General features: G+C 48.3%; 1 protein-coding gene and 1 long non-coding RNA gene across 5 annotated transcripts; both read right to left on the bottom strand.

Annotated features, from left to right (window-relative positions):
- Positions 1–43068: 43068 nt before the first annotated feature.
- Positions 43069–49538, bottom strand: LOC117201072 (uncharacterized). Its single transcript, XR_004483005.2, has 2 exons — positions 45498–49538; positions 43069–44463 (listed from the first exon to the last, which is right to left on the bottom strand). It is a non-coding gene; the product is annotated as an uncharacterized LOC117201072 (long non-coding RNA).
- Positions 49539–66665: 17127 nt separating this feature from the next.
- MVB12B (multivesicular body subunit 12B) lies at positions 66666–244109 on the bottom strand. Of its 4 annotated transcripts, XM_004269214.4 has the most exons (10): positions 243531–244109; positions 230277–230399; positions 188349–188456; positions 183496–183592; positions 175419–175548; positions 172571–172693; positions 145032–145126; positions 92981–93036; positions 90388–90447; positions 66666–67166 (listed from the first exon to the last, which is right to left on the bottom strand). In XM_004269214.4, exons 1-10 carry the CDS (start codon positions 244092–244094, stop codon positions 67080–67082), a joined length of 1443 nt encoding a protein of 480 aa, XP_004269262.2. In that variant the 5' UTR covers positions 244095–244109; the 3' UTR covers positions 66666–67079. The 4 variants fall into 4 exon arrangements, with proteins under 4 accessions (XP_004269262.2, XP_049566697.1, XP_033283082.2 ...); XM_049710740.1 differs by lacking the exon at positions 145032–145126; XM_033427191.2 differs by lacking the exon at positions 230277–230399.
- Positions 244110–250841: the final 6732 nt, after the last annotated feature.

Below are 250841 nucleotides of genomic sequence, written 5' to 3'. Positions count from 1 at the left end.
TATCAACATTGGTCTTGACATTTCGCCTGTTATTATGTGTGGTTCTTTAGAGGGTGAAATAATATTTTCTTTTGCTTGAGAAAAGGACAAAGTTCAGACAGAGCTCTTGGCCCCAAATGGATTTTCCTCCTTCTCTGCTTTCCATGTGCCATAGCTACTCCGAGTTCCTTGGAGCCATCGCTGCGGGCAGACATCCTCTCTGGCCGCAGGTATCGTCAGCAAGCTGTGCGTGCGCCCGGGTGCCGCAGACTCGCTGTGTGCTGTAAATACCGTCCGTTTGCCGGGGATGCAGTGTGTGGGCTGCACCTGGTGTTGCCCCCATGTGCACACGTGTGTGCCACGGGCTCTGTCTGCATCCTCCAAATTTGTTCTCCTTTCCTTAGACACACGTGGCTGGTACACACACCATGCTGTGTGCCGTCACCACCTTGGACATACCCCAGGGTTGGTGCACACAGGTGGCACTGATGGTGTACACTGCGGACTGTTGGTGACTCCCAGACATGACTGGGTGTCTGGAGATACAGACGTTCTCCTCGATGTGAGGAGAAAACCCCCGAGCTCCAGACTCAGCCTGGGCGCTGAGTTGTATGTGGGTCCCCTCAGCGGGTGGAGGCCGCTGTGTGCTCTGGGTCTGTTCCCTTCAGGTAATGACGAGCCCAGCCACCGGATGGCCATAGCCCCAGATTAGCTTGTAGCTGTATCACTCTGATCTCAGCCTCTGTCTCCACGTGGCCTTCTCCCCGTGGGGGTCTCCTCGGTGTGTGTCTGAATGTCCCCCTCTTTTCTCTTATAAAGACACTAGTCATTGGATTTTGGTCCCACCCTAATTCAGTGTGACCTCATCCTAGCTTAACTAATTACATCTGCAAAGACCTTATTTCCAGATAAATTCACAGGCTGAGATTCCAGTTGGACATGAATTGGTGGGGGGGAGCTATTCAACCTAGCACAGCCCCCATTCCTTGAGCTCTTTTTGAGAAGAACTGAGTTAAACCCTATTATACATTATCTCATTTAATCCTCCTGCAACCTACAGAGATGGGTGTGGTCTTCCTCATTTTATAGTCGAGGCGGCTGAGGCTCAGAAGGGGAACTTCACTTGCGCAAGGACACACAGCCAGAGGGGGTCCAGGCTTCGGCCCCAGGTCTGCTGGGGTCACGCTGCCCTGTGCAGCAGGGACAGTTCCATACACACCCTGCATCCTCAACTCAGGGTTTCTCAACCAAGCTCTACGGACATTTGGGCCTGATTAATTCTTCATGTGAAGGGCTGTCCTTGCTCTGGAGGATTAAACATACTGACTTCTACCCACTAGATGCCAGTAGCACCCTCCTTCCAGCTGTGACCACCCAAAATGCCCCTGACATTGCCAAACGTGCCCCGGGAGGGTGGCTAACTTTGCCCTTGGTAGAGAACCCCTGCTCTAGACCCTGCATCCTCTGGTGAGGATGTGGTCTGTGTGAGTGGACCGGGGCTTGCCTCTTAGGTCTGACAATGAGGTTCAGGGTCCTAGGTGGGAAGAATAATGAAGACAGTGCCTATGTCCGGGGCTCCTGCATGCGGTATCTTGCTTCGTCTCCACCCCAACCCCTGAGGAAGCCCCCCCCTGGGAGGCTGGTGAAATCAGGGACGCTCAGTACTTTTAGTACCTTTGCCATTTTGCAAAAGGAAGTCCATGTCGTCAGCTCTCCCAGGCTGCTCTCTGGGGCATTGGTGATACTTCCTAATATCCCAGTTGATTTAGAAGCTCAAGGCCATCAAGGCTCCAGGAGAGGATTATCTGTCCCCGAAACTGTTCCAAGTGCTCTCTGACTGGTGGATTTCAATACTTGCTTCTTTGTTGACTTTTAGCACCTTCAAGGGCAAGGTCCTCTCTGGGTGGATCCAGAAGGTAACATCCTATTTTTCAGAAAAGCAGCATCTTCTCTCCCCAGGATGAAGCCCTATCAGCTTACTAGGTATTCTGTTCTAACTATGCCTGACCCAGCTGATGCATGCGGAGTCCTGGCTTTTCAGTCTAATGTGCTCAGAGAGGAGCAGTCAGACTTGGTCGGGGTCATTCCTTTCAACCAAGCACCAAGTGTGCACCAGGCCCAGTTTCAGGTGTTGGAGGTGGAACCCCATGGAGCCTGCAGTCTAGCTGGGCAGAGAGGAAAACACAAGTCAAACAAGCAAACACAGTCGTCAGGAGCATAAAAGATGCTGAGATGGGGGAACCAGGGACTGGGAACGGGCCGCCAGGGAGGGACTCTGTCTTAGTCTGGGCCCCCCAGAAAGCAGGGCCTGAGACAAGGCATCAATGCAAGTACTTTGTGAGGAGCGTGATCCCAGGGAGGATTGAGGGACGCAGAACGAACCGGGGAGGAGGGAGAGTCAGTGTGAGGGCCTGTCATCAAGCTGGCCTCTGCTATCTAGGGACAGTGTCTGCTCAAATCCATGGGACAAGTGGCGAGATGGGGGAAGGGTTTGTCCACCACACCAGTCCCCCGTTGCTCAAAGGTTTACCCCATTTTCTGGTCACTGGTTCGCCCCATTGGGCATTATCTCTTCCTGAACGGTTGGGTTGCAAATGTGTGGGCTCCAAGTGGGTTTCCACCATGCAATGTGCAGGGAGAAACCCCAAGGCAGGAGGTGAGCTGAGGGTCGCCCAGCCTGAGTGAGGCATTGCCCTACTGCCCCTACACATCCACAGTGTTCAACGGTGTCCAGACAGCATCTCCGAGGAGGTGACATTTGGACTGGGGCCTGAGATGAGAATGAACCAGCCTTGTGCCTGACCCTCTGAGCCACCTGTGAGGAAACCTTCCAGAAAGAACATGTGGTTGTGGCTTTTATGGGTTGTGTCTTGACCTTTGGGGAGACCTTGGGCCAAGCCTCGTAAGCCTAGCTGGTTTTCTAATGCCTACGCAGAACCAACTCTGGGTCCGGCAGAGTTGGCGCCTGTAGGGAGTGCCCCCTGGGAAGTTAGAAGAGATGTCCGGTGACATAAACCAGGGGTTGGAACCTTCGTGTTTGATGATAATTGTTGATACTTTGGTGGCTCTGGAGCTGTTTTGCAGGGCTGTCCGGTCGAATGCATAAAATATATGCAATTAAAGATTTCTAGGAGTCGTATTAAAATAGAAACAGGTGAAATTAATTTCAATAAAAGATTATTTAATCCAATATATCCAAAATGTTATTATTTCAACATAGAGTCGATATAAAAATAAATGAGATAGTTTATATTATTTCATTCGTATATGTGTTCACAATCTGGTGTGTATTTTATACCAGCTGCAGGTGTCATTGGTACTGGCTGGACCTCAAGTGCTCAGTGGCTACACGGGGCTACGGGCTAGAGTTGCACAGCTCTAGAGGTTAGAAGTAGAGTTTTTTGTGTGTATTCAGATGATGTGTTTCCATTATCACAAACCGGAAGACTTTTAGTGGACAACTGGCCCCTCGGCAATCACTGGCCCAGGAGTCAACAGCCGAGGTTAAGGTTGGGATAAAGATTAAACAAGATAATTCATGTAAAGTGCTTAGCAGAAGGACTGGCGAGGAATATGTACCTGATAAACTGTAACCGAGATAAAGTTATTTACAGAAGTGGATTTGGGTTTGCTCTAATGCACAGAAAGAGGAGGAGTAAAACCTCCCAGTTCAATGTCACTGAGCAGAGATTTTTATCCCAGAGATATTTCAGACTGGGCTGCCCAGGGTCGTCCACTGGGAAATAGAGGGTGGATTCAAACTTGGGCCTGTCTGACTCCAGGTTGCGGACTTTGCGCCGTGTGCCCTGATGTCAGAGGCTGCAGGCAGACCACCGTCACTGGCCTGACGGGTCCCAGGACTCTCAAAGGAGCACTGAGAACCCACCTCCTTGGTTCTTCCCTATCCCCATGCCTACCTGCTGGCTCTGCCCACCTGGCCCAGCCTCTGCTTTGCACCACTCACTCCTGCCCCTCTGGGTGGTCAGATCCCAAGCCCTGCAGTGCCAGGAGCTGCTCTCCCTGTGCCTGTGCTGGGGCGGGGGGAGGGGGTGACAGCCCCTCTGCCCTGATGCACCGCCCGAGCTGCCCAAGCTGCCCGCACTCAGTGGCATTTCTGCAACCACTGTAAAGTGTCACTCACCGCACAGCCCCATCCTCCGCTGCACCCACATGCTGCCCTCAGTGCATGAAGTTAAAGGTCAACCTCCTCCCCACCCAGCCGGGTCCTTCCACGACCTTCCCCATCTCTACACGGGGAACTCCTTCCTGCCTCTGACTCCGGCCAGAAACCTGACTCTTCTCTCTCACCGCCTCCCAATCCACTCCATCGGGACACCTCCTCAGCTCTCCCTTCCACCCTGGGTTCCAACACTGCCTCATGCCCCTGGGCGGGTGCCCCGGGGATGCCCCTAAGTCTTACCCTCTAGTTGGGTCCTTCATATGCCATCATTCCCAGTACAGCCATGGAGATGGCAGGGGATCATATGCCAATTCAGCGAGGTCCTACTGTGTGCCAGGCCCTCACTGGCCCCTAACATTGACCCTGGGATGCAGGTCCCACCATCGACCCATCCACACCTGGGCCCCTGAGAGCTGAACAGCTTGCCGATGGCTCCCAGCAAGTGCCAAGTGGAGCTGGGTGTCGACCCGGCTGCCTGGTGCCAACACCTGTAGTGCAGAAAGGTTGCAGGAGTGGGGGGGGGGCGCGCTTTGGGCTGATGTCTGCAGTTCGGGGGCTACCGCAGGATCGGCATGCCTCTGTGTCCCTGGAGCCACCTGCGGGCCACCTAGGATGCCGTGTAAACAGGAGGCTGGGTCGGGTGGCAGTACGTTCAGTTCGTCCAGGTTGTAGATGCTTCCAGGGACTCAGCTTTGCAGAGGCTTCTCCCGTGCCCTACCAGCCCCTCCCTTGGGGTCCCATCTGCTTCTGAAACCTGGGGCTGCAGGAGCTCAGGGGAGTCCCACACTGTGGGCAGCCCTGTGTGCTTGGGGTCTGGATTTCCCCTCCCACCACAGAGGGACATTGACCCCTTGGAGTGTGGGTGCTGTCACCAGGCAAGGGCATGGCCAGAGCTGTGGGGACACAGACAGGGACAGCAGGGATCACACAGTGGCCAGGGATGCAGGGGACAGTTGGCACTAGGCTCACCCCTGAATGGTGGGAGTGAGTCTCACCTAGACAGAGTCAGGGACACAGTGGACTGTGGTGGAGACACGGCGGTGTGGACAGGGCTCTGGGGGAGGCTGGCCCAGAGCTGTCCCTAGCCCTCCCCTCCCCTCCCCGCCTCAGGTCCCTCAGCCCTCCCCACGCACCCCACCCCTGCCCTTCCCGGTCCAGCCGCTGCCACTGTCTGACGCGTCTTTGAAATCTTATCTCCATCTTGTTCTCCGTTTCCTCCCTGTCCAGGCCTCATCTGTCTCCTGCCTCCCATCCACCCCTCACCTGCTTCCCATCTGTGGCCCCTCCCCCTCCCAGCCCGAGGGCCTCAGCCTCTGTCCTGTCCTGTCCTGTCAGCCCATCCCTGCCTCTCCAGGGGCAGATTTCAGCGCTGTGGGTTAGCACCCTGCCCACTGCTTCCTGTGTGCCCTGAGCTCCATACCCCAAGCTCATTCGCTGGTCCTCCTTCCTTCTGCTGGGGATGCAGCTACAGTCCCCAGGCCGGCCGTGATCCAGCCCTCGGGCCCCTGAGGCTCCCCAGTCAACCCCTCCAGCTCCTGGAGCCCCTTGCTCCTCTGAGCTTTGCCTGGGTCGCATGAGTCAGAGCGGCCTGGGCTTCTGCTTCACTTCAGTCTCTGACCTCCTCAAGGGTGGGGACAACTCCACCCTGCATCCTTTACAGATGAGGCTTGGTGAGCAGGTGTGCTGTCTCCGGTTCTCCACAAGTCTAGCTCTGTTCCATCCTTCAGGACTCAGCCCTAATGTCACCTCTTCAGCCAGCTGCCCTGACAACTCAATCTAACGTGGCTCCCTCCCCCACCCCAGCCCACCCAACCTCCGTCCCTGCACCCTGATTTCATTTCCTTTGGGAGTTCAGCTTCTACTTTACAGAGGAAACAGATAGGAACCAAGGGCATCTAACAGTGGGCCCATCTGAGTGCCCAGAGTGCCCCGGGGGCCCCAGCAGAGCCCTCCAGCTTCCTTCTCCCAACCAAAGCCAGGCTTCCCTGGCTCTGTCCCTGTCGCAGGGGTCCCAGCTACCTCTGGGAGTCTCCATCCTGTGGAATCAAACTTAGAGTGTAGACCCAGCCTGCCTGGTTTCAAATCCCAGCCCCACGACCTAGCAGCTGAAGATCCTTAGCTCTGGGCTGCATTTCTGCACCTGTAAGCGGCTGAGGAGGGTGAGGTGCCCATGTCAGAACTGTTGGACATAAGGATTAGGCCCCTTGCAGGTGTCATGGGCCCACAGGCAGCAAAAATACAGGAGTGAATTGTGTACTTGAACGTGAAGAGCCCCTTCACTGGTGATCAATGATAATCACAATTATCAATCATTTCGCTGTCACGATCCCGGTCTTTCCCGAGTGCTCTGCAAACCCAATCTCTCTGAGTCCTCTCAACACACTTGGAGGTGTGGACTCTTACTCCCAGCTTCCAGACGAACCAACCAGGAGGCAAAGGGCAGAGACCCCCAGGTCACCCCTGAGTATGCAGGAGGTGGGAAATGCAGGCCAACAGTGGGAACTTGGGGGCTGTCAGATACTGGGTCTGACCTGGCTCTGCCCCTGGTGACCTGGGGCAAGACATGCTCCCTCTCAGCCTTTGCTTGTCCGTCTGTAAAATGGGGACAATAACACATTGAGAATTCAGTGACTTCTATGGTCTTACTCAGTGATCACTTAGTGAATGGCGTCTGACAATAGAACTCAGCTGGGGTTTGCCCCAGACCTGTTGACCCTGACCCTGAGCCTTTCCAGTCCAAGGCCTGGCCTTCCGGGAACGAATGCGGCCCCTTCCTGCTCTGCCAGGGACCCCCCAGGCATCTGAAACTACCTGTGCACGACCCCACGTTCTGGGAGGCGAGTCTACAGTCCCATTTGGAAGCAATTGGGGCCCGAGTCTCTTGGGCCTGGAGTCCATGTTTAACTTATTTGAGGCATTTGTGGCTTCAAAGGCGGAACCTAAACGTGGAAGGGAGGGTAACGGGTGTTTTGCTGTTCATTCAGATTGTGCTTCTCTGAAGTGTATCGCTGGCTGACATCTCAACTGCTGCATGGCACAGGCCTGTCTGGGTGGGCTGTGAGCTCCCAGGCATGAGCCTGCCACTGCCCTGGACATTCCATGGCTCCCACTGTCCACAGGGACCAGCCAGGTGCCTCAGCCAGATGACAGCTGTGGAGCCCAGAGACCCAGGCCCCTTCCTGGTTGTGGGACCCGGGGCTACTGCATAGCCACTCTGAGCCTCAGTTTCCTCCCCTGGAAAATGGAGAAAATGTTACCTACCTTGCAGGTTTGCTCAGAACTGAGTGATTTCCTGGGATGTGGGACTTTAAGTGATCAAGCCTGGAAAGTTCCAGGCAAACCAGAACCAGTTGGTCACTTACAGGGTTGTATGTGGATGAAAAGGGAAAACGCATGAAAAGTGCTAAGCATGGTGCTTGGAGAAAAGCAGCGACGGCAGTGGCCCTGTGTGCATTGCACTTCACAGTTTACACAGCCCTTTCTTTCTATTTCACAAGTCTCCCAGTGACCCTGCTTATTCTCCTGACTTTAAAGGTGAGAAAACTGAGGCTGAGAAAACTGGCAGCGTATCTAGGGTCAGATGGGGTAGAGACGGGACCTGCTTAGGGTGAATGACCCCAGGGTCTGCCAGCCATAGCCACAGCCACGAGGGAAGCCCTTTCCTCTACTCTTACTATCTTTCCTCAGGGAGGTGAGGATTGGAAGGATGGATAGAGTTGACTCAGAGTGGGAGGGAGCTGTGATTCTGGAAAAGAGTTAGACTCTCAGCTCTCCTGCTGACAGGCGCTGGTCCACAAACTCTCACTCATTCAAGCCCCCTCTGCTGCCACCGAACTCTGTGCCTTTGGGCAAGCTACTTTATCTCCTGAGCCTCAATTTCCTCAGCTGTAAATAGGGAGTAATCACAGTACCTACTGAGCAGGATTTTTCTAAGGACTCAATGCAGTGATTTATAAAAGAGCTCTGGAAAGTGCCTAGCAAACATTAGCTAACAATAAGATTATAATGATTCAAAATAATACAATTCACAAAATGTTTTCCCCTCCAGGAGCCCATTGAGTCCTCACAACAGCACAGTTTTGAGGAGTAGCTGTGATTTTCCCCATTTTCCAGATGGGGAAACTGAGGCCTGGGTCAGGGGCAGAAGTTGCCCAAAGCTACACAGGAAGTGGGGGAGCAGGGCTGGGAAGCCAGGCTGACTGGACCAGACAAGCAGCAGAGCCCATCCCGTCTCTATGCCTGACAGCTTTTCAGCCCGTGGCCCTTCTGACCCTGCCTCCGAATGGACTTTTGTTCTCCTGTCTCCAGGAGAGTCCACCAGCTCCATTACCTGCCCTCTGCATTTTTCCCCCCTTTTTGTTGTACTTCTCACTCGTGGAAGTCAACTTATTGTTTTTCTTGTTGTTATCCATTTCTCCCACAAGAATGTCAGTTCCAAGAGGGCAGGGTCTTTGTCTTTTATGTTCACTGCAAAATCCCAGTGCTTGGCACAAAGCAGGCCTTCAGTAAACAGCTATCGAATGATTCGGTAATCTTCTAATTATTAGAAAAACAAACGAAGCTTGGAGTTCCGCACCGCCACCTGTGATGCAGTGCCCTATTCAAGCCAGCAGATGGCAGCAGAGAACAAGTTACCTGATGGGTGGAGCCCAGGTGAAGCGCACAGGTTTGACCTTAGAGCAGAGCCTCTGTGTGTGTGTGTGTGTGTGTGTGTGTGTGTGTGTGTGTGTGTGTGTGTGTGTGTGTGTGTGTGTGTGTGTGTGTGTGTGTGTGTTGTATGTGCCTTCTAGATCCCAGCTGGACAGAAGGAAGCTTTTTCCAATAACATAATAACAGCTATCACTGATTAACTACAAAAGCAGTTCGTGCCCAGTGCCACCTGTGCAAGATCTCGTTGAATTCTCATTATAGCCCTATTTTTAACCTCATTCTCAGACAAAGAAACTGAGGTGCAATAATATGCCCCAGGTCACAGCCAGGGGTGTCCAGGACCAGGAGACTAGGAGCCTTTCCTCAACCACTGTCATATAAGACCTCTGAGCTTCAGCTGCCCCTCAGCAGACTCAGTGGGCCACCCCACCAGGAGGAAATGGGTTCCCCATCACTGGAGGTGTGCAAGTTGTGCTGGATAAGCACCCAACAGAGAGGGTTTGGGGCACCAGATGCCCAAAGCCACTCCTGGCCAGGAAGGACCTGCTGTATAATTTTCAGGGCCTGGTGCAAAATGAAAATGTAGAGCCTTCTGCTCAAAAAGTAAGAATTTCACGATAGTGAGAGCAGAGCATCAAGCCAAGCGTGGGGCCCTTCTAAGTATGAGGTTCTGTGTCACTGCGCAAGTTGCATGCCCAGGGAGCCAGGGGTCTGGGTAAGGCCTATGAGGGACATGTCTCAGGAGCCCCTGGGATGTCACCAGCCCAGCTCTGCAGGAGTCCAGGGAAAAGTCCTCCTTAGCATGTTTCTTCTCATAAGGCGGGACCCCACATCCCTGCACCTTTTATCTTCCTTCCCTGGCAGTGATTTATCTCCATGTGAAGGGTTGGGGCCTCAGAGGCACAAGTCCTGTTTGATGGTCCATGAATCTTTCCTGTCTGGATCCTCTGGCCACTCTCTGCGCTGCTGGGTGGACCCACTACTTCCTTTCTGCCAAGTGTGGATTAGGAAGCCATAAAACAAGGAACCCAAACTCCTGGCCAGGAGAGCACACACATGGGTTTCAGATGCGCTGGCCAGCTGGAAGGAGATGGATGGGGGCTGTGGGACTTGAGTCCCAGAGGGGGACCGCTTCCCTTGGAGGCCGCCATCTCCAGTCCCCTTTCCCACGGGGAGGGGACTTCCTGGCCAAGCCTGGGGCCAGAGCTGGTCAGGGCCACTCCCAGAAAAGACCCTGGCTGAAGCCACAGCTAGAGGTGGTCCTGGTGGGGCAGGGAGTAAGGGAGCCCAGGCTGAGCTGAGCATGAGGGCCCCGGTAGGACTCAGGTAGGAAGAGCTGAGCACCACTATGTGCTGGGCACTTAATACATGTTGTTCTCACGTCTCGCGAGGTTGCTCCCCTCAGAATAGCGTGGATGAGGAGCCCGAGGCTCGAGGTAGGCCACTTGCTAAGGTCACACAGCCAGGAAGTGATGGGGTTAGGATTTGAACCCTGGTAAATAGATAACAAAGTTCTATCCCAAAGAGAAATTCTAAAACCATAATATTTGCAAAGCATATTATTTATGACTTATTTCTTGAATGTTATCTGTTTAAAAAAATTAGGTTGGAAAGGCATGTGGAACAAAATTGAAAAGTTGTATAAGATAACTTTGAGGGTTAAGGCTTCATCTCCCCTCCCCATTGTCCATAACATCCCCCCTTCCCCCCAACCCCCGCTTTCAATTCTTTTGAGTATTTACCCAGAAGTGGAATTGCTGGATCATACAGCAATTCTATTTTTAATTTTTTGAGGAACTGCCATAGTATTTTCCACAGTGGCTCTACCATTTTACATTCCCACCACAGTATATAAGGGTCCCAATTTCTCCACATCCTCGCCAACACTTGTTATTTATTTATTTTCATAATAGCCATCTTAATGGTATGAAGAGGTATCTCGTAGTTTTGATTTGCACTTCCCTAATGATCAATGACGTTGAGCATCTTTTCATGTGCTTATTGGCCATTTGTATATTTTCTCTGGAGAAATTTCTATTTAAGTCTTTTGCCCATTTTGAATTGGCTTCTTTGTTTGTTGTTGTTGTTGACTTTTAGGAGTTCTCTATATTATCCTGGATATTAATCCTTTATCAGATATTTGATTTACAAATATTTCCTCCCATGCTGTGGGTTGCCTTTTTACTCTCTTGATGGTGTCTTTTTTTTTTTTTTTTTTTTTGTGGTACGTGGGCCTCTCACTGTTGTGGCCTCTCCCATTGTGGAGCACAGGCTCCAGATGCACAGGCTCAGTGGCCATGGCTCACGGGCCCAGCCGCTCCGCGGCATGTGGGATCCTCCTGGACTGGGGCACGAACCCGCATCCCCTGCATCGGCAGGCGGACTCTCAACCACTGCGCCACCAGGGAAGCCCGATGGTGTCTTTTGATGCACAAAAAAAATTAATTTTGATGGAGTTCAATTTGTCTATTCTTTTTCTTTTGTTGTCTGTGCGTTTGATGTCATAGCCAAAAAATCATTGCCAAATCCAATGTTGTGAAGCTTTTGTCCTACGTTTTCTTCTAAGAGTTTTATAGTTTTTGATTTTATGTTTAGGTCATGGATCTATTATGAGTTAATTTTTATATATGGTGTTAGGTAAGTGTCTAACTTCATTCTTTTGTATGTAGGTATCCAGTTTTTCCAGAACCATTTGTTGAAAGGGCTGTCTCTTCTCCACTGACTATTCTTGACATTCTTGTCAAAAATCATTTGACCATACATGTGAGGATTTATTTCTGGACTTTATATTCTATTGAACTTGTCTGCATTTATGCCAGTACCACACTGTTCTCATGCACGTAACTTTGTAGTAAGTTTTGAAATCAGGAAGTGTGACTCCAACTTTGTTCTTCTTTGTCAGAATTGTTTTGGTTATTTGGGGTCCCTTGAGGTTCCATGTGAATTTTAGGATGAGGTTTTTTTTAACTTTTGAAAAAAAAATCATTGAGGTTTTGGTAGAGATTGCGTTAAGCATATAGATTGTCTTAGGTAGTATTGATATCTTAGAAATATTAATTCTTCCAATCCATGAACATGGGATGTCTTTCCATTTATTTGTCTTCTTTAATTTCTTTTCAGAAATGCATTGCAGTTTTTATTGTGCAAGTCTTTCACCTCCTTGGTTAGGTTAATGCCTAAGTATTTTATTCTTTTTATTTTTTGGCTGCACCACGCAGCTTGTGGGATTTTAGTTTCCCTACCAGGGACTGAACCTGGGTCACCAAAGTGAAAGCACCGAGTCCTAACCCCTGGACCGCCAGGGAATTCCCAGTATTTTATTCTTTTTGATGCTGTTGTACATGAAACTGTTTTCTTAATTTTCTTTTCAGGTTGTTCATTGTTAGTGTACAAAAATGCAACTGATTTTTGTGTGTTTACTTTGTATCCTGCTACTTTGCTGAATTTATTAGTTCTATGAATGATTTTTGTGGAATTTTAGGGTTTTCTACATATAAGATTATATTGTCTGTGAGCAGATACAATTTTTCTTCTTTATTTTCAGTGGGATGCCTTCTATTTCTTTTTCTTCCCTAATTGCTCTGGTTAGCACTTCCAGTAATATGTTGAACAGAAGTGGCAAAAGCAAGCTTCCTTGCCTTCTTCCTGATCTTAGAGGGAAAGCTTTCAATCTTTCACCACTGAGTATGATGTTTGCTGTGGGTTTTTCATATATGGCTTTTATTATGTTGAAGTAGTTACCATCTATTCCTAGTTTCTTGGGTGTTTTTTTTTAAAATCATAAAGGAATATTGAATTTTGTCAAATGCTTTTCCTGCATCAACTGAGAGGACTGTGTTTTTTGTTTTGTTTTGTTTCATTTTTGATCATGTGTTTTTTTTCCTTCATTCTGTTAATGTGATATATTACATTGATCAGTTCTCATATGTTGAACTATCCTTGCATTCCAGGAATAAATCCCACTTGTTCATGGAGTATAATCCTTCAAATATGTGGTGCAGCACATTTTGCACCCGAGGTTCAATATCACAGATGTGTTGCCTGTTTAATATCGATCTCCTCCCATTATCTTGAGCTCACCAAAGGCAGGGACCAGGTTGGTCTCTTTCCCCAGCACCATGCACAAGGCTTGGCACAGAGTAAGAGCTCACTAAATACTCAGTGAATGAATGAGCAAACAGGAAAATGACAGAAAGAAATTACCCTAAAGAGATAACAGTATTGGATTACAGGTGATTTCAGTTTTCTTTTTATACTCTTCTTTTGTACATGTTTATCCTGATTTTATCAAAAATCAAATATACATTATTTTAATGATAGAATGAGAGACTACTCTGGGTACCCAGAGGGGACAGGATTGAAAGGCATGAAATCAGAGCAGGAACCCTGATAAGGAGGCCGCTGGAATGTCCACGTGTGGGGTGATGTTGGGGGGGTATACAATGGGTGATGGGGGCCAAAGCCTCAGTTTCCTCATCTGGATAATCAGGCTAATAGTCACCCCTGTACTTAAAATACAAAGTTCAGGTAAAAACAAACATCAGGGGCTTCCCGGGTGGCGCAGTTGTTGAGAGTCCACCTGCCGATGCAGGGGACACGGGTTCGTGCCCCGGTCCGGGAAGATCCCACGTGCTGCGGAGCAGCTGGGCCCGTGAGCCATGGCCGCTGAGCCTGAGCGTCCGGAGCCTGTGCTCCGCAACGGGAGAGGCCACAACAGTGAGAGGCCCGCGTACCACACACAAAAAAACAAACAAACACAAAAAACCACATCATTTACTGAGACTCATTCCATGCCCTTCACTGTCCTATCTAAAGCCCCCATTCCCACTTGAAGAGCATTATCTTCACTTTCTAGGTGGGAAAACTGGGGCAGGGATCCATCCAAATCCTAGCTCAGTCATAATGACCCAGTTTTCTGAGCCTCAGTTTTCCTGTCTGTGTAAGGGGAACAACAATAGCCTCTACTTGTTGCGGTGCTGTGTGTGGTCAGTAGGATTGTGGTCTTAAAGCCCATAGCTTACCTTCCAGGATGGGCCAGCTTATGTGAGCTGCCCATCACCACCATGACCAATGAGGTGAAGTTACCCTCCTAGGGTCACACAGCAAACCAGTGGCCCAGCCGGGATTCAGCCCAGGTTTCTCTGACCCCAGAGCCCAACTCCTTCCAGTTTCTGGTGTGAGGGGCTCCTGTGCTTGGTAAGAGCTCTGGATGGCAGGTGCCCGTCTGGAATGTAGTAGAGCTGAGTGTGAGGGGGCCTGTCCTGGTGGTACAGCGTGGACAGGAGAGGGGTCAGGGAATCTGGCCCCATGAGGGATTTCTCAGGGCCACACATCCAGTGCAGCAAGAGGTTTCCCAGCAGCCGATGCACCATTAATGGGCCTCCTTTCATCACAATACCCCGTGATAACAGACAGATTTAATTAAAAAGAACACACATCCTCCTCTGCAGGGCGGCTGCAGCCAGGGTGTAGGGCCTGAAATTAAAATTTAGCTCTATAAACTCAGCACACAGGCGAGGGTGCCCAGAGCTCCCGGGTTTTCTAAAAGCAACACCCCCGTCCCCGCATGTCCATGTTATTTATCGTGTTAATTTTGTCCTCTGGCCACAGTGTGAACCAACTCTGAGCCCCGAGCCCCGACCCTGACTTGCCTCTAGCTCCCAGGCTGTGCCAGGCACGCGCGTGCCTCCTTTGTGGAGGAGCAAGACCGAGAATGCCAGCTTGAAATGCGGAAGACCGGGCAGGACTCTCCCTGGCTTTGTGCTATCGGGCAAGTGACCCACTCCACCCAGATCGTCTGTTTCTGCATCAAGAAGCTGAAGCTGTCCCCTGAGGCTGGGCGAGGCCTGGATGAGACAATGAGGAAGGCCGCTGGGCACACAGTGACCGCTCAGCAAAGGTTGGCTGTCAACACTGTCGATGTTGTGACCACTAGTGGTGGGAGCTTCTGCACGGAGCCCAGGAGGCCTTGGCGACAGGGAGGCTGAGATGGCTGGGGAGGCCCAAGCTGGACATTCAGGGTCCCAGATGCAGCAATTAAGAGTGGAGACTTGGGAGTCAGACGGGTCCAGGTTCAAATTCTTGTTCTGCCACTTCCTAGTTGTGTGGACCTGGGTGAGTGACTCTCCCCTGGGGCTCTGTTTTCTCATCTGTAAAATGGGAATGATAATAGAGCCTTCCTTTTAGGGCTGCAGACTGAGGAATCCACAGTCAGGTACTACACCTGGCACCGGGGAAAAGGCGTGGGCTTGGGTGCTCTGGCCCACGAGGACGGCTTTTAAAGCTGAGGGGAGGGGTTGCCCAGGCCCGGTTTTCTGGTCCGGCTCAGGGTGGTCTCCCCGGAGGCCCTCAGGCCAGCGGCACCCAGCAGGTTTACACCCCAGGTGCCCGCAGCTGTCAGGCTGGGGACAAGGGCGCCCGCTTTGTGACCAGATAGGTAGCCTGATAGCAGGGCCTGTGAGACAAAGCTATCGGAGTCGTCGACAGGATACCAAATGGGCTTCTCCGAGCAGGCGGGCGCAGAATTGCATTCAGCTCGGATTTAATTAAAAAGACTCGAATCTTTCTGATAATCCTCCCAGCAACGGCTGGAGCAGGGCCTGAAGCAGGTTTCCAGGCAACGGTGCATCCTGCAGATAAGGAACTTTGCAGGGAAGACGCCGTGAGCCCCTCGGCTGGCCCGACACCGCTGCTATCACCCTGCCCATCACCCAGCCAGAGAGGCTGGGGCAGCCAAGTATCAGTGCTTGTGGAATGGGCAGGTCTCCAGCTCTGCTTGGAGGCTGAATCTGGAGGGGAAGGATGAGGCCGGGTGCTGCATCCTCAGCAGCACCTCCCCTCCCACCTCCCAGCCTTTGCCTGTGCTGGTCCCTCTGCCCTGCCTCCTGTTCGTGGATTCTGACTTGTCCTTCGAGTCCCAGCCCACAGTGTCCCTCCCTGTCCTCCTCTGATTACATATGAATCCCCGGCACCCAGTCCAGAGCCTGCCAGAGGACAGGGGCTCAGAGAATATCTGATATATGAATGGATGAATGAATGCATGTGTGAAGCAGACAAGCAGCCCTGAGTTTGGAACAGGGGCTCCTATACCAGTGTTACTTCTTACCAGTCTAGAAACCAGGCAGGCAAACGGTTCATCTTCTCTGCTTCCTCACCCGCACAGAAGGGGTACCCATCACTCTGCCTGGGAAAGGGGTGTGATCCCTGCCACCCCCCAGTAGGGGCCCGAGGGGCACCCACCATGTATCCAGCACTGCACAGCCCCGGCTTCGGCTCCCCCAGGCTAGACTCAGGGCTTAGCTGAATCTTCTTCTCCCAGACCCTGCCTCACCCTGGAACCCATTACAAAATATTTTAAATTTAATTATTTAAAATAGGTAACAATTCACATGGTTCAAAGTTATATACAGACAGAACAGTGAAGTTCCCGCAGGGAACCACCGCTGTTAGCTTCTCAGGTATTCTTCCCGAGTTTCTTTATGCATATATATGTTTAGATATGAGTATAAGGTGCAAACAAAACAAAGCAAAAACACTGCGCACCAAGATCTCCACGTTGCTCTTTTCACTTACTACCTCCTGAAGGTCTTTCCATGCTGCTATGAAGGGTCCTCTCGTTTTTCCAGCTGCCTAGTATCCCGCTGCGCAGATGCCTGGGTTTATTGAACCAGCCCTATGACGGCCGTTTTGATTACAGCCTGTGTTTTGTTATTATTGACAAAGCTGCATGGAAGAACCTTGTACATATATCGTTGGGTTGTTTGTCTGCAGAACAGTTCCCAGAATAGAACTTGCTGGGTTGAACGGTGGAATCTATCTTAACACCGCAACCTCATTCATCCATCCGTCCATCCATCAATGGTTTCCTACTATTCAACATCATAGCGAGCCTACTATGTGCCAGACACTAAGCAGGGCACAGGGGGCCTAGTGGTGAAGGAACCAGGCCTGATCCTTGTGCTCTTAGAGTGTAAACTTCTGCTCCACGGACACGGCGCCTTCCCCCCACCCTGCCCAGTGCTGCTGGAGGGCTCCCCTCACTCAAGAACCTGCTCTGGCTCCCTGTGGCTCTGGCTCCCCGGCTCACATTCCAACTCCCAGCCTGAAGTGTGAGGTTCCCTGTCCCTTCTCATCTAGCCTGATGCGTCCTTACTTTTAGCCCAAAGTCTTCACTGTCATGGGCTTCTTTACTGCCTCTTGGGACCTCCATCTCCGGGCAACCCCAGAGGGTAAGCTACATGCTGGGTGGGCACCCTCACTGCTGGAGCACCTTCAGCGTGCTTGCCTGCTGTGCTGTGCTTGGAATACTGGCTCTGGGGTCACACTGCTTGGCTTCAAATCCCATCCCCATAGCCCTTGAGACCGATGGACCTGGACAAGCCAGCAAACCTCTCTGGCCTTGGTGTCCTCATCTGAAAAATGGGGACAATAGTCTGACTACTTCCAGGCTTGTGGTGAGATGGAGATAAGCCCAGGCCCCTACAGCAGGCAGGACCGAAGCAAGCTGGTGTCACGTGCTTGCTTAATCCCCACCAATAGCTTCCCAGGGAGGGTATTAGCCCCACTTTACAGATGAGAAAACAGAGGCCTAGAGAGCAGAGTTGGGATTGGAATCAGCACTGTTTGGCCCTGTGATCCTTATCCTCAACCACCAACTTCTGCGGCCTCATGGGGGTCCCTGCAGCACAGTGACACCCACTCTGCCGACCACGGTGGACTTTCCTGCCTGGCCCTGCCTTCTAGACCCTTGGAGCCCCTTCCCCCGAGCTGGGCTCTGGCTTCTCTCACTTGTTCACTCAACTCCCTCATTCAGCTGTGCCAGGCACCGTTCTAGGTGCCCAGGATTCAGCAAGGAACAAAAGGGATGCTCACCGCGAAGGTCAGGAAGTTGGGGGGTGGGGGGACAAGCGTGCAGAGCGGGAGGGAAGCCCAGAGGAGGCAGGGTCTCCAAGGAAGGCTGGATGGGGAAGCTGACATGGGTGGAGACGTGCCTGGAATCAGGAGGCTGGGAGGGCAGGGCTTTGTTATGGGGGGAGTGCAGCTGGGGTGCCCAGGACCCTACTGGAAAGCTTGCCTGTGCAGCGGGGGGAGCAGTGAGAGGGTGTGACTGATGGGGAAGGGAGTCAAAGGACTTTTGTCTTAAAAAGTGGAGAGACCTGGGCCTCCCTGGTGGCGCAGTGGTTGAGAGTCCGCCTGCCGATGCAGGGGACGCGGGTTCGTGCCCCAGTCCGGGAGGATCCCACATGCCGCGGAGCAGCTGGGCCTGTGAGCCATGGCCGCTGAGCCTGCGCGTCCGGAGCCTGTGCTCCGCAACGGGAGAGGCCACAACAGTGAGAGGCCCGCGTACCGAAAAGAAAAAGATGGACAAAAAGTGGAGAGACCTGAGAGGTTATAGGCCAAGGGTGCATGCAGAGAGAGAAGGGGCCTCTGATGAAGGGTTCACTGCAGGCCAGGTGGGCCCCAGAGTGGGGCCACTTCCATGTGGGCCCTGAGATGCAAGGGGACTTCCCACTGCAAGGCCCCCATTGCCTTGGGAAGGGGAGCTTGTTGGGCTGGGGTGATGAGAGGGGCTGGGGCGGAGGGGCCTGAGGGAGGACCAGAGGGCCTGGTGAGGTCTCCTCATCGATGCGTGGTGGACACGGGCAAAGCACAGAGGACAGGCAGCAGGATCCCCTTCTCAGGGACAGAGACGGGGAGCTGAAGCTCCTGGGGGGTCAGAGCAGGCCCCAGCCTGACTCTGGACGGCCCCCTCGTCTGTTCGTGTCTCTGACTCCCCACCACGTTCCGAGCCTCATTCCTTCCTCATCCCCAGGGCCCAGGGCCCAGGGCCCAGGGCTGCTCCACTACAGACCATCGCTTCCCTTCCATCCCATGGCCTCCCTGGGCAAGGCCTTCTCCAGGGCAGGAGCCAGCAAAGAGGATCCCCAGTGGGCTTCAGAGACTTCAAACCTTTCCTTCTTCTCAATTATTAGTTATTATTCTTTCAAAGTGATGGAGGAGGAAAGGAAGGGCGGCGCGGGGCGGGGGAGGGGAGCGCTCACTCAGGGCCAGCACCGGGCTGAGCTATGTGTGCGTACTCTGCTTTAATCCGCACAACAGCCAGTGACACAGACACGGGCTTCGTGCCCATTTAACAGAGGGAGAGACTGAGGCTAGAGAGGGTGGGGGTTTGCCTGAGGCTGCACAGCTAAGTAGCCAGGCAGCTGATGGCAGAGGTGGGATACGACATCCAGAGGCCAGGCCTTGGACAGGGCTCACTTCAACTGGGACAGAATCAATATCGCCCGCCTCCTGTGAGATCCCAAATCCTCTTGGGGCCTGGGGGGATGCAATTCAAGGCAAGCAGAGCGCCATATGACTTTGGAGCTGTAAACTGAGGCCAGATCATGAGAGCCCTTGAACGCAGGGGTGCCAGCAGGGCAGCGTCGTCGAGCCGTGATCTGTGGGCTGCCCCACGCCCTGGTGCCAACTGGGCTCTGGAGGCTCCGGACCCGAGTGACCTCGGGCACCTCTGGTGAGCGGGCTGGTCTGGGCTGGGACTGTGGGATGACTGTTTTTAATAAGCTTCCAGGTGAAACTGATGCTTATTTGGGATGGAAATCAGGATGGTGGGGAAGGGATGCTGGGGAGGGGTCTTCAGTAGGTGTGCGCCCGAGGCAGACTGTGCCAGGATGTCTAGCCCCTCCCATCTGTCTTCCATGATGTCACCAGACCTCAACCACTTGGCCCATTGACCAGCCGTCAGTCACCCGTTTTGTAGAGAAATGATTGGCTTTTATTTATTTTTAATCAAAAAGGTAATGAAAGTAATAAACACAATATTTATTAAAGAAACTTTAAGGAAAAATGACAAATAGAAGAAAATAAAAATCTTTCATAATCTCATCACCGAGGGACTAGCACCATGTAAGGTATTAACATATATCTTCCAGGAACGTGTATTTTGATTTATCCAACAAATGTTTATTAAGCCCCAATTTTGTGCCAAGCAATGAGATGAAACAATGACCAAGCCAGATACGAACAAAACACACACATACACACGCACGTGCACGCACACACGTATTTCTTTTTTTTTAAAAAGATGGTACCATGTTATTTGTGCTAGTTTTTGACAGCTCTGCTGTCAAAACTTGCTAATTTTTGACAGCTCTCCCACGTGAAAATGCACACACATATTTAGTATAACTTTGTTTTATTTTTTTTAAATAAAAAAATCACAAGATAAAAAATTTAAAAGTACAAATAGCTATATCCCCCTTACCATCCACTGTTAACAGTTTTGGGGGGGCATTTTTTCAGAATTTTTATGCACATAGAAATAAATATATGTTTTTTTCCCATAACTGTAAACATGCTAAAAATACTGTTTGACATTTGCTTACTTACTTATTTACCCATAGTCTTGGAGATGGTTCCACATCTACACACAAAGATCTCCCTCATTCTTTTTAATGCTGCTTACGATCGATGTGCAACAATTTATCTGCCTCCTAGACTCTTAGCTGCATCTAGTTTTCACATAACTTACGGTGCCTCCTTGAATGCTCGTGTATGGAAGTTATCTCACTATCTTCCTGACAAAGTCCTAGAAGCAGAAATGCTGGATAAAACGTTATGTATATTTTAAAGGCTGTCAATATATGCTGCCCCTTTCAGAAGGCTGACCAATCGACTCTCTCTGCAGCCTCCCCAGCACTGGGTATTATCATTCTTTTGAATCTTGACCAATCTGATAAGCCAAACATGCTATCTTGATGCTGTATTAATTTGCCTGTTTTTGAGTATTGGTGGCATTGAGTACCTTTCCTTACACATATGGACCATTTTCATTTCTTCTTTTGTCAATTGTCTCTAACATATTTTTAGATTTGTGAGAGATACTTGTATGTATATGTACGTTATATGTAAATATGTTCACTTCTTTCTGTCATATCTAGCAAATATCCCTCTTCCCTCCAATTTACAGTGTGTCGTTTATATTTTGCTCATTTGGAATACTTTGCTATACCAAATATTTTGCAATTTTATGTACTTAAATAGAGCAATGAAAATTTTTTTTGTCTTTGGAGTCAGATTAGAAAGATCTTTACCACACTCAACATTATAAAAATACTCACCGATATTTTCTTCTGGTAATTAAAAAATGAATTCCTTTCTAAATCTATCTGGAATTTATTTTCACTTAAGGTAAAGCTCTAACTTTATTTTTTTCTCAATGGTTCATTAGACATTAGGTCTCCATGTCATTTCTTAAAAATCCCATTATTTCCTTATTGATTTGAATTGTCTTTTGCTGTAATTAATTCTTATTGTCTTTGGATCTATCTCACTGACATGCTTGTCTCTTCCTCTGCCAGTCTCTCCCTGATTTAATTACTGTAGTTTTATAATATGCTTTGTAATCTTACAAGCAAACCCTCCTCATTAATCTTTCTTTTCAGAACTTTCTTGGTGATTCTAATATGTTTGTATATCCAGATGAACTTTAGAATCATTTAATTTGAAAAATAAAATTCCATTGACCTTTGTTTGTATTTGTGTTAAATTTGTAGATTACTTCGGAGAAGATAGGCATTTTATAGATTTTTATAGCACTCTATCTTCCTATCCCATAAAATGTCTTGTCTCCCTGTTATTTAAAAGTTCTTCTGTGTCTCTCAATGAAGTTCAAAATTTTTATTTGTATAGGTCCTATACATTTTTGGTTATGCTTATTTCTAGGCGTTTGGTACTTTTTCATGGTTTTTATAAATGGGATTTTTTTCCATTATATATTCTAACTGCTTGCTAATGAAATATAGAAAAGTCTTTTCTTTCTAATTATCTAACTACTAGCTATTTTACCAAGCTCTCTTTTTAGTTCTAATAATTTTTTATTTGAGTGTCTTGGATTTTATAGGCAAACAGCATCTTCATTTGAAAATGGTGGGAAAACAAATGGCGATGCTTTCTTTTCCAATACTTACACTTCCTCTTAGCTCCCTGGCATGTCATGAGTTTTTGGAGTGGATGGGCTACAGTCTGTGGTCTGGGAATCACCAGTAACCTCAGATGTGGCTTAGTCCGCCGAGCACCACTTTCAATACCTGGAGGGGACCATGAAGAGAAGGGTGTGTAAGTGTGTATCTGTGTCACTAAGACAAAAGGAGGAGGACCCCTGGACAACGTTGTAGCTTAGCCGCCATCACAGGCACCCTTGTCAGCAACCTGGGCTGGCTCATCTGTCTGCTGCTGGCGTTTCACTCCTCTGTACAAAGTCTGCATAATATTTAAATGTGCATATGGACTGGGCTACTTAAGTAGTCTTTCCTGATGTTGGCCATGTATTCTTGGACCTTCATTCCTGGAATAGATGCTATTTAATTACAGTGTGTTAGACTTTTAATGTTCTACCAGATTCCCTTTGATAGTGTTTGATTTCCCACTTTCCCATCAATAGTTCAGATGAGATTGGTCTATGGGGCTTATGGCACTGTCTTAGCTGGGTTATGGCATTCGATTTTTGACTGCTTCAGAGCATTATAAGTGAAACTTTACATCTTTTCCTATTATAAGAAAAGCTTTTCATCTTTTCCTATTCTTGGGAAAGCATGAATTGCATGTGAATTATATATTTTTTGTGAGAGCTCATAAAACCATCTGGGCCTGGTGCCACTTTAGTGTCATCTTTCTAAAACTGAAATCTGCCTATGCCATGTGCTTTCAATAATTTTTCATTGATCACAGGATAAAGCGCAAATCCTTTAACCTGACATTCAAGGTAGAGTATGATTGAACTCTGCACCAACTCTCACCACTCTCCCTCCCTCTCTTATATTCTGGCCACATCTAACTTCTGGAAGTTCCCCAGACCCTAGAGTAGGAGATTCAAGAGGATAGGAACAGGCTTGTTTTGTTCAGTGCAGAATCTCTGGCACCTTGTAGAAGCTTCCCTTTGATAGGTATTCCTTGAACTCCTGTTGAATGGCATTCACTGTGTTAATATTGTTGTATCTTTTAGTTCACATCAATACATGTTCACTGAGCATCTCCTTTGTGCCTGGTCACATGCTGGCCCTGGGGGGAAAGAATCCCAGCCCCTGTATTCAAGGTGCTATTTGGCTATGGGGGAAACAGGTGAGTAAACACACATTATACACAGTGAGGTAATTGCAGCTGGGGGGATATGAGTGGCATTATGGGAGCATGGGGAAGGGCCATCCGACCCAACCCAGGAAGAGAGATCCAAGAGGCTTCCTGGAGGAGGTGGCCCTGGAATTAGTCTTACATGATGAGAAGTGGGGACAGGTCATTCCATGCTAAGGGGATATAGCGAGCCAAGATCCAGAAGGAAGAACAAGCACAACTCTGTTATCTCTTCTCAGGATGACTGTAGTAGCCTCCTAGCATGTCATGTCACTCTTCTGCTGAAAATCCACGAATGGCTTTTTAAGACTTTTTCCAAAGTCCTTTGTGTGAGCAAGGCCTGATGTGATCTGGCCCCTGTGTTTCTCTGAATTTACCTGATCACTCTGTTCCAACCACTGCTGCTCCTTGGAGAGCCCAAACAGTACAAGCTCAGGACCTCTGCACTGCCTGTTCCCTCTGTCTAGAGACTCACACCTTCACCCTTCCTGGGTCTCTGCCCAAATGTCACCAACTGGTGACGCTGTCCTCGACCCCTGTATAAAACAACAGCCCTCTCAGTTATTCTCTGTCCTGACACTGCTTTATTTTCTTCCAAGCTAGTAAAGCCACCTGATATTATACACACACACACATACATATATATGTATACATACACACATTTTATGCTATATTTATGTGTATATCATAATATATGATATGCTATATACTTAGGATTTTTAACTTTTTTTTCGCTTGTTAGAATGGGAGTTTCGGGAGAACAGGGAGCTTGTCTTGTTCGCTCTTGTGGCCCCAGTACTCAGAACACCATCTAGAAGAATGTGCCAATCAATACAAGCAGTTTGGCATTGCTGGTAGCAGAACATACCTGAGGGGTGAAGTGGGAGGTGCGGCTGGGACCCAGTAGAGAGCAGCGGCAGGCTGGGGAGGGGGGCAAGCCTCGGGTGATGACAAGGAGCTTGGACCTTCTTCTGAGTGAATCAGGAGCCAGGCAAGGGTAATGAATGGTTGGATTTATGCTTGGGGATGGTCACGCTGCCCGTTGGGAGGGGCGTGGTGTGGAAGGAATGAGACTGGCAAGTTACCCCAGTGCAGGTAAGGAGTAGGGGTGAAGGGTTTGTTCAGGGGGAGGGAGGCAGGGAGAAGGCGAGATTGATGATGCCTTGCCCCTCACCGAGCTGGGGAGTCCCAGAGGGGAGATTCTGTTCTGGGGGTGTCAAGTCCAAGGCGCTCTTGGGCAACCTAGTGGAGGTGCCTGGGAAGCTGGGGCCAGGTGGGTCTAGAGCTCAGGAGAGAGGCCTGCGCTGAATAGAGGTTTTGGGCTTGGAACACGGGGAGCATGACATCATTGTTGCCATCATCCCCACTCAATCTTCGTCTAAGCGAACTTTAATTGAGCACTTAGTATGTACCAGGCACTGTGCTCAGAGTGATTTCTTTATTGACTCTTCTCTATAATCCAGTGGTGTGCTGGTACAGGTCTCCCAACCAGCTCTCTGGAGAAAAACTGTACAAACCCTGATTTGTACAGTTTGCCAATTTCTATGATGTAAATACTTCAACCATGGTTGATTTCAAGCGACTGACGCGATGTTATGGGAGGTGGAATTTGAAGAGATGGGCAGCGGCGCAGCATCACGTGGAATTTCCACCACAGATACAATAGACTCAGACAACCTCCAGGGCATCGATGAGAGTAAAATGAAGTAATTTTATAGGAATTGACAGGTTTGGAGTATTTATTACCTTTAATTTTAATATTGCTTATTTAATTGTAAGTTTACCTAATTTAATTTTTAACAATGGCTGTTTCTAATGACCACCTTACAAAATTAATTCCTGAAAATTTAACAAGCAGCTCCTGTGAGCCGGTCTGAATCAGTTCCAGCACACGGCTGCTACAATCCCATGACGTCGTTGCTGTGGTCGGGGAGGTGAAGTGAGGTCACCCAGCTGGTGAATGAGAGATTTGGGTATTCTTGAGCAAGTCACTTCCTGTCCTCGAGCCTCAGTTTCCTCATCTGTAAAATGGGGACAATAAAACGTATCTCCTGGGGTGCTGTGGAGAGTTTATGAGTTAATGTTTGTAAAGTACCTGACATACAGCAAATGGTCCACAAGTGGGAACCACTAGTGTGTTATAGTTATTTTAGTAATAATAATGAATATATATCCTCTCCTCGAGGTATTCATGTTCTAGTAGGGGGAGTTGGTCAGTGACAAGACATATACACATTCATAGGATTCTGATCCAGGCAGAAAAGGAAGACTTCCTGGAAGAGGTTGCATTTGAACTAGGTCTGGCAGAATTGAGAGAATGGGGGTCCATGAGGAATAGGGGCAGGCATTCCTGGCTGCTGGTCCATACAAGCAGAGGAGGGATGAGAGATGAGACTGAAGGCGACTAGAAGGATGTCGAATGCCAAGACAGAGTCTGAACTTTTCTCTGAGGGCCCTGGGGAGCCGCAACAAGCTGCTCAGCAGGGCCTGGTGGCATCAGGTCGGCCTCTTGGAACATCAGTGTGACTGCGGTGGGGAGAAGGGCCAGGAGGGGGCAGGAGTGGAGGCAACATCGGCCCCGATGAAGAGACGTGGAGATGGAAGCCCACCCATCTGGGCGGGGCTGGGGTGGCCTCCAGAAACACAGGCTCCCTTGACCCCCTTCTCCCCTGCAGCTACAGTGAGGGGGTGAGCAGTAGGGTTCCCTTTCTCAACCGCTATCATCCCCACCCCTGCTCAGGCCCAGGTCCAGCTCCAGCCCCAGCAGCTAATCCTGGTGACACTGGGTCCCGAGGCCGGGGCGGGGCAGCCACGCAGCTGGCCTCAATTAGCTGGGGAGCCGGGTCTGGACAGTGTCATTAGGAGAAAACCAGAGCCCCGCCATAAACTCTAATGAATGCATTAATGGAAGGCTTGTGCGCCTCAAAGGGGAAAAAAAAAAGTGGGTCTAAATAAAGTTATTAACACAGCCCACCTGTGTTCGGCTCTCGGCCTATATTGTTCAAATAGCCTATTAACTCCTGAAGCATCCAGTCTTGAAAGTGAGCCCTGCCTCTCTGAAGCAGATGTTTAACTGCGTTCATATAATTCAATTAGGTTCCTCAGTCGTGGTCCAAAGGCATTCTCTGGGCTTTCATCTCAGTAATGGCCTGCAGGCTGGAGTGGGGAACAGGGGGTTAAAAAGAGGGGCTTGGAACCTGCTTTCTGGCCTGACTCACCGCATCACCTGGAGGGGCCTCCAAATGAGTTTCCTGGGGCAGAAAGCATTCCCCATGTGCCCGGGCTCTCCGATGGCCTTCTGTGCCTGGAATTCCCACCTACATCCTTCTTGTGCATCTCTGTCCAACATCCAGGCCCTGCAGCCCCCATTCTGCCCCACCCCCCTTGCCCAGCAGTCCAAGGACCCTGACTCCACCCAGCTGACCCTATTAATAAAGAGTTAAGAAAATTCATTAGGAAGTGGGTCTTTTATAGATTCTGTTAAAGCCTTCTTCCTACTTCTGTCACTGAAAAAGGATAAAAATCCTTTTATCACTCTACAACTTGTTAATGTTCCGCCCCGGGAGCACTTCATCTGTAATAAACATCTTCACAAAATATGCATCCCCAGGGAGGAGCCGCTAATTTCCTCAAGGCCTCACACATGTGAGGGGTTTTTATTGGCTGCAGGTGCTTCACGAGGTTGCGTGGGCTTCTAATAAATGTCCACTAAACCGCAGGTAGCCTGGGAGTGAGATGCGCCTGTGCACCTGTCCACAGAGGGCCTCCACACGCAGCTCCTCCACCTTCCCCTGGTCCGCCCTGGCAGCGGCAGCTCCCGAGACCGACCTGCCCCTCGGACGCCTGCAGGTAAGTTCTCAGGGCCCCTAGATTCCATCCGAGCCACTCACAGAGCCCTGGTGGGGGGGCCCGGGGCCTCGCTGCTGCCGCTTGATATCAGGAGGATTCCTCCCTGGAACCCACACACCTTGGCAGGCATGGCAAACACACAAAGACGTTGAAGGCGTGTTCGCTGGTTGATTTCTGGGTTTCCTTTCCTTGTTTGCTGTGAGGGAGTCACCCACATTGGGATCTACTGTGGAAATGTGATTATCAATAAATTTGACTTCCCATTTTCTTAGTAACTGAGGCAGAGAGAAAAGAGAGCTTGCCTCTCTTAAGTGCGATTCATAGGAAATGTGTTTTGCATATCTTCAGGGCGGTTTTTGGGATGTTAAAAATAATTGCTAGAAAAATAGGGGGTAGCTCAGTCACTAGAAAAGAAAAAGCTTACTTAAGGAGTAGTTTTCATCTGCATTCCATGAATTAATTAGAAGTTTGCATTTAATAAATGTCTCTCTAGTCTCCGGGGCTCTTTCCATGTCATGATCGCCAAATTAATCGCGAGCTATGTGCTGGGTTATGGACAGATATGATGCCTTGTGGCTGAGGGAGCGGGGATGCGGCCAGTGGCTGTTTCTTAACCTCGACGTGAGCTGGAGAGTCAGCCCTAGGCTCCTGGGGGTTCACGGAGGCCCAGGGGAGAGAGATGGGGGCCCGACATGGATCTGCAGCCTCTTCCAGGATGAGGTGCCTCTGAGGACCAGAGGTCGGGATGCTGAGCTCATCCCTAAATCAAAGGGTGTATGTTGCTTCTGGACACTTAATAACTGGCATTTCTGGGGCACTTCCATGGTGGCGGTAGGGACATGACCTGAGGTCTGTCCATATGGCTTGGTACACTCATGCCCCCACCCAGGGAAGCCACCCACGCTAGGGAGAGCGGCTGCCGGATTCAGCAGAGACAACACACTGGGGCCACAGAGGCTTCTGGAAAGAGGAGATAATCCAGATCTTTCTGAAAGCCCTGAGGAGGAACACTTAATTCAGCTGCGTTCACAGGCCCCTCCTTCCCAGCCAGGGGGCTGTGCAGAATCTCACAGTCTCCGGATCCAGGGCCATGAGGGAGGTAGAGCAGGGCCCGGACAGCTGAGCCTTGGGATGTGCACATTCCTTGTCTGGGAAGATAACGATAACATCCCGTCACTGGGCGCAGCACCCGTGATAATACAGGTCCTGAGGTCTTGCTGTGGGTCAGGGCCGAGCACCCGGAGGACAGGGGCTTACCTCTGGAATCTTAACTACCCCTTTGTGTGCCAGGAAACTCAGGTTTAAGAAGTGAGGTTACTGACCCAAAGTCACCCAGTGGAGAAAGAGAGTTTGGGAACAGAAGCAGAGGACCCTACCCGTATCACCTGCAGGCATCCTCCCATCAGACCTTCAGGGGAGGGCACAGGCTGCCCAGCTTGCAGACCACAAGCTGAGGCTCACCTAACAGTGGGGAAACCAACCTGGCAGGGCCCTGACCTCTGCCTCCATCCCCCGGACACGGCTGACCCCCCCCCCCACTTCTCTGTGCTGGGAGGAGAGAGGGTCATTCACCCCCTGCCCCGACTCCCACTAGTCTGCCTGGCCCGGGCCAGCAGAAGCCATAGGAGGTCCAGGGAGCCTGGAGCAGCTTCAGAGGCGGCGATGGACATGATGAAAGGCCCGGAGCACGGGACCCAGCCAAAAGTTTAGAGGAAGCAGGGTCACTGCGCCTGGGGAGCGGAAGGCCCAGGGGGCCGGGGCCCCGGCTAATGGAGAGCACCAGATGCTGACCAGCTGTTCTCTGTCTCCCTGGAGGCCCGGCAGAACCAGAAGAGCTTCTACAGCAGGAGAGAATTAGGGGGGATAGCAGAAAGAACTGGCTGAGGGAGTGGTCGGGCTTTGAGGAGCTGTAAGAAACAGGATGGCAGCTCCGAACTAGGGCCTGGGGGCCAGAGAGAGAGAGAACTCAGAAAGTTAGCCCTGATACACTGACCCCCCTCCTCTACAACATGATTTGAATGAATCCACCACCCTCTCCCACCCAGCCCTGCCTCGTGGGCCAGAAGCCCTACTCCTCCAGTGGCAGGGCCAGCGGTCTGGGGCCTCAAGCCTTGGACAGGAGCCTCTGAGGCTAAACAGTCAGGGTTCCGGGGAGACCCACGTCTCGGAGGCCTGGGCCCCCACAGGCTGGGGACAGCTGGTCCTAGGAGGCGACACCTTTAGCGGCCAAAGCCCTTCAACATGAAGCCCCCAATCCCTTGGCTCATCAAAATAAACTGTAAAGTACTAAACTGTAAAGTAAGGGTGAGGAAGGCCTGCAAAGTCCCAGTTCTACCCACAGTGAATACTTTGGTGCTTTAAAAATCCAACTAAAATATCTAGGTGTCTGTGTTCAGCCGGTGCTCTAAGCACAGGCTCTGTCTGCTCACAGGGTGACCCAGCCTGGTACTTCCTCCCTCGCATCAGGGCCGGGGCCAGGGCCACTGACTTGGGGGCTTGGGAAGGGAGGAGCGGGAGAGACTCCGGAAAGCCACGCTCAGGGCTGGTGCAGAGCTGCAGACCTCACCCCAATCGCCAACTCATGATAGGAAAACCGGGGTACAGAGAGAATGGAACAGGTCTGTGGAGTCACGGCCAGATGATGGTGGCCAAGCATTGTTCCAGCCCCAGCGGAAGCACTGTTTTCTTGATGATTTGATTCTGTTTCTGGGTGGAAAACTAGGATGTCCCTGCTCAGCTTCCTTGACCCCTTGTGGAACCCAGGGCTAGGGTTGTTCAATCAAATATAGGGCACTCCATCCAACTGGAATTTCAGATAACGAGGAATAATGTTCTAGTATGAGTGTGTCCAATGCAATATTTGGGACAGACTTACACTAAAAAAAAATTATTTCTCGTTTACCTGAAATTCCTATTGAATGGTGCATCCTGTATTTTTATTTGCTAAATCTGACAACTCTACCCAGGGCCCCTTCCCCAGTTGGGACTGCTGTGCCCTCCCGGGAAGAACCTTCCAGGCGTTTCTCTGGCAGCAGGAACCCGGGCTGGATGCACTGCTCTCACAATTCGGAGATGCCAGGGGCCGTAATCGCTCCTTTACTGTTGCAAAGAACAGAAAATGCAATTTCTTGCTATATTTTTCTTTCGGTATATATTTTTGGAGGCGGCTTGGAGGGCTCCCTCACTATGGGAGTTATTTATCAGGGAAATGAGGCGTTTTTGAGTTTGTCGTTTGTGGAGGATACGGCAGTGCCAGGCAAGCTGCTTCTGTGATCTCCTGTTTCTCTGGAAGATTATGGAAAACAGCCGACGGTGTAAGGCAAACTTTTCCCTCTGATGCTTCTGGAAGCTCATCTCCTTGATTTAAAACTTGCTAGGACACAGGTGGATTTTTTTAAGACATAAAATGGAAGGAAGGAAAAAGACAAAATACCAGCAAATGTTCTCCGGCCAGCTCTTGGAATATGATTCTTGGGATCAATGGTATTTCATTTTTCAAATTGTTGAGGTCTTTTTCAAAAAATTATTTCCAAAAGGGCCATTGCCTTTGCATATAAAGAGACTTAGAAAGGTCTTTCTTTTTCTTTCCCACTCCCTCTCTTTCTTAAGCTAACAGAAAGATGTTAAAGACATTATCTGAACTAAGCAATCAGGAAAAAATATTTGCAGTCAAGAAAGATGAACAGAACACGGAAAAAAAAGGAAACAGATAAAAAGCAAGTAAAACACACAGAAAAAAGTCTTTATGTTAGATTTTCGTTAAAAGTTTTTGACATCTGACTTTATACCTTGGCTTGCGAACCTGATCGCATTTAGTTTCAAGATGCCATAACTAAAACATCAAATCCTGATGGCTTTTTCTCACTTTTTCCAAATATTTGATGCATTTTTCTTTTTTTTTTTCTTAACATCTTCCCGGACCAGGAGAAATATTCCAATATGGGAAAATAATGTATTCAGTGTATTTCTTTTCTAGAATGGTATCCGAAGGCAGTCAGGGTCTGCTCTAAAGATGGCAAAGTTTTGCAAAGACAATATCCTAGTCCTAATTCACACCAGAATGAGAGCAGGGGGGTTTACCTACACTCCCTTTGCCAAGTCTGAACCATGGGAGAGTTCTGCTTCACTGAGCAAAGAGCCTGGCTGAAACCCAAGGGACCCAAACCTCAGCCTGCACCCCCTTTCCAGCTCCCATCTATCCTCTTCCCTTTGGGATCATAGATCTCAGATCGGAATCTTGGCCCGGAGCCTGGAGCCGGAAAGTACGGCTTGATGTCAATTACGGCCCAATTCCAGAGGTGCCGTGGAAGAGTTAACTAGGATGTCCCAGCGCGCGAATGTGGGATAATTGGGAAACAAATTCTACAAACATCTTGAAAGGGGCAAAAGACCTTTGATCTTTCTATAGAGAGGCAGACATTACCAACGTTACTGCCTTTTGGGGCCTGCACACATCTCATACCAGGTTAGAGGATGCCATCTTTCTGAGAAATCAGCCGACACCTAATTCCATCATACCTTAATTATCCTAACTGGTTTCGTATGTCCAAAGGCATTTTCCCCAAAGATTAGAGGAGAGAGTAGGACTGACAAAATAATTAAATATGCAATTTGCCAAGCGTGGGCAATATGGCTTTGAAATCACCTTTTCAGGAAGTTTTACTGCTCGTTCATGGACATGTATATTGCAGCCTTCAGACTTTTATTTAAGCTCTTTTGATTGCCTTAATGGATTAATACCTGGGTGCTATCAGCGAGGGCCTGAGACCCAAGGCTGTTTCTAATTTCGCAAATATTGCGTCCGCTTCCTCTGGTGTTATGACAAAAGCAAGCCTCTAGAATTTGCCTTCTCGCTTAAAGCAACATGCTGATCCCCTCAAATAATTGCCTGATGTCAGAATCGGCATCTCCCAAGTGGCGTTGTGGGTTACAGGAAAGTCCCGCGGTGCCAGGGGCCTGGGCAGCCGGCGGCGGGCTTGGCAGGACTGGGGAGGCCCGTGTTGTGCTCGGGGCCTGGGTCTATTCGGGGTGGCATTCCAAAAACGAGTCCGTGTCTCCTGACGGCAGGATGCCCCTCGGGTACAGAGGAATGTGTTACTGTCCCTGCTTAGGACTCCTGCCAGTGCGTAAGGAACATTCCATGGGAAGGGGCGGGGGAGGTGCTCGTGGGGATCTGCAGAAGAATCTCCGCTCAGGCTCAGACTGCTGCGTGGAGGGAGGCATCCGGAAACCGGAGCTGGGGGTTTGCTCTGGGGGAATAGTTTGCATTCTGTCCTGGAGGCCGGGAGAGCTGGAGTCCAGGAGGAGGAATCCACGGAAGTGGTCGCACTGTTCCCATCTTTTGGCTGAGCTGGGTGTCTGGGGGCAGCGTCTCGGGGCCAGTTCCAAGGACATGAAAGCAGGGTCTCTGGGGGTGGGGGGAGTTCTTTTCTGGTATGGAACATGGGTGGGTACCCAGTGGGCAGAGGATGGATCGGTAACAGCATGCAGAATCGCTTGGTGCTGGGAGTAGTGAGAGGGTAGGTGGAAAGGAGGGAGAGAGAGAGAGAAACAGAATCAAAAAGACAGCACACACATGCACGTGTGCACACACACACACAGATTGCCTTTGAAGGCGGGGGTGGGGGGGCGGGGAGGAGACAAGGCCTAATTGTCCTAGGGATGTGCGCTGCAGCCGGGCTTTTTCATCGTCCCCAGAGCTCCCTAATGAGGCTGTGGCCTCTCCTGGTGGGAACACTGCTCCCTGGACTCAGCTTTGATAAAGCGGATGGACCGTCTGGGTCGAGTTACCAGGTTTTCCTCTTTTCCTTTTGAACCCTGCGGTGGTTTTGCTCTTTCATGACAGAGGGGGCCAAAGTCCCTGGCCTCTGTCCTCAGGGGACACAGGCCATCCCACCTCTTGGGAAGGGCAGGGAGGTGGCAGGCCCTGGAGTGGGGATGCTGGCCCAGGCCACGGGCTGGGGGAGCGGAGGGGGCTTTGCTGGGCTTGATATTCAGAACTGCTTGCCAGCCACACCGGGTCTACTGGCTGCCAGCAAAAAAAATCACCTAAAATGCTTCTTAGCAGCCACGGGGGATGCTGGCATGGTGAGCGAACACGGGTTAAAAACAGCAGCGGCAGCAGAGATAATGCTGTCTGCTTACCGAGAGCTCACTCTGCTGGGCACCAAGCCAAATGTTTGACAAGGATGATACTGTGCCCCTTTTACAGAGGGGCAAATGGAGGCTCCGAGCTCAGTGGCCTACTGGTCAGAGGCAGGATGGGACTCGATCTGTCACCCCACGGCCCAGCTCTTAACCACTGGCCTTCCTGAAGGGGCGGGAGCCTCAGCTGGCCCTTGAGCCCCTTCAACACACCAGTTTTCTAGGTGCACAGACCCTCCCTCATTTCTTCTTACCCGTGACTGGGCTTTCAGTAAGACCACAGTCATAACGTTAGCAAGACCCCAGCTTTGAGGTCCTGCCTCCCCCAGGTGTCCAGAGGTTGCCCTGGGCAGTGGTTCTGGAAGGGGTGAGCCTTGAACCAGGCACCCTGAAGCGGGAGGAGAGAAGAGGACCCCCAGCCAGTGGGACTTTGCTTTGATCTCTGATTAGAAGAAAACGCCCTCTCAGGTGGTTCCTCCTTATCAGGGAGGAAAGCCCCCTTTCTGGACGGCAGATGGTGAGTGGCTGGAGAGAGACTGTCCCCTCCCAGGGCCTTCACACAAGAGAGGTCCTGCTTTCAAAGGCTCACCTGCACTTCCGGGTCAGACTTGTCCCTGGCCTGGTGGCCTGCCGTCCCACCCCCACCTTCCGGCCCCCCTGCCCTTATCCCAGCCGCCTGCCCTTGAGGCTTTCCCATCAGGGCTCCTCGGGCCCGCTGCCTGCGCGTCCTCAGCCGCTGCTGCCCGGAAGACGGGGGGCAGCTGTGCCCGATGCCCCTATCGCCGCGGCCAGTCGCTCTTGATCTCTGTGGTCCGCTGGGCTGTGAGCAAGGACCTTAACTTTTGTCTAACTTGTGAAAAGAGAACCTCGTAAGCCTTGACTCATTCCGTCAGGCACCCGCTATGTGCCAGGCCCTGGACTGGCACCGGGGGCACAGTGGCCAGTGAGGTGGATGCGGTTTCTGTGTTCAAGGAGGCGGGGTGGTTTCTGATTCTGATCAGCAGTGGGTTCTGGGCCACACGCTCCACGGTGGATCGGGACGCCCCAGAGTGCAGCCACGCCCCGAGCGAAAGCTGGGGACAGAGCCTTACAAGGTGGGGTGGCAGCCCTCCCGTGGTCCCTGTGGGTCCCTAGGGATGGTGTGTGTCGGGGCAGCGGTGCTCCTGCTGCTTCGCGCTCCCACCTGGACCCGCAGCTTGTGGGCGGAGCCACGTGACGCCTCCATTAGGAGCTGGAGAGTTGAGAATTCCTGCTGGAGCCCCTGGCAGAGTGTTCTTTCCACGTCTCATCATTGACACGCCCTCTTGGACCTCTGGGTCACATTTGTGGTAAGAGGGTGCAGAGGGAAACAGCGATAAAGGGAGGGGCATGATGAGAGCAGAGGACTTTCCCCCAACATTTTAAAAAACTTACTGAAGTATATTTATTATACAATGTGTTAATTTCTGGTATATAGCAAAGTGATTCATATATAGAGTTATACATATATATACATTTTTTTGATATTCTTTTCCATTATGGTTTATCACAGTATATTGAATGTAGTTCCCTGTGCTATACAGTAGGACCTTGTTTTTTATCCATTCTATATATAAGTTTGCATCTGCTAATCCCAAACTCCCAATCCATCCCTCCCCATTGGTAACCACAGTCCATTCTCTATGTCTGAGTCTGTTTCTTAGCTAAGTTCATTTGTGTCATATTTTAGATTCCACATATAAGTGATATCATATGGTATTTGTCTTTCTCTTTCTGACATACTTAGTATTAGAATCTCTAGGTCCATCCATGTTGCTGCAAATGGTATTATTTCATTCTTTTTTATGGCTGAGTAGTATTCCATTGTGTATATATATACCACATCTTTATCCATTTGTCCATCAATGGACATTTAGGTTGTTTCCATGTCTTGGCTATTGTACATAGTGCTACAATGAACGCTGAGGTGCATGTATCTTTTTGAATTATAGTTTTGTCTAGATATACGCCCAGGAGTGGGATCGCTGGATCATATGGCAACCCTAATTTTAATTTTTTGAGGAACCCCGATGCTATTTTCAATAGTGACTGCACTAATTTACATTCCTGTCAACAGTGTAGGAGGATTCCCTTTTCTCCATACCCTCTCCAGCATTTGTTATCTGCAGATTTTCAAATGATGGCTATTCTGACGGGTGTGCGGTGGTACCTCATTGTCATTTTGATTTGCATTTTTCTAATCATTAGTGATGTTGAGCATCTTTTCATGTGCCTGTTGGCCATCTGTATGTCTTCTTTAGAGAAATATCTGTTTAGGTCTTCTGCCATTTTTCAATTGGGTTGTTTGGCTTTTTGGTACAAATATATTCAAATACCTAGAACTTTTTATTACAAATACATAGAAAAATCGTGAGACCAGTCCAAGGAATGCCCACGTACCCACCTCCTAGATTCAATACAAGCGAACTTTTTACTGTACTTGCTTTATCTATGTATACACATATCTGTATCTGTATTTTTTGTTATAAGTTTGAAAGTAAATTCCGTATGCTATCCCTAAATACTTCAGTGTGCATTTTCTAAGAATAAGGACATTCTCCTCGGTAACTGTAACACCATTACCACGTGAAGTAAATTAACAGTAATTTGAGAGGGAGGGATTTTGATAATTAGTTAAAAATCAAGTGCTGGTACCTCAGAAAAACAAAAGGCCTGGCAGAGTGTTATTTTAAAAGCTTCCTTTGGTTTCAGTCTCTATCCAGGGCAGCTGGAGGAGGAGGGGATGGCACTCTGGTGACAAAGCCCATGAGTTCCATGAGAGCAGAGCGTGGGCACGCAGTGGGTGCTTTCGAGGTGTTTGTTGATTGAATGCATCCCCGGCAACAGCGCATCCCTGAATCCCCCCTTGTGCTCCAGAGTACAGAGGGGTCTGTCCTTCCGGCTCCTTCCTTGCCCAGAGGAGGGAGGCATGTGGGGAGAGTGGGGGCTTGCCTGGGAGACAGACTGGAGCTGTTTGAATCTCTGAGACCTGGGCTGACTGGGGTACCCCCAAATCTCCAGTTCCCTCGGGACCATCGAAACATCTGGGGTGAGGGTGTGATGTGGCGCCTCCCCATGCGCTGTGAGGCCCTTTCCCCTCCCTGAGGGGAAGCATCTTGTACCTGTGTGTGTGACGTTGGGAGAGTTTGGGTGGAATATGATGGAATAGTATTCGGCCTTAAAGAGGAAGGAAATCCCGACACAGGCTATAGCGTGGAGGAACCTGGAGGTTGTTAGCTCAGTGCAGTAAGCCAGTCGCCAAAGGACAATAACTATGTGATGTCACTTATGTGAGGTACTTAGAGCAGCCAGATTCACAGAGACGAAGAGTAGAGTGGTGGCCGCAGGGGCTGGTGGGAGGGGGAGATGGGGCACTGTGGTTTAATGGGGACAGAACTTCAGTTTTGCGAGATGCAAAGGGTTCTGGAGACGGATGCGGGTGACGGTTGTACAACCACGTGAGTGTACTTAATGCTATTGAGCGGCACACTTAAAATGGTTAGGGTTACGGTTGGAGAAATATTATGTATTTTACCACAATAAAATGGTGGCGTTTCGGTGTCTGTGATTGGCTGGTTTGTTAAGGTTCTGTTTCGGAACGATGGTGCCCCCCTCTCCTCCCATGCTAGCGGAGCCCACAGCGTGGTCAGTCAGGCAGAGTCCCCGAGAGCTGAAGATGCTTGGGAGCGTCAGACCCGAGACCCGTTTCTGGAAACATTTCTGTTTGAAGTGAGTCTCGCCAGCCAGGAATGAAACAGAGGCATTTTGTCAAAGGAAAGAACTTGATGAAAAATTGTTTTATGAAACCCGAATTTTGGCATGTTTTCACATTTTAGTTTGTCAGAAGGCAGCGTAATAAATGTTAAGCGTGTTGTTTATTAGTATGTGCGGTTGGCTTCTTTTATGATGACAATTTTATTTTCAAGTTTGTCACCGAGTCCCTGCCGGACGGGGTGGGGAGTCTAGAAAAGAAGGGCAGGAGGCACGGTTTCCAGTTTATCCAAGTAGAGAGCAGTTTTTATTAAAACAACAGAAAAGGAAGAGGCAGCCCAGGCCCAAAGCCCCCTCCCACGCACGGGTCAGGGGGCCAGCGCGGCCTGCGGGCGCCTTGTCCTGGGGCCCGGCCTTGACCTTCCGATGTCTGTCTGGCTGCGGTGGGAGCCCTGCACTGCCCGGGCCGCCTTGTGGGCCTCTTGGCTGGGCCGCGCCCGCAGCCTTTGTTCCCCAGGCTGGCACTGGGTAGCCAGTTTGTGGTTGTAAATGGAGGCCGTGCAGGGTGTGGACAGCCCCTGGCAAACCCTCCGTGAGAGCCGGCCGAGGGAGAGAGGGACGGAGCGTGTGTTTCCTTTCCTGTCACCTCCTCTCCACCCACAGTGGATGGAGGGGTAGAGGTTCCAACCCCTCGTGAGCTGAGGGCAGTGGGACCCAGGAGGAGGACACTGGGAGCTGTCACACAGCTGGCCCTGCCACTGAGACTGGGGGCGGGGGGTGCTTCCCTCCAAAAGCCTCAGTTTCCTCAACTGTAAAGTGGGGTCTCCACGCTTACCCTGGGGCTGCTGTGAGCTCCTGTTTCCTGGGTGCTCTCCCTGGGGCTGCTGTGAGCTCCTGTTTCCTGGGTGCTCTCCCTGGGGCTGCTGTGAGCTCCTGTTTCCTGGGTGCTCTCCCTGGGGCTGCTGTGAGCTCCTGTTTCCTGGGTGCTCTCCCTGGGCTGGTGCTTTGGAGGCCGTATTCCACCCAACCCCAGGGCGGCCCTGTGTCCAGTCTGATCCCCCCTTTCAGAGGAGGAATTGGGGATCAGAGCGAGGGAGCCCTGTTACCCAAGCCGCCCAGCAGTGAGAGTGTGGCTGGCTAGGGTCCTGAGTCTGCTTGGAGCCCAGGCCGGAAGTAGGGGCACAGCCCTGCCCCGCCGGCTCCGGGTGGGCCTCCTCGAGGTGACTCGGCAGCTGCCCTCAGGCTGGGGAGGAAGTACAGCTTCCGAGGACACAGGGAGCCCTGCTCTGAGAAGAACCGGGGGTCCTGGCCAAACGTGGCGACTTTCAGCCCCTAGGGTCTCTCCCTCCTGGAGTTAGGGGCCTGGGGCCCCTGCATCTATGCTCTTGGCCCAGGTCTGGTCAGCTGGTGAAGGGGCTCCTGAGCCCCACCCGGTGGACGTACCAAGTGATGAATCTCCACCTCTATTCGGGCAGTGGGCTCCTCTTTGGGGCTTTCTGGGCTGGGGGCAGGAAGAGAGGCACGGGGCCTGCCGGCATCCAGAGGGTTTTCTGCGTAGTTCCTGACGGGGCACAGAGAGGCTGTGGCCCTTTCTGGTGTCACAGAGCATTCCGGCAGAGGGCCACCTGCCAGTCCCTTCCTGAGGGCTGCTGCCTCCTCTGCTTCCTTTGGCATGTGGGGTGGGGACTTGAAGGAAGGTAATGGGTCCCCAACACCCCTTGTTCGTCACATTGTGTTTTAGCCCCAGGTCTGGCCAGTGGCTTTGAAATAGATGTTGGTCAAGATCAAGCCAAGGGGAGGCTCGTTTGGGATCCTTTCCCTAGATTTGGACCCTCCAGGGCCCGCGGTCATCACCCCTGCTGTAGGAAAGGCTTTTAAGAAAGTCGAGGTGGGGGACTGGAGAGCACTGTCCGGGCCTCTGGCTGTTGGCAGCTCCTGCCCCATCTGACCTGAAGCTTCCCTGGCAGGGCCTCCAGCGTGGCAGTCGGATCCTTCATAAAAGAATAAGGATCACATTCTTCACGTTTTAAGTTGTACAAAAGCTGTATGCATAATTAATGTGCAATAAACGTGAGCAGCTGGAAATTAACTAAATAAAAAAAAAGGAATATACTTAATTGTAAAACTTTAATTTTGCTTTTATTCTTTTCCTTTCTCTCTCTCTCCCCGTTCCCCCGCCCTTTTACAACTTGTTATATTCTCAGAGCCCTTCAGATCTTGCCGGAGATCATATTCTGAAAGACTCACCTCCTGACCTCTTGCCGGGGAGCCGAGGACAAGATTAGTTTTAAGCCTCGGCCCAGTCAGCTACTTTCAGCAGAGGGTCCGAGAGTGTCCACGAGCGGGGTGTTATTGTGTCGCAGAAAGGAATGTTGTAATCACCCCCCAAGACCTTCCTTGGGGGACCGCTATACCCTGGTTTCAAGGGCTTTGGTAGATGCAGCTTTGAGAGTCGCTGTTTGAAACTCAGAGAGCCCATCATGGTATTTAAAATTCAAAAACGTGAATTCAGTGGTTAAGAAGCCAAAGGACTAAATACATTTACATAAATTCAAACAAAGTATTTTAAGTAATACCATCCAAGGCCCCCTTTCTTCTTCTCCTTCTAATTTTTTAAAGGACAAGACCTTTTCTAGGTGATAAAATTGGGTGGCAAAATTTCCCAGTGGAAAAATGTATTGACCCATTCTTACTTATTGTCACATCTTTTCATAAAACCTGGGAATTCAGCTAAAAACAACAATCCATCCACTTGAAAGAAAAAAAAATATTTTTAAAGAATAAAACATTCTATTAACAGATACTTTAAAACATGATTTATTGCACACACATAGCAACAACAATAACTTAAAATATCAAATCCTTGGAATAAATCACTGCCGATCCCATCTCTCTTAAACGCCAGCTGTCTTCCTGTTTCTGCTGTCTTTCTCAGCCCTGGTCTGTATCAGCAGATAATTTTAAAAGAGGCAGAAGAATCAGACGAAACTCAGAGGCATCTAGCTTATTTGGGCAAGAATTGTGTTTTTAGAACATCCTTGTTTGTCCTGGACAGTTCACAGCTGGCCCTTCTCAAGTCTTTTCAAATAGCAACCAACTCAGAGTGTCTCTTTGACTTGCTCTGTTACCAGATGAATTTATAATAAGAAAAAGACTGTCAATAGTCAATCACGCTCGTTGCCACCTCTGCCAGGTACCTGGTCCTTTTTAAGGCAAACCGCCGTCATCCTAGAGATGCCCAGGCATTGGGGACCACAGGCGAGCTGTAAATAAGCAGGTCCGTGGCTGTAGATCACCTCTGGCCAGCCAGCCATGCAGCCTCCACGGCAGCCCAGCTGGCAAATGCAGCCGCCTTTGTGAACAGGTGGTCCGCAAGGGCGGCGGCTGGTTTCTGCAGCAGCCTTGAAGGACCAGCCTGGTTCCAGCCCAAGACAACCCACCCAGCGCTCCGCCAGGCCCCAGCCGCAGGCCTTCGCATTAAACAGGTTCTGACACTAAAAATCAAGGTCTGTCGGCTGTTGTCATAGGAATATGCAGTATCCTCTGGAGGTCTCCTTATTGAAAAACCACATCTTGCTGCTGCCTGGGCTAGGCTTCTATTCCATTTGTATTGATCATGGGGAAATGTCTCATTCCCTGGCTGACAAATACAGGCAGCAGGAAGGGAGTTTGTGTTTGGTGGAAAACATTTGTTTCCACAGTGATCTGGGGGGCCCCAGAGCTGCGGTTATGTTCATGAGATGGGGGGGCATCTCTAGTTAGGCTGTGGGATTACAAACGTGGGGATGACATGGGCTTCGGAAATTAGCCAATGTGGCCACTTTGCAGATAGTGGCACTTCTAGGAGTGTGTCCTATAGATGGTACCTGTCAGTGTGTGAAAGGTCATCCAGCACAGCGCTGTTTATAGGTACCAAGGGTACCTATAAACAGTGCTGAATACTGACACTCTCATGTGGTTCAGTCTACTAGATCTACTGAATAGAATGGCATGCAGTCTTTTTTATAAAATTTATTTTTTACTAAAGTATAGTTGATTTACAATGTTGTGTTTCAGGTGTACAGGAAAGTGATTCTGTTATACATACATGTGCATACGTATGTGTGTGTGTATCTATATACACATATATTCTTTTTCAGATTCTTTTCCATTATAGGCTATTACAAGGTATTTTATAACTTTTTTAAAATTTTTATTTATTTATTTTTATTTTGGCTGTGTTGGGTCTTCGTTTCTGTGCGTGGGCTTTCTCTAGTTGCAGCAAGCGGGGGCCACTCTTCATCGCGGTGCGCGGGCCTCTCACTGTTGCGGCCTCTCTTGTTGCGGAGCACAAGCTCCAGACGCGCAGGCTCAGTAGTTGTGGCTCACGGGTCTAGTTGCTCCGCGGCATGTGGGATCCTCCCAGACCAGGGCTCGAACCCGTGTCCCCTGCATTGGCAGGCAGACTCTCAACCACCGTGCCACCAGGGAAGCCCTATTACAAGATATTGAATATAGTTTCCTGTGCTATGGCATTGCCGTCTTAAAAGGCATGAGATGGAGAACTCTCCAAGGTGTATTAGGAAATGAAAAAAGCAAGCTGCAGAATTATGTACCTGCTATGCTCTGTATGTGGTTTTTAATTTTTATTTATTAAAAAATTTTTTTTTTGGGCTTCCCTGGTGGCACAGTGGTTGAGAGTCCACCTGCCGATGCAGGGGACACGGGTTCGTGCCCTGGTCCAGGAAGATCCCACATGCCGCAGAGCGGCTAGGCCCATAAGCCATGGCCGCTGAGCCAGCATGTCCGGAGCCTGTGCTCCGCAACGAGAGAGGCCACGACAGTGAGAGGCCCACATAACGCAAAAAAAAAAAAAAAAAAAAAAAAAAAAAAATTTTTTTTTTTTTGGCCGTGCGGCATGTGGGATCTTAGTTCCCTGACCAGGGATCGAACCCACACCCCCTGCAGTGGAAGCGTGGATTCTTAACCACTGGACCGCAGGGGAAGTCCCCATATGTGTTTTTTAAGAAGGAAATATACACGTATTTGTTGGAATAAGCCTCAACTCTGGAAGGAGACATTAGAAACTGTCCAAAGGAGACTGCTTTGGGGAAGGGACTGAGGAAGGGTGAGAGCAAGGCTGACTTTCCCCTTTACAGCCTCTCTACCTTCTGAATTTTATACTGTGTGTATGTAGGGCAGATATAAAATAATTAAAATTTAAAACAAAGATCAAGATGTCAGGAAAGCCGTCATTATATTAGGGGTTAGGAGCTCAGACTCTGTGGTCTGAGAATTCTGGGCTTCAAGCCACTTCGTCTCATGGAGCCTCAGTTTCCTCATCTGTCAAGTGGGGATAGTAATGGTGTTTACTTCACAGAGTGGAAGTGAAGATTTCCTTGAGACATGAATGGGAAAGGCTCAGCCCAGCGGCACAGAGAATTCAGTAAATGTTACATGTTATTATAGATGACATATAAATCATAACACACACTCATAAATCCTTACAGTAACTTGCTTGGCATTTTTGTTTTCTTGAAAGAGAATTTTAAAATATCTGCGTGTGTTTAGAGCCAGGAGCTGAGACTCCTGAGTGTTATGTGGAACTCTGTTTAGGGGACCGTTTCGCTGATGCAGTGACTGCCCACGCTGAATCTGCAGGATGGGTCTGGTGCTTTTTTTCTGAACCCGTAAATGGTCTTCCGCATCTCTGTGTACACAGGCAGGTGAACTAATAGAATTAGGCTTATTGGTTTAATTCCTCTGGGCCCCCTTGGCGAGGGGAGAGCAGCTGGATGAATATTTTAATTAAGCTCTGACACCCAGAAGTCAAAGTCCCCGAGCGGTCCCAGTGGACAAGGTCTCAGCAGTTTGGGGTTTAATCAAGTTCGGTTTCAGAGTTCAAATTTCTTCCTGGACAGAAATGTGTCATTAGGTGTCCAAGATTTCGACTGGAAAAAAAAAAATACAACTTGACTGTATTTTCTCTAGAGAATGACACTGTGATTCGATTAGCTCCTTTTCCTTGACATTTTGCCCACTTTATTAACTTCTGCTTTGCTTCTAAGCAGGCAACTACTGTTTTACTTCCCTGAAGAAGCTCATAATATTATAATTCAAGTGTCAGGACAGATTAGGTTAAACGAACTGTGTAATTCCCCAAGGAAAACAAACTTCAAAACGGTCGCGGTTCGAGTTGTAACATGTCATGGCTTGCATTAGCGTTGAACGGGGTGATTCTATCACCTGATGTGCTAAAGTTGGCTCAAATGTTCCCCACTCTGCAAGGTGAGAAATTACTTAGCTAACAAAACATTTCGTTTTCCTCTCTTTGCATTCTTTCTTTATGAGATCCTGAATGTGACATTTTCACCAAAAAATCTCTGTGCTTATTTGTGAAAAAATGTATATTAAAACCAAAACCCATCAAATGGAAAGAAATCACAGATGGTTTTATTCACAAGCAGTAGAATTAATGGCCTCTCTTCTCTTTATAAATATTAGAAGCAGATGAGTTCATTACGATTTCACCCTAATAAAGAAAACCTGCTTGATTTTGACAAGACATTGACTTATCTAAAACATCTCCTAAATAACAAAGCTACTTCCCGCCCGTAAAACACCAGCTCGCAAACACCAGCTTTACCTGGACTGCTTCTAAATTAATGAAAAACACTCGAATCCGAAGAGCGCCGAAGAAGGGGCGGAGGGGGTGGAGATGGAATTCAAGGGATTTTTGAAAATGTGACTGATTTTGCAAAGAGCGAGTTTTGAAATGTTTACTCTGTGGTGGTTTGAAATTTTTACATCTTTCAACAAAGCGCTCGCGGAGAAGTGAAACCATCTGAAAGGGCTTTTGAAAAGAGCGACTCAGCACAAGTTGGCGGAGGCTGTGGTTCCTTTATCTCGGGCGATCTGTGCCCATCGTGCAGGAGGGAGCCCCAGCCCTTTCCCCCCTCCGCTCCGCGCCTCCGAGCTCCCAGCTCCGCGGCGGCCTCGGCCCGGCTTCAAAGCGCTGCTGGCGGAGCGTCCCGGGAGGGAATCGGAATCGGACACCTCGCTCCGGGGACGCCGGGCCGGCCGGCGCGGTCCTCTCCCCCAGCTCGGCTGCCTGATGTGGTCATCTTGTTAGTCATGGCAAGCCCGGGGTCTCTCTGTTTGTGCCGCTTTCAGCACTTATTAAGCGAGAAGTGGGAGGCTTTACACGAAACTGCAAAAGATGTTTTTTCTCCCCAGGGCCACGGCAGTCGGGGCCACGGCTTATCCATCATCGCAAAGATCTCTCCGAGGCACGGAACGAGTCAGCTCTGCCCAGAGGGGGAGAAAAATGAGCGGCACATGGGGCCCTCTGTCCCAGGACCTTCTTGGCTCGGCTCCCGGGGAAGAGGGTGGGCTCCTTGGTCTGGAAACTGCCGGGGGAAGGCCTTTGGAGAGGCAAAGGCACACAGCTTCAGGAAAGTGGCACATCTCTGTGGCTCTGGTGCCCAATTCTACAGTTTGGGGCTTTCCACTCGGATGCCCCCACTCTCCCCAGCCCCGAGACCAACAGGGGGCTCTCACCATGGAGATCCAGACACCTGTACACAAGTGGCAGTGCTGGGGGAGGGGTGCTGTTGAAGGTGGAAATAGTTTCTAAGCAGCTCCTGGAAAGTGAACAAATTCTGGTACCTGCACACCGTCTCAGGAACCTGCGTCTTTCTTGTCGCTCTGTGCTCCCTTCCTCCAAGGGAGGGGCTGTGAACTCCCCGACAGGCCCAGGTGGAATTCTGAGTTCTGAGATCATCAGAGTCCCTCCTTTGAGCCTCAGTTCCATGAGTATCAAACTGCTGGGGAGATTTTGGGGGAAGCAACAAGTTTGAGCCAAGAACCCATGATTGAAATTCTCCGCCAATAAAGCCCTCCCAGCTGAGCCCCAAGGGTCTGTAGTTGGTTCAGCAAGCAGGGGCAGCAGGAGGCAGTGGGGGATTTGCAAACTTCAAACAGGACCTGGGGTGGGGTGGGGAGACTGTGCTGAGGAAGGAGGCCACCGACAGAGGGCTCAGGGTTAATTAAAGAGACTGCACCGTGGCACCTATCAACTCAACCTTCTCCGTATTTTCTCGGCATTAAAGCACCAGCGACTCAAGTTCTACGCAGGGTTGCCTCCCTCACCTAGGGTGAGCCTGGAAGGGCGGGAGAGTCGAGCCACACTTAGGATGGACATTTGCAGCCCCCTGGAGGACCCCAGCCAAGGCTACTTTGCCTTCCCACCGAACGCTACTTTGGACATCGAGGGTCTACTGTCTTCTAGGCACTGGACTGGCCATATCACCTGGGAGATAGGGCCCATCAGCTCTCCCATTTTACAGATGAGGAAAGTAAGGCTCAGAGAGGCAAAGGCTAAAGGGCTCACCAGCTCAAGGGTATTTGGCTGCTTTGTGGGAGAGACAGGGTTGGAGCCTGGAGCCTCAGGCTTATGCCACTGGCTTGGGCTGGGGCCAGAGACCAGCAAAGGACAGGTTATCACTGCTTACAGCCCGCCCTCACCTCGGCCCTGCCCCCTCGCACTGTCCTTGACATTCAATCAGGTGCCTGTGATGTCTGGCCCAGCAGTTGGGGCTGGGCCTCCCCAGCTTCCCCACGACAAATGGTTCTCATTTGAAAGGGAGGTTATAAAAACACATGCCCAAAGACACTGTCAGGGAACTGAGGATTAATCTCATTTCAGTCAAAGACCATTCCAAATATTTTGGGGGTGGGGGAATGGGGGTGGGTAACAGCCCTTGACTGGGAAGGAAGTCAGGGTTCGAGGGTGCCCCTCAGGTCGGGGCCGGTTTGGAGGCACGGATGTGGACTGGTGAGGTCAGGGGTCATTGCATACCTGGTGAGGCTAAGTCTGACCGGAGGCATTGCTTTGCTGCACAAAGTCCACGAGGCCGGCTTTACCGGGGGGCCGGGGCCGGGGCTCCATCGTGAACACTCACACTGGGTTTGCTATCTTGGTTATGTTTCAGGGTGGTTTAAGTTGCCAAAAGGAAGGGAAGGATTAGACGCCCAGGACATTTGCATTTTCTGGATGGTGTCAAAGCTGCATGTTTTTGCCTGGTGACTCAACCAGAGGGGGCCCTGAAGACCAGTCAGGAGGAGGGGGGCACTGCCTCCCAGCCCCCTGCCCAGACGCTTGTGGGCTGCACAGCGAACCCCCCACCAATCCGAGCCAGGGAAGTGAGGGAGCATCAGCTTGGCTCTAAGCCGGCAGCTCCCAAACTGGGTGGCTTGATCCCTAAAAGACGACCTGTGGTTCTGGGGCACAGGCGTGAGCTGTGGACTCGGGGCCTCTGCAGAGCTTTCCGAACCCCAATGGCTCCACTGACTGAGCGGTCAGGGGGTGCCAGGTGGCTGCTGCTGCAATCTCGTCTGTTCAATGACCCTGGGAGGTAAGGACATTTATTATCCCCATTTTGTGGCTGGGGAAACTGAGGCTCAGAAAGATGCAAGTGGCTTGCCTAAGGCCTGGAAGCTGGACCACAGTGATACATCTCCTTTAACTTTCTCAGCAACTTTTCAAAGTAGGGACTGTTGACTTCCCCAATTTATGGATGTGGAAGTTGAGGCTGGGAGTCGAGGCGCCGTGATGTGGCTCGTTCAAGCCACTGGGGAGGGAGGGCGGAGCTGGGGACTTTGGGTCCCTCCAGCTGATCCGGATCCGGAGCTCTGGCCCCGGCCGGTACCCCCTCGGGGCGGTCCAGAGCCCACATGGGCCGCTCCCCGCAAGCCGGCGGGCGCAGCAGGGGTGGGACCCCCAAGCGGCGCGGAGGGGGCTCGCGCTGCGGGCTGGCCTCATTCCAAACAAATGTCCGCAGGGTGGAGTCGATGGATTCATTTTCCAACTGTCAGAGGTATTCGCCGAGCTCCCGCACGCGGAGGAGTCCCCGCAGAGCCCAGCGAGGGCCGGCGCCGGGCCGGGCTGGGCGCAGCAGAGCGCCCCCGCGTGGCCGGATTCGGGCGCGCGAACTCGCGGCCCGGGCTGTGGGCTGAGAGGGGCCTCGCGCTTTACAGGGACCCAGGAACCTTGAAAGGGAGCTGCTAGGATGGTCCCCATTTTACAGAGGGGAAAACAAGCAGGAGAAAAGTGCAAGAGACCTCCCAGGTTCCTCCAACTGGGAAATGGGATTCAAAGTGGGGGGCTGTCTGCCTCCAAAGTGCCTCCTCCCTGGAAGCAGCAAGAGGCTGTCCCGGCCCCTGCAGAGGCCTGCCCTAGGGAGCCCCTCCAGTCAGTGTGTGTGTGGGGGTGCCGGGGGCCCACAGCGGTTTGCTACCCCAGCAGGAAGCGCCGATGGGTGCGGTAGCGCTGGAAGCAAATTCCAAACACGAAGCTCTTGGATTTTCTGGCAAAATCCAGCCAGGGAACACTGATGTGCTAGTGTGCACCAGGCCAGGGCCTCCCACACTGGGTGGACAGGTCTGAGGGGGGGTGGGCGTGGGGGCTCCTTAGACCCTCTGTCCCCCTTCCTGCCCACGGTGAAGGGGTCTTCTGGGGCCTCCCTGTGGCCCAGTGCTCTCTGCTGGGTGCCGGCCAGCACTGTGCCACACCCTGCGCCAAGCATGCTGCGGGTCTGATCTCAATTCCTCCTCTGGAAAGCTCTGGGTGGCTGCTGGCTGTTATCCCAGAGCCCCAGGGTTGCATTCAGGGGAGTTGGCAGAGCTGGGCCTGTCGGGCCTCATGAGTCATCCCGATACCAGACAGGACGCCTCTTCTCTGGTGCACGGAATCCCGGCTGCCTTCAGGCACAGCTCGGGAGCTGGGCATGCTCGGGTTGGACGTCCTGAGCTCCCTGTGGTTGACCCATGCTTCTGAGCACTCTCTGCAGCCTGGTTTCTACATGCGCTGAAGTGGAGAGTCCCCGCCTGCAGGAGTGTGGTGATAACACACGCAAAGCAGCACCTCTGTTGCCCTACGTAAATGGGTGCCGGGGCTGTGTGACCAAATGCAACCCGCCCCCCCATCATTTGTTTGCCCCTCACTTGGAACATCCTTCATCCCAGTCCATCCACCTTAGAGGTCAGTGCTCACCTTGTCTCCTCTAGGAACCCTTTCTCTCCCATCTTCCAGGGCTCCTCTCCAAGGGACGGTACTGGTGGGATATGAAAGCCATTTTTAAAGGGTTTGAGAGGATGGGCAAAGATTCTTAAACAAGGCCCAGAAAGGAAAAGATTGATAATTGGACTCTATTAATAACTAAATATTTTAAATTTTTTCATCGAGGTAATTGACATATAACATTAGTTTCAGGTGTACAATATAACAATTCAATATTTGTATATACTGCAAAATGGCTACAACAAGTCTAGTTAACATCAGTCATCATAAAGAGTTAAAATTTTTTCTTTCTCATAATGAGAACTTTTACGATCTACTCTCTTAGCAACTTTCAGGTATGCAATACAGTATTAATAACTGTAGTCACCATGTTGTACATGACATCCCCAGGACTTGATAACTGGAAGTTTGTATCTTTTGACCCCCTTCACCCGTTTTGCCCACCCCCACCCCCACCCCCGCCTCTGGCAACTACCAGTCTGTCCTCTATACTATGAGCTAGGTTTGTGGTGGTGTTTTTTAATTTATAAATAATACATTGCAAAGTGCTTACGAATCAGAAATCGTATCTGAAAGGTTAGCTTTGTGTCCCCATTTTAAATCCACCATTTATCAGCTTATGTCCTCAGGCAATCATTTAACCTGTTGAGGATTCGGTTTCTTCATCTGTAAAATGATGGTGCTAACGGCTGCCCTATCTATCTTTTTTAAAAAAATGGAGGTATAGTTGATTTACAATATTATATTATTTTTAGGTGTATGACATAGTGATTCAATGTGTTTATAGATTTTACTCAATTTAAAATTGTTACAAAATAATGGCTGTATTTCCCTGTACTATATATCCCTGTTGCTTATTTTATAAAGTAGTTTGTGTCTCTTAATCCTATAACCCTATCTCGCCCCTCCCCACTTCCTTCTCCCCATGGGGAATCACTGGTTTGTTCTCTGTATCTGTGAATCTGTTTCTGTTATATACATTTCTTTGCTTTATTTTTTAGATTCCACATATAAGTGATAACAGAGTATTTGTCTTTCTGGTCTGACTTACTTCACTAAGCATGATACTCTTTAGGTCCATCCACATTGTAGCAAATGGCAGAATTTCATTATTTTTTATGGCCAAGTGATATTCCATTATATATGTGTATATATACACATATATGTATGTATACACACACATATATGTATACACACACACACACACACACACATCTTCTTTATCCATCCGTTGATGGGCACTTAGGTTGCTTCCATAGCTTGGCTATTGTAAATAATGCTGCTGTGAACATTGGGATGCAAGTATCTTTTTGAATTATTTTTTTCATTTTCTTCAGATATATACCCAGCAGTGGAATAGCTGGATCATATGGTAGTTCCATTTTTAGTTTTCTGAGGAAACTTCATACTGTTTTCCATAGTGGCTGCACCAATTTGCAATCCCACCAACAGTGGGATTTCTCCACATCCTTGCTGACATTTGTTATTTGTAGACTTTTTGATGATAGTCATTTTGACAGGTGTGAGATGACATCTTATTGTGGTTTTGATTTGCATTCCTCTGATGATTAGTGATGATGAGCATCTTTTCATGTGTCTGTTGGCCACATGTATGTCTTCTTTGGAAAAAATGTCTTTTCAGGTCTTCTGCCCATGTTTTGATTGTTTATTTTTTTGATATTAAGTTGTATGAGCTGTTCATATATGTTGTATATTAATCCTTTATCAGTCATATCATTTGCAAATATTTTCTCCTGTTCTGTAGGTTGCCTTTTCATTTTGTTGATGGTTTTCTTTGCTGTGCAAAAGCTTTTAAGTTTAATTATGTCCCATCTGTTTATTTTTTCTTTTCTTTTTTTTTTTTGCCTTAAGAGACAGATCCAAAAAAATATTGCTATGATTTATGTCAGAGAGTGTTCTGCCTATGTTCTCCTCTAGGAGTTTAATGGTTTCAGGGCTTACATTTAGGTCTTTTTTGAGTTTAGTTTTGTATATGGTATGAGGAAGTATTCTAATTTCATTCTTTTTACATGTAGCTGCCCAGTTTTCTCAGCACCACTTATTGAAGAGACTGTCTTTTTTTCATTGCATATTCTTGTCTCCTTTGTTGTAGATTAATTGACTGTAAGTGTTTGGGTTTATTTCTGGGCTCTCTATTCTGTTCCATGGATCTATGTGTCTGTTTTTGTGCCAGTACCATGCTGTTTTGATTACTATAAATTTTTAGGATAGTCTGAAGTCAGGGAGTGTGATACCTCTAGCTATGTTCTTTTTTCTCAAGATTGCCTTGGCAATTTGAGGTCTTTTGTGGTTCCATATAAATTTTAGGATTATTTTTTCTAGTTCTGTGAAAAATGCCATGGGTGTTTTGATAGAGATTGCATTAAATTTATAGATTGCTTTGGGTAGTATGGGCATTTTAACCATATTAATTCTTCCAATCCAAGAACATGGGATATCTTTCCATTTCTTTGCATTATTTTCAAATTCCTTCATCAGTATTTTAGTTTTCAGAGTATAGGTCTTTCACCTACTTGGTTAAGTTTATTCCTAGGTATTTTATTCTTTTTGATACGATTGTAAATGAGATTGCTTCTTTAATTTCTCTTTCTGATAGTTCATTAATAGTGTATAGAAAAGCAACAGATTTCTGTGTTTTTTATCCTGCAACTTTACTGAATTCATTTATTCTAATAGTTTTTTTTTTTGGTGGAAACTTTAGGGTTTTGTATATATAGTATCATGTCATCTGTAAATAGTGACATTTTTACTTCTTCCTTTTCAATTTGGATGCCTTTTATTTCTTTTTCTTGTCTGATTGCTGTGGCTAGGATTTCCAATTCTATGTTAAATAGAAGTGGCAAGAGTGGGCATACTTTTCTTGTTCCTGATTTTAGATTTTCATTGTTGAGTATGATGTTACCTGTGGGTTTGTCATAAATGGCCTTTATTATGTTGAGATATGTTCCCTCTATACCAACTTTGATGAGAGTTTTATCATGAATGGATGTTGAATTTTGTCAAATGCTTTCTCTGCATCTATTGAGAATCATGTGATTTTTATCATTCCTTTTGTTAATATGGTGTATCACATTGATTTGCAAATATTAAACCATCCTTGCATCCCTTGAATAAACCCCACTTGATCATGGTGTATGGTTTATATATTGTTGAATTAAATTTGCTATTTTTTTGAGGATTTTTGCATCTATATTCATCAGAGATATTGGCCTGTAAATTTTTTTTTTTTGGTAGTGTCTTTGTCTGTCTTTGGTATTAGGGTAATGGTGGCCTTATAGAATGAATTTGGGAGTGTTCCATCCTCTTCAATTTTTGGGAATAGTTTGAGAAGGATAGGTATTAGCTTTTCATTATGTGTTTGGTAGAATTCCCCTGAGAAGCCATCTGGTCTTGGACTTTTGTTTGCTGGGAGTTTTTTGTTTTTAAATTTATTTATTTAAATTTTTTTTTTTTTTTTTGCCTGCATTGTGTATTCACTTGCACATGGGTTTTCTCTAGTTGCTGAGAGCAGGGGGGGCTACTCTTTTTTGTGATGCACGGGCTTCTCATTGCGGTGGCTTCTCTTGTTGCAGAGCAGAGGCTCTAGGCATGCAGGCTTCAGTAGTTGTGGCACATGGGCTTCAGTAGTTGGGGCTCGTGGTCTCTAGAGCACAGGCTCAGTAGTTGTGGTGCACAGGCTTAGTTACTCTGCGGCATTTGGGATCTTCCTGGACCAGGGATCGAACCCATGTTCCCTGCATTGGCAGGTGGATTCTTTTTTAATTTATTTGTTTTTATTTTATTTTATTTTTTTTGCGGTACGCGGGCCTCTCACTGTTGTGGCCTCTCCCTTTGCGGAGCACAGGCTCCAGACGCGCAGGCTCAGCGGCCATGGCTCACAGGCCCAGTTGCTCCGCGGCATGTGGGATCTTCCCAGACCGGGGCATGAACCCGTGTTGCCTGCATTGGCAGGCGGACTCTCAGCCACTGCGCCACCAGGGAAGCCCTGCTGGGAGTTTTGTTTGTTTGTTTGTTTGTTTTTTACAAATTCAGTTTCACTACTAGTGACTGGATTGTTCAGATTGTTTATTTCTTCCTGATACAGTCTTGGAAAGTTGTGTCTTTCTAGAAATTTGTCCATTTCTTCTAGGTTGTCCAATTTGTTGACATATAATTTTCATAGTATTCTCATTATATTTTGTATCTCTGTGGTATTGGTTGTTATTTCTCCTCTTTCACTTCTTATTTTGTTTATTTGGGTCCTCTCTCTTTCCTTCTTGATGAACCTGGCTAAAGGTTTATCAATTTTGTTTATCTTTTCAAAGAACTAGCTCTTGGTTTCATTGATCTTTTCCTTTTGTCTTTTTTGGGTCTCTATTATTTATTTTTCTCTCTCATCTTTATAATTTCCTTCCTTCTGCTGACTTTGGGCTTTGTTTGTTCTTTTCCTAATTCCTTTAGATGGAAGATTAGATTGTTTATTTGAGATCTTTCTTATTTCTTGAGTTAGGCCTGTATGACTATAAACTTCCCTCTTAGAACTGCTTTTGTTGCATCCCATAGATTTTGGAAAGTTGTGTTTCCATTTTCATTTGTCTTGAGGTATTTTTTGAGTTCCTCTTTGATTTCTTCATTGACCCATTGTTTTTTTTAATAGCATGTTGTTCAGTCTCCACATATTTGTGCTTTTCCCATTTTTCTTCCTGTAATTGATTTCAAGTTTCATGTCATTGTGGTCAGAAAAAAAATGCTTGATATAATTTCTGTCTTCAAATTTGTTGAGACTTGTTTTGTGGCCTTGCATGGGATTTATCTTGGAGAATGTTCCATGTGCACTTGAAAAGAATGTGTATGCTGCTGTTTTGGGGTGGAATGTCCTGTAGATATCTATTAAATCCAACTGGTCTATGTGTCATTTAAGACCACTGTTGCCTTATTGATTTTCTGTTGGGATGATCTGTCCGTTGATGCAAGTGGGGTGTCAAAGCACCTGCTATTATTACATTGTAATGTTCTCCCTTTATGTCTATTAATGTTTGCTTTATATATTTATGTGCTCCTGTATTGGATGCATATATGTTAACAAGTATACTATCCTCTTGTATTGATCCTTTTATCATTATATAATGCCTTTCTTTGTCTTTTGATTTGGACTTTATTTTTTCTGGTATGAGTATTGGTACCCCAGCTTTCTTGTTGTTTCTGTTTGCATGAAATATCTTTTACCACCCCCGCACTCTCAGTCTCTGTGTGTCTTTAGTTCTAAGGTGAGTCTCTTGTACGAAGCATATAGATGGGTCTTGCTTTTTTCTATTCAATCAGCCACCTTATGTCTTTTGATTGGAGCATTTAGTCCACTGACATTTAAAGTAATTATTTTTAGGTGTGTACTTACTTACATTTTATTACTTGTTTTCTGATTGTTTTTGTAGGTCTTCCCTGTTCTCTTCTTCTTCTTTTATTTCTTCCCATGTAGTTTAATGATTTTCTTTAGTGGTATGCTTGTGTTAATTTCTCTCTTGTTTTTGTGTATTTAATATAGGTTTTTGATTTTTGGTTACCATGGGGTTCATACATGTTGACCTAAAACTATATCTGTTTTATTTTTTATTTTTATTGGAGTATAGTTGATTTACAATGTGTTAGTTTCAGGTGTCCAGAAAAGTGAATCAGAGATATATATATATATATATATATATATATATATATATATATATATATATATATATATATATATATAATCTCCATTCTTTTCAAGATTCTTTTCCCATATAGTTCATTACAAAATATTGAATAGAGTTCCCTGTGCTATACAGTAGGTCCTTGTTAGTTATCTATTTTTTTTAAAGATATATATATATATATATATATATTTTTTTTTTAATGAATTTATTTATTTTTGGCTGTGTTGGGTCTTTGTTTCTGTGCGAGGGCTTTCTCTAGTTACGGTGAGCGGGGGCCACTCTTCATCGCGGTGCGCAGGCCTCTCACTGTCACGGCATTCACTGCGGAGCACAGGCTCCAGACGCGCAGGCTCAGTAGCTGTGGTGGGCGGGCTTAGTTGCTCCGCGGTATGTGGGATCTTCCCAGACCGGAGATCGAACCCGTGTCCCCTGCATTGGCAGGCAGATTCTCAACCACTGCGCCACCAGGGAAGCCCTAGTTATCTATTTTATATATAGTAGTGCATATGTGTTAATCCCAATATCCTAATTTAGATATCTATTTGTTTTAACTAGGTAGTCCTTTAAGTGCCAACACATTCTAAAAGACCTACATTTTTTACTCCCTTCCCCCTCACTTTGCATTTTTGATGTCATATTTTACATCTTCATGTTTATCCCTTTACTGATTATTTTAGTTATAGTTGATTTTTACAATTTTGTCTTTTAATCTTCATACTAGCTTATTTAAGTGGTTGATCTTCAGCCTTTATGTTTGCTTTTATTAATGGGATTTTTCCTTTTCTATAGATACTTCTTGTTATATATAGCCTTTTCTTCTTCCCTTAGAAAAGTCCTTTTAGCATTTCTTTTTGGGTCAGTTTAGTATTGATGAACTCTTAGTTTTTGTTTATCTGAGAAGTTCTTTACCTCTCCTTCAATTCTAAGTGATAATCTTGCTTGGTAGAGTATCCTAGGTTGCAGGTTTTGCCCTTTCAGCACTTTAAGTATATCATGCCATTCCCTTCTGGCCTGCAAAGTTTCTGCAGAGAAATCAGCGGATAGCTTTATGGAGGTTCCCTTGTAACGGACTCTTTGTTTTTCTCTTGCTGCCTTTAGAATCCTCTCTTTATCTTTTGTTATTTTAATTATGCCTTGGTGTGGGTCTGTTTGGGTTCATCTTGTTTGGGACCATATGTGCTACCTGTACCTGGATATCTGTTTCCTTCTTCAGGCTTGGGAAGTTTTCAGCCATAATTTCATTAAATACATTTTTGACTCTCGCTCCCGCTTTGCTCTCTTCTCCTTGTGGGACCCCTATAATGTGAATGTTGGTACACTTGATCTTATTCCAAAGATTCCTTAAACTGTTTTAAACATTTTTTAAATTTGTTTTTCTTTTTGCTGTCTGATTGGGTAATTTCCATTATTCTATTTTCTAGATCACTTATGCTTTCTTCTGTATCACCTAGTCTGCTGTTCATTCCTTCCAGAGTGTTTTTCATTTCAGTTATTGTATTCTTCAGTTCTGACTGGTTCCTTTTTATATTTTCTAGTTCCTTGTTAAACTTCTCACTGTGTTCATCTATTCTTTTCCCCAATTCAGTTAGCAATCTTATTCTACCGCTTTGAATTCTTTATCTAGTAAATTGTTTATTTCTATTTCATTTGTTGTTTTTTCAGGGGCTTTCTCTTGCTCTTTCAATTGAGACAAATTCCTCTGTCTTTTCATTTGCCTATCTTTCTCTGTCTCTATGGAATTAGGTCAAACAGTTACTTATGGTGGGTCTTGAAGGGGTGTCCTTATGTGGTAGTTTCCCTATACCGTCTGCATGTGCCCAGTGGCTTTGGTGGGAGAGCTGGATTTGACATGAACGTAAGTCACGTCTTTCCTCAAGGTGTTCTGGCAGCTATCTCCTTGGTAGGAGCTGGGGCTGGAGAAAGAGGGGCTAGGGCTGGAGCCCTCTACTCAGTGGATGTCACCACCCTGTTGGGGGTGGGGTCAGGTCCCAAGTTGCTGGAGCAGAAGCCCTGAGGGTTGGCTCTGACCTGGCTCAGTTCCCTTTAAGTGCGTGTTCTTCCCCCTCCCAGGCCCAGCACCCTCAGTCCCAGAGGGGAGCAGTGCTGGAGTAAGAGGGGCCAGTGTGGGCATTTGGTGAGGGTCAGGGCAGGGGGTGTGGTGGTCTGGCTGCCGTCAGAGATCTGGAGTGCCTCTGATGGCCTCCCTGTGCAATCGTCAGTAATGGCTGCCCCCTCCCCACTAAGTCATCACTTAGCATTCGAGCTGACACGGCGTCTCATGGCCCGAGCTTTTTTCCTTGGTTGTGGCAGCCCTTGCCCCAGTGTGGAGCTGCAACGTGAGGCAAAGGGCGCTGGAGCACCTTTTGCTTGGCTCAGGCGCGGGTGCACACGGGGGTGGTAGCGGGAAACAATCCAGCCAGCTGGCTGTTTCCATCTGCCCTTTCTGCCCTGCTTTGGGGGCAAGCGAGCATTTGTGCACTCCTCATGAGCAGAGTCCAGGCTTCCCACAGCTCTCCTGTTAGTCCCACTGGCCCTCCAACCAGCCAAGGGGCTCATCTTCCCTTTATTGGACCCCAGGGCTGGAATGCCCACTATGTGGCTCACCCCCGGGGAGGGTCTCCACCCATCTAACCTCCCTTTTCCTCTGAGTCCCTTCCTGGGGACACAGGTCCTGACCTTATTGCTTCTTTTCCCCTCCTGCCTGATTCTGCTTATATCTTACAGCTTTGTTAGTACGGGGGCCTTTCTGCTAGTCTCCAGTTAGTTTTCAGTAAGAATTGTTCCACATGTAGATGGATTTTTTTTTTAACATCTTTATTGGAGTATAACTGCTTTACAGTGTTGTGTTCGTTTCTGCTGTGTAACAAAGTGAATCAGCTATATGCCTACGTATATCCCCATATTCCCTCCCTCTTGCGTCTCCCTCCCACCCTCCTTATCCCATCCCTCTAGGTGGTCGCAAAGCACCGAGCTGATCTCCCTGTGCCACATAGCTCCTTCCCACTAGCTATCTGCTTTACATTTGGTAGTGTATATATGTCCATGCCACTCTCTCACTTCGTCCCAGCTTACCCTTCCCCCTCCCCATGTCCTCAAGTCCATTCTCTACGTCTGTATCTTTATTCCTGTCCTGCCCCTAGGTTCATCAGAACTGTTTTGTTTTTTTAGATTCCATATATATATGTTAGCATATGGTATTTTTCTCTTTCTGACTTACTTGACTCTGTATGACAGACTCTAGGTCCTGTAGATGTATTTTTGATGTGTACATGGGAGGAAGTGAGTTCTGGGTCCTTCTACTTCGCCATCTTGATTCAGGTCCTTATTGTTATGTTTTAGATTCCACATGTAAGTGAGATCATACAGTATTTGTTTTTCTTTGTCTGACTTATTTCATTTAGCACATTGCCCTCAAGGTCCATCCATGTTGTTGCAAACAGCAAGATTTCATTCTTTTTCATGGCTAAGTAGTATTCCATTGTATAAATACACCACATTTTCTTTATCCATTCGTCCACTGACGCACACTTACATTGTTTCCATATCTTGGCTATTGTAAATAATGCTGCAATGAACATAGGGGTGCACAGATCTTTTTGAATTAATGCTTTTGTTTTCTTCAGGTAATACCCAGAAGTGGAATTGCTAGATCATATGGTAGTTCTATTTTCAATTTTTTGAGGAACCTTCATGTTGTTTTCTATAGTGGCTTCACCAAGTGACATTTGTACCAAAGGGCGCAAGGGTTTACTTTTCTCCACATCCTTGCCAACACTTACTTGTTATTTCTGTCTTTTTGATAACAGCCATCCTAACAAGTGTGAGGTGATATCTCACTGTGGTTTTGATCTGCATTTCCCTGATGATTAGTGATGTTGAATATCTTTTCAAGTACCTGTTGGCCATCTGTATACCTTCTTTGGAAAAATGTCTGTTCAGATCTTCTATTTTTTAATTGGATAGTTTGGTTTTGTGCTAATGAGTTCTTTATATATTTTGGATATTAATCCCTTGTCAGACATACGATTTGTAAATATTTTCTCCTATTCAGTATGTTGCCTTTCATTTTGTTGATGGTTTCCTTTGCTGTGCAGAAGCTTTTTTGTTTTATGTAGTCACACTTATCTTTGGTTTTGCTACCTTTCTTTTGATCTCAAATCCAAAAAATCAGCACCAAGTCCTACGTCAAGGAGCTTACGGCTTATGTTTTCTTCTAGTAGTCTTATGGTTTAAGGTCTTACATTTAAGCCTTTAATGCATTTTATTTTTGTGTATGGTGTAAGATAGTGGTCTAGTTTCATTCTTTTGCTAGTGGCTGTCCAGTTTTCCCAACACCATTTATGGAAGAGACTGTCTTTATCCATTATAAATTCTTGGCTCTTTTGTTGCAAATTAATCAACCATATATGTGTGGGTTTATTTCTGGGCTCTCTATTTTGTTCCATTGATCTATATGTCTGTTTTTATGCCAATATCATACTGTTTTGGATATGAAAGCTTTGTAATAAAGTTTGATACCAGGGAGCGTGATGCCTACAGTTTTGTTCTTTTTTCTCAAGATTGCTTTGGCTATTTTTTTGTGTGTGTGGTTCCACACAAATTTTAGGTTTGTTCTCTTTCTGTGAAAATGACCTTGGAATTTTGATAGGGGTTGCACTGAATCCTTAGATTGCTTTGGATAGTATGAGCATTTTTTTTTTTTTTTTGCAGTATGTGGGCCTCTCACTGTTGTGGCCTCTCCTGTTGTGGAGCACAGGCTCCGGACGCGCAGGCTCAGCGGCCATGGCTCACGGGCCCAGCCGCTCCGCAGCATGTGGGATCCTCCTGGACTGGGGCACGAACCCGTGTCCCCTGCATCGGCAGGCGGACTCCCAACCACTGCGCCACCAGGGAAGCCCTAGTATGAGCATTTTAACAATATTAATTCTTCCAATCCATGAGCATGGGATATCTTTCCATTTATCTGTGTCTTCTTTGATTTCTTTCATCAGTATCTTATAGTTTTCAACATACAGTCCTTTCACCTCCTTGCTTAAAATTTATTGCTAGGTATTTTATTCTCTTTGATGCAATTATAAACTGTATTGTTTTCTTAATTTCCCTTTTTGATAGTTCATTACTAGTGTATTGAAATGCAACTGATTTTTGTATATTGATTTTTGTATACTACAACTTTAATAAATTCATTTATTCTAACAGTTTTTGGTGGAGTTTTTAGGGTTTTCTATATATAATATGTCATCTGAAAATAGTGACAGTTTTCCTTCTTCCTTTCCAATTTTGGATGCCTTTTTTTTATTCTTGCCTAATTGCTCTGGCTAGGACTTCTAATGCTATGTTGAATAAAAGTGGTGAGAGTGGGCATCCTTGTCCCTGATTTGAGAGGAATAGCTTTCAGCTTTTCATTGTTGAGTATATGATGTTAGCTGTGGGTTTGTCATATGTAGTCTTTATTATGTTGAGGAATATCCCCTCTAAACCCCTTTGCTGCGATTTTTAAAAAATCATAAATGGATGGTGAATTTTGTCAAACGCTTTTTCTGCATGTATTGAGAGGATCATAAGATTTTTTATCCATGTTGTTAATGTGGTGTATCACATTGATTGATTTGTGAATGTTGAACCATTCTTGTCTCCCTGGAATAAATCCCACTCGATCATGGGGTATGATCCATTTAAGGTATTGTTGAATTTGGTTTGCTAATATTTTGTTGAGTATGTTTGCATCTATGTTCATCAGGCTTTTGGCCTGTACTTTTGTTTTCTTGTGGTGTCTTTGTCTGGTTTTGGTATCAGGGTAATGCTGGCCTTGTATATTTTCTTGTATTTTATCAACTTGGCTACAGTTTCTGTATTAAAATCTTCAAGTGCAGCTGTTGATTTATCTGTTTCTTTTCCTCTTTGGTCAGTATTTCAGAACTTTTAGGCTCTTACTTGAAACAACTTGCTCCTGCCTGTTTCAGTGTCCTCCCATATCTCTTAAGGGCTACTTTTTTTTTTTTTGCGGTACGTGGGCCTCTCACTGTTGTGGCCTCTCCTGTTGCGGAGCACAGGCTCCGGACGCGCAGGCTCAGTGCCATGGCTCACGGGCCCAGCCGCTCCGCGCGCGGCATGTGGGATCTTCCCAGACCAGGGCACGAACCTATGTCCCCTGCATCGGCAGGCGGACTCTCAACCACTGCGCCACCAGGGAAGCCCAAGGGCTACTTTTCGTTTATATTAAACTCATGTTCTGTCTGGCCTATTAGTGCTTCTTCTGGTATTGGTGGGTTAGATTCTTGTCTTCCTTTTGGTGGACCAGCTCTTCTGGTGTCTGTTTTTCCCGTGTGAACTCACTGTTCCCTAGACCTCTCAGCTCCATTGGCTGGAAATGGAGCTGAGCAGAGTGGCAAGGAAGCTGGTTCTTAACCTCAACTGCAGACTAACATCACTGGGGAGCTTGACAAACAACTGGCTCCTGGGTCCCTCCTCCAGAGATTCTGCTTTCTGTGATCTGGGCACAGGAAGTTTTAAAAACTCTCCAGGTGATTCTAACGTGCAGTCAATGTTGCAAACCCTTGCGCTCCCTCCAGAGAAGGACAAGGAGGGTTATAGAGGAATTGATGCACCTTGGATGTTCCAATCTGTGCCAACTTCTGCCCGTGTGTCCTCCCCAATCAGGAAATTCAGACCTTCAGGAAAGTGTCCAAGACCTCTGCCCCAGAACCACCTTTCCTGAGACCTGTGTCTCTGGTTGCACTTACTTGGCCCAAGATGTGGGGAGAAGGGAGGGGTCCAGCCCAGCTGTTGTTTTGGTGGTGAAAGGATGAAAATGGTGAAGGGATGGTGAAAGGATGAAAATGACCCATGCAGAGCAATGTGTGTGTGTGTGTGTGTGTGTGTGTGTGTGTGTGTGTGTGTGTGTGTGTGTGTGTGTGGGAGGGGCAGATGAATGAGCAAAGCCAGAAAGCCGCTCGCCCACGCAATCTCTCACCTGTAGCATTGGCTGTCTTTCCCTCTGGCCTGTTGCTGTTCACCGAACCCCTTCTAGCTTTAGTGTTGGGTCCTGTGGTCCACCAATCTTCCTGTCGCTTTCTCCGGCATCTCCCTGAGTTGGGCTCAAGGGAGAGAACCAGCAGCCCGTGGCAGTCCACCTTCCTGCCCCCACCCCACTGCCATCATGGATCGTGTTGGGCGCCGCGGCTTCAAAAAGGAGCCAGATAAGGGCCCAGCTCTCACTCTTGTCTCTGGTGTCTTTGAAGCCAGCGTAGACATGTCCATGGAGGCCCAGTGCTTGTCATCATGATCCCTGGGGTGGTCCCAAGCCTCATAGCAAGTGCCACTGGGGCCCATTCTTCTTAGGCTCCTCAGCAATTGAGTCCAGCCCACCCACTTCAAGAAACGCATTCAAAGAGTGTTTGCTCATGCCTGCTATTTCTCTAGGCTTGTACTGGGGGCTCAGTTTGAGTGTATGTGTGGCTGGGGAGGACTGTGTAATAAATGAGACATATACCCCTTCTTCCAGGAGCAGATAACATAATGAGAGGATCAAATGGCTCCAGTACCGCCAATGGATCGATGGGTTTAAAATGCAAGGTGTACAGTGGCTTGAAGGGGTCAAGAAGGACATCCCAGAGGAGACACATGAGCAAGTCTTGAAGGATGAACAGGAGTTTACCAGGCAGAAAAAACGAGGGAAAAGTATTCTAGGCAGAGGGAATAGCATATGCAAAGGCAAGGAAGCAGAGCTTAGGGTTTGAGGAAGCACTAATAATTCAGCAGGGAGATTTAGTGGCAGGTGAGGCTGGGATGGGAGGTGGGGGTCAGACCTAGGACAGTGGTGGACGGAAACCTGGGGGGCTCAGATTTCATTCTTAGGGTGAGGGATGAAGCACTGTCAGTGGAGCAGTCCTATTGGATCCTGGCCATGAGGAAGACGGATGAGAGGGGACGACATGGGCGGCAGGGGAATGGTTAAGGGGCTGATGCTGTCATCCAGGGAACAGTGTCGAGGCCAGAACTTAAAAAGAAGTAGCAAGAAGAATAGTGGCTGAGTTTGAAAGCAAGTTTAGATGAGAGAACTGTCCAGCTGTAAACAGGGTGATCATAGATGGCTCCAGGTGGGGGTGTGGGTGACTCTCGTGAGAGATGGTAGAGCTGCTCCAGGGATGGGGAAGTTAGGAGAAGGGGAACGATGTGGGGCCTGGGGGAAGATGGTACATTCAGCTCGGGATGTGCTGAGGTCAAGGCGGAACATCCAAGTGGAGACCTCCAGGTGGCTGCTGGGACTACGTGGCTGGACCTCAAGGAGACTGGCCACGACAGAGCTAAGGGTAGTTAAAGACACAGCTGCTCCCAGCTGCCAGGAGGATGCAGAGGGGGAGAAAGGTGAGGGTGGGGCTCAGGGAGCCTCTAGTGTTTTAGAGATGAACCAGTTATGGTGGGAAATAGCAGGCAGAATTAGGGGGAGTAGGCATGGCTGGGGTGTGTGTGGTGGGGGTGGAGTGGGATGGGCTAGACCGTCGGCTTCGCAAGGACAGGGACGTCAGTGGTGTCAGTCATTGCTGAGTCCCCAGTGCCCGGCTCGGGGCCTGAATGTGGAAGGTCCTCATACAACACGGCTTGGACGGTTGGGTGAATGTACGAATGGTGCTCCACCCACCTCACCGTCCTCCCCCCTCGTCACAGAGTGGTGGAGGGCTCCTCCATCTCTCCAGGGAGGTGTCTCACCCCTCTGCCTACAGCCTCGCCCCACTGTGTAGCAGATGCCTCTAGAGGGTCTAAACCTACACCTGCTCCAGATGCCTTGTGATCACACACTCCCCCTCCCACCAGGGCCAGAGCTGCTAGGGGCAGAAGGGGGTCACCTGACCCAGGCAGCCAATCAGAGTCTGTCCTGGGACTCTTGCCTCTGGGTCTCGTGAACTGAGAATGTGTGAACTTGGGTGGCCATGTGAGCATGTATGTGCCATATGCTGGTGCACGGAGCACGGGAGAGGGAGGGCCAGGGTGTGAGAGAACGAGAAGCAAGAAGACGCCCAGAGACAGACGAGGCAGTGTGGGTGAGACAGAGGAGAAACAGGTGTTCCTGCTCTGGCCCCTTTGAGGCTAGGCTGTGTCCTGCTTTGCGGTCCGAGTGTCCTTTGGGTCTGGCCACTAAGCCCACCCTGGCCCAGGCTGTAGAGTGTGGACTTCAATTTCTTGCTGCCCAAAGGCCCATGTGTGAGGTGCTTCCCCCCGGCGACCCTGAGCAGTGCCGATTCTGTGTCTTGGATGTCAAAGGCTACTACGTGTACTTCCTTGGTGACCCGGCACTAGGAGGGACTCTTCAAACTCCATGTTGAGTGTTCTTCGTGGGTTTCTCGTGGAATTCTCTGGGCTGTTCTCCCTCTCCCACTGTGGGAAAAAGACCTGGGGGATGCCAGAGGTGGGGGCCTGGGCTGGAGGTGCCAGTACCCTTTTGGGGACTTTCATGGTCCCAGTGAGATGAGAGCTAAGGGTCACGCGATTCTCGCCTTAGTCTGGCATGAACAGGGTGTCCAGCCCCAAACTGCGAAGCCACTTATGAAAAAGGTAAAGAGCTATGGTGGTGAAACCTCACCAGTCATGTGCTCACAAGGAGCCTGTGTGCGTCCAGGGCTGGCAGCCCCTCCCTGGCATTTGGGGTGGCATATGGCCAGCAGGTGAGCAGTGGAGACAGGACAAAACCACCGGCGCTGGACGTGGTTGCATGTCCCCCCACTCCCGGCAGCCAGACGGCCCCGGCTCGGCACAGACAAGGCTCGGGGCGAGCCAGAGATAGAAGCGCCCCTTTGCGTTCCTTGCTGGCGACCCATTAAAATGCACGCGTTTCACATGCTTTTATGGAAACTGGTGTTTTCTCCCTCCAGAAGCATTCCAGAGGGCTGTCGCCAGAGAGTGGCAGGGCTCTCTTCGCTCCTCTGGGATCCTTCTGGCTTGTCACCAGGTCATCTAAGCTAAACGGGGGCAAAGAAACCCACCAGCTCTTTCTAGAAGGCTGGAAGGCCAGGGTGCTGGCCAACCCAGCCAGCAGCTGGGATGAGCTGGAGAGAGCTGGAGCCCAGAGCATCCCCCGGGGGAAGCCGATCTCGGTGCCTCAGAGACAGCAGCAGGCTGGGGAAAGGTTAAAACAAACGTTTATTTAACAAATTATATTAAGACGACAATCACGCAGTGAAACTTCCCTTTGCCAAGTACTGGAGTCACCTCAAATAAATACACGCGGTACAACGTTGTTCCTAAGCTAGTGACATAGCCACCTGCCTGAGGCCTGTCTCCCGGTGGTGACAGGCCCCACCGGCACGGTCGCAACAGGTGAAGAAAACTGGCCACCCGGGGCGTGGTGAGCGTGGGCACCCGGCCCCTCCAGGCCCTGGGGAGGTGAGCTCGGCTTTCGTGCGCCCGGCAGGCACGGGGCTGCCGTCAAGGCCTCTCTGTGCCTCACCCTTGGGCGCACCAGCTCTCAGGGGAGCTGCGGGCTGGGACCCCTGTAAACCGTGACGGGCAGCCCGCAGCCCCGGGACTGCACCCAGCTCTCGCCCCGTGCTCGGCGAGACACTGTCACACCAGCAGGGCCAGGGAACCCATTACTGGACTGGAGGCAGGTGCTCGTGATGGGACAGCTGGCACCGGGGGCTCTGGGGCCAGATCCCGCCTCTGCCACTCACCAGCTTTGTGCCTGTGGACATGTCTCAGCTTCTTCATCTGGAACCGGGAGCAAACAGCATTCGCTTCGGAGTATTTGTTTTTTTTGGGGGGAGGGGTGGTGACAGGAGAAAATGTGCTTCAAGTGCCAGCCTAGCGCCTGGCAAGGAGTAGGTGCTTTGTACGTGTTGGTCCTCCTCGCCCCCCGCCGCCTTCTGAAGGACACGGGGGCAGGTGGTGGCCATCAGAGCCTCCCAGCAGGGTGGCCCTCTGGGGAGCTAGGGCGGGGGCCTAACCCGCTATTTCTCCCCGCCACCAGGGTGCTCATCCCTCCAAGTGGAGGCTGTGGCTGGTACCAGTTCCCGGACTTGGTGGAAAAAGCCTTGTTATAAATTTGCAAGTGAACTTGGAGACAACTGCTTGCTCCTTATCACCGCTGTGCTGTTTCCAAGTCCTTTGGAGAGAGACTTGGAACGTTCAGGGGGAAGAGAAGGCAGCAGGGGGTGCTGTGCTCTGGTCAGTCCTTCCGGGAAGGACGGAGGCTGCTGCCTTCACGTCTCCGAGAGAACCCCTGCCTTCCCTCCCCACGTGAACAGAGGGTTTGTGAAGAAAAGCACCGTCCCAGAAAGACAGAGAGGTGGCTCGGTCCCGAGGTGAGCGAGCTCCACTTCCACACGGGGCAGGCGGGGCACGTGGGCACCCACCTCAGAAGCAAAGGTGTAGAGTTTGGAGCAGCCTAAAATCCACCACGGACGCGACTTCTTAACACTGTCACTGCTTCATTGTCTTAAGCTGCCGTCATGGCGACGTTCACAGTCGCTGTTTAGACCCAGACCAAGTCTGGAACGTTGTGGAGGCCTCTCCAGCTCGCCTGAGTCCACAGAGGTTTGCCCTCTTCCCGGCGGCCCTGCAGCCCTGCCTTGCCTGCCTGTCCCAGAACCGCAGGGTGGCCCGGGGCTGGCGGGGGGCTGGCGGGGGCTGGCGGCTCCTCTCCCCAGACACACCCTCACTGCTCTCTTGCTCCCTGACAAGGGGTCCCACGGGGCTGTCTCTGGACCTCCTAGGGCCCATCGGAGCCGCCGAAGTGCTTGGTTCTCAGTCAAGGGAGAACGGCCGTGGGGTGTTACCTGTTGGAGATGATCCCACAGCTGGGGTGTGAGGAGAGATGCAAGGACAGAGCCCACGAGCCAACACAGCCGGACAGAGGTGAGCGGAGACGTCACCCCTCTGCCGGTTTTGGACCAGCCCCACCCGTCCAAACGGCAGCAGCAGACACAGGGTCTCCGGGCCCCACGGGGCTCCCCCAATTCCCCAGAAACAGCCCGCTCATTTCAGTGGGTACATTTGAGACCGGTTCATCGGCTCTGTCCTGGGTAAGCACCGATCCCAAAGGGTCCTCATGGGGACTTTCCATCCCGCGCCTCCCGGGCCCTGGCGGGTTCCACCAGCTAACTGCCTTTTCCTGCCACGTGGCCACGCGGGAAGGCCAGCCCCACGGGGGATGTCCTCAGGTCTCGGGGGCAGTGGGGAGAGGTGAGCACATCTCTAGCGCCCAGAAATCAGGAGGTATCGAAATGAAGCCCAAGGGGCAGCCGTGGGGGAAGAGTGGAGGGGGAGGGGGGGTGGTGGGGCTGATGCGGGTCTGTGAGGGATGTTCTGCCCCGGCCTCACTTCTCAGCCAGAGGCGGCAGCTCCTAACTGCCGGCCAGGTCCTGCTGCGCCCCAGCCAGCCCTGTGCCACCCCAGGAACTGCAGGGAGGAGGGGCTGTCCCTGGCTGGGCAGTGGTTCTCCTAGGCTGCCTTCCTATGCCAGCGACCAGACACATATCGAACCTCACGTCCAAAGCGCCAACCATCTGGTGACCCCCAAGATGTGAGATACCAAGTCCTGGGGAGTTAGGACAAATTCCAACGGCCAGACAAGGCAGCCACAGGGTGAGGACCGAGCCTCCAGGGAGGACAGCGGCCCCGTTCCCATGGCACCCATGGGACTGGCACCCAGTCCCAGCCGGCACTGTGGGGAATGCCAGCATGGCCGCTGGCCACTCGTGGCAGAGATGTCAGTTCTGGCCCCAGTTTGGTGACCTGGGTCAGACGGACTTTTCAAAACAACTGTTCCTGTTAGCAGAGGCCACTAAGACACAGCCTGGCTCTGAGAAGCTGGGTGACCGCGTGTCCACGTCCCTGGGCACGGGCTCACAGAGCCTCTTTACCCACGGCCTGGTCACGGTCAGAGCACCGGGCCGGGCAGTTGGAGCTGTCGTTGGCACGTGGGCACTGCAGAGATGAGCCCTTTGTGGGGATGAGGGTGTGAGGTGAGTGAGCCCAGCGTCCTGGCAGCAAAGCTCACGTCCAGGCAAGCACCTGGCCACACGGCCGTCTCGCCGGGAAGGCAAGTCCTCTCTGGGCCGGTGGCTGGGGGATGGCTGTCCCCCGACCTCAGGGCATCCAGTGTGTGAATTGAGGGGCGAGTCTGAGGTTGTCCACTTGGGGACCCGCTGGCCGCCTCCTCCCACGTTTCCTTAGGGTCCCTGGGAAATTCTCGGGCACTTGATGCCGTTGGCATGAGCGATGTGTTCCGTGGGTCTGGGGCGATCCGTCAGCCCTGGAGGGCCCTGTGCGAAGCCGCCAGCCCCTCAGGGTCTTCTGGGAGGAAGCAATGGCTTAGTGGTGGTGACGGTCCGGAGAGCAGGGAGCCGGTGGCGTCACTGGGCGGCCAGAACAACTGTCCAGGGCCCTCGGGGTGACTCCCGTGGTGGGTAGGGTTGTTCGCAGGACAACTGGTCATCACACAGACATGGTAGGAGCCACTGGTCACTACAGCACACACAGATTAGTCGAGATTATGAACAGCATCCCCAGGGAAGCGGGGTGTCACGTCAGGCAAGCTGATGACCGAGGAGGTAACAGCTCAGCTGCCCAGAGTCTCCCAGAAGCGCCAAGCGGGGCAGTGTGGATGGGCGGCGGGAGGGACCGGGCGAGGGGGGGGCGCTCAGTAGTCTGGGCAATGCATCTTCTCCCCGCAGGTGGCCCCTCAGGACTGGGGGATCTGCTGGCACCGGGTGGGGCTGGGCGGGAGCCGGGCGGCGGCGCTCTGCTCCGTGCGGAAGCTGTACTCGTACTGCAGGGGGAGAGGGTAGAGCAGCACAGTCAGGGCTAGAGGACACCAGAGAAGGACCCCCCCCCCCCCACGGCCTCGGACAGGCAGGCGCAGGCCCTGAGGACACGGTAAGGGCGGCCCTCTGCACGTGCACATGTACTGCAGGCGTGAGCTGTGCACGTGCACGGCGGGCCGGGGGTAGACGCCTTTGGTGCTGCAGGTGGCTGGCTAGTTAGTGACAGTTGGTGCCTTCTGGGCCCTGCCCGCCCCCTGAAAGGTGAGCTCTCGGCCCCAGCAGCGCCCAAAGCCGCGGTGCCTGCAGCGGACGCGCGCAGCTGCCCACGTGCGCCCTGCTGCCCCCCGGCGGATGGTCCCCACGCTCCTGCTGCTGGAGGATTCCCACGGACGGGAAGGGACAGAGCTGGGGCTCCATCCCAGACCTGACCTGGGCTAGCCGCAGCCACCAGGCTTGGGGGACCCCTGGACTTGCTGCTCTGCTCGCTGCTTCCTGACCTGAAGACAAACACCGGCTGACATGGGACGCAGGGAAGGGGCACCACCCCACACCCTGAAGCGCACTCCGCACTGAGCTCCCAGCACTTGCTCGCACGTGATGGACCTGGGGCTCCGTGAGCCTGGGCCAGGGCGGGCGCCGGCGGAGTGTACCTGTGCCAGGCCCGCCCTGCTGCCCGCCCGAACCTGAGCTCAACCCTCCCGCCTGAGACCCAAGCCTGCCTACCTGACCCCAGCTCACTGAAATGACAGAAGGTAGCTTCCGAGTCTGGCGGAAATTTACAGACGGGGTGGGGACACCTGTGGTTCACCTTGAAGGCCAGGCAGGATTTCAACATCCAAACGTTGGGCAGGGCATGCCAGGAAGAAGAGGGGGCACAGGTGAGGAGTGCCCGCCGGGCAGAAGGGCCAGGCCCGAGGCTGCGGGGCTGGGGAGCAGGGCCATGGGAATGGCCTGGACACCACGCAGGGCAGCCACGTGGGTCCACGGGTCTTAGAAATGAGTTGCTTAGATTAGGTCAGTGGTTGTTAAACATTTAAAATAGTATTTTAAAACTTTTTAGCAGTAGAATTGCCATAAAACGGGCTTCCCTACGTAAGCAGTTGAGCTGCCTGGTTGAACTCAGCCACTACTTGAAGTTGTCGCCTCGGAGACCCCGGGGGGGGGGCTGCCAGGAAGGTGACGTGCAACCATCCCAGCACGAGGGTGACCGCTGGGTGCCCACCCAGCAGGGTGCAGACCCCAGCCGCAGCTGTGGGCTCCAAATGCCCTCCCGACCCCCAAAGTGAGCTGCCTGCGGCAAGGAGGCATTTCTGAGGGCCATGCAGAGCAAGGAGCACAGCTACGGGCTGAGGGGCTTTAGGGATCGTTCTAGAAATGAGGGGAAGCAGAAGCTTCCGGAGGGTTTTACTCCTCCCAAGGGGAAATGGTGGGGAGGCCGAGGCAGCCAGCAGACTACCACTGCAGCACTGCGTCCTCAGCCACCCTGCCCGTGGTCCCGGAGGCCGACCCAGGACCGACACAGATCCAGGCTGGCGCTGGGTGCGGGGGCGAGGCCTGGGCTGGCCCCGGCTGTCCCGTGTGAGCAGCAGAGGCGAGCAGCCCTGAGCAGCCACACGGACCAGGTGACACTGGTGATAGGACTGTGGTCCCTACAAACAGAAGGGGCGGGGAGGGAAGGACTTGACGTGGCAGGGTGACCTCAGGCAGGTCTTTCCTCCTCTGAACCTCAGTGAACTCATCTCTAAAGAGGGGTCACAGCAAGAAATAAATGTTGGCGATGACGTGGAGCAAAGGGAACCCTCGTACACTGTTGGTGGGAATGTAAATTGGTACAGTCGCTAAGGAGAACAGCATGGAGGTTCCTTAAAAAACTAAAACAGCACTGTCACATGATTCACTTCTGGGAATTCACCTCAAGAAAAGGAAAACACTAATTCAAAAAGTTCTACGTACCCCCGTGTTCACAGCAGCATTATTTACAATAGTCAAGATATGGACCAACATAAGTGTCCATCAATGGATGATGAATGGATAAAGAAAATGTGGTACATATACAGTAGAATATTCCTCAGCGATTAAAAAAAAAAGAATGAAATCTTCAATAAAACTGAAAGCTGGTTCTTTGAAAAAAGAAGCAAAATTGATAAACCTTTAGCCAGACTCATCAAGCAAAAAAGGGAGAGGGCCCAAATCAATAAAATCAGAAATGAAAAAAGAGAAGTTACAACTGACACAGAAATACAAAGGACCATAAGAGACTACTGCAAGCAACTATATGCCAATAAAATGGACAATCTGGAAAAAATGGACAAATTCTTAGAAAGGTACAATTTCTCAAGACTGATCCAGGAAGAAACAGAAAATATGAACAGACCAATTTACAAGTACTGAAATTTAATCTGTGATTAAAAAACTCCCAACAAACAAAAGTTCAGGACCAGATGGCTTCACAGGCGAATTCTATCAAACATTCAGAGAAGAGTTGACACCTGTCCTCCTTCTCAAACTAAACTATTCCAAAAAAATTGCAGAGCAAGGAAGACTTCCGAACTCATTCTATGATGCCACCATCATCCTGATATCAAAACCAGACAAAGAAAGATACCACAAAAAAAGAAAATTACAATATCACTGATGAACACAGACGCAAAAATCCTCAACAAAATACCAGCAAATTGAATCCAACAATACGTTGACTCACGTTGGATCATACACCATGATCAAGTGGGATTTATCCCAGGGATGCAAGGAGTTTTTCAACATCTGTAAGTCAATCAATGTGATACACCACATTAACAAATTGAAGGATAAAAACCATATGATTATCTCAATAGATGCAGGAAAAACTTTTGATAAAATTCAACATCGGTTTATGATAAAAATTCTCCAGGAAGTGGGCATAGAGATAACCTATCTCAACATAATAAAGGCCCTATATGACAAACCCACAGCTAACATCATACTCAATGGTGAAGAGCTGGAAGTGTTTCCTCTAAGATCAGGAACAGGACAAGGATGTCCACCCTCATCACTTTTACTCAAGGATGTCACAAAGAAAGAAAACTACAGGCCAATATTGCTGATGAACACAGATGCAAAAATCCTCAACAAAATACTAGCAAACAGAATTCAACAGCACATTAAAAGGATCATACACCATGATCAACTGGGGTTTATTCCAGGAATGCAAGGATTCTTCAATATAAGCAAATCAATCAATGTGATACACCATATTAACAAACTGAAGGAGAAAAACCATATGATCATCTCGATAGGTGCAGAGAAAGCTTTCGACAAAATTCAACACCCATTTATGATAAAAACCCTGCAGAAAGTAGGCATAGAAGGAACTTCCCTCAACATAATAAAGGCCATATATGACAAACCCACAGCCAACACCGTCCTCAATGGTGAAAAACTGAAACCATTTCCACTAAGATCAGGAACAAGACAAGGTTGCCCACTCTCACCATTCTTATTCAATAGTTTTGGAAGTTCTAGCCACAGCAATCAGAGAAGAAAAAGAAATAAAAGGAATGCAAATCGGAAAAGAAGAAGTAAAGCTGTCACTGTTTGCAGATGACATGATACTATACATAGAGAATCCTAAAGATGCTACCAGAAAACTACTAGAGCTAATCAATGAATTTGGTAAAGTAGCAGGATACAAAATTAATGCACAGAAATCTCTGGCATTCTTATACACTAATGATGAAAAATCTGAAAGTGAAGTTAAGAAAACACTCCCATTTACCATTGCAACAAAAAGAATAAAATATTTAGGAATAAACCTACCTAAGGAGACAAAAGACCTGCATGCAGAAAATTATAAGACACTGATGAAAGAAATTAAAGATGATACAAATAGATGGAGAGATATACCATGTTCTTGGATTGGAAGAATCAACACTGTGAAGATGACTCTACTACCCAATCTACAGATTCAATGCAATCCCTATCAAACTACCACTGGCATTTTTCACAGAACTAGAACAAAAAAATTCACAATTTGTATGGAAACACAAAAGATCCCAAATAGCCAAAGCAATCTTTTTTCTTTTGCGGTACACGGGCCTCTCACTGTTGTGGCCTCTCCCGTTGCGGAGCACAGGCTCCGGACGCGCAGGCTCAGCAGCCATGGCTCACGGGCCTAGCCGCTCCGTGGCATGTGGGATCTTCCCTGACTGGGGCACAAACCTGTGTCCCCTGCATCGGCAGGCAGACTCCCAACCACTGTGCCACCAGGGAAGCCCCAAAGCAATCTTGAGAACGAAAAATGGAGCTGGAGGAATCAGGCTCCCTGACTTCAGACTATACTACAAAGCTACAGTAATCAAGAGAGTATGGTACTGGCACAAAAACAGAAATATAGATCAATGGAACAGGATAGAAAGCCCAGAGATAAACCCACGTACATATGGTCACCTTATCTTTGATAAAGGAGGCAAGAACATACAGTGGAGAAAAGACAGCCTCTTCAGTAAGTGGTGCTGGGAAAACTGGACAGGTACATGTAAAAGTGTGAAACACTCCCTAACACCATACATAAAAATAAACTCAAAATGGATTAAAGACCTAAATTTAAGGCCAAACACTATCAAAATCTTAAGAGGAAAACGTAGGCAGAACACTCTATGACATAAATCACAGCAAGATCCTTTTTGACCCACCTCCTAGAGAAATGGAAATAAAAACAAAAATAAACAAATGGGACCTAATGAAACTTCAAAGCTTTTGCACAGCAAAGGAAACCATAAATAAAACCAAAAGACAACCCTCAGAATGGGAGAAAATATTTGCAAATGAAGCAACTGACAAAGGATTAATCTCCAAAATTTACAAGCTGCTCATGCAGCTCAATATCAAAAAAACAAACAACGCAATTCAAAAATGGGCAGAAGACCTAAATAGACATTTCTCCAAAGAAGATATACACATTGCCAACAAACACATGAAAGGATGCTCAACATCATTAATCATTAGAGAAATGCAAATCAAAATTACAATGAGATATCATCTCACACCGGTCAGAATGGCCATTATCAAAAAAATCTAGAAACAATAAATGCTGGAGAGGGTGTGGAGAAAAGGGAACCCTCTTGCACTGCTGGTGGGAATGTAAATTGATACAGCCACTATGGAAAACATTCTGGAGGTTCCTTAAAAAACTACAAATAGAACTACCATACGACCCAGCAATCCCACTACTGGGCATATACCTTGAGAAAACCATAATTCAAAAAAGAGTCATGTACCAAAATGTTAATTGCAGCTCTATTTACAATAGCCAGGACATGGAAGCAACCTAAGTGTCCATCATCGGATGAATGGATAAAGAAGATGTGGCACATATATACAATGGAATATTACTTAGACAAAAAAAGAAATGAAATTGAGTTATTTGTAGTGAAGTGGATGGACCTAGAGTCTGTCATACAGAGTGAAGTAAGTCAGAAAGACAAAAACAAATACTGTATGCTAACACATATATATGGAATCTAAGGAAAAAAAAAAAAAGGTCATGAAGAACCTAGGGGTAAGACGGCAATAAAGACACAGACCTACTAGAGAATGGACTTGAGGATATGGGGAGGGGGAAGGGTAAGCTGTGACAAAGAGAGTGGCATGGACATATATGCACTACCAAACGTAAAATAGATAGCTAGTGGGAAGCAGCCGCATGGCACAGGGAGATCAGCTCGGTGCTTTGTGACCACCTAGAGGGGTGGGAGGGAGGGAGACTCAAGAGGGAAGAGATATGGGAACATATGTATATGTATAACTGATTCACTTTGTTATAAAGCAGAAACTAACACACCACTGTAAAGCAATTATACTCCAATAAAGATGTTAAAAAAAATTATCTAAGGAGGCAAAAGATCTGTACTCCAAAAACTGTAAGACGCTGATGAAAGAAATTGAAGATGACACAAACAGATGGAAAGATACACTGTGTTCTTGGATTGGAAGAATCAATATTGTCAAAATAACTATACTATCCTAGGCAATCTACAGATTCAATGTAATCCCTATCAAATTACCAACAGCATTTTCACAGAACTAGAACAAGAAAAATCCTTAAAATTTGTATGCAAACACAAAAGACTCTGCATAGCCAAAGCAATCTTGAGAAAGGAAAGTGAAGCTGGAGGAATCAGGCTCCCTGACTTCAGATTATACTACAAAGTTACAGTAATTAAAACAGTATGGTACTGGCACAGAAAAGAATATATAGATCAATGGAACATGATAGAAAGCCCAGAAATAAACCCATGCAATTATGGTCAATCAATCTACAACAAAGGAGGCAAGAACATACAATAGAGAAAAGACAGTCTCTTCAATAAGTGGTGCTGGGAAAACTGGACAGTTACATGTAAAAGAATGAAATTAGAACATTCTCTAACATCATACACAAAAATAAACTCAAAGTGGATTAAAGACCTAACTGTAAAACCGGATACTATAAAACTCTTATAGGAAAACATAGGCAGAACACTCTTTGACATAAATCGTAGCAATATCTTTTTGGATCTATCTCCTAGAGTAATGGAAATAAAAACAAAAATAAATAACTGGGACCTCATTAAACTTAAAAGTTTTTGCACAGCAAAGGAAACCATAAACAACCTATAGAATGGGAGAAAACACTTGCAAATGATGTGACTGACAAGGGATTAATCTCCAAAATATGCAAACAGCTCATACAGCTCAATATCAAAAAAGCCCAAACAACTCAATCAAAAAATGGGCAGAAGATCTAAATAGACATTTCTCCAAAGAAGACATAACAGATGGCCAAAAGGCACATGAAAAGATGCTCAACATTGCTAACATAGAAATGCGGATCTAAACTACAATGAGGTATCACCTCACACTGGTCAGAATGGCCATCATGAAAAAGTCTATGAATAATAAATGCTGGAGAGGGTGTGGAGAAAAAGGAACCCTCCTGCAGTGTTGGTGGGAATGTAAACTGGTATAACCGGAGAACAGTACTGGAGAACAGTACGGAGCTTCCTTAAAAAACTAAGAATAGAGCTACCATATGATCCTGCAATCCCACTCCTGGGCATGTATCTGGAGAAAACCATAATTCGAAAAGATACATGCACCCCAATGTGCACTGTAGCACTGTTTACAATAGCAAAGACATGGAAACAACTTAAACATCTATCAACAGACAAATGAATAAAGAAAATGTGGTACACACACACACACACACACACACACACACACACACACACACACACAGTAGAATACTACTCAGCCATAAAAAGGAGTGAAATAATGCCATTTGCAGCAACATGGATGGAGCTAGAGATTATCATACTAAGTGAAGTAAATCCGACAGAGAAAGACAAATATCATATGATATCGCTTACATGTGGAATCTAAAAAAAAGATACAAATGAACTTATATACAAAACAGAAATAGACCCACAGACATAGAAAACAGATTTATGGTTACTAAAGGAAAAGCAGGGTGGAGGCATAAACTAGGAGTTTGGGATTAACATATACACACTGCTATATATAATATAGATATAATCAACAGGGACCTACTGTATAGCACAGCGAAATATACTCAATATTTTGTAATAACCTATAAAAGAAAAGAATCTGAAAAAGAATATATGTATGTATGTGTATATATACACACATACATAACTGAATCACTTTGCTGTACACCTGAAACACAACACTGTAAATCAACTATACTTCAATAAAAAACTTTTTTAAATAAAAAATAAAATAATGAAATCTTGCCTTTGTGACAACACGGATGGACCTTGAGGGCATTATGCTAAATGAAATAAGTCAGACAGAGAAAGACAAACACCATCTGATCTCACTTATATGCGGACTCTAACACACAGCAACAACAGCAACCACAAAACCAAGCTCACCGTGCAGAGAGCAGATGGGTGGTTGCCACAGGCAGCGGTGGGGTGGGGTGCGCGAAACGGGTGAAGGGAGTCAAAAGGCACAAACTTCTAGTCACGAAATAATTACGCCATGCGGGGGGGATGTACAGCCTGGTGACTACAGTTATTAATACTGTACTGCATCTTTGACAGTTGCTAAATCTTAAAAGTTCTCGTCAGAAGTCAAAAAATTGTTACTGTATTTGATGAGGGATATTAACCACTTATTATGATGATCGCTTTGCAATATACACAAATACTGAAACATGTTGTACACCCGCAACTAATACAATGTTATATGTCAATTACACCTCGATAAAAAAGGTGGCTTGATGATCTCTACTCCCGGGGCCTACTGTGAAGGCAGGACGAGGTGCGGCAGGTTAAGGGCCCGCCTGCCCCAGCAGCAGGCAAGCACTCGCTGCACATCTGCTGGCTACGTGGGGGAGCCCATCAAAGTAGCCCCACTTTCCTGCTAATGACCATGGTCTGGGGACTCCAGCTCCCAGGAGGCTGGAGGAGTAGTGCAGCCCTGGACCAGGCCTTCAGGCAAAGTTTGGGACAATACCGCCACCTGGTGGCTGCTCAGGCGCATCACGGCTCCATCAGCACCCATCACATTCCCTGCCCCCGTGCTGGGCGCTGGGGCCAGGTGAGAGCCCTACAAGAGTGGCAGGGGATGGACATGGGCGCACCGGAGCCTTTAACCCAAATGGGCAACACGGGACGAAAGCAGCTTGGGGGAGAGAGCATAAGAGCATTTCTGCCAATGGCCGAGGGTGGTCCCTGAGCAGCACCCAGGGGGTGCCACAAGCCCGGCTGGAGACATATGGAACCAGGAATAAAGGGATGGGAAGTGGAAGCACTTGGGGGGCAGGGTATCTGGAGTTACAGGTGTGGAGCTGTTTCGAGAAAAGCACCCAGGGTCGGAAGACAAGAAGATGGGCCTGTCACTTGGGGCCAAGAAGGGAGGAGGAAACCAGCCCTGACGATGGACCCAGGGGCCAGGGAGGAGGGCAGCAGTGCCTGAGCTGCACAGGCCGGGGGCACGGTAGTTAAAAACACATGGTGATCTTAGCAGGGGCAGTTCTGGGTGGGCAGAAGTTCAAGAGAGCAGTGCTGACGTGGACAGGCGAGTGTGGTCTCTCCTCAGGCGTGGGGAGAGGGTGGCACCCAGCTCTGAAGAGGCTGTTAACAGCAGGCTGATCCGCCTTTAACACACGCAGGTCCTGACTCAGTAGGTCTGGGGTGGGGCCTGAGATTCTGCATCGTCAACCAGCTCCCAGGTGACCTGATGCTGTGGGTCAGTTCCGTAGCCCAATCAGTGAGATGTAGGAGCGGATGTGGATGGGAGTGAGCAGAGAGGAGACCAGAGGCATCAGGGCTGAGGGGCTGCTGAAGAGGGGCTGGGGGAGAGGGTGGGGAGGGCCTCGCTTTGGCTGCTTTGAGGCCTTGCCTGGGAGACGCCCACCTGGGGCCGCCCGCAGCAGAGGTGAGGGAGCGAGCCCAGCGCCAGGCGCCCTGCAGGGGCACCGTCACGTGCTGGGGAGACAGCTGTGGGCTGTGCCACCTCTGCTCTTCCAGAGTGTCCGGCTCCCAGGGTGGTGGGGACGCCCAGGGCAGCGAGGCCGCCTTGGTTAGTTGGGGGCTGGTCACAGAGAGCGCGTGGAGGGAGACGGAAGCCCGCGCTCCCAGACGTCCAGAGCCGGCCCGGAAGCGGGCCGCAGACCTGGACGCTGCCCTGCCGGTGTGGGCCCGGCAAGTGCGCTCCCGATGGCAGGGTGGGGGGCGGTACGAGGGGCGCAGGTGGACAGGCCAGGGTGGAAGGGCCCTGGTGGGGGGTCGGAGGCCAGTCTTTGTGGCCAGGGGTAGGGACACGGTCACTGCGGGAGGGGGGTATAGAAGGGTCTTCAAGGACAAACTGCTAAACTCCTGTTTCTCTCACCCTCGGGGGCGGGGGGAGAATCAGGAGTACACACGCCGCCTCCTCCTGACTCACGGCCCAAGTTCGCCGCCGCCCCAGGAGGGGGCCAGGGACCCGCCGCACAGATTGCTGTCCGCCCACCCCTGCCCTTGAGATTCTTCCCTTTGTAGGTTATCTTGGCTGGAGAAAAGCACCTCTTGTTTTCTCTAACTCCCCAAATGAAATTTCAACATATGTCCCCCGTCATAATCCCCCTTAGGCCGTGGATAACCCTTCCCACAGACGCTGTCCTCTGCCTGGGATTGCTGGCCCCAAAGTGTTTGCCCAAGAGACTAGGGCCGCTTCTGGAAGCCCTTTCACTCCCTTGGGCAAACACTGAGTACCTTTGAAGGTGGATTTGCGCCCGGATCTGTTGACTCAGGACATTAGCCTCCTGCATGAGGAAAACCTGCACTCGCGTACAAACAGCAAATCCTTTTTGAATTAAAAAAATTTTCAATTAAAAAGCATTTTGGTTCGTAGAGCTGAGCCCAGCCGAGCAGCGCCCGGCCCTGGCCACAGCGCCCTCTGGTGGGCATGGGCCATTATCACAGCAGCAGGAAGTCCAGGAAAGAGACGTCGCTGTCAGGGGCTCTGTGGGGCTTCCCTGGGCCGGGGATGGTGGGCCCCTGGCAGAAGACCCTGCCACCAACGTATCAGACCTCTCGAGACACAGCACGCGATTCCCAGATTCCAAGAGCCTTTTGTCACGGTGAGGCCAGCATCCTGGCGGTGGGAGATGCCGACCTTGGTTTCCAGCTGCACTGGGGAGGCCAAGTCACTCTAGCCCCAGCCTCATGGCAGAAGGAGGCTGATCAAACCCCCCACCCACTCTTGAGAGTGAAAAAGCAGTCCTCCATGTGCATCGGAATCAAGGGTCTGAACCAAAGCCAGTGCTGCCTGGACCCTGCCTGGGGTCAGGGTGGGGTTGAGGGCAGGGCAGGCATCGGCATTTCTTAAAAGCATCCAAGGGGCTTTAATGGTTAAGCAGGTAGAGAACCACGACCTGAAACCTTTTGCTAAATAAAATAGAGGGAAAAGAAGTAAAGGCAAGCACACACCCTCCCACCCTTCCCTCCCGGGGTCTTGTTAACTATCAAATCAACGAGAGGGCTCCAGACAAGGAACAGCAGTAAGGGATTGTTTTTAGAACCTGAATTTTGAGATGTGGAAGCTGAGGCTCAGGGAAAGATCAAACTTCCCAAGGTCCCCGAGGGCTGGATGAGGCCAGGGGCGGGGACAGGCACACTGCTGGTGGGGCAACCAGCCTCAGGACCGGTGTCTACACGCACCTCTCAATACGGGTGGAATTCCGAAATGGGGGACAGGTGGGGTCACAGAAGGGCCTAGAAGGATGTGGCAAGAGCGGGTCTGAAGGAGCCCAGGCTGGGCCTCAGGGCCCTGGCCAGGTGAAGACAGGTAGGGGGAAGTAAAGGAACAAGACACCAGCCAACTTGAAGTCTGGCTCAGGGCTGGAGTGACAGTCACGGCGGGTCCCCAGGGCAGATGGGCGGTGGGTGAGGTTCTGAGCAGTGGCCCCGGCCGTCCCCACAGCCTGCCTTTCCCAAGCCTGTCCTGGCCCCATGGGCCAGGCCATGACACCTGCTGTGTCACCCTGGGTTCAGCCCCTCTGGGAATTTCAGCTCCGGGAAGCTTCCTCTCCTCACACGAGGACTCTGTGTCCCCCCATCTGTTTCTGGAAGCCTGGCTGCTGGATCTCGGGTACCCCTGGAGAGGAAAGGGCCAGGTGCCATTGTGAGGAGTGGGCCCTAAGGGGCCTCACGTGCCACGGCGCAGGCCTCCTCCGTGTGCTGGGAGGGCTGACAAGCCTGTAGGAGGGCTCTGTCCCGAGAAGGGCTGTCACGTGCAGACTGGGGCCTGGGGGATGAAGGGAAGCCAGGACTGCCCCCCAGACCTTGCAGGGGGGGAGGTCCTGAAATACCCCCAAGCTGGGGAGATGCCTTGTTCATCCCCTCACTTGCTGAGAGCCCACAGCTGGGCCTGGAGGTCAGGGCTCCTGGACTACAGCCCATGAGCCCTGTGGTCACTAATAAGGGAACAGGAGGGGTAGGAGCTGCCGTGTCCCAAGCCAGGGTCGGGGACAGAATCCTCACGCCCAGTGAAGCTGGTACTGCTGTCCTTCCCACGTGAGCACAGCGGGGCTCAGAGAGGGGAGAAGCCTGACCGAGGCCACCGGGGTCGGGAAGCAGGAGGGTCCCACAACAAGCCCACAGCGGGGTCGGTGCGACCCTCGCGGGAAGCCTCTTCTGTGTTTCCCTTCTGGCTTTCCTGCTGGGCTGCTCAGCTCTGACCCGAGAGCAGCAACCCCAGAGTCAGAGACCCTGAGCCCCACCCAGCCCCCCTGCTCAGCCTCACCCTAAATGAGGGGCTGAACAAGGACCCCTCGCGACCCACCTGCTCCAGGAGCAGGCACCACGTCTGTATGGGCACGGGGCACGGCTGCCGGATGAATGCATGGACCACGTGCCGATTCAGGCCGTACCTCTTTTGACTCCGGGGCACCCAGGTCATTCTCATCAACGCTCATCAGCACCCCGTCCCCCTTTCCTGCTCTAAGCCGGGGACTCCCGGGGGGGGGATGGTGACACCCACCAGCACCCTACACAGCCTGCTGCCCTGGGCTCAGTGCCGCGAGAGCCCCCCCACTCTCAGGGCACCCTCAGCTCAGGAGCACCTCCACCTAGGAACCGACAGAGCATCAAAGAGCGGTGAAGTGACTCCTACGTCCCCACCTGGGCAGAGCCCCAGCCCCTGCTCTGGGAGTGAGGTGTCAAAGGTTTCTGCACAGACCTTTCCCCACACATGGCTTCTCAGATCTCCCCTCCCTCTTCCTGTCAAACACCACACCTCTGTGCCTTTTCGAATGCTACTCCCTCTGGGACATTCGTCGTCCTCCAGGGAGGATTAATCACTAGCTTCCAGGGCCCCACATCACTTTCCATCTCCTCCTTAAGTGCAGGGTCAGGATGGGGCCTCAGACATTTCTGTAGCTTCAGAGGCTGGTAGAGGCTGTGGCCCAGAATAGATGAATGAATGAATGAATGAATGAATGATGGATGGTACAGGCTGTGGGGAGGGGGGAGGTGAATGGGTGGATGAATGAGTGGATGGAGACACAGGTGGGTGGATGGACGGGTGGATGGATAGGTGAGTGAAGGGACAGATCAGGCTCTGGGGACAGCTCAATGCAAAGGAGAGAAGACAGCTAGCCTAGGGACTCAGTTCTCAGGTAGGGGGCAGGTCATTCTGGTCTTCAGTCTTTGGAAGCAGCAGCGTGGGCTGTGGGTCCTCTGAATTCCCACAGCCTCTGAGCGTGATGGTGTGATGGCCCCTAATCCGTGGTATTTAACTCATGGAGGCAAAGTGCTGACCCCAGGGCTTGTCCACATCACCCCTGTGAATTGTGAAATTATGAGTCGACATGTGATCTGTGTTTGTATCTCCATGCACAGACATGGGCAAGCTGGAGGTTCACACACTAGTGGCCTGCGTGGTGTTTAAAATAGTTATAAACATTGAAAGTTGAAGAGACTTTGCATAAAATGCCAGCATTTTCCAGATTTTATAAAACAAATAGGGGTCTATGGCAATTTTGGACCTTCATTCTTGCACCCCAACCCTTAGCGTCACACAGGTGAATGAAGGCTGCTTCCTTTAGAGAGAGGCGTGCTTTCCAGTTTGCCGCAGTCCCCACCATTCCCTACGAACTGCCCAACCAGAGTGTCAACTGCCATTTTATCCCTGTGAGTGCATTTTGTGTGGGCACATGGGGACAAAGTAAGCAAGAAAGTGAAATATTTCTGCACCCATGACTCTTAAAAGTAGAAAGATGAAAGACAGAGAAGGCCATGCATTTTAAGGAAAATGGGGGAAAGCACATTCTGTGGTGGCACTAGGATTGCTGCGTGATTAATAACAAGCTGACTTCTCCTGGCCCCTCCCAGGCTGCAAGGCTGGGGGCCCAGCGGGTACCTGCGGGTCCAGCCATTGGTGTCGGCATGGGGCTCTGGGCAGGGCTGGGGGCTGACGGACGCCTTTGGGGCTGAATAAACGCCGGTTCTGTTGGCAAAGAGCCATGGGGGCTCACCCCTCAGTGAGCCAGCGTGTCAGGATTCAGCTGAATGTCACCTAAGAATGGATATTTGTATTTTCCCCCTCCTAGGTTATTTGTGGAAAATATTTAAAACAATGCCGCTTTCTGGCACTGATTTCTGAGTGGAAAAGGAGAAGCCGTGGATGACTCTGGGAACGTGCCCTACCCATTCTTTATCTTTATGGTAATTTTTTTACCTACATGCTGGGCAACCTTCTAAGAGTTCAACTGGCGGGGTGGGGGGTATTACTTTCAAACTTGGGGGATGAGAGCTCCCAAAAGGACAGGAAATGACAGAAAAATCCTTTTATGATAGACGTCAAAAGACGGAATATTCATCTTGACCTCAGTTCTGCATGACCCAGGTATACAACTCATGACAGTATCCAGGGCAGGTAATTCTGTCCACCAAACATGGCTCCGTCATTTATATGATGAACGCCCTGGGCCGCCGCAGGAAGCGACCTGGTGACCTGGGTGGCGGCTGCTGCTTGGTGACACCACTGCCGACAGAACCAAAGAGGGTGGGGGGGGGGAGGGGGAACGCAGACTCTCAGAATTAGGAACTCTATTAATATAATCTACCGTATTAACATTCCTACAGAGAAAAAATATGATCATCTCAATGGATGATTAGAAGACATTTATCAAAAGCCACCATCTAGGGCTTCCCTGGTGGTGCAGTGGTTGAGAATCTGCCTGCCAATGCAGGGGACACGGGTTCGAGCCCTGGTCTGGGAAGATCCCACATGCTGCGGAGCAACTAGGTCCATGAGCCACAACTACTGAGCCTGGGCGTCTGGAGCTTGTGCTCCGCAACAAGAGAGGCCATGACAGTGAGAGGCCCGCGCACCGCGATGAAGAGGGGCCCCCGCTCGCCGCAACTAGAGAAAGCCCTCACACAGAAACGAAGACCCAACACAGCCAAAAATAAATAAATAAAGAAAAGGTATTATGAAAATAATAATAAAAAAATGCTACCATCTAATCCTGATAAAAACATTTAGGAAAACAGAAATAGATGGCTAATTCTTTAACATCATAATAAAAAAAAAGATATGTCTATATGCAGCAAGCCAAAATGCAGCATTATGGGTTAGTATAGAACTAGAAACTTCCGTCCAGACAAGGCGGGCCAGTGACCTCACCGAGCTGGCCGCGGTGCCAGGTGAGGCACAGGAAGAGGGACAGGAGGAGGCAGTGTTGGTATTTGCGGAAGACATAAACTCCGGCCTGCGAAACTGAAGAAAAGCAACTGAAAAACTGTCAGAAACAATAGAAGTCAGTGGGAGAGCCAGCCCACAAAATGATGCAAAAGTCAACAGCTCTTTGATACATAAATGACAGAAAATATAATGGAAGAAAAGATCCTGTTCATGAGAGCCACGAAAACATCAAACACCTAGGAATAACCTACAAAGAAGGGTGCAGGCTCTCCACAAAGAACGCCCTTCCACTCTGCTGAGCGACAGAAACAAAGACCCGGGTGCAGGCTTTTCACCAGTCGTTCCTCTATTAATCTATATGCTCAGTGCAGTCACAATAAACATCTAGAATGGAGAGTTTCTCCCCCTGAAAAGATTCTCAAGTTCAGCTGGAAGAATAATCATGTGAATATAATTAGAAAAATTGAGGTGGGGCAGACAGGAGAACTAACCTTATATTAAAGTTGATTATAAAGCTATCAGATTCAAAGCAGTGTGGCAATCATAAAAAGAACAGAGATGAACAGAGTCAAGAAAAATGTCCATTGATCCACTTACAGATGGAACTGTCCGATAAGAGTAATACTGAAAACTCACTGAAGAAAGTAAACACTGTTGTGAAAACTGGCTGACACTTTAGGATAAAATAAAGCTGAATCTAGATCTTACCTTCTAATAAACTTCAGATGGATTCAGTAGTTGAAAAGTATTTAATATTTTACATATATTAAATACTTGTGTTTTATATATATTAAAACACAAAGGGTATGAAAAATATGGGCGAATATTTTTATAATCTTCTAAGTAGGACATGAAATCAAAAATAAAACCTTAAAACAAAGACAAAATTGCCCATGAAAAAATTAAAAACCATTGTATAGCAGAACACATCTTTAACAAGGTGAAAAGCCACTGGTTGAATGTGTGTGTGTGTTTGAACACAGGACAGAAAGGAGATTGTTGCAAAGAACATAAAGAACTCAAAAATGAACAAAAGAAGCTAAATAAGCCAATAGAAAAAACCGGGCAAAGGGCACAAACAGAAGAGATTCACAAAAGAAATACAAACGGCCAATAAACATATGAAAAGATGTTCACCTTTAAATACCAGTGATGCTTAGCTATAGTGAGGACGTGGGAAACAGGTACCCGCTCACACACCACAGGATGGGGGAGGGGAAGTTTAAATGGGCACACTCTTTTTGGAAGGCAAAATGGTAATACCATGCATTCTTCTAAGAAACACCCAGGGAGCAAAGACACACGTACAAGGAAATATATTGCACCGGTGTAATAGCAAATATTTGGAAACAACTCAAAAGTACATCAATAGCGAATTGCTTAAATAAATTATGACAGTCATAAAAGGGAACCATATGTAGTCATTAAAAAGAATGAGGTAGGTTTGTGTGAAATGACACGGAAGGTTGTGCAAGATACACCGGTCTGTGCGAAAGCAAGATACAGAATATTATGTCCAGTGTTGAACTCCTGTGATCTTTGTTTGACACGTGTGTGTGTATGTGTGTCTCTCCCAGGAGTGGACCACGGGGGACTCTCACCTTTGAAATGTTTCTGTAATGTGTGCATTTTAATAAACACGCACAACCTTTGCCCTCGGAAAGAAAACACTAAATATTAAAAAATCGATTCTGATCAGCAGGGTAGCTGCTTAAGATGACAAACTGCCCATGATGTCTGCCACAATTTATGGGGAGAGAACTGATCTCGTCTGTGGCATCAAACAGTCGTTCCCAAGCTGTGGTCAGACTCCTCAAGAGTCCAAGAGGTGGAGGTCCCCAGGCTACTTCCCACATTTCAAAAGAAGCCTAACACTTCTTTTATGCGTTTGGAATGGCTATCCATTAAACTAATTCATTAGGTGCCTTTGTTTTTGGCTGAAATTATCTCAACTCAGTGTGACAGCTCTGTAAAAATTTGGTGGCAGCTCTATGTCTTTGAACAATGTAAAAAAGGGGAGCGGAACAATATATAAGAAGGGTTAACTTCTATTTAATTAACTAACTTTTATTTAATAAATGAAGTAGGCAAATTTCTTTCCCAAAACATATCAGCTTCCTGACTGAAAAAGAAAGAAGAAAAGATTCTGGGTGTTGAAAAATACTAAGTCTCACAGATAGAAAACACCTTATTTCCTGTTGCAGTTTAAGACCTGACCACTAGATGGTGCAAAGAGATCACACATTTTGCAACATCTCCCTCTACAAAATTCTTAACATTAATAAGCACAATGAAAGCTTTCCAAAAGTAGAAAGAATGAACAATTGTGCTGGGATATGAACATTTTGCTTTTATAAAATTGGACTCTGCCATTTCATTACTGATACAAAAATCTTCTGCCTCACTTTCTTCCTGCATATGCAGATCCCAAATCCAGTCTAATCTCATATATTGCAAGGGCTTGCAGAAGTCCATGCAAAGTGGATGTACAGAAGTTGGATTCAAAAATTCTTTTTACCTCGCGATGCCAAATGTGTTTCCATTAATTTCAATGCCCTGACGTAAATGCTAGTGGAATCTGCCCCAAGCTAAATAAGCAATAAGCCCTATTTTTCAATACACAAACACATAAAGATGTCAGCTCAAACTGTTTACTAATTAACACTTAAAAAGACACAAATTAGATATGCGTGGCTAAGAGCAATTATAATCAAGACGAATTTCTCCAGTCATTTGGGAACTGAAAAAAATGCCTAATTGCTGGAACCAATGTTTTAAAAACTGAAATCACGCCAGTTAGCAAATATGTTCATTTAAAGAACATTCCACGTGACTACACTCTTGAGGATTGACTACAAACATAAGAACAAGGAAAATATTTAGGTATAAAATTAAAATTTTAAGCTCCTTTAGATTTATAATTTCTTCATTAAATATGTCTGCAAACAGCAGCCCATAAAAACCTGTAGCAATTAAGTGGTTAAATGAACTGCCTCCCTTGTCAGTTTTAAAGGAGTGATTAATATCAGATCCTCCCTTTACTAATTAGACTCTCCCTTGTCTTTCAGCCTTAAAGCCTAGTGAAAATGGAGGCTGTTTGCTCCACCAGGAAGTGTGGTGGGCTAATGGCGCTCCCTTGCCACGGTTTTGAGTGTGGTGCCCACCGAAGGGAGGGTGAGCACTGTGGTTTTCCATGGAGGGTCGGCAGCAGGTGGGGAAAGGGCTTTGTGTGCGGGTCTGGAAGGCACTCTGGATGCCGTTTCCATCACAGGAATTGCCGGCTCCTATTTTCAGAGGCTTGCAGTGTTATGCACAAGGCATGGAATCTACAGTCCAGGCCACCTCTCCTGGCCACCACTCGTGAGACAAGGGACAGGGCAGTCTGTGAGGGAGGCGAGGCTGGGGATGGACGGGCCACAGGGGATGGTGGGGTAGTGGGCGGGGAGGGAGGATAAACAGGCTGCAGGAAAGGTAACCGAGACACAGGAATTATTTTAGAAGCTGCTGCCCCAACTGAGGAGCTGGGGAGCTCTCACCGTGGCTGCGATGGGGCGTCCATCAGATGGAGAAATAGGACGACTGCTTACAAGGGAAATAAAGAGCGGCTGAGACAGAGAATATTTATATGCCCATCTTCTCACTCCCAGAGAAGATGCTTCATCACAGGGTCGGCTGCGAAATATTACACTTTTCCCGACTCTTGAACAGAGAGAACCTTTTGTTTGGGCAACAGGGAGGACAATAAGGGCTTCACTGGGACACAGCCCTCCGGGGTCACGGCCACCCTCCTGCAGAGCCAGACGGCTGCTCCCCGGGGCAAGGGGGCCAGGTCAGGGTCAGAAAGCACTCCCCCCCCACCGCCGCCTTTGCTGCCGACAGCTGCCACTGGCTGCTCCCTGGTCGCCTCCCAGGGCGGAGGGGAGGTAAGCAAACACACACTCTCCTGCCTCGGGGTAATGTACACGGCAAAGCCCCTACTCTGAGCCTCGGAAGGTCACAGACGGCAGGAGATGTGGCTGCTAGAGGGCGGGGTCGGGCCGCAAGGAGGCTGGGCTCAGCGCTGGGGACCAGGAGAGGGACAGCTTCACAGCGGGAATTGGTTTACAACCTTGGCTTTTCCGCTTCAACAGCCCATGCCACCTGAGCACGTCTGAAGAATTTTTTCCCCCATATCTGCCGGATGGCATGGGCACTGATTTTTATCATGACCTTCCTTGGGGGCCTTTCATGAAACGTAACCAGGTGCTGCGTACACCACGACTGCCGGGGCCTCCCGTCAGTGCCACAGCAGCAGCCTTGGGACCAGCACTCCGGCCAGGGTGGGCTCCCTGGGCCTGCACGCCAACCTGAGGAGGGGGAGGCCAGGGGACTTGCCCCAGGGTCCAGCCTAGGTGGCAGATTTGGCATGCTACCCTGGGGGGCTCGACTCGAAAACTGTGTCCCTCCACTATGCTGTGTTGCCTCCATTGTCTACACTGTCCACAAACGTCCCTGCAGACACCCGGTATCTACACACCCACGCGGCGGGCGGCTCCGGCCCACACGGCCAGCGAGCCTCGTCCCACCTTCCTGCTGGAGAGCCGAGTGGCACGCTCTTGCTTAAGCTCGTCAGATTCTCGTGTTGGCGGGCTGGAGGCGCACTGTCACCCACTGCGGGGAGGCGACACCTCATCTCTTTGCATCTGTTACTCAGTTCACGGCGGGTCCGCGCTGTGGTGATGAGGGCCGCTGGGGACAGCACTCCTGGGCTGGCTGTCGGTGATCCCTCGGGTCCCTAATCACCAAGCTCAAGGCTGATGGGGTGATGGGGCTTGTTCAGCGGGTGACCTGTCCCCGAGGCTAAATGGTGGTGACAGGGCGCACGCTGGCTAACATGCAGAAGCATCCCCCAGGCAGGGCAGGGCGAGTAACGTTCAAGTTGGCAGGAGAGCGGGCCCGCGCCAGTCCTGGACGGGAGGCAGCATGATGCCTTTGGGGCGAGCACTCCCACTTCCTTCATAGCTGCGGTCACCCAAGCCCAGGTTTCTGCTGTGAGCTGGGGTGACACCACGTCTCCCAGGGGGCATGGACGGATAAGGGAGGGGAGCACCTGCCCCAGACAAAGCAGCCCCCACTGATGCTGGGCTCTCCCCGCTGCTTGGGAATCCCAGGCGAGATCCAAGGGGGTGTTTGGGATAGGCAACGGGACAGCGCAGGTCACGGTCAGCCCTGAAGTCTCCCGCCTTCTTGGGGGAGGGCGCTTGGCTTGACAGTGTAAATGTGGGGAAAGCAAACCCCCAGTGGAGCACCCCTGCCCTAAGACCCCAATGGAGCACCCCTGCCCCAAGACCCCTCCCCAAGCACACCCCCCCGCCCCCACCAGGGCAGACAGACTGGGAATGGAAAGGGGCAAAATCATCCTGACTAGGGGGACCCCCAGCTACTCAGGGCCAACCCACAGAGCCCGAGTGTGAGGCCAGGGGGCTGTGGGCGAAGCTTCTCCTCGGCCTCCAACCCTCGGAGCTACGCTGAGTTCAGCGGCTAAAAGGGGAAAGTTCCAGTTTATTTACAGAGAAAATCCTCTGACCTTGTTGCAGGAGGAGGAGCCCGTTCACCAAAGTGTGTAGATCTCAATACACTAATCACCATTAAATGCACGTGCATGGCTGGTGGAAATAACTTTTAAATCCTCAGAGTAAATAAAAGTCTCCACGGCACCCTCGACTTCAGTGGTATCTGTAATGGTTTTATGCCTATTTAGTGTTTCTAACCTCTCCCCGTTTCCCTGTATTTTCTTTAACTCTAATTTCTTTCAACAGAGAACACAGACGTGTGTTTTTAACCCATCACTGAAAACAAGGAAGCAAGCCCAAGCTTGGTCAACGGGGCTGTCTCTCCTCCGCCACCAGCAAGAGGGCAGCTCGCCAGGCTGCAACAGGACAGACTTACACCGACTCTCCCCGCTTCCTGTGGACCAGGGGAACAGTAGTAACAATGACCATGACCATGACAGCAGCCGCTGATAACTAGCCGGGCAGTAGCCACAGCAGGTGCTGTTCTAAGCCACTTCTGTGACTGTCCTGGTCAAACCCATAAATGCTACAGGGCATTTCTATTACTATCCTGATCTTACAGAAAAGGAAACTGAGGCTCAGAAAGGTTAAGTGGAGGAACTGAGGATTCTGCCCCACCAGGCTCTGTTCAGAGCACCTGACATCAAGACGACGCGTTCAAACCAAACACATTTTTGGCCCTTTAGTGGGGAAGAGAATTAAGAGAACTTACGATGGTTTCCACCACATGTACTGGCTCTACACTGGGCTCTCTCCTATTTCACCCCGTCCTGGTAACCTGAAGGCCCGGCCGGGGTCAGAACCCAGGTCGACGGGCCTCCTAGGTACCACTGTCCCCATCAGCCCCAACAGTAGGACAGGGAGCAACAGACTTAACGTCATAATGGAGCAGATTTGGAGTATGACACGCTAGGTCTCAATGTTGTCTTGGGTATTATTATTATTTCACCTCTCAGTCTCAATTTCTGCCCCATGAAATGGGGAGGAACAATGCCACCTGGTCAACTTGGGGTGAGAATCGGTGATGACGGAGGTAAAGCCCAGGCCCAGAGCGGAGCATGTAGCAGGTGCTTCAGTGAACGGGGCTCTGGTTACAGCCCAGGAGGATGGGCGGGGAGAGAAGGGGCGACATTCACAGCTGCCCAGTCTCTGGCACTCACCACCTACCCCACCTACCCAGGGTGATGAGCAACTGCTGTCTGCAGTGCTTCACACATCTATCCATTTAGTGTTCGTGAGACAGGTTCTACTGTTATCCTCGCTTTAAGCAGAGAGGGGGCGTGACCACCCGACCCCCACGCGCGCCCCTTAAGGTCTGTGTGACCTTGTCTGTCCTGACAGGTCACAGGCCACGCATGGCCCTGCTTCACTGCCTGCAGCCAGAGCAGGTCCTGGCAAAGGCATTCCACATAGGCTCGCTGGTGCCACCCTGTGCGGGACGGGACCCCAAGCAAAGGCAGTCTGTAAGCGGACGGCCGCCTCAATTTTGAGCAAGGTTGACCTGGGGCTCCATGCACATGTATATATCTGGTGTGGTAGCCAGACATTCTTTTTCCTAAGTTTACCCCCACCCCCCAAAATCTATAGATGACAATCACGTTGGTTTTTATGATTTACTGAAAATCAAAGACAAAAGGGGACTTTTTTGTCTTGTTTTTGCTATGACAGCTTTAGAAATTTGTTGTACTACATTGATTCCATTTTCCTGGATTTCAGCCATCTTTCAATAATGCAACCTGCTTCTGCAAGCTGGGTACACAACAGAAAACCCAGAGGAACTGAGAATATTGAAATGGTTCTACCATTTCCATCTTTGAGACAAATGTGCCTCTCAGAGGAGAGCTGGCTGCAAGCATGTGACCGCTTAACAACCGTCTACATGTGAAAGACGACACGCACGCTAACGCTGTCTTATGGAAGTGGGGAGACCACCGGCAGATCTGACCTCTAGCTTGATTCCATTATCTCAACTCTCTTTCTTCGGAGTTGTCACATGTGCTCCAATCCTGGGTTTCTTTCTTTTTTATTAGGAAAACATCCAAACTCTTTCGAAACAGGCTGCCAAGTGGGGTCTGGCTATCAAGCACAACGGACTGTACCGTCATCCTTCCTCTAAATCACCAAGAGCCTCTGACATTTCCCCAAACTCCTACTGGTGGCAAATGATAAAACAGAAGGAGGAAAAGCCAACTCTCCACACACACCCCAACCTCTACCTTCGTTACGCCATGACATTCTAAAAAAAATGAAGCAGAACTGATTGTTCTGTGCATCATGTAAAACCTTCTGTCTTATTACTTTAAGTAATACACACATTAAAAGTGAGTTTCTTTTTCTCAGAAATAAACTTGAATGAAATGAAAGTATTTTTCTCAGAGGGTCACCCCACACCTAGGTCCCTCCTGTTTCTGGAACACAAACCCTAATGGGGATGGGAGACCCTGGGTCGAGTGAGTGATGACCCAGGCCCCCCCACCTGTCCCACTCTGGGAAGCTTGCTTACCTCTTTTTCAATTTCTGCCAGAGATTTGATGGTGATTCCCAAGAGATCAAAGGGCTGCATCTGAAAATACAGATCAAGTCATCCTTTTAAACGGCTGGAAAAATGCTTCTTCACATTTGCTCTTATTCACAATTGTGACACTTCAAACCCCCTTGTGATCTGGCGTTTTCTCCACTCCTTTTCCATGGAAACCATCAATGTGACTATAGTGACCAGTAGCAGGAGCAGACGCAGAAAACCTGGCCGTCACCGGGGTCCCTTCTGGTGGGGACCCCGGCCTAGGCACCTGTCTACAGCAGCCGGGGGGCGGGTCACGGCTCTCCTGAAAGACCATGACTGTCACCAATAATTTCTGCCTCTTGTGTCTCCCTGCCCACAGGAAAAGCCGGTGTGCTCTTTCTGCAGCTGCGGGGATGGAGGCGCCCACGGCTTCCCCACACTGCCCTGACATCCGTGTCTGTGTGCTGGAACGGGTCTAAGGAACTCCACGAGGCAGGCAGCCAATCTTCTGCCTGGGACTCCTTGGCATCAGAGAAGGAGCTGGAGGGAATTCCGGGTCTTTGAAAATGCAAGGTAAATGAAGTAGCTGCCCATCAACTGTCGTTTAAGAAGTCAGTGGTGGTGGAAGGTGGTAACGCTGCATTTTAATGGGTATCTCTGTAACTTCATAGAGATGGGGACCTTTCTTGAAAAACGCTGGCTTTTCCAGACAGCATGAAAAATCAAATGCACATGGCGACGAGAGTCAGCTGGGGGCCCAGAGAAGCCGGGGCGGAAATAACGCACGCTGAGGGGTGGAGGGAACCTGGTCTCTGAGGTCCCTGGTCCGAGTCCCCTCAGGGATCATCAGCGCTCTGTATTCCCGAGGGGTACCAGCCCAGCCTTCTGCAGCCCAGGCCAGCAGCTGGCAGCCGGGGATGAACAGGTGAAACCTGAGAATCTCTGACAAAACCCCGGGGCCTTCACAGTTCTGAACTGCAGCCCAGAGGCGGGGGATTTCCTGGGGGGGGTGGTAGAAAGAGGCCGGCTCTGAGCCCAAGGACCTGGATTCTAACTGGGCTCAGTGCCCCTTCGTGATGCAGCAGCGGCAGGTTAATCACTCGAGCATTTCCTCTCCGGTTACAAAGCATTGCGGGAGGCCCTGCCGGCTGGGCTGCTGAGATTAAACACAGAAGCGCAGGGAAGCGCTTGCACTGGGCTTGGCCCGAATCCGCCTGCCTGAGCACTTGCTGAGTCGGCAGAGCCCGATCTTGGGACAGGGCCACCGAATTAGGCGCTCAGCTCCTGAGGCTGCTCTGCCAGTAGCCACAAAACAGTTTGGCTTTCTCCTGCTGCCAGCCCGAGTGGTGCGAGAGCGGGGCTGCCTGCCTGAGCGGCCCGGGATCCAGCAGAGGTCCAGCTGTTGTATCATTAGGCTCTAACTGCCCCACTAAACTTTCCTGATTGGAGCCGGTGTGCAGGACAGAACAGCCTCTCCAAGGGAGTGGGCGGGAGAGGCGCCAGCGTCTCCATGGCAACGCGGCCAAGTGGAGTCAGCTGAAGTTACTCATGCTCCGTAGGTCAAGTCACGAGCGTTTTTCAAGATTAAGCTGCTTACCAGAAGGGTTCAGAGAAGGCCTATTATATTTCATGAAAATGGAAACTCCAGTGCAGGTCAAATCGCGAGCTGGGTGGTTTTAAGCTGGGTCCAAGAAAAACACTGAAGGATTCTTTAGCTGGTGCCCAAACTAGGGCCTTCATGTTTATCAGCTACTCAAAGCAAACTACTGCAGAAAGGATTTTAAAAAGCCCAGAAAGCAGTCTACTGAGCCAGCATGGACCAGGCCTGCACAGCTGAGGGAGGGCCACTGCCACACTGGGGGGAAGGCACCACCGGAGAGAGGGCACAGGGGTGCCAGGCGGGGCCCGCAAAGCTGTGCGTGCTGGGTGCCTCTCACGATCTGGGTTCTGGCCCTCAGACCCAGCTAGCTCACTCAATCCCTCTGTCACTAAAGATGGCTCAAGGGCCCAGCCTGGCCTCAGTTGCCTCAAGTGTATCATGGGGTCCGTGCTAGCCTGCAGTGGGCGGGAGACCCACAGCTGCAGGGCACCCTGCACTAGCAGGCCCAGCCCTGCCACTCCGATGCCTGCGTTTTAGAGCAGAGAACGTGGTCATCACGGAATGCGGCAATGACAATGGGGAAGTGAGGCAGCTTTCTTTCTGCTAGACATTGACTTTGTTAAATAAAAGATAACAGAAATTAGTAAGGTGAGCTTGGAAAGCAAGCACATTTACAGCCGGTGAAGTTCAGTACAATTTACCATCACATTTGAATCAAAAAGCCTTCGCTGCATCTGCGTCTGAGTGTGTCTGCTAGTCTGCCTCCCTCCCTCCCCACCCTCATCCCTTCTTTCACTTCTCAAGCACCCACTATAGGCAGCATTAGCTGAAGGGGCCCAGGGAGGAACACGACCCACTTCCAGCTCTCAGGCAGCCCTGCTGTAGGCTGCAGGGCTGAGCTTCCAGGGGCGGGGAGAACACGAGGACAGCAGTGATTCGGGCAGGGGAAGGGGAGTGGGGCAGAAGGGGAGGGCGATCGTGCTTAAAACTTACACTTTCTGGAACACAAGAAAACTTCTCTGAAATCATAAATGGCACACCATCCATTGCTGCAAAAGAAGAAAAAAGGAGAGGAAATGGCATTGCAGACACCACTAATGTTCAGCACCTTGAGATACTGACACAGACAGTACAGGCCGGTCAGGGCTGGAGCCGGCCGACACGTGCACAGGTGAGTGGGGCCAAGGGCAATGGGTGCCCAGGTACCATTCCTGCTCCTGGGAAGGACACACACCTGGTGAGCGAGGCAGACGCACCGCCGAAGTGCAGACGAGCTGTGAGAGCAGGGAAGGGTCCAGAGCCCACCCGGGGTCCAGCCTGTAAGCGGTGGGAGCCACCGAAGGGCTGGTGGCAGGACAGAGGCGCACGAGGGCTGAGGGGAGAAGGCCGGGCTGGGCGAGGAGGTGGGCAGTAAGCGTGCTCTTGAGATGTCCTTCCAGCTGAGCCTGATCACAGCCAGGCTGTCAGGCTCCCGGGAAAGGTCCAGGTTGGAGGAAGGAGTGGATCTGGAGTCAGACAGCTGGGTTTGGACCCTGGCCACGGCTTTGGGTGTTGGGGGTCCGCCTGCCGATGCAGGGGACGCGGGTTCGTGCCCCGGTCCGGGAAGATCGCACATGCCGCGGAGCGGCTGGGCCCGTGAGCCATGGCCGCTGAGCCTGCGCGTCCGGAGCCTGTGCTCCGCGACGGGAGGGGCCACAGCAGTGGGAGGCCCGCGTACCGCAAAAAAAACGGCGCAGCCTGCGGAGGAGTAGGTGTGAGCGGGCTGTGTGTGAGACTCCGCCCCCGGCGCCCAGGTGCTCGGCAGGCGGGGCTGCGCGGCCACCATCGCCGGCTCCTGGTCCGCTTTCCTGGGCTGAATCGCGGCTCCCCCGTCTCCTCAGTGTTAACAGGACACAGAAAGGGCGGGAATGGGTCCTCAGCAAAGGAAAACGGGGCGGGGGTGTGTGTTCAGCGGTTCCTTTCCCACAGCCCCGCGCCCACCCAGTCCCCAGGTCATCGCTGTCAAATCACGGCCGGGAGCTGCCTCCCCGAGCGCGCCCTCTCCCGGGAGGGGCGGAATAATGACGTCAGTGTGGAAACCTCGGCACATGGAGGAGCAGGTCGCACTGGACCGAGTGTGACACCGGTACCCCGCAGCGTGAAGTCCAGGCAGCCGCGGGCCGTGGGGCGGGCGGAGGCTTCTCCTGGGGCCCGGTTTCGCCCTCAGGTCTGAGCAGAGGCCAAACCCGGCCTCCCTGGTCCCAGCCACTGGCGTGGCGTGGAGCGTCACTCCAAGGGCAGTGGCTTTCTGGTAAATTGTGGTCACAGGAAGAAACGGAGTGATGAGTTCCCTGGGAGGCGATCATCTCTGCCTCCCCCGACATCTAAGATGGGGCCCTCTCTGGTACACAAGTGGTGGACAATTTTTTTTCAGTCCTAAGAAATAAGAGTCACAGAAGCAGAAAGAAGAAAAGGAAATAAGAGAAAGAAAAGAAATCTGGGACAAAGCCTCTCTGATCAGTAAGACAATCCACATGTCTCATTTTAAGCTACATTCACAATTTCTGGGAAGATAAACATGGAACCTTCTCTGGTAAGTTTGAGGAAAAGGCAATAGCACAGCTGGCCGCAGCTGCTGCACTGGAAACCTCCTCTTTTCCTGGGAAGCCTGCTTGGCCACGGGGCTCCGACAGAGACGTCTGTGGTCAGAGACCTTGCATCACGGAGGCCCTGCGACCTGCCCTCACTGCCTGGAAGAGGCCCAGCTAAGCACTGGGGACAGTGTGCCAGCTCCCCAGAAAGGCAGGGGAAAGCCCACAGTGACCTTAACACAGTACAGCACACACGCAAATACACTAATGAAATCTGAGCACCTTTGCTCACTTACAGCTGGGAAAACCCATCCCTGAACAGATGATCCCTGAAGGCCACGACGCCTTCTAGAAAGAACAGGACCAGGCCCACCCAGGACCCAAGGAGAGGCCAAGCTCCCTTCCCAGAAGTTGCCACCGTGCACTCAACGTGGCTGGGAGTCAAGGCTCACCCCATGCGGCACTCTGACCCCAGCCCCCTTTCAAAGGCCACAGAGGCAGGAGAGCACGCAGCACTGACAGCATTTCCGATCACTCACAGATTGGGGGTCAGAGCCCACACAGGTGCCAAGCGGTGACTCCAGTCTTTGGCCCTTCCATGAGGTATACATGAAATTTCTGAGAGCAAGCCTGCTTCTTCCACACCAGGGCCTTTCACGGTTTTGACAACATTACCAGTCCCTCCCCAAGTGTCTAGCTGGCCCTTCTACCAGCTCCTTCCCATCAGACTGACGGGCCAGGAGGTGGGCTTGTGTGCAAACAGCCCCATCAGACCCATCATGGTCTTTCCGAAGCCACTCTTTTCTTGGCCATCCCCCTCACCGTTAAGGCACCACCCCCATCCTGGCCACCCCAAGTCAGGCGCTAGAAGCCACAGCCTACTTTACCTCTTCTTCAGATTCTCAAAGCCCCCTGTTGTCACCTGCCCTGGCCCTGTCACTCTCTGCTCTCTGCACACGTGTCTGCACACACGCACCGCTTTCCCAGCTTCTCTCTGCCCAGGAGACAGACGGCAGGGCCCAGGGCAGAGCTCCCTCCCTGCGCTCGGGAAGCAGTCAGACCCAGCGCTGGAGAGCGGTTTCCAGCGAGCGCATCTTTGCCCACGTCGCTACGCGGAGAACCCCGCTCGTTCATTCACTAGGCTTTCTGCCTTTGGTGTTTAAAGACCTCCTTAGGGTCTGGGGGTTTCTGGTAAGATATGGTGAAGATCTCCGTTCTCCCTGCTGACAGCTGTTTCCATCCAAACGTCAACACATGTTCAGACAACTGGTGTTCTGACAAGGTGGGAAGTAAGTGACCTGCAAAGGCCCGACTACCCCGGGAAATGAGAGACCTGGGGAGCACTGGGCGAAACTGAGGAAGGCTAGTGACCCCTGCCCAGCATGAGGCTGGCAGTCAAGCCTGCATACAAAGGGAAGAGACAGGAGGATTTCCAAGGCAGGGTGCTTACGGCCCCTCCGCACAGGATGCCCCTCCCCTTCACCCTACGTCCACCCACCGCCATCCCTCTGGGATCCGCTCAGAGGGGCCCCCTGGGTGCCTAGCCAGGGCCGCATCTCCTGTCCCGGCTGAGGGTCCTGGCCATCCGCGTGTGAGTCACCTCTGCATTCCTGTCCCAGCACAGGGGGTTCCTGGGGTGCTCAGCGCCCCCCATAATGGGGCTCCAGCCTGGGGACATTTGGAGAGAACAAAGGGAAGACGCCTTCCCGAGACTGTCTGCGAAGCAAGAGGCAGCAGTGAGGGTGGCCCTCCGGACTGTGGGGCTGATGCCCTCCTGGCAGGGTTTAGCAGCAGAGGAGACGGTGTGGAGAGCCACTCGGACCTAATCCGACCTCAAGGGGAGCTGGGAAGGGAGAGAGATGTGAACTTGGGGATAAGTTACCACTTTATCTTAGAGCTCAGGACAGGAAGACGGGCACAGCCGGATGCTCCTTGTATTCTAGACAGCAGGCTTTAACACTCTTGGAAGAAAAGAGAGTCCATAGGCTCCCACGGGCTGAAGCTCCTGACTGGGAGCTGGCTCAAGAGGAACAGTCGCCATGGTGACACGCCCCGCGTCCCTGGGAAGGGGAGCCAGAGTCCCCAGGAGCCAATGAGAGTCTGCGAAACAGATGATATGCCAACCAAGTTCCACTTATTTAAAAAATCTAATATGGCCAAGATTATGGTAGGCTGAGAAGAACATGGATTTCAGCAAAGCACTTGACAAGTTGCCCATGTTACCCATATGGACAAGATGGATAAATACAGCTGGACAATGTTAAGGGCAGGAGAATCCATAACTGGCTGGACTAGACGTTCAAGAAGCTGATTAATAAATGGATGTTGACCTCAAGTGACCTCTCTGGAGGGTGCCCAGGGCACTATCAATTACTCTAATGAAGACACGCAGAGTGGGCTTATCCACTATGTGGCTGATGAGGACAGTCTACAAACTGGATAACAGAAGACCAATAAAGATCTCAAAAAGCTGGAGTCACGGGCTCAATTTAACAGATGGAATTTACTAAAGGTCAGTGCTAAGTCCTGTACTTTAAGTCCAAAACACCAACTGCGTTAGATGGAATGAAAGAGATGTTCATGCTGGAATAACAGCAGAAGACATGAAAAAAGACTGGTCTGTAGTTGAACAAGTCAACAGCGTGACTTGACTGTTTAGAAAGGGGGAGGGATGGCACTGTAAGGGACAGTGCAGCAGTCCTGGTGCCAGGCTGAGGGAGCTGCCACCTTGGTCTGCTCTGGGCTCAAGGGAGGGGTTCAGTGCTGGGATCGCACTCTCAGAGGGTCGTCCTGGGCAGCCTGCCAGATGGTGAGGGACCTGAAGCCAGCCCACAGGAGGGAAGGGGAGGAAGCCATCAGACCTGCTGCTCCAGGAAGGCCTGATCCCATCCACTTTTGTTCATCGTTGCACCCCACCTGGCACCCGAGAGCCCAGCGCCGTGCCCGGCACACGCGAAGTGCAGCAAGATGGGGTTTGGTCCAGATACGAGAGGCCTTGAAGGTGAATGTGGTCAAATGTCTGCACATGTTCTCAGAGCTGTCACAGGAAGAGGGGCTAGAGAGACGGGGCACGATTCAGAGGGGGGGGACCCTGCCCTCCTCGGGGAAAGGCAGAAGGCAGGACCAGCAGAACCGGCTGACAAAGGTCCAGGTGGCCGGCCGCTGGGAGGGATTTTCTGTGTTGGTAGAAAGCTGATCTGTGGGACTGCTAAATCCCCTTCTAATCCCACGACATCCATTTGTCTTCTCCTTATCTGGGCAGCCTTTCCATATCTTAAGGTATCTAGAGGTTTGCCAAACATAATTCTTAAAATCAATGGCACACATTTTTCATGCCTTCCAAAAGAAGTTCACAGATCGTCTCCATCCGGGCTCCTTGTGGGGAGTCACGTTTACTTCCTTCCTTCCTTGTTTCCCGAGCTGAGGCCAGCGTTTCGTCCTCACCGTGATCCTCCTTCTAGCCTTCAGCCTGCTGCAGAGTCCTACTCGGACTGACGTGCAGTGGAGGGGCTGGAGGGAGAGCCGTGACGAGGGGGCAGCTCTCATGGAGCCACTGCTCAGGGGGTACATGTGCGCCCCCCAACCGGCCCTCCCAGTCAGCCTGGGGTTCTACAGGGTTCTCACACGGACACGGCCTGACCGATCCACGGTCACAACCCAGAAGCAGGACACAGGAGTCTGTCCTTTCCTCACTGGCGCCAAAGGCGGCATTCCCGGGACCCAGAGCAGTCCGCTCTCCAGGCTCCTCGGCTCCCTTAAACCTTGGCTGGAACAGAACTTCTCCCCTAGCCCAGTTCTAGGCTAGAAAGAGAGAAAAGGAAAGGAAACCACATTTACTGACCACATACTAGAGAGCGAATGTGCATCAAATAACGTAACCCTCATAATGATCACGTGCAAGTTACATTTAAGGAAACTGAGGCTGCAGGAGTTAACGTAGCTTGGTGGGGCCAGGATTCAAGTCCAGAGCTGTGGGTGTGGCGCTGCCATGGGTGTGGCAGGGAGGAGGGGTCTGAACTCCAGGGGGCAGCACGTGTGGCGAGAGGCAGTCTCACCTCTCTGAGCCTTGGCCGCCCTGCCTGCAAAGCAGGGACAACACAGCCAGCTGTCCTAGGAGGTACTGTGAGGGCTGGAAGGGGCCCACAGCCAACGTGGGCTTCTGCTACAGTCCACAGCCCCGTGCCGGGCAGGCTCCCTTTCGGGACCAGGACGGTGCTTTCTTCACCGTCTTCCTTTCTCTTCCTTTTTCTATTTTATTTTTTGGTGGCAGTTTTAACAAAACGCTGATCCTCTGCACGGAGCGAGCGGCGCAGAGCAGATGAAAGCGAGGATGTGCCGTGGGCTCCGTGGCGCAATTAGCATTCTCCTAAACAAACGAGCTTCAGCAGAGCTGTAATTAAGCAGGCCTGTAATTAAGTATATGCCCTTTATCATAACGATCATGCTGGAAAATGGCATGATGTATGGAGCTCTGTTATTAATGCTGTAATCCCAAACCGAAGTGCGAGTACATAGAAATCAGCGTGTCAGGCCTGTCACCGGAGTGTTTGTAAAATACATTAAAGAGAAAAGCCGGGAAACAATGAGCTCATTCAACTGTTCTTTTCACAATCAGGCTCTACAAGTCAAGAGGATTGTGAATGCTTACAGAATCTGCAACGTTTCAACAAATAAAGCTCTAATCTGCTACTGTATTAATACCACCCCCTATTCTAAAGAAGGAAAGGAGGGGGGGGTGATTTTTTTTTTTTTTCCCCCCAACTGACCGGGATACCTGCCTTTGCTTTCCTAGGGGAAGAAGTCCAATTTGCGTGCCGTATCTGTTTGGACACAAAATTGGATTTCGGCTTTTGAACAGACGGCTCTGCCATGAATCTCTAGGAACTCTGCCTGGCAAGGGGACAGGGTCACAGCTCCTGCGTACGGGAGCTACTGTGTAACCGTACTTGCCGAGGCAATCCCTCAGAGCCCTCCCTTGATTCTCCCCTCCAAATGCACACCCGTGGACTTCTGAGGGCTCAGCACAAACCCCACCGCTGACCAGCTCCCAAAGGCACCGGGCCGGGAGCAGCCCATCACCTCGGTCAGGCCTGCCGATTCCTTCCTCAACGAGGAAATGCTCCGATCGACACATGCGTTAATTTCAACGCACTTGATAAAGAGATGCGTAAAGTCATGCGGTAAAAAAATGTAAACTTTTTAAAAAGACTCCATGACTAGCATCTCAATTGTTGTCTGCTTACAGTTGCCAAGTGGTGTTAAGTGAGCTTGGTCACGGTTCCTCAGAAGTTCTCGCAGAGATGAGGGGGAACAACGTGGCCTGCTGGCAGGCAGTCATTTTCAGAATAAAATTGAATGCAGTTGGAATGGTAGGAGACCTTTAATTCTGTGGGCCTGCTTGGGGCTCAGAGCTGTACATCATCAGTAACCTGGCCCTTGCTTCTCCCCTTTCCTGCGGCCTTTCAAAGGTTCTTTACAATTTGTGATGGGAAAAGTGCCAGCAACTCTAGATCTCAAGGCCATTTCTCAAAACTCATTTGTAAACCAAAAACACCAAGCCCGGTTCGGCTTTCCTGGTGATTTCACTTTGGGGATATTCCTTGGAAGACATCTGTAGACGCCCCAGAGCTGTCTGCTAGGTGACGTTCCAATTGAGTTGACACAAGGCCAACAACTTCCTTCTAGGTCCCCAAAGTGATTTGTTTGGCCACGTGATTCATAAGCCAAAAGGAGTGATTCATCAGCCACGGCGACAGCCTCCCGAGTCCCACGCGTGAGGTGGCTCCGAGGAAGGCAAGAGGGGCCTCACGGCGTGAGCACCCTGGGGCCTGGGCAAGTCACTCAGCCTCCGCGTCTGCCTGTCCTCGGTGAAGGCGGACAGCTGCTCCGCAGCATGGCCAACGGGAAGAAACCAGAAGGGGCCAGGGGCACACCAAGCAGCCCACTGCTTCTTCCGAGGAGCGAATTCAGGTCAGGCCCTCTGCCCCATCTCTGACTTAGGACAAGCGTTCAATCTCTCTGTGCCTGATTCTTTGACTGCAGAAGGAAGGAAATCATACCTGGGTTGCTGTGAAGTTTAAATGAGATAAAAGCGTAAGGCTCAGCAGGTCATGGAAGCAACCTAAATGCCCATCGACAGACGATTGGATAAAGAAGATGTGGTGCCCATATACAAAGGAATATTGCTCAGCCATAAAAAGGAACGAAACTGGGACATTGTTGAGACGTGGATGGACCTAGAGACTGTTATACAGAGTGAAGTAAGTCAGAAAGAGAAAAACAAATATCGTGTATTAATGCATATATGTGGAATCTAGAAAAATGGTACAGATGAACCGGTTTGCAAGGCAGAAATAGAGACACAGATGTAGAGAACAAACGCATGGACACCAAGGGGGGAAAGTGGGGGTGGGATGAACTGCGAGATTGGGATTGACATATATACACTAATATGCATAAAATAGATAAGTAATAAGAACCTGCTGTATAAAAAATAAATAAAATCTTTTAAAAAAGCATAAGGCTCAGGTACAAACTAACTGCTCAGTAACTGTCATCACCACGGCACTAGAGGAAAAGCCCTTTCTCTTCTCCCTGCTTTTACATACAAACACAAGCGCATCCACATTAAATTACGTAACCCGCGGCTGTAACTCCTGATCCAAAGGCTCTTGGAGGTGTGGAAGCGAAGCCTACCCAGGAGGGCTTCCCTTGGTGTCCGGACCATGGCTCTCCTGGCATCTGCCTTCCCTTGAGCTGTCACCGGCAGAAGCAGCGCCCAAGCTGGGCCCAGGTGCTAAATGTCCCCTGGAAAAGAGCCCCCAAAGCAAAGAGAAGAAAACTGCCCCTGGGCATCAGGAGGCTAGTTCACCAGGTTAGTCAGAAACACCGTAATCTTCAAATAAAGGCGCCTTCACACCATAAACGAATATTCTCTGAGGTTCTATTTCGCATGGGTAATTAGGAAGCCCTCCCCCGCATTTCTCTGGCCACCGCCCCCCCCCCAGGCCTCCAAAACACGGAGCACCTGACAGTAACTGTCACTTTAGCCCTGCAGCCTGCTTCACCCTTCCACGTCCCCACATCCTGGGAGGAAGCTGAGGGCCCTCCAGCCCTCCTACACCCCTCCTTCTGGAGTAACCACCCAGGGGGCCCCATGGGCTTTGCAGCAGGACGCCTCGTGGGTCTCTGCTGGGAGGCGGGAGCCCACAGAGGCTGGGCCACGTGCCCCACAGGGACTCTAGATATATGAAGGAGCACATCCTCGCTCTGCTACAGAAATGCATTTTAAAACTTTATGAGTACTTAATGGCTTGGGGCAGAGACCAACTGCATTTTGCTCAAAGTAAAGATAAAATCCAATTAAGTGAGACTTTTCCTTGCTGGCTGTTGAGCGGCTCCTGGGTAAGTCACTGTCACTATGTGTTCACACCTGCTTCCCCAGTGCACACGCACAGAAACTCCTCGGTGAGCTCGAGACCAACAAAAAGGGCTTTGGGTGTGCAGAATAAAAAGCTGAACCGGGGGGCCAACACAGGGGTATTGCCGCCAGGCACATTCCTGGGGAGGCAGGCATGGTCTAAACGCACTGTCCTCCCGCGACTGAGGCAAAGCCTTGATGGGGACGGGACAGGCCTGGGCAGGGCTCGGGCCCCAGCGCAGGAAGATGCGCTTTCATTTCTAGAGCTCTTTTCACCTTCTCAAAACCAACTAATATACATTTTTAAGTTTTATTTTTTTTAACCCCTCAAAAAATGAATACATTCTCTAAAGAAGCAATTCCCATAGTCCAGCTACGTTAAGCACCCCTTGACACCAGAGCCACATCTCAGGGGTCTCCTCGGGGGAAGAGCCGGGGTAGTGGTCTGTGCACAGTCCTTGGGGTCCCCCCCAGCTCATTTCCTATGGGCTTATGTATATGTTTGCATGTACAGAAGAAATGCAGGATTTCCGGGGGTGCGTGTGCGTGTTTTTAATAACAATAGCATCGCAGCGCAACTGTTCTGCAACTCTGCTTTTTTCACCTGTCAGAGGGTTTCCGTGTCGGGGTAGCTACAGATCTATCTCAGTCTTTGTTACACCTGCACAGAAGTAAGGGTGGGGTGACAACCGAGCGCCAGCTCATAAGGAGCCTTGACTGCCATTTAAAGTGGCCTGAATGTCCCCGTGAGGCCCCTGGGGAGCTGCTGCAGGGTTTTTGAGCTGGAGAGTGACACACTGTATTTATATTTGAGGGATGTCTCCGAGTCCAGGCACATGAGAGGGAGTTAGGCTGGAGGCAGGACCACCAGGAGGAGGTTCTGACAGTAAATCAAGGGGGGCTGGTGGCCTGGACTAGGCCTGTGACAGTAGGAACGGAGGAGAGGGGACACATGGAGGAATGTTTAGATGGCAGAATCCAGGGATCCCACAACCGGCTGTGGAGGGGTAAGGGAGGAGCAGAGGAGTCAGGGGCGTCTGAGGTTCTGCCTCAAACAGCTGGGAGAAAGGGGTGCCAGGCACGGATGTGGGGGCCAGTGGGGTGGAGTCGGAAGCATGGGGATGAGCCGGTGGGTTCCATTTTGGATGTGTCAGGTTTGAGGGGCTTTTGAGACATCCAAGGGAAGACCCTGGCCGACACTGGTGGGAACACCACGACCAAGAATGCAAGACTGGTTGGTGAGGACTGCCTGGATGCAAGTACAAAAGTGAGCCCTGACGGAGCGACTGGGAGTTACCAGCATGGTGATAACCAAGGACACGAGAGGAGGGAAGATGTTCTGGAAGAAAACACGTGAGGATAGAGGCAGGCCCAGGACGAACACTGAGGGATGCTGACAGTTAACACTCAGGTTGAGGAACAGAAGTTGGCAAAACAATGCGAAGAAGATTAGAAGGTACTCGGTGATGATGGATCAAAAAATTGGAGGTGTTAGTATAAACTTGGTTTTAATAAGCAGATATATGTCTGTGAGTCTGTTTCTGTTTTGTAGATAGGTTCATTTATGCCATATTTTAGATTCCACATATAAGTGAAGTTATATGGTATTTCTCTTTCTCTTTCTTACTTCACTTAGTATGATAATCTCTAGGTCCATCCATGTTGCTAACAAATGGCATTATCTCATTCTTTTTTATGGCTGAGTAGTATTCTGTTGTAGAAAGAACAGATTTGTGGTTGCCAAGGGGGAGGGGAGGAGGGAGAGGGATGGACTGGGAGTTTGGGGTTAGTAGATGCAAACTATTACATTTGGAATGGATAAACAAGGTCCTACTGTATAGCACAAGGAACTGTATCCGATCTCCCTGTATAAACCATAATGGAAAAGAATATTAAAAAAAAAGAATGTATACATATATATATATATGTATGTATAATTGAGTCACTTTGCTCTACAGCGGAAATTAGCACAACATTGAAGATCAACTATACTTCAAAAAAGGAAAAGTAGGTATACGTGAAAATACATGTAGATACGTATATGTAAATACACATGTACATTTACATGCACGTGTATGTGCTCCAACACACACACACGTAATATATTTCTATTTGCTGAGGCCCTAGAAGCAATGGCACCTCGAGAGTGATGAGCATACCCAGTGCCCAGCTTTTGGTTTCCAGGATTCTCCTCTCAAAGAAATAGGGCTCTTTGGAGAAATGGCTGATTCAGCACTGAGCAGGGAAGGAACACACCTGGGACATCTTGTTGCACCAGAAAGTAAAGACGTTCTCTAAGAATCGGGGAAGTGCATCAGAGGGACACAGGAGCCAGGGCTCCCAAGGGCTAAATATGGAAAAAATTTGAGCATCAAAATAAATACTGATAAGAATGAATAAGAATCCACTAGTCCACATCAATACACACAAACTGGGGATAAGGGAAAGCTCTTCCTTATAATAAAATGCCAAGTAAGAAATACTGAGGGATGGAGTTATAAAATGAATGGATGCTAAAACTAGTAGGTGAAAATCTGATGAGGAATGAGCTATTTACATAGTCCTGAAGTACTTCCCACAAATTACATATTAATTACAAAAGGAAAAACAGAAATTTCACAGTGAAGAAACCGGGCACACAGCACTTCAACCACATGATCCCAGTTAATTTTACCAATGCTGGGTCATGCCAACATCATGGACCTCCTGATATGATGCACTGAGAATAAATACCTGTTGAATAAATAACAGTGATGAGAACTGTTCTGGGAGTCAGGGGGCCCACGTGTAGGCCAGTCAGGTCTCAGCGTCCTCATCTGTGAGTGGACGGCTTGGGCCACATCAGCCACTTGGCTAGGGCTCATCTGGCAACTTTAAAAAATTATTACTGCTGCCTGTTGTTCCTCCCCCAGAGGTTCTGATTTACTTGGTCTGAGGGTGGACTCTGGGCTCCCAGGTGAGCATATGTGCAGCGAGGTCTGGGCAGCCCTGGGCCATCAGATGATCTCAAAAATCCCTCCCAAGCAGCCGCACAGCACAGGGAGATCAGCTCGGTGCTTTGTGACCAGCTAGAGAGGTGGGATAGGGAGGGTGGGAGGGAGGGAGACGCAAGAGGGAAGAGATATGGGGACATATGTATAACTGATTCACTTTGTTATAAAGCAGAAACTAACACACCATTGTAAAGCAATTATACTCCAATAAAGATGTTTAAAAAAAAAATCCCTCCCAACCCTGACATTCTCGGTCTCACAAACCGTAACAATCACCGTCAGTATTAAATAAGCGTTGGTGATTTGAGACCCGGATGTAAACCTCGGAAGATACAACGCACAAAATCCACCAAGGCTGGCCCATCCCAGGCAACGTGATTTCTCCAGCCCTCCTCTAGGTTCTACTCAAACAGCCTTCTCCAAAGCAACAATCAGGAAGAGTTATAGCAGGTTCTGGGCCAGATGCCTCCCCTCCCCTCCCCTCCCCTCCCCTCCCCACCCCTGGAGTCAAAGGGCAAGGAGAGAAGGTGTCCCAGGGCGTCCGGGTGTCTACAGCCAGCGCTGACCCACGCTCCAGAGAGCACTGTCCAGGGAACAGCGTCGGGGCACTTACACACGTGCCCTCTTGAACCTCCCAGCAGCCCCGTGGGTGTCGCCATCCCCACTCTGCCAAAGGGACCTGAAGCCCAGGAGATGGGCCGTGGTCAGGGCCGCAAAGCTGGTACAGAAAGGGAGCTCTTCCAATCCACTGCCTTCCCACCACTTGAGGAAGAGGTGGGAACACCTCCCTACGTGGCATGAAGGAGTCATCCAAGGATGGAAGCAGAAAGGTATAATCGAGAAGGGCGAACATGTGAACGGAAGGTACGCAGAGCTGGAAGGTGTTAAGAAGCCAGCATGCGCGGGGTCTTCATGGTGTCTTCTGGGCTCTCGCCTCAGTGGCCCAGACAGACATACCTGCCCCAGGGATCTTTGGAGTTGGCTTTCAATGCAGGTCTCCTTAGGCTATTCCCTTACTTAAAATCCTCAACTGTTTCCTCAGGTTTAAGGGGTGATGTCCAAATGCCTCAGCCCAGGCCCTCACAGGCTGACCCCAACCTAGCTTTGTGGTCTAGCTGCCCTCCCACCCTGGCTCCCCACACCTTGGGATCTAGCTACGCCAACCTCCTCACCATTTCCTGACCAAGCCATGCATTCTGTATGCGATATGCCCTTCTCCTTGCTGTGTGCTCGGCCTGGAGAGCCCACTCCTGCCTGTGAACCCCCCAAACCAGCTGAAAGTTACCCATGTGGGTCACCTTCCGAGCTGTCACTCACTGGAGTCAGTGCCCTTGCTCCCACTGCCTCTGTGCTGCAATCATCCATCCCAACGCCTTTCCCCAGATGACAAGCTCCAGGCTAGCCCAGGGCCTGCAAGGATGAGGCGATGGACAGATAAATGATGCAAGGCCACCTTTCCGAAAAAAGCTGTTTCGAGATGGGAATTCTCTAGGACTCTGTGAAACAGAGACGTTCTAACTCCTTTTCTTCCGATTCCTTGATCAATGAATAAGCTTTTGATTACTTGTCTGTTTGCCCAAGTACTTTAACAATAGGATAGTAGGCCTGAGCATCACACAAACTGGAAAGGTATAACCTCGTTATAACTCGTAAGATTTGAAAAAAAAGACTGCCCACAGGTTAAAGGAAAATGGTACAAAATGTGACACTCTGGTACCACAGCACAGAGATCTTCTGATCGTGATTAGTGGGGTCACATTCCCCAGGGCCTGGGTGCCCCTGAGTGAATGGGAGAACTTAGGATGAGTGCCCCGGAGCCAAGGCCCTGAGCCCTGGGGTCGGGGGTGGGCCCTGGAGGGGCAGCCACCACGGGAGGCCCCAGGCTTCATCCTCCCCAAGATGCCCAGTGATTCCAAAAGCCCCGCCACAGTGACAGACAGACATGGACCAGATGAAGAGCGACCTGCTATGGGAAGTCTCACAACAGTCGAAATCCGACCTATGTTTACGTAAGACTGCACTGCCTGTGTGCCTTCCAACCAGGTTGTAACTTTATAATAAAACTTAATTTGAAAAGAAAAAAACCCCCATTTCTACACCTTGTATTTTTCTCAAACACTGAACTTCCCAATTCAAAACCAAAGGTCTGGGCTTCCTCCCCTTCATGTAGCTAGACTTGCAGCATCTGTGAGGAGGGTGGTGCCCACAGAGGGTGCGCGATGACAGGAGACGACAGAATTACCACCTGTAGTTGGGACAGGGCACAGGTGGGCACACTGACCGACACAGAGGTGCCTTTCCAATCAGCAGAACGTTCAAGGGACTTTTCCCTGGGAAACAGCTTCTCGGGAAAACAGTACATCACATTTCCAAAATTCAGCTCCAGTGGACAAGCTCCCTGGACCACGGTAATGTGAGGAAAACGAGCAACCACAGACAGAACTGACGCCTCGGCTGACACCCGATCTGATGTGGAATACTGGGGCGTGGGCTCCCTTCTATCTGCTTGCTGCGTCTCCGAAGTACAATGCCACAAATTACCCAGATTTCAGATTTAATATTAACCTTTAAAGGGCATGTCACAGAAATGTATTCTCTAAATATTGGTTGTGAGCTCACTTTGTAAGTCTATCACGGAAAATAGGTGTGAGGCTGCCACCCATCTCTGGCTACATCTGTCATGGGCATCTCCCGCCACCTGACAGTAATTCCAACTGAACCCAGCAGTCCCACAGACGAACAATTCAGCCATCCTCGCTAACCACAGTCTGAGCTCAACCTTAAGATTTAATAATAGAGCCTGCTAATACTGCTCTCATTTCTAGAGCTGATGAACTTTCAGAGGCAACATGAGTTGAAATAATGAGTGCGGAGATGACAAAGAATTTTAATCCAAGGTTCTTTGAAATATCCAGTATAATAAGCACTTGTTCCTTTCTACAATGGGCATATAAAAGAGAAATCTAAATAATAATTGCTGTAATCATCTTGAAAAATATGCAGAGATTAATGGTGATTATGAAAATCTGTATAATTGTTCTCTGAAATCATCACTGATGAAGTGGTATCTTGAAATGGCCATAGCCGGAGAACTTTTAACACCGAACTCCATGTGGGCATGGAAACGTGACACTTCAGCTTTCTCCTCGTAAAATTATTACCCTGTGTTTACGAAATTGTTTTTCATCATTTCCAATACGCTGGCCTGCATTTTAACTCTTCATACCGGCGCCCTGAAAAGGTTCTAAGACGCCCTTAATGGGATGCATATGTCATTGTGGTTCAAAGCCCCAAGTTCAACTTGTTATTTATTCAAATAATTAATTACTCTTGTATCCATCGAGCAGTTTGTCATGACACATTAATGACTTGATAGACTTCTATGAACTGGTGAACACAGAACAGCAGAGCGTTTTTATCGTCATTTAATTTTAAAACGATCCTGTGTGAAATTATCTAGTCGTGAGTGATGGGAGCATAAAGAACAGACTCAGCAAAGCCCCTTTTGGATCATTGCTTTATTAATGGTAACGTCAGGGAAATGAAAAATGCTAACATTGTCATATTCCGCTGCTGGGGGGAGATGAATGGCTGGGGGAGAGGGTGAGGGTGCTGAGCGCTCAGGCCAAGTGCACAGGCCCCTCCTGGCGCCAGGCGGGGCGGGGCTCACGCCTTGCCCACCCAGAACTCCAGCTCGAGACACCACTTCCACGCCCAGGCTCCCTTTTGAGTTTATGGCTCTCGACGTCTATTACTTTTGTGTGTGTGGTCTTTTTTTTTAACTTGAATTTTCCGCTAGTGATATAAAGCAGCCTCACGAAAACATTTCGCTTTATTGCTTTGAACATTAAACGTTATTAATCCAATAGAAAAACGTTAAAGATATTGCTGTCACCTTTAAATGTGAAATGATATTAGGCGCTAAAAAAATGCTGGGTTAGGAGAAAAGATGTTCCCTTAGTTTCTTTGGAGCTTTGAGATAACTGTGCTGGGTTGATGATAAGATAATATTTCTACAGGGCTCACAGCACAACATCTGCTTAAAAGAGATTTCTTTTTTTTTTTATATACAGTGAAAATTGTTTCTCAATTGTTTTAATTACAAACTTGGGAATCTATGCAAACTACTCCCCAGCAGTGTGATTCAAAGACAATAGACCGCAATCCCTGAAGAGCCGCAGCGCAGCCGGCGGGCGGGCGGGCATCGCGGGGGCTCTGCCTGCACGTGGCCGAGCCCGCGAGGGGACCGTGGCAGAGGCAGCAGGCATTGTTCTGCCCTCTCGGAAAGAGAAGCAAGCAAGGGTGGATCTCTTTTTCCTCGCGAGCTTCCTGTTTCGTCTTCCCAATTCCGGTGAGCGGTGAGCGGCTCTACCACCCGCCCCGGGGCCTGGAGCCACAGGGACCTGCCCCCTCCCTCACATCTGTCATCAGTTTCTTTAAATCCCAAAGAGGGTGGTCAGTGGTGGCAGCTCACACTGAGTTGAACTGCTCTGTGCAAGCCCCGGTCTAGGTGCTTTTTATGTACTGACTGAGTTCTCATGACAATCCCATGAGCTTATATATTATTATTATTTAGATCATCCTCCTCCTCCCCATTTTACAAGAAACATTCAGGCGAAGGGCAGGTAAGCAACCTGCCTGAGAGCACATGGCCAGCAAGATGCAGAGGAGGAACTGAACCCGGAAGCCTGACTCTTTCCCGCGCCGCCACGGTGCCTCTTAATTCTACCCAGGGATCTCTCTGGAACCTGGCCCCCCTGCCCACCTCTGCTGCCCAGGACCCAGGGGGATGCCCACCCTTCTGACATTAGCGGCTTCGCTACCCCTGGCTCCCTGTAATCTCCTCTCTTACAGAAGCGGATGTGGAAAGAAATGGGGTCCAGGCAGTCGCTTCCACAGTACATGGGAAGTGCAGTAAAAGTGGAGCACGGCGGGGCAGCTGAAAACGCAGCTGATGTGAGTTGAAACAGGGGTGTTAGAATTCTGAGGATAAACAAGTCAAGGGACGTGGGAAGGCCCAAGCCAGCAGTTCGGTGGCCTATTTTGCGGAATGCCCCCCTTTTTCAGGTGGAGACACGTGGGTCAGAGTCTCATGATTTTCACAGGGACATTTCACGCCAGGCGGCCACAAAGCCAGAGCTCAAGCCCAGGTTGCCTGAGGCCCCAGGGCACCTCCGCCCAGGTCCCGCCTTGTTAGGCAGTGAGTGCCGGCCCCACCCGGTGGTCAGGGCCTCGTTTTGCTCTGTCAGGAGGTCTGAGCAGAGCCGCAGCAAGCAACCGTGGCTCGGTGGAGTTCTGCCAGGTTTAGAGGTTGTGAGGTGTATCACAGGTTCATCTGGGGGACCGCCAGGGGGCCCTCAAAGAGACAGAGCCGCTGAGATGGAGCTGCATGAGATCACAGATGCCACAGGCAGGGGAAAAAACAGTGGTTTCAATAGGAGCCCCTATTAGATGGAAAGTCTATTTCCCTAATAGATGGAAAGTCCAGGCAGGTAGTCTCGATCGTAGGGTCACTGCTTCTCATCCAGGGCACCTTCACTCAGGAAGCTGACCACAGGGGCCCTCTCTTTGGAGAGCAATCGCACCCTTCGAGATGACAAGTAGCACCGCCACGGGAGACATGCTGGTCCAGACGGGGGAGGCAGGGAGGGTGGGCACCGGTGAGCCCGCCCTTTGTTAGTGCTTTAAAGACGGTGCCTTCAGAGCTGGCCCCATACTCCAGAGGAGGCAACCTCGCTCTCCAAACCACAGGTTCTCGGACTTCCAGGTGTGTCAGAATGGCCGGGGATGCTCGTTAAAAATGTGAATCCCTAGCCCCAAACCTCCAGAGATGGGCTCAGGCACTTAGGGACAATGGCGCTAGGAGAAACTCCGCTCTGTGCTTAGCGCCAGAGAGCACTTCGCTGAGGGTCTCATGGACCAAACGGCTACAAAGGTCTCATGCGTGCAGCTCCGTGAAGCTTTTCTGCGCAAGCAGGGCTCTCTGTTATCTGTAAGGACTAACCACGGCAGGGAAGGCGGCACCGTAGCACCGGTCACGGCTGTCATTTGGTGAAAGCCTTGGACTTAGTGCCAGGTGCTCTGCTCCACCCTTTCCCTGTCACAACCCTGCCAGACAGACGGGATCACCCTGTCCTATGTCTGCGAGAGGCAAGGGAGCCACGCTTCCAGTCGAAAGGGAAGCCAGCACTGTAACCCACGTCTGTCTAGCTCAGAAAGCCGGGCTCTTGACACTCCTACAGCATCTGGTGTCAAGAAACACCAGTGCCAAAGGACAACCAGGGACTCTGCTCACTAATGGAGTATTCACTATGCTGTAAGCTAACCCTGGATTTCTCTTCGGTCCAGACCCTTCGTGGACTGAGCCTCTGAAACTCATAAGGGAAAAGGAACCCAGAAAGGTCCTTGTTTTCCTGGCTCTGTATCTGTAGTGAGGTTTCTGAGTACTCAGGTTTCTATGGCTTTTACCTTCACTAGTAGGTAAAAAAGATTCACTTAGCTTGTGACTGTCTTTCTGGAATCCAGACAGAAGGCTTCTCTCTCTCTCTCTCTCTCTCTCTCCCTAACTCAAACTGAACTCTTCACATTTTGAAGCTGAGGGACACATTTCTCACTTGTACCGGATTCTCGAGTTTCCTTCTTAAACCTTTCTGTGCTTCTCTGAGTGATGACTTCCAGCCACTTGAAAATCTGCCCTGGATTTTTTTTTTTTTTTTTTTGCGGTACACAGGCCTCTCACTGTTGTGGCCTCTCCCGTCGCGGAGCACAGGCTCTGGACACGCAGGCTCAGCGGCCATGGCTCACGGGCCCAGCCGCTCCGCGGCATGTGGGATCTTCCCGGACCGGGGCACGAACCCGTGTCCCCTGCATCGGCAGGCGGACTCTCAACCACTGCGCCACCAGGGAAGCCCCTGCCCTGGATTTTTTAAAGGGACCCTTTGGTCAGAACAAAGTGTGAAAGTCCACATTTCAATGGGAACAACCAGCTCAAAAAGACACACCTAAGTGACTTCTCCACCAGGAGGCTTTCAGGGCTGCTGCAGTAACTTGGGAGGAAAAGCTGCATGCCAGGAGCCGGGAACCATCGAGAAAGGCAGGTCAGTAGGAAACCAGGGGCCTGTTCTTAAAAATACTTTCCTTAAAGCCCCAGGGGAAGGGGAATATTACGTGAATTAAAAAAGAATAAAAACGACCAGACCCCTCGGGGGAACACAAACCCTGCAGGTGGGCACAGCTCTAGGCCCGTGGGGAGGGAGGGCTCGGCCAGGCCGGGAGCACTGACACCACAGCCCTGAGCAGCCCCGGTGGACGCCTTGCAACTGTCCTCTGGGCCGCACGCCCATGACTTTCTCTAGCCTAGTCTCCACCCTGTGCTCGTGAGGCTGACCCTATCCCAGTTTCACCACGATGACACCGGGCTCAGAGAGGTTTACTGGCTTGCTCAGTGCGACTCAGTGGGCCGGTAACAAAACCGGGTGTTGAACACGGGTCTCCCGACTGCTATGTAATCATTTATTGGGTCAGTGGAAAAACCATTTGAGCAGAGGCCTGGAACAGATCCCAGAACCCAAAGTCAAAGGCTGCCCCTCGGTGAGAGAAAGTTCAGGGCTGCTGGTCTAGCGGCCCTGGGGGCTCCGAGGACACGGGTCATCAACAGTCTGCTCAGTCCTTACTGTGAAAGAGTTTCCAAATTGTCTTCTGACAGACACACTTTGAAAGCACACCTTTTCCACTTGTTTTTATTGTTTAGTTTTGGGCAGAGAGCAAAGCCGCGTGCTGACTGGGGCTCTTAGCTTGATGCCGTCCAGGCTGTCGGACAAGGACCAACCTGTGATTTCATTTCCACGGAGGGTTGTGAAAACACCAGGTGGCTTTAACTGTTCTGCCTGGGGTCCCCATTGGCCAGGGGTGAGGGGTGACCCTCCAGCACACCTCCTCTCCCCTTTGGAGTGAGAGGTGACACTTCCCCATTTCTGGGGTCGTCTGCAGTGTGATCGGAAGTAGAGAAGGCAGAAAGGGGAGCTGTCCTTGCCCCTGAAACGGCCTCCCCCCTCGGTACTCGGTATTCGTGGTGGCTGCTATTGGCGGAAACCCTGCGGGCCGTGACGTGAAGTAATCTGTCATTTTGCTAAAAGCACAACTGGAATTTCATGAGTGGGGCGTCTGGCCAGCAAGTAAGCCCGTCAGACACTCAGCACCTGAATTTCGGCCCAACTGGGATACTTCCCACTTTCCTCCTGCAAAAGCAGCAACTATCTATCTATGTATCTATCTATCTATCTATATTTATTTATTTTTGGCTGCGTTGGGTCTTCGTTGCTGCGCGCGGGCTTTCTCTAGTTGCGGCTAGAGGGGGCTACTCTTGGTTGCAGTGCGTGGGCTTCTCACTGTGGTGGCTTCTCTTGTTGCAGAGCACGGGCCCTAGGCGCGCGGGTGCGCGGGCTTCAGTAGTTGTGGCACGTGGGCTCAGTAGTTGTGGCTCGCGGGCTCTAGAGCACAGGCTCAGTAGTTGTGGCGCACGGGCTTAGTCGCTCCGCAGCATGTGGGATCTTCCCGGACCAGGGTTCAAACCCATGTCCCCTGCATTGGCAGGCGGATTCTTAACCACTGTGCCACCAGGGAAGTCCCCAAAGCAGTAACTTTCTTGAATTTTCTTCATTAAAAAAAATTGAGCCCCACAAAGCGCCCCCTGCTGGTGCTGGTGCTGGAAGCGGGAGGGGGAGGGGGAGTCAGACAGGTCTAAGAAAGTGAAGGGGCATCTCGGAGGGTGAGGAGAGGGGTCTGGGTTTAATCACAGAGTGGGCTGGGAGGTGGGGCCAGGGCACAGCTGGACTCCGGCGCAGCCAGGCGCTGACCACGTGAGGGCTGCTCACCAAGGGAAAGAGGAAGGCGTCTGGGTGAGACTGAAGAGCTGTGTGACCTGTGGTGTGAGGACATCCACAGAAAGTACAGATTCTCAAAGGTGGCTCAGGAGCTTTAAAGCAGGGACCCGGGAACACTTCCCAGACTAAAGGCAGCTTGAGAATTTCTGGAGGCCTTTTTGTCTCTTGTGTATTTTACAAAGGGAAGTCGGAGCGGGAACTGTGGGCAGAGGAGGCTGCGGGTGATGGCATCACCACCTGGCTTCAGGGCTGAGGAGAAACACGTGGTGCAGGTGAAACTGGCCTCTGTTAGAAGCAATCACCGTCCCAGACCCAATATCCCGGAGCAAAGGAGGCTTCTGGGTTCCATGTGGCCTAAGAACAACTGCTCCTTGGGCTCCACAGCTGTCTTTATTTTTATTTATTTATTGTTTTTTTTTGGCCGCGCTGTGTAGCTTGCGGTACCTTAGTTCCCCGACCAGGGATTGAACCCAGGCCCTGGCAGTGAAATCGCCAAGTCCTAACCACTGGGCCGCCAGGGAACTCCCTCGGCAGCTGGCTTTAGAGTCACGCCATCATTTGGAACATCCTGAGCTGGGGCGCGGGAAGGGGCAAAATGGGAACCTGGGCCAAGTACACTGACAGCCTGATTAGCAAAAGCCTGGGTCTTGGCCCAATTCTTTTTTACATAAACAAAACCCACAGTTAGAATTATTATTAATGGTGATGTAATATATGGAGGCATTTACTTAAATGACAAAATTTATTTTAAAAACTTTATAAATGATGTCAGTTTTTATTCAGAGAATCGTTAGTTCTAAAGGTTCACCAACACACGTCACTTTTACGTTACTAGATTTTGTGGGAGAAATTATGTGCTGAAGAGCTGTTTTTAAATTTGGGCATTTGGAAATGTCTTGGGGAATTGTCCCATCAAAACATTTATGGTCTAATTACTGTATTCAGACGAGATGTTCAAGACGACCTGTCAAAGTTCACTATTCTAGAATCACCCATGACCACAAAAACACAACACGGAGCACTAGAAGCACAAAAATCCACCCTCACCCCAATTATTTAGTTGGGTCTTCGTGGGGCTAAAGCATGCAGGGGTTAAAATCAACCATGCCCACACCCCCGGCCACCGCCAACTTGCCCCTACGCTTAGATGGGAAATCCCTTTGGCCATGACCAGGGCCATCACCCCTTTTGCCCAGCACTGGACATTGGCTGTCTCAGTTACCGAGACTGGGGTTCATGGGAGGACCGAGAGCTGTGAACAGTGCCCAAATACAAAACATTTCTTCCAGTAATTAAAAAAAAAAAATCAATTTTGCCCCATGGGGCTCTAGCTGAACAGAAATCAGCCTGCGGGACGCTGGGAAGAGGCTGGGGCGACGTGCTACGTGGTGGTGAGGTAGCTGGTATAACATTTAAGGGAACGAAGTGGGGCAGTCTCAGAACCTTTGTAGTTAAGAGAACCGAGGGACAGACCAACACATTTTAACAGCCAAGCTCCTCCTTTCACATATGTGTAAAACCTCTGGAATTTCATAGGAAAAAACTATTTCAAAAGCAATCTTTGAAGTCTGAACATAAAAGCAGAGAGGCAACGTCTCGGTATAGAAAGATGGTTTCAAACTACTGAAGGCACCAAGGGAAGGCGCTAACGGGCAGGGAGTCGCACCAGGTCAGAGCTACACGCTTGCATGTTTATCTCTGGATGCTTGGCCTTGGCTGTACTGACTGCATCTCCTCCTGGCGCAGCTTTTCCATGATGGGACAAGAGACATTCATCTTCTCTATCTCGCTTTGCCCTCTCGGGGCCTGGATGGTGCCTGGGTTGGTAACGCTGATGATCCAAAGAGAAGGCTGGGCCAGGTGTGCACGTATGTGTGTACCTGCGTGTGTGTGCATATGCGCACACGTGTGTGGATGAGAAAGTGGCACAGCGAGAAGAAAGAGACCACTCGAGCCCCACATGTGTGACTACCGACCTCTTCCACGAAGCCCCGGGCACACACAGGGCCCATGATGTTGGCAACCCAGTTCCTTCACAGTCCGCAGGGACAGACAGAAAACAGTCACGGAAATTTCCAACAGTAGCGTTGACAATAAAACTCCAAACTTGAGAACGTGGCAGGGGCAAATGGGGATGGCCCTCGGGGTGTCTCTGCTGCCCTGGCCAGGTCCCTGGCCGCCCCCACTCATCCCCCCCCGCCGCTGCCAGCACCGTTCACGCACCAGGAAGTTCCCACCCTGTGGGCAGGGATGCCGAGGACCAGCTGACCTGGGGAGGGCTCACAGGGAGGTGGCGCCTTCACGGGGTTTTGTGTACATGACACTGGCACAGGCAAAAACAGATGCTCAGTGAAAGCCTGCTGCATGGAGGAAATCGGGATTCCATCCTTACGCATCTCACAGCTGACCGGGCACTTCAGCACATCTTCCTTGTGGTCTGTCCCACAATCCCCATTTGACAGAAGATGAGCTGAAGCTGGAAAGTGAGTGACTTGTCCTAGGAGCAGAGCTGTGACGCGAGTCCAGGGCTTTTAAAATGAAGCCACGCTGTCCTGCAGCCAACCCCCCGCCCCCCCGCCCAATGCTAGCAGGTCACTCGTCCCAGAGAAAGAGCTGCACCGCGGCCTGCAGAGAGGCCTGGAGTGCTACGTGCTTCACGGTGCTTTTATTTTGGCCTCAGTCGGCATCTACCCTTGAACTTCTCTTCCTTCCTCCCTCCTATGATATTTCAATTACTATTTCAATTATTATTGCAAGCACTTCGGCCAAAAAGCTCACTCCAACCCCAAATCACTGCACCCCAAACACACAGGTCTGAGAGAGCCCATGCGTGGTGGAAGAGGGTTCTGACAGCTCTGCCCTTCTCTGGCTGAAACCCTTTTCGCCTATTCACCAGCACAGAGGCTGACAGCTCCCCTGTTATTTCCAGCAATATTTGGAATAGAACCGATTTCCAGGACAGCCAAACCACCTGGAGGCCCCATGAAATTCGTTACTGCGGTTGTCCCCAAATCACCACACAGACTGTGCTCCGTGGGGGACACGTCTCCCCAGCCCCAGGCCCACGTGCACGGCAGAGCTGTGCCGCCTCCTGAGGGAGAGCCCCTGGCCGGGGCAGGGCCGCCTTCTCTGCCTTTTACGGCCCAGAATCAAGCAGTGACTGGTGGGGAGCAGAGCTTCAGGGTTTAATAAACGACTGGCTGAAAGGCCTACACCCAACACCAGCAACAACACAAGTTCTACTCGAGAGCCCCGGTCGTGTGCAGGTGTGCACCTGCGTGTATGCATGCGGCCACACGAGCATGAAGCCCAGCTTCATGGGCACAGATGACATGAAGACCCTCCCAGGCACTCCGTAACCTCTCTCCTTCCTCCATCTTCCAGAGGAAAACGAGGCCCCTCATTTCGAACGTCTGCACAGGGCTTTGACGAGCTGCCCTGCTCCCCTGTGCACAGGGGCTGAGGGAACGGGGTTTCTTGTACAAACCGTCACACGAGCGGTAAGCGGGTCCGAGGAGTGAAGCAGCGTGACTCTCATCACCGCCAAGCCCGGGACATTCCAGGTGGCTCCAGTTAGCCAACCGGCCTGGCATTTACACAGAGTGAGCTCAGCAAACAGCTCGGGACGATCACACGGTTCACCTAAGTTGCTTTTCACTGCTTACCTGTGACCAGAGGCTGTGCGAACGGCGTATCTTTAAAGTTAAATCAGAAAGACAGATACATCAGGTATCTGTGCGTAAGTCAGGTGCATGCTGGGCACCCAGCCAGGCCCTGAGCGTTTCCTCTTCCCGCCTCGGGAAGGCAGGGGCGAGGGCAGTCCCACCTCGACCTCCCGGGCCTGCTTCTCTGAGAGCCCTGCTGTGGTCTGGCGCCTGGGCCCCTCCTCAGAGCACCAAAGGACCTGCAGGTGCAGCCAGCCCTCAGGGTCATCCCCTCGGCAGGGGCCACGGTGCGGCCCCGATGGCTCTTCCTCACTGCCGCCCCCAGCCCACGCTCTGCTCCCACTGTGGGCCAGGCCATTCACCTCGTTGAATCCTCACTGTATTCTCCGAGGACGCTTTTCGTGCCTCCCTTTCTGTTTCTACAGCTGAGGAAACTGAGGCCCAGATGGTGAGGGGCCTGCCTCCTGATCGCAGTCTGGGGTGAAAGGCCGAGCTGGGGGAGACTCGACCCCCTGGGCCCCTTGCACCTCCTCTGACCCCTACCCTTCCAGTGATGCGAAGATGTCACCAGCGAGGAGCTAGGCCACAACCTGGGGTGGAACAAAGGCCTGACGGTCCAGACGCCCCTACCGTAGTCTCGCATTTCAGGCTGCAGAGAGTGGCTGGTCTGCACCCACAGGCCCGCAAGACGCCCCTGGGATCCCGCAGCTGCCCTAGTGACCTCAGTCCCGGGTGCCAGCCCCGAGTAAGGGGCAACTGCCCTTTCAGCCTCCACCACACACTGGACACTGGAGTGTGGCGACTGAGTAGCTGCTGGACCAGCCTGCCTGAGCTGTGTGACTATGGGTAAGTTAACTAAGCTCTCTGTGCTTTCATTTCTGCATCTGTAAGCTGGGATTAATGATACCTACACCCCTTAGGGCTGTTAGGAGTATAGAAATGGTTTGGGTAAAGCACTCAGAATAGGGGCCGACACTTCATAAATGCTAGGTAAGTATCTGTTCTTATTATTCACTTCCCAAACATGAAAGAAAATGACCAACGTCTATTCTGGAAACGCTCCGTCGCTGTGCCCTCCTCCCAACCTACAAAAACCAGTTTCCTGTAAATAATCCTCACACAGGGAGGGCACAGGACGGGGAGGGGGGCGTCCCTGATCCACGAGGCTGCTGTGACATGACAAATAAGCCGCAGGCTGACAATGTCTCCAAGACATATTGGAGTTTACTTTGTCGTTTGGGCTTGCCATCTGTGCCACACCGCCGGGGGCCGGCTTCCCAGGCTGCTCTGGGAGCACACAGGAGAGTCCACCAGTCCCTGGACAGATCTGCAAGCTCAGCAGGCCATCAGTTAGGCAGCCTAATGAGAGGAAATGGAATTTCCCCACCACCTCCCTGGGAGCCAGGCCTTCCTTCCCAGGGAGGGCCTGGGGTCCTGGCTCTACACAAGGCAGGTAACCTGCAGCGCTCATCACCTAGTGGGCCTGCCTGCCTGGGCCGCTCTGCTGCCACTGTGCCGTGGCGCAGGTTGTCAGCCGGAGGGGAGACCGAAAGGCGGTATGAACTTGACCGCAGAGCCCTCGCAGTCAAAGCTATAAACACCAGGAGGCTGGGGGTACAAAGACTGACAAGGCCAAGCACTTTCCTCATGGAGTATCCCGTCCAGGAAACGAGAAAGAAACTGAAACCAAGAGGAGATGGAGAAAGGCTGCGACGGAATTCTGCAGAAGGCACCACGAACGCACCCTGGGGCACCGTCGTGATTTACTGTCTGACCCTGGGAAACCCACTAACCTCTCTGAACCTCTGTGCCTCATTTATAAAATGGGAATAACAGTTAAATAAATTCCTGTAGGAAAGCAATTTCACTCAATGAATATTATTATTCCTGAAACCAAAGAGAAGCGTGTCACTTGCTCCTCCGTGGGACGGCTGGTCCAAGGAGAGGCGGAGCCAGTCCTTCGCAGTGTGGGTGACGATGCAGCCGTCATCCCAGCCCGGGCACAGCTGCCCACAGGGCTCAGGGCTTACTGGGCCCAGGCCAGGCCTTCCAGGTTCAGAAAATTCTGGGGTCTGAGGGCAGGAAAGGTAGGAAGTGTCTAAATCTGCCCCAGTTATAGGCTGTCCTCACTCTTAACCATGAAGGATGAGCCTCTGCCTTCCTTGTGGAAATGAGCCTTGGCGAGGAGGCGCTGGGGCACGTCCACTCTCATCCGAAACCACGCTAACGACAGGAAGCCAGGGAGGCTGTGCCTGTCTGTCAGACACCCAGCCTGAGAGAGAGCACCCGCGGCTCTCTGGGGCCGTGCCCACCTGCCAGGCTCACTCTGGACGTGGCACTGTGCGCCTGTGGCCGCCGAGCCTTCTTCAATGACATATCCACAAGCTGACGAACACGTCTGATTCCCAGCGTCTGATTCGAACGTTTCTGGTGGTGGGTCACAGCAGTGTGGTGGGCGGTACACGCTGAGCACCTGCCCACCGTCCCCAGGGTCTGCCAGGCACTGTGTCACCTACCACACCTGGCCCCCAGGCTGGGCCCTCGGGAGTTTCTCAGTGACTGCTTGCTGAATGAGTGGACGGCTCCGTGAATTCTCACGGCCCGAGTGTGACACGGGTGCAGGGAGCCCTGCGAGCCTGAATGAGAGCAGCCGCAGTTACTGGACGGCGGGGGTCTCCAAAGCCCCCGTGCTCTCCCCTACCCAGCCCCCGCCCCGCGTCTGGTATTCCTGTGTGTGTCCCTGGAGTATCGCCAGGGCATGTGCAAGGCTTCAATAGCACTTCCGATGATCAAAGTTTTAGAGTAAGGGTCTTAAAGTAATTTTTGAAAGATGAAATAGTCGGTGTTTCATGATTGCTCTCTAAGAACAGAATAGCCAGTAGCAGCAATGAGCCCCTTTAGTAACAAGGTAACTATGTGGCAGAGAAAGACTGAGCAGCGCTAGACTTGGTACCATGGGCCAGGGATGGGAGACTCTGAGAGCAGAGTTCCTGTCCACAAGGAGTGGACAAAGCCGATGCAGGGCAGCTGATGTTCACGTGAAGGACACTTGAGACACCGTGCTCACGCCTGGGTACAAAGGTGGGCTGGACGCACTTGCAGAAGGAAATGGGGCAACAGGAGTCACCAGGGATAAATGGCTTCTGGGAAGAGCTGGGGCTAGGGCGCAGGGCAGGGGCTGGGGAGGACGTGGAGGGGACAGGAAGGCTCTCTGGGGCAGGAGGAAGCCCAAAGCAAGGCCCCTGTGGGCAGCGCCCTGCGGACCCTTACCGCCGGAGCAGAGGGAAGAGTGACCAGGCCCACAGCCTCAGGGCCCGTGCTAAGAACTTGAGAGCCAACGTGGGACAAGAACATTATAGGACTTAAGGCCCCAAACACAAACTGGAACAAAAAGGGGGAATTTTATTTTCATGAAAGGTAAAATACACAGTCATAAACCTTCATGGCCTGAATAACACTACTTTGAAACAAACAAAACCGATGATCGAAATGATAATGACACAAGAAGAAATTAAAAAAACAATAAACGCTACCACCTTTGGTCAAACATGATGGATGGATGGATATATGCATATGGATATAGATCCATTCTTCCTATTTGATCAAAGAACGGTAGTGTGTACGTCAAACACTGCCTCACAGAAAGGAGACAGAGTTTCAAGTGACAATGGAACATTTACTAAAACTGTTCATGTACTAGATGACAAAGACCCAATAAATGTGAAAAAATAAAAAAATTATAGAGGTCACATTCTCTGACCACCATGCAATAAAATTAGAAATTAACTAAACAAAATCCCAATCACTCAGAAAAAAAAGTTTCCTATTATTTAAGTCAAAGAGGCAGTCAAAACTAAAATTATTATGTATTTATAAATGGGAGTACTATATATCAGACTACCATCAAAGCAATACACAAGAATATTTATATAGCTTTAAATACTTTTTACAAAAAATCAAAAAGAACGGAAAACAAATGAGGTGACCTTTCAACCCAAGAAGCTATATAAAAAACCCAGAATAGGCCATAAGAAAGTAGAAAAAAGGAACTAATAAAAATCAAACTAAATGATGAAATGTAAAGCAAAATCCTAATGCCTTTATAAGCAAATAAAAAACTGGTTACTTGAAAAGATAAATAAAACAAATCTTTAGCAAGGATGACTAAGAAAAAGGAAGAAAAAAGCCCATTTGTGATATTTATGACCACAGGTATGCTACTTTTAAAATCAAAATAAACTCTTAGGTGCAATTTTTTACCACTAAACTTTAACATTTAGGTGAAAGCGCTGATTTTTCTTTCAAAGAAAATGTAAATGACAAAACTGACCAAAAAAAGCAGAAAGCCTGAAAAAAAATCACTGTGAAAGAAATTGAAATTGTTGTCCTTCCTCCCAAAGTACCCCTAGCTCCCCCAAATGCTTCCAACTCCATTTAGTTTTTACAGGGTATTGTTTTTTCATTTTCTTTTTCCCCCCAAGAACAGAAATTAAAATATTTTTAAAATATTCTTTTATTTGAAAGAAAAAACTGATTCTTAGATCACTCAAAAATATCTTAATAAGCATAAACCCAACCTCACATATAAAATACCAAAATCCTAACTTAAATAACAGCAGCTCAAATCTAGCACCATAAAGAATAATGCACCATAGTAAAGTAAGATTTATTTCAGAAATACATCAATAATTTTCTAAATGCTAAATCATCAAAATAAAAGGATTCATATCAATAAATTAAATGAGTATGAATACAATAATACATTGATAGATTCTGAAGTTATTTTTATATGAACTTGAAATTAGCATCTGAATTAAAAAAACAAAAACAAAAACTGGGACTTCCCTGGCATTCCAGGAGTTAAGACTCCGCACTTCCAATGCAGGGGGTGCAGGTTCAATCCTTGGTCAGGGAACTAAGATCCCACATGCCGCCGTGCGGTGAGGCCAACAGAAAAAAATCCCAAACAAAAAACAAACGAAAAGTTAAAAAAAGAAAACCTCCCAGGAAAATAGAAATAGAAGAATCATTCCTTTAGTATGATCAACCTCTCTTTCTTAAATTACTAGCCTACCTTAAACCTGACTGCAGGACACTAGAAACATCTTCACTGAGGTCGGGAACCAGATAAGAATGCAAGCTATTGCTACTATCATTTGCTGCTTTGGATATTCTGGCCAATGATATAAAGCAAGAAAAAGAAATGAGGTATAAATATTATTGAAGAGACAAAATCATATTTGCAGATGACATTGTTGTCTACAGAGAAAACCCAAGTAATCAGTTGGAAGCTACTGGAAATAACAAGCAAACAGAGAGGTGGCCAGTTACAAAATGAATATTCAAAAACCAACAGTAGCTTTTAAAATATATATAAGCAATCCCCAGTTAAAACATAATGGACAAAACAACACCAACAACAAATTTAAAACCTATTAGATAATCAGGAAGAAAACTGTAATACTTTACTGCATGATATAAAAGAATGGATGGAGTGTCGTATTACGTTTCTAGAAGGAAAGATCAAGTATTTTAAAGATGATCATTCTCCCCAAATTAAGTTATAACTTCAATATTTTCTCAGTCAAAATCTTGAAAGTATTTTCCTTGGAACTTAAAGTGATTCCAAATGTCAACTGGGTGAAAGATTGAGATAGAATTACCAGGAACATTTTGAAAATCAACTACAAAGAATAATAAGACAGGATATCAAAACATACACATGTATAATACTTAGAGGTGTGATTCTCTCATTAGAATATGCATTCAAGCCAACGGAACAGGACATAAGCCACAAAATATATCACAGTAGACAACAGGAGGTTAAGATTGTTTTCAAGTAAGTCGGTAAAACAAGATTATTTAATAAGTAGCACCAGGACAATGATAAATAATTTGGGAGAACATAGTTAGATCCTTATCTCATGTCATATATCAAGTTATAGAAGAAATTCAGATTTAAATGTTAAAGAAAAGGAAGGTACCAGAATACACCATGAGATAGAGAAGGTCTTTCTAAAATGTGATGGCAAAGGCACAACAAATAAAGGAAAAGCAAAATTCAAGGTCAAACCACAAACTGGAAAAAGGCAGTAGTAACATGAGAGCACGTCCTTAAAGACCCTGTCCTTAGGGAGCTGCTGCAACTCAATCAGCAAAAGCCAGACTTCAACAGAAGAGAGGGAGGGTGGGTACAGGAAAGAACTGGAGGGATCCGGGTGGCCAAGCCACACGGGGAACAGCCCGCTCACTATCTCACCTTCCAAATTGATAAGGAGTTGGGAAAACAACAGCCAGCTGGTAAAGGCTTCAGGGAAAGCAAGGGTTAGGTGGAAGTGTAAATGGATTTAACCATTTTGGTGGGCAATCTGTCATTACGCATCAAAATGTTTAAAAATGCACACTTAACCTAAGGAACAAAGACTCATCTAAAGGAATGCTCACCAAAGTATAACTCTGAGAAGTGAAGACAACAGAAGTATCCAGTCACAGAGGACTGGTTAGAAAAAGTGCACTGGATCCATGAGGAAGACTGTGCAAACGTTCAATTCGCCCTGAGGAAGGCTCTGGAAATGATGAGTAAAAAGGAGCGGGTCTCCAGATGGAGCGGACATTCTAAAGAATAAAAAGGAGCTGCTGAGACATTCAACAACGAATCTCAAGAACATCACACCGAGTGACAACAAAACTACACACTGTATGATTCCATTTATGGTACATGAAACACATGAATGACTGCCAGGGACTTGGGGGGAGGTGCAGGAAATGACTGGAAACAGGAAAAAGAGAACTTTGGGGGTAATGGAAAAATTCTATATCTTACTTCTGGTGGTAGTTACATGACATTTATCATGTGATTTGACATTTGTCAAAACTCATTAACTGTACACATTATAGTTTTAATAAATACGCAATAAAATTAAGGGTGAATTTTATTGTATGTAAATTATACCTCAATAAATCTAACATAAAACCCCATAATGGATGGTTAGGTAGAAATATACTTTTATATATAAATATATATGATATATACCCTAAAATAATTGTTTCTCTGGATAACGGGATTATGAGTGATACTTATCTTCTGCCCTATGCTTTTATATATTTTCCGACTTTTCTACTTTCATAAAAATCAGAAAAGTTTGTGTCTATTTTGATAAAAAATATCAATGAACTGTTCTGTCTAGCAACAAACTTTTTCTTAGGTTCTTATGGGAACCGCTGAGTCCCACCAGCCCTGACGCAGAACTTTCTGGAGCACCTCTGTTCCAGTCCCTGCAGGTGCCTGGCTCTCAACAGGTGCTCAGAAGGGGGGGGTGGGAGGGCCGAGCAGCAAGAAGGACCACCTGGCTCAAGAGCTTCATTTTGCAGCTGGGAAAACTGAATCCCAGGCAAAGGAAGCGACTTTCTCGAGTTTGGAAGTGGTCAAAAATGAGCCTTAAATCCCAGAGGGCAGTGCTATTTCCGCCACACTGGAACACCTGTGAAAATCCCTGAGCGAATCCCTAACCGTCCCAGGAGACTTCAAGCTCCTGATGAGCTGACGATCAGCCGCAGACACTCTAGGCCAATGTCTCCCACACTTCAGGAAACAGTATCTCATGTCCCAGATTCACTTATTTTTATTCCAGTATTATTGCTGACTTTATATTTTTCTTTACACCTGAACACTCACTTAAAATTTTTTTAAATTAAAAAAATCCCATTTTATTTTTATCCTTTTAAATTTAATTTTTCTGAACTACTTTTTAAAACTCAAAGTTACCATTCCTGGGTGTGTGTTCCCACTCCCCTGTGAGAGGTGGGAGGCCAGGGCCTCCTGGGGAGGAGAATGCACCCCGCACGCTGACCTGGCCGGCCTGGACGCCTTGCCACGTCTGACCAGAGGCTTTCAGAGCCACTGGGTGTTTCTTCCAGGTCTCCTGCTCTTCCCCTCTACTCTGAGAAGAGCACATTGCAGATGGGAGCTGCTCCTGCATCCTGGGTCCCAGAAAGAGATGACCTATGGAGCATTAACCTGCGGTCACCAACTCGGAACTTGAGTGACATACAAAATGGTGGTATGGTAAGCCACCAAGGTTTGGGGGGTTGTTTGCTGACTGCAACAGTACCCAGCAAAGACTGATTAATACACCTGCTTTAATCTTATTCTCAACAATACTATCTGTTGATATGCTATTATGGTTGATATAAGAGAATTTTAAAGGCCATCCGCATCTCACACGCCCTCACGGGCATGTGCCCCGTCTTCTGGGAAACACTGCTACGGCCTGAGGAGGGAGTAGATGGGTACCAGAGGAGATGCAGATAAAGAAGCAGCTCCGAAGGGAGGAGACCCTAGGACTACGCAGATAAGATTCAGAAAGCTCTGAATGTTCCCCTGCCAACTGTAAGCTGCACCGTCAACGTCATCATTCACTGCGCTCATGTGTGTGTATAACTGTTTTAAGAGTACACATCAACTGTAAGACAGAGCCAATACTCAGAAATGTTAAGGTATATAGGGAGAGTACATCTAAGATTCAAGGGATATTGGGAAGCATGGGGAAACCAGAGTCAAGGAGATGACTACATGGCCAGCTATTTCCCTAAGCAGAGAAGTGTCCTGGTTTAACCTTCCCACTCCTGATTCTTCTTAAAACAAAAACCACTCTGACCAGCTAAATATGAAAGGTGCTTACCTACTCTATGACAATTATTTAGATTCTCTGCATAATGGATACCATTTAGCTATCTAGAACTTTCACTCAGCTCTGTCATGTTCTAATAATTAATGGTCCAATTGCTTGGCTCAGGTAAATTACATTTGCATATGCAAATGACATCTAAATACTCTGTACTATTAATGTTATCACTAATTACATAATAACAGTTACCAATTTCCACACGGATCAAACTTACAGTTTTGTAGCTGTTAGGGAAATTGTGCTTTGTAATTAAGATAATCCTCATTTCCAGATGCTAATTAACTATATAATAATTAGTCTCATTCACTAACGCAAATTAAGGATTTTCATCTTTATTGATAAAGGAGTTGCTTCTTATCAGTTAAGGAAAGATAGCCCTAGAAACCTTGCAGAGAAATACTTTTCCCCTCTAAAGGTTAAAAGGTAAATCCATTTTTATCAGTCTCATTTGAGAATGCAAATTAGGTCTGATTAATCAAGTCAAAGATAAATGTGCTCGTCTGATTTCAGGACAGAATGTATAGCTTACCCAGTTCAGTTCTTTTCCCCTTATAAATACCCAGATAAACAGAGTCACAAGCAGAAGTCCTCCTAGCAGAAGTAATTCATCTATGGTCAGAGGAGAGCCGGGCGACACGTGTCCCTCCACTACGCTACCTTGTGTTCCCCCTTCAAGGATCAGGGCAGCGTCTCGAAGGACCTGTGTGCTCATGGACCAGCCACAGTGGGAACGGGCGAGAAGAGAGTTTTGGGAGTAAAAACAGAGGAAAATGGGAAAGCCACATTTGCTTGGATTATTAAGTTTTCTGTGCTCCAAACAGAATACAAACTGGCACCTCCCATCGTGACTAATGAGGGCTGCCTCCGCGAGAACAGAAGGGCTGACAGCCAGCGAGGCCTAGTTGGCAGGTCCCAGCCCAGGCCTCGCCGCATTCATCATCCGCTAAACCAATCCACCAATTCTGCACCACCATTTGTCATTAATTATGCTAATCAGCACACCATTACTCTCTGATGACACTGTAGCTGTTATTAGCTAGTTATGGCTTTTCAGAAGTACAACTTATTGTGCACGCAGGGGCCGTGCATGCATTAGCCTACAGGGAAGAAATGTCCAATTATGAAAAGAAGAAATTTGCTATTATCTTTTTATAACAAACCAATTTAGTAATTAGAAAAGTCTCTGAACTCATAGGTTCTTTTTTTTTCTTCCCCTAAAATAATTGTAAACCCCCCCCCCCAAAAAAAAAGTGCTTTTCAACATTTCTCTGAAAGAAAAGGAAATACCAACAGAGATTTTTTTGTGACACGTCTAGAAGTGGGGCCTGGGGAATGACTGTGCACAAGCGCGGGGCACACAGAGACTCTGGTGGGCTGGGTTTTTCTTTCCAATTTTGAATTTGCAGGACCACTTTATTATGTATATTTCAGTCACTAGGAATGCCTACGAAAGCACACCCACGCGACCTTTTACAGTTCACTTACGGCAGATCGAAGCTGTTCACGTAATGCTGCCAGGCTGTGCACACCTCACCTGGCAGATGCTTCCAGGAGAAGCACAGCAACAGCCCACTTTAACCCTCCCGTGCCCCAACGATACCGCCAAGGGCGTCGACGCCACTCAGATGACCTTGGAGACAGACGATTTGGCCAAATTAGCACATGTCCTGTGCACGGTGTGGGGCTGTGCTCAGGGCTGGCAGAAGGAGGGAGTCGTCTGGGTCAGCAGTCAGACCAAGTCAGGGGAGACCGTTTTCCAAAACTTAAGGCTCCACAGGGGGTCTGCCCTGACTCTGCGTGTCAGCAGGGCTGACCTGGGGGCTCTTGTGCAAACCAGGTTCTAAGCCCAAATTGTTGTGTTCAGGCTGGAGTCGTTACCATCAGTTTTAGAAGCTTAGTCTGTATTAAGAGCTCATTAATATCATCAGAGTAAATGGGCCTATTAAAACATCTTTAAGCAATATCTGAACATAAATCTCCCTAAACTATATTTAATGACTGTACTTAAGATACATTATATGCAAGTCTTAATGAGACATTAGATAGCATTTTGAAGATTAAAATTAGAGAACCCATATAAAGTCTGTCCACTTAATGTAGCCTTAAGCTATACTGATGAAAGCATTACTACGAAATTATTGCTGCGTTAGAACAAATATTTTTAATCATGTCTGATTTATGCATTCTCTTTCTCATATAATTTTCATTTTCACAAAATACATTTTGAGTTTACAAAAGAGGGCATGCGAAAGGTTTGAAGCGTCTGAAGTACTCTGGAGGTACAGCAAATACAGAATTTAGTTAGTACTGCTTATTGAAAGCGCTCTGGGCTCCAAATCACATTTCTTTATGCTTGGTTTAATTAGTCATTCCAGTACTACAGGCAGCCAAACATATTTACCTTACCATTGAACTTCTTTCACAACTAGACTAGATACAAAGTAGACCTTAACCGAAAATATTTTGAAGACCAGAACACAGTACAATCTACGTAACACTGGCAGTGGTTAACATCTGGGCAGCTAACTGAATCTGTTTTCCTGGGCCCTCTGCAGAGCCCACGCTCCCAGACAGCACCCCTGCCCTGCACCGTGTGCTCCCACCCTCAGCAGACAGCTGGACAGACGTCCTCTGACCTCTGAGGTCTGCAACCTTCTGTTTGTCTGTTTCCCTTGAGCCTGTCATGGAGGCATCAGTGAAGTCCTGCTTCTACTCCGGGGGCCCTCGCTGTGAAGAGCAATCAGTGTTGCTAGTAGAAGGATATTTTTTTAAAAAGTTTGATTCCCCCAGGGCTAAGGGGATTGAACCTTTTAAACAGATCCAAATCCACCTCAAGTCTGTTCAAACAAGGAAGCATTCTCAGGGCCTGCGGGAGGACGACGGTGGGTGTGAGGTGCTGATGCACAGAACTGAACTAACTGCCCAGAGCAAGCAGTCGGGCCACAGAAAGATCTGCGAGTCTCTCTGTATGAGGGATTCTACTCTATCTGAAATAGAAATGTATATCCCGAGTCTATAAAAATCCTGATAAGACTTATTACCCAGAGGCCTCTTGAAAACAAGTCAAACTTCAGATTATATCCATTAGAAATGCTTTTCTTCTTTATGTACTGTATTTAAAATACTATGCACCCAAACAGGATTCTTCATGCAACAGAAAAATCTATCCGCTTCCTCCTGCTCTTGGGAGTTCTCCCAAAGGAAAGAAACTGCATCTACCCCTGTATCAAGATAAGAGCCTTACAATCTCATTTTGGGGTGCATCTGTTGAGTCCATCATATCCCACTACCAGCTGAACTGTAGAGAGAATGTTATCTGAGAACCTGGACAGGGATAAGCCTAGATTAATGTCACCCGGTAGCACGCAGAGCCTGGACTTGGATCTGACACCAGCGCAAGATGCTTTGCAAAAATTAACGCTGTAGAAAACGTTAAGAGACGAATTATCATTGGAGCTTTTTAGACTTTTTTTTGGATACTTTATACCAAAGTATAACCACCTTTTATATATGCTATTCAATTATGAAAGACTTCTGGGATTATGTAAATCAAGACAAGTCAACTGGTGACACCTCTCTTAATAGAATGAGATTATCTCGGCTTTTTTTTTCTCCTTCACAGAAGAAGAAAGTAGCACAATTTAAACACTCTGGTCATTAAAAGAAGACCCCTCCTCCAGCATGTAAAATCTGTAGCAACAAGCCTGTTTCCATTTGCTTCTCCCAGATATTCTCTCCCCAGAAGGAACTACGACATAGTACAATTTTGCATTTTTAACTGTATGAATTAGGCATTCTTCATAAATAACAGCTATGTGCTATACACAGGAGCTCCTTTTTATTAGGGACACAGTAATGAACAATGAGCAATGTGTTCTATTATTCTTTGTCAAATCACAAAATGCTACATTAGAATAACTGTGCTGGTCAATGTAATATAGTAGATTAAATTCAACTTCTGTGGAAAAACCACTGTAAAACAGCATGATAAGAAGGCTATAAAAAATTTAATTTTACTCCAAACTCCATCACAAAAAAAATGGTGTGAAAAGTAATTTTGCATAATCAGTACACGCCATCTGGAACAATTAACCAAGTTCTATAGAACTATGAGGATCAGTCATATCTGCTTATTAAAGATCAGAAATTATACAAGTAATAAATCCTTGAAAAAACTAAGCGTACTCCCGCCTGTCAACGCTATTTTAACTTCAAATACTGAAGAACGCCTGATAAGGCTGAAAAGAAGAGATTAATATATGCAAATTACATCCAGCATTTAAAATCCCCACAACTGTCTCCGGTTTTCTGTCCCTTATTGCTGGCTTTATGTTTTATTCATACACCAACTCACCTGTCACTTCATAAGCTATAATATTATGGGGGTATTATTAAACAGCATAAAGCCGTGCTTTAATTGGAAAGCTTCATTGCATTTTCCAATTATTTGGAGTAAATTAAAAGCAGATGCACATAGTTTAATAAGGAGTCTAATATCAGTTCCGGGAAATCAAAATTCATTGTCATTACTAGGTCGTGATAGTTTTGCAAACTGTACTCAATTTCAGAGGTTTTCAAAGGAAAATCTGTCTATGCAATCTGTTAATTGTCATTCGGTTAATAACTGTTTAAATATCCCAACTACACAGCAGCTTCCTATTAAAAAATATTAAACTATGGGGTTTATGCAAGGAAACAAATCGTGCGAGCCACTCCTGGGCTGGGCTGGGCTTTTCAGACTTGCCAGTTCCCCATAAAACAACGGAGGCCCGGAGACACCCACCCCACACAGCAGCTTCCCGGGACGGGAGGACAAAGGACAGTGGTTCTGTACTCTGAGCACCAGGGATTGCAGCACGATCAGACAGCTCTCGGTGGGAAAGGGCAGAAGCTGTATTATAAATTGTGCTTCCAGAGGTCCACGCTACTCAGCAAAAAATTAGCTTCCAAAGTTTTAATTGGTCCACCTAAAATAAATCCTTTTAATGAGTGAATTAACGGATTCAGGATGCAAACATGGGCAAATCAAAGAAGGCAAACGTCGTGAGCAATTTGTTTTTAAAAAACTGACCCCTGAAGGGCCGTCCCTCACTGGTTCATGACCCGGGAGTGGAGTGTCCCCAAGGCCCTGCAGGGGCTGCCACGGTGCCTACAAGTGGAATGAACCGCCAGACAAAGGACTATATTCCAAGCGGTTACGGATGTAAAGAATGAAATCTTAAAGGTTACTCTTCCTGAAGAATCCTGCTCACGGCTGTAGTAATATTAGAACCCCGCAGCTACAAGTTGCACACACACAAATATGTGTCGCTAAAGCATTTACAAATGAAAAGTCCCAGGAATACTCAAACTAGTACACGTAACCTTTTCATTTTTATACCAAGTGACAGACTTTTTCAAATCCTAGGTGTGTAAATTATAATAGGACAAGCAGTAATTGACTTTTAAACTCCACCCACTGCGAGGGCTACAATTAATCTGTTTTTAGCATAAAAACTGCTGCTCTGCAAAGTTCATAACTTGTAGGCTCTTTTCCCCAATCCAATTAAAACCTAAGAGTCTTTCTGAAAGGCAACAGCACAGAATTTATGCTTCACCTCCCGGTTCAAAGGGCATAGAGGCTAACACCCCAATCATTCAAGGGCAAGCCCCCCCCCAGACCAGAGAGGACACCAAATGCTTGAACGTGAGAGAGCCTTTTGGCAAAACCACCAGAAACTAGCTCAAAGATGAAGATAAAAGCAATTCTTGTGCAGTGATCCAAAAAATAGCATCTCTCTCTCTTTTTTTCCAAAATTACCTGTTTTAATAAAGTAGACACACTGTGCCAACTGAACCATTTAATTATCTGCAAAAATGATGAATCAAAACAATAGTTTACAAAAATAAATGACTAACCTCTGATTAAAATGTCTGTCCTCATTAAATCCAAATAAAAGATACAATATCTTTTAAAAAAAATGTAGTCTGAAGAAAGGAGCAGTCCCTTAGCATCGATAGATACCCTGGCTTCCTCCCCTAAGATGGGGACATCTAAGAAAGTTGTTTACACTGTTCTCCCAAACCCCAAGAAAGATCGTCTTCAGTGCATGGTGTGTCCTGTGGCTGCCGAGCCAGCCCTCGGCACAAGCCCTGGAGCCGGCACCCGGCCTGGCAGCAGCTCTGGAGCGCAGGGAAGCCTTCGTGATGTGCTCGGTGGGTGGTGTGACTCTCATGGACCCTGAAAGCAAGCCCTGGCTCACAGTTACGTAAGGACTCTGGCTCAAGGGTCCTGGGATGACAGGGGCAGGAAAGAAAGAGCCACAAACCAAAAGGCAAAGAAGAAAGAAGTCAAAGCGTTTAGAGGGCTGAGCACGGATATGCTCCTTTCTCAGTCGGAGCTGATTCGATGAGAAGGGAAGAGGAAAACTGGAGGCTCATTTCAATGTTGAGATGTTCTCTTTTCAATTGTTTTACCCAGTAACAAACTTACATCTCATGCAATTACCAATTTCTGAGCTAGGATGGGGGGTTGGTCTTATATGACCCCAAGAAGTCCCCTGAACGGGGCAGGGTCCCTCCAGATGTGAGTTGTGAGTTCTCCTCTGGCCCTGCCTAGTGGACCAGCTGCCCCTCCTGATGGTATTTTAGGCGGGGTAGAGGTGGGGGTCTTACTGCAGGTGACTAAGCCCAGCGCTCCCTGGAACGACAGTGTCTGCGACAGCCATTCAGCTGCCATCTCTGCGGGGCCCGCTCAGCACAAGGTACTTCACATCCATTAGCCCTAATCCTCAAGATTCAGAAGAGGAGACGAATGAAATGTTATACAAATTGTCCAAAGTCACGCAGCTGGGAAGGGCGGATACAAAGGGTGGATTTCAAGAAGCAATCCGACGACAAATATCACCGAGCGCCTCCCGCGGGCTGGGCCCTGCTTGGACGCACACCAGTGAACGAGGCGCGTGGTCCTAACCTCCTGGGACGGACCCTGGACTCCAGCAGAGAACTGAGCACTGAACAAGACGTTGTAACCAAAGACAGGTCGCCCTCATTAGAACCGGGAAACCAGTCAGACGGCCAAAGTTTACAAGCAGCAAGAATAGCCAAGAGGCTTATGGCCAAAGAAGCTGCCCACGCTGGGCCTATACAAGGGCCAACCACCTTTGGCAGAAGAAGGGTGAGCGGGGCCTGCGTAATTCGTGAGCCAAAGGACCCTCTGACAGGAGTGACACTGACATTTTGTTAGCACAGGGCATATGTAAGGTAAACACAGGAGGCAATGGAACAGAAAGATGGGTGCGTTTACTGCCTCCAGATAGGAGGCGATTAAGTACTTCTAAGCGTGTCACCAGGAGCGATGCTTGGGGCCAACGAGGCACGCTTTCCTCTCTCCTTCAACGTTATGGATGTTGCCTCGCCAGTGGATCATGAGATCGTTCACACTGTAGAACAAGCCAGGCGCGAGAAACTGCTCTAAACAAAGGATCTCGAGCTTGGAGGACAGTTCTGCCTCACTCACCGTCTGAGACGATCAAAACACAAATCTGAGGAGTAAGGAGCCTCGTTCTCCGGGGTGTGTGATAAATACATCCTGTCCAAACCCTAGGCTGGAGCAGTGAAGATTGTGTTTTTAAACATAAAAGGTTAAGACCACCACCGGCCATTTATAAAAAGAGGGAAGAAGGCATTGGGTATTCAGGACACAAACACCAACTGCACAAAAACGGATGGATTCAGGTATTCTGTCCAGAGGGAAGGTGGCTTCACTGCTACAAAACAGATCAGAATGTCTTTTGTCCTAATGTTAGCAGTTAAATGCATTCGTCCTGACATCCTGTGTGACGGACAGAGAGGATAACTCCTGATCTCATCACCGAATTCCGTACAGCCATCCAACCTCTCCCTGAGTTCTGCCGACGCCCACACCTTTACTCACTAAGTTTAAAGACGCTCACCTGGAAGCTGATCCCCTGTGACTACCGTCATAAGTCAGCCAGGCTGGAGCCTGGGAGCTGGGCCACGCGGGAGAGCAGGAGAACCTAGGCAGTGGGGCCAGCAGGACGGGAGCTGCGACCAGGAGCTCAGGAGAGGGTCGCACAGGGTCTGGAATGGCTCAGTGACCTCAGCAGAGGCTGGCACCTTAGGAGGCCCAATCTAGAGAACGAAGCTTCAAAGCGGATGGCACTGAGGTGACTGTCAGTTCAAATAAGAGGCCTACTGTGGGCAGGGTCCGGGAAGTTGGGACAGGGGAAGAAACCGCCTACACTTCAGTCCCAAGGTGTGAAATGGTCTGTTTGCGCTGCCCACTGCCACCACAGGGCTGATGGAAGGCCACAGCAAGGGGACATCCAGGTGCCCAGAGCTCCGCACCCCACCCCACCCCCCGACAAAGGTCTCCGTCTCTGACACAAGACCAGCAGTAGCCTTGCCTACTGATGGAGAGGAGGTTCCTTGAAGCATCTGGAGTATTCCCTTTCCTGGTTGGAAAAGAATCTGAGAAGGGGTGGGAGGGAGGTGCTGTGGAATAATTACAATCATAATCAACACATCTATAGCACCTTCCACGTACCAGGCACGGTTCTAATCTTCACTACAAACCACTGCCATTCCCATTTAACAGACAAGGAAACTGAGGCCCAGAAAGGTGAAGCCGCTTGCCTAAGGTCACTCAGCTTCAAGTGAGGGGCTGTGTGCTCACCTCTTCACCGTTCTGCCCAGCAACGGCCAATAGGAGCCACACCGCTCTTGGCAGTGCCCTGCGGCCTGGGGGGTCATTGCCAGTCAAGGATCAAAGGCCTCACTCTGATGCGGTCCCAGAGATGAGGGGCCGGGGACCATCTGAGGTTGAAACAACACTGAGACCTAATAAACCGTGAGCCACTCTGGGTGTGTGGGTCCTTCCAACTTCAGTTGACAAAGGCAGGGAAATGGTCCACAGCCAGAAGGAGCGTCCTCCAGGCGGGGGCTGGGAGCTTAGGGTCTGGATGGGCTTGAATCTCAGCCCTCCCGCTCACTGGCAGTGTAACTGGGGGCAAATCACTCTCTCAAATCTCAGTTTCTCCACCTGTAAAATAAAGATACTTATTTTATGAGGCTTGAAACAAGGCTTGAACGTAGGAACTCAGCAACGCTGGCAGCTGTGCTGTATCTGTAAAATAGGGACAGTAGTAGTAACAGTACAAATCCTGAAGGTTTTCTTGGCAAGGATTTGTTGGGAACGCATGGAAAGGGCTTACTCCAGAGTCTGTACACAGTAAGTGCTAGAAGAAGGCTAGGTATTATTAAAATAAATGAATGCAATCCATTTTAATAAAAGCAAAAACAACTTCAGCTCCCTAAATGTGTTTAAAGAATTTCCCTTAATTATATCATTTCCCCCTCTCAGCTGACAGTCTATTATTGCGACACAGGGAGAGACAGAGATAGAAAAAGGAACAAAGGGCTAATCCGATATAAGCTGCTCCTAGGCAGGAGTGTTCGGTAAACCTGACGACTTCATTCGCCCCAGAGAAAACCTCTGAAGAAGTGCTAAGAGCAGATGAAGAGCTGGGATTAAGCGTCTTCCCTTTGTTTTCAGCATTTCTCTGGCTAGGCCTTCAGAAAGGACCACAATCACGCTGCCTGCCAGGAAGGGAATTACGATGGGGAAATGGAGGCATATTTCTGCTTAAAAACTAGACAAAGAAGGTAAGCATGCAGGGAGAAAGGTGTCAGAAAGTTGGTTTTTCTCTAACTGTCCGTGTCTGGGCAGTTTATAGTCAAGACAGCGTTTGGATGGAATTTCTCTGAAGTCTGGAGTAAGTACACATTTGCTAGTAACAACTCAGGTATCCCAACCCGAAAAACACACAGGCTCCTTCCCACACAACCCCAGCCCTGGGAGGTGGGTGTTACCACCCCTACCTTAGATACTAGACAGTGGTTGACACAGAGGAAACTTCCAAAAAGTATTAGCTGAACTACAGTTACATTTGAATCACTGATGTTGTTATTACAATTACTGATGTCGAGAGACGTGGGCATTTAGATCCAGAAACGCGTGGTGCCGAGCCTGCCATCACTGGGCTAGCCAGCAGGAGAGGCTGGGCCTGCACCCGGCTCTTCCCACTGCCTCTCCGCTGCCTCACTCGAGGATTTAAGAGGGGGACGTGGCCCATTAAACCAATGCCGCCTACACTCCGCCGTGCCTAAAAACCGAAGCGAGACTGAAGGCACAGCAGGGCGTGGCCACCTTTTAAGAGCACTGAAGTATCTGTCACCTAATAATATTTTTATTTTTCACGATGACGAAACTGGAAGAAGTCGTAACTTTCTCCTGCCGGTGGAGCACAGGAAAAGCAGAAATGAAAGCCTGGAGCGGAAGGCAGCCAGCCCAGCAGCACTTTTCCTCCAAAGACACCAAAGGCACGTTGGAAGATTTTATGGAAGTCGCCAGCTCACTCTGCCAAGGGCATCTTTCCTTCCTGCCCTCAAGCCAGCATCCTGTCACCTTCCCGAGAAGGGTTCATGGGCTGCCTGCCACGGAGAGCTGCCAACGTCTAAGTGACGATGCGTGACAGTGGGCCTCGGTTTCCAGGGGGTGCCGAGCCGAGCCCTGCCAGAGCCTTTGCTGCAAGTTTCTCTGGCCTGAGGAAGATGTTTTCGCTGTGCACTCAGAGCGCTCTGACTGCTGAGAAGTAAAATCTCACAGATAAAATCATACAAGGGAGCGCGGGGCCAAGATGAGCCAGTGTGTCCTGAGCGGCAATCCTCATCCAACCTTTGGGCTCCAACTCTGATCACAGCCCTGCAGGGGAGGCGAGTATGGAGGGAAGTGACATTCCCGCACTGCCTCCTGATTTATAACACACTCTTCTATATCCTGGATCCTCTCAGCAATCCTGGGAAGCTAGTGGGCGGTTACTGTATTATTTTCCAGGGGTGAATAACTAGCATTGAGTGACCTGCCCAGGGTAACATAACGCAGGGCCCTTGCACAGCTCCAGCCAGGAGCCATTCACATGCGTCGTGCAGTGCGGCCATTCACAGTGGCTCTGTGTGATGGCCCCACGTGCTTCTGACCCCAAACGCCCCGTCAGTCACATGCTGAACCTTCTTCCCCACGCTTCCCTCGAAGAGGGAACACGGGGCCTGGCACACGGCAGTGCTGTCTGCTGAATGAACAGGGAAGTAAACAGTCGTTCTGGTCTCTTTGCCTTTAATTACAACCGCATGGATTCAAAAAGGATTGAAGACAGCCTCCATCGTCTCTTCTAAACATAGCCTCTGCTGCCTCAGAGTGCTCCCAGGTGAGATCGCTCTAACACAAAGCAGTGTGGGAGGAGACCAGCAGCCCCAACTGGAAGGGACGCAGACAAGCTTCATGAAGAGGTAGTGTAGGAGCAGGGCTTCAAGGATGGGTCAGCAGAGAAAAGGAGAAGAGACGATGGGGCCACCTGGGCCATGGGACTGGCAGGGGCAGATGCACAGAAAGACACAAAGATGAGGACACGGGGAGCGACCTCGGCTGCTGGGCACAGAGGAAGGGACGCCGGACAGGTGGAGACTGGCCACTGACAGCCCCAACGCCAGGCAGGTGAGGTAGGAAAGAACGCAAGGTCTGATCTGAGAGGCTGTGCTTTGGGGACATGAGTCTGCCACCTGGGCAACTGGACTGAGGACTGATAAGCCAGGTCCAGGAAGTGCGAGGCACCAACACCTGGTACCTGCCGGGCCCGAGCCCAGCCAGCCCCGTAAGCGGGGACACAGGAGAACACCAGGGGACCATGCCTGATGCTCAGGTCCAGAAGATGCGCCGGGGGAACTGGACATGGCTCTGGACCTCATCTGTCGTAAGGTGACCCAGAGCCCAGCCAAGGGGTTTCAGGGTCTCTCTCCGCAAAATCCTAGCAGAGGCACTTGCAGAGCGGAGCACCTCGAGTTCCCAAGTGCCCTGCGTGTCTGCCCGCACAAACCGTTCATCAACTCCAGTGACTGCGGTGGCTGTATGAAAGCGCGTCCAATTAGCCAGGCCTCCATGGATACTTGCACTCTTGAATCTTCCGCATTTCGAAAGGGTTAAAGCTTATTATTAGCATATAATTTACAGTCCTTTCTCCCAGGGAAGGAATAATGCACAGTAAATGCCACATTCATTTTAATAATACATGTTACAGTCTGTGCCCAACATCTGCACAAAGGTAAAGGAGACAGATTTTTTTGACGTGTCCCACTCTGCCATCTAAACACAGGCTTTTTGTTTCTTAAGTGACGGAAGGTTTAATCAAGAAAGCAGGCAATTCATCAATCGAAACAAGGCAGCGTGTGAGCGCCTGACAGCACACACATGGTTGTGTACAGAGCAAACCTGGCCACCTGTCACCCGCACCTTTGCGTCAGGACGTACAGATACACTATGCAATAAAGTGCCCACCCACTCCCATTCACTTCTGCTTTTTCTTATTCGATTTTCCTTTGTTGTCAGGGCAGGAATGGATGGATAGACAAGGGGCGCAATGGCTGTTAGAGGGGATGATAAAACTTTATATGTCTTTAAAATGACTTATTTCCTCCTTGACTTGAGCACCGTTATTATAAATATTTTTTCACTTCATTGAGGAATTTTCCCCATATGCTATAATCTGGGGCTGCATCAAACTGACGTTCCTCCCGCGGATCCCTGCCACCCTCCCACGTGCTCACCCCCCACCTCTCCAACCAGTCCTAGGTGAGTCTGAAAATCCTCATCAGAGGATAAAGGAAAGGAGGGGTCTGAAGTTCAAGGCCACAAAAGCCGCGTGAACATGTCCATTAATGACAGAGGCCACAGGGGTACCTGCGAATGCAGAGGGCGATTCACATTACTCCGGGGCTCCCACTAGAAGCTGGCGGCCCTTCCCCTCCTATGAGGTTGTCAACCCAATCGCAGGCTGACACTCACCCACATGCATGGGAAAAGGAGAAACACACACACACACACACACACACACACACACACACACTCCCCACGCAAACTCTGCAGCATAAACGTGACATGTGGAGCAGCTGTCTGTTAGAACACCTTACACAGAAAAGAACAGCATCTCTCACACACCCTATTGTTTTAGTCCTTTGGTCTCTTCATTTTCTGGCCCAGCAGTGCTTTATGACCATTACAGTATTAAGTTTATTTCCGATATTCCAGGTGAGATTTTTTTTTCCTAATTAAAAGACAGAAATAATGTAATCACCAGAAATGAAAGGAAAATATGTTTGCAGTTGTTTGGTATGCTGCAGATGAGTTTTTAAATGATCACACTGTGAAATATACAGATTTTCTTTCATAATAAGATGAAGGGCTGATGGCAGAAATTTTATCCAGTTGGATGAAATATATAAATCATGAATTTCATAATACTGATAATTAAATGTCCATCTTCCAATTTAAATGAGGACTAGATTAAAACTGCATGGAGAAGGCTGATATTCAGAAATCATTAATTATTTTTAATTGCTTTGCGCTTTCCCGGTCTGATGTCAGAGTTACACGGCTCGTACGGGGTTCTGTGTTTCAGATAAAATTCTCCTTCTCTCTGCACGAGTGTCGTGGCTGAACTGCTGGCCGATGGACTCCAGCTTGTCCACTCTCACACGCTTCCTGATGTCAAACATCTTGAAAAGGGACTGGTTTTTAAGAGGCAACAGCTGTGCAGGGCAATAAGCTGGCTTTTCCAGCAATCAAAAAACAAAAGCAGAAACAAAAACAGAAACAAAAAAAAACCTGAAGAAAACAGAAAAACTAAAGGCAAGGTGACCACAGCCCCTGTCTGCCGGGTCGGTTCCAGGTTCCGGCTTTGTCCTGATGCAACTCTGTGCCCCTTTCACTCTCAAAAGTGACGAAGTGGAAAATAAGTCACGTGGTCAGCCTGGTGCTGACGGACAGATGAAGATGTCAGGCGCTAAAAGGTGCTTCCCTGCACCACGAGGCCTCAGCGCATTTCTGCACGTGGCTCATCCTGAAACTGTGGGCTGAGCTGGAGATGTTTGGTTTTATTACATGCTGGTTTTAATATGCCTCTGCTTTATTACTGTACTAATCTATACGACTGTGTCAGTTTTTTTCAAAACGGAGAAAAACAAGTTCTTTGGTAAAAATTCTTTACATGGCGCTATAAATCAGTTTATAACCACCACAAAAACAAGACTCTTACAGCATAGTGTCCCATACCTACTGTCACCTGTTCCTTAAGTAAAACCTGCCACGTGGCTGACAAGACATTCCTAGGTTGGAAAAAACAATCCTGGTGCCTCTGGGCTGAGCTGCTTGTTACAGGGACCCTCGGCACAGGTGGCCCTCAGGTTGGACAGGACGTTGGGGATCTCCTCTTTCCTGACGTCCCCCGAGGTCCCCAGCCTCTAAGGCACATGACACCCAGCACAAGAGCATTTCTTAAGAAACATCTCACTCAACTTCCAAACATTTTAGGGGTTCAAACATGAGTGGATCTGCCTCACATGGGCATACAGTCTGTCCTTATCAAACTCACGGAAAGGCGGCTGTTCCCAGCACCTTACAGGGCCCTCTGTACGAAGAAAAATTCATAAAAGCAATAGTTAGGCTCTCCTCGAACAACCAGCTTATTTTTAGGTTGTCCGTAAGGAACTGTTGACTCAGAACCAAATCCAGAATCTCTGCTTCGTGCAAAGCCTCACCCACAGCTGCACCCTACTTTGCTATCCTGTATTTTCATTCACTCCTACTTTTCCCCTTCCGTTTTCACTTTGTTACATGCATTTTTGCAGCTACCTTAAATCTTTCTGGAATAGGTGGAAGAGAAATGAGCAAACGGTCAGACACCTAAACATCTAAAAAAATTATAAGGAAACAAAAAGGGAGGATACCATCATCTGGGACTAAAGTAAAAGATGTTCAGGAGAGAGAAGATATTCTTTAAAAGAAAACTAACAGCCACTAAAAGTTCTGACAAGGAAACTTAGGAACTGGGGCTTTGGGACAGAACCTAGAGAAATCAACATGGCCCTGCAGCAAGTCCTCCCAGGAGAAGATCTTAAGGGCGTGTAACTGAGGGAGACACACCGATAAGAACATCGCCAGGAAAGAATGAGCCCATGAGCTGCCACTTATCACAAGTAAGGACAATTTAAACAGTGGTTTGCCAACCCTACTATATGCAGGTTACAGAGTGAGACAAACTGGGTGCCCACCATTTTATTTCATCTACTCTTTCAAAGAAAACCATCCACAAACCCTAAGGAGTGAATAACATGGTGATGGGGAATTTGAGGGGCAAGAAAGGTGAGCAGCCTGGTGCTTTCAAGCTCAGTCGGTGTCTGGGGGGCCACTGGGCACAAAAGATAAGTCAGTGGTCTCTGAGGAACATCAGTGGACAGGAGGTTCCAGGGGACTGAACAACAGAAAAAGATCATGTCCTCAAAAAGGGATAATAAGATAGTTATTGATCTGTGGCCTGGAAGTGATATCCACTAGAATTTGAAAGCATATGATGAGTCAAAAGACTTGCGAGCACTCAGAAAAGACGGCGATCGCTGGAATCTGCAAGGCTTCCCAAGAGCGTGACAAGTTAACATCGGTCCTATGTTGTTTCTTCTTTCGAGCGCAATATGTGCGATCACAGAGAAAGGAGACACCGCAAAGAAACAGAAAGGAGAGCAGGAAAATCCAGTGAAAACCACTATAAACACCTTGGCATGTACCTTCCCAGACCTTTAGATATACTTCTTAAAACGAGATCACACTGCACGTCCTGGCTGTCACTTAACAGCATTCATGCACATCTTTTTATGTAAATCAGAACTGTTTCTGATGCTTGAAAAGTTAAGGCCACTGTGTGGATGTCTCATAATTTAACCACTTGCTTTGAGACGCTTTTGATGCCCCCTTGGGCATTATACTTAGAACGCAGCAGCGCTCGCCCTTGTGGACAAATCTTTTTGCACATCTTGTATTTTCCAGAAGAAACTCCTGGAAGAGGAGGTGTGAGGATCAAAGGTGTGCTTCACGGCCATTCTGATGAGGGTACAAGATGGCAGAGAAGGGAATAAGCTTCTCAGGATTTCAGCACGATGTTCCTCACCCCAATCCTGTGGGCAAGAGAGAACTACCCACTGGCTGGACAGTGCAGAACAGTCGGCATGCAATGCTGACGGGACGCGTGGTACCCCAGATGGCTGGAGGGATATGAACATACGGTAAGACAGCCCCGCTGAACACGGGAGCACCGCGCAGAGATGGGCTGGGCTGCTCAGAGATGGTGGCCCAGACACTATAGGGTTGGAGCAGCAAATCAGGACGATCACCTGCCCCGGAGGTCATAGAGGGTACTCCCAGGCAAGGCAGACACTAGGCTAAATGCTTTCCTTCCTCCCCACTTCCTTCCACAACCATTTCACGAGCACCTCTGTGTGCTGGGGACAGAGCTACATGCTGTGTCCACCGGTCTCTCAGCAGCTCTGAGCAGTGTCTCTCCCTCTGCAGGCAGGACAGGGATGAACTGTCTCAGTGAAAGGTACAGAAGGAATATAAGCCCTTGGGAAAACAGGTATGCCCTTGGGAAAACACTTAAAAGTATATATTACTTTAATAACCATATGTACAAATTAAATGTGGGCTGCTCTTCAAACTTCTAATAACATTGTTTGGAAACCTACGTATCTTAGGAAGGGACCGCAAGCAAGGGGCGCAGTGATCAGATGGTTTCAGGAACGAACCAGAGCCGGCCAGGAGTTCGCACCAAAGGCTCAGTGCCTGACGCCCGCTGCGAACGTGTGCCAGAGCTGCTTCGGGAGGAGAACAGTCTGGGGATTCGTTCCACTACCAGCAGAGCGCCAGACATCATGGCTTTGGGCACTGTGCACGGGCTGGGGGCTGGGGCACATGCTGCCTTGACTGTTTTTGGAGTGAACCACTGAAACCTTAACTTCGCAATACCAAACTGAGACATGCCACTCAGTGCCAGATACTGTTGGAACGGGGTGGGGGTGGGGGGGCGTGGTTTCTGCTCCCTTTTAGCCAGAATGGCTCGCAGGCAGGCTGCCGCTGGGCAGGCCTCCCAGCTGCATGCACCACGACTGCGCAGTGTTGAGTCTGCCGGCCTTACGGAGCCCGCGGGTCCCGCAGGGCACGCCTGGCGGCATCACAACAAAGCAGTCCTGGACCCTGGCGGGGCACTCTGGTGCTGCCACCACCGAGGAGGCCCGAGCTGCCTGCTGCCCTGGGCCACAGCCTCGACTACCTCTGTTTGGAAGATAAAATCCAATTGACTGCCACTTACGCAAACGTAACAGGAAGTTTCTGAATGGCTTCCCCTGCGTCTTGAGACTGTTACCTCGGTATTGCTAAACTAACAGCTGAAATGAACCCAGACAACACCTCATCAAAGCCGCGGGGCGAGGAAGCAGTGGCCCAGAGGCAGACAGGAACATTCCTGCCAAACCAGAGGAGATTTCACTCTGTGGGCCCTTCTCTGCAGAAACGTCAACAGCTGGGAAAGCCATCAGAGAATCCAGGTACGGTGGGGGCAGCCGAACCCTGTGGCTGGAAAAAGATTTGCGAGCTGGAGGGGAAAAAAGTCATCTGCTGTGACTGAGCTCTCCTCATGTGCATTGGGAACGGGGCCGCCCTGCTGGATTTCACAGACCTATTTTGCACCACTCTGCCACCAGGCATCTGGGGAAATATTCAGCTTTTCTACAAAATAGGTCATCTTTCCACACTTGTTATGCTCCTTGTCGACTCTGCTGAAATAGACAGCGCACAAAAGAAATTCTCCCTGGAGATGCTTCTCTTCGACAACACGTTCCCGCTGCCCTGGGGAGCTTGGCTCCTGGAGAAAAGCCAGGATGAGGGCTTTGAGAACATCCCCGTCCTTCCCCTTCCCCTTCCCCTTCCCCAGCAGGAGCGCCACCCAGAAATGGAACGACTGGCCTTTGCTTATACTTCCAAACCTATTAGGGCGTGATCATAACAAGAAAAACTAATACTGACACGAATTATACCATTGTTCTATTTCATCTGTTTAGTAACCTGAAGTTGCAATTTTTAGAAAAAAGATTACCTTTCAAATAACCGATTCATTATGGTACATGAATGAATGCCATGTTCCCGTGTTCAAAACATCACTCTCCATTAAGGGTATGTGCTGGTAAGTGGTACCGATTTGCCATTTCCCCCTTATATACAAACGCCCCCCAACTGGAGGCCCTGTATAATCAGAGTCAAGTTTGTGGGTCTCCTCAGCTCTTAGCAAGTCACCTGCCCTGCCAGGCACCTAATGAATCTCAATTCTGTAATAAGGCTTGTAAGTTTTTTGAAAAAGGAAACCAGGACTGACCAAGTTCCTGCCAAGGTAACACTATCCATTTCAGGGCCGAGTTCAGAAATCACAGACTCATACGATGGGGCCGGGGGTGGGGGAGACGCCAGCGCACCCGCTGGTCACAGACCTGGCTTTGAGAAATGAGCGATGAGGACAGACGTGGATACGGAGGGCAGGCGGCACCAGGCCTCAGGTCTGCGGGGTCCCCAGTCCCCGCGGGGAACCTGCCCTGGATCTGGTAGGTGAACGATGTGGTGACTATTCTCTGGAAACCTCCCTTCAAGCTTGTGAAATCCACGCATTGTTTTTCACCATTAGTTTCAAAACATGCTGAGGATCTGGCCCTTCACTAAGCGCTGCGGCGACACAGAGGAAAGGGAAGGCCTGGTCCCTGCAGGGAACAGGCCCCCTGCAGGGGTAAAAAGAGAGGTAAGACACACAGATGCCGTTAGCAGCCAGGAAGCACGTAGAGGGAGGCGGTGCCTAGGACACAGATGCGCTAAATAGCTGGCCCTTCGCAGCGGCCGCACGTACCTGATATGGCATACAGATTGGAGTGCTGGTACCCATAGTCAGCCCGAGTGCTGTTCCTGCCTCGGAAGGTAGCAGGGAGCGTGAGAGAGATGTGCCTGAGAAAGACAGAGGAGAAAAAGGAGGTTACAGGGTGCACGGAGCAGTCCCCAAGGCTCAGAAAGCACAGGCGCCACCAACAGCCCACAGAGCCCGGGAAGCGGGCAGTCCTGGGACCTCCGCCTTCTCAAGCAGGACTTGAGCTGCCCCACCAGCTCGAGCCCCCCTAGGAACTCAGAAGTTTCCAGACATCAGTGGCCACTTTTTTCCATATAGCGAAGGACATTCAAGAGGAAGAAAGGGTTTCCCAAGCCTTAAGTGACGTGGCAGGTGCCCCGAGGAAGTGGGTGATTTAATCTTGATCTCTACCCACTGGGCAAAGTGCACCAGTGGGACCAGGATGCTCAGCTCTGAGTGCAGGACTTGGTTTGCCCTGTTGTCTTGGTCCCATTCCCCATCCAGTGGCTTCCACTCCTGTCCCGCGGGGCTGTGGAGGGTCACAGCCCAGGAAGCACTTTGTGAACGAAGGCGTTAGGTGTTATTACCACGTGTGTCCAGGAAACGAACGCCCACTGAGAACCACAATGGCACGTTCCCCTGAACTGCTGTGTCCGCACGTCCCCCTCAGGTGGGAGCACACAGTAGGTGCTCAGAAAGTACCTTCCATCGACCCAGCTCGTCTTTTATGGCGCAGGCGTTGGCCATTAAGGCCCACGCTGCCCACACATAAGCAGGTATCGATCAAAACACATAATCCACTTGTCGCGGTCATCAGCTGCCTTTAGTGAATGCCGAGAAGAAAGGTTACAACGATAGGAAAACCATTTAAAACCCAACAGGTCTGGGGGACAAAAGCAACACAACTGCCTCTTCGTGGTGTGACTGGGGGTTGGTTTGAAGTAGCTCAGTAGCCTGAGCTCTGGTCACACACAGTCATTTCTAAAACGGAAGAGGGGTGGGTAATGATCACATAAAGAAAGCTCACGTTCTACATGCTGCCCTTGCCACACAACAAACGCGTGACCTCCCAGAATGACTCTGGGCGGGGCCTGTTCCCACAGGCCCCCGGAGGAGCTAACATCTGTGCCACCGGCCGGCTGGCTGGACCAGGGAGTGGGGCCTTGCTGAGCGTGAGTCCTGTGTCCACGGCTCAATCCTGATGAACTGAGGATGCAGAGGTGAGCTACCCCCTGCAAGGAGCTCTCAGGCTGGGGGGACAACGGAGCAGGAACAAGCCACTGTGCGACAGGACACGTGCTCGGAGGAGAATAAAAACCACGTGCTGAGTGAGCACGAAAGCAGGCGGGTGGGGCTTCCGGGGACACTGCCTCAGAGGAGGTTGCCGGTCTTACAGGAGGAGACAGGAGCAACGGCAGTCAGGGAGAGCTGACTCTGCTGCAGGGTAAGGCTGCCTGCGGGAGACAAAGCTGGGGCCAGACCGAGAGGACACCAAACGCCGCACCAAGGGCTCATCCGCTTGGACGAAGGTTCTCACGCTCCGTTCTGCGCGTCACAGCACAGATGCAGGCACTACTGCTAACCATACAGACTCACAGTCCCAGCTCCGGGGAGTCTGGTTCAGTGGGCCTTGGGTGCAGCCCAGAAATCTCTCTGACAAGCCCCAGCAGTGCCTCTGAAGACAGGCCGCGTTCGGGAACCCTGGGAGGGAGAGGAGCAGCTGCAGAGGGATTTGACGCAGTTGATCGATGCCTCTGACCACAGCACTTAGTCAATGAAGCTGAGCAAACAGAAGAATGAGTTACTGACTGTGGTTGTGGGTGAGCAGAGCTAAGATGGTGACAGGCGACCCTGCAGAGCGGGCTCGCCCTGAGCTGGGCCCCGGCGTCTACAGATTCCAGGGTCCTCTCGTGGCCCCGCACATCGCCCCCGCAAGGCAGGTACAGGGCCCGGTGCAAAACCATTGGGGGACCTGTCAAATGTCATTAAGAATTTCAAGATGGCGACAGCGGAGGCGGAGCGTTAAACCAAGCGCGGGGGCCCTCCTGAGCGCGGGGCCCTGTGCGATGCACTGGCCGCACACCCGAGAAGCTGGCCGGGGGCAGGTGTCGGCACTACACCCACTGTACACCGAGGGCTTTTCCAGGAGCCGGGAAAGAACCCACACCCCGAGACTGCTGTGCCCCGAGAGCCCTAAGAAGGTGCATCCCACCTAACTAAGGACACGGAACATCTGCGCGGTGCGGCAGCCGCTCCAGGAAGCTCGCAGAGGAGGTGGCGTGTTGGCTGAAGCTCGGACGACAGGTGCACCTGGGTGACTGCACAGAGGGCCTCCTCCTTGGATGAGAAGACAGGGTCAGCCCAGCCATTCAGCTGTCAGAGATGGTTGAGCAAGCCGTGGCCCACATCAACCCAGATGGGTGGGGGAGGGGGGACTCGGGGCGGCAGGACAGGCAGGGTCCCTGCTTTTGCAGAGCTCACCCTGCAGCGGGGGACACAAACACGTCCATGAAGTTACAGGAGCAGCGGCTGACGCAGGGCAAGCAGGAAGACTGTCTGCACTCCCCCGAGGAAGTGCTGTGCCGGTGGGGAACTGGCGGTGGGCAGGGTTGGCGGGGTGAGGCAGGGAGGGTCTCTGAGGCATCTCCTAAGCAGCAGGAGGTCTGGCTGAGGGGGGACCTGGAAGGAGGCCGGGGTGGTCAGGGCCTGAGGCTAGGGAGAGGGTAGGGGACCAGGCTGAAGAGAGCTTCGGGGGCCACGGCACCCAGGACCCCACACAAGCTCTGACTTTATCCTGAAGGGGTTTTAAGCAGAGAAGTGACGAGATGCAATTTACAATTTTAAAAGATGACCTGCTTGAAGGAAAGTGAGGGAAAAAACCGAGATGCCACCGTAGATGGGAACAGAGCAGCCAGTCACAAGGAGGACTGTCATGGAACTGCAAGCAATTATGCAGCACCTACTGCGTGCAGACTCAACAATTCCCGTCAATATCACCTGCTGTGACCCTCCAAGTGAACGGTTTTGGGGTAATTCTACGGCCCACGGAACTTAAGTGTATGCTAGAGAATCAAGCTGCCCGGTTCCTCAGCTGCCCTGTCCACAGGGACTTCCTGGCCGAAGCTGCCTGCCTCTCTGGGGCAGCAGGTTTTGCCTGGCTGACCCCACTCTGCAACTCCTCCTTCCCTGGCCTAGTTCCTTCTGTCTCGCAGCAGCCCCTCCTGGCTCCTCCCCAACCTCGTGAGGGCTGCTGTTGGCAAGGGTTCTGGTTTAGCGTGTGCTCTCACTCCACACACTTTCCCTGGGCAACCTAACCCACATGTGTACCCTGGTTTTAGCCATCCTCACACACCAGCCCGCCTCTCCAGACTCTTGTCACTGCTTACCCCTCCCTCCACCAGGAAGAGTGAAGGTCCTGTACGTCTCTGAATCTGCCACGTTTTTCCCCTGCCTCAGCCTGATTCTTCAGCCACCCCACTCCCTCCTCCTAGAATCCCCATTTCCTCCCTTACCGCCTCTTCAAACTCCCCTTCGTCCTTCAAGACTCCACCTAAGCATCCTCATTTGGTAAAGCCCTTGCTGGGCTTGTCCCAGGCTAGATGGGTGTCTGTGCATCCTCTCTCACTCCAGTTATCCCAAGACACCTTCTCAAGAGCAGGACCAGATCAGATCAAGTTGGTACCCCATTTTCTAGGACAATTTCTTCCCCAGAGCAGACAATCATTGAACAAATGGCCGTTGAACAAATCGAGTGTTGAACCTACGGCATTAAAACCCCTGGATCTTTTTGGACATGAACTGCTGCTGCCTCTACTATTGCATTTTCGCCTGTGTGTTTGCTGAGTTAGACTCAGGGGGTCTCTGGGAGACCCATGACACCACACATCCCACTCCCCTCTGCTACGGAGGAAAACAGGTATGACGTAAGAAGTCAGTGGTGGCAGCAGCCAGGAATTTACAAGGGAAAAAACCGAAAAAGTTTCTGATCACATACGATAGACAATGTGGGGCTGATGCGGTAAATGGGAAATTAAAAGAGATTTCAAGTTGCAGGCCTGACTCTTTTACAGACCAATTGCTCAACAGGAATCACTCAAATTGAAATCAGGTTACCAAAAACTCCAGCTCTGGTGGCTGACGGTCAGGGGGACGGGGCAGCATTAAGACCAGACAGTGGGACGGCCCCCGGCCAGAGAGGGCCATAGGGAGAGGGGTCCCTGCACCACAAATAGCTGCTGTTTTTGCATTTTCACTTCTATTGTTCCTGGACATAGGGAGGAAGGGACGTGGGGACAGGAGAACGAAAAGGCACACCGAGGCCTCCTGTTAATGCGAGTGGACAGTTTGGGCCGAGGAGACAGATCACCTGTAGTTAAATCAAACAAAAAAGTCCCCTGCTGAAGGAGAAGTGGCCCAGGGGCGCTCAACCTCCTATCAGCCTGAAAGTGAGGACGGACAGGAACGTCCGTGCAGTCAGCCGAGCCTCAGAGCGAAATGAGATTCTAATTCCTCAGCATCTGGTGGGGACCCACCTGCCAGGTGCTGGGCTGGGTTCCTTCACGTATGTCACCTTGCCTAATCCTCTCAGCAACCTTTTTAGGCAGGAACAATCACTTTCAGTTAACAGAACAGGAAACTGAGGCCCTCCGAGACGAAGTTGACAGAAGCGAGCTAGAATTCATGAGCAGGTCGGTCCACGTGTCCTCTGGAGGTTACCATCCTCATCTAAAAGTTGCCCTGATGGATCATCTTTACCATCAGGTACGCAGAGTGAGATCACTCAACCAGGAATCTGGGGTCCACCCTGAGATGCCCGGGACTCAACCTGTCTGCCACTTACTAGCTCAGTGACCCTCACAGGTCACAGTCCCTCTAGTATGGGAAAAGGGAAAAGCTACAGGCAGATTTGGACACCCAATGGAGGCAGTGCTGGTGTAGTGGTGAAGAGTACCGAGCCCAGAGTCCACCCGACATAGGTTCAAATCCCAGTGCCACCAGCAGGGGCTGGGTGCCCTTCAGCAAGGGGGTGTTGCCTCCCAGTGCACAGACGCAGGCCGAGCCGACAGCACAGCACCAGGACGTGCCAAGCACGTGGCAGTACGATTTCTGTTCTGCTTCTTCCCCTTCCTGCCCCCCCCCCCCCCCCCCCCCCGGCACTGTTTTAAGCCCCGCTCGTGAGAGCCTCAGTACAGGACCACTATGAAACGCCTGTACCTTCCCTCTGCATTAGAATGAAACCTGAGCTGCCCCACAGCTGGAGGTCCTGCCAGTTCTGGCCCATCCCTCCTCTCTGACCTGGGCTTGTCTGTGGTCCCTGCACTCACACCCTCCAACCTCACCAGCTGCTTTTGGTCCCCTCCTCCCCTCACTCGCATTCCCTCTTTGGGGCCTCTGCACTTGAGGTTCCTGCTTCCCTCAGGCACCCCTGGGGAAGCACCCCGCCTCTCTCTGGTGGCGCTCCCCCTCGACACTCACTTCCCTTTCTGCTGAGCCCTTCCCGCTTAACAGGACTGTCGATTTCTTTATATGTGTCACTAGGACACGATCTCCGTGACACTTTCTCTTTCCACCGTATCCTTAGTGCCTACAACAGTGCCCTGCACACAGTGGGCACTTAAAAATTATTAGGGAGAACCCTAGAAGATTACCTAATGCTGTTGAATGAACCAATGAATCCAATTCTGACCTGTAATTAGAGATCATTTGGGGAAACTTACAGGAATTACCTTTGTCATGGCATTGCTTATAAAGCCAAAAAATGGAATCAAATTCAGTATCAAATAATAGGGGACTGCTTAAAAAATTACAGTACAGCCATCTGATAAAATATTTTACAGTCATTTAAAATATTTTACAGACTACTTAATAGCCTGAGCCCATGCCCATTACCATAGCGCCTACTGAGAAAAAACATAAAACCCTTATTTTTACACTTGGAATTATAATCAGTTAACCCAACACTCTTTGGCTTACTGCCCATAACCTGATGATCTAATAAGATTAAAGGGATGCCCCACTCATGGCACTGGGTGTTGCTGGAAGAGGAAAGAAAGAAGAAGCCGGGCACTTCAGTAGAACGTGGGCGCTACACACTCAGCTTTTCTGAAGCACCTAAGGCAGGGGAGTTACAAGAACGAGTATCAGACAAAGCTGAGACGGCATCAAACAAAGCTGAGACCAAGTCCATGACCATGATGCTGGCTGGGACCCCCCCAGACGGCAATTTCAGTGGAGTCATTTCAATGGGCCCCGAAGTCGTTGATCACGCTGTGATCCCTCTAGCTCACTCTGTTGATCTAGAAGAGTGTATTTTAGATTTTAAGAGAGTTCATAAAGATCACCAGCAGGCCAAGGAGAAGTAAGCCCAAGAACTCAGGAAACTGGCTCTACCTGGGGTGGCACCTAGAGATGAAGACCCTCTGGTACCATCCCCAGTAGGTCTTGGACCACCGGAACAGGGGACTGACCGTTAGAGGCCAGCAATTTCTGCCACTTGACTCAAATGATGGATCATGATTCCAAAATCTGTTTGGCAACCAGAGAATTCCAACTAGGACAGCCCCTGAATCCTAGGGGAGTTTTACCAAGCTTTCCTCCCTGTCCCCCACCCCCAGAATGGCCCAGAGAAGACAGGGCACACCCTGCAAGCCATCACGTCTCTCTGCACGGGCCCTGGCTGTTCCGTAATAAATAGGTCAGCATTGCACGTGCTGCCAACCACAGCTCCGGCTAAATAGAGGCTGAGGGAAATTCCGTTTTTTTCCCCCAAGTCAGTCTTTGGCGCCTTATTCAATTAACATGGCCACTAAGCCGCAGACAGCTCCATATAAGAGCCCTTCAGTTACAGAATACATTTTATTATGTGACAACAGTTGCCAGCACGATTTATTTCCTTTGATGGGATTCTGCTTTTTCCTTGTTAATTTAAATCTGTATTTTCTAGTGCTGATTCCAGGTCTGTGTGAATTTTTAAAATGTTACCATTAATCTTCTGAACCCAGTGGCCACATGTAATGGAGATGGCTCTGCCCGGGCAGCCGCGATGCCGGCTCTCCTCCCAAACTGTTGGAGGGCAGCGCTGAGGGGCCCGTGGCTGGTACGGCGGCGGTGGACTCATGGTTAGAGACAGATGTCACTTCTATCTTCCACCCCCTGCGCGTGCGCGCACACACACACGCACACACACACATTTGCAACCAACAGATTTTGTGGTGTTAAATCACGATTCCCATTCTGTTTTCTGGCTATATCAAAACCACCTTCTGCGTGCAGCAGCAGTTTTCCATGTGTGCTCCAGGGACCTCCAGGGGTTCCTCAGACTCTCTCAGGGAGTCCACGAGGTCACCACTACTTTCATAATAACACTAAGACATCACTTGCCTTTTTCTCTCTCATCCTCTCACGAGCAGACAGAAAAAACTTCCAGAAGCTTATGAGGATGTCATCACTCTGACGTCTGCTTAGGTAGTCTCGTGTTTTACGTTTTTCTCAGTTTTAAGTTTTAATAAGGGAAATATAGATAAACATAACCCACATCAACAAAAGCTCTTTTGAATCCTCATTTTTTTTTTTTTCTCCAGCAGGATGGAATCCTCAAGTTTTAAGACTATTAAAGTCCTAGACCCAAAAGTTTGAAAGCCACTCTTCTAGGACAGTGTGTTAAATGTAACTCTGTGGAGGCAGGTGTGTGGCTGTGCGACCTCTGGGTCAGGATGCTCCTTAGACACAAGGGCCCTCTGAGTCAGAAAGACAGATATCTAAACAGTATATCACCCAAATAATGAGAAATAACATTTGTTTACTCACTTTCACTGGTATAAAGAAGCATTAGTTGAAAATATTTAAAAGACTGAAAAAAATTCAAACTAGGAGGATGAAATGATACATGTCCTAAAAAGACATCAGGACTATATGACTTGAAGGGCCAGACGTGGCTCTAGCCAGGCTCCAGTCACCAAGCGCCTACAAAAACTAATGAGAACAGAGAAAGGTAATGATGGTTCAGAAGATTACCACCAAACAATGAGCGCCCAAGGGAGAGGAGGGGAGGGGAAGGAGCAACTCATACATCCTGCCCTTTGGCCAACATCCAGTCTAGAAATATATATCCTCACGAGGGCCTGTAAAAAATGTCACACAACAAGATAAAAAGAACATTACCTCTGGGAAAAAAATGTACTGTAGGATGCAGAAAAAGCTATCTGCATTAGGAATAATGCGGAAATAAAATCCCCCAAACTGAATCAGCAGTATCGTGGATAAGCCCCCCACTAGTTTCCAGAATGCAGAGAAGGAAAGAACACAGAGGTGACAATGTTGAGGAAAAATATGATAAATATGGAGAACAAAGACCAATCTAAATATTCTAGGTGTTAGAGAGAAATCAGAACAATTAAAAGAGAAGTAACAATAAAAAACAGTTTAAAGCTTGCCTGATTAAATCTAAACAACGAACAAAATATAGAAGCCAATAGGGCTTCCAACATTCCAAGCAAAATCAATAGAGACTCACAGCAAAATAAATCCTGATTTCAAGACTACCTAATTTCAAGACTTAGTGTAAAGCTACAGTAATCAAGACAGTGTGGTACTGGCATAAACACAGACATATAGATCAATAGAACAGACAGAGAGTCCAAAAATAGACTCACACACGTATGATCAATTGATTTCCAACAAAGGTGCCAAGACAATTAAACTGGGAAGCAGTAATCATTTCAACAAATGGTGCTAGAACAACTGGATAGCCACACACAAAAAAGAGAACCTTGACGCTTACCTCACACCACATACATATATAAAATAACCCAAGAGATTCACAGAACTATTCTAGAAAAGAGGAAAAGGAAAGGGTAAATTGTTAAGTCCAGGCCCTGGGGTTTGATACTTTTTATTTAAACACATCTTGATTGACCAGGCATAGCATGGCCTCTTCTCAGAGAAAAGACAGGAGAAAATCTTTGTGACCTTAGGTGTGTCAAAGACTTCTTAAATAGGACACAAAAAACCAAAACTCTTCCAGACAAAAAAAATTGATATATTGGACTTCACCAACATTTAAAACTCTTGTTATTCCGAAGATGCTGTTACAAAAATGGAAAGGCAAACCACAGACCCGCAGAAAATATCTGCGAACACATATCTTACTTATAACTAGGATATACCCAGAACTTACAACCTAATAGAAGACTAACAAGCCAATTTAAAAAAGACCATATGGGGCTTCCCTGGTGGCGCAGTGGTTGAGAGTCCACCTGCCGATGCAGGGGACACGGGTTCGTGCCCCGGTCCAGGAGGATCCCACATGCCGCGCAGCGGCTGGGCCCGTGAGCCATGGCCGCTGAGCCTGCGCGTCCAGAGCCTGTGCTCCGCAACGGGAGAGGCCACAACAGTGAGAGGCCCGCGTACCACAAAAATAAATAAATAAATAAAATTAAAAAGACCATATGATTTGAACAGACACTTCACTAAAGAAAATATACAAATGGTAAATCAGCACATGAAAAAAATGTTCAACATCACTAGTCATTAGGGAAATGCAGATTAAAACCACCATGAGATATGACTAAGTGCTCCTACATTACTGAGGAGCAATTAGAACTCTTATGCACTGTTCGTAGGAATTTAAACTGGTACAACCACTTCAGAAAACAGTCTGTAGTTTCTTAAAAAGTTCAACGTACCCTATGGTACAAGACAGCCATTACACTTGTAGATTTTTACCCAAGAGAAACAAAAGCATATAATGTGTATACAAATGTACCGAGCAGCTTTATACGTAAAAAGTAAAAAGCTAAACACAAGCCAAATGTCCAGTATCAAGTGACTGGATAAACATATTGTGGTCTAGCCATACAATGGATACTACTCAGCAATCAGAAAGGAACCAGTGATACATGCAAAATGGATAATGTCAAGATAAAGATGCTAAGTAAAATAAGAAAGATAAAAAAGAGTACCTATGGTATGATTCCGTTTACATAAGATTCTAGAAAATGCAAACTAACCTGTAGGGTTAGAAAGCAGATCTGTGATTGCCTGAGGAGAGAGGATGTATCACAGAGGAGCACAGAGAAACTTCTGGGGGGTGTGTGTGTGGATATATTCATGATCTTGATTTTGGTGATGGTGTCACGGGTGTATACCTACCTATGTCAAAGCTCATCAAATTATACTTTAAATATGTGCATTTATTGCACATCCAGTATACTTTGGTAAAGCTGAAAAGACTTTCCTGATCTTAAAAAAAAAAGACCTAATAAAGAAGCCAATGGGGTTCACAGTATTCCAGAAAAGGCAATGAATCCCCCGATGAATCCTGGCAAGTACTAAGGGCGACTTCAGACCTTTCTTCCGTCATACTACATGCTGAAGGCTGGGGAGCCACAGAGTTAGGAAGGGAAAGAAAGCTGAATGGACGAAGAATTTCTGAATCCCTAGGTGTCTTTCACATGTGAAGGCAACAACAAAAAAGATCCCGTCCCTTTACCTGAAAGAAATACATTAAAACATGCTCCAGGTGATTCAAAATTAAGACCTAAGAATAGGGAAGTAATGAGACAAGAGGACTGGCGTTTATTCTTTCCCTCTGGAAACCTAGCCTGAGGAAGCAATCTGAAACATGAGAAATGACTTATTTAAGATAAAAACAGTAAAATAATGTTCGCTGACATTTTCGCAGGACTTGCCCTTCACATGCATCATGTAATCCCACCCGGATCCTATAACGAGGCACTGAGATCATCTCTATTGGACAGAAGGTCTCAGAAAGGTTCAGCAGCTTGCCTGAGGGGGCAGAGCTTGGATCTGAACCCTGATGAGGCAAATTACAAAATTCAGCTCTGAGTCATGACTCTCTCCTCAAACACGGGAAATAACATTATAAGATGTCTGATTCAGAATATTTTACAGACATGAAATGATGTTTACAGGTTTTCTCGGTGGAATTGGGGGAGGGTGCTTATGACATGATGCTGAATGAGGAACTCGGGCGTAGACTGTGTTGAAGACAGTGATCTCGGCTGCAGGAAGAGGCAGAAACCCGATCCTTGGCATGGCGTTTGTAAGAGCAAGGAGTCGGCCAAGTGTTCAGGCCACGCTAGCAGGACAGACCAAGGAAAAGGAACGAGCGAGACATTTTTATATCAACACGGTCAGATCTCGAAGACGTGGCTGTACGGTCAAAACAAAAGGGAATAAAACAAAAACCAAGTTGCAGAACGACATATATGTAAGCCACCGCACAAACAATATATTCCTATGCGTACGCATACACATACGTCCCAGGACAAAAAGGACCTGGTAGCTTAGAGCAGTGATGGCCCTGGGCTACTGGCAGGACTGGGATGCAGGACGGTGTCTGTGGTGTGGACAATACAAGTCTCTGAGGTCAGGGTGTGGATTGTTTTCCCCCTGCTTTTTATATATTTTTATATGTTAATTTTTTCAACGAGAAATTATTTTTCTTTTTATCAGAAAAAAAAGATGGCAAACATTAGGAGAAGAATTCTAGAAGAGCAAAGGTATAAAAACGTCCTGCACGGCACTTGGTGCTTCAGGAACATCTTGTTTTCCAGCTAATGTGGCTGCTGGTGGACAAGGACCAGAGGTAATGTGCAAAAGAAAGTGACGGAATGCGGGGAGGGATGGAGGAGGAACAGGCAAAAGCCACAATAACTGAGTGAAGGTGGGCAGCAGGGGGGAAAGAGCACAGCAAATGGCTAAATGAAACTCTACTTCATTCCTGCAAAACACCACTGGGAAGAAGTCATCTGTGACACACAGCTTCTGTGCCAGGTGTAAGGACATGCTTAATGAATGCCATTTAATGAAGAAAAAGGCTCTTATAAAACACCTGGCACAAGCAGGGTGAGAGAGTCACAGGAAGGGAGACCTTCGCCGCACCTGCTGGCATTTTAATAAGCACCTTCTAGAGCGTCTGCTCTCCAAGGCTGGTCAACGGTGTCAGAACCAGGTCCCTGACCACTGCCCGCACTCGCTGACAGTTTGGGGAAGCTTATTTCTTAAGGACCATATGCTCAGGTATTGGAGAGCTCTGGAAGGTAATTAAAATGGATCACTTTCAGCTGGAAGGGCCTGACCGGCACTCACATCCTCCTCTAAGACTTCACAGCCAGGATTCCTGCACCGGGTCCCCCGTGCTTCCAAACCGAGATTTTGAGTTACCGTTCAGATCTGTGCAGACCCGGAGAGGTGAGAAAACACTGTGTTTTCTCGTAACCTGGTTCTACTAAAACAGAGAGTCCGTTATTGTAATGACCCTGGGCCCTAAAATATTTTTAGGTGTGGAGATTTTTTTTTCTCACTGATTTTGGAGCCAACCTCAGAAAGTGCAAAGTTTACTACCCTTTCTCGTGATCTGATGAGACATTTAGCTTTGTTCTGTTTTGTAAATGACACCAGCAAAGTCAAGTGAGGTTTTATTAAACCTAAAATGGACCTATTTCCTCTGCAATGATAATTCACTATCTTAAACCTTCCATGCCCAGACCTGAAACTTAATTCCAAATATACCCAATAAATTGAAGCCATCCAAGGGGAGACGGACTGTGGGATCCGGAGGCACACAAGGGTACTAGAATCAAGACGTTGTGACCAACTCAGTCCACCAGTCTTTAACTGAGCTCCCACTGTATGCCAAGCACTGTGTTTGGATCGTTTTTTAAAAATGATAAGTGCATCTTACTAAATGAAAGAAGCCAATTTGAAAAGACTACATACTGTATGATTCCAACTCTTATGACATTCTGGAAAAGGCAAAACTATGGAGACAGTAAAAAGATCAGTAGTTGCCAGAGGGGCCTCAGGGAGAGATGAACAGGCAGAGCACAGAGAATTTTTAGGACAGTGAAAAAACTGTTCATGATATTATAATGATGGACATATGTCATTATACGTTTGTCCAAATCCACAGAATGTACAACACCAAGAGTGAACCCTAAGGTAAACTGTGGAATTGGGGTGATTATAATGTGTCAGTGTAGGTTCATCTTAAAAAAAAAAGAACGAACCATTCTGTTGAGTGAGTGACATTGATCATGGAGGAAGTAAGGCGTGGGTGAGGGAAGGGGGTATATGTGAAATCTCTGTACCTTCCTATTTTGTTGTAAACCTAAAACTTCTTTAAAAAAATAAAGTCTTTTAAAAATAATTTTAAAAAAACCACCCCAAACCCAAATAAAGACTCATATCTTTCCCCTTCAGTTGTATCTATAAGTAAATTGAAACACATACAAAAATCCCCTCTACCATAGAGTAAAAAGCTCTAAATATCATAAGCTATACAAAGAGAAGACTCTAAGGTTATATGCTTCAATTTTAAGGCAATGGCATAAAACAAAACAAACATCTATTGAGGGCCTACCACACACCAGTGCCTCCACTACAGCCTGTGAAGTACCCAGGGACGTGGGAGCTGCAGTGCCACCTGCCAAGAGGGAAGAACGTGGTGGGGGAGGAAAGGCCGGGGCAACGAAACTGCAATTCAAGAGTCAAGACAACGACCTAAGAAATGTCACAAAGTAAGGGAGGGGCAACAGAGGCTTCGGCAGTCAGAGACCTGGGAGGTCATTGCGGATTCACGGTTGGGAGTGGCTTTCTGGAGGCCGGGGGGCCGGGGGCACTGAATGTTTTGTTCCTGTTATCACCTGTGTTTATGACAGTCACCACTTACTGAGCACATTCTTCATGCTTCTCACTCATCTCTAATCTTCACAACCCAGTGGGTTCTACAGGTTGGAAGAAAGAAGGTTCAGAGAGGTTAAGGAACTTGTCCAAGGTCACACAGCCAAAGGAACTGGCTGAGCTAGGATTTGAGTTTATGCTTTTTCCACAAAGCCATGTTGCTTCACCAAGACAACACAAGCACAAAAGTATAAATGCAGACTTGTTCATTTTCCATTCAGGCAACCCATTTGCCATGATCAATATAACTTCAACCTACCAACTCGACGATAATGAGTCTTCCTCATGGGCAACACAGACACACACAGAGACACAAGCACACTCCAACCAAATCACTCTGCATTGGACAAGGGAAAAAAAGCTGCCACTGGAAGACTAAGGAAATCACAATTCCAAACTCCCCAAGTTCCTAAACGCATAACTTTAAAGTATGTTATGACAACATACTCGACAGCATATGGCAAATCAATTACTAGTTTAAATCTTAAAACAAAAACATGGCAAGTGTGGTGCAGAAATAATCAAGAACAACGGTTCAGTTTAGATTACAGTGGGCCACTAGAGTTTTGAATACAATTAATCATCATTCCAGGCAATGGGAAGCCATATTGACACTTATTCCTAATTTGAATATTTAATTAGGGTGAAGTTCTTCATCAAATTACCGCAGAACTGGGAGAAAGCCTGGAAGACTTACACAATTGCTATCTTAACCCCTTCCCAGCTGCTCACCTGTGAGCGCAGCTCTGGCGGGGAGAAGGCCTGTGCCCAGCCTGACGCCGTGGGAACTCAGGGGGGATGCTGGCGATCGAGGCTGAGAGCGGCCAGATGGTGACAACAGAAAGGTCCAAGGGAACGAACTGCTCGTGCCCAGAGTGAACTCTGAAACGAACTCTGGACCAAGACAGAAAGTCACATGCGTGAGTGTCCACTGTGCCCGGCGTGGCACTTCCATGTGTTTCCCTATTTGGTTCTCACAGCAACCCTGCAAAGAAGGTATTCTTATCTCCATTTTATAGACAAGGAAACTGAGGCTCAGAGGACTGATATAACTTACTCAAGGTATCACTGCTTGTGAGTGGTATCAAGAAGGCCAAGCTACTCATCACACACACACACACACACACACACACACCCACCCCTACCTTGTACTCCCCAAAAGAGACAAAGAGAATACCTGACAGTCAATAAAAATGTGTTTAAAGCTGTATTTTGGATATTCTGCATCGTGCAAATAAATTGGAGGCGGAGGGCAACCAAACCCAGGCCTCCTCAAGCAGCATTCCAAAATTCATCTCTTAGATTCAAAATGCACCACTGAGCTCCCCAAGCTGGGACATCACAATGACGCTGTGTCCAGCTGCTCCGGAGACGGGTGAGGGCATGGGCAGCAAAGCTCAAGGAAACAGCCTTGGACTGCAAACGTGACACCTGGTGCTGCCGCCCCGACCCTGCACAAGGGAGCCTCGCCGAGGCAGTCACTGCACACCACCACTGGTGGCCAGGGCGGGGTGGCAGGGTGGCCGTGGTCAGTAACAGGACAAGAAAATGTGAATTTGTTTTTTTTTTTTCTTTCAAAATGGCAACAGTAGCATTTATCACTACCTATCAGTTTGGACAAGAGATTACATTTCCTTAAGGTCCTCTTTCTCACTGTATGAAAAGACTTTTATTGACATTTCACGGGTGCCATGTGTTTCTGAGTGACCAAAAGTAACACATTTTCCCATGCAATCTCCCCCAAGACCCCCAGGATGGGGCCAAAGGCTGACTGTGCACACTGCGCTTGGCCATGGTGGGTTCAGAGATCTTTCTGCTTCCAGATTCCACCGAGGTGCTGAGAATGTGGGGTGTTCTGACTAGCAGTTTTCTTTTAGAAGCTCACGATGGGTTCAATTACCCTGCTGTGGACGTGGCCAGAGCTCCATATGCAGCGGCCACTTTCGGCAGGAAGCGGATTACGGGATGGAAGGGAAGAGCCGGCCGCGCAGCCCCGCGCTCGGCCCTCTTCCCGGCGGGCGGGCTGCAGGAGACCCAGGATCCAGCAGCCCTGCTCCAAGCCCGCTCCTTGCGGGAGCAAGTGGCATCGGGAACTTTGAAACTTTCCTTTGTATATTACATTAATCCATACAAGAAAATCTCTTTTAATGAGGAGTGATGTAGTTACAAACTCTCCAGAGCCATAATTAGAGCAAACTAATTGAAGTTGTGTTTTGACACACTTTCCAAATTCACGGGTGCCGGATGACATATTCACAACACTGCTGCCGCACAACCATGGCGACGGCAAAATCATTAGGCTAATAACACTTATTTGCATTCTTCTCACGCCGGCAGCTCTCCCTTAAATACTGTTTCTACTACTGCTCCTTTACTGTAAGTTTCCACTGGAAGATATTAACAGTAATTATTAGTCCTTTAGTGGAATTTTAACGTTAAAGAATCGCAACCTGCATTAACATACATAGAATGCCAATTCTTTTCCGTAACCACCGTTGGAAGGTTGGGGGTTATCTTCCTCCACCCCTCACCCCACAACCTGATGGCGACAGTTTCACAGCTTCACTTGGGACGACCACTCCTAGCCCACCTCCGGTGGGATCTGAAGTCCGGGCTCCTGAACTATTCTGTTTCGAATGTTTGACGAGGAAAATCTTTTTTTTTTTTTTTTTAAAGTACGTTAAAATGAAATAGTTAAGGAGAAATTTTTTCCGAGCAGTTAAAAAAAAAATCAACAATTTACAACACGGTCTTTGGTAATAATACTAATGAATTCCAGGAGGACGTGGTTTAACCACTCTGTCACCACCCTTTCAGTGATGAAAGACAGACTTGGAATAACCAGACGTGAGAAAGGCCAGCGCGGGTGGGGCAGGTCTGATCTGTCAATAGGGAGGCCCTGTTTGCCACCAACAAGGCCAGTTTTGGGGATGCTTAACTCACACACAGAGAGGAAGACTCGACAGTTCTGAATAATGGTTATTAACGACTCCCTCCTCTAAAGTGACAAATTACTTCTGAAATGTAGAACCGGAGAGGTATGAAGAGTGAAGGGAACATGACAGGAAATGCCAGCAGAACGGAGGTCCTGCTCACTACTCCACGGCGGGGAAGGGCTGGGCCCTGGAAGACAACTCAGCTCAAGGGCCCACCTCTCTGGGCATCTGGTGGCTCTGCCAGGGCCGTGAGCACAGCCATCCCCGCCTGCACCTCGTGTCAGTGACCAGCTTCTCACCTCCCAGGTGCACCGTAACGGGGAGGTGAGACCTGGTTCCAGCCCTGCTCTCCCCACGTGCCAGCCTCAACCGGTCACTGCCAACAGCCCCTCACTGGATACTCAGGGTTGGGTTAGACAGTCACTCAGATTCTGGGCTTCCATAAATAACTTGGGATCAAGAAAAACCACCACCGTGTCATTTACCTTTCAAAATTCAAGAGAAAACGGGGGCATAGGATGACACTGTCTTAACTAAAAATGGGCACTTGTGTACAATTTCAAACTACAGTATTCAAGTATGTATTTCAGGATAGATGTCTAATCTCAACCAGGGAAGATTTAATTGAGTGAAGAAAATGCTTTCTTAGAAAAATGTCAAAGGCTATACTCCTTTAACGCTTGGCAGTTTTCAGTTTCTTGAACTACCATTCTCGGACCACTCTGCTATTTTTCAAGTCGCTGATTACTCATAAAACAAAAAAGGAAAAAAAAAAAGGGAAACTAATTTTCATAGCTGCAGCAACATTCCAAATCATGGTACTTATTCACTACATATAAGTTTTATTACACTTGAACCCTGAAATGCCAAAACACCTACCTCCATTATAAAAGAAATGAAGAAAAAAGCCAAGCCTGGCTGAGGGCACTGCACTTCCATTGCAGATGAGCTAGTCTCATCTTATAAACTGAAATATTTAAACAGTCTCTAAACCTCACTGACCCTGCTTTTGAAAACAAGGGACATATGGGCACTGCTAGCTTTTCATCTTCTTCCAGCCTACTAAAATACCCGCCTCTCCGAAATTCAAGAGTAGCGAGGCTGCCAAACTCAGATTCATGAAAGGCCCCGTGCGTCTTCCTCTTCTTGCCCAATCAATCTCCAAAGCTGTGGAAAACAATTTGTTTAGCAAAATGAAGCAATGACTAATTAGGAGGTGGAATGTGGGTCCTGGTCTGGAAGCCTTTATGGCTGGGTTTGGTCCCCGGGGGAGGCCGTGCCACTGGCTGCAGGGGACACTGAGGTGGAGGGTCCTAAATTCAGGAAGCCCTGAGGCTCCTTGAAGGCAGGGAGGACAGGATGGTGGGGCCTGGGTTCCAATCCTGGCCCTTGGGTAAGTCACCGTCTCTCCAAGCTTCGGGTTTCTCATTTCTTAACATGAGGACACGATTATTCACCTCACTGCATGGTTGTAAAGACCATGGCACAAGAAGCTCAAAAAATTGTAGCTGAAATAATAATGATAATGGTGATAATTGTATGTATTCTGATAATTATTAGTATTATTATTCAACTGGAAACAAAACATCTGCTGCTCAAGAAGGAAGTTCAAGTTGAATGCTACCCTACCCACAGGCAAAAGTGCCACCTAAATAAATCCAAAAGGCCTTTGAAAAGTTACTGCAAGCAAAGGATTCTATTAAACATCCAAATTAATAACGGAAACCCTGCCTCGAGACAGAACAGCACGGGTGGGGGGCGGGGGGAGCGCTGTGCGCTCAGAGGTGGTAACATACCAGGCAATCTGACTTGACACTCATTTTTACTTTGTCCGGAGGCTAGATTTACACTGAGAGACCCAGGTGAAATGTTCCACAGAGCCACCTGCAAACAGACTATCAGCTTCCACTCTGATAAAAGGTGAAATATCCTCCTCTAAATGGTCTGCTTCACAAAGCCGACCCTGAAGTGAACGGATAAATCTGCTCTGACACATGGAAAACTATTTTCATAATCCTGAAAAAGGCCTTTCTCCAACCCCCCGAGCTCAAACCCACCGTGCAAAGAGCCCTCGCACATTTGAGAACCAGGCATAGGAGGGAATCATTTCACGTGTATAAACCCGCTCTCTGGGACGACAACAAGCCCGCATAACCATCATAACCACCAAGAAAAATAAGGCACTCACAAAGTCACAAAAATTACAAAGATAACACATTTACAAGCAGCAAATACCTTGTCGAAAGTCTGATGCGCGAGACTGAAAGCAGGGAAGGCCAGCTCAGAGGTGGGAGCCGTACTGACTACTACCTAATTGTTCATTAAATAGAATCTCTGACTTCCCAATAAGCCCTATTAAAAATTAATATCAAAAATAATACCATTCCGCCTAAACTCATCATTCATATCTAACAATACCAAACTGCATTCTAATGAAATTTCACCTTCAAAATAACTCTGACACCAAAACTAAGTCTGATACTGTTACAAAAGCAGTGCGGGCTTTGTGGCCCACGCATTTGAAAGATATTCCAATAACCTTGCTCTGTAGGTCTCTCTCACACCACTCTCACGATCCCCAGAATAAATCAGACTGCTCGCAACCCTGCGTAATCGCGGGCTTGGAAGCCGGCCGAGGGGACCCTCTGGTGTATGGCCCTCACAGGTTCTCCTCAGGCAGCTCCCACCCACATGGCAGGCTCTGGGAAGTCCTTCTCTCCAGCGCCGGTCAGGAGCCTGGAGAAGCTGCACGTGAAGACGGATGGGACACCTGGGGCTGCACCACTCCCCAGCGAAATGCTTCACACCAGTGAGCCTGTGACCACGAGCATCAGGGCACAGGGACAGTCTGCAAGCCAGGGGCAGCTCATCTGCTTGGGTTCAAATCCCAGCTCTGACACTTAGTAGCTGTGTGACCTTGGGAAAGGAATTTAACCTCCTTGATTTCAGTTTCCTCACCTTGAAAAGGAGGAAAAAATAGTACCCGACTCACAGATCTGTGATGAGGATTAAATGAGCTTTTCTTTGTAAAGTACTTGAATAGTGCCTGACACCCGGTAAATAAGTCTCCGTTGGCTGGCTGGTTGCATGGACGGATAGATGGAAGGAGAGATGTATCAATATACGATACCTGGTCCTACGTGTCCAAATCAGCTCACTTTATACATTCAATTCATACCTTCTGAGCGCCGCCACGTGCCAGGCACCTGAAGTTCAAAGGTCCCTACCGTTCTGGAGCCACACGTTTGTCACTGAACACTCACTGCATCAAAGGAGATGACACAGCTCAAAGTACTCGGTACCTTTTGATACACAGTGATGCAACGTTATCATCATTATTTTTGTGACTAGCCTTTTCTGAGGCTTTAAAGGAGAAAAAGGAAACATGAGAACCCCTGTCACCAGTAAGCCAGAAATCTATTCATAAGACCAAGCATAAATAAACTCGGCAATGACAGGGAAACATGAAATGCCAGACTGCACGGTGCAGGCAACTGGAGGAGAGGAAGGCGGAAAACGACGTGCCAGGCTTTCCAGAAGAGGTGAGGGCGAGGCGAGGGCTGGAGGGTGGACAGGACCCGTCCTCTGCACTCTGGAGCCCAGTCTGTGTCTTTCAGGAGGGCAGGGGCTCACAGCAATGGCCCGAGCAGAGATGGCCAGGGGGCCAAGGAGACTGGCCTGATTCGAGCGAGATGATGTGGGAGGCGTGTCAGGCAACAGGAAGCCAGCGAAGGCTCCGGATAGGTAAAAGAGCACGTGCACGCTTGAGAACCCCAACAGGACGGCAGGCAACCCAGGACTTTAAAGTTCCAGACAAAGAATGTAAGCGTGGGCTATTTACGTGAAATAATACCGAGCCCCAGGAGCCTCTAATCTAAGTTTGATTTCGTGTTCTGGTCCCACCCCTCCAGCAGGTTCTTCTCTGGGACACCCCTGCTGGCTGGTGCTTCCACCTGGAGCGGGGGGAGGGTACCACGAGCAGAGAGACGATTCCCGCGCCCATGCTCCCTGTGCTGCAAGAGCAAAGCTGTCTTACCACCTCCACCTTCAAAGGAGGGTCAGAGCAGGAAGGATACGAACACGTGTGTCCTATCTTCAGAGTCAAACAAAAATGGGTGTGGTGTTCGCATGAACAGAAAGTAAGTCTACTTCTCCTACGTAAAGCCAGATCCGCAGTTGTGCCTGGCCACGGCCTGCAGGGGGGCAAGGTCCTGCAGGCCCTCCCTGGGCACACGTACCCCCAGACTGTCTCTTGCGACTGTGGAGCTCAAAATCCATGTCATAAGTTGTTTACTACGGGGGGAAAAAAAGAATCAGTGGAATCAGCCCTTGGGCTTGCCTTCTAATCTTACCTTGACAGGGAACACATATAACCCTTCTCATAAATGATGAACCCTTATTAAACAACAGTTTTCCACTCTAAAATGAACTCCCTCCAATCCTCTGGGCCGAGCCTTCTCCTACTAAAACCTATCAAAGAGGAGAAATGCTGGGCCTCCTCATAGGCAAAGCCAGCCCCCGCTCCAACCCAGCCGCCGCTCGGGGAGGGGCAGACACCTCGGCAGGAAAGGGAGAACAGCCTCCCTGATCTGTGCAGCTCCAGGCCTCCTGTTCAAGTCCTGCCACAACAGCGCGGGTGACAGATGTCGTCTGTGGTTCAAAGAGCATCTTATGACTGAACACTGACAGGAGGCAGCCCGAGCACTTTAGGCCGTCAGCTCAGACGACAGGACTGCAGCCGGCGGGCAAAGGCTCCGTCCCCGCTGCCGGCTTCTTCCGTGGGTGGATCAAGTGGCCCAGTGGATCCCACACCCGTGGGAAGGTGGGGTCGGGGGGCCAGGACAGAGCACGGCAGCCCACAGGCTCCCGAAAACGGATGTGACAGGGATGAGCCCGGACGTGCACGGCCTGAATGCTAGATCACCGCGGAGGGATGTTTCCTCTCCTTTAGGAAGAGCTATTAACCTTTCAGATGACAGCCCTGGGATGGGAGTGACGAGACGATTTCTGAGGTCAGCAAGGATCTCTGTTCTCAAAACCTGACATCGACGTGCAAAAGTTGTGACTGAATCCTGGTGTCCCTGAGTGGAAGACTAAATGCATGTGACAGATCTTCTGCCATCAAAATGCCCCATTTCCCAGAGTATCTGTCACAGATTGATAACATCCACGCAAAAAGTTAAGTACAATTATGACTGTCACTAAGAAACATCCTTCGGAACCTGTGACTGACAACCTGCTGGAAGCTGACAAATCACTGGAAGATTCCCGAACTCAAGAGCAGCGCCGCGCGCCTTATAAGGGAAGCTCAGCCCCAGCGGATGCGGGGAGGGGCTCCCGGGAGGCTGCGCCCTGTGTCTCTGGGAGGGAAGATGACATTTTCTCCTGGGGGGACAGTGTCGGTGAAGGGGCACCGCTGGAGCCCATGGCCTGAGATCTGGGGGGCAGAGTTCAGGGGGCCGCTTCTCCCTCAGGACCCCAGGCCAGCAGGAAGGGCAGAGTGGCGCCGCCGGAGCCACGGGGCCCCGCCCAGCCCTTGTCCACAGAGACGTGAAGTGCCCGGACATCCCAGCACCCCGGGGTGCAGACTACTGGCTTCAGCTGGACTCCGAGAGCGAGCTCCTGCCTGCCCACGCTGGGACGGAGCCACGGGCCGCAGCGCGTGGGCCTCTGTGTCTCCATCTCGGGAGGGCGCCACGGTGCCACCCTGCAGGCCCTGAGCTCCGTCCTGACACCGGCTCCAGTGCGCAGGAGGAGGCCCGGCTGCAGGTCGGAGGATGAGGAAGCGCCGACAGTGGCGCGAGCAGACCTGGGTGACAGGTGCCCGTTGGAGCTCCCCGAGTCACCCGGGGCAAGGTGTCTGCGGCCCTAACGTGCAAGTCTGCTGAATCTGTATTTCTGAGGGTGGGGCTAGGGAATACGATGCATTTCAAGAATCACTGAAGGTCTGAAAACCCAAACGCTGTTTGAATACTGCCAGCAATTGGGTGCACATGACCTCGCAAGCCGGCTTCTTCAATGCCACGGGGTTTTTTTACCCTTGGGCAGTTCCCTTTATTAATTTTTTAAAATGTTAAGCCCAAACCTACCTCCTTATAACTTCATCCCACCTGATCTAATTTTGCCTTCAGGAGCTCCCAATGCCCCAGCCCCACCTGGAAGCACTTCTACTTTCCCTTCTACACGGCGACCATTTAGACATTTGAAGCCAGCTGCCTCACCTTGACTCAGATCAAAACTCAGCGATTCCTCACACTCAAGCTCAATGCTCGAGTCGGGTAACTTTGACAAGGTGGTGCATGGCGGTGGACGCGACCCTCCTGATGTCCTGACAGGCGCAGGACACCGGGTCAGGGGGCGTGCCCCACTGTGCACGCCAGGCTGCGCTCGAGGTACCCAAGCTCATGCCCAGCCTGGCTCCTTCACGTGGACCGCTGCTAAGCCACATCTCCTCAATTTGGTGCCCGAGCAGTTGACTTTTTGAACCTTGGGGGCCCTGTCCATTTTCGCCATCACCTTTCATCCCCTGGTAGCGGCAGGGTGTTCTGGCTGTAGAGGAGATGCGGAGCATTGATTCTGTCACTCAGCACATCAGCTCTCCCTAATGACTCTGTGTCATCTGCACATTTGATATGCATGCCTCTGATGTCTTTATCAAGCCACGGGTTCTGCTGTTCAGCAAGCCGGGGGGCAGCAGCCCACCAGGGCCCCTCGTGGGAAGGCACAGAACAGTTCACTCAGCCACACTCTGGGGCTACTGGCACTCCATCAACTGCGAGTCCACCTGCCTCCCCGAGCTTTTCCGGACCTCGGTTCCAGCAGAAGCTGAACCACCTCTTCCCCGCAGAATCATATGTGAGAGCCGGTGTGTGGGACAGGAGTGGGGGCTGCTCTGGCTGAAGGGGGAAGGTGCTTCCTCTGTCTGCACGTGCCCCAAGGCAGCAGCAAAGAAGCAATCGGAAAAGCCCAAATCCAGGGACCCCGATGTTTGCTCACACACACCAGGCCGACTTGCAAAGCTGAGGCCAGCCCGGGAGAGAGGTGGGGACGTGGGATCATGCCCAATGCCCAAGGCCAGGCCCACCCTGCTGATCAGTGTGTGTGAAGCAGACGGCAGAGGACGGGGCAGCGCTGGGGCCCAGGGAGAAGAAGAAGGCTCCAGGTCCCCGGAAGAAGTGGCACGCCCTTCTTCACGTGGGAAAAACTGTCAAGAAATGAGCGCAGAGACGTGTGTGTGTGTGTGTGTGTGTGTGTGTGTGTGTGTGTGTGTGTGTGTGATGAAGACTCGCTGGGTGAGGAAGAGGAGCTCTGCCAACACGTCTTATCCTGCCTTTGGCCGTGACCTTCGACCACTGTGCCCCATTCACCGGATACAGCCAAGGGGACTGCCCATACTGAAAGGACGACGCCACATCTGGCCCCACGACTAGCATTCTCTGCAGTAACGGAGGAAACAGGCAGGAGGTGCTCGTTCTGAAGGGCAGTACCGGCCTCTGGAAAGGGAAGGCGGCTCTGCCAGGACCACGAGGGCCTCAGGTGGTGACCCATCAACAGAAACTCCACCAGCTGCCCCTTTTGTCTGACATAAGCTGGGGACGACAGCTCTCCAAAAAGTGACAGGAAGTTCTTTGATATACGAGTGACAACGAAAGAAATGTAGGCAGCGAACACGTTTTTAGCTTTTCAGACAGAAGCTCCGGCTCAAGAAGGCAACAAGGTCGGCTACTGGCCCTCCCTGACTCCCTTCCTTCCCCTGGGGACTGGCTGGGAAAATGGCCCGCTGCCCGCGGGGGAACCGGCCTGCCTGTCCTCCAGGCTCCTCCAAATCTGGTCAGTAGAGGGCGCTGCATCACCACACTCTCCCTCCAGCCTGGGCTTTGCAACTTGATCCCTGTGTCCACACAAAGACCACAGCTGAGGTATTTCTTATGCTTGTGGTTTAATAGTACAGGAGAAAGAAGCAGCAAAAACAAACTTGCTATTTTATGATATGATATCACCTATGTAAAAAGTACACAGAAAAATGACTTGAAGGAAATATAGCCAAAGGTTATGAGCCTTTGCTTACTGGAGATGGAATTCGTTTTTTTCATTATTTTCTATACTCTGTCAGTTTTCTACAAGCTTGTATTCCTCTCATAATCAGAAAAACCTGAGGAGTCTTCAGGGACTCAGGAGCTGTCTGCAGGTGGGAGTGGAGAGGCTGCAGCCCAGGGTCTGAGGCTGTTGGAGAAGCATTTGTTGCAAAACTGAATATATGCCTGCACCTGGGCTGAGCTCTGGGAAATAAAAGGCACTAGACACAGTCCCTGCCTTTAAGGAGTTTACAACATGAGTGAAGGTATAACGGCTGAGAAGCGCTCTGAGGGGAGAGCCTGGCACAGGCACAGGGCACTCAGGGAAGGCCTCCTGGGAGAGGCGGCATTTGCGCTGACATCTGAGGTGGGGGATGGGAGACACACCTGATGCACAGGTGTCCACATGAGCAAAGGCACAGAAGCACAAAACAGGAAGGGGAAAAGAGGCTATTGGCTCAAAGTTTGAGGCGTGGGGACAAGAGAGAGAAGACTAATCCTGGGATCCAGACCTGGAGGCCTCCATCCTACAGGCCCACTGCAGACCCCCAGCGGAGACAAAAGCCTCATCCACTGCTCACCACCAGAGAGAAAGCCGTTAGGTTCCTCTGCTGGACAGATTGCAGGGATCTGAAGCCTCACGGAGTAACACACTCCTCATTTCATAAATCTTCAGTGGAAAATTTGAAAAATCAGCATTTCTTTTTTTTTTTTTTTTTTGCGGTACGCGGGCCTCTTACTGCTGTGGCCTCTCCCGTTGCGGAGCACAGGCTCCGGACGCGCAGGCTCAGCGGCCGTGGCTCACGGGCCCAGCCGCTCCGCAGCATGTGGGATCCTCCCGGACCGGGGCACGAACCCGTGTCCCCTGCATCGGCAGGCGGACTCTCAACCACTGCGCCACCAGGGAAGCCCAGCATTTCATTTCTTATCAAAGATGCACAATAGGAGAACAATACGAAAACTGAAGAACATAAAAAAACCCTGATGAATTAGGGGGCTCATGTAGGTGTACAGGCCATCTGTAAATTACTGCATAGTGAGAGAGGAGAGCTTGGGACAGACAAGTGGTTTTTACTGAGAAGCATTAATGTAACATTCAATTATCCTACTGCATACTGGCTGACTTAACTCAGTCAAATTAGAATACATTTTATATTGACTATTTTGACATTTGCTTCATTTGGCAAGTAAAACAAAACTGATCCAATTTCCTTGAAGCCATTGTAAACCATAAACTGTACAACAAGAGGTTATAAAATACATAAGCCTCACAAGGCTTGTTCCCAAGCACTATCTCCAGTTCTGTGTGGCTCTCTGTGGCCTGTGTTCTCGGGTCCCCTGGCTTCACTTCCTAGAGCCCGCGCGCCCATGCTGACCGGCTAGTTTCTGGGGAGATCGCTCTTCCTGCCTTAAGTGGAGAATCAGAGCTCTTCCTTTATCTCACAGCAAGTTAAAACCTGCCCTGAGGTGGTGCCTATTTCTAGGCCCTTCCAGACCATATAATGTCAACAGGAAGCAGCTGGAACCTCTCCAAGGCGACGGGCCTGAGCTGACCCTGAGCACACATGACGGCAACCGCAGCCTCGACGGTGCCCTGGGCAGTGAGAAAGGAACTCCAAAGTGCTACTGAGCTGTGCGAGCCTTATACTCCTAAACCAAAGACGCGCAACTCTGGGAAGCTCATCAGCTACTCATATCCCTTCACACCAAAGTGAAACTGAAAACTGTCAATACTCCTCAAGTTTCAGGCCATGGCAGGGGTAGATACGACTAAGTACCGCTCTTGGTTTGTGAAACTGTCGAGAGTGAAAAAGGCCAGACTGTCTTCTGGAGGACACCCCGAAGGACAGGCCCCGAGCTGCCGGCTCACGACTGTGCGTTCGTCCGAGGCAGCGGGAAGCCCAGCAGAGGAACAGGGCGCAGGAGACCGCCTGTGGCACCCTCTCCCCTGACTCCCGGGGGCAGGGTGTGGACCGTGGGGCGTGGGGAGGGGGAGGCACCCAGTAATGGTTTTGTCCTGTTCCTGGCCGATTTTGCGCACCTCGAACTGCCCACGCGGAAGCTCTGAGATCCGTCCTCATTTACGTCACGTCCAGCTCCAAATGGCACTACCTCACAACTTCGTACTGGTTTTATTTACTTTTGTAATTCCTTTCTCAAGCTTAGTCTATCATTGCTGTTTGTTCCCTGTCCTCAAATAATTTACTGCTAATGATGCAGAGGTTTTTGATGGGACAGAAGGTGCTGAGACCACTACTGCCTCTGCTCCAACGGAAATCAGGTGCAGAGACCAGTCTGCTCACCCAAGTTTCTTTGTGGAAACAACTATTTAAAACTAACAGCCCCTGAAAAACTTCTCACTATTCTCTCCTACCCAAAGTACCTATATCTCTTAGTTTGTAGCTCTTTGGGAACAGGAACAATATGGAAATGAACAAAATTACCTACCAATCCTCCTGGAGTTGAAAGAGTTGCTGGCCAAGGCAGAGAAGAAATTCCACCTTTTACGGCCAGCACTCCCAGCAGCGTGGCTACAGGTCATGTGTCTGTGTGCGACTATGAGCTCTTTAGAATAACAAGCCCATTTTAAGTTGCATATTCTGCTATTTTAGAAGCCTGCAGAATAGGTGCAAGACAGAATGGCTTTTACGTTCATGTAACGCAAAGATTTCTAACTGGCTTTGTGAAATCTCCTCTAAAGGTATATCGCTTCTGCAATGTTTCCGCAGATACCAAGTGGAGGGGTTCTAAGACGTTACGCAGTGGGACCCAAGACCACATGACTCTGTGACATGCATAACAGAACAAGATGCCACTGACAGGGCCTCACCTGGGAAGGTTGGGGGCTGGGGTGGAAGCAGCTGATGACTGGGAAGGCGTCGTGGGTTGAGATGAGTCATGATTTCTTGGTACTCTGCCCATTCGATACCAGATCCCCATGCTGTTCAACTCCCTTTAGGAGAAAAGAGAAGTCTTCATGGCACCGTTTAACATAAAATTACCTGAGCTACAAAGCAAACCAACTCATTTAAGAGAATCACAGCCTCAGACGCCAGGGAATCGATTCTCGCCCATGAAAGTGGGTTACATCACCTCCCTTTGTGCTCTGGGCATCACAGTTCAAAGCCTAACGTGATGGCAACTGTCCCGACTCAGCAGGCCCGTCTGACGTGGCCATCTTCTTCCCCCACCCCTGGGCCTGCCTTCCTACTACATGCTATCAACATTTTCCTTGGTTCTCGGTCTGCAAAATTCTTCGTATTCCGCCATTTCATTGTGGGTATTTGTGCGATCGTCTGCTTCAAGTTCTTTGTGTGGTTGGGGCGAGACAGACAGGGCACTGGGCTGACCCGTGTGCCTGGTGTTCAGCTATGGGGAGAACGAGCCCCACCCAGCTCCATGCCGTGCCGCCCCCCTCCCCCTGCCCCCCCACCTCCAGGGTGAAGCTCCTCACTGCCTGGTGTCACCTGGTGTCAGCCTCATTCTCAGGCTCAGTCTGGGAGACATCTTCGCAGAGCCCGAGGCATGTGTCCCGTGAACCACCACAACTAAGGGTGGTGACAACAGGGCCCGACGGATGCCACGTCAGGGTTCCTGTTACTTGATCTGCACACACCCCCGCAGCCCGGCCCCATGCCCCACGGTCACAAGTGTTTATGAGACAGGCATACTCGCAGGAACTGTAACAGGATTGTTTTAGACACATCAACGTCCAACTGCTCAGCTGCCGCACAGAACTACACGTTGGGATGTAGAGGAAGATCATCCCTCCAAAAACCGAGAACAGGTTTGTTCAGAGCATTCTTCTGGTGGCCCCTCGGTACACGCGGAGCTGTCCTGAACCACAGCCGCGTCGTATCAGATGGTTGATTCCACTCAGCTGCACTGATTCTGCCGCCTCTCGGCATCAGGCCACAGTCAGGCCTTGGAGGAGCTGTTCCCAGTCTGACAACCCCAGACCTTTGCAAAGTAACCTGTGGAACTGTGCCCATTCTTAAGAAAAAGCGACAGAGCTCTGAACACTGAATTCTCTTTCCTTAAAAATAACACTGGAATTGTCTTCCTCTGAAAAAGAATTTTTGCCCCAAGATGAAACAAAAATATACTTTATTTAGCAATCTTTTGAAAATGATATAAAAAAAGGGATTCTAGTTTTGATTACCAAGACATATATGGTAAGAATCTATTCTTTAGAATTGTTTAAATTGGTTAAAAATCGAATCTTTTAAAGTAGCATAGTGTGTAATTTCAAAGAACTGAATACACATAGCAACTGAATATACATAATACATGTAGTAATTATTAAACCGTTGGTTTCTACTATTTGTATGTAAATGGCTGTTTCTAAGATACCTGAAGTCTGGTTATTTTCTTACCTATTTTCTACTTCCATAATCCTGTTTCCATAATGACTTTAAACCATGTTGCAAAACAGGATTTCTGAGTGTGTAGAAAGGGTATGATCATAGAGTCCTTTTCTAAAAAAATTAATTATTAATTTATGGCTGCATTGGGTCTTTGTTGCTGCGCGCAGGCTTTCTCTAGTTGCGGCGAGCAGGGGCTACTCTTCGTTGCTGTGCGCGGGCTTCTCACTGCAGTGGCTTCTCTTGTTGCAGAGCACGGGCTCTAGGCACGCAGGCTTCAGCCGTTGTGGCTTGGAGGCTCTAGAGCGCAGGTTCAGTAGTTGTGGCGCACAGGCTTAGTTGCTCTGCGGCATGTGGGATCTTCCTGGACCAGGGCTTGAACCCGTGTCCCCTGCATCGGCAGGCAGATTCTTAACCACTGCGCCACCAGGGAAACCTGAGTCCTTCTTAAGGACCACAAGATCTTGAGACAGAGAATCAGATTCCATAGCTCAAGGGTCCAAACAAGCTATCGTGCACCAAGATGAAAATAACCTCTATTTCTGTGACACCTGCTCCCCACGTGCTTCAAGCAAACACTGCAGCTCTCTCTCTCTCTCTCTATCACCCAGTCCGTGAGCAGCCTTCAAGTAAAGGCCGTGGCTTTTCGAGTAAAGAGGAGGGTCTGGGCTCAAATGAGCAAGATCCAGGAGGCCGACCTCAAAAGCCAAGTAGGAGAACGCATCCATGATGTAGGGACCCACAGGGATAAGCAAGAAGATTGCAAAGCCGGCCAGGGAGAGGCACGTGGCCAAGAGGCCGAAAACCCTCAACCACACTATGAATTTGAGAGACCCGAACTTCAGCTGACTGAGTGTAATGGGTGAACACCTATTATCTTTTGGACATCCAGCATCCCTTCATCCCTCTTCTGACTCTTTACCTTCCCTCCATATTCGGGGAGCAGCCACCCCTCATTCCCAGTGCCTGAGTTCCAATGGAGCTGACCCCACTTACAGCTCAGACTTGGTCAATCAGAGATCGACATTTTCCTGGTAGCAGCGACGGGCTCAGGGTGCACGTGACCCCAGTGAGATCAATCAAGACCGAGGGGAATGAATTCTAGAACTTCTGAATACTGGTCAGGAGCATGGTGTCCTGAACCAGCGGCCTCCCAGGTAGGAAGGGCAGCAAGGAGAGCTAAGGCCAGAGGCTGATGAGAGGCAGACGGCTGAGCCCACGGGTCACACAGAAGGTCTCAGGACCCGGTCCCCAGGGGTGATGTGAGCACCCTCAGCGGACAGCAGAGATGAGACTGGGGTTGCTGAGACTTACCCAATGAACGTGTACTGAGGAGGGGCCTGCTTGGTCCGGCCCATGATCCGAATGTCACAAATGGCAGCTTCGGTTGAGTCCCGTGGGATGAATTTAATGCACAGCCTCTTCTTCCTAAAAGCCACTTCCTCTGAAGGAAAGGACAAGAAAAGGGATGAGTCTTCCAGAGGTGCCCACGTCTCCGTTTTCAACACCATGTCTCCTGTCACGTTCCCTTCCCGGCGGTGGAAGTGACCAGCCATCCAAGTCGCCCGAAAGAAGGGCTGGACGCAGGGCTGCAGTGGACAGGCCCAGTCACCCTGCTCTGCATTTGGGGCCTGACCCCCGACAACCCCTGCCAAGAAGGGGCCCAAAGGGCACACACACCTCTGCAAGGAGCATCCTGGAATAAACCCACGACTACAACCTGCTCGCTGCTCCAGCCATCAGATACAAACACACGGACACCCTGAGTGTCAACACATTTCACTACATGGTCTTTTTTCTTTTTCACTTTTTAAAAAATTTATTTATTTATTTATATTTAAAATTTTTACTTTTTGGCCACGCCACACGGCATGTGGGATCTTAGTTCCCCGAACCAGGGATCTAACCCGTGTCCCCTGCAGTTGGAAGCGCGGAGTCTCAACCGCTGGACCACCAGGGAAGTCCTTTTTCACTTTTTATTACAGAAATTTTCAACCATTCCCCCAAACAGAGAGAACAGTAAGATGAATCCACATGTTCCCATCATCCGGTTTTAACACTGTCAACAATGGGCGACCTGGTTTCTCCTTCCCCCACCCCCTCCAGCTTTACTGGAGATTTACAATGACTCCCCAACACCATGTCACGTCACCCACCAAAATCTCAGTAGGTATCCATGGCAGGCTTTTTTTTTTAAATTATTATTATTTTTTACCATGACTGGTATCATTCCTAACAAAATGAACAATGATTCCTTAATATCATCCAAGAGTCTATACTCAAGTTTTCTCCGTTATCTCAAAAGTGTCGTTTAACTATTGGTTTGTCTGGACCGAGACCCAAACACCATCTGTGCACTGCATTTGGTTGTTAGGCCTCTTTTGTTCTGTGGCAACCCCTCCACCTTCCCTTTATCTTCAGGGCATTGATAGGATGGAGAACTCAGGTCACCCCCTGTACTTCCCGTAAACCGGCAGAGTGAAAGGCTCGATTCGATTCCGATCAGGCAGGAGCCCTTCACAGGTGACGCAATGTACATCCGACGGTGTCACACGTGCGGCCTGGGGCTCAGCTGGGCCACCCTCGGTAGGTCCCACTGCTGTTGGTACCTCAGTTATAAAGTCCCCAACAACCATGCTCATGAGGTTTTCTCATCCCCTGATGACTGTTGCCTAGATTCATAATCTCATTAAAGTCGTCAACACAGTGATTTTCTGTCATTCCTTCTGCATTTATTAGCTGGAATTTTTCTATATAAAAAACATCTTATTTTTCAACTACCTGGTCTCCCTGAAACATGCTTTGTTACAGGAAAGGAGAGATAAATATGTGATTCTTTTATTTATCAAGTCTTAGAGTGATGAGCTGGTACCCTAGCAACTGCCCAAGGTGAACCACCACCCACGTGTGTTTTGTTTGTTCATCTGTGGTTTTTAAACATGACTTTCAATCAACTGCAGCCATTCAGTACATGAGTCGGATAGATCTGGGGTGAAATTCCAACTCCACCATTATCCAGAACCATAATCTTAGGCAAGTGACTTAATTTATCGGTAAAAGGGAGTTAATGAAACCTGAGGCCATAGGGACACTGGGTGGATGAAATGTGATGACACATATGCTTCCCTTAGCCCCGTGCCTGGCACACAGTAAGTGCTCAGTAAAGAACAGCCATGGGGCTTCCCTGGGCGCAGTGGTTGAGAGTCTGCCTGCTAATGCATGGGACACGGGTTCGAGCCCTGGTCTGGGAGGATCCCACATGCCGCGGAGCAACTAGGCCAGTGAGCCACAACTACTGAGCCTGCGCGTCTGGAGCCTGTGCTCCGCAACGGGAGAGGCCACAACAGTGAGGCCCGTGCACCGCGATAAAGAGTGGCCCCCACTTGTCACAACTAGAGAAAGCCCTCGCACAGAAATGAAGACCCAACACAGCAAAAATAAATTAATTAATTAATAAACTCCTACCCCCAACATCTTCTTTAAAAAAAAAAAAAAAAGAACAACCATGGATGTTCTTACCGTTATTTATTTATTTATTTTTTAACATCTTTATTGGGGCTTACCGTTATTTTTTTATTTTTATTTTTTGCGGCATGTGGGCCTCTCACTGTTGTGGCCTCTCCCGCTGCGGAGCACAGGCTCTGGACGCGCAGGCTCAGCGGCCATGGCTCACGGGCCCAGCCGCTCCGTGGCATGTGGGATCTTCCCGGACCGGGGCACGAACCCGCGTCCCCTGCATCGGTAGGCGGAATCTCAACCACTGCGCCACCAGGGAAGTCCCTCACTGTATTATTGTAAGTAAGCCTCTGGCATACAATTTGTGTCAGTGTTTGGCATTGATTTTCAAGACCTTTCAGTTCCGTGGCAGGAAATAAGCACATTTAAATCAGGGAGCAGGATAAAGAGGGGAGTGCAGTCCTGCTGCTGGTCTTGATTTTTACCAAAGGGGAGATTAGAATCAGGTGCTGACATTTTGGGGGAACCAGATGGAAACTCAGAAACTTTGTGGGTTCTTTTCCTAGTGAGGAAACTGAGGGCTAGACCAGATCTACCAGCTATGAGTAATGATACTGGATACTGAATCCAGACCCCAAATATCGTATCCAAGAAGGCAGGGGCGGTAACTGGGGGTAAACTGTCCACAGCAACCCTGCAGCTTCAAAAACTATGAGCTCATAAGATCAGGCCTTTGAAAGTGTAAAGGAGGAGAGACCCTTCCTCAAAGTAAACTAAGATGCAGGTCTTTTATGCACTTGCTCTGCCAGCTGCTCTTTGCTCCATTCTTCCATCTACAGCAAACTCGGGGTAAGAGATGGAGCCACTAATTACACGTGCTTACACAGGCCTGACTTTAAGCAAACATACAGAGTCCACAGAAATGTGTTCAGTCACGCTAATGAACACAGAGAAAGGACACAGCACTTTACTAAAACAAACAGTCTTCCAGTTTTTTAAGTGCTATAGAGATTGCAACAAACTGTATTTTAAATTAATTACAGGAGTCTCATCTTTCTGGCTGATTTTATAAAATCAGGACCCTAAAAGCTCTCAAACATCACAGAGCTGACCACAGGTTTATCTGGTCAGCTTGAGCTCACCTGTCCCTGGGTAAAGGCTCCAGGAATGACCACATGACCTTAAATGAATAGGCGACCCTAAACTCACCCTTCCTTGTGTGATAAGACACTTGTTGGAGGTGCCAGGACCCGACCTCAGAATGCCCATGGGGCAGCAACCAGTGCACCCCCAGTCATGGTGGGGGGACTTCCCAGAATCACTGGGGCCCCACGGAAGCTAGACCAGGACTCAGCCCTGGGCCTCCTCGCTCAACTGGTTCAACAAATTGAGAGGAAAATGCAGAATGAGAACTCCCTTGGTTCTATAGTATATCAATATACAGACATTTTAAGCCACTTAGTTGTCAAAAACGAACGACAATGCAAATTTTAAAACTAAGAAAAACACAGGGGAAAAGTAGGAAATTAATACAAAAAGTCTACAAGGCAATTTTAGCTCTTAAAGAGACCATTCATATAAGAATAAGCAAAAGCAGCAGGCAAACACGTGAAAATATTCAGTTTTGCTAATAAATAATAAGTGAAAATTAAACAAAATTAGAGAGTAAAACTAAATAAAAAATGTAAAACCTATGCTGGCAGGCCGGTGACAAACAGGTACAAGCCGCGATCATTAGTGGCCACATGAACTGGTGTTCCTGGAAGTTAATTTGGCCTCAGAGGATAATAAAGCTTATCTTTATTGAGCCCATCCTCTGATCAAGGCACTGTGTATGGCAGGTACCTTAGGTGATTCAAAGATGAATTAAACACGGATCTTGCCCTCGAAGAAAGTAAGTAGCAAAGACATGAAGAAAACAGGTAAATATCCCCCCCATTTGAGGCAACTGAGGCCCGGGAGGCTGAAGTCATTTGCCCAGGGTCCCTCATGTGTAAGTGGCAGAGCCAGACTCAATATTAGGCGAGTCTGACTCCAGAGCCCAAGTTCTTCCCATGATGCCTGGTGCAGTCTGTCCTAACAGAGGTAAAGACGGGAACTCGGAAGCAGAATCGACCACTCCCTTTGGCTTCCCACCACTGTTACTGGCATTTGCTTACTCTCCTCCCTCCCTTCAACACAGGTGTGCTGTGCGAGGCAGGTAAAAAGCAGTAAAGAAGGCAGATGGGGACCCTGACCTCCGACTGATTATAGCCACCCGCTAGACTGAGCTCCTTGTGGGTTCTTTTCCTAGGCTCATCTTTATATCCCAAAGCCTGCAGTGCCTACAGTAGACACACATCCATTGTGGCTGACTGTGGAGAGGAGAGAGAGCTTGCTTCAGACTCACATCTAGGGATCAGAGGCTGTTTCACGCAGTCTTGAGCTCAGCCTTGAAAGACATGGGGTGTGGATACTCAGAGTTGATGGAAGGGGCCTTCAGGCCAGGAAAACAACAATGCAAATACGTGGAGTCCGAAAAGAAAGGAGCATAAAGACGGCACAGTAAGTGGCTCGGTCTGGGTAAAGCATGGGGTGCTTGAAGGTAAGAAGTACGTTGCAGAGCAGGGGTCCCGAACTCCCGGGCCATGGACCGGTACCGGTCCTCAGCCTGTTAGGAACTGGGCTGCACAGCAGGAGGTGAGCGGCGGGCGAGCGAAGCTTCATCTGCCACTGCCCATCGCTGGCACTGCCGCCTGAACCATCCTCCCCTCCCCCCGACAAAAACTGTCCTCCACGAAACCGGTCCCTGGTGCCAAAAAGCTTGGGGACCTCTGCTGTAGAGGAAGGTCGGAAGCAGGCCGTTGAGGACACATGACCCAGCAGCCTCAAGTCCTTGGAAACGCATCACAAGGAAATCATTCAAAATCTATACATGTTCAAATTGATCTACAGATTCAACACCATTCCTATCAAAATCCCACCTGGCTTCTCTGCAGAAACTGACTGATGTTAGAAGTCACATGGAAATTTGAGGGACCCAGAATAGCCAAAATCATCCTGACAAAGAAGAACCAAGTTGGAGGACTCACACCACTTGGTTTCAACACCTGCTACAAAGCTCCAGTAACCAAGGCTGTGTGGTTCTGGCATAAGGAAAGACATATATAGATCAATGGAAGAGAACTCAGAGACCAGAAACAAACCTTCATGCTTACAGTCAATTGGTATTCAACAAGGATGCTGAGACAATTCAACGGGGGAAAGAAGAGTCTTTTCAACAAATGGTGCTGGAACGACTGGATACTCACATGCAAAAGAATACATGTGTTTAAATCAACTATACTTCAATAAAAAATTTTTTAAAAAAAGAACAAATCTGAACCCCTATCTTGCACCATTCACAAACTTTAACTCAAAATGCATCAAAGACATAAATGAAAGAGCTGAAACTATAAAACTCTTAGAAGAAAACACAGGCATAAATCTTGGTGACCTTGGATTTGGCAATGGTTTCTTGGGTATGATTCCAACAGCATGAGCAACAAAGGAAAAAAACCCAGATAAATGGAACTCCACCAAAATAAAAAACTTTTGTGTTTCAAAGGACAGCATCAAGAAAATGGAATAACTGTACCTCAACTATACCTCAATTTAAAAAAAGAAAAAAAGTGAAATGAAAACCCATAGAATGGGAAAAATTTTTGCAAATCATATAACTGATAAAGGACATATCAAGAATATATTAAAACATTTTTACAACTCAATCGTAAAAAGAAAACCCAATTTTAGATGGGCAAAGAATTAGAATAGCCATTTCTCCAGAGAAAATTACAAATGGCTAATAAGCATATAAAAAAATGTTCAGCATCATTAGCCATAAGGGAAACACAAATCAAAACCACAATGAGAGACCACTGCATACCAGCTAAGATGGTGAGAATTAAAAAGAATGACAATAACAAGCGTTGAAGATGTGGAAAAACTGGAACCCTCAAACACTGCTGGCTGGAATGTAAAAGGGTATAGCTCCCTTGAGAAACAGTTTGGCAGTGTCTCAATTAGTTAAGTATGGAGTTACCATATGACCTAGCAATTCCACACTTAGGTATATACCCAAGAGCAATGAAAACATATGGCCACACAAAAGTTTGTGCATCCGTGTTCAAAGCAGCATTATTCATAATAACCCTAAGTAAAACAACCCAAATATCCATCAATTGAATGGATAAGCAAAATGGTACATCCATATAACAGAATATTACTTGGCGATAAAAGAAGGAATGAAGTGCTGCCATGCTGCAGCATGGACCTACCTTGACAACACTCTGCTATGTGAAAGAGGCCAGACGCAACAGACTACAGATTACACAACTTCACTTATATGGGACGTTCAGAACAGGCAAATCTATACGCAAAGTAGATCAGTGGCTGCCTAGGGCTGGCAGGGGGCAGGGAGGAGAGGACTAGGGAGAAATGGAGAGTGACTGCTAACGGGTACGGTTTCTTTTGGGGTGATGAAACGTTCTAAAATTGATTGTGGTAAGGGTTGCACAGCTCTGCGAATATACTAAAAACCACTGGATTGTAACTTTAAATGGGTAAATTGTATGGTATGTGAATTATACCTCAAGAAAGCTGTTATCCCCAAACTCCAATACATAAATATATAAAACCTATTGGTAAAAGGTGCTTAAACACATGCTTTTACAGAGTGGCACTACGGTTAAAAGTGTGGGGAGTCACGCTTGTGTGTGTAATCTAGTCATTCCCCCACTTCTAGATGTGTAACCTTGGATAAGCTCTTTAATCCCTAAGTAGTTACTGTGCCTCATTTTTCTCATATGTGAAATGGGTATAATAATACCCATCTCCAAATAGGGGTCTTACTGAAGATTAAATGAGATCAGGTATGTAGAGCATTTAGCATAAAGACATACTAAATACCAACTATCACAATTATTAGCTAATACACGTCAGTAACAAACAAAAGCAGCCCAATGTCCAAAAGTGAGGAGACTATTAAGAAAAGTAGGCTACACAATGGAATTCACTTGTTCCATTAAAATAACAGCTATGTGGGGATCTGTGTAAATATGGAAAGTCTGGTCCATAAGAAATGCTTGCAAGAAAACAGCAAACAAACAAACAAAAAGTAGGTCCAAAATGGGGCTAACAATGGAAAAATAAAGTATGTGGGACAAAAAGTGAAATGCAGAGTTTCACAAATGGATCATGTGTCATAAAGAAAGGATTCTCTGTATTTGTTTTTTATTTACTGCATCACTGTCGTGGGTATCCTAACATTGGTCACAAGTAATTTAAAATAAAACAAGTTATAGCACATCAAAATGAGGAGGCTCAACTACCCAGAGGTTTCCAGCTCTGTTTAATAACTGGCGAGCACGACAAGAACCTCGAAGTGCCCCAGGATCCTGAAGAAGCTTCCGACGTGTCAGCCACTCACTTCCGCTCTGTGTTGCTCAGGGATCAGAGTCTTCCCTCAATTTCGAATCCTGAGGACTCTAAGTTGCAGTCTTTCTGGTTCTGACTTTTCTTTGTGCTCCAAGAGCCAAAAATGGGGCTATTACCGCCCTTGTGTTCCCTGCGTGCTTTTGGTTTTTTCCTTTTGCTTCTGGGTCTCATGCCAAGCTTGGCTTCAGCAGCACCGGAGAACGGGCTAAGGACAAACTATAAGCGGTTTCACTGTCCCCTTCCTGAGTGAGCCGATTCAGCAGGGAGCACCGTTCTGCTCATTTACATGCCGCTACCCAGAACGCTGAAAACTCCTTGGAGAACCAAGTCAGGCATATGTCAAAAGCAGCAGGGTTTATTTGGGGCACGCAGTAAGGCCTCCTAAAATGTTTCCGAAGAAAAATGCACATAAGAATGTCTAAAAATATACCTGAAGGAAGAAAATTCTCATCGTGACAAGAAGTAGTAAGGGGCGACTCACGTGTGTCTACCGTCTCCTGAATTGGGATGAAGCCGACAGGCAGAGTGTCCTTGATGTCGATGAGCTTCATGTCCACTAACACGTTCCCTAAATGGCTCTTGGGAAGAAAGAAGAGAGAGAGATGATTAATATGAACACGCCTGCAGTGGGTTTGCCATCTTGGCTTCAAAATGCATGTTTAACACAAGACTCGCGCCGCTTCACGACAGCAGGTTAATTACAGTAGGTGTCATTTAATGCTCCCCAGCAGTTACACAGGGACTCTGGGGGCCCCCGGGGAGGAGTTTCATCTGCAGAACCTCAAAGCCACTCACTCAGATGTGGCCTTGGTTATTAGCAAGATGAGCCCTGAGCATCAGCTCTTGGGGTAGCAGGTTTAGAAAGAGCACATTCCTGGGGTGGTCGCTGCACAGGGAGAGCTGCATCTCAGCCTAACAGAGAACCCGTCACACTCCTAAGTGATCGCCCGTCTGCATACTGACACACATTTCGGTGGCTAGACACATTCTGTAAAACCCCACGAATCATAAACTAAGACACAGTGAAAAGCCCTGCTGCCTAATATTACGCATCTTCTAAAATGACATGCACAAGGGCCTATTATAGCTTCTACTTAGTGGTAGTGCACGGGGTCCACAGTGCGCAGTTTCCGTAACCAGTGCAAAAATATCTTCGAAGACAGCATGCCATCCTATAATTGCAAGAGAGAATTCTCTGCAAACGCACTGGCACTCACAGCCCACATTTCAAGTTGGAAACAAGCTCTAAAGTGATCTACCCTACAACTTAGATATGTGGGCCCACCTCGGAGATTTCATTAAATTCTTCAGTTAAAAAAAGAATGATGCCTTCTGATCCCAAATCTCTCCTGTCAGGATACCAGCAATGCACTTGGAATGCTCACCTTCCAGAAGCACCTCATCCCCACAAGTCCCCATGAGCACACTCTCAGTTTACCTGTTCTGCGCTCCCGGACGACCCCACCACCTTGCCCCGCACAGCAACTCCTCAGGCGTCCTGCTCAGAGAAGGGCGTGCCCCTCCGTCTCTGTGCCACACCCCATCCTGCGCAGTGCCAACACCATCCCTGAAAGCCAATCAGGGAATTCCTATCATCTGAACTCTACGCTATGTCCTCTCTCGGCACTCGCGATTTTCCTTCATATCAATTTATAATGACATATTTGTGAGGTTTTTATTTAGTATCTGCTTCCCCACTAGAGTTTGAGAGCCATCAGGACCAAAACTATCTCTGCTACTACTATATAGCCAAGCCTAGCATAGATCTGGGCACACAGTAGGTGCTCAATAATTATCTGCTGAATACATTAATGTTTTTTGGTACATTTTTAACTGGGCGGGCCACTCAGAACCAGAAATCAAATTGGATTTGCTTGGATGATGAATCTAAACCATATCAATAGATATATTAAAAGTATATTTAATAAATGTATTACAAACCAAAAGTACACAAATGAAATAAATTCTTGAAATTTAGCCATGAAGGTCAAAATGTCAAGTGTAAACTATGACCAGTGTTTTTTCGGCACTGTGGTCACAAAACCGTTTCTCTAGAAATACGGTATTTGCCGAGGATTTAATATTATTACATTTCAGGTAGCTGGGTCTCAGGAAGACAATGCACAGATCAGCGCAGCAAGTGGAAAGCGGAACCCTCACTGATGCGGAATAAATCTCTGACTGTGGAGGAAGGGTTTGAACCATTAACCCAACGCGCAAGCATCAGCTGCCTTCAGAATCACCTGATCTAATCTATCATAATTTTTTTTCATGGCAGTTGCTTTTCCATGTCATCACTGTTTTCTGCATTGAGAAATTAACAACTGGGTATGTTTTCCTGCCCCATAGATGGACGGGTGTTCATCAATATCCTTCTCAAACGTCTTCTACTTGACAAGTTGGGTTTTACAGAAGTCAACTGCAAACCACTTAGCGACCTCACACTCCACACTCTACAAATGTCCCTGATCATAAAACCAGAACATCGGTGGTGCAGCCATGAAAAAAAGCATGAAAAAACCCCTCCTGTGCATATGGAACGGGAGCCTGCACTGTCAGAGCTTCCCGCAGCCCAAGTGTGGTCCCTCCGTGCAGGGGCTGCCACTGCACCGGGTTTAATACAGAAAGTCTGCCACACCATTAATTTTGCTTGTTCCTCTCCCCTCCCCCATCCCGTGCTCTCTTTCATTTCCTCCTCATAAATATGAAGAACGTATTCCCAATCCTTGTTGAGCAAATGATTCATGCCAAAAGCCCAATATGCACTGACTCAGGGTATTTATATTGTCTCTGGTAGCCAGTATTTGCTAGTATACTGTAATTATTTTTGACAACCTTGCATTTAAGGTAGGCACAGATAACCAACTTAATATTCAAATGTTCATAAATTCTTCTGTTTAATATCCTCCCTACCTAATCTATGTACATTATTATTACAGGTAATGCAGAAAGTACAGGGCATGAAAAGTGCAATTAATCTCAATCCTTCCCCAGGAAGCAATGTCACTCCAAAGCCAGGTTTCTGTATTAATAGCATTATTGGGGGAAAGGAATTTAGGTTCCAAAGGAGTCTCCACAAACTCCTACACAGCGAGTCTCAAGTCACCTAATTAAGAATCTGTCCAGTCTTGAGATTCCACATCCCTCCTTTGCAGTTGTAAAAAATTGTCATGCAAAGTCTTGGCTCTGACAGCAGGGCCGGGACAGACCGGCTGTAACATTAAAATATGCCTTATTCCTGCTCTAATCCTGGGCTGGCAAGTGGGCCCCTGCCACCCCTTCAGCTGTATCCCTCTGGATCTCACTATAGGACCCATTCTTTCTTTTTCTGAAAATAAAATGCACCTAATTTCCTTACTGCCTCAAAAGAGGGGCAGAGGATTCTCCCACTGCCCTTGTCCTCATCTTGCATCCCCTCATCACACCCACCTCCCCACGTCTGCCCAGCCCTCATGGAGCAAGACACGCATGGTAGGCACTCAAGGAACATCTCCTGAACGTTCGACAAATGTTGACTAAATCGGTGTATTTTCTATCATCCACTTACCCGTGACGCCTAAAATTAACAAGCCCCAGTGACTTCTCTCTATCATTTTGAGAGTACCGACACCCCACGGCCTTCAAGGAAATGCAACAAAAACAGAAATCAAAAATGACCAACGAGATCGTAGCTGTCCTTTGCGGCCACGGTCTCCTCTTCAGTAGGAGAGGCTGAGGCTGAGTGGAGACCAGGAGTGAACACGTGAAACCACCAGGCAGAGTGAGGGCGTGAACAAGATGCTCAACCCTCAGGAGTTGGTCCTCACAGCCCTGAGCGGCAGTGAACACACGGACCTTCTGCAGAAAGGGTAGCCAGTGGGCAGAAAAGAGGTGACAAAAGCTAAGAATACGACTAGTTTCAAAAAGGTTTAGGTAAGCTCCAGGGACAAAGGGGACAAGAGTGACCTGTACGTGGATGTGGACGCAGGAGGGAAGGATGGGGCCAAGGGGGCACTACCCCTAAGATCACGAGTCCCACGTCTGGAAGGGCAACCCGGCCTTCAGACCTGTTCCTGGGGTCTCCTCGGCTGCACCGTGACATGAGGGACCTGCTCAGACCCACCGCAGGCTCACCTGCCAGGACTTTCCCCTACTCCACCAGAAACTCTGTTCTTCACAGCAAGCACGTATTACTCTCATCAGTGGGAAAAAAATTAAAGCAATGAGTTCTCCCTGAGTCTGTTAGGAATCATTTTCCTAACAAAGACTTACCAACAAACAACAGGAATGGCTGGCGGAAGAGAGTGCGGGCCAGAGAACCGTGTGACTGTCCACAGCCAGCAAATGCTGCAGGGACGCACGAGGACCGTGATAGGACCACGGGGCTGTGGGGTTTGTGATGGAGAGAAAGACTGTTGCCTTTCCCCTTCCATGCTTCTGAATGGGGATGTTCGAACCTGATTTTTTCTTTATAAATCATGAACATGTATTACTGTTATAATAAAATTTATAAAAATATTTCCCACCCAATTTTTTTTTTTTTTTTAGCATTCAGGCCCAAAATAAAATGTCACCTTAAAAATGAAAATCTGACTGCTCCCTATTTGGAGTTAGGGAAGACAGGTGGCCTTGGACAAGCATGAAAACTCCCTGATGTCAGAAAGGAGCTAGTACTTCGAGAGCCTGTCTGAGGACAGAAGTGGCGTATGTGCAGAGCGCCCAGGACAGGTCTCACACGGGGTGGACACTCACGAGAGCCACTTCTCTTCTTTCTAAGCCACCCATTAGAATACTTTGCCGGAAGAGCTTTAGTAGATGTCTTTAAAATTTCCTGATTTATGGGCTTAAGTATTAAACATCACAGTAAAAGAAATCTGCCTGGGTGGTGGATACCCACCTGCAGAAACAATGAAATGTCATATGTCAGAGAGACTCGGGGAGAAAGTTAACAAGGCCATGTCTGGGGGAGGGGTGACTGCGTGGCATCCTTCTAGCTATGCTCCCATCTGGTGGTCAGCTTTAAATCCAGCTCCCCTGGAAGACACTTACCTCCGTACTACCCTGTGATTTGTTACTTGGAGGAAAGGCAGGCAGACAAGAGCTGTGAGAGAAATCTCCTAGTCTCCTTCGGAGAACACGTTTTAATGGAATTCACTGTACACTTGGGTATGTGGTTAATAATACTGTTAATAAATGAAACACAGCACAGGCTGCTGATTCTACCCCCATTCACTAAAACCACAGATAAATTAACATAGTGATGAAAATAAACCACAACCAAAAAACGAGGAGATTTCAAACAGGAATGTAAATGACTTGTGCTCACTTAGCAAACAGAAAACCACTAAGACTTACATTTTCTTTGGAAAATGATCTTGTGAAACACAGGTATCTGGTAACCTTGGATTTAAATAAGCCGTCTTTCCAGAGGTCAGCATCCACACCATCTGCTGTCTGTGCAACCTACACCAAAGAGATGGAGAAAAGGACAGCAGGTGAGGCAGGATGCAGCCAGGGCGTGTGTGAGCAGCTTCTTCGTACCTGCACCAATTAACTCCAGCCTGGACTCGTGCGGCATCTCATTAGTCCATTTCATGAGGCCCTGGGAAGAGATTTTCCAAGAGGGGTAAAGGGAGAGTGTGAAAAATAACCACTTCTAAAAATACTGTCCCTGGGGAAGCCATTGATTAAAGACACCCTGACAAAAGTGGTTCTAATGAGAAAAGAGCAAATTTTGTTGTCATGGACCAAGAAGGGATTGGAGAAGTCAGCAAATTAAGTTGCTCATTACCACTTACTCGGGGGATAGTACAGGGTGCAGAAAAAAGTCCAATGGGGCGTGAAATGCCACCTGAAAGGGGCACCGCCCGCCGTGAGCCTGGCACGGCCTCCTGCTCCGTCCAGGACCCGGGCCGGCCAGGGGCTGCCGTCACTGGGACTCTGCTGGGCGCTGGGGCGGGGGCGGGGAGCTGGGAGATGCACTGTTTCTTCTCGGCACAAGCTCTGCGAGTGGTAGTCAAGGTCGGAAACTGTAGCATGATAGGAAAATTAAAAAAGACTCAGCTGCTTGTTTATAGGCTAAAGAGCCATCTTCTCGTATTCAGCTGCAGAAATTTTCCTCTAGGCAGCATTCAAGGATGAAGCCGGCCTTGATTTGAGTCTTACAGGACCTGTGCATGGGACTGTGGGGCTGGGGCTAGTGGGAAGGGTTCACAAGGACACGGGAGAGGAGACGGAGGCCGGCCAGGATGCACTCTCCCCATTCTCTCCAAGATACTCATTAACGGACCATCAGGGCCTGGGCTGCTTCCTCCCTCAGCGGCCTAACAGGTCAGAGTATTAATCAACCTCCCACACCCCGGCTGGACCCCAATGGGGGACCCCCCGGAAGACTGGGAGCAGTGCCCCTTTGGGGATGAGCTCTGCAGCCACCACCCCTGCCCCTGCCAGGGCACTCTGGGCATCTCCCTGCTCGTCCTTCTGAGGCTTAGACTTTGGGAAGCCGTCCTTGATCTGACAAGCTCCAGGCCGTTCTCACAAACTGCTGAAAGCACCTCCCTTCTTTACACAAAATGCCCCTGAGGCAGCCCCATCCCGTGTCCACACTGCACAGGAGGCCCACGACCTCGGACTGTCACATGCGCAGGGCAGGGGGGTGGGGGGGGGCTCCACTGGGATGGTCCCCAGAGCCCCGACGGCCACGCTCTCTGAGGGGCCTCTGGAAAGCCCAAAGGCCAACTGGCAAAAGAAAAATGCCTTCTTTCAAACCCAAGGATCGTAAGTTAGCAAGTGCAACAAAGGGAAAAGAAAGGTTCTTATTCTAAATACGCAGATATGTTTGACCTGAAATCTGAAGGAGGAGTAGTATGGGGACAATCTCAGGGAACGTCTGCTCCAAGTATGTCACCCTCACAGAAAGAAACACGACGGAACAAGATCAGGCCCTGTCCGCATCTCCCCCCGAAACGGTCATACATGAAGTTTCTCGGAAAACATGAAATTGGAAGCAGCGGCCCCAGCTTCCCACTCCCAAGGATCCCTTTTGCTTTGTTTTCTCCCATGGGTTCCATGTTTGAAAGATTTTTGTTTCCCAAACTGTACTCTTATTGTATTTCCTCAGTTCTAAGATGTAGTCGTTTGGGAATCACCCGTGGATTTAAAGAACACTCCTTCAGGAAAAAAGAAATATCGTATCAAAATGCACAAACCTATTTTAAGATGCATCCTAATTTCAGAACCATTAAAATGTGAAAAGATGCTATAGGAACAAAGAAATAAGGGAACCTATGTGGTTTCTCTATAATAAATGCATTATTTTTGATAAATTTTTAAAAATAGAGAGACTGCAGAACACTCAAAGGCTGTGGGACCACAGGCTGGGACTCAGAAGGAAGAGAGCTGTGTCCAACCTCCCGCGGAAAAGGCAGGCGGTTCAGAAGGGCTTTCCAGGCTACTGGAAATTCCACTGAGGGGTGTTATGCACCCTAAGTCAAGGCTATTGTTTCCAGGGTTTGAAAATGATGATTCCCTCCTCTCACCCACTGCTAGAATTTTCCCTTTTCTGAATGAGAAGACACCTTGGTAGGATAAAGAGGCTGGCGCAGGAGTGCCAAGGGAGAAAGCAGGCAGTGGACCTGCTCCCTCCTCAGAGGCCCCCTTCTCTCCTTCTCATTGTGGCAGTTACAGTCCTCCAATCCACTCCTGAGAAACATTCAACACAGACATCCAAAGTCCCAGCTTTGCCCTGAGGCCACGACTCCTTTGCAATGAAGTGAAAATGTGTATCGCCCTCCAACCCCAGCCAAGGGGAGGTGTGGAGGGAGGTGAGGGTGAGAGGGAGGAAGAGGGAGAGAAAGAGAGGGGGCAGGGGAGTGTGAGAGTGTGTGTGTGTGTGTGTGTGTGTGTGTGTGTGTGTGTGTGCGCGCGCACACGCGCATGTGTATCTGGGCAGAGCGCAGCTGCCCACAGCCTGGGGCCCGCAGGCCGGATCCACACTGGCGGCCGGCTCCACTGCTAAGCAGGGAGTGGGAAGGCCCGGGCCTGGCTCCCAGCCGGACTAGGGAAGTGGCCCTGGTGTAACAACCTGGGCCTTCGCAGCCCTGCCCTCCATGGAGCGATAAGAAGTACCCAAAGCTTCTTTACAACCCAGGCACGTAAAGGTGCTGTCTAACCTAAACTCTTCCCATCCCAAGTTAGATGAGCTACAAGGTAAATGTGGCAGGTGGCTACATGGGCGCGCCTGCAGAAGTTCACGTCTAAACTCTGCCCTTGTGAGCTCAGTCCTGAGTCCCAGGATGGGAGGCTGCAGGGGGAGGAGGAAGAAGTGCTCTAGGCACAGCAGACCCCAACCTGACACCCCAATGCTTAAGCAAGCCCCCTACCCTGAGGGCGCTGCGGGGACAGAGGGGATAATGCATGAGGCGTGCCTCAGTGCCCACTCGGGACCCCCACAAAGCCAGTGCCAACAGGTCCACGCTAAACATGAGGAGTCTGCTCTGAGAGCAAAACAGATATTTAAAGTGATACCACGCCACGTCAGGATTCGAAAAGCCCTGCACTGTCACCTCGGGCTCCGCTCCAATCTCCGGTCCTCTGGGATTCCTTCCCCATCTCTGGGACCGGACCTGGTCTTCAGACGCATATCAGGTACCTGCCTGATTAACGTTTACCTGCCCCTACTGCCCCGCCACTGGACTAAAGCTTCACCAGGACGAGGACGATGCCTGATGGCCGTTTATGCCCTGCACTAAGCATACTGCCTGATACATATGGGCTCCACCAAAACTTGCTGACGGAATGAATGAAAGAATCAGCCGGTCAATCTGGAGCAAAGCGTGAAACACCAAGGACCGTGCGGCTCCTGGAGTGACGCAATAAGAATTCGAAACAATGAAATTCCCAGGACTTAATCCCTTGAACTGAGTGTATGTATCCGCTTCAAAATCACCACTCTGCGGCCACATCCCCATTTCAACAATAAGGCCACTTATTCTTTCGGTTCTTATTTGTACCCTGCCCTGTTCCCCAAATGACTAGAATATGTCCAATGCTGTTGCTGGCTGCAGCGCCCCCAGAGTGTCTGTCACAGGGCTTCTCACACACACACACACACACACACTCTTCTCACACACTCACACTCACATACACTCTCCCACTCACACCCTCATACCCTCCCCCTCTCTTTCTCGCATCTTCTCCGGTACGAGGAGTAGGTGGGCAGTGACAGAACGGACACGTGGGTTTATCTCTCTTCTCTGCCAATATTCTTCTAAGATGACAATCAAAGTGGAGGAAGTATTGGGGCCACTAAAATAAAGTGCAAGAGAGGAGTACAACACGAGAGAGATGCCATCGGGTGTGTGGAGGTGTGGGAAGTGGACGGTCTGGGGTGTAGCAGAGTGGAGGCGGTGACGGAGGCCCCAGGGCCCCGAGCCACCAGATACTCCTAGGATGAGGGTGGAGGGCCTGGAGGTGGGTGGGTGCGAGTTTAGGGCTGAGGCAGGCAGACGGAAACAGGCCTATACACAAAGCCATTAGACTCCCAGATCCCTACCCCTGTTTCAGAAGTATTTTCTGCAGAAACGGGACCAGTAGGGCTCAGGGCTCCAGAACACCAGACTGATGGGGAAGGAGGTGAAGGAGGAAGTAAGACTCCAGAGTGAAAGGAGGGGGTAACTATGCACAGTGACTGGTGACTGAATGGTGGCCCCCGCCAGGCTCACCCTCCTTCCTGCTTCTGGTACCTCGGCAGCCAGGTGTACCCTCTAAATGCTGGAAATTAAAGGATGCATCTCTGGAGAAACTAAAGAGTTCCAGAGAGAGGACCAGCACCTACAGGCTCTGTGGCCTCTGTTATCGAGGCCAGCTCCCTGCTGCATCACCCACTGTGCAGCCCGCAGGTCATCAGGCCTTACCCCACCACGGGGCTCCGACCCCAGGAGCTAGGGCCTCACTCCTACCTGACAACAAAGGGTCACCAGGCATCGGGGGGAGTCTCAAATATGAAAGACAGGGCTCAAATTATTAGGAAAAGGGGAACTTGAAAATAGTACAGATAATATGAGGAAACAGTGAAGGCTAAGGAACAACCAACCAACTCTATAATCAATATCTTCAGAGGGATGAGTGACTACATTGCAACCACCGAACAAGAACAGAATAATGTGAAAAACATTTTAAAAGGAACAATTGAAGACAATGTAAAGAGCTTAGACATAAAAAACTTACGGCTAAAATAACAAATTCAAAAAATATATTGGAAGAGAAAGTTGAGGAAATCTTCCAGAAAGTAAAATACAAAGATGAAGAGGTTAACTAGAGGGGAAAAAAACTAAGAAAACTGAAGAATCAATACAACATCCAATTAATGAAATTTCCAGAAAGAGAAATTAAAAAAGGAACAAAAGGTGAGCCTCCACCTTAAAGTGGTCCTGAGAGTTCTAGCACAGTGAATAAAAAAGCCCCACCCCAAAGCAAAGCAATGGAGAATCCCACCACATTTGGGATGAAGAAACCACCTTTGAAACTTCCAGAGCGAAAGAACAGGCCACGTGCAGAGGAACGGAATCTGAATGCATCAGACTTCTCACCAGCAACACTGGAAACTAAGAGAACGACCTCTTCAAAATTCCGAGGAATTCTGGAATTCTCCACCTAAACCAACATCAAGTAAGCATGAAGGTAGGATAAAGACCTTTGCAGACGTGCAACAATTTACTAAATTCATCCCCTGCCCACCCTTGAACCTACAGGAGGATGCATCAGCACGGCTGAGGATTGAATCAATAAAGAGGAAACCCTGAGCTCCAGGAACAGATCCCACACAGGACAGCCAGGGGACGGCAGTGGCACGTCCGCCGGGCAGGGCCTGGACAGGAGGGAAAGCAGAGAAGGTCGTGGAACAACCTTCCACGTACAGTATGGGAGTACAGTATGGGACTGTACGCCAGCACTGGGAAGAGATACAGACGGGCACGTGACGGACGTATTGGAGCATTTACAAATAAAACCAGAGGCGTAAAGCTGTTTGAAAACAGCTAGTAACTAGCTTGAAACTAGCTTGTTTCTAACAGCTAGTAACTAGCTTGAAAATTTTAAAGAAAAATGTTAAATTCTTGTATAAAAATCAGTAGGCACCTAGACAATAAAGCAAATGAAAGAAACAAGTCAAGAACTAATTCCAAGAAAAGGAAAGGCTTATAAGAAAGAAACTCCAGTCTGGTGCATTACTTGACTCAGTGGTACCCAATGTTTACATGTGTAAACACTGCCCACTAATTTACCAAAAATTGTGATACTGCCTGATAGGGGGAGACTATGAGAAAACTAAACGTGAGGATAAGTAGATCAAGAGATAAGCAGTATAGGGCTTCCCTGGTGGCACAGTGGTTGAGAGTCCGCCTGCCGATGCAGGGGACACGGGTTCGTGCCCCGGTCCGGGAAGATCCCACGTGCCGCGGAGCGGCTGGGCCCGTGAGCCATGGCCGCTGAGCCTGCGCGTCCGGAGCCTGTGCTCCGCAGTGGGAGAGGCCACAGCAGTGAGAGGCCCGCATACCGCCAAAAAAAAAAAAAAAAAAAAAAAGAAATGAGCAGTATAAACACATTATTTAGAAACATGGACATGAAGTACCAGAAGTGAAAAAAATCTAAAAGAGTTGAAAGTAACTGCCTCTGGGAGTGAAAAATGGAGAGCGGGCAGGGACATGGCTGGGGGCAGCTATAGTTTCTTAGAAGCCTTTTAGTACTCTGATTTTTTAACCTGTACGTGTATCACTTTGTTAAAAAAAAAACAAATTTTAATTTTAAAAAATCAGAGAGCTGGGAAAATGTCCCATGGAAGACAGTATGGGGGTATCATTCCTTTTAGAGGAACCATTACTATCAGGACCATCAGGGATGTTCCTACAGGCACATGACCCCGGTTCTAGGCATCTCTGTAGTGTGTCCCAATGCGTGACAATGTTCAAAGCCGAATGCGCCTTCTCCACTTCCGGTGTCCACCAGAGCTAACACGAGAATGAGGAGGGCCTGCAGCCCCGAGGCCGGTGTCTGCGAGTGGCAGCCCCCAGTCCTGCAGAACCAACGCCGGGACGTGGACAAGCTGCCTGCCCAGGGCGGGCTCAGCCTCTGCCTCACGCAGCCCAGGCCGCTGAATTCCTTCCTTCTCGGGCTCAAGCTCAGAGGTCAAATTCTGCACCGACATGCAGCAGTCCCAGAGGGACACGTGTGTTCAGGAAGCCCTGACGGCCCGCGGGGAGCGGGGCTGGCTACCTGCAGCTGGCTTATGGGGCAAGCCCGTGTGAAGGAATCCTGAGGTTAACTGTGGGAAACCCTCCCGGTCTGAGGACACGTGGTGGGGCAGGAATTCCTGCCGAGTACTTACTGTTTGCCAGGCTCCGGTGGAAGCAGGTTATGTGCAGTTTCTCAGTGAATCCTCCCAACCACCCAATGGAATGGGTACTATTTACTACCCAGTTTACAGGTGAGAAGATGAGGCTTGGAGAACCTCTGTAAACTCAAAGTCATTCACTGGTCAGAGCAGAGGTGGGTCTCCCTGCACCTTGCCTCTCCCCCCTCAGCACCCAGCAAGCAGAGCCCCCCCCACGGCCCACGGAAGGATAGTCAACCTCCCAGATCAAAACCAGGACACCCGTGGGCCCTGCCTTTGGGTCAGTTGAGAAGCCACGTGCAGGCCTCCCTGGACCCAAACACAAAGAACCACCCAGGGCCACTTTAAAGAAACACCAGCAATGCCACAGTGAAAGGCAGCTGGGGGCACATGGCACAGGTTCAGACTGAATGCTGCAGGGAAGAGAGGGCTTGAGAACACTTCTGGAAGCATGTGGGTCTGGAGAGCTTCGCTCTGATGACAGAAGAAGAGAAGAAAACAAACTAATTGTAACGCTGAAATGACTGACTTATTTTGTGAGACTTAAATTTAAGCTAATAGCCCTAATGGTTTTAAAAGGTCCTGTACATTCAGGCAAGGCCTAGTGTTCTAATTACACTCTTTAACTTGCAGGACATGGGAATACCTGAGCTCACGCACACCGGGGGAGGCGGAGGAAAAGGTACTAGAGGATGCTGTCCCACAAGGACCAAGGAGTGCCCAAGCAGGCAGACCTGGGAAGAAAACACACTTGGGTTCATTTGCTCAGGACCTCGATGGAGAGGTGCATGGACTTATGGGAGATGCGGCACCATCATCATCGATGACCCTACTCTGCAGTCTATTCCACTGCATTCTCCATGCTGCAAGGATCATAACAACACCTAACATTTACTGTGTGTAAATTTACTGTGTTCTATGTGCCAGGACCTGCCCTAAGTATTTTATTCTCAAATTGTTAGTGTAAGTCACTCATTTAACACAACAACCCTATGAGTTACTGTAAGTAATAATCAGTTACTACCTGATTTTATAGATGAGGAAATTGAGGAACAAAAGGATCTTGGCTAAACAAATTATGGTATGTCTATGTAATGGAACACATATTCAGTTCTTAGAAAGGATGAAGTATGTCTATATATAGAATTATGTCCATAATTTATTAAGTGTGTGTGGGGGGAATCTTTTTACCAAAAAGCGTATGAGAGAATCCATATAAGGGGGAAATGGGCACACCAATTGCTCCTGAAATGAGTACTAAGTGGTACAGCCTTAAATTACATTAATTTGGTGCTGCATATCAAAAGCCTTAAAGATATATATGCTCTGTACCAAGGAATTCCACTTCTGGGCAGAGAGTCTGAGGAGATAATCAGTTCTGTGCACAAGAGTGGATCATCATTTGCTCCTTCATACTGAGCTTCTGGGCGCCAGACACCGAAGAGGTGCAGAGGACAGAGGGTTGGACAAGACAGACTCGGTCCCTGACCCCATAGGGGTCATATTCTAGACGGGGGAAGATGCACAATAAACAGGCGAACAAATAAACAAATATAAAAGATAATTTTAGGAGGTAATAAGCATCTTATAAAAAAGAGGGTAATGGGGACAGTGACTGTGGGGAGGGAGAGGCTACTCAGGTGGGGGACGGGGGGGGCCTCTCTGAGGAGGTGACAGGAAGATGCTGGCATGAGATCTGGAGACAGAGCTGTGCGGGCGGCTGGCGGGGTGGTGTGAGGACGGCAGGGGGAGCAAGGCTGATGCGCGACAGGGGCAGAGAGAGGGGCTCGGGACTGGAGCCTGGTAGGGGGGAGGGGTGCTGTCTAGACAGCGTAACGGCAAAAGTGGGGAGGAAGTGACACATTTCTGATGATTACAGGGCACCCTTACAACAGAAGACTCAGCAGCCTTTTCAAACAACTTTGAGGACAGGTATCTACTAACATGGGAAGTTCAGGGGAAAGAATAAGTTACAAAATGGTTTCTACAGTACAATCCCAGAATCTAATTTAAAAGAACGGTACAGATGAATTTATTTACAAAACAGAAACAGACTCACAGATCTCAAAACCAAATTTACCAAAGGGGAAATGTGGGAGGAAGTGATAAACTAGGAGATTGGGATTAACACATACAAACTTACTGTATATCAACACATAACTAACAAGGACCTACTGTAGCACAGGGAACTCTATTCAATATTCTGTAATAAGCTATATGGGAAAAGGATCTGGAAATGAATGGATATATATATATATATATATATATATATATATATATATATATATAGCCATCCAATCTACTTTGCTGTACACCTGAAACTAACACAACACTGTAAATCAACTATACTTGAATAAAATTTTTTTTTAAAAAGTACAATCTCATATTTTGTTTTTTAAAAGTTATCTATACAGAAAAGGATCTAGACAAATACAAAGCAAAATATTAACTACTGTTTGGTTCTGCACAGTCGAGATTACGGGTATTCTTTAATGTTATTTTTTTAAATTTATTTTTATTGAGGTATAACTGACATACAATATTACATTAGTTTCAGTTGTAAAACATAATGATTCAGTATTCTATACGCTATGAAATGATCACCACAGTAAGTCTAGTTAACATCCGTTACCATACGTACTTACAGAATTTGTGTGTGTGCTATGAGGCCTTTAGAGACCTACTCTCGCTGAGCAGCTTTCAAATATGTGATACAGTATCGTTAACTACAGTCACCATGCTGTTCATTACATCCCACGACTTATTTATTTTGTAACTGGAAGTTTGTACCTTTTCACTCTATATAGCTAAGAAAAACAAAAATTAAAAAAAATTTAATATTAAAAAAAAAGAAAAACAACAATTTAAAAGACTTCATTTGATGGGATGAGAACTAAAGATATGCTGGATTTAAACCTGAGAAACACTTTGTAAATCAGCTCCCCAACTAAGCCCCCTGGAGAGGGTCTGTGCAGTAAATCCTTAAAACTGTCAGAGGTCCTTCAATGTCAGTATCAAGTACTCTTGCCCAAAGAGTAGCTCTTGAAAGACAGCTAACCACCGGTTTTTGTCAATCTGTTCACACCCTGGTGTTTTAAGAGAGCCCACCCACAATTCAAAGATGTGCTTGCCAGACAGAAAGCAATCAAAGGGGCCAGGACATTCCGCAGACATTCCAAAGGAAACATCTGGCAGACACTAGAAACAAGAGCGGCGTTCAAAGGGCTCCTGACGTGTTAGATCATCCTCTGCTGAAACACACACACTTGGCCCAGGTCAGACAGTGGCCAACCGTGGAGCCCCTTAAACCCTTATTCAGACCAGTGTGGGCACAACAGCCTTCTGGATCCCTAACAGGAGGTGTGCCCAAATGCTTTCTAAAAAACGATAAAGTGAAAAGAGCCTTTTGACTTATCTGCTGATGAGCCCAGGAATGCTTGCTTTTCGGTTCTGATTTATTTGCGTCATTTTACTGTTTTGAATCCTGATGGGAGACTCAAGTCTGCCCAGGGTCTTCAGCTGAAGTGTCTGATATTTCTTAGCAAGAGAAACGAATGCGCGGCTCTGTCCTGAGCCTGCCACCGCTCCCTCAGCCTCCGGGCTGTTCTCTGCACTCACCTCCCAGAGCACGGGCCGGGCCGAGCTCTCCCTCTTTGAGCTCATCTTTCCTAATCTGCCCGGCGACCTCCTGCCTCCCCGGCTTTGCCCCCGGGGCTCCCTCTCATCACTCAGGGGGTGGCTGACAGAGTCCCACCCTGCCAGGCCTCCCTGCCCACACTAGCCAGGAGCGAACTCTCTTCTTCCAGGATCTTCCCTTCTGACAGCTGCATGCATCAAACCTTCTCTAATATGGAGAAAACCATGAGATGGAGGAAAGAACTTGGATTTTTGGAGTCAAAAGGTGGAAACAACCCAAATGTCCATCAACTGATGAACAGAGAAACAAAATGTGATCTATCCATGCAATGGAATACTATTTGGCCATAAAAAGGGAATGAAGTACCGACACATGCTACAACATGGATGAACCTTGACAACGTTATGCTAAGTGAAACAAGACAATCACAAAGGGCCAGATGCTGCACAATTACCTGAAATGTCCAGAAAAGGTAAATCCACAGAGACAGAAAATAGATTGGTGGTTGCCAGGGGCTGGAGGCAGGGGGAGATGGGGAGTGCCTGCTAACGAGTATAAGGTTTCTTTTTGTGGTGATGAAAATATTCTGAAACTAGACAGTGGTGAAGATTACACAACTCTGACTATAGGAAAAGCCACTGAATTATATACACTTTTAAAGGACGAACTTTATGCTATGTGAATTGTATTTCAATAAAGCTGTATTTTTTAAAAAAAACTCTTAGCATAAGATCTGGCACGTGATAGACACTCCAAAAATGTTAGCTCTTTATTATTACTTCTGCTCCTTAAATTTTTCAGAGCACATAGCCCAGGGCCTTGCTGGTAGGACACAATCAGATATCTGCCAGATGGCTGAATGAACAAGTAAAAGAATGTACAGTGTGAAAGATGTACACGGAGTGAAGGGGGCCACATCAGGGGCTGCATGGAACGGCCCTCTCTTTATTCCACCCTCCTTGCAGCTGCCTGGTAACCGCAGGCACAGAAGGGACCGGTTCCTGGTGCTGGGCGGGGCGCAAGAAAGCAAAGGGTCCTGGAGACACCCCTGGAAATCAGGAGCCCTGCTTCTGTATCTGCTGACGGGGAAGGGAAGACACAGGGAAATCAGTTCCTGGGGACTGTGAGGCCCATGAGACAGGAAATGGGAAGGAAACAGGGGCAGGGCACTTGGCTGCATCAAGGGGGAATCTCCTCCGCATTCCTGGTGGTCAGGAGAGAGCACCTGGGTCACAAATGCTCCTGCCTCTGCCACCTGCAGCTAGCCACGCCAGGACACAGCCCTGGACCTCCACACACCCCATGGAGAGCAGCATCGGTGGCCTAGAGGTTCCCTCATGGCTGGCTGGCACCCAGGTGGAGGGTGGGTTCCTCTCAGTCACGAGCACTCAATCTGTGACAGAGCTGCTGATGACACACCAGTGGCCGAGGCATGAACTACTCGATCAATAGCACACAGATACCTAGTAATCACTGTGGACCAAAAAATTAAACTAGAGCTCTGCCTCACATAAAAACAAATTCTAGGTGGATTAAAGATTAAATGTGAAAAGCAAAACTTTAAAACTTTTCAAAGAAGAGGTAAACTATCTTTATGATTTTAATAGAGGGAATTATTGAAGAAATAAACACACGTGTATAAGAAAATCCATAAAAGAGAAGACTGATGAATCTTACTATCCTAAAATTAAAAACTTTGATACTACAAAGGTCACTCAAATAGTGAAGAGACAAGCCTCACACTGTGAGAAATGCATAACTGACCATGGATTAATATCCAAAATAAATAAAGAACCCCTGCAAATCAAGGAGAAAAAGAAATAAGTGAAAAGAAAAATTATATAGAATATGTAGAAGGCATATGAGAAAATGTTCACCCACTCTAGGAAAATACAAATTAAAAATGACAATTTTATACCATTCACGGTAAATCATTGACTAAACCCAAACTATCTGACCAAAATGAGTGGGGCACAAGCTGGCACAGCCACTTTGGAGAACACATTTACTATGTTCAGTAAGGGGAAAATGACCCAGCAATTCTGCTCCTAAATTGTTCCCTAGAAAAGAAATTCTTAGCATAATGATATGAGGATATTATTTGCAATACCCTTCATAGTAGTGAATTATTGGCGACAACCCAAATCTTCATCAACAGAAGGGTCCATAAATACATCACAGTATATTCGTGCAACAGAATTCCACACAGCCTTGAAGACACATGAACGGGAGCCACACATATCCCCAAGGATAAATCTCAAAAACAATGCTAAGCAAAACACCAAGTTGAAAATATGTACAGTATGATATGGATTCCATATGACAGCATCTATATAAAAGCAGAAAAGAACATATAGGAATGATAAATACTGAACTCAGTGGTTACTCCGGCGCATGGAAGGACACGTGGGCCTGGAGGGTGCACAGGCACCAGTAACGTTTTGTTTCTTTTATTAAAAAAAAAACCTCACATAAACCTGGTGAAACGTTAAGACTTGGGAAAGATGCATGGCGGTTATGTGGGTATTTGTTACGTTATTGTCTATACTTTTGTATATATATGAAATGTTTTGTATCACAATTTTTTAATTAAAAAAAATCAGACGATAGAGACCTTAAAAATAAAGGAGTGAGGCATGCAAACACTCGCCAATGTGCACAAGGAGGAGCGTTTCCAGAGGAGACACAGGAAGGACACCCGCTTAAATGTGAGTTTCAGGTAAGCAATGAATCATTTTTTTTCAAATTTTAAAAAATTTCAAATTTTTTCAGACTTAACTGGGTACGCTGTATTCTTATTCTTATTTGCTAAGCCTGGCGACCCAAACGAGGAGGCCTGTACTAAGGCTTTGTTTAGTGAAAAACCAGAATGAAACTAAAAGTTGAGCAGGGGGAGGATGCCTGCACAGAGCGCTCAGTCTACACGGACACCACACACGAGGAGTGGGAACGTGTGTGACCTACAGATGCTGATCTAGGACGAGCTAAATGACACGTGCGTCCTTCGGTAAAGATGGAGCGAGAGCTCACTGCATGATCTAATTCATACTGAGAAGACAAGTTATGAAGCTGTAGTTCTGAAAGTTATTGACATATGCAAATGCAGGGGAGAAGGAAGAAAAAGCCAGTGGATGACAGCAGCTAACAGAAATCAGAGCTGTGGTCGAAAGACGCTTGAGCTTTGGCTGTGTTGTTTGATATTTCTAAAATAAGAAGTTTTTGTATTCCTTATTTTATTAAAAATAAATACAGGGGCTTCCCTGGTGGCGCAGTGGTTGAGAGTCCGCCTGCCGATGCAGGGGACGCAGGTTCATGCCCCGGTCCAGGAAGATCCCACATGCCGCGCAGCGGCTGGGCCCGTGAGCCATGGCCGCTGAGCCTGCGCGTCCGGAGCCTGTGCTCTGCAAACAGGAGAGGCCACAACAGTGAGAGGCCCGCGTACCGCAAAATAAATAAATAAATAAATAAACACAATTTCTTGCAAAAGGAAAAAACAAGCCTAGCGGGATATTTCCAAACTGTTAATAATACATGTAGGATTACAGGGAAGAAAAGGTAATATTTTTGCTCTTTATTTCTGTAATTCTATATGATTTGGATTTTCTGAAATGAGCTTTTATAATTTTTAAAATGTCATGAAGATATTGTCAATTTACCAAAAAAAGGCAGGGTTCACTGATTCTCTCTCTATCACGGAATCCGGAGAGTAAGAATTTCGTTATGGAGGATGAGTCTGCCAAGCAGAGGAAGGAAAAGAGAACAAAAGAGAAGCTGCTGCTGAAGCCTAGCTCAGCCCCTGAAGACCACCCTCTCTATCCCGGCTAACCATGGCACAGTGTTCCAAAGTCCCTTTCTGGCTATGAGCTAACAACCTAGGCCTCACACGGCCCAATACCTACTCTCCTGGGCCAGGGAGGCAGAACACAGCAGCTTAAAACATGGGCTTTGGTACAGGACAGATGTGAATTCAAATCCTGGCTTTGCCACTTAGTAGCTGTGTGACCTTTGCTGAGCTCCTCAACCTCTCTGAGCCTCAGCTTCTGCCTCTGTAAATGGAGACAATAGGTTCTATCTCACGCAGTTGTAGTAATAATTAAAAGAGACAATTATGAGCCTTGCCGAGCACCTAGCATACAGAAAACACTTCCTCAGTGGTAAATATTGCTGCTCACATTGTGTCAGAAGCACTGTGTCCCTCCCGTGCCGCAGTGGGGTGTGCTGGCTGACCTGGCTTTAAATAGAGACTTCAACCTATGGGTACAGTCATCACTAGGCTGCAATTCATCCCATCAGGCCACAAGTCTTTACTTTTCTTTCAGCAAATATTTACTAAGCACTTACGATACGCAAGGCATGGCACCATGCACTTCAGCATATACAAGTATGAGTAAGACGCGGAACCTCCCTCAGAGGAAAGCCAGAAGATGTGATGAATCAGCAAGAGGGCACAACACTTAGAGGCAGGAGACCCACCTGTTGTGTGATCTTGAGCCCCTGAGCTCTCTGAGGTTGTTTTCTTATTTGTAAAATAAGATTATAATAGTATCTTCATGCGGTCACTCTGCGAAGTAGATACTATCTATGGAAGCAACTAGCACAGGGACAGACACAGCACGGATATTCAGGGTGTGGGGGGTGGGGGTGGGGTGAGAGAAGAATCAAAGGCAGCTTTAGGTGGGGGCCTCATAAAGCATCAACAGGCAGGAATGAAGCAGAGGAAGAGGGGAAGGCACGGCCCCAAAGAAGACAGGACCAGAAATGACAGGGGCCTGGGTCCTAAGAGGCCCACTTGCGAGGAGCTGGGATGGCGGGACTCTGAGAGGAGACACATGGCAGGGTGCAGGAGCAGGGCAGGCGCAGGACTCAGGGCTCGCCCCTGGGCAAGAGGGAGAGTGTCTGGAGAGCTTAGAGCGGGAGGAGAAATTCTAAGAGTGATGGTTAAAGGAGAAAATCCAGAGCTGAGAAGGGAGGGACCAAAGTCCTCCTGGAAGAGACTATTCAGGACACGAATGGTGAGGTCCTGCCCTCGGGTGATAGAGACAGAAAAGGATGATGCAAAAGCTGAAAGGGCGGAGGGGCGGGGGCAAGAATCCAAGAAAATGCCAGACGGGGTGTGGGAGGGGCAGGGGGCTGGGTGGAAGAGGCCCAGGAGGAGTCTGGCCTCCAAGTGGGAGGGAGTTCAGAGCAGGGGCAGTTGTGGGTTGGGGACCTGGGTGGGGAGTTGGGGAGGACACACAAGACAGTTCAGTATGGGAATATTCAGGCTGAGTGTCGGCCAGCCACGACCTGTGGGCTTGTCTGCCAGGCAGGTGGAAACGTGGGCCTGGCTGAGGAGCGAGGCTAGCAGGGGTGGGTGAGGAGTGGGGAGTGGCTGGCCCCAGGCTGGAGGAGAGCATACAGCGAAGGAGACTGGGTCAGAACCTGGGGGCGGGGGCGGGGGGGGGGGGGTGGCAGAGATACCACGCAAAGGGGAAATCGGGGAAGAACAAAGGAGGAGAGGCGGAATCTCATTTAAGGGATAAGAGTGCTTCAGGAAAGAAGGGCTAGAGAAGAATATTTGATGACTCAAGAAAACACTGCGATAGTATAATAGTAACATACAATGCAATAATAAGCATGTTATTACATAGAATATATGACAGGATCCCACTACTGCTAAAACACACACACGGAGGGAAAAAAACTAAAGGATGTATGTCAAAATGTTAACAGCATTTTTCCTCTGAGTGATAGGATTATGAGCCACTTGTTTTCTTCCTTGTACTTTTCTATATCTTCCAAATTGTCTACGATGAGTGTGCGTTAGTTCTATGTTCAGAAAACGAACACATTAAGGAAGGAAGAAACTGGTCAACAGCACCCAAAGCTGAGATGAGATCAAGAAGAATAAAAATGAGGAAAAAGCTATTGAGCGGGACACTTAGGGAGCACGGGGTGAGCTGCGTCCGATTTTAGGAACAGAGAGGACAGCAGCGTGTTTGTGAGGAGAGGGAAGGGGGAGAGAAGAGGGAAAGAAGGAGAGAGATTTTCACGAGAGGGGTTTACAACCAAGAACCAAGGCAGAAAGACATGGAAGTGAGAACTCCCCTCTCATGGGGGGATCAATCTTGGGAAGGAAGAGGGGCTCCATGTCTTTGCTCATTTTACCCCTCCTGTCTGGGTCTGTGAGTTGCCTGCGGGCAGGGACTGCACCTGACAATCCCAAGTGCCCAGCGCAGGACCTGCACATGGTGAGGGCTTGATAAATGACTGCTAATACCTGAGTCCTTCCCCTCTTCAGCTGCTCCGTCTCTAAAGTTTAAGGAATCCTCCTCCGCACCCAGGAGCGTGCGCTTCTATGAAGGAGCCTGCAGGCTGACTTAGGGAGACTACAGAAATGCTCATTAACAAGCAAGGGCACAGGGCTGACAGATTCTGGAGACCCCAAGACACCTAAGTGTCTGCTTCAGAACAAGAAGGAAGCTTTTCCATCACGCCAAATCAATTAACTTCAAGGTAAGACCAAATTATAAGATATAATTCCTGAATGCAGTTCAACGAGGCTAAGAAAAACAAAACGGGTCTAATATAAGAGGGCAATATCTGATAAACGGCACTATTTTTGCCTCAGCTAGGGTACTAGCAGGATCTGGCTAAGAAAACAGTGAAAACTAGTGATCCTGGGATCAGCAGAAACCCCAGCGACCGTGCATGGCGTCCGGGGCTTGAGGAAGGATGCCGGCTGCACCCTGGCCCAGGCTCCCCCTGCCCTGCGTCGCTGCCCCCCCTCTTCCCAGGCTCCGCACAGACCACCGGAGCGGGCCGTGGAGGTGCTGTGGGAACCAACCAGCCCGCAAAGGCCTGGCTGTGGTCTTCTGACCGGTTTTAACAAAGGCGCCCTGGAAGAGACCCGACAAGGCTAGGAGCACAGGAGGAGTGAAAGTGATAGGATTTAAGAGAAGACAAGTTGAACTCGTGCGGCTCATGAGTCACACTCAATGGCAGGAGGCGGGAAAGCAAAGGAGATGAACTGGCACTCGTGACTAAGTCACCCTTCTTATTTACTCTATTACTCAGCCCTCAAACCACACTGCCAGCTGTAATTGCATTTCAATTCATGTTTAACACAAACATAACTTAGCTGGATGCTGGCATCCAATATCCCAGACACAGAAAGGCAAAACAGAAAGGAGTCAGCTACTTCAATAAACGCTCGTTGCATGCCCGGTGGAGCGTGGACGCAGCCAAGCACGGCGCTGGAGGGAGAGCCTATGAAAGACACCACTGCACGGCCTCCAGGGCCTTGGCTGCAGGGAAAGGGGCGCGCTAACCGGCCTCTGTAACTAGAGTGGTAAGAGCCGCAATGGAGGAAAGTAAAGGCACTATCGTAACACAAGAGCTCGAACGTAATTCCACAGGGAGAGGAACGGAGTGCGTGCACAAAGGCGCAGAGGCAAGAATGGCAACCGCACATCTGGAGAACTATACAGAGTTCCCACGGGCAGGAGGAGGGCTAGAAATGCAGGGAAGGGGCACATCAGAAAGGTCTTAGATTCCAGTGAGGTCCACCCATTTGATAAACACCTACTGAGTGCTAGCTGCTAAGCATTCAGTAGTGAGTAAAACAATGAACTTGCCTTTGAATCTAAAATCAGAGGGCCAGAGGACAATTCTAAGCAGGTGAGTAATCTGATCTTTTAGAAAGTTTCCACTGGAGAGAATATAGGAAAGACAGGTTAGAATGGAGTTAGGGAGAGGCACTGGGAGACTATTCAACAGGCCTTACAAAAACAGTGGAGAATATAGAGTTGTTGGACATTTGCTTAGTCAACAGGTCAACCCCTTCTTAAACCCTTCCCCTCTCATCTGCCGCTCTCCACAAACATCATGCAATTTGCAATCACATAATTTCCTATCACATAAAACTCATAATAAACTTGTCAGCCTAAAACATGATCCAAAGGGTCATGGAACAGCCAACAAACAGGGTGGGGAAGTAGAAACAATAGAAGAATTCAATGAGGTTGTTGGACATAAGATAAATTTTTAAAAGATTAGTTTTCCTCTATACAAACTGAGAAGCTTCCCAACTTTTTTCAAAGTTTTAAGATAGATTGCAGAATGTGGGAATTACCTGTTCTTGACAATTTTATGGACTGCTGCCTTAAAAAAGAGTTGGGCCAACTCAAAGAGTTGAGTGCTTTTGTTGGTAATAAATCTCTAATGACTTTTCCAATTTCTTCCTTTGATATGGGTTTGTTATGAAATTTCTTCTTAAATAGCAGTAGAAATGATCTAACTCATCAAGATTTTCAATTTTTGTTGCATAGGCTGAACAAAAGAGCTAGACATCATATTCTTTTATAGTTTTCCAATGTCCTTATACTCTTACTTTCCTCTTTGCAGTCTAAATTCTGCTTATATTTATTTTCTTTCCTTTTACTATTATATTTACCAAAAGTTTATCTATTATGCTTTTTACAAAGAATCAATTCTCAATTAACAACTTTCCCCTCTTTTCTCTTACTTCTAATTTCTTTTCTCTTACATCATGATTATATCTATGTTATTTCCTTCCATGTGTTCATCTAAGAAACCTGAGCTGTGGGACAATATCAAGTGGTCTATATACATGTAATTAGAGTCCCAGAGAAAAGAAAGATGAAGAACTATTTTAATAATGACCAGAAATTTTCCAACTGCAAGAACAGCAAAATATACATTCCTTTCAGGAGAAAAGAAACATTTACGGATCATAGCCTAGGCTTGGGGTCAATGTAGGCCAATCCATCCTGTAGCCTGTTTGTGTACAGCCTGTGAGTTACAAATGGTTTTTCTATTTGTTAAGGGTTAAAAAAAAAATCAATATGCAATCGAGACCATATGTGGCCCACAAAGCTTAAAATATTTACTATCTGAACCTTTACAGGAAAAGTTTGCTGACTCATGCTAGGCCATAAAACTGAGTTATTCTCTGATGACACAGAATTAAATAAGATGTCAATAACAAAGATATATCTACAAAATCCGCAAACATATGGAAGCAAGATAACACACACCTCAACAACCCATGGGTCAAAGAAGAAATCAAAAGGGAAATCAGTATTGTGAATGGAATTAAAATTAAACACAACATATCAAAATTTGAGGGATGCAGCTAATGCAGAGTTAGAGGGAAATTCACAGGATTACATTGCTTTTGTTGGAAATGAAGAAAGCTCTCCAATCAATGACCCAAACCTCTACTTTTAAAAAACAAGGGGGTGGGGCTTCCCTGGTGGCGCAGTGGTTAAGAATCCGCCTGTCAATGCAAGGGACACGGGTTCGAGCCCTGGTCTGGGAAGACTCCACATGCCGCAGAGCAACTAAGCCCGCGTGCCACAACTACTGAGCCTGCGTGCCACAACTACTGAAGCCCGTGAGCCTGGCGCCCGTGCTCCACAACAAGAGAAGCCACCGTAATGAGAAGCCAACACACCACAACGAACAGTAGCCCCTGCTCGCCATGACTAGAGAAAGCCCATGAACAGCAATGAAAACCCAACAGAGCCAAAAATAAAAACAAATAAATAAATTTATTAAAAAAATCCAAGGGGCTTCCCTGGCGGTCCACTGGTTAAGACTCCAGCTTCCACTGCAGGGGTCGTGGGTTCAATCCCTGGTCAGGGAACTAAGGTCCCACAAACCGCACGGCACAGCCAAAAAAAAACAAAACATGTCCACAGTTTTGGGACTTCCCTGGTGGCACCGTGGTTAAAAATCCGCCTGCCAATGCAGGGGACACGGGTTTGAGCCCTGGTCCAGGAAGATCCCACGTGCCATGGAGCAACTAAGTCCGTGTGCCACAACTACTGAGCCTGTGCTGTAGAGCCCGCGTGCCACAACTACTGAAGCCCGCGCGCCTAGAGCCCGTGCTCCGCGACAAGAGAAGCCACCACAATGAGAAGCCCAAGCATCGCAACAAGGAAGAGTAGCCCCCGCTCACCGCAACTAAAGAAAGCCTGTGCACAGCAACAAAGACCCAACACAGCCAAAAAAAAAATAAAAAATTATTTAAAAAAAATAAAAAACAAAAATATTGAATCCAAAGTAGAAGCAATAAAGATAATAAAATAGAAAACAAAAATAATAGAGAAAAATCAATTAAACCAAAAAAGCTAGTTTCTTGAGAAGATTAATAAAACCCAGGCAGCCCAAGGAAGAAAAAAAGAGAGCTGATACCAATTATCATTATTGGGAATGAAGAAGAAGATATTCTACAGATCCTAGAGAGATTTAAAAAGATAAGGAGATATTACGAACAACTTTATGCCCAGGCATTGGAAAACTTAAATGGAAAAATTCCTTGACAGACACAGATTACCAAAGCTCATTTAAGAGTAGGTAACTTGGGGCTTCCCTGGTGGCGCAGTGGTTGAGAGTCCGCCTGCCGATGCAGGGGACACGGGTTCGTGCCCCGGTCCGGGAAGATCCCACATGCTGCGGAGCGGCTGGGCCCATGAGCCATGGCCGCTGAGCCTGCGCGTCCGGAGCTTGTGTTCCGCAACGGGAGAGATCACAACAGTGAGAGGCCCGCGTACGGCAAAAAAAAAAAAAAAAAAAAAAAAAAGAATTTACCTAAAATTCTAAAAAATGCAACCTAGTCTACAGTGACAGAAAGTAGACCAGTGGTGTCTTAGGAATGGTCTGTGGCAATGGTGGACACGCTCGTCACCTTGACCATGATGATGGTTTCACAGATGTATACATACCTACGTCAAAATTGATCAAACTGAACACTTAAGATGTATGCAGTATACTGTAGATCAATTTTATCTCAATAAAGCTGTATTTAAAAAGAACCCATTTACATTGGAAACAAAGCACATACAGAAATGAAATGACATACGAGGAACACTATAAAACTTTACTGAAGGACATAAAACAAGACCTAAATAAATAGAAATGCAAACCATGTTCCTAGATGGGAAAATTCAATATTGTAAATATATGGATTCCCCTCAAATCAACTTAACTCAGTGCACTGTACTGTGAGTCAAAACATAATATTTTGTGGAATCTGACAAGTTGATTCTCAAGTTCTTTCAGATAGTAGGTTGTAATAACCAAAAATTTTGAAAAATGAAAACAGAAAGGAAGGAAATCACTCTATCAGATATCACACATGCTATGAAAACCTTGCAAGCTTATGCTGGGTGAAAGAAGGCAAACAAAAAAGGTCATACATTGTATGATTCCATTTATACAGAATATCCAGGATAGGTAAATCCAGAGGGACAGAACCCAGATGGTGGTTGCCAGGGACTGGGAGCGGGGAGGCCAGTGACTTCTTAAGGGGTACATGGTTTTCTTTTGGAGTGACAAAATGTTCTGGGACTGTAATTGCACTAAATGCCTCTGAGCTGTTCACTTTAAAATGGTTAATTTCACCTCAATTTTTAGAAAATCAAGGAATTGCTAACTTCAAAAAAATCCACATGCTATAAAATTTCAATAACTAAAAAAGTGTGTTATTGTAGAAGAAGCGGTTAAATAAATTAATGAAATGGAAGAGAGCCTAGAAATAGTCTGGAAAATTCCCCTCTTTGAGGCTCAAGTAAATGTCATCCTGCAGCAAGGCTGATCACCAAACTGCTTCCTAAATGAGTTGATGGCTGCAGGCCTCCAGTTATAAGCAAGATGTTGCAACACTGTCATAATGCAGGAGTTTGGATTTAAGCACAAAAGCCAGGGTTGAATGTTAAGGGCACGATTTGCTGTTTGTTAGTGGTATAATTTGACCAAACTGGGGTGCTACCCCTGGCCCTGGGCCTGCTGCAGTGTAGCTGTCGTTATACCTACTGAAAAGGCACATGGGCCTCACATCCCAGCCCTACAGGCAAGGCCTACCCAGCATTCCTTGTGGATCCCCCAGATCAGCTATCTCCCCCTCAACCCTGGTGGTCTGGCTGAGGGTCGGCAGAGGTCAGAAGGAGACCATAATGCAGCTTATTTTTGTTTGCCTCATGTACTGTGTTGTCTACATAAGGGCCCTACCCCTAAGGAAAAGAAGCTGCTGAGTTCCACCTCTGGGTCAGGAAATGAGCTTTTAGCCAGACTAAAGCACAGCCCTGTGCAGTATATGCAGCGATCGAGCCTATGACAACCGCAGCACATCAGAGAGGTACAGGGTGGTGCTCAGAACACAGCTACACATCTGGAAAAAATAAGTCAGACCCCACCTCATACTACACTCCAAAATAAAAATCTGGGTATTTAAAAAGCCAAATCAACAAAACAAGATGAAGTATTGGCTAAAAATAAAGCCTAATATTTCTATAATCCTGGGATAGGCAGGCTTTTTCTGTCTTTAATTTTTTTAATTTTTATTTTGAAATAATTTAAGATTTAGAGTTGTTACAAAAATAATATAAAGAATTCCTGTATATCCGTTGCCCAGATTCCCTAAAATGTTAACATTTTACCGTATTTGCTTCTTCTCTCTCTCTCACATATATATATGTAACATTTATAATCATATCAAGAGGCACATGATATTGATTTGTCTCCTTACTGGTAATGTTAACTTGGACCATTTGCTTAAGGTGGTACCTGCTTGGTTTCCCCACTTTTATTCTTTTGTAATTAGTATTTTGTGAGATACTTTGAGACTATGTAAATATACTGTTTCTCCTAAAACTTCTACCTACTAATTTTAGCATCTAGACAGAACTTTTAAACCATTAAGTCCAAAAAGAAAAAATTCGACAGATGTGACTACATAAAGTGAAAAACTTTGATTAGATGAACAAACCAAGTTTGATACTATGAACAAAGTTGAAAGACAATGACGGTCTGAGAAAAATATACATAACAAATATAACAGGCAAAGAATTAATAAACAGAAGAGATGAAGGAATCCTACAAATCAATAAGAAAAAGCCAACCAAATGAGTCAACTGGAAAGACAGGAAATTAATTAAAAAAACACAAATGGCCAATAAACATGAAAAAATGCTCAACCTCATTACTAGTAACAGAACTGCAAATTTACACCACAAGCTCCTAGTTTGGAAAAATAAAAATAAGAAGACTGATAATAAAGAATTTATTGGGCTTCCCTGGTGGCGCAGTGGTTGAGAGTCCGCCTGCTGATGCGGGGGACACGGGTTCGTGCCCCGGTCCGGGAAGATCTCACATGCCGTGGAGTGGCTAGGCCCGTGAACCATGGCTGCTGAGCCTGCGCGTCCAGAGCCTGTGCTCAGTGATGGTAAGGATGAGGGTAAATAGAAAATTTTGTATACCATTTACTGGGAGTATATATAAACTGGTAAAGCATTTCTGAAAAGCTACTGGTAGTAACTACTAAAATTTTAAATGTACGTATCTTTTGATCCATCAGCACACACCCAGATGTACAGGGATACTTATCACAGCACTGCCTTGCAAAGGCAAAAATAAGAAGTTTTCATTAGCAGAGCAGTGGTTAACAAGTTACTTACTATACAGTGGAAAACACCCATTAGAAAGAATGAGGTTGATATACTTGTCCAGACATAACATGGACAGATTTCCTATATATATTGTTAAGGAAAAGAGGAAAGTCAAAGAATATTATATATAGCATTTGTACAAATAATAATAATAACAATAACATACTAACAGCTACATAGCTCAAGCTAATGCCAGTCACTGTTTTAGGCACTTTATGAACATTATTAACTCATTTAATCCTCACCACAATTCTCTGAGGAAAGTTCTGTTATTAATCCCCACTTTAGAGATGAGAACTCAGGCACTAAGAGGTAGAGTACCCTGACAAAGGTCACACAGCAGTAAGTGGCGGAGCCGAGATCTGAACCCAGGTTGGAGGGTTAAAGAGTCTATACTTTTGACCACAACTATACAGCCTCTCTCTATATATTAGACATTTGCAAATTCAAAGAAAAAGGATTGGAAGGATATAGACCAAACCGTTAGCAACGGTTACTTGTTATTAAGACAAAACAATACTTTACAAATAGCTAGTTAATTAATGGAACCGGCTGCTAGATCCCCTGGATGTCTGCCTATTCAAGAACCAAAGCACTACTTCCTCCTAGCCTCACGCCCCTTTTCTGGAGACATCTCATGGACGCTCCCTTTTAGCGATCTTGATTTTTCAATAATATAGCTCACCACCCACAGTTCTCAACTTCGGTCACCTCTCCTCTTCCCGATACACATCAGCCTCACACAAACAGCCCCTTAATACTGTAAACGTGGACCACAAAAATTGAGAAAGGTGGCCCTGCGCACTTCAAGCCTCACAGGCCTTAAGGAACAACTAGCTTGTATTTTACAAGCGCGCAATACCGTATTTCCTGCCTATATACGTAATAAGGCTGGAACATAAATGTTTTGGGAAGATTTCTGACAGGTTTAGAAACAAACAGATTCTCTAGTTAACCCTGGATTAACATAAAATTAAAGCGAGCCAGGACTTCCGCTTCCAGGAATATGGAGTAGATATACGTTTCCCCATTCCTCCTAAGTACAACTGAAAACACTGGACATTATATGAAACAAACATAAGTGGACTCTGAAAGGTGAAAGAAGGAGGTAAGCAGCTAGGGACCTTGGGACCCAAGGAACAACATAGTGGTGAGTTCCTGGGTTTCTTTCTGCCTGACATATCCCTGACTTGGAGCTAGAGAAGCCAGCAACCCAGAAACAGCAACAGACAGACCAAAACAAGCCCCCCCAAAAGCCTGCTTTCTCTAGCCAAAGGAAAATTCTAGCAAGACAGAAACTTTTAGACAGTAACAAATCTACTCCAGCCAAACACCACATAAAATACGGTGCCCACCCCCTGACCCATGCCAGCAAAACCAGGGTAGGGAGCCCAGACTTCCACCCTCTCTGGGCTGTAACAAGACATCCCAACACCTCAAGATGGTGCCAGGGAAGGCCAAGTAGGGAGCCAGGACTTTCATCCCCACCAGGGAGTAATGAGGCACCCCTCCCTGTGGTGGGGTGATGTTGAAGAGGCCTGGTGGGGAGTCAGGACTTTCACCATAATATCTACCAAGGCCACCTCCCCAACCCTGTGATGCCAGTGGAGGCCACAAGGGGAGCTGTAATGAGGCACTCCTACCAGGAAGGTTTAAGTGAGACCTAGTAGGGAGTTAGAGCTCCCACCTCCATCCAGCAGTAACAAGGAGCCCCACCTCCTTAGGTGTCACCAAGTGGGGAAACTGGACTACTACTCCTAGCTGGCAGGAATCGGAGCAGTATCAAAAGAAGCTAGCTAAAATAGAAAGTTTAAATAAAATCCAGACTCATGTAGCATAATACCCCCAATTTCCAGTTTTCAATCAAAACTCACTCATCAAAGAAAATCACCAAGAAGCAGAAAGATCTCAAACTGAATAAAAATAAAAAATCAATATGCCAAAGCCAGGATGACAGAGATGTCAGAATTATCTGAAAAAATTTTAAAGCAGCCATCATGAAAATGCTTCATGATCAATTACAAACATGCAAATGAAAAAACAAAGTCTCAGCAAAGAAATAGAAAGGTTCGCAAATAAACAGAAAATAAAAGAAGAACCAAAGTGAAATTTTAGAACTGAAAAATACAACAACTGAAATCAACCAAATGGATGGGCTCAACAGCAGAATGGAAGACAGGGAAGAAAGAATCAGTGAACTGGGAGACAGAATAGAAATTACCCAGTATGAACAACAGAGAGAAAATAGACTGAACAAAAAATGAACAGAGCCTCAGGGACCTGTGGGACTGTAACAAAAGATCTAACATTCCTGTCATCAGAGTTCCAGGAGAGGAGAAAGAGGGTAAGGCTGAAAAAGTATTTGAAATACTGGCTAAAAATTTCCTAAATTTAGCAACAGGCATAAATCCACAAAGTCAAGAAGGTAAGCAAACTGCAGACAGAATAAATCCAAATAAATCCACACCAAGACACATCATTGTCAAACTTCTGAAAAACTAGGACAAAGAAAAAATCTTAAAGATTTGAGAAAGAAATGACACTTTCCTTATAGGGGAAGAACAACTAGAATGGCTGCAGATTTCTCATTAGAAATCATAGTGGCCGGAAGGAAATGGCACACCATTTTTCAAGTGCTAAAAGAACTGTCAACCCAGAATCCTATGTCCAGTGAACTGTCCTTCAGGAATGAACAAGAAATAAAGACATTCTCAGATAAAGAAAAACTAAGAGAATGTGTCACCAGCAGACGTACTCTAAAATAAAGGCTGAAAGGGAGTTCTCTAAACAGAAAAGAAATGATAAAAGAAGGAACTTTGAAACACTGGGAAGGAAGAAACAAACGGCAAGCAAAAATATAAGTAAATAAAATAGACTTTCCTCTCCTCTTGAATTTTTTAAATTATGTTTGATGGTACAAGCAAAAATTACAACACTTTCTGATATGGTTCTGTATATATGTAGAGGAAATATTTAAGACAATTATATTTATAAATGAGGGAGGGTAAAAGGATGTAAAAGAGAGTAAGGGTTCTACACTTCACTTGAACTAGTAAAATGTTGTTACCAGGAGACTGTTATAAGACACACACACACACACACACACACAGACACACACACATAGACACACACAATGTAATACCTAGAGCAACCTCTAAAAAAGCCATACAGAGAAATACACTCAAAAACACTTAGATAAGCTAAAAATGGAATTCTAACAAATGTTCAGGTAACTCACAGGAAGGCAGGAGAAAAAAACCCTAGAAAATAAAAAATAAAATGGCAGCTTTAAGCCCTAACATATCAATAATTACATTAAATACAAATGGTCTAAATATACCAACTAAAAGACAGAGATTGGCAGAGTAGATTTAAAAACATGATCTAACTATGTGCTGTCTACAAGAAACTTATTTCAAATATAATTCTATAGGCAGGTTGAAAGTAAAAGTATGGAAAAAGATATTTCACGAAAACATTAATTAAAAGGAAGCAGGAGTAGCTATATTGATATGAGACAAAATAGACTTCAGAGCTAAGAAAATTACCAGACAGAAAGGGACATTATATAATGATAAAATGGTCAATATACCAAAAAGACATAGCAACCCTACATGTGTATGCACCAAACAACAGTGCTGAAAAATATATGTGAAGCAAGAACTGTTAGAACTGAAAGGAAAAAGGACAATTCCAAAATCACAGTTGAGACTTCCCTTTCTCAAAAATTAACAGAATAAGTTAACAGAAAATCTGCAAGGATACAGAGGAACACAACAACACTACCAACCAAAAGGGTCTAATTGATATTTAAAGAAAATTCCACTCAGTAATAGCAGAATACACAGTCTTTTCAAGTAACCATGAATACATGCCAAAAGAGACCATTTCATGGGCTATGAAACAAACCTCAACAAATTTAAAAGAACTGAAATCATATAGCGTGTGTACTCCAATCACAATGGAATCAAACTAGAAATCAATAACAGAAAGATTACAGTGAAATCTCTAAATGTCTGGAAACTAAACAACACAATTCTAAATAATCCGTGGGTCAAAGAAATCTAAAGAGAAATTTAAAAATACACTGGACAGAATGAAAACAAAAAGAAAAATAAAACACATGAAAATTTGTGGGACATAGCTAAAGCAGTGCTGAGAGGGAAATTTATAGCACTAAATGCATATATTAGAAATGAGGAAGACTCTCAAATCAATAATCTAAGCTCCTACCTCAAGAATCTAGAAGAAGAAAAATAAACTCAAAGCAGGCAGAAAAAAGAAATAATAAAGATAAAAATAGAAATCAATGAAATTGAAAACACAATAATACAGAAAAATCAATGAAACAAAGTTTCTTAAAATGTTAATAAAATTGACAAACTTTTAGGAAGACTGCTAAAGAAAAAAGAGAGAAGACACAAATTATCAATATCAGAAACAGAGTGTTATTATAGACTTTACAGACATCACAAGGATAATAAAGGAATGCTACGAACAATTCTACACACATAAATTTGACAACTTAGTTGAAATGGATCAATTCCTTGAAAACCACAAACTATCAAAACTTACCCAACATGTAACAGATTATTTGAATAGCCCTATAACTACTAAGAAAATTGAATTCATCACTTTAAAACTTTCAAAAAATAAATCTCCAGGTCCAGACGATCTCACTAGAGAATTCTACCTAATGTTTATATCCTAGCTAACGTTTTATTAACACCAACTCTACACAGTCTCTTCCAGAAAATGGAAGAGGGAACACTTTTCAATTCATTTTATGAATCTAATATTACCAAACCAGATTAAAACTGTACAAAAAAAGGAAAACTACAGATCAATATCCCTCATGAATACAGACTCAAAAATTCTTAAAAATATATTAGCAAAGAAAATTCAGCAATATATGAAAAATAATTATACACCATGACCAAGTAGGACTTATTCAAGGGATGCAAGGCTGGTTCATTACTCAAAAATCAATGTAATTCACCATGTTAACAGGCTAAAGAAAAAAAAAAATCACATGATATATCAATCAATGCAGAAAAGGCATTTGATAAAATTCAATACCCATTCATAATAAAAATTCTTAGAAAAACAGAAACAGAAAGGAACTTTCTCAACTTGATAAAGAGCATCTATAAAGAAACCTACAGCTAATGTTATACTGAATGGTGAAAGACTGAATGCTTTCCATCTATGATCAGGAATAAGGCAAGGATGTCTACTCTCACCACTCTTACACAACACAGTGCTAGAAGTTCTAGCCATTACAATAAGGCAAGAAAGGGAAATAAAAGGCATACAGGCCTGAAAGGAAGAAAGTATGACATGACAGTCTACATAGAAAATCCCAAGGAATATACACCAATAAGTGAGTTCAGCAAAGTGTCAAAATTCAGCAAAGATAAACATACAGAAGTGAGATCAGCAAAGATAAACACACAAAAATCAGTCTTATTTCTATATATAATAGCAATAGACACACAGACATCAAAAGTAAAAATACAGGGCTTCCCTGGTGGCGCAGTGGTTAAGAATCCGCCTGCTAACATGGGTTTGAGCCCTGGTCCGGGAAGGTCCCACACGCCGCGGAGCAACTAAGCCCGTGCACCACAACTACTGAGCCTGCGCTCTAGAGCCCGGGAGCCACAACTACTGAGCCTGTGTGACACAACTACTGAAGCCCATGTGCCTAGAGCCTGTGCTCCGCAACAAGAGAAGCCACCGCAATGAGAAACCTGCCCATCACAAGGAAGAGTAGCCCCCGCTCACCACAACTAGAGAAAGCTCGCGAGCAACAACAAAGAGCCAACGCAGCCAAAAGAATAAATTAATTAAATTTTTTTAAAAAATTAAAAATACAATTCCATTTACAATTGCTCAAAATAAAAAATAAAGCATTCAGGCTTAAAGCAACCAAAACACGCATAAAGCTTGTCTGCTGAAACATACAAAATGCTGCTGAAAGTAATCAAAGAAGTACTAAATAAATGGAGAGACATACTATGCTCATGAATCGGAAGACACAATGTAATAAACATGGGAATTCTCCTCAAATTGATGTACAATTTTAACATTGTGATAATATGATTTACAATAAGGAATACATATTTGGTCTTTACCCACAGTTCCTGGCTCACAGCTCCCAAAACCCTTGGAATCTCCTGAATGATAAGAGCAATGGGAGCATCTTTTGTCATATTTGGTCTCTTGTCCTTAGTTCCTGAAATCACTTCAGAGCCATAAAAGTGAAATGGGTGTCTTGTTATTCATAACAAGCCCCTTTCCACCACAACTGGGTTTATGTTAATGAAGTGACTTCTGGAAAGCACATAAGGATGGGGACTGGTTGTCAGGAGAACCAACCGTGAATAAAGGGTTGGAACTTTTAGTCCTACCCCTTGATTTCCAGGGAGGGGAGAGGGGCTGGAGATTGACTCAATTTCCAATGGCCAATAATTTAATCAATCATACCCATGTAATGAAGCATCCATAAAAACCCCAAAGGATGAAGTCTGGAGAGCTTCCAGGTTGATGAACACATGAGATCTGGGGAGAGTGGCATGCTGGGAGAGACAGCAAGGAAGCTCCTCACCCTTTCCATACACCTTGCTCTATAAATCTCTTCCATCTGGCTGTTCCTGAGTTATATTCTCTCATAATAAACCAAAGACCTAGTAAGTAAAATGTTCTCTGAGTTCTGTGAGCCACTCTAGCAAATTAACTGAACCTAAGGAGGGGGTCATTGGAACCCTCGAACTACAGCCAGTTGGTCAGACACACAGGTGACAATGTGGGCTGGTGATCAGTGTCTGAAGTTGGGAGGGGGCAGTCTTGTGGGACTGAGCCCTTAACCTAGGGACTCTGACGCTATCTCAAGGTAGACAGTGTCATAACTGCTGAACTGTAGGACACCTACAGCTGGTGTCTGAGAACTGCTTGTTGTTGGTATAGGGAACCACCCCCATGCTGGTCCACAGTCCATTTATTTATTTATTTATTTATGGCTGCATTGGGTTTTCGTTGCTGTGTGCAGGCTTTCTCTAGTTGTGGCAAGCAGGGGCTACTCTTTGTTGCGGTGTGTGGGCTTCTCATCGCGGTGGCTTCTCTTGTTGCGGAGCACGGGCTCTAGGTGCGCGGGCTTTCAGTAGTTGTGGCATGCGGGCTCAGCAGTGTGGCTCTTGGGCTCTAGAGTGCAGGCTCAGTAGTTGTAGCACACGGGCTTAGTTGCTCCACGGCATGTGGGATCTTCCCAGACCAGGGCTCAAACCCATGTCCCCTGCATTGGCAGGCGGATTCTTAACCACTGCGCCACCAGGGAAGTCCCACAGTCCCTTTTAAACATTACTTCCCATCTAAATTCCAATAAGATTATTCTAAAATTTACATGGAAAGACAAAGGAACTTGAATAGCTAAAACAATTTCTTAAATGAAGAATAAAGTCGGAGGAATCATTTAATCCAATTTCAAAACTTATTGTAAAGCTACAACAATCAATACTGTGTGGTATTGGCAGAGGGCTAGACACACAGAATAAAACTGAATAGAGAGTCACACATATATGCCCTACTGATTTTTTACAAAGGTTACAACTTGCAACAAATGGTACTGGAGCAGCTGTTCATGCATAAGGGGAAAAAAATAACTCTGACCTAAATCCATACCTTGTACAAAAATTAAGTCAAGATGTATCACAGAGTTAAATGTGAAATGTAAAACTATAAAACTTGTAGGAAAAAAGTAAGAGAAAATCTCCAGGATCTAGGGCTAGGCTAAGAGTTTTGGGGCTAGGCTAAGAGTTCTTGGACTTGACGCCAAAAACATGATTGATAAATAGAAAAACTGACAAATTGGACTTCATCAAAATTTAAAACTTCTGCTGTGTGAAGATCCTGCTAAGGTAAAAAGACAAGTACAGACTAGAAGAAAATGTTTCCAAACCACTTAACTAACAAGACTCACATCTATAATATACAAAGAACTCTTAAAACTCAACAATCCAGTTAGAAAATGAGCAAGACATGAAGCAACATTTCACCGAAGAAATAAAGATGGCAAATAAGCACATGAAAAGATGTTCAACATCATTAGCCACTAAAGGAATATAATTAAAGCCAAACGAGTTATTACTAAAACCCTATCAGCATGGCTAAAACAAAAAAGTGTTGACAATAACAGATGCTGGAAAAGATGCAGAGTAACTGGTGGGAATGTAAAATGTTACCAGCCACACAGGCTAGTAGTTTGGCATTTTCTCAAAAAACTAAATATGCAACTACCATATGACGGGCAACTGCACTCCTAGGCATTTATCCTGGAGGAATGAAAACTTATGTCAACACAAAACCTGTAAACAAGTATTTATAGCAGCTTTAATCATGATAGCTTCAAACTGGAAACAACCAAGATGTCCTTCAATGGGTAAATGGTTAAACAAATTGCGGTGCAGTAGTATCAATTAATACTATTCAGCAATAAAAAGGAACAAACTATTGATACATGCAATAGATTCTCTAGATGAATCTCCAGAGAATTATGCTGAGTTTTTGAAAATGAAAAAAACAATTCCAAAAGATTACATGCTATATGATTCCATTCATATAACACTCCTGAAAAGACAAAATTATATAAATGGAGAACACATTAGCGGTTGTCAGTGGTTAAGGAGAAGGTTAGTTAATTCCTAGAGACAGAACACAATTTGCACACTTCTGATATGCAAACCAACCAATCCTGAGGCCATATGCCCACCTGCCCCCTTTCTCAGGCTCCTTCAGTCTGAAATACTATCCTCCTGCCCTAAATCACCCCAAGGCCAGGTATCTGACAACTAGAGGCCACCCTTATAGCCCAGAGCACGCTGAAATTATTAGGACGATCCTAAATCTGCTTACCCTTCCTTGCGTTGCCTTTCCCACAGAAACCACAATAAAGGCTCTTGCCCACACTTTCCCCTTGCTCCCTCCGCCTGCTGACCAACGCTGGTGCTTCCCCATGTGGCCCTGCATAGCGTGGAAGCCCCCTTCTCTTGGACTGTGAAAACAAACTCTCTTTTCAATGGCAGTTTTCTCCTGATCTGTAGGCCTCACCACACCCGAACAAAAATAAAATCCCAGGTACATTTTAAAATGAAACATTCTGTATCTTGACTGTATCCGTGTCAATATCCTGGTTGTGATGCTGTACTAGAGTTTTTAAGATATTACCATTGGGGGGAAACAGGTACAAACAAGATCTCCCTGTATTATGTCTTACAACTGCATGTGAATCTACGATTATCTGAAAATAAAAAGTTTAACTGAAAAAAATGGAAGATTAAAGCAAGTCCCTCCTCTTCCCCATTAATCCACTACTTGAGGTTTTTTGTCAGGAGCCTTTCTCATAGTGAATGGGAGGTTGCAGCGAACAGGAGGGAGTGCCAGAATACTACAGTGCTCCCCAAGTCCTCTCCCCTTTCCAAATGAACCAACCATGGAACAAGTCATTAGGGAGAGTAAAGTCTTTGGGTCAAAATCAAAATTCATAGTTGGTGGGGCAGAGACACTTAGAAAGAGGCAATTTAAAGCCATGATCTCAGAGTCATCCTGACAGCAGCAATGTTTGCCTCATGCACCCCTCCGGGAAGCCAAGCGTGTGCACGTGTAAGTGGTCCATGTGTGTCCTGCCCAGTGTGGCTCCACTGCCCGAGTCCAGGGCTCTGCAGGGCACAGGGGAAGGTGCAGGGACAATGCTGTTACCGACGCTTGCTAATCCAGGCCACAGGAAACAAAGGCCCAAGGGCTGGTCATAAAACCATTTTCCGTATTTTCAGTAAATCTCAGTTGCATGTATTTTCTCACAAAACAAAAGAGAGGAACACGTGGTGCCTTTTATCAAAACTAGCTCTGGTTCTGAAAATAAACCAGTGGGTGAGTTGGGACTCGGTCTGCAGTCATTTCCGCCCTTGGGAGCAGGCCCTGGACAGCGAAGCCACGTGGGGAGGGAGCCAGGGGCAGCGGGAAGAGGCTGCCACACCTGCTCCTGCATCTGCTTCATGGAACCAGAGCTTCAGGAGGGGCGGCTCTCCCGTCCTCCAGCCACAGGATCAGGGTGGTCTCCCTGCCCGGCTCGGGCCTCCCACACAACTTCAGCTTTCTGGAGACTCATGTGACAGCTGTGATCAGACCGGACAGATGGTTATGTCCTACAACTCCCGCTTGATATCTACCATATATTTTTAATAAGATATCATTCCCATCTTCACATACTTTTCATTGATTTTTTTAAAATTTCTTGAGTTCTATACAAAAATACCAACTTACTTGAATCAGCTTCAGCATTTAGTGGATTATTTTTTTCTTTCTCCACTTTGGTAGGCAGGACCTCATTTGTGGGTTTAGAATTTTAAACTTATCCTTCTCTATGCCCCTAGACACAGCCCACAGGCCCAGAGGGGAGCTGATCACTCCTAGCGCCCCCAAAGACCCTCTCATTTGGCAGTTCAAGCATGTGAAACTTGCAATTACTTAGGAAATCCCAAATATATAAACTACACAGGACCAGCAGTTTTTTTTGTTGTTTTTGGTTGTTTTTGTTTTTGCAGTAAGCAGGCCTCTCACCGTTGTGGCCTCTCCCGTTGCGGAGCACAGGCTCCGGACGCGCAGGCTCAGCGGCCATGGCTCACGGGCCCAGCCGCTCCGCGGCATGTGGGATCTTCCCGGACTGGGGCACGAACCCGCGTCCCCTGCATCGGCAGGCGGACTCTCAACCACTGAGCCACCAGGGAAGCCCAGGACCAGCAGTGTTTAAGAAATGTTTTGCTGTCTAATTAGTTTCAGAAATAAACAGGAGTGTTGAGAGAAACGAGGTGGGGGGAGAAGAAGCACAGAAGAAATGGGAAGTGGAGACTTAGGGGATGCCTGGTCCGTGCGTGGCCCTCGGAGGCCCACTTGCTGGTCAGAGGCCACGACCAAGGCTGGCTTTCCAGCATGCAGCGCCGGCAAGGAACAGGAGCAACACAAACACAACTTCCTGGGCTTTTCTCTGCCCAGGCTCTGGACACCAAGTCCTCTGCCCCCTCTGGGGCCTTGCTTCATCAGACAGCCCCTCTCTCTCCTGTATCGTCAACCCTCCTCACTGCTGGTTCCTCCCCATCAGCAACTAAACATACTCAACACCTGCCTACCTTTAACAAAGGAAAAAAGACTCCTGATCCCGTATCATCCTCCAGCTGCCACCCTCCCTCCTTTAAAGGCCATCTGCACTCCCACCTCCCACTTCAGGTGGACCTTTCAAATCCACTCCAACCTTGCTTCTGAGCCTACCACCAAGTTCACAAGCACCTTCTTGTTACTGAACCCAAGAGTAAGCTTTCAGCCTCATTTTATTTACCCCTTAGTGAACTCTGACTATTACTGACCACCTCTTCTTCTAGGAATACTCATTTTCCTCCAGTTTCTTACTAATTTTCCATCTACCTCTCTGGATGCTCAGCCCCAGCCCTCTTTTGAGTGCCTCCTTCCCAACCATCCCTCATCATTGATGCTCCAGGGGACTCTGGCGAGGAGTCTGATCTCCATGACACCACGGTCTCTGCCATGCGATGGTAACACTCAGGCATCTCCCCAGACCTGCAGACACAGGGCCGCTCAATGTCCCCACCCAGACGTCACATAAGCACCTCAAACTCAGTGTGTCCAAAACCGAACCAACGGTCCTCCTCCACCCTCAACCCACCTAGCTGTCCTATCTCGACAGAAAGCATCAACATCCACCCAGCCGCCCGGCAAGACACACTCGTGTCACTCTGGTCCTTCCCTTTCCTCACCTCTGCACCCGTCTCCCAACATTCAACCCATTTCTTTCCTGTGAAAGAATACGTATTCGGGTCCCCATGCCCCATGTTTCCATGTCCCTCAGATCGATCCACTGTTAATGGGTTAGGCTTCCACTCTCTCACTCGACACCAATACGGAGCCTCCAAACTCAGCCCTTTGCCTCAGTACCTACGCCCTCCAATGATTCCCTTCCTGTGCACACCAAGGAAACTTTTAAAAACACAAACCTAAGAACCTTTTTCTTAAAGTCCTTTCGTGACTCCTACCACCCTCAGCATGGCCAATGCCTTCATGTAGCTTACAACATTCTGGGGTGATCCAGCCTCATCTACCCACCCTTCCTCATCTCTCACCTTTCACCTGATGGAACCCCTCCCAGGATACTGGAATTCCCAGGGCCTTGCACAATAGTAGGTGGTCAACAAAAATCTGTGAAGCCACTGTGTGAAGCATAACATCAGAAAAAGCTTCACCAAGGAGTTTTCAAAGTGGGTTCTGAAAGATTAGGAAAATTTTATCCAAAAAGCGGGGGAGGACAGGAATTTTGAAAATATGGGAAAAGTGGGTTCAAGGGTTTGATGGTACAAAGTTGCTCCTTATTCTCAATATGAGAAAGTAAGAGGTTCAATGAGGCTGGAGGAGAAGTGAGTAGAAGAAAGTGAGACAGGAAGACACACTGAGAGCACGTGTGCCGAGTTCAAGGACTTGGATATCTGTCCTTTCTCTGTTTACCCAAGAGGAGGAAGCTCTTGGGGAGAAGATCCATGGCTACCACGGAAACAACATACCATCCAGGCCCTCACCCCTAGAGGTCTGCCTGGCCCAGAGGAGGGCCAGTGACAGGAAGCTGGGTGCTGAGCCTGGGGTGGGGGAGGGGGGCAACTTGGTCAATTCATCCTTCAGCCCCCAAACTTCACTTTACTGAACACTTGCTTGAGTGAGAATAGAAACTGACAAAACGTCACAACACTTCTAGAAGGCACTGGCAATACTTAGCAAGTTTAAAATGTGAACACTCTGACCCCGTAATTCCAACCTATGAAATTATTCTATGGCACTAACAGGGTGACCACACCAAAATACATACACAAGGATGTTGTTTATCACGTTAAAAACAAAAGATGGAAACAAACTCATGTCCTTCAATATGGGATTATTAGCCAAATTTTGGTACAGCCAGACAATAAAATATGCATTGTTAACAGGATGTGATCTATCTCTATAGACTGATATAGAGCTATGCCCACAATATATTTTTTTAAGTTATGACAGTATAAATAGTACCATCCCATTTGTATTTTTTTTTTTTTTGCGGTATGCGGGCCTCTCACTGTTGTGGCCTCTCCAGTTGTGGAGCACAGGCTCTGGACGTGCAGGCTCAGCGGCCATGGCTCACGGGCCCAGCCGCTCCGCGGCATGTGGGATCTTCCCGGACCGGGGCACGAACCCGTGTCCCCTGCATCAGCAGGCGGACTCTCAACCACTGCGCCACCAGGGAAGCCCCCATTTGTATTTTTAAAATATGTTTTTTAAAAAAACCTCACAAACGTAAGTCCCGGATTGTGACAACACGACATCCCCTGAGACTTTCTAAACTTTAAATCAAGGGAGGCCAAAAAATAACAGGAAAAGCTAGCACAGCACTTCCTGAGATAGACTTGTGGTGACCACGTGTACAGATTATTTAAGAATGACTTAACTTAGAGCAGTAGTTCTCAAAGTGTGGCCTCTGAGCCAGCAGCATCAACATCACCTGGCAACTGGTTACAATGCAAACTCTCAGCCCCACCCCAGACCTACTGCAGCAGGAACTGCAGCAGGCGTGGGGTCCCCCAGAGGAATGAGGCCCACGAAAGCTTGAGAATCCCCAACCTGGACATCTGGAAACAGTCCTTGAACTAGGGGACAATCTGTCACTTCAGAGTCCCTGTGCCGAAAGACTCCTGTGTGTCAGGTGGGGTTTCTCAGGAAGGGAATGAAGGAGGTCTTAGATTGCAGTGAAGAAAAAGAAAAAAAAAAGCCTCCTAGGCTCTCTGAGGCCAAGACTCAATTTGGTGGGGCCCCTACACATGGCAATTGTAAACGCTGTTAGGTAGAATTAAGGTAGCCAACAGCAAGGCAGAGGCCGGGCAGGGAGGGGTCGGAGGACGGACCTGGGTCTCAGCAGCAATATTCTCTGAGCCTCACTCTCTTGTTCCCATCATCCTCAGAGCTCCAGAAAAGTCTCATGAAAAGTAATTCTGGTCTCAGCTACTCTGTGGGAAACCATGGAAGGTCACAGAACAAGGGAGTGGAAGGAAAAGCAGTGCCCATCCCCACTCAGGCCAGAAAGAGGGGAGCAGCCTTGCCAGGTTAGCAGGGGGAGATGCACCCAGACAAGGGCGACCTCACAGATGTCACCAACAAAAATGGTGCAGCGTGTGGTGGCAGGGGAAAAGGCCAGAGCCGAAGGACCCCAAGTGCACTTGAGCCGGTGCCCTGGGAAATGCTCAGGAAAAGCTGGAGGAGAGACACTGGGCAGGCCTCAAGGCATGGAAAAAAGGGAGCAACTTCTAGAAGTTAAGCTGGAGAGGGTCGTGTTGTCACAATCCGGGACTTAGCAAGGAAAATGGGGAGATCTGGAAAGCTAGATCTGAAAGATGGAACAGTCTCCTAGGACTTCCCTTCAAAGCACTTATCACAATTTTATCTTACATTTACTTGTATGATCACTTAATTGTCTTTCTCCCTATCTAGACTTTAAGCTTCATGAAGGCAGGAATGTGTTTTCATTCACCACTATACCCCCAGCTCCTAGATAGACAGCACATAGTAGGTACCCAAAAATATAGGTTGGACAAATAAACAACTTAAAATTAAAACACTCTGGAGTGTTTGATTATTCTTTCTCTGTATTGTTGACTTTTTGTTTTTGCCAAAAAAGTACATCACCATATGAAATTATGTCACCAAGAAGTATATTATCAAAGGAAGCTATTTCCTTTTTGGAAAGAAAGAGTCATCTCACAAATACAGTGTTGTGGCTTTAGTCTGTGAGTTGTAAACACTCACTGAGAAAGGCAAGAGAATGCAGGTAAGAAGTATGATGTATTTCACTGGAAGTACACAGAAATACACCCAACAGTGGTCATCGGTGATGTCCAGCTTGATGCCCTTAGACACTGCAACATCCCAGAGGGACCTGGCAATCAAAGGTTAATTTTGTGCAGAGGAGTTTTAGCACGAAGTGCTCCCGTGGCATCACGATTCATTGAAAACTGCCCATCACATATGATAAAACAGCATGTGCTACCACACATCTACAACACAGAGTCATCCTACCAGGGACCGTGGACACATGAGACCCACCCGCCCCCTGAGGGCAGGGATCCCCAGTCACTCCCAGGTCTGAGAGCGTGGCTGAGGGGCAGAAAGTGCAGGCTATTTCAGAGGGGACTGCAGAAACAGGGACAACAAATTGAGAAGTTTAGCAGATAATCCCCAGCCCCCAGCCGAGGAAGCTTCCCCTGACCTGCAGAGAAGTTACAAAATTAAATTTTTATAAACAAACACTTGGCATCTTTTACTTCAAGCAGCAACAGGGCCTCTGCTCATTTTCAAGTGGTTGTAGCATCGAGGGTCAGCAGCCCATCTAGCGCCTAGCTCTTGGGGCTGCGTGTCACGGTACTTAACGTGCCCTGCGCACAGGGAGGGATTAATCCTCCAGCAGATGCGACAGAGAGAGGCCTGGCCACAGTCCGCAGCAGAGCTTCCTCAGCCACCGCGCTTCTGTCTCAGTATCTCTGCAGCCCGGCCACCACCCAACGCCTCGCACTTCGGTTTGGATGTTGACCTCACACGAAACTCCTCCGGATAAAAGGAATGGGGAGTGCCTCCCTGCCTGCCCACCCCGTGCCTTCCCTCATTCCCCTCGAACTCAGGGTCAGACCTCTGAGGAAGCAGATGCTTATCTGGGAAGAGTCCAGCGGTCAGTCCAAAGAGAGGACTCCCGCCTCCCTCCCTGAAAGGGCTTTCGGAGGGAGCTCGGACGCTCTGCCTCGGCGTGCAGGGGCTGGGTAATTGCCGGGCTGACCCTCTGGAGCCGCCTGCCCTGCTCACCTTTCATGATAATGCCTGGTACAGCCTCATCATGAAATGTGCTTATTAATCTTACTCATTTGACACTGCGCTCTTCTGCCCTGAGCTAGATGTTAGGAGAAAATGATAGGGATAGATTCTGCTCCTGTCAGACTTACCAAGACTTTCAGAAAACCAGACTATCAAAGGCCATCTGTCGCCCACTAGCCAAGCATTCACGGTGACCCCGAAGGTACAAGCAGAATGTTAAAGACACAGATCCGCAAGAGGGAACAGCGAGAAGACCTGGGCCACACCCCAGGCACCCCCTCGCCCCCAGAGAGCCGCCGCGGAGCCAGTCCTCCCAGAGATGGCATGTACCAAGCCCCCGACCTGATTCACGCCTCACTGCTTCATATCTAATTCATCAAAAGACACTTGGGCTTCTCAAATCAGGAACATTTTTATTAGCTTCCCCAGGAGTTTTATGGCACAAAGCCATACCTAATGATTCTATTTTATGGCAAGTTATACATTCAAACAGTGCTCTGAAGTCAGGCAGCAGGTAAGACTCAAATCTTTGTCAAAAAAGATTCCCCCGTTCTTTCACTTTTAAAATGTTTATAAGCTTTCAAACAGTTGGGAAAGTGATGTGGAGCATTTTAACAGGCTTCCCCTTCTCACACGGGGCCCGGCATGGGCTGACGCAAAACGCACCGCACTGTTCGCAACGGGAGCTGACTTCGCCTGCCCACCTCCTCCGCCTGGGGACATCTGGCAATGTCTGGACACGGTTTTGGTTGTCACAACTCGGGGGTCTGTGCTATTGGCATCTAGTAGGAAGAGGCCAGGGATGCTGCCCGACTACACACTATTTACTGATCATCTGGCCCAAAATGTCAGTAGTGCCGAGGTTGAGAAACCCTGCCTTTGGGCTTCTTCTGGACTAGGCATGGCATCCCTCCCACCCCTGGGACATCAGACACTGATCTAATCACTGTGCCAGGTTTTCAGTGCTGGCTAATGAGACTTGTATTCTTTTATGTATTCTTGGTGCACATTTTCAATGAGCAAGAATAAAACGTCATCATAAACAAAATGAGGAAAGTGAAAATAAGACCACCTCAGAAGCTCAGAACACATGACAACAGTCACTGTTAACTAAACCCTCCCAATAGTTCCTCTGCACTTTTTAAGCTTCACCCAAAACGGAATTTACCTACTGAAAAAACAAAATAACCAATTCCAGCCATCAGTACTACTGAACACCACCACAGATGCCTGCTGAAAAGCAAAGCAAGTTCTCTGCTATACTGCGGTGATGTGGTCAGTGAGAGCCCTGGACTTGGGAGGGGGTCTGGTCCTGATTCACCACTCCCAAGGGCTGGGGCTCCGTCACTTCCCTTCTCAGAGCTTGAGTTCTCCTGATCAGCACAGTGGAGAGAAAGCAACTTCCCCTCCCAGCCTCCAGGGAATCATGAGAGCCAAATGAGTTCATGGGTAGGAAACTGCTTTGTAAACCGTAAGGGGCTATATAAACAAACGTCAATACATTTATGACATTTATACATGTAGGACAATCTGTGACAGCAAACCAAGGGTCTTTCAGACTTGTGGATCCTTTTCATGAAATGTCACAGCTAGAAATGACTTTGGAAATCAACTAATCCAACCCTGTAATTTTACGGAATGTGAAGATGACCGTCACAGAGGTCAAGTGACCCAGCTAAGGCCATGAAACGGCCCAGACGGGCTCAGGTCATCTACTCCCAAGGCAGGACGCTCCCCACGCCTTCCCATTGGTGACGTCTTCCCTCCCTGTTTTAAGTTCCTAGAGAGAAGAAGCACATCTTACACACAGGGTTCAGAGGGCCTTGAACACAGGAGATAACTATTTGCCGAATCAGCGAATCTTGACTTACTACGTCGTAGCCTGTCGGGGCTCGGTTCCGAGAAGCCACCACCCCCACTCCCGTGATGGGATCCATTGACGTCTCTGGCAAGGCTTCTGAAAGGTCTTTGACTTCAGGCATGGCGGATTGCTCCTGGTTCCAAAAAGGAAAAAGAAAGCGTACAATTCAAACGGAGCATTTAAAGTGAACGATGTCAAGTCTCGCACAGACAGAACCAGCGTCTTGGGGCAAATATCCTGAACTAAGCTCCACGTACCTGGACTGGCTAAGGGAGCCCTGGACCCTTTCCTCCGATCAAGAATTCAAGTCATCTCCAGCCCCTGCTCTTCTCAAGTGAGCTTTGAACACTCTCCTGCCCAGCTGCCTGACTTCTGAACAGATACCACCAGCTTCTCTGAGGATGAATCAGACACGGCTAAATCTAACAGTACCTTCCGTCTCTCTCCCTCACAATACCTCCCTGCAGAAGTGCAGCCTTCCAAATCCACAGCGTCTACCACATCCAAGGGAGGATTGTTCGGGCGGCAGAGCTTTGCAAACACACAGAAGAAAGTGCTCTGGGCATGGAGGCCAAGGCATGGCAGTGGAGTCCAGGCTCTGTGACTTACTAGCTGGTGACCGGGCAAGCAAGAGGTCAGGACGCTGACAGTCGCAGAGCTGCTGTGAGAACTAAAGGAGTCACGTAAATCAAGGGCCTGGAGAGGTTCCCTGGCACATAGTAGGCGCTCAACAAAAAGCAGATGAGACTGGAGGGTTCGGGATACAAAGGTCCAGTGTAACTGGCCAGAAACATGGTTGGTGCTGCTCCCAAGAGGACCGGCGGGTCCCTTTGTTGTGTTTAATCCAGCAGGTCATGTGGGCACTTACTCAAAGCTAAACACTAACAATGGCCATAATTCTTGTTGGGCACTTTGGGAGAAAGGGAGGGAAATGCAATTATTATTCTGCTGCTGATTGCCTCTTGATGTGACCAGAGGAGACAACCAGAATATAGAGAGAGCACCGGGTCTGGGCAGCTCGAGTGGCAGCGCACCAGAAAGCAAATGAAAAACTTAACACCTTATGTAAACGGCTTTTAGTGCTTTTAAAAGGACAAGCTGCGAAAAAGAGCAAGTTAAATTCTACCTCCTTCTGCAGCAATTGAACTCCACTGGCTGTAGGTCTGCCAGATCTCTCAGGGCTGGCTACCGCTTCTAAAGTAAACCAAACGCCCTGCCTAACCAGGCAGGCAGGAGGAATATTCTTAGTTCTCAGCCTAGAACCAGAAAAGGCAGAGGCTATTAAAACTGACTACAGCCTCCTGAATAGAAACAACCAGAATGCTGTATGCAAGTTACCGTGTAATCAGCGTCCCCTGGAACCCACGAAAGGCTCCAGAAACAGACTTGTCAGTGCAACGGAGCCAAGCCTCGGGTTAAGGCTAGGAAGTGCCTGGCAGCAGCCACAGTCTCAGCTTCTGTTTATGACAAAAGCCAAACTAAGTTCTGCTTTACTTAATTCTACTGAAAATAAACTTCTAGAAGCACAGGGCAGGGGGGACAGGACACCAAACCACATCACTGCATCGTTTTCTGTTTTCAAATTTCACTTACCAGGCAGCTTTACCTGCATAAAGAACAGGGTTTAATGCTTCCTGCACACAGTAGGCACTAAATAAATATTTACTGACGGAATCTGCATACATGCCCCCAATAAAGGTTTAGAATTAAATATCTGCACCAGCCCAATCCAAACACTGATCAAAAAGTACTTCACTTGGAAAACCCCATATTCCTGGTAACATGGAAATAACGTTGCTGCAGTTTGCAAAATATTGGTACCTGCTGTTGGTTACCAAAATGCTTGCAATTAACAACTCATTAATAGAATGTACAGTTCTGCCAGTGCTAAAATATCATGCTGTGAATTTAATAAAGAACATCAGAGGTAAGTGTTGTTGTTTTTTAAGATAGTAGGGCTTCCACTATCTGAGAGAGAGAGGGGGGAAGTGAGCATGCGAATAAATAAGAAACATTTTATTAGCTGAGAGATGCCCGTCCTCGGGTCACCACATCCTCAGCCACGTACTGATGACAATGGCCCTCCTCTGCTCTGCAGCGTGAGCAAGGGCAGGGGGCTGACGCCGCTGCTCCCACAATGCACCGGGCAGCCCAGCACCGGGCCCCAAGATGGCTGCGGGCGGCCTCCCCGAGCAGACAAAGAAGCCGGCGGCCGGGCCCGCGTGCCTGGTCATGGCCCGGCCTGCAGGCTGGGAGGATGCGGCAGACAGGGCATTAGCACCGAGCATCTCGGATGCACGCCTCCCTCTTTCCTCCCCCCCCCGCCCCCCCGCAGTGACTGTGCCCTGGGGATCCAGCAGCCTTTGTGAGATACAGACAAATGACTCCTCGCCACGCGGAGCTCCGCAGTGGAGGAAGCACCACCACCAGCAAAGGAAGCTTTTAATGAGAAACGCCCAAGATATCCACGGCAGAGGCAATCACTCAAAGCAGCCTGCCCTGAATTACATATTTTCTGACTGCAAATTACTCTTAACAGCGTCTCTACCGTCACTTCAATTGACCTTCCTAACAAAAGGCCATTTATTAACTAGCTCTCGGTGCTCCCCGGGCTGTGCGCAGCCTCCAGCCAGAAGGGATGGCACCACTGTGTCCGCGGCTGCCCGGGTCATAGGCCAGGCCTCTGCGAGGGGGAGAAGAGGCCATTAATGCCGGGCTGCAGAGCAGACCTGCCGCGGGGAGGGGTGGGAGCGGCAGGGTGTTTAAGGCCAACATTAACCTGTCTTGCAAGATGCGATGCTGGGCTACAGCAGAAAACGCGAAGGCCTACTTGCAACAGCTGGTGTCATCCTCAGCACTGCCCACCCAGCACCCACCTCTATCTCCAAATCCCAGCTGCACACAGAACACACTACACACCTCCCCACATCCGAACAGCACCCTGCAATTACCAAAAAGCTTTCTCGGGCTCCTTCTCAATCGATGCTCACACCAAACCTAGAAGGTGGCTGGGGCGTATTATCCCTATTTTAGAGGAGGAAAACGGAAGCCTGGAGTTCTCAGACACCAAGAGCTGGCAGAGGGCAGAGCCCAACGGGACCTCTGGCCCTCCTTCCCCAGTCTGGTCTGCTTTCCATACACTCTGTATAGACAGACGGACTTACCATCCGATATCCCATCAAGAAAGCACTTTGAACACCAATTATATTTTAAAATGCCAACGCTCTTCTTTCTCTAGCTGTAGCCCAGTAACTGAAGCAAGGGGGAGAAAAGTACAGAAAGATAGAAGTAACATGGGATTAATTTTCCCCACACCTCAGTTTCAAGATTCAACATTTCCCTCATAAATAATTTACAACAATAAAAATGAGCTAAGGCCATGTTTGTGTACGACGGAGGTAAATTTAGACCTAATGAGGGAGATCTGAGCCCTGCACAGGAGCGAACAGGTTGATGTATAGCACGGTGCGAGTGCGATCCACGGCACACGGGGGCTCCATTACCAACTGGAAGTCACAGGGCCAACCGGGGTGGAGGTACAATTGGGGAAACTTCTACCGTCCCAGCTGTGGCTGCAAGGAGGGCTTCCACAGAAAAAGCCAAAAGTTGATGCAGTATTTTAGAGGCCAAGATAGCAGATGCTGAGATTTCTGAGAACTACAGGATTGAGCCAACCTAAAGCTAAGTCGGTTCTCAGTAAACGCCAGGTAAGGAATGAAGACGGTGGCAGCACCTGGGAGTCACATCTGCCCTCGGGCACGGAGAGGGTACATTGGCGACACTGACCTTGACCTAGTCCTCCTAGCTTGACCTCGCAGGTCATTTGGTCCCTATCCCAACCTCTACCCCGAGTGTGCAGCCAGCCTCACTCAGATCACTGCCAAGGCTGGGGGCTACAGAGCCTCGCTCTGGACAGGCATGCCCGTGTCTGCCCCGAGAGGATTTCTCTGCAAGGTGGGGAGAGAGACAGAGAATGAGTGTATGAGTGTGTGTGTGTGTGTGTGTGTGTGTGTGTTGTACATACTGGGACTAGAGAGGCTGGATGGGGTCAGTTAGGGTGAGGTGTGATTTCCAGGCCAGCAGGATTTTTTCCATGCTGTGTTCAATGAGTTCTATCCAATAACACTGGGTAAGAGAACAGCTTCCTACGTGAGCCTGCAATGCTGCAAACAGTGCCTGGGGGAGGCCCCAGCTCCCAGCACTGCAGCACCTCACCAGTGCTGTCATCCCAGGTTCACAGAGAAATGAACTTTAACTATAAAGCCCCTTCATACAGACAGCACACGGCTCCCTTGTAGCTGATCAAAGAATTACTACAACAGTGTACTTAATCCCTATAAGTCAGCAGTGCTGGGCTTAACTGATGCTGAACATTGTTTCAGAATCAAAGGCGTGCCTCCCGGCCCCAGTCTGGGAGAAAACTAAGCTACTGTATCACAGTTGAAAACTCAGGGGAACTTTGATATCATCTCTGTTTAATTTCCCCGGCCCTGTGAGCCTGGGGTTTATCTCGTTTTATCAGCTCCTGTACTGAAATCAAAACCCAACTAGCAGAGCTCAGACCTCTCTCCACGGAGGCCCTTCCAGCAGCAGGGTGGGGTGCAGGCCGAGGAGTTTAAAGCACTTTGCGCCCGGGGGCGGGGGGAGGCAACAACTGCCGGGGGGCAGGGGGTGCTGCCTTCAAAGGAGGCGCAGCAGGGACCCCGGGTGAGGAAGGAAGGCCGACTCAGAAGCGGAGCCCTCGCTGCCCACCAGAGCTGAAGGTGGGACTCGCACACAACTTCTGAGGAGAGTAATTTCAAAGTACTGCGGGGGGAGCAGGTTAAATCGGGGTACTGCAGTTGAAATGACAAAACCAGTGAGTTAATTAAGTCCCTACAGAAGGATGAACTTGTGATCAGATTGTTTGAAATCCAAAGTCAAGGGCACAAAAGACAAACTGTCTGCCCACATCTAGCAGCTTGTGGGGCTGAGGAAAAGCAGTGGATAAATAGTTCACTCCCTGTGGGAAACGGCCGAAGAGCAGGGCCTCCACCGGGAACGGCCGTCCCCCAGGAAAAGCTCTGGCTCTGGCCGTCGTGGGGCAGCTCTCTGCCTGTTTCCCAGCAACAGCAGTGGTACCAGTGGGCTGCGGGGAACCCGTGCCCTCCTCTGTTGCTCCATGATTCCTGGCACCTTCCTGCTAACAAATCTTATGCAGGGGACAGAGGACAGGGGAGGCCAGGCTTCACCAATGTACCCACAACACACACACATACACAAACTGGGCCACCTCAGGCAGCCCTGGTGCAGAGCCCTACCTCCTAAGGAGACTGCAGGCTGAGGCCAGAGTCCCTGCGGCAAACAGGCACATGGCCAGCCGGCTCTGGGGGCTGCCCATGGGGGACCCAGGCTGAGAGGCGTCCACTACGGAACCTCAGGATAGCATCCTGGCGCCACCTGTACTACTTATCTAGTGACCAGTCAGAAACCAAATCGTTCTGACAAATGCTGTTGAGTACGACCTGGTGGCAACAGGCCACAGGCTGCTGGGAAGGCTGCTAAGATACTGGGGAACTAAAGCAAATATTTTCCTAAGCTCCCCTAGATCACAAAGAACTTTCCAGCTAGGGAACTAACAATGGCAAGCACTTCCTTTTTCTCCAGTGAAGGTCTGTTACTTCTAATAGGAGAATCTGGTGTACAAATGCATCCATTCCATCAGACCTATGTTTAGACTGATATTAACCACTGGATTACCAAACCCATTTTCCATAAACCACGTGAGGCGGGCCTGCGGTTTGCGCTGCTGCAGCCCGTACAGCGCAGTGCTAGACCCTGGAGTTCTCTCGCCCCAGATAAATCAGGATCGAGTTCTAGAGCACTGCCGTGGCCAAAGGCCTGCCCCTACGGGCCCGAAGGTGAAAAACCAGGGAGCCTGGTGCGCTCCAGGAGGCGGGGGCGTTCTCCAGTACGCTGTGAGCCCCACCGCAACCTGCAACTCGCTCACAATCACTGCAAGTGAAGGTCGTCCCCACCCACTCCCATCAGGTCTAGTGTCATACTGTCGCCTGGAGAGAAGGAAGGACACTGACAGAAGGCAGATGCCCTACAAATGAACCCACCCCAGGAGGTCCCAAGAGCAACGTTCTCTTGATATTCGGTGACATAAAATGGCCACAGCCTTGGCTCGACGGCCACAGCGTCCAGAGCAAAAATGTCACCTCAACGCTGGGCAAATGGGCTCCCAGGCCAGAATCATGAGAACACCTGGCTTCAGGTCAGCAGACACCTCCCATCACGACCACCCACTCTGTGACTTGCACATGGGTCTTCAGAGCTTCTCTGGTCATACAATCATTCTGTGTGCTGATGACTTCCAAATTACCTCCACGGCCCGGACTTTTCTCCTGAGACTCAGACGAGTGTGTCCAGTACCCTGCTGGCTATTGTCACCCAAGTGTCCCATTAATACCTCAAACCTGGCTGACCTTGCCATCCTCCCACCTGAAGCATCTCCCACGTTCCTGGTACCTAACAGGACCTGGTGCGTAACAGTCAGCCCACAAATGTTTACAGAGAGCCCTTGTGCTGAGCGTGACACAATGGTGAAGATGGAAACCCCAACATTCTGGATGAGGAGTTCTCAAACTCTAGCATGCATGAGTCACCTAAAGAATTCCCTAAAACAGAGTCTTAAACCCACTCCCAGAGATACTGATTCAACTGGTCTAGGGTGGGGCCTGAGAAGCTGCATTTCTTTTCTTTTTTATAAATTTATTTTATTTAATTCATGTTTATTTTTGGCTGTGTTGGGTCTTCGTTGCTGTGCACGGGCTTTCTATAGTTGCAGTGAGCAGGGGATACTCTTTGTTGCAGTGTGCGGTCTTTTCATTGTGGTGGCTTCTCTTGTTCCGGACCACAGGCTCTAGGCGCATGGGCTTCAGTAGTTGTGGCACACAGGCTTAGTTGCTCCACGGCATGTAGGATCTTCCTGGACCAGGGATCGAACCCGTGTCCCCTGCATTGGCAGGGAGATTCTTAGCCACTGCACCACCAGGGAAGTCCCAGAAGCTACATTTCTAACAAGATCCAGGTGATGCTGAAACAGCAGGTCCATAGTCCAAACTTTGACTACAAGGCAGTAGGTACTCATTAGATGTTTGATGAAGGAAGGGAGGGAGGGAGGAAGGAACCGGAAGGTCATCATCCATGGGGAACAGCCTCAGAGTAAGTACCCCAGTCTTTCCCTCCCCAACACAGGTTGCCCAAGAGCACCCAGTTCCTCCCCTATGGCACCCATCCCACCATTCAAAATCTGGGTCACATCTCCCATTCACCCCAAACCTTCCCCACTGCCCAGCCAGACAGGTGCTGTCACTAAGAATCCTGATGTTGTCCAAGGACATGGCCTACGCACATACATGTGCACACATGCACGCACGCACATGCACACTTACACACAGTCTTGCCTCTCAGAAGGCTATAATACTTTCCCTAGCAGAACATCAGTTATGCAAAGGTATATGTCCACCACAGTGCCTAGCCCACAATGAGAACCCAATAAATGGATTACGGATAGATAGATGGTTGGATGGATGGATGGACGGGAGGATGGATGAATGAAGTTCCTGTCCTCCTCTCAAAATCGCCAATATTTCATCGGATTAAGGGGGGCATATAAAGCACCAGAAGCAATGGTGAGAGTGCCACGCTGGGGTCACTGATGCTCCATGCAGGACAAACACCACGATCCCAGGGCTGGGCCATCTGCCGAGGAAGGGAGGTGGGACTGTGGCACTCCAGGGGGTTCCAGAAGTGGGTGTGACTCAGCTGGAGCAGGCTGGATGAGGGCCTGGCAGGAGGCTGCACGAAGACTCCCCTAAGGAGTTTGTAAAAACTACAGCTGCCTGTTCCAACCCCCAGGTTCTGATCTAACTAATCTGGGCTGGGTCAGAGACTGGAGAATGCAGAGCCCAGGTGCAGTGCCACTGTGCTGGGTGACACAGCGACGAATAAGTCATGGGTACCGCCTGCAGGGCTCACGGGCTGGAGGAAATGTCCCGAAAGAAAGGGACCACAAATGAGGCGATGCTCCCTTTTGCTGGGCAGTCAGGGAGCTGGCCTTCCTGAAAGATGGAGGGTGCAGAGTACTGCAAGGAGTGCAGGCAAAAGACACGGCACCAACGGTGGCGTGAACAGTCCCAGACTGTCTGGGGAACTGTAAGTGGCAGATGGGCTCTGAAACAAGCTTATGAAACGCTTAAACAAACAAATAAACAAAACCGTTAAATACCTGTCTGCCCTTCTCTGCTATTTCTAAGGTCTAAGTAATGATGTGGATCCACAGGAAGGAGCGCCCCAGTGGTCAGAAGGAAGAGATTCCCAAGTCTTGCGTTCCTATTTCCTCTCCTGTAAATGAATGCTTCTCAAGCCAAGGCCACTTCCTGCAGACCCTATAGGGCCTCTTCATGCTATTAGCTCAGGGAAGGATTGGGAGGTAAAGCAGAGGAATGGAAAGGGTGCAGACTTGGGACTCAGAGGGACCAGGGCTTGAGCCGCAGCTCTGACACAGCTGTGTGACCCCAAGCAATTCAACTGAATTGGGCCTAAGTTTCCACGCCCCTCAAATTGGAATAATGGATGATAATACTTTCTTTACAAGGTTTTAATGTATATAAAGAACTTGCAGAACTTCCATCAAAAGATACAATCAACAGAGTGAAAAGACATCCAAAAGAATGGGAGAAAATATTTGCAAATCATATACCTGATAAGAGGTTAAAATCCAAATCTATTAAGAACTCCTACAACTTAGCAATAACAAAAAGCAAATAACTCGATGAAAAAATGGGGAAAGGACCTGAAAAAGGACATTTCTCCAAAGCTTATATACAAGTGGCCAACAAGCATCTGAAAAGATGTTCAACATCATTCCTCATTAGGGAAATGCAAACCAAAACCACAGTGAGATATCATCTCATACCTATTAGGACGGCTGCTACCAAAACCCAGAAAATTAGTGTTGGTGAGGATGTGGAAAAATCGGAAACCTGGTGCACTGTTGGCGGTAATGGAAATGCAGCAGCTACGGAAAACACTGTGGTGATTCCTCAAAATATGAAAAATAGAATTACTATACGACCTGGCAATTCCACTTCTGGATATATACCCAAAAGAACTGAATACAGGGTCTCAAAGAGATATCTGTACATACATGCTCACAGCAGCATTATTTGCCATAGCCAAAAGGCGGAAGCAATCCACGTGTCCACAGACAGGTAAATGCATAAGCAAAATGTAGTCCATACATACAAGGTAGTATTATTCAGTCTTAAAAAAGGAAGGAAATTCTGACACTTGTTGCAGTGTGGGTGAACCTTGAAGACATTATGCTAAGTGACATAAGGCAGTCACAGAGAGACAAATACTCACAAATATGATTCCATTTATGAGGTACTTGGAGTAGTCAAATTCCTAGAAAGTAGAATGGTGGTTGCCAGAGGCTGGGGAGGGGGAAACAGGAGTTTTATGAGTACAGTTGACCTTTGAACAATGAAGGGGTTAGGAGTGCCAAACCTTCCAGCAGTCGAAAATCCAAATATACCTTAGAGTTGGCCCTCCAAATTCGGAGCTCCTCTGTATCTGTGGTTCTGCATCTGGGGATTCAACCGACCGCGGACGGTGTAGTACTGCAGTAGTTACTATGGAAACAATTCCACGTATAAGTGGACCTGCGCGGTTCATACCCATGTTGTTCAAGAGTCAACTGTATTGAGTTTTAGTTTTGCAAGATGAAAACGTTCTGGAGATTCGCTGCACAACAGAATAATGCCACTGATGTATACATTTAAAAACAATTAGGATGGTAAATTTTATTTTGTGTGTTTCACAATATTTTTAAAGCATCTATAATTGGGGTTCTCAAATTTCAGTAAGCATCAGTACAACCCAAGATTCTTGTTAAACATGCAGATTCTGGGGCCCCTTCCCCAGATATTCTGATTCAAGATCTGGGTTTGAGGCCCTGGGTTCTGCATTTTAATAAACATCCTAAGGGTTCTTTCTTAGTTCATTAAGAATTCATCTATTTCTCTCTCCTAAAGGATATTTTTTTGAACATTTTGCTGTGCTGATCAGTATGTTTGAAAAAAAAAAAGTGTGTGTGTGTGTGTGTGTGTGTGTGTGTGTGTAGAACAATCCCGTGTTGATCCTAGCCACAGGCCCAGCAAGACGGCCCTCCAGTCTTCAGGGGAGTATGAGATGCTGCAAAGCTCTAGTATGTGACCCCTGGGCTCTAGGCCCACGGGCCTCTCACATTTCAGCCTAGACAAGCTCTGCATCCCGCCAGAAGTGTGTCAAGTAAACCAACGCTTGCCCACAGGATGTCCCCAACAAGAAGGCAACGTCAAGCACACCCTGCCTCCCATGCAGCTGGAGAGAAGAGATGTGAGGTAGGCAACCCCGCTGCAAACAGTGCCGACAATTCAGGGAAACCACAATTCCCAAGGGCGGCCCAGCGAGCACAAAGCCAAGGAGAGCCAGTGGGGCCAGTGCAACGCTGGTCAGGGAGGGCCTCAGAGAGAGCGAGAACAGCCTGGGGAGAGGCAGCTCATTCAAAGAACCCAGGCCTCCCCTCCCACAAGCCAACGCGCAACCGAGACCGCTCACTCAACCACAGCCAACTAAATACAGTGTTCTCAGCCCACCACATCCAACCATGTAGTCATTTGTTATTTTCACCATCATAATAGCACCTCTGACATTTCCCACTCTTGACTCCAACACCATCATGACTTTCCAGTGTGGCAAGGATGTCGCTCTTTGAGCACGAAGCATGGAGCAGTTCCAACCTGCTAAGGCAGCGGGGCCGGGGACACTTGGATTCTGATGCTTCCACAAGCAAATCTGCTGTGAAACTGATAGAGATGAACCTTCAGCGCCCACTCCCCCCTTCCAAGGCCCTGAGAGGGGATCACAATGTGTTCACACGGTTGTATGGTTTTGTAAAGCACCAAGATATCCTTGTACACAAACAAGACATTCTTGCATTGTTTTTCTTATAGTCCTCCCCCACCACAACAAACTGTCAAAACAGCAGACCCACAAAACCGGGGTCTGATGTTAGATCCCACTTACATTTAGTGAGGACCCACCAACGCCCTCCACAGTGTCACACACATTCATACACATTAGCCCATTCAGCCTTACGGGGTAGCTTTTATTCTTAGGCCCCTTTAACAAATGAGGAAATGGGGATTCAGAAAGGTCCCATGAGGTTCCATGACTTGCCTAGGGTCTCCTGGGTTCCAGGAGGTAAACTGACATTCTAAGCCCAGTGTTCTTTCTACTCTACCATCCCTTCCTAGTGGCCCTAAATAATAACCACAAACAGAAAGGCACTCTAAAAAAACCTGAAGCTACTCTTCTGATTAACCAGTTAACAAACCCTTAATAATAACCACTAATTTTTAATTTTTTTAATTTTATTTTTTTAACCACGCCATGCAGCACGCAGGATCTTAGTTCCCCAACTAGGGATCAAACCTGTGCCCCCTGCAGTGGAAGTGCAGAGTCTTAGCGCAGAGTCTTAACCAGTGGACCGCCAGGGAAGTCCCAATAACCACTAATTTCTATTAACTACTTGCCCTGTGGCATGAATGGAGCTGAGCACTTCTAATATTTCATTTACTTCTTACTATAATTCTATGAGATAGATATTGTCATTAGCCTCACTCTACAGATGAGGAAACTGAGGCTCAGAAAAGTTCACTAATTTCCCTAAGAACACACAGTAAGTAGAAAAGCCAAGGCTTAAGCTGAGGCCTAATTATAAAGTCCTTGCATTTAATCATGGTGCACTGTTCCAGCTAAAAGTGGGGAAAAAGCCCACCAGCAGGAAGGAGGCAGGGCAGGGAAATGCCTTCGGCATAAGTCAGGAGTGCGGCCTAAATGCTAAAAGGAAGGAATAAAAAATGTGGATTAAAGAAGATGATCCTAAGCTCAAATGAACCAGTAATTGCTGTGTCAACTGCTGCACATGGGTCTTGGCGCCCAGGTCCCAGAAGAGGCCCCATTTAAATATTCTATGCATGGCACAATATCTTGAAATACCTGGTTCAATTTTCCACAAGCAAGAAAGGTGTCACCTGTCTCCTGTACTAATCTTCTGAGTACACTGAGTTTTTGAGTTAGTCTAGGCTTCCACACAGCTTATCTCCTAACTTTTCTAAGGCTTTTCTGGTGCAGCTGATAAGATTTTCTTGCCCTGTTAAAATGAGATGAGATCCAGCCAGCTGTCGAGAAATGTACAATGAGATTATACTGAGAAGGAATCACGGAGACAAAGGCCCCTAAAGAGACTCTGGCCTGCTGTCTGCTTTGTGGCAGAAAACTGAGCGGGGGGCTGGTTCGTGGGTGGGGGCGGGGAGCAGAGAAGGAGCAACAGCCATTTGCCTTTGGCCCTCCTGTGGCCTTCCCCTGTGCCTTGCTGAAGAGGCTGCAGAGGGGCAGGGAATACAAGAGTCATTTTTAATGGCCGGAAAGGCTGATGATTCAGGAAGAGTTGTGTGTTGGTAACAAAGAGGACGAAGATGCTCAAGGGTCTGCCTTCTTCACCCAGCCCCTGCCCCTGAGCCTCACTTGCGCTGGAGTCCCCGTGGGGTGACCATCGACAGGCGCACCATCCTTCGAGCCTGGGTACTCTGGGTCTTGGGTGCCCCAGCCGGCACCTCACCTTGCACACAAGTGCCCTGGAGTTTGGGTGTCCTCTCTGCTCTGCCCAGGTCACAGATGAGGCCGCACCCTAGATCATGCCCGAGGCTCAGGTGCAGTCAGCTCGGCACCCACGTGACTACAGAGAGTGGCCCCCGGGCCCGGCCAGTGAAACCACTGTCCGGGTCTGTGCAGGTGGCCGCCGTGCCCCGGCACAGGTGGGCCGCTTCACCTCTCACTTGGGCGGACGTGGCTCTCGGGAGCCCTCACCAGCCCCGGCCCAGGTTACGCTGCTCGCACCCTGGTCCCCGAGCTCCCTCCGGCTCCGCCAAGCCGCAAGGCCAAACCGGGGACGGGAAGCCGCGGCGCGCGCAAGGCCGAGCAGAGGCCGCCGGGCCTGTCCCCGCGGCCGGCCGGGCACACAGCCCGCAGGCCTCGGTGCGGCCCGGCTCCGCCCGTCCACCCGCCCCTCGGCCCGGGGCCTGCGCCGGCCCGCCCGCCCGCCCGCGGGGGCAGCAAGGGCGGCTCGGCCGAGCCTCCGCGGCGCCCTGCCCGCCCTGCCTCACTTAACTGTTCCCCGCTGGGGCGGCGGTGGCGGCGGCTGCGGCGGCGGCGGGTCCCGGCTCCGTCTCACGCAGAAGCAGCTTCTCATCGCCCGGGCGGCGCGGAAGGGGCCGGGCCCGGGGCCCAGGCGGCGGGGCCGGCGCCGCAGGTCGAGCGCAAGCCTCACCGGGGAGCGGCAGCGGCAGGGGCGGGGCGCGGCCTGGCGGCGGCGGCGGCAGCAACAACAGCGGCGGCTCCTTCCGCGGGCCGCGGCGGCGGGCCGGGGCCTCCCGGCTCTGGCGCTGGCTCCGTGGGAGGCGCCGGGCGCCCGAGGCTGGCTCGGGCGGGAGGAGGGAGCGGGAGCCCTCGCGTCCGGAGCCCGCGCCGCCGCCTGGCCGGCACCCCGCCTCCCCGCGGCCCGGCCCGTTAGCCCCGGGCAGGGCCCCGGCGCCGCCGACCTGGCTTCTCCGAGTACGCAGGCGGCCCCCGCCCCAGCCCAGACCCACGGGAGCCCCGGGCCTCTCGGAGCCTGGGCCCCCAATTGCCCCCCTCCCCCAAGTTGGCCTCTTCCAGGGACCCGCAGCCTCCTCATCTCTCCTAGGCCTCATTGTACCCTAGGCTAATCCTTCAGCACAGCCTTAGATCCCTAGAAGCCCCCAGGCCACACACACACCACCCGCCCCCCGTCACTTGTAGGGACACCCAGCCCTACTGAACCCCAAGCCAATCCTTCAGTTCATTACAGTTCAGGAGACCCACTGGTCCAGCTGACCCCACATAAGCTTTGCTTGGCCCTAGTCCCCACTGCTAATACCAGGCCTCTCAAACTGACCCCGATCTCCTAGCAATTCTCTGCCTTCCCCTTATGCTGGGCAAATGATCTACCCACAGAGGTCTATAGCAAGAACTATTGAGGGCTGGCCTCCAGGAAGCATGTAGAAGTTGTTTAAGCACACCTATCGCCCTACAGTACTTTAGAAAAGGTACAAGCCAGAGGATAAAATGGAACTGGATGAGGAAGGGGGTCCAGAGCTTGGCCCTCAGCGAGAGTGGCTACTATGAAAGGTGGGAGTCAACTCTGCACCCTTAACCAAAAATGCTGTACACAGCCCCAGCAAGGCACCCCGGAGCAGTAGCAAGCATGCTATTTGTTAGAGCTGAGGACCCTGCAGGACTGATCAGCCTCACTTCGCTAATGCCTCAAGTGTAATTTTCACACGTTCTAGGCTTTTCTAAAATAGCTGTTTGATCCTAAAGAAAAGGGTGCCAGGAAGAATTGGCTGTTGGGAAAAAATGTCCTGTGGGGAAGCCTTGTTAGTGTGTGCATTCCTGAGCAACTGTATCACTCAGAAATGCCACTACTTCAGATGGTTTTACAGGCAAGTTCTATCAAACCATTAAGGGACAGATAATCCTTATGTTATTTAAACTGTTACACAGAAAAAAAAAGTTTTCCATTTCACTTCCGAAGTTTAGCATAACTCTGGTAACAAAACTGACAGAGATAACACCAAAATGGAGAATTACAGATCAGTTATAGAACACTAGTCTCCACAGAATTTAATGTGTTTTTTGAAAAAGAGGTTCTGCAGTCAAATAACTTGAGAAAGTGCTAGTGCTGGATGCCATTTCTAGTCTATATCTTTTGGAGAATCACAATAAGTATTATTAAGGTCTCTGTGAAGTCCAAGAGTAAAGAAACCTGATTAACCTGGCATTTCCCAAACTCATATGAGCCAGGACCACCTGTTCAAAGTTCACCAATTAATCTCTAACATGTGAATCATTACTCTTATAGACCAATCTGCTTAACTATATAGTAGTTGCAAAATTTTAGCAATTTGAATCCAACTTGCTGTAAAACAAGTCAAAATCCACCATAATCAAGCAAGATTTATTCCAAAAGTACAAGGATGATTCAACATTAGGGAGTATGTAAATTCATTTCATTGTTAAAGAAAAGTAAATCACAGGATATTATCAATAGGAGAAATACTTTTAAAATATTTGATAAATTCAACACCAATACCTTACAATTTTCTTAAAAAACTCTTAATGAACTAGGAAGAAAACTTAAGTTTCTTAACATGACGAAGTTTATTTATCAGAAGCCATCCACAAACATATTTAATGGTAAGACACTAAGGGTATTCTCATTTAAGTCAGAAACAAAACAAGAATGCCCATTAAAATTGGTACAAACTAAAGCCAATGCAATAACATAAGAAAAATAAATAAGAAATACAAATAATGGAAAGGAAGAGACAAAATTATCATTTGTTCATGATGTAAATGCATGCCTAAAAATAAAAATTTAAGGAAATCAACTAAAAAGCTTAGAGACTTTGGTAAAGTGGCTAGTTATAAGATAAAAATGAAAATCAATGGCTTTCCTAAATGTTAAGGGAAAAGACTTCTTTTCCATATAGAGGGACTTCCATTAGAAAAAGACTCGTGACCTTTCTCTACCCTAGAGGACAATGAATAGTTTATCTCACTAGTGAGCGTGGGAGAAGGAACTAGACAAGAACAGATGCTCTGAGTTCTCTTTTTTGACTTTCGCTTACTGCAGAGAGCAAATATTTTCATGTGCTCTCCACCAGGTGGTAAGTGGACCTGTTTCCGGGGTAAAGATACTATTGTCCAGCACTACCTGCTTTTATGGAGGTAAATCTATCCAGTTCAGGGAGAAATACAGCAAGCCTACTTGCTTACAGATTAAAAGCTACATTTTTCCAGTCAACTTTATCAGTAATGTAGTATTTTTATCTCCTATGTCTCTTTTCTGTACCCATGCCTCAGTTTCTTCCAAATTCAGAAGAGGAAGAGAAGTATAACTTAGAAGACTCCCTAACTACAACACTAAATATCTGTGATTTCCATTTAGAAAGTATGACTTTTTAAAAAGATTATATTCCATTAGCAATGAATACTATAAAATACCTAGGCATAAACTTAACAAGAAATGTCAAGGCCCATAGGAAAAAAACTATAAAACCTTACTGAAGGACATAAAAAATAAGTCCTTAGTAAAGGAAAAACATAACAAATCCCTGGGCAGGAAGTCTCAATATTGCAAAGATGTCATATCTCCCCAACTCAACTTATAAATTTAGTGGAATCCAAATCAAAGAGCCAATATAATTTGGCGGTGGGGTGCAATGGAACATGACAAAATTATTTTGAAACTTATCCCAATAAATAAATACGGGAAAATATCCAAGAAATTTTTTAAACTGAATAATAATATTAAATTATTATTATTATAAGAATATTATTAACAATAATGAATATACACTATAAAGTAACTTTTATATCATAGTGTAATATCTATTAGAGCAGTAATAATATTGTTCTAACATATTAATATATAATGTAAAACTTCAGTAAATAAAATTGTGGGCCACTAGTATAAGTTCCCTGTTTATAAATGCTTTGCTTCTATCCACTGACCTATTTGAATATTTCTAATATCCCACTCCAAACCATATTATCTTGCTTAGACCACTTCAATAAATTCCTTAGTGATCTGGCTTTGCCTCCATCCAAACAATGGAAGATAGCAACAAGAATGGTCACTAAATAATAATAATAATAAAATGTAGCAAGTCACTCCCTTGCTTAAAGCTCTCCAGTGACTGTCGATAGGATAAATAAAATTCAAATGCTCCAACATGACCTACAAGATCTTGTCTTGTCTAGACCTTGCCTGCCCCTCCATCCACTTCTCAGCTGTTTCAGCCACACACTTGTTTCCTTTTAGATCCTTCAACATCAAAGCTCTTTCTTCCTTGGGGGATTTCACCCAGAGCACTCCTCTTCTCCATCTTTACAGGACCTGGGCTCTTCTCATCCTTAAACTCTGACCTTAAGTGTCACCTCCTTGGAGGCCTTCACTGGTCATCTATTTAAGTATGTCCCCAGTGTTTACATACTGTATCAGTTCATTTCCTGCTCATCACTCATCACAGTTTGTAACTAGGTACTATTTGTTTACCTGTTCAACTGTCAGTCTCCCCACGAGACTAAAAGCTCCACCAAGGTATCTGTTCATCAAGCATAACTGTGCCACACATACTAGGCCCTCAAGAAACATTTGTTTAATAGATAGATGTGTCAACATTTAATATGTGCATATCCTTCGTCCATGTCTAATAATTATCCAAAGTAAACAATCGGGTAAGTGCACACAGATGTATGTTCAAGGATAATTATTTCAGCATTGCTTATAATGAGAAAATACTGAATACATCCTAAATGTCTAGCAATACAAGATTAACTTGTTAAAAAAAAAAAAGTTGTACTGACACAGAAATACACCATGGTATTTTGTTAAGTAAAAAAAGCAGTTTATAGAACAGAATGCATTTATTCTATGAGCCCATTAATTTTATATGTATTTGTGATTATTTATATGTATTAACATATGCATACAATACTTGGAAAAATGTATACCAAACATTAACAGTGGCTATATTTGGGGAAAGGGTAGAGACTTTTAGTGTACCTACAGACCTCATTGTCTTATGACGGGGTTACACCCTGATAATTCCGTCATAAGTTGAAAATATCATTAAGTCAAAAATGCATTTAATACACCACCGAACATCAAAGCTTAGCCCAGCCTACCTTAGAGTGCTCAGAACACTTCCATTAGCCTACAATTGGGCAAAATCATCTAGCACAAAGCCCATTTTATAATAAAGCATTGAATAGCTCATGTAATTTATTGAATGCTGTACTGAAAGTGAAAAACAGAATGGTTGTCTGGTTACAGTACGGTTGTAAGTATATTGGTAGTTTACCCTTGTAATCCTGTGGCTGACTGGGAGTGGCAGCTCACTGCAACTGCCCAGCATCACAAGGGAGTATCCTATCGCACATCACTAGCCCCAGAAAAGAGCAAAATTCAAAATTCGAAGTAAGGTTTCTACTGAATGCGCATCGCTTTTGCATCATTGTAAAGTCAAAAATTGTTAAGTGGAACCATCATAAGTCAGGGACCGTCTGAATATCTATATTATAGCATATTTAGGAATATGGATGCAAATAACAGAACACCCAACCAACAGTAGCTTGAACAATAGGCATGTATTTGGCCAGGAGTCATCTACTTCCAGTCTTCTTGTTACAGGAAAATGAAGACATTAAGAATACATGTCCTTGCATCCTTTGTTGACCTCCTCAGGTGGTTGTCTCTTACACTCATGTTTGTTGCCTCACGGGCACAGGATGGCTCCTCCTGCTTCAGGTGTCATGGCCTCTTCTTTCATGGCAGGATGGGGGATGGGGTGGGGAGCAAAATCTTTCCCAGAAACTGATCCCATGCCAGAAATGGGTCACCTGGCCACTCCTAACTGTAAAGGAGGCTAGGAAATTGGCTTTGTCAGTCATGGCCTGAGGCTATCCATATCACCAGGGCAATAAAAATCACTGTTCCCTTGGAAAACAGTATGGAGGGTCCTCAAAAAATGGAAAATAGAATTACAAGCAATCCTACTTCTGGATATATATCCAAAAGATATGAAAACAGGGTCTCAAAGAGGTATCTGCACTCTTTTGTTCATTGCAGCATTGTTCACCAGAGCCAAGACATGGGAAAAACCTAAGTGTCTGTGATGGACGAATGGATAAAGGAAGTGTGAGACAGATATAGTTATAGATATGTAAAATGGAACATTATTCAGCCATAAAAAAAGGAAATGCTACCACTTGTGACAACATGGATGAACCTTGAGGATATCACACTCAGTGAAGCAAGTCAGAGAGAGAAAGACAAATACTGTCTGAGCTCACCTACAGGTGGAATCTAAAAAGACTGAACTCAGGGGACTTCCCTCATGGTCCAGCAGTAAGGACTCCACGTTCCCAATGCAGGGGGCCCAGGTTCGATCTCCAGTCACGGAACTAGATCCCGCATGCTGCAACTAAGACCCGGCACAGCCAAATACATAAATATATATTAAAAAATTAAAAAAAGACCGAACTCATAGACACAGAGAGTGAATTGGTGGTTGCCAGGGGCAGCGTGGGAAGATGGGTGAAGGGGGTCAAAGGGTTCAAACTTCCAGTTATGAGACCAATAAGTTCTAGGGATCTAATATACAGCATGGTGACTACAGTTAACCATACTGTATTATACACTAAGAGAGCAGACCTTACAAGTTCTCATCACAAACACACACAGTAACCGTGTAAGGTGATGGATGTGCTACTATGGTAATCGTGGTAATCGTGGTAATCACTGCACAATATATACATCTATTAGATCATCATGTTTTACACCTTAAACACACACAGTGTTATATGTCAATTATATCTCAATAAAGCTGTGAAAAAAATAAAATAAAAATAATCACTGTTTCCTTATTAGGGAGGAAGGCCATTAAGATTTTTTTAAATTTTAATAATGAACGTATATAACCTTTATAGTCAGGGGAAAAAAAAGGTCAGTGTATTTCAGACATGATGAGATCCCAAAGGGTGGTCAATACCACAAAGAGGACTTGTTCTGAGAGAGGTGGGCAGAGTACGGGGAACAGCATGGAGCTCTCTGCTCGCCAGTCCAAGCCCACGCAGGTCAGGAAGCAAGTCCAGCAGCATCCTGAACCCGAGATCGCCACTGATCACGTCTATCCTTTTTGGCTCTCCTTAAGGGCTCTCTCAATAAATATATCATTGCCCCTAAGGCTGTTCTCTGGTATTGATCTGTAGGAACTAGATAGAACAGACTGACTCTGCCTTGAGAGAGGGAGGGTAAACTCTCATCAGTTACCAGTCTTGCTGTCTAAACAGAACTTTACCCTGATCTGCACAGCTTTTAATCTGATCTGTGCTCTCAGATTGAACCCAGATGCTTGTGGGAGCAGAAGGCAGGCAGGTGGGACGAACACATTTGTGGGACAGGTGTATAAATGTGGCTGGCGCTCTTTCACAGGAGTTTGACTGGAAGGATGTGAAAAATAAACATGGCATAACCACAAATGGTGGTGTTGAAACTAAGAAACCATAACCACGTGCAGAACTGCTTTTATTACACAGAGGCACCACGTCATGACAGATCCAAAGTGTGATCCTTTCAATACCCTCCCTAACCAAGAGGAGCTTGACCCGGGGAGCCGGCACTTAGAAGGCAATCGAGAAAAGCCGCTTCCTTTTCTTTCGATTGTAACCTTCATGAGGGCAGGCACCAGAGGAGTCTTGTCTCTCTTTTCACCACTCCAGGGCACAGTAGATACTCAACAAATATTTTTTGAATGAATAATGGCAGCTCTCAGTAGCAGTTAGAAATCATGCTGATTTCCACTCACAGGGCATTTCCTCTGTGCCAGACACTGGG

The sequence above is a fragment of the Orcinus orca genome, chromosome 6 (genome assembly GCF_937001465.1).
Source record: "Orcinus orca chromosome 6, mOrcOrc1.1, whole genome shotgun sequence".
In the NCBI taxonomy this organism is placed as follows: domain Eukaryota; kingdom Metazoa; phylum Chordata; class Mammalia; order Artiodactyla; family Delphinidae; genus Orcinus; species Orcinus orca.
The sequence above is the reverse complement of the archived record's forward strand: the minus strand, read 5'-3'. Positions and strand labels throughout refer to the sequence as shown.

Excerpts from the sequence above, each read along its gene's own strand:
- MVB12B (XM_004269214.4), bottom strand. The coding sequence starts at position 244,094 with ATGAGGAGGCTGCGGGTCCCTGGAAGAGGCCAACTTGGGGGAGGGGGG. Across the intron at positions 90,448-92,980 it reads TTTCTTGTGTTCCAGAAAGT|ATGCAGCCCTTTGATCTCTT; the intron begins GTAAGTTTTAAG and ends CTGTATTTTCAG. Across the intron at positions 67,167-90,387 it reads TGGCAGAAATTGAAAAAGAG|TACGAGTACAGCTTCCGCAC; the intron begins GTAAGCAAGCTT and ends CTCCCCCTGCAG.